The sequence below is a fragment of the Rhipicephalus microplus genome, chromosome 5 (genome assembly GCF_043290135.1).
Source record: "Rhipicephalus microplus isolate Deutch F79 chromosome 5, USDA_Rmic, whole genome shotgun sequence".
NCBI classification, from domain to species: Eukaryota; Metazoa; Arthropoda; class Arachnida; order Ixodida; family Ixodidae; genus Rhipicephalus; species Rhipicephalus microplus.
Window position 1 is genome coordinate 55,794,571 of NC_134704.1, and position 282,184 is coordinate 56,076,754.

Sequence of the window (282,184 nt, forward strand, 5' to 3'; positions counted from 1 at the left end):
GCACCATCTATTGTTATTGTTTTATTATCTTAATATAATGAAAATCTGAATATTTTGCATTTTCTGACTTGCAGCCACATTTTTGCTACTTTACTATTCTCTGTTTTCTTTATTGTGTTGTGTTATTCCAGTAAAAATGTTTGATTTCAGAGTTGGCACCGCTTTGGTTATGCCCACTTCACCCTACACTTACGTAGTTACGAAACTGCCTTGCTGTGCAATTAAATATTTCTACGCTTCAGGATGCTAAGAACACTTGCAGGGGAATCTTGTTGATATGCTTTTCACGGGAACCGAAAATAAACTGCATACTTTATGCGAAAATTGTCTTAACAAAAGAGGTTGTAAAAAGGAGAAAAACATGCATACCTCTTCAGCAACTCACCCTTTTTTAAACAAAGTTGAAGTAGCTGGTCCATTTGCACTGTACTGTCTTTTGTTTTTTGTGGCAAAAAGATCACCTAACAGCGATGTTCTACAGCAAAACTAGCACCACTGCAGCTTCAGCGTCTCTGCAATGAGCAGATCATGGCTTGCCGGAACGAAGTGTAGACTAGTATGCCGAAGAATAACTGTAGGATTTCTAGATGTCAGTCGAGATCCACTCTGGTGGTCGTGCTATGCAATTTAAGGCAAAAGTTTAGTCGCTAAATGCATGTAAATGTATTATTTCTGAGAAATGTTGGCTGTGAATAAAAGGAGCGTGAAATATATACAGAATCGCATGAATGAGACTTCTTTGTACGTGGAACCAAGGTTGTATTTTTTTCGTCGAGAGCATTGTAGCGTATGAGCACAGCTGGATGTATCGTGTAGTGCTCCATGTAGATGGAAAAATTAGGACGGCCATTGAATTTGATCTTTAGATGAAATTGGGGAAACGCCACAAATAATCGCCAAGATTCAGTTAAAGGAAATCAAATGCGCCAAACTCCAAGACATCGTACAGTAAAGCTCTTGACATAGGTTCGCTCTCTGAAATATACCAAGCAGTGGCAACTTGTGAACCATGATCTTGTTACTATTCTTTTTTTTTCCTGCTTTTTTTTCCAGATGTGAGGTATGCCATGCAGCACCAGGTGACATCCCACTTCAAATTCTCAATATCTCGGATGGCGATCTGGAAAATAAGCCCTGTAAGTGAACCCATGTAAATAAATCAGTACAATGTCATTGATTAGCTTGGATCGTAGCGACAATACTTGTATAATCCTTTCAAACAGTTCTATATTTATAACAGTCTATTTAGAGATAGTTTTATTAAGATGGGTCCCAAAATTTGTCAAATTTATGCAATATTGTTTTAAGGCACTCAGTAGCATATTGGAATAAAAATAATGTTATAATATGCTCATTTGTATGATTTATAGTAATTAGGCTGGATCACATTATAATAAATGTATCTTTATGCTGAAGTCATGCATGCTCTCCTGAAACACAGCGCCAATTTGTTTTCAGTTACGTTACTTTTGAGCAAAGAAAAATGGCACTTTTGACATGGCTTGCCAGAAGCGGCATGTTGGATGACTCAATGAACATAATGTGCCTTCAGCAAAGTCATCGCACGCAAGAGTACTCAGCAAAATTAGCTTAAATGAAGATATGTTCATTATGCAGGCATCATTACACAGGTTCAATTCGTCCAATACTCAACACTATGCTGCACTTCTCAGCCGCTACTCGACGCAACTAGCAAATGCAAGCGGTGTACATGATTGTGTATGAACTGTCTCAAAGGGTTAAAAGGGGAACTGAAATATGCTTCTTTAAATTTGATCAACACATTGGAGTATAGCTTACTTAGCAATGTTCAAGAAGTATATTTTTTGCAAGAAAAATCAAAAAAGAATGTGGTATGAAGAGAGGTATCCCTAGTGAAGTCTACTTTCACATTTACTTTAAATTGTATGCTAATGTCGGTGTTTGAATGGAGCTTACCGCAAAATACCGAGCCAGCCCCCCTCCCCTTCTTTTTTTTGGGGGGGAGATCTGAAATAAGCGCCCAAATATAAGCATCAATGACCAGTCCGGAATCGAGCAAGCGCCGCCCTCCAAAATCTGGTCATCGTAGGTGGGGGAAGGCACTTGCTGGGCATTTTACGGTAAATGAGTGCACAGGCTAGTGCACTCCTAGTTTTCTTATTTCATTATGTGGTGTAAATTAAAGTAATCCTTCTACCTGAATAGCTCAATAGCTGGAATGTTGCTTGAGCTGGAGGGTTCAACTGCAGCAATGACTGGTGCATTTTAATTAATGAAAGGAATAAGATGTCTATGGGACAAACATGAGAAGTTACATAGGCAAGCGCTTTTTCATGTCACACCAGTTGTCTGTCTCACTGGCACCTAATTTTCTCAACGTGTACTAATAAGCCCAACAAAGTCTCACGAATGCCACATTTTGATGCATGTGAAACGAGAAAATATTTGTTGAAAAGGTGGTGGCTAGGGCTATAGTTTGCTTATATGATGACATTTCTCAGCGCTCATGCTTGTTTGATTCCGCGTTCTAGTCCTCTGTTCATGCTATAGCAATCTTGTTCGTTAACTTAAGTTGTGTAGCTAGACAAATAAAAGAAAGAAGCATGTGCAATGAATTGCCCTGAATAGATTGGTGATATTTGCACAACCAAACGCCGAATGACTCTCTCCCTCCACCGTTTCTTGGTGCAGACTGGCTAGGCATCCAAGGCCACTTCCTGTCAGTCAGCTGTGCTCTCATGGCCAACCGGTGCGCACGTAGCACAGCGGGCGTGGCTCCCACGGCTCACCTCGGCAATGGTCTCATGGACGTCGTGCTGGTCTCGCAGTGCTCACGACGCAATTTTCTCAGGTTTCTCGTCGCCCTCGCCAATTCTGAAACGTGCAGCCCAGTAAGTGTGTCTTCCAGACTGCTCTGCGACATTTCCACTGTCATTGCCAATGTTTAATGCAGTTTACACCATATGCTTTAACTGTTTGCACATTTTGTTGCTTTTAATGCTGGATGTGATGAAGTGCTGAAGACATGAATAATAAGTAAGATGACCCAGATTCATGGGTTCACTTTCAGTCAGCATGGATATTTGCAGTAGAAAGCTGGCACCATGTAATAAGGGATTGTTTGTGCACAATAACTGGTCTGGTGGGTGTGTGATTTACCAAAGCCTAATGATGTTGTACAAGTGATGCTGACAGTACAACAGACCACTTTGGAAAAAAGATAATGCATTTCTTTATGCAACCATAATTTTTTTCGTTTCTCCTTATTAGACTGCTGTAAGTTATAAATTATCTACTAGAAACAGAAGAAAAAAACACTAGAGCGTCACCTTATTCAACTATTGGTTGTCACTCCATATTTTTCATGATATCCTGAAGTCATGCCCTTTGTAGCAGCACATCAAGAATGAGAGGCTTGTTTTTGGACTTCTTTAGGAAGGATTCAGTGACCAGTCTCAATTTATTGTTTCACACGTATGCACCTACACGTTTAATGACTCAAGCATTGAATCCAAGTTGGGCTGTGGTTGCACGTATGTTTGTTGAAGCCTGGGCATTTTATCAAGAAACAAAGGGACTGTCATTAAAGTATGCCATCTTCTGGTGACTGAAGGTCACATGATCGAATTATGGCCACAGTGGCTGTATGTTATGGAGCAAAATGTGGCCACGGCCATCGGTGGATGTTAACTTAATTGACATCTACAAAGTAAAGCAATGTTTAGTTTGCCTGTGGTTTAATCTCTGTGTATCACGATATTTTTGCAGATGCTGATGAGTTTAACGTTCACAAGTCCCGCAACTGTGATGTTTTGAGCTGTTCTTTTTTACTGCTTCTCGTTGCAGTTCAAGTTTCCCTTCGTTCACTGCTTTCGAACAAGTTGCTTCGAGTTTGTGCCCAAAACGCCAGACTCTAGCGACGAAGGCACAGTCAAGCACACTGGCTCCTGGCAGTGTGATGGGGAACTGCTCACAGACGCTTCATTGCTCGTTAGGTTGGTATTGCACCGTTTGTTGGGTACTTAGCTATTATACATGGCGCAGCCCTGGTTTATTGAACATAGTGACTTGGTGGCTAGTGGCTCTTACCCCATCGTCAGCAACTAATGCACATTTATGTAACACCGGCCTCCCTCATACACATGCAAACAGCACATGGTGGCTAGAGGACCCTCCAACCCCTGCTCTTGAACAAAGCGTTGTCTCCCCTTGAACAAAGCACTGGTCAAAGGTGATGAATAAGGATTTGAAAACAGACACACACTGTCTTTTGTTTTGCAGTGGACTACCAGTAAACAGAATTTCTGCCTAAAAGGAATAAGTGTCCCAAATATTATACTTCAGCTTGCGTTCCCATTCTTATCTCCATAAACGGAGCTCCTGTCAAAGGGAACAAATTTTCCTGGTCCATTCAATTTCATTTAAGGAAAGTCTACTGCATATTGATTCTCCTATGCATAATATGTGGTCCACTTCTTCTCAGCCTTCTCTTTTCTGCTCCATTCAGCAGGGGTACTTTATGAACCACTATTGCAAAAATTGAAGTTTTAAATTTTAAATTTCAATTTTGCTTGTGTGTACATACATACACACATAAAAATAAACTCATGCACGAACATACATAATCTATGGCTCCACCCCCCCAAAAAAAAGTTTTCGCTGTGCTCCTGGTTAACCTGGGACGGCACCTGTGTCATATGAGTATGTATTATTTTGTCAGGCAACTAGACAGCCAGCACTGCAACCACGACCGATGTTGCACTGGCATTACACCTGCATAGTCTTTTTCTAAAGCAGTTTCAAGAACTGATGTGGCTTGGTGGTAGAATACCTGACTGCCATGCAAAAAGCTTGGTTTCGATTCCTGCTGGGATTCTGAGATTTATTCTTTGAATTCGTCAGGTCAACACTGCCGACATTAGTTTTTCTTAACACTCTTGCATTCATATTACCCCAATGTTTGTTCGCTTTTGCCATTGGTTCGATGGTAGATATAGACTGCTTGTGGTGCATAGACGCATTGTGCGACTTATGATATATCGGTATGCCACATGCGTCTGGACGAAAGGGTTCGATGGCGTATGCAACAGGATCTTTACCTTATGCATGTCACGACCAGACTGTCATATTTGTCAAACCCTTTAACTCTCCCATACCAATTTCGGTCTCGGGATCGCGAGAGCATCCCGACGTAAGTAGCTAGAGGAATAGATAGATAGATACATAGATAGAAATGTTGAAAGTGCCTTTGGTTCACTAAGAAATGCTTGGCATTTAAAAAATGTTTCAGGTGTTTTCTCCGAGATTCATGCAACAAAATACATTTTCAACTGCAGTGCACCGGCGAGTTGCTGTGGTGTCAAGCTCAAAATGTGAGCGTAATAAACACCAAGGTGGCATTTCCCATAGCTACAGTGGTATGACCAGTTTTTTTCTCATTTTACCCCTGGGGCACGATATACAACTTGCCGGAAATTTCCAGTTTACAAAGCATGTGCCATGAAAAAAATGAAAAAAAAAAAACAAAGCTGCAGGATTTCCTCTAGTTTTCTGGGGAACGCAAATCTGGTGCTGCCACGCCTTGTCACACACCGCAGTGAAACAACTGACATTTTCAGACTGGTGTTGAGATATAAAGGGGCATTATATTCCAAAAACTGCAAAGAGTGTGCCGCAATGAAGGTAAACACAAAATTTGTAGGTACGCATGTACCGTATATTAGAATTAATAGTGATGGCAGTGTCTTACCTACTTTTGTAAACTTTGTTGGCCAATAAAAAAAAAACATCCGCAGCCCTCCACCATGGTGGTGTAGTTGTTGCGGTGCTTAGCTTCTGACCCGAAGTTCATGGTTTCAATCACGGCTGCGTTGGTCGCATCTCGATGGAGGCGAGTCGCTAGAGGCCCATGTGCTGTGCGAAGCCAATGCATGTTAAAAATCGTAAGATGGGCGAAAATTTTCAGAACCCTTCACTATAGCATTTCTTGTAATTATATTGTGGTCTTAGGATATACCAAAACCTCTAATATTATTACACTTCCTCAGCCATACTGCAATTACTCTTGCCAATCAAGGAAGCTCTTATGCGATGCTGGATGGTAAGTATTGGTGAAAGAAGTCTGAAATTATTCATGCTGTAAAAGGAAATACCAGTAAAATAATTTGTGCTGAAATATAGCCTTCAGAGAGCACTCTACGATTCTTTCCATATGTGAACTGCACAAATGCAGAAAAACGAACCGTGAACAACGCTGTATTCCCCTACCAGAGACGATGTAGGTTTTTGATGCTGCCAAAAATTTCATCCTCACTGGTATTTTTACAGCACTACTGCAGTGACAGTTATGTCTTCTCTTAGGCCTGCCTAATATTGATGCTTAATTGATCCTACCTAATAGATCACCCCTCCCACGCTGCCGCCGATCCAATGTTGACGCGCTGCTGCCGAATGTGGAAATACCGGCCCACAGGTCTAGCTTGTACTAGAAGAAATAATAAAGTTGAAGCTCAACTAGTACTGAGGCATTGCTGAAACATGAGTTTGCCTTTGTTCTCTTTTTCCCAAAGGTCTCATCGCCAGTTGCTCAAGCTGTATGCGCACGGCATTGAGGAGCGGGACGAGTACCGGTCGGACCGCTGCTTCTGTTCTTGCCAGTAACGCGAGCAGATGGAAGTAGCATGTTGCAGCTACAGCTGATCTCCGAGTCGGTGTGCTCTGTGAGCAACCACCCAACTTTCTCAACTTTCATTCTGTCTGTTCGGGAACAGACAGAATGAAACAAAGACAAGGTGCCGTCTCGTTTGCGCATCGCTCTTTTGTGTCGGCTCTCTTTGGGTGCTCTTGCATCTGCGTTGTGGTGTTGAAGCTGCCCTTGGGTATGAAATGACAAGTCAGAACTTTGCCCTATGATTTGCACACCACAGTCTTGTGAACCACCAGAGACAACATGTTTAGATGCTGCAACGCACGTGCCCGATTCGCAATGTGGGAGCTACGCCATAATGCGGAACGAGACACACTTACTTTGTTCAAAAATTTTTGTGAGAGATTGTGTTTACATAGGGTTACTGGTTACCACTTGTTAAAGATGGGCCCACCAGGTAGCGTGCAGGACGCCAGCATTTCGTTGTTTTGGCCTTCACAACTTGCTTGCAAAGAACTATTTCTTGAATGTGATGTTACTTTCCATTAAGCTGCTCACGTTGGCACTTTTATGGGAACAATATATAGTGGTTATGAGCTGGCCTCAATGCCTTAGTTGCCCAGGTTTAATCATTCAGATTAGATTTCCATAGATAGAGCCACATAGCTGTCAAACAGCAGAAAATAGTCGGTATTCTTAGTTGTGCTAGTGACCTTTGCCAAACAGGTACCAAACATAGTCTCTGCAGTTCTAAGTGCATGTTAGCAGCATACCATAGTGCTTGACGGCACCCATTACGTCTCCATTAGCATGCCCTTGTAGCAGGAGATCACCATGTGTTCAGCAAATATAAGACATTTTTTCTCCCCTTCGAGAGATCTCCAAGTGACCGGCATGACGAATGTGTGGCATCTTCTCGTCGAGACATTCCAGAGTGCAATCTTTTCAGGCCGCGATGTCAGTGGGACAAAAGAAACGCTCAGACAGAGGTACAAAATGTGGTTGCTCGGAGCGATATTGCAACGCGTTGTTTATCGCCGTTAGGCACGTTGAGGTTGTTCTTATCACCGCACAAATCATTTATAAATGCTTTTTATTATTGTTGTCTATATTTGCTTCTCCTTAAAGACCATTGCAAAAGCACAGTATATGCATTTCGTCGAGATTATATGACCAGCAGTGAAAATTCGCCCTGCGTCTCTTAACCACGCTTAAGTATTGAACATTACGATATGACAAACTTGCAATTACAAACAGGTATTAGCAGTAATTTCCATTTAGGTAACTGTTTTGGTGCATCCCTTACCAGACTAAACAATTGCCTCTGCAGAAATACGCGGTTTGGCCTGTACGCTATTCCTGTACAATGTCATTGGCAAACACGTGTAGTGCGTTTTTCGTGGATGACTCCATTTACTTCACGGTATGCTTTGCCTAGTCCTGATGTATTGTGTGCACAAATTTCTTTTGGACTATGTTACCGAGGTTAATTTTTTGAAAATGCACACAGTGGCTTGTTGCCATCAGGGACTGTGATAACATAACCATACTTTTCTTATGAGGAATGTGAACATGTGATAATCCTTTTTCCTGCTGCGCCGACGACAAGGCAACCTTTTATACAGTATGCGATGGTTTGTCATTTTCAAGCCACCGAATCTTGTCTTGTGTTGTGCCAGTTCGAGTTCTCACTGTTCTGTAAATGTTTTAATAAAGGAGTGCAAGACTCGCAATGACTGAGTAGTTGTTGAGCAGCCACATCTCGTTGGTGTTATTGAATGTAGAAAATCATGATGTTGCCATGTTTGCCTTTTTGTACAGGTGTGTATATTGTACTTTATGTTGCGAAGGGGGCCACTCGTGCGCGAGAGGCTGGGTCGTATGCAGTTGCACCTATGAGAAGGTGTGAAACTGCACAATAAAGATATACAAAACCATTTTGGTACTTTGTTTTGTATGTATAAAAGATACACACCACACTTCGATCCCACAATGCACAAGTTGAATATCTATGCTGGTTGTCCAAAATGAACTGACATAATTGTGATTCCATCTTAACTTACAGCAGCACGTCGATAAACTCTCACCAGAACGAAATTTGACACAATATTCACACAACATGCAGCTTCATGTCAACATTGTAGAGCAGATGTAAAGAACACACTGACTGTTATGAAAAAAGTAGGGCTACACAGAATAACATTGGTAGCACGCACATACAAAACGGCCAACAGTGATAAAATGGATGGTGCCTTGATGAGCCAATATAATAGTGATTACATGCGACTGAGAAAAGGACCTGACAATGGCATTCAGATGCTGTATAGGTAAGTCGTCCATGCCTCGTAAAAGCTTGGGCTGCAGTATTGACTTTGTCGCTTAACGTGCTTGCAATAGTTTCGCGCAGCAGTTTTGCTTACAAAGAGTGGATGATGTTTTGTGATGCTGCTTCATTTCATTGTCTGGAAGGGTATCGACATCTAAAAGCTGGAGTTCGCCCTCCACAAATTGGGAACTTGCAACCAGGGTTTCAAATGCGGAGCACTGAATTCGAGACGCTCGTTGGTTGCCAGTTATTGGGAGGCCCTATATCAGCGGCCTCTGGGTGCTCCTCTTCCACGGCGATTGCCTCCTCTGGAAAGTCCAGGTGGTCCGCCAGCGTTCTTTCCGCCCTTCGGGGGCGGAGACTTGGGCCTGAGGATCTCTATGCGTTCGGTGCATCCGGTGAGATAGTCGGAACCCTTACTGAAGTGGGCATTGTACGCATCGCTGTTGAAGTTGCTGTTAGTCAAATCCGGTCCGATAGTAAGCCAACCAGGCCGGATGGTGACATCTCGGCCAAATACGTGCAGACGGCGACGGCCCAAGCAGAAGTGTTCGATGATGTGGAATATCTCCTCGGGCTTCTCGATACCGCCAAACTCGGGCTCTTCCGAGATGATCAGATCGATGTCGATGTTGGCGTGTATGAAGTCGCCGTCGGTGCTTCTGCGTACAGTGCCCTTGATGCCCATCAGGCAGTGTTCTTTGGTCCGCTGAAACACTGCGCGGGGCTCGAGGTTCTTCAGGTGAACCGGGTTCTTGATGTTCGTCTTGATCCAGCATATGTCCTCGCATCGGCGGAAGCCCCACTTTCGTAGGCAAAGCCGGCCCAGGTCCAAGCCGTCCGATGAACCGCACCAGAGGAACAGGAAAGAACGCGAGGCGGCCACTTCTTCGATCTCCAGCTTCATGATCTCCTCCCAGCTCCAGAACTTTGTGTGGGAGGAGACACCACAGGTGCGCTGGTACTCTTCGAGCGGAGGCTCGACCAGAATCACGTCGAACTTGCACTTCAGGCTGCGGAAGTCGAACGACTCCAGGTCGCACTTGAGGTACATCGGTGGCGTCGCGGTGTCTCGAATGAGCTCGTCTTTAAGTCGTATGAGCTCCTTGAGCTTCGGGTACTCCTCGAAGCGGTCGGCCAGGCCAACGTCCCGGATGAAGTTCTGCGGCCGCTGTCCGGTGTCCACGAAGTGCTGGCAGTAATCGTTGTGCGGGTTCGCGCTCTGGGTTCCCTTCAGGAACGTGCTCGAATCGCGGTAGGTGTACACTTTCTCCTCACCGTACGAATCGTCGTCGGCGGAATGAGTCGGCGAAGAGTCGCAGTCGAGTCTCGGCTGCTTGGGATCCTTGGAAGGGTCGGCATTCGCACGGCTAGACCCCTGAGCCGCCTTCGAATCCCGGGCGAGCTGCTCCCTTTCGTTGGTGTTGCCGAGGATCTGACTGAGGTTGCTGGCGGTGCCGTCCCCCAGCTGCTGAACGAGAAGAACCCGCCTTTTCTGTGAACGTTCCTTGAGCGCCTGCCTGATCGATAACTCGCCGCTCATTTTGCTGCAGGTCCGAGCAACGTCGCTTATTATTCACTCACGTAAATGTCCGAACGAACGAATGAGCCGCACAAATGTACAAACGCGGCCGAAGTTTACCGATCGCCGCTTCTCTTCTTCACGGAGCTGCATAGACGCCACCGACCGACGCCGCTTCGCTTTCTCTACTCGTCCATGTGCAAGCATACGCAAGCCATTCAACGCAGCCGAAAATACACGAAAAAGCTAGGTTCGAGAGTGGTTTGTACAGTTGCCACTTCGCAATAGTAGCGCTACATTCTTATGCTCTAAAAATTACATTTATGTTTTAATTTGCTATAAACGCTTTCTGACTTCAATAAAACTAAAGAAAAAATTTTTTGAGAAGTAATCAAATTAATGTGTACTTATAATTTACAAAAGATCAGTGTTGTCATTGAAGACAGCGAATACCGCAAAAGCTGCACCCATACTGCTATAATCAACATAAACAACTTTTACTACTTCATTGCAAGATAACTTCATAAAAATGCTATGCATACGGCTATACAACTATTTTTTTTTTAATTTTTGTACTGAAGTTTTTTTTCTATCTCAAATAAACTGATTAAAGTGCGTAGCCTTTGAGAGTAAAACTTTGTTGCGAAAATCTTGAAGGCCACGCTAAACGCGTTGAGGCGAAAACTGCGAGCGCTGGAGAGCAGCACCAGTGGGATTGCTGTGCAGTGAAGGTTTATAGGTAAGGGTGAAAAACGCGGGAACGTATACCCAATTCGAATTATATAATATTTATTCGTTGAAAGAAATTCCCAAACCGCGCAACAACGCGACTGTACGTTTATATATGGCACATGTTGAGAAAACACGCCAGCGTGCGTTCTGGTTTGTCAAAGTCTCGTTCACATCATCCAGTATTTGCGTTTCGGCGCCAGCTGTGTATTGGCAGAGAACAAAGTATAAACGACTTCCATAATATGACAATATAAATCCAACATTCGAAAGAAAATATCAGTCAGCAATCGACTAAGCCTTGTAAACATGCATTCAAATAAGCCAATGCTTTCGGGGCAAAATATTTACTCGAACAAAAAATGTTGCTGGAGCTGATAGTTGTTAAACTTTTACAAACATTTGTATTCACTCTACTGCATTTAAGATTTTGAAGCGGAGATGAGAATTTCATACGCTCTTTAAACGCATCACCTACCCACCCCCGTCCCTCTTGTATTTCCTTCTTTTGTAGTTACACCGCATTACATCACTGAGTGCAGTGAAAACACCACTGCAGGGCAATAGATAACGACACAAACGCTTCTTCATTGGCTTGTTTTTTGTTTGTTTGTTTGTTCCTTCCTCTTTTCCTTTTTTTCTTTCTTTGTGGCTTTTCTTGTTCTTCTGTTCCACTCGCCCTCTTGCCAACATTCATACCCCTTGCATTTCCCATTGAAAGACTGTTCTTCGCAGTGATATCCGGGATATAAGATTTTACTTCCTTCCTTCTCACCCCCTCTAGCATTGTCGAGATAAATCGCATACCGTCAGCTGCTGTACTGGAGCAGTCATCAGTCGTATCCTAAACTTGTTTATTAACCTGTTGTTGATGCCCGCCCCTTCGTAGCGGATGATGCACGCTCGTAGCGGTTGCCAGGCATCCTAAGATTCAATTGAACGGAGTGAAGTTGATGTGAATGCTCGTATTGATTGATTTTAACAAGTTTTTAGAAACAAAAAAAAAAAAGATCGATACTCCCATAAAGAACTTTTTTTCTGTTTATATGTCTTTTCTTATTTCTCATTTTGTGAATTTTAAATCAGGCGAAGTGCGGGAAGTGATTGACTTGCGTTCGTAGCGCTTGCCTCCTCCCTTCTCGCCCCTCACTCAGCGATATTAAAAGTTCGATAGCGCTCAGATATCTCGCTCGGTTGGCGTGTCAACTACGGGGAAGATGAAAGACAGTATGTTGTGGTGGCCAGACAACGGAAGCCGCAGTGAGCTACGCCAGACAAGTCAACCATGCATTCGTCGAAGATAGCTTAATTGGGTAACACGTGTTTTGCGCGGCTCATCGGTATGCTAACCCGGGGATTTCTAGTTCCGCGGAGGTTCTTCAGCGTTTCTTAAAGGCAACGGGTGAGCACAAGAATTGGGACTCATAATTTATTAGAGCAGGTATTTAATTTGCACGAGTACATATGAATTAACCCAGTTCTCTGCAAGCCTGACTGTTCTGACACAAGTGCAGTGTCACCTGACTTATCGGTTAAGACGGCAGCCAAGCTTCTGTCGGGAAAATGCGTTTATTGAAATGCTTGAACCCGAGTTGGCTCGGCTACATATATAGTTTTAGTTTCTCTTACTTTCGGCGTGTATATAGTTCAAATGATGTGAAGTAATTATAGGTTGCTTGTTGCTCATGAAATTCTTGTAGCAGCGGTTCGAAAATTTGCGAGTATTTACTTCTAATAGTGCCACTCAAGTGCACGTGATGGACTAAATGGTTCTAAAAAATTATTACGGAGAATGTCGTGGAGCCAACGTTTTGCCAAGCGAGCTTTTCTTCGTCAAGGCAATACTTTTGCTCTGACGAAGACAAGTCATCTTGCCGAAACACTGTTTCCAGCGACGTTCTTTCTCGAAAAACGTCCGATCACTTCAAGTCTATCCGTGCCTCTAAACTTCAGGGCCGTTAGGTACTCAAGATCTGTAAGAAAAGTAGTCCCGTTGTCATAACAAACGTGCAATCAAATACAACGTGTCCTACTCGCGATTGGTAATTTTGGCATTGGTTCGGAGATTCTGGGTTCAACATTTACTCATTATGTCCGTATGTCAGTTGTAAGTTGAAGCTGCTTTTATAGATTGACACTTGTACTCTACGTGCATGTCTTTTTTCAGAGAAAATGTGCGATAAAAAAGTTCCTTTTTTGTGCCGATCGAGTTTCGTCTTAATGAGAGATCAGTCAGCTTAACTTCCGCCACTTCAGAAAACGCGAACAATAGATCAAAATGAAAAAAAAAATCAAGAAAATTTTGCGAATGGCCGCATCGACCGAGTAGCCAGCGGACCTGGTGGTGGCGGTAGGGGTTAGAAGAGGAGAAAGGCACCTGATTTCTGCAGCCCGGTCGGCAGCACGGTACAGAGAAGGCAGGAGCGCATTCCGCTTTCATGCGAAGTGGGAAAGGAGGGTTTCGGGCCGTTCCACGCGCTTCCCGCACAGCCGCAACGCACGTGCCGGGACCCTTGCTGCACGCAAGCGGGGGACAAATAAGTCGATTGGCGACGCTGGGGAAGGTGGAAGAGCACCGCCAATTGGCTTATTTGTCCCCCGCTTGCGTGCAGCAAGGGTCCCGGCACGTGCGTTGCGGCTGTGCGGGAAGCGCGTGGAACGGAACCCTCCTGCTCTCGAAGTTTTGCCTTTTCCCTCTATTTCTGGACGTCGTCATGAAAGACATTTTCTGTTCCTGATTTATTTCTAGTAGGATGCCCGGCAACCACCAGAGGTAAAATAGGTGCTGCCGAGAGCGAATACATGACAGGTATATGGAGGTTCCGCCCCCTGCTAGTAGAGATGAATGGTCTGTCCATGTTGACAAGTGGACAGCGCGCACTCTACCATCGCGAAGGCTTGTCGTTGTTCGGGTTTCATTTGACGCTGACAGTATATGTACACCGCGTGTTCAAAGTTAACGAAGCGTTCATGTTTGTAATGCAAAATTGAAAGCAGGTGCTTTTCTACATAGTTCCACTTGAGACAATTCTTTTACCATGTATGCGCTCTGAGATGTCCCGCCGCAAAAATTTGATTGTGGTTTGCATGATTACGCATGCAAGACGGTGAGGGTCGGCGCCATGTCCCCTTTGATGTGACGAGCAGTCATTGCTTGCTATCGCTAGCAGGTAGTGGAATATGTTGCGGAATACTGCGTTGCCCACCTGTACTGCTTGTGTTTCTTTCTGTGCCTTCGTTAGTTCCCCCCTCCTGCTATGCATCCATGCAGAGAAATATTGCGCAACATATAATAAGCTTGTACCACACACTAGCGACTGCTTTTTTTGAGGTAGTGAAATGAACCATCATCATCTTCGCATGCCTTCGACCCGTTGTCAGATTCAACAAGGGACGGATCCAGCCACTCATTTCAGGGACGGGGGGAGGTGGCGGTCATCTGAAGTAACATTTGAGAGGGGGGCGTGGTCATGACTCTGTTGTTTTTAATAAGAGAAAAAATCCCTTTATTGCATAAATGCTGTTAATGTGTGCTCACAGTCATTTCACTCATTTGTCCCAAATGGTGATAGGAAGTGGACTACGACACTGTAGTGAGAGGAGGGCGCTGACACAGATATCGAGGGGGGGGTGATAACTCTTGCTACACCCCCCCTCACGCTGGATCCTCCACTGGATTGAACGTTGCACGCGACAACCGCACTGCCGCGACACATCGGTGAGGTACACCTCGCCGATCCTCACCACTTTGCATGTGTTATCGCCCGAAGCATGATTAAACTTTGCAGCGAGATATCTCGAACCACAAGCCTGCTGGAAGAATCCTTCCAAGTGGAACTGTGTAGAAACGCGACTGCCCCCAGCTCTTCAATACAAACATACCTGTTTGCTGTAGTCAACGAAACGTTAATTAGTCACTCTTAGTTAGCTGAGTGGCTGACATTGTTAAGTAATGTCACCCTTTGTGCCCTCCTGGACATATAACTTGTTTGCAGAAGTGGTCTTCACGTACCTCCCAGTGTTCAATTTTAAGAAAGACGAACTTAAGCTTAATTTTGAACTTCTGGTATATTTTCACGTGATCTTGACTGTGAAACACGTGTTTCTACAGATGAGGGCTGTTTATCAGAAGAACTCCTGTCCACTAAAAAATAAGCTCCAAGTATAAGCAACGCCGTCTGCAGTGATAGCGACGAGCGCGGACTTTGAGCGTCGACTAATCTGCTTGTCTGTGAAATACATAGACTTTTGGACATAGTATAATTGACCCTTTTCAAAATTGTAAATGTAGATTTTCTGCTATGCAGTTTGAACAAGTGGCAGATTTTCATTTAGTGCAGAGAGCCTGTTCAAGCACGGTTGGATTCCGCAATTACGTGTAAAATGTCGACTCGCCTGTCTTGATATAAACACTCATAATATACAAGCCTCAGCACGTTCACAAATCAGAGCATATATACATAGAGTGAATGATAATGAGTCGGGCAAGTATTCGAAGGGTATTATCGGCAAACCATGAATCATCTGCTGGCCGCGTTCGTCCGTCCGTCCGTCCGTCCGTCCGTCCGTCCGTCCGTCCGTCCATCTGTCCGTCTGTCCGTCCGTCTGTCTGTCTGTCTGTCTGTCTGTCTGTCTGTCTGTCTGTGTCTGTCTGTCTGTCTGTCTGTCTGTCTGTCCCTCCGTCCGTCCGTCCATCTAGTGAACACTCGCAAGTACCGTTATCTCGCATCTTTTCATCATACATTCGTCACATACAAGTACACCACCCAACGGAATGTCCGCCATCCAGCAGACATTCCAGGGACTAAAACGAGAGGTGGCTACTACAGGAGACGTACGACCCACTCCTCATAGAGCTTCACACCTCATAGGACCGCGTGTCCGCTTGAAGCACGACCGGTGCCACCATTTCTTGTTCAAATATGCAGTGCAGAGAATATCGCACCTGCGAATTTCGAAACGGGTTCGTTGTTGGGCTTTAACGGCCCAAAACCACGATGTGACTCTGAGAGATGGCATAGTGTAGGGCTCCGGAAATTTCGATCGCCATGTGGCTCTTTAATGTGCACACTGAATGCCTCATCGAACCTTTCAGCGTCATCGCTGGTGCTTGCGTTATCTCTATAAAATAAGCTGGGTTGCCCGTGCGTGCCTTGAAGCACAGTCTGAAACAATCGCGGCGCGACCAACGCCGAGCGGTGCTAACATATATCGTGAGTAAAACTCAACCAGACCAAAATAAAAAATAAAAAAGGCGCGTTCGTGACAGTTAATATGTACGCATGGAACCTCGAACACCCCTCTCCTCCACCACCACCACTTGGCTACACCAATGCTGCACGACAAAGAAACAGAACAGCGGTGATACGCAATGAGAAAACGGGAACTGCCAATCGATACTTGCACTGCACCAAAAGCAGCCTTTTTTTCCTCTCATAATCAGTAATCCATTTCACAAATCATTATCCTCAACCTTGTATCTCAATATGCAGAGATGCGTTCTCCGTGACGTATCTTCAACAGCTTCGATTCTGCAGGTGTTTGTCTCAGTAAGGTTGAAGTAAGGTCGCTTCTCTCCATTAACCATCATCAGTTTCGATCGTGCATATCGGTGAAGCCGATATGCTAAGAAGGGAACGACTATTTACCGCGCCGCATCTGCTCCAGCCTGGGGACACTTAGGCGGATTAAATCGATGCCGGAGCTTTCTATCGCTTGCTTTCCTCTCTATAGTTGCATCGAAGATGGAGTATGTAGTGTTTCCTTTAAGGGTGCTCAAGGAATCGAGCGTAGGCTTCCTCCAGGCTCTCAAATCAAGGGAAAGCGGGGACTTACTTCCGCGCTCACTGCTCTATCTGATGTCATCCTCAAGGTCAACATATTATTGGTGCCTATAACTAACCCCCCCCCCCCCCCCACTCTCTCTTCCTCCCGTGTCAATGCATATGTTTAGGAGTAAGTGGAGATCGTAATTGCTAATTCGATGCAGAATAGCACCAGGTTGGGCCAGTTGGAAGCTAAAGCACTGCACACGTGCGGTACTTTACCTTTTTTCTGTGTGTCCTTGTTTAATTAGCGCAGTCAAACCTTTCGAATCCGATACTGTAGGCTTGAGCTTGTCGTAAACGCTGACAGGCGCTTCCAAAGTTTCTTTATATTATAAGAAGTGGTACTTAACACCAATAGTTACTAATGAAAAATTATAAATCGGACGAGAAATTTAAAATGTCATTAGTTAGATTTAAACGCAAGATGTTCCTCCTCTTCCTATGACAATTTTTTTTAAACGAACTGCGCCATTATATTTTTAGGCCTACTGCTACACAATGTCAATAGCTTTTGATGCCTGTGACGACTACGCAAATGGAAAACGAAAAGACCAGACGTCTAGAACTGGCAAACACTCATTCAATCAACCAACAAACGAAAAAACAAACAAATGACAGACAGACAGACAGACAGACAGACAGACAGACAGACAGACAGACAGACAGACAGACAGACAGCGAGACAGACAGACAGCGAGACAGACAGACAGCGAGACAGACAGACAGACAGCGAGACAGACAGATAGATAGACAGACAGACAGCGAGACAGACAGATAGACAGACAGATAGATAGACAGACAGACAGACAGATAGATAGATAGATAGATAGATAGATAGATAGATAGATAGATAGATAGATAGATAGATAGATAGATAGATAGATAGATAGACAAGTACACAAGCATCCAAAGCAAACAAATGAAATAAAACAAACAAGACAAAGGTGGCGGACGGCGCTCATTCGATACACCCTGCTGTTGACGTGGTGACTGCAGTTCGCGCAGCGGGCCCCCCTTGTCTGTCACATGGTTCATTGCTTCGAGCGGACGCGTGGATGGGTAACCGCGTTGCGTTACACGGTCGCCGTAGGCGCAGGTGCGATAAAGCGAGAGAGAAGATGAAAAAAAAAAAACGAACGCAAAGAGAAGCCAGAGGAATGGGGACGACGGATGGCTATGGATACGCAACGCCAGAGCTCCTCCCTGTGTGCGAGATGCCTGGTTAAGCGCGTGCTCAAGCGTACTTGCTGGACGAGAGAGAGAGAGAAAAATGAAATAATAAAGAGTGCGGCGCAAAGAAAAAACAGTGCTGACAGCCTACGTTGCCTATCTCAGTTCCATATTTCGCCAAATATAAATAAAATGAAATAAAATAAAACCCAACGCCAGCTGCAGTGCCTTGAAAAGATGAATGCATTTTTCTTACTGATTATTCATAACGCCCTAAAGGACACGACTATGAGCACATGGTCATCAGAAGGGAGATGGCAACTAAAGTTTTATTATTATTATTATTATTATTATTATTATTATTATTTTGCTGACCATCCAACATCGCAGACAACGGATGAGTCATAAAGGTTTAGTGGTATATCCCAGGCCCGTAGATAAAGGGGGCGTCCTAACGCTTCACCCCGGTTCCCTATAGGAGAATTCCTAGTATGTCCCAACAGCTGTGGTCAATATTAAAAAAAAAAAAAAGTCCCCTAAAGGCATCAGTGTGAAAGGTCCGTATTCGATGCAAAAGTAATAATTGTTGGTGTTTATCGTCTCAACACCACGATATGATAACGAGTGACACCATTGTGAAGGGCTTCGAAAATTTCGCATCATCCTGCACATAAATCTAAGCGCACGAGATTTCAGCAAGTTCGCCTCCATTGAAATCCGGTCGCCGCTGCCGAGATTCGATTCCTCGTCTTTCCGGGGCACCACATTCGAGAGATTTGTTTGCATGGCGACCGTATTGGCTGTAACCCCATCACGGAACCCCCCGAAATTTTTCGAGTTTGCGTGCATATATACACGCTGACACATACAAACGCACGCACGGGCGTACATAATGTATGGTTGAACCACCCCAAAACAGGGTTTGTCGCTACGCCCCTGAACGCCATAGTTGCGTCTGTTGCATTAACGTGTGCGAAATTCGACTAACGTAACCATGCAGTGGTCGCCTCCGCCAAAGGACTACAGTGCATATATCTGACATTCCGTAATTACCTAACACAATGCAAAAGCACAGATCGACAACCGTGCGACAAAGAACTTGCGTATCGACAGGTCGTCTTGTTCATTTTCATCGAAATCCTTTTATGGAAGTTGAGAATGCCAAAGCACCTCGGACATCTACCCATCACCCATGACTCTAAATAATAATAGTTCACCCGAACGAAGCAATGCAGCTCGCTAACTACATTACATGCTCGGTTCATTTCTTTTCAGTTCTTGTCGACTTTTTTTCCATGCAGACCACGACGTCTATGCCCCTCACAGATGGCAATGCATTTAGCCTTTATCAATTATAAGCTACGTAGAAACCAGAAGACGCCATCAAAATCCATGACGTCACAGTGTTTTGTGCGAGAATCTCAAGGTGACGTCTGCACGCGCGTTTTTTTTCTCACTTACCCAGCGTCGTGTCAAGAGAAAAGTGGTGTTTTCGCCATTGTAAAATCGTCCTTCAGTAATAGTAGAAGAATTTTTTCTCTTACTAAGAGAAAAAAGATTCTTTTACTGCTAAAGGACAATTTTACTAAAGGACAATCGAATTAAAGAGACACTGAATGTCCATTTATTTCTACTTGATAACCGCGTTATCTGAATATGGTCGAATATATACGGTAGTTCTCTGTTGAAACGCCAAGCGATTCAGAGTACATATCAACGTTTCTAGAACCAGGTACGCACAGGATCAGCCGTACGCATAGGTTGGCAAAGACTGTGGAGCTCACTCAGCCTCGTTCACGAATTACGTTGTGCACTTAGGACTCAGACTTGGCCAAGTTTTTTCCTAAGCCGGGCACGCTCGGATTCACGCTCGCTAAAATTTTCTTGAACCGGACTCACTTGAACTCAAGATTGCCGAAATCATGATTACTCACCCGGACTCGTTCAGACTCACGGCTCTGTCTTAGTGAGTCCGAGTCGGTCGACTCATGAGTCTGTTAGTCTAAGATTAGCCTTTTCGATAAGGGTGTCAATGCACTTTAACACCAATATCTCTCGTAATCGGTGCTCTTCTCGGCGCTTTTTAACACAACACCATCGAATACGGGTTATGATTGGTTGCAAGCAGCAGGGGCATTTTTATTGAAAGAAATTGGAACATAACATATATTTATCAAGAACTTTGCGGGAAGATTAGGCAGGAGGGGGGAGTATGAAGATACTTGGGCACCCGCCTACGCAATTCATGCCTCTGACCAATAACTATTGAAATGGTGCATGAGCGCTACTGCCTCGGAATAGTTGTGAGTAGACGTCTGTGGAAACATGGATCCAGGCAAGGCTCATAGTAATGCCGAAGATGAGTAGATAGGACCATGGATCGGCAAGCAACAGTGGAACTCCCCCAACGAATATATCTTACGCTTTGAACTCACTCGGACTCAGACTCACCAAAATATTGCTGTACTGGACTCACTCTCAACCAAACGTTTCTTGAACCGGACTCACTTTGACTCAAATTCACCAAAATATTTCTCTACCAACACACTCAGACAAACTCACGGCTCGGTCTGAGTCCAAGTGAGTTCGAGTGAGTCCAGTCATAAGTGGGTGGCCGTGTGTTAAAAAAAAAGTTGTTAACGATTTAGAGTAGGGGGTACTCCACTATGGGAGAGCATATAACCGTCTCGTGTGCCTCACACTTGATGAGTCTTCGGCGACAAAATTACGCCGTGAAGGAGCTCATGATGAACCACCTTTCAGATCAACGCCTGCAACGTTGGTGCATGGTGTGTGTTTAACGAAAAAGTGTGTAAAGATTCAGAGTACATGGTACTTTATTATGAGAAAGGATAAAGTCATACCAGGTCAATGGTGGATTAAGATACACGTTGCATGAATGTGTTTAGAAAAGGTTGTCAACGATTTGGAGTACGAGGTATTCTACTATGGTAGAGCATAAAGCCATCCCGTGGGCAGACTGTTTAGTTGATTTACACTATGTAAAGAAAACAAAGGTTTCATAACAATACAGTAATAAGGACACATACACTTCGGCACATCTATGTACCACGATAAACATCACCACGCTGCGTATGTTTGGCCGTCCCCAGTGTGTTTAGAAAAAGTGGTTAACGAGTTTGAGTACTTAGTACTCCACTATGGGATAGCATAGAGATGTCCCGTGGGCCTTACAGCAGCATTTGCAACTGAGGGATGGACAAAAATCCACGCACAGTCACAAAATATAGGCCGGGGGGGGGGGGGGGGTTAGTAAAAGGGGGTAACGATTTATAGCACAGGGTACTCTACTATGGGAGAGCTTAAAGCCGTCCCGAGTTTTGTGACGGTGTGGATGAGATTAAGCAGTGCTGTTGATGACACCCGAAGGAAACGTTTTTAGAGAATACAGACAATTATCCAATCACCAGAAAGCTTAGCACCATTACATCCCATACCGTGACCTCTAAGGTTTTGCTGGCTACATTCATAACTCATTTCTTCTTACGTCTCTTCGCACCGAGTATAACAATAGTTTAATATTAAAGCATGTAGTACATTACGCCCAGCCGAAAGCTTTTAACCGAAAAACCACGCAAAATTATAATAGCAGGCCCAGGACGTCATTAGCATGCTCGTGATTCGACAAATCACGCACCACGTTCTTCGACGACTGCATGAATGTTGAGAAGTGCTTCCGAGACAGCTTTGTGGACAGTTGTGTACCGTGCAGGGAGAGAGAAAGTGATTTTTAAATGAAAAGGAGATGAAAAGTGAGCCCCGTAACTGTCTCTAAGGGGAGGACACCAAAACAGTATATAGCTCACGGGGATTAAAAGGATAGGATTAAAATCTATAGCGATAGAGATAACTGAAGGAGAGAGCGAGGCGCAGAGACAGCCACATACGGAAGAAAAGAGAAGATAAGAAAGATGGACACGGTCGCAGGAGTCCGAGGACGGGGCACCACTCGGCGAGAGCTCTTGTCGGCCTCAGGAGATAGCGTAGGGCGAGCCAGTTGGCCAGAGCTGCGCTGTCGTCGGAGATCGCGGGGGCACAACTGATCGGCATGAAATCCAGCGAGCGAGTCCCCAGGAGAGATACAGATAATACATTTATTTGATTGATATGTGGGGTTTAACGTCCCCAAATCACCACATGATTATGAAAGACGCCATAGTGAAGACCTCTGAAAATACCACCTGGGGTTCTTTAACGTGCACCCAAATCTGAGCACATGGGCCTAAAATACATTAGTTTGGTCAGGAAGAAAGAGCATGACGTGCTTATGCATCCAACTCTTGGCTATAGTCTAATGTCGGGACGGGGATGCTAGGGAGCATCTGCTACATGACCACAGGCGGTCATGTAAGCTCTCTAGGGAAGGCCGAGCCTCTCCCTCCTCTCACGGGCCTTCCGGACAGCCAGGAGCTGGATGTCGTAGCTGGGGTCGTGAATAGCAGTGGTCCTCCAGGCTTCTTGACCGCAGTCCTGCAGCGCATGGCATCGCCAGAGCATGCGTTTTAATGCGCTAACTTCACCGAAGTCTGGGCATGTGGGATCCATCTCTGCATCTACCATACTCAAAAAAAGCTTTTTGAGGGGTGATAAATTCCGTTTGGCGCATTCTACGAGTCCTTCCTTGTTCGGGGAATATTCAACTGTAATATTAGAGGAGAGTGGAAAAGTGAATGACTTGTTGCGAATGGTGGAGCAGAGTGTGATTTTGATGTTGGATAGGAATTTCTGCCACACACACACACACACACACACACACACACACACACACACACACACACACACACACACACACACACACACACACACACACACACACATGTCCTATCTTTCTTGTATATGCCTTGGTGCACTTCTGAATCCTACGTCTATATGTGCACCTCCACTTCCGCAATACAGGAGGAGGTGCGTAGCACAGTGGTTCTCTTGATAATCGCAAGCAGAGTCCACCGTTTTGGCAATCGTGCACTTGCCGAGGCGGTGGCGCCATCTCTTGCCCGGCGTGGGTTTGAACAGGACGTCTAAGGAGCGTTTTAAACGCGAAGCATTTCTTAGCGAACTTCGGCAACTTTGAGCATATCTATCTATCTATCTATCTATCTATCTATCTATCTATCTATCTATCTATCTATCTATCTATCTATCTATCTATCTATCTATCTATCTATCTATCTATCTATCTATCTATCTATCTATCTATCCGCCTATCACTTTTAGCTTTCCGGGCCGTTTTGATAATGATATCGATTCCAGACTTGGTATGGCATAACATGATTGTATGAAGAACATATTTGACTAGTCATAACATAAAAATCATGACATGTGTGTCATGAATGTCATGATAGACTTGGTATGGCATAACATGATTGTATGAAGAACATATTTGACTAGTCATAACATAAAAATCATGACATGTGTGTCATGAATGTCATGATTTACATTTCATGGTCCTGCAGCTCTTGTGGTGGTTTCGTTCACATGGCATGTTGCAAAACTGGTATGGTATGACATGATTGCATGGCGAACACAAGCGATAGACCTTAACTTGAAAATAATGACATGTGTGTCATGTAACAACATGACTACATGCCACGCTCATGATGCGCTCGCGGCCGTTTCGCTAGCGTCACATAAACCAAATTTGGTATTACGGTACGTGACTGGATGACGAATGTATGTGACTGGTACAAACATGATAATCATGAGATGCGTGTCATGTAACAACATGACTACATGCCACGCTAATGATGCGCTGGCGGCCGTTTCGCAAGCTTCATCTATACCAAATTTGGTATGACAGGACGTGAATGGATGACGAAGGTATGATACTGGTGCAAACATGTTAATCACGAGATGCGTGTCATGAAACAACATGACTACATGCTACACTCATAATGCGCTCGTGACCGTTTCGCTAGCTTCACATGTACCAAGCACGGTGTTACGTGACGCGAACGGACGACATTGGTAAAGGACACATTTAAACATGATAATCACAGCATGCGTGTCATGTAAGAACATGACTACATGCCACGCTCATGATGCGCTCGCGGCCGTTTCGCCAGCTTCACATATGCCAAATTTTGTATTACGTGACGTCAATGGATGAAGAAGGTATGTGACTGGTGCAAGTATGATAATCATGAAAGGCGTGTCATGTGAGAACATGACTACATGCCACAGTCAAGGTGCCAATATTTTTGACGTGACGCGGTGCGCGTGCTCGCCGGTGTTCCTTTCGTCGCGTCACGCCGGCGTTGCCCCACCAGGTGATGGTCCTTTCGACATACTAGCATGCGCGCGCTGTGCTTTGTTGCTTTGACGCGTGCTCGTTTCAGCGCGTCCGGCATCCCTCCGTCACGAAAAGAGGGAGACGCAGTGTTCTCTGGGTAACGCATCGACGCGAAATGCAGCATGTCGCATTTCCCGCCGGTTGCCGTCGGGCTGCGCCGACGGACGCTGGTCGCGCTTGGCGTCAGACTATAGAGTGCTCGCGTTTTGCCAACGCAGCGTTGCTGTGCCCAGCGTGCGCGCATGTCAACGCTACGTGGGAGCATATTGGGCCCTTCATGATGCGCTGGCGGCCGTTTTGTTAGCTCCACATATACGAAATTTGGTGTTAATGACGTCAATGAATGGCAAAAGTACATGACTTGTGTAAACATGATAATCCTGACAAGCGTGCCATCTAAGAAAATGACAACATACCACGCTCATAGCGTGCTCGCGGTCGTTTCGCTAGCTTCGGATATACTAAATTTGGTATCATGTGACGTGGTTAGAGGACGAAGGCAAACGAGACATCCAAACATGCATGATAACCGTGATACGTATGTCATGTACAGCATCTTTGCCTCAACCTCGTAACATTGTGCTGATTTTAAAGTGATTTGCCGACCTTTCTACTTCATGCTTCGGTGTCCCGCCATGGTGGTCTAGTGGCTAAGGTACTCGGCTGCTGACCCGTAGGTCGCGGGAGCGAACCCCGGCTTCGACGGCTGCATTTCCGATGGAGGCAGCAATGTTGTAGGCCCATGTGCTCAGATTTTGGTGCAGGTTAAAGAACCCCAGGTGGTCGAAATTTCTGGAGCCCTCTTCTATGGCGTCTCTCATAATCATATGGTGGTTTGGGGATGTTAGACCTCACATATCAATCTATCAATCGTTCGTGCTTCGCATATTATTGATTCCAACAGTACGTGGGATCTACCATTTTTTCTTAATTTTAGGCTTTCTATTGCAACTATCTCTTGACGATTTCTTCAGTTACAATTATTTCGCACTTCGGTAGCTAATCTTGCACTGATTTCAAGCATTGTTAGCCATGTTTAGGCGGTATTCATCAATGAGTCAACATGTGTTACATATATACAGCTTCATCGTTGAAGACCAACCGAATTTGTATGTCCACAAACTCTGCACATTTTTTTACAGTGCCCCTATGTCCTGTATTCTCACAATGTATAAGTTGTTCCTCATAACTTGTCTACCAAAATTATTGAAGCAATTTTGAATTGATTGTAAAGTGTATTCAAATAGTATAATATACCTTGAAGCTATTCTGTCATTGAATTAGTATAAAGATTCACAGTCATAACAACTGCACCTTTGCTCCTAACATGTTATAAAATACTCTTGTAATATATAACTGGCCGCCCAGGCTAATGACTTCAATACTTTTGTAAAAATTTTGCATTAACTTGATCAAATAAACATTGATTGATTGAAGACGCCATTTTAGATCAAATGCTGTCATCATGTAGAATTGACCTCCCACAAGCATGCAAATAGGTGGGAGGGGCAAAAGGGAACGCCCCCGCCTCCTATTGGGAAAGTTTGGCGCATTTATGTTCTCTTCTTTTTGATTCACAACCTGCGAGTAGTTTGACGCCATATCGCAAGCCAAGCAATAATCCGGAGGCCGCAAATTTTGAACGCAGCAGATTCATCCCATGCTTTAGCGACACTTTCCGAAGGTTTTCTTCCCATTTTCAGGCACACTACGTTGCTCTCGATGTACTTCTCTGAGCGCGGGTGTAGGTAGGATTCCATCCTGAAACGGGGGGTTTGTTTGCGACCCCTTGGTATGCATGGGCGTGTGTTTATTCGTACGTCTGTACACGTATACAAACTGAAACACTGAAACTTATGGGTTGGCTGTTGAACAATATAGCTGTGCCGATGACACCGAGGATCGCTACATTACTTAGTTCAGGTGGCTACTGGGTCGTTTGTTTTTTCAAAGCTGTGTTCAAGCTCGTTATCTGGATGCCCTGGAAAACACTGCATAGTATATCATAGTTTTCATTTACTATCACGGGAATGGATGTATATGGAGATGCCTGCCTCCATTTTGGTATGTCCTCCAACGCTAAAAGGAGTCGTTGCGCTTCAATAAAATTCATCCGAGGGGCATCTCTGATCAAACAAGTCTTCATTGTTGCGCTCTTAAAAGAAGAAAAAAGAAAAAAGTTCGCCACGCCGAAAAAGACAGGAGTTTAGATGCAAAATTTCCAGAAAATCTGAGCAATCGAAAAAAAAATGTTTTATTACGTTTTTCATGAAAATTTCGGGAAAAAATGAAGAAAAAAATTTTCTGTAGCATATGGTAATAGTTTATTGCCAAGTGTCAAAAGCAATAAATTTCATTATGTAAATAACAGAAATGAAATGCTTTCTCTCTTTTCACCAATGGATATGACATTTAAAAGATTGAAGACAGGCCAGAAGTTTAAACTCTGATTCATAGCCCGTATCACTGGCTTCATCTGTATCTTTCTCCATCATGCTAACATATCGCATTGGCAAAAGCGTAGTTGCTGTTGCAGCGCTTAAAGACAGTGAGTCTGTTTCCGCACACCAGTCTCCTCGACCGTGAACTTGCATCCATCCTCATGTCACACGACAAACTTCCGCCATAGATTGCAGAAGTGTACCAGAGAGAGTCAAAACTGAACAATGACGCGTACCAAACCAGCGAAAACCGCCCCCAACATGGCCACACCCGAACGACGAAGCTACGCTATAGACTCAGTTAAGCTGACGCTGGAGCTGGCTTTATGTGATATCTATGGCGATTGGTCAGCCGTAGTTTAGTCTGTTGGTATCACGGGCGATGTTTTTGTTTCGCGTTAAACGCTTGGTGTTGCCTAAGCTTTCTGCACCCTTTTACCCCATGGAAATTTTGACCACCTTTTCCAAAAGCTAGGAAAAAAAAAAACGGGAATTTTTTCGTTTTTTTTTTCACTTCGAATCTCCGGACAGGAGGTGTGCTTAGTCTGTAGTGTCTCTTTTTTGTTGTTGTTATGCGCTATAGTTGTTTGTTTAGGTAAATACCGACTTGCCACCCAACAACATCTCTTCCTGAAGTATCATCGCGCGCTGTTTTTGTTTACACTCTTGGAGAGGTAGGTACAACGCTGCGTCTGACCGAAATAAAGGGAAGAAGGAAACAGAAGCAGAACACGTTCCATAAACACTGGTGGGGCGAAGATGGGCAGAAAGCTCGTGGGGGGAGAAGGGGGGATCCGGCGAGAGAAGCGCCACAGCGTTTCCAGCCTGCTTTTCGTCCTCCGCAGTGCATTTGGGGCGTCGCCGGACCGGACGGAGCCACGCCAAGGCAACGACGCGGCTAGCGCTGACGCTGCAACGTCCCCCAGTGCAAGCCACATCGACGCCCGCCCAGCATTGAAGTGTCGTAGCGGCACGTTGAGGCAGAGAGAGAGAGAGAGAGAGAGAGAGAGAGAGAGAGAGAGAGAGAGAGAGAGAGAGAGAGAGAGAGAGAGAGAAGGCCCAGCGCACTCCAGTGCCAGCGTCGACGCGTGGTGACGCCAATTTCCGTTCTCGTTGCGCGTGGTAGTGTGGAAGAGTCGCAGCAGCAAGCACGGAAAAAAGCAAAAAAACACAACGCATTTGGGTTCACGTCGCCACAGCGGGGGATATCCGCTTACGCCTGGAGATCGGGGCGACGCTTATTTGCTGCTGCTGCTAGCCTGGTCTTCCTCTCTCTGTGGCCCAACTTCGAACCTTTACTGGTTTGCAGCTGGCGCAGACATTGCGAAATCGGGCCTCAGCACCGGCTGCTGCTTGTTCTCGTTCGGCTTATGCGTAGCCTTCAGCACGCGCGCGGATATGAGAACGGACATGGCGCGCGTGATGTACGAGATTACGTGGAACCACGGAGTGTTTGCGTGTTGACCCGATGAACCAGGAAACACGTAAATCAGCAGTGTGGCGGCAATGGTCCTCTTGGTTACACCTGAGAGAGTCACTCGAGGGCACTCTCGGTTGATTGAAAGCATTCTAGTTTATAATGAAGAGGAGATAATGCTAAGCAGGTCTGGAAAGCAAACGGCAGCAAAAAAAAAAAAAAAAAGAAGAAGGAAACTGTTGACGAGAGAGGCTTGTAAGGAAGCATGTTTCAACTCCACTAACGTGATATCTGGCCAGGGGCGATGCATGAAATGTACTTTGTTTTCTTCCTCTTCCCTGCAGTGATGATGCTAGACCACGGCATGCTTGGAGGGGGTTTCAGCTCCATTAACGCTCTCGGCGATTTGTGGGGCAAACTGTTGCCCTATTCATTTTCGGTGGACCAGTGAAGAGTTTTTAGCCTACATTTGTGGCACGTACAGGTTCTTATGTTGGACCGTGACGACACGACACACCGTGACAACATTAGACGGTGACAAGCAGAGACCCTAAGGTACTTCGCCACCTCATGGCTGCGTCAAAAATTACGTCAACTCTGTGTCGTCGCGATGCCATGAGAGAATAATCTCATCACATGAAGTTACGTTCGTGATGCGCCGTGACTACATGACAGACCGTGACGACATTAGACGCTGACAAGCGGAGACCCTAAGGTACTTAGCCACGTCAAGACTGCATCACAAATTATGCCAACTTTGTGTCATTGCGATGGCATGACAGAATGATCTCATCACGTGAAGTTAAGTTCGTGATGCGCCGTGACTGCATGACAGACCGTGACGATATTAGACGCTGACAAGCGGAGACCCTAAGGTACTTAGCCACGTCAAGACTGCATCACAAATTATGCCAACTTTGTGTCATTGCGATGGCATGACAGAATGATCTCATCACGTGAAGTTAAGTTCGTGATGCGCCGTGACTGCATGACAGACCGTGACGATATTAGACGCTGACAAGCGGAGACCCTAAGGTACTTAGCCACGTCAAGACTGCATCACAAATTATGCCAACTTTGTGTCATTGCGATGGCATGACAGAATGATCTCATCACGTGAAGTTAAGTTCGTGATGCGCCGTGACTGCATGGCACACCGTGACGACATTAGACGCCGACAAGCAGAGACCCTAAGGACCTTCGTCACACATGACTGCGTCACAAATTACGTCAACCTTGTATCGTCACGATGCCATGACAGGATGATCTCATAACGTGAAGTGCGGGATGCGCCATGACTACATGACACACCGGGACGACAGGGGACGCCGACAATGGTGCTTCGCACCTAAGAACAGCGCTTGGTTATCCGTTTGATCCTGAGTGACGGCGTCTCGATCAAGCTATGCACAGACCACGCTAGTCATTCGTGATGCTGAAGAGGGGCTTTGTCGAAGGATAGGTTTACCGAGACCTGGTGTTCCGTACATTGCTATGAAAAAAAAAAAAATACTGCTCTGAGTGCCGCATGGAAGGAGGTTCTCTACAAAGAAGAAACAAAACATAACGGCGTATCTATAGAGTGGATGATTATGAGTGGGTTGAAGCTTCGAGGGTTTTATTGGCAAACCGTGAATCGTGCGCTGGCCGCCTCCGTTCGTTCATCCGTTCGTACGCACGTCCATCTAGTGAACACTCAAAGTACTGCCATCTCGCATCTATTCATCATATACAAGAACCGCCATCCAGTGGACAATCCAAGGACTAAAACGGTAGATGGCTACTACATACAGGAGACGAACGACCTACAGCTTGAGAAGCTTCGTCCCTAAAAAAAAGTGGTCTCATGATCTATGTCATCCGATGGCTAGTCGAGTACCTTTGCGTAGTCTACACGGCATGATCCAACAACGGAGCGATGGGAGGAGCTGCTGAGTCTGATTGACCGGGTCCGCAGAGCGGCTTCTGCAAGCGGAGCCCTAGCCTTGGGGCCCCCTCACCGCAAGCTAAGCATCTCCGACTACTCGGAGCTTCTCCGCAGAAAATGTCCTGTAAATGAATAAGGTTTCAACACCACCATCACCACCACCTTTAGAAAAGACATCTGTGAGCATTTCTGATGCTGGTCACACTTCAAGTTTACTCATCTGAACGCTAGTGTTGTATCAGCCTATCTCAGCACGTTGTCACAGCGAAATCTGTTAGGATATCAAAACAAGGACCACGTGTGGCGCCATAGTTGTTCGCCGACGCCACCAATGTCCGTAAATTCTATCGCACGAAATAAGGAAAAAAAACGTAGTAAATAAAAACACCAAGAAACTCAGGTCCCCTGCGTGCCAGCTCGGGATTCGACTGCCGAGCCGCGCCGGTGCTTCAAACTCTGTTAAAAAGTCGCCTTAGGCAGTCTTGACGTCGGTAAAGGAATTGCGCTACTGCGCGCCACTGCATATAAAATTTGAACAACATTCCTCGCTAATGTGTAGCGGATACCCTGCTTCTCCAAAAAATGACGTCGGATAGCATTGAGAATTCCGGCCTACAACACAAAACTTATGATTATTTATGGCGTAGTGGGTACCCAGCAGGTGTGCTTCTAACAGTTACCCAATGATTGTTTAGAAAAGGCTCTGAAACGCCGTTTCTTCAGCTTTCACTGTAACTGTGCTGCGCTTTCCGCGAAGGCCTGGTAGTTTTTTTTTTGAAATGTAGTTGTGTGAAATGTTAAAATTATATTAACCCCTAGATTTTACACACACTGCCTCTCCGATTGTATCACTTCGTACGTAACATATTATATAATTGTTGGGATTTCGTGTCTCAAAACCACCATATATATTTACGAGAGGTGCTGTAGTGGAGGGCTCCGGAAATTACTCCACCTGAGGTTCTTTAACCTGCACCTAAATAATAAATATAACCAAATGGGCCTCAAACATTTTCGCCTCCATCGAAAATGCGGCCGCCGCAGCCCGGAGTCCGATCCCCTGTACGTAACACCGCGGAAACGTACTCCGGTTCTGGTCTTATCTCCAGGCTATCATCGATATACGCGGTAGTGCGAAACTTGTCAGATATGCGCTGCATGAAATTGCACTCAGCTGCAGAATTTTGACGCGTTGTGTGTTTAGAACAAGTGGTAATGATTAAGGGTAGTACGTACTTGAAAGCGTCTAGTCATCCTGATTGCTGTCCACCACACAGATCTCATTTCTGAAGGCTTGCGTGCTTATGAAAAAAAGTGTTAAACAATTGTTAAACAATGTTAAACAATGTAGTACGTGGTAATCTACTATGGGAGAGCAGAAAGCCGTCCCAAAAAGGGGGGGGGGGGGAAGGCGGTAACGATTTAGAGTACTGTAGTCCCTTACAGCCTAAGAATAAATGGAGGCTCCACCCACAGCAGCCACCGTCCCACCCAGGAAGAATTCGCATAAATGTCCCGCCAAATCGCCATTGGTTATTCACCTGATGTCAGGCGGATCTGACGTATTTAAGGCGTACGACTTCCCTGTACAGGCACGGGTTCGTTTCGCTAGTGCACGGTCGAAAAAATTTTACTTCTTGGCAAATTCCATCAAAAGTTGCGACTTGACTGATCTGCCAAACGTTACGTTCTGACAAAAAAAAAACAATGAAATTTTAAATAATAATACGCGTAGTATTTGCATTTGTAGTGAGAAAGTGCCTATGGTTAGAACGCAAATCGCTAATCATTGCTCTGTTCCATGACAGGCGCGCTGTAGTACCGGGGACGGAGCACGCATTTGTAACTCTAATATTTGAGAGCATAAAGAAAGCCGTTCCGTGGGTCTCACACTTCACGAGGCCCTGTCGACAGTGTGTGTGTAGAAAAAATGTTTAACAATTTCGAGTACTTCGTACTCAACTATGGGAGAGCACTAAGCCGTCCCGCTAAAAGAATTGCAAAAACTTTCGGGAGAACGGAGCGTTTCTCTTGCACGCCCAACGAGTGTGTTTAGAAAAAAAAATGGCAGCATATCCACGGAGTGATTGATGGAGAGTGCATGGGGCGAAGCATTCGTCCGTCCATTCGTTCTTGCTTCCGTCCGTCCATGCGTCCGTCTGTGTGACCGTCCATGCGACCGTCCATGCGTCCATCCGCCCATCCGTGCGTGCATCTGTTCGTGCGTCCGTCCCTGCGTTCGTCCATGCATCCTCCCCTGCGTCCGTTCATGCGTGCATCTATGCATCTGTGTGTTCGTTCGTCCATCTATTCAACACTCCAAGCACCACCATCTATAGCATTTTTTCATCGTATATTCGATGGATGGATTGATGGATGGATATATATGGCTGTACCCTTTAGATCGGGCGCCACCAAGCCGTAATACTTAATGAAACAAAAACTAGATTTATTTTTTTCCCCTTAAATAGTGAGGTTCAGGTTTCGTACTTTGCAGTGAAGGGTTTAATTTTCACTCGTTTCTTGACTTTAGCCACCAATCAGATAACCTCCTTCTAGTTAATTCGACCCGCTTAAGGTCTATTTTGCCCTCACTGTCCCAATTCCCCATATAAAAGCACCGCCACCCAGCGGACATTCCAAGGACTAAACGAGAGGTGGCACACGCAAACTTTCTTACGGCTTGCGCTTCAGGTCTACTTTCCACCTTTAATCACCTTGAGTTCATGGTATATACTAGTTCACTGTATTCATGGCACTGCGGCCCAATGCTCGCTAAACCTTTCTAAAACCAAGGATGTTACGCCCAGCGAGTATAATGTAGCAACCTTTTCCTGTCAGATAGTGCTTATTGTACATGCCAATGGCTGCTAATGGGAAATGAGAGACAGGAGAATTCGGCTTTTACTTTCTTACGGCTTGCGCTTCGTATCTACTTCCCACCTTTAACCACCTCGAGTTCATGGTATATACTAGTTCATTGTATTCATGGCACTGCGGCTCAACGCTCGCTAAACCTTTCTAAAACTAAGGAGGTTACACCCACTGAGTATAACGTAGCAACCCTTTCTTGTGAGATAGTGCTCAATGTACATGCCAATGGCTACTAGTGGGGATCGCAGCATGTGCGTTAACTAAAAGCCATATTCTCCTGTCTCTCATTCTCCCTTTGCAGCCATCGGCATGTACATTGAGCACTATCTTTTATTGTTCAACAGCGCACAAAAGAAATCTCTCACCCGCACCACCTTGGAGGTCAAAATATTATACTTGTTAGACACTACAACAGCCACGAGGGACGAACAAGTGTCGCTATAAGGAGCTTCGCCCCTAAAATACTGGTGAACGATGTACTTGGTACTCTACTATGGGAGAGCACTAGGCATATGACTAGGCCGTCCAGTGCTTCACATTGATACACAAAGGTTAACACAAGAGTGTGCTTAGAAAAAGTGGGTGTTGCGATTTAGAGTACTAGGTACTCTACTATGGGAGAGCGAATGCTATGACAGCTCAAGAAATGCCTCACTATTACTACACAGCGCCGCGTTTTATCACCAGTACACTTTGCAAACGCCCCTTCAATGTGGCCTCCCGTTAGACTAAGAGGCTGGTGCAATAGCTACTTGGGATTCGCCTTCGGAATCTACTCCATGACTCGAAAAGCTAGCTTTTGCAAGAACAACGAAGCCTTTATACAGGAATCATGCAAGTGATGTGCCGCGCTGTTCTGTAGGAGGTGTTCGGACATTCTTCCTCGCTCTGTCAACTCATGAGCTCACGGTAGTGCAGAACTGCTGTGGCGACGCAGAAAGTCTCCGGAATAGCAGAAAAGTTTTAAATGAAAAGCAAATATTAGTCGCTCGATTTCGCGCTTCAGAGTCGGCGCTGCCGTCTACAGCCCCGCTGCGCATGATCACGTCTCGCGTCTCGTGCCACATGCTCGCATCTCATCCCTTTCGTGCCGGCCGAGGACTACACCCGTAAAATTGTCACTCCAGGAGGGATTAAAGGATAAGACACCACCGGCCATTGAGTGGGCCAAGCATCCGCAGTGGGGGTGCGGACTTCCCTCCCATACTTCTCTCCCTCAAACGCGGGCGGTGTGTAATAAGCGGCGGAGCACGCGTTCGGAATTCAGTCAAGGGCGTATTTACATGGTTTTCGCTTGACTTAAAGCTTCGTAGAAACTTTGCAGCTTTGCTTCACTCGAGTAGATGAGATGGAAAAATACAGTACCTTCAACCAGTATCATCATCATCAGCCTGACTACGTCCACTGCAGGACAAAGGCCTCTCCCATGTTCCGCCAGTTAACCAGGTCCTGTGCTTGCTGCTGCCAATTTATACCCGCAAACTTCTTAATCTCATCTGCCCACCTAACCTTCTGTCTCCCCCTAACCCGCTTCCCTTCTCTGGGAATCCAGTTAGTTACCCTTAATGACCAGCGGTTATCCTGTCTACGCGCTGCATGTCCGACCCATGTCCATTTCCTCTTCTTTATTTCAACTATGATATCCTTAACCCCCGTTTGTCCCCTAATCCACTCTGCTCTCTTCTGGTCTCTTAAGGTTACACCTACCATTTTTATTTCCATTGCTCGCTGCGTCGTCCTCAATTTAAGCTGAACCCTCTTTGTAAGTCTCCAGATTTCTGCTCCGTAACTAAGTACCGGCAAGATACAGCTGTTATATACCTTCCTCTTGAGGGATAGTGGCAATCTACCTGTCATAATTTGAGATTGCTTGCCGAATGTGCTCCACCCCATTCTTATTCTTCTAGTTACTTCAATCTCGTGGTTCGGCTCTGCGGTTCGGCTCAACCAGTATAGTGGGGCGCAATTCAAGATCAGCGTCCCACCACTCGTTCAAGGCAACGCTTCTCCTTCATTCAATAACTACGAATAATAAAGACGAAATAACAATTAGGCATTCCCAAACCACACATAATTACGCAATATTCACGCGATACCCCTTCTCCCCCCCCCCCTTGGTGACGCATTTACTCGAGTTCCCCCCCCCCCCCCCCCATGCGAAGATGCGAGAGGTTTCTTAGTTACTGCAGCCTAACAGCACCAGCAAGTGCTTGCTTTTCGGATCACAGGCTGTTACCCCTTGTCAACTAGACATAGTGAACAATGACAGTTCATAATCATTGTAACATCGCTGCAAACGCTTCTATAGGCCACAGAGTGCCCGTGCATCATTATTTTGGCCTTATACAATGTTCAGCAAGGGTAATCAGGATTACATGTTCGATAACTGTTATGGCATTACCTTCGTTTAAAGTGACATGCAAGCTTTCGATACAGATATCGTAGATGAATTGAGTAGTTTTTTCGGTAGTTCACTTATTCTAGGTGTTGAGGATAGTTAGCTTTTAAAAAATTACCAGAATTAATAAATACACATGGAATGAAACGTGCTTATTTATTCTATTCATGGTATAAAGTTATTGTTAAATTGCTTACTTCAAGGTTCGTAAGAAAACCAAACAATCAAAGTGAGTGTGTATGAACAGACTAACAAAATACAAAATAAACAGTTACTGGCACGTAATCGGTGAAACTGGAAACGTTGTCATCAAGTATTTATGTGTGCAGTATAATTTTTATCATAAAATATATCTTTTTTGAAACTCTGCATTCCGTTTCTTAGTTATAACAAATACCCTCCTAATTAAGAGACAGGACTCGTGCCATTTATGAACTACGTGCCTGTGTGAACGCATTTGACTATTGTACCGGGCCACTGCCAAATATACATCACGGCTATAATTGATATCCTTCTTTTCTTCCCCTCATCTCTCTCTTTCATCTTTCTTCTCCTCATCCATATTGCCCCAGCGTAAGGTAGCCATCGGGCGAGTGTTTGGCTAACTTCATTGCCTTCTCCTTTTTCTATTCATTTAGAGGCTCACACCTGCTTTTAGAGGCCCATACCGGCTGTAACCCATACCCGCTCTAGAGTGGGTATGGGCCACAGGGGATGCGAAATGGGAGATAGCAGTACTTGGAGTGTTCACTAGATTGACGCATGGACGGGCGCACGGACGGACGCGCGGACATGCGGACAGACAGACTAGAAGACGGATGGATGAATGGGTGGACGCGATACGTATGGACGGATGCACGCACGAATGGATGGACAGGCAGATGGACGAACTCACGGACGGAAGCATGGACAGATGGATGGACGCCTGGATGGACGCATGGATGGTCGCGTGGAAGGAGGGAGGAAGGAAGGAAGAACAGAGGGACATAAGCACGGACGGGCTGACGGACGCTTCGCCCCACTCATCACCATTCACTCCGGGGATATGCTGTGATTTTGTTTTCTCCCTTCCTTTCTGCTCATAGTCTTCAACGAGAAAATAATGTGCTCAGGCAACTCAGCAGAGAAGATGTGCAGTCCAACATAGGCTTCATGCGTTCTTTTCTGCTCTTAACCACATAGCAGTTCAAGTAAGCGAGGATAGCGACACACATCAGACGACGAAAATAATACCGGGGAATATGTTATTATGCACGTGTACATATAATTTCATATGGATTACATGCGACGTCATTTTAAACGCTTGTTGCCACCCTGCAGTGAATGTGCTCCATGTGACCGGGATGCTACATATCTCAAAGGAGAAACGAAGGCAATAAAAAGTACAGACGTTCTCTACTTAGGAGGTCCAATGTGCGTTTGAGCACATTGGTTCATCGGTGAGATCCGAGTCTTATTCTTTCTAGGATTTATAGGCATGCCCGAGAAAGAAGACGTTTGTTCATCATCATGATCATCATCAGAGTGTTTTATGTCCACTGCAAGACGTAGGCTTCTTTTATTGACATCCAATTCACCTTGTCGTGTGCGAGCGAATTTTATTTTATGCCTGCAAATCTATTAAGTTTCACAGTGACCCCGCACAACCCTCTGCCAGTGTCGCTGCGCTTCCTATATTCAGGAGTCGGTTCAGTCGCTTTATTATAGCGTTGGTTATCAGACAAAATGTGCCAGAACTGGTATGGTTGGTTTAGGTTACCAGCTCAGTTCCATTTCTTCCTCTTATAATAAAATACTGTGTCAACTGCCCCTGTGTGTTCTCATATCCCTCTCCGCTGTCTCTCTATCTCTTAAAAGGACCCTCCAAAAATTTTCCAAGTAATCTTCAAACAGCTTCATTAAAAGAGCGTATGGCTTACGGGTCGACTGCCTTAAAAAAGTTTAGAATTCATCATGTGACGCAAGAAGGTAGCGACGGTTGGTTGAAGCAGAGAAGGAAGAAGTGAGAACAGAATAAACATGGCGTATGAGCCAGGCCACATCTCCCATTCATCATAGCGTCACATACATAGAGCTTAGTTAAATGCACTTGTAACACACTGTAAGCCCTTTCTCTCCTCTCATCCCGACAAATGTACTGGAATGTGATCAGCGAAATATGGCACAAAGGAAGAAAGTAACATGATGCGCGCCATTACCTTGAGCAATTTCTTTTCTGTTTCTGCGAACAAGCGCCTTGCTTTCAGTGCTATCGCGAGTGAGCGCGCCATCCCATGGCAGCCGTGGCAACTATGCAGCTCACAATGCTCAAATCAGGCAATGGCTTTGTACATATAGTTTACGACCCGGTGATTTGGGTTCACGGCATCATTGATCGAGAGAAGAATGAGTAATTTCTAAGTGGCTTTCAGCATTTATTGTGAATTTGATACCGTATGCACTGCCATAATGTTTGGTTCATGTACTCTCGGAAACCTCCGATCGGCTACATTTCCTGGCCATGCTGAAAAAGCATCGCGGGGCCCCTTTAATTTAGAAGTGTGGCAGCTTGGGCTAGTTGGTATGACGTGAAGATTGTTATAGCGCGAGAACAGAACGACGACACAGAGACAAGAAGGACACAAAGGACACGAGCGCTCATGTCCTTCGTGTCTTTCTGTCTCTGTGTCGTCGTTCTGTTCTCGCGCTATAACAATCGCCCCTTTATTGTTACGCCTCTCACTTCCCGTTCACCTGTGCGATGCGTGGTTTTTAATTTATTCTCAAGTTTTTTTCTTGTTCCTCAACTTTCTGTTTCATATGACAATACTCACAATGTGCAATCACACGTTCCTCTTTAGGGAAAGTGGAAGGCTGCACGTCCCGAGTTCGGAATGTCTACCGTGCGCGCACCGTTTCATTTTTATTCTTCAGTAAATTTTGGTTGTATGAGGAGCCTCCGTCGTTGCTGATTGCCCTAAATATGCATACCCTTGAGCGCCTTCGAAGGCATGGTTGCTAATCACGAACTCTCAATGTTTCCCCGGGCCTCCAAACATCATATTTGCCTTTTTATAAGTCATTTTTGATTCCGCGTCAGTTAGAACAATATAGGTAATAACGGAGCGATGGAAATGGAATAAAAGGGGCAATACTAGAGACAAGACACGAGATGAATAAGTGAAACTGGATATTACGGCGTTTCGTCTGAATAATATGCTCAACGTGCACAACACGAGTTCAATGAGGGGTTCAACACGGTGTTCAACTCTACGAGTTCAAGAGTGTTCATTGTTGGGCTGAACCGCGCGTGGCTATGGAAGAAAGGCGAACGCAATCACACAGTCTCATTTCTAACGATATTTGCCTTCTGTAAGATAAGCAGTCATTGCATACATGTGAACGGAGTCCACACAGTCTGAACCGAGGAGACCTTGGCTGCTCTCGACGCCGGTCTTGTCGCAAGGGTTCACATGCGTGACACGTCCTGTGCATATAGTTACGCAGGCAAATGACTCCGACGAAGGAGGGCGGATTCTGGGACCGCAAACGACCCACATTGTTGGGGGCTTGGTGGTGTAGTCGGGAGGGAGTGAAGGCTTCGATCGACCGTTAAACCGCGAGCACCACACGTACACAAGCACGTGAAGGGAAAGAAAGAAATGAACCTATCACAAAGACAAAACGCCACCCAGCAAACGTGACGAGGGTGGCGCACGTAGGTAAGAGAAAGGAGGTGTGCAGTAATGGGCTGTTGGTGCTAGGGTGAGAGAGCGAGAGAGAGAGCGGGTGACCAGTGAAGCATACGGCACGCCGGAGGGTGCACCGACTCCACAAAGATCGTCGCCCTCCGGTGGCAGACACATCGACGCAGACAGCTGGCTGGCCAGCGGTAGCAGCAGAAGCAGCATGGAACGACGGTGGCACAGTGGCTCCTGGATTGCGTGGTTCGCCCTGGCCACCACGGTTGGAGGCGCCGGCAGGGCGGACGGACTCGCGCGCTTTGCGCACAGGAGAAGCGACGCCATGGACATAGCGCTGAGGCAGATCAACCTCTCGCTCCTCTACACGCTAGCTTGCGGTAAGCCATTCTGTCGAATAGCCCCATCATTCCGTGGACTTAGAAGTACGTATGCACTCTATCACGCCCTTCAAAAGCGGTATCGAAATGGTTGAGCGTCTACTTCCAATGATGGAGGTAACGGTTTCAATGATAGCCAGTGCCAGTTGAAGAGACCCACCGCTCTTTCGTAATTGGTAAAGGAGTACACCAATCTGTGGTTACAAGTGCTGACTGCCTTCAGGTCTTGTAGGTACAACCTGGCTTTGTGGTGGTTCTAAATCTGTCGGTTAAGGAGGCATTACTCCTTGTAGAAAATTAGCGCCATTCAACCACAAGGCCCCATGGCTAACTGGAAATGGCCCAGCACTATAAGGTATCTATAGAACAACGCGCTTTTTTATCCAATAAACTCTAGTTAAGAGCTGCCGTTATACCGAGAAATGTCTTTCTTGGTACCATAACTCACGGCTGACAAGCAGCAGCTCTGGACTCCACAATATTTATGACCGCCTGGTCCTTTTCGATATACTGGAAGATGGGAGCACGCGAGTATCAAAGAGCGACTCCTGTGGCCGGCTATCGAACTTCGAACCGCGTGCTTAGCAACGGTAGGCCGCACAATCAGTGCAGATGATATTGGTCAGCAAGTAAATGCTCTTACACGTGAGAAACGTTGCCGCTAGGGCCCTCGGATGTTGCGTGGAGCTTTGTGAATACACGAGAAAGTGCCGGTCAAACCCACGTGGTTCCTCACGAGGCGTGCGTCATGTTATTTTTAGACTTAGTTTGCATAACTGCTAGCGAATGTTGTTAAAGAGCAATGGGGAGACATACTACGAGTTATCCCTTATCTTCAGCGATAGTTAGCATTAATAAAAAAAGTATATGTCGTCCCTACAAGGCTTTATTCAGCCTTGTGTAGCATAGGCTGCTAATATCAAACCGGAGCAGCATAATCGTCAAAGTGTCCTACTTACGCGCTGTGACATAATTGCTGCGCTGTCTGTATATGCACATAGGTAATCTCCAAGCCTCTAATGCGTCCGCTTCCGACTTGAACGGGCTCTGCATATACTATATGCAGGTAGTTATTGATTAATGTATCAGGGTAACCTGGTTATTGCAGGCGCTCAATAATGATAGTAGATGGTCTGTAGGCAATGCTTTGTAAACTCACACTCGTGTCTCAAGCCATGCTTCAGTATCGGGTAGGCAGGAAGCTGCAGCTAGACCAGGTCGCTTGCGAAATCACTGGTGGCTGTTTCGCGCGGAAGCTGCATAGCTAATGAGTGTCGACACGATCCTATCACACAATAGCGTGTGATTGGCGTCATTTTGCTTGGCTTAGAAAGAGCCGCGTATCCCCAGATTGTTCGCACGAGAATCCTTGCGCTAACTTGCACGAATGGCGTTTCAATCCTTAAGCAAATTTTTGCTTTTGGTTAGGGCCTGCCTAAAGTGCCGGATATAACCAGGACATGAGAAATCATGGCCTAGTTTTCTGGCTACAGCTAGCACTTTAAACAGGAACTGGTGAAAAGTGCACGCAGATCTTGGCGTCCTTGCACGTATCGCGGATGCTACGAAGAGAAAATAATACTGAAGTAGACGTGGAGGTTATTTTGTGCGAAATTTGGGATAATACGAGTACGCGTTTGCGAATTCCTCTCCGAGAAAGATGGTCGTAAACAAGAATTTGCGAAAACGGGGCGGCGGTGGTACGAAGGAGGCGTGGACGGAAATGATGACGACAGGCTCATTGAATACGCCACCCAGCGCCAACATACTTTGGGTTCTAGAAGATGCGTCTTCCCGCACGTATAGGTATAATGTCCATGGTGCAAGGAGCCATATCGGAATGTAGTAAATATAAGATAAGCGCAGATTGCACTATAGTCAAACAAGGCTATACCCCAGCAGAGCTGGGGGGCACCTAGCTGGTTCTAGCTTCGCTTTAGTCTTTTACCCTTTCGCACCTCTCTTTCCCGCCCCAAGCTATTGTACACTATACATGGCTATTAAGGGCCACCCGTGTCAACTGAAAATCTTTGTATCTACGACAAACGGCAAACCTCGAGCATAACAGCTATGCTGTAACTGTGCTGTAAAACTCTTATAGCGCATACGTGCCCCATAAACTGGGCAAATACCACTATGCACTGCATGAATAGTTCCGCTAAAAATTCACAAGAGAACGCACGAGCAGTGAACACAGATTGGGAGCCACACATTTCAGCATCTTTTGTTAACCATTTGCACGGTGACTAAACCTGTACATGGTTTATTATTATAATTCTCTATCGACGACACACAGCAAACATAGACTGTCTGCTCTTTAATATCGGGGGTACATGTCACGTGCCAAAGCCATGATAGGATTATGACGCACGCTGTAGTGGATGACTCCGGACATTTCGACTATCCGGTAACACTGGAATCACACAGTTCACTCGTTTCTAGCATGTTGCTTCCATTAGAATGCGATCGCCGCAACCATGATCGAATTCGAGTCAGTAGCCAAGCGCCACGACCACTGAACTACTGTGGCGGGCATCATGAAGATTGCGATGATAGATCGAGCACGGCGCATACCCATAACGGAGGATGCGCCGACATTCGCGTGGTTGAACGAAGACTACGTCCAGAACGTGCATGACATTTCTAGGGGTAACAAACATTGGTGTTAGAACGCAACACACTTACGTAGTCTGCGCAATTAGCACCGCACGATTCTTGAATTGCACATGATACCATACATATGCACTACGCACCTGTATGCACGAAGAAAGGTTATATATTTGCCCATTATCTAGCGTACGACACGGGTAATTCATTATTCACGTGCCAATGATGACAAATATGATGACCTTTAACAAATATAGGTCCACCAACCGAAACCTCGGTCCGCCTTTATGAGGCGCTTATTCTTTTTCGTACCATCTCTATACCACACCGCGTTAGAAAACACCATACCGTTTCCTATAGGTATAGATGGCTCCGAACACAAATTTACCAAACTAATGAAGAATATTTCAAGAGTCCTGCTTCTTCGGCCCGTTGGAATAGTATAATATTAGGGTGAATCAAACTAGCAGATAATGAATTCAGAAATGTATAGTGAACGTTAATTTTAACATTCTTAAGTGAATTTTAGTGATTGTGATAGACCAGTTACTAGAATGCACTTAAAAAGTACAATTAACACCCTCTGTACCTTCTCTCGGCTTCATTATCTATTGCTTCATTAGGGTAGAAATGAGCCCTTGAAATTGCCTCCTTATATAATTCAATAGGAGTATCACGCTTTCGAATGCCGTAGCAAAGTAAGACACACACAAAAAAACACTAAACATTGTTCGGTTATCCCACTATTTCCCTGTTTTCAAATGAGTAGCTCCAGCTATACGGTATTTTGGATGGGGTATAAAACAAGATGACTGTAAACTAACGTAGTGTTACTTTTGGTTCTACTACAGCAAAATGGTAAATAAAGTTAGTAAAGTTGTTGAGTGGCGAGCGCCAACTAACTGATATCTTTGACATCCATTCCATACGCGCATTGTCTTTCTTTTTTCACACTGAAAATAAACTTTTCTTGGAAAATATTTTTATTTAGTTGGTTTCTTACTGTTCTTGGATTCATTTTTGTGGACCCTTAATGGCACTGCCTTCATAATGTTACCTGTCAGAACTGATAATGACGGCCTTGCCATGACGTAATAGGAGATACTCCGAGCAACCATCGTGCAAATAACTTAAAACAACGCAAAAAAGAGGACGAAGAAGGAAGACTAACTACTGGACGAGCGCTGGAATGCTGACGGAAGTTTGATCGGAAAGTCACTGTACTTATACTTTCTTGGAAAGAAAAGACATTACCATCATTGACTTTATTGGCTAGATATGGACTGACGCGGCTAAACCAACAAGTTTTTCCGAACACCGAGCCCGAACTTTCTTTTTCACGGTTACCTTTTTCTTGGTTGCAGTGGCATTATGAAATCATCCCCGTACGCACAGCAAAACCTAGAAATGCGGAATACTGAAAGACGTTCTGAAATACTGAAATACTGAAAGGTGTTCATTATATACACGTGTTACTGGCTTATTACAACAACTGTTCAATATGTTGGTCACGTGGGCGTGCGCAGGTAGCGCTTTGAAAATCCAGGCGGCTGGCTCGGGACGCGGAAATATTTTGGTGTTCTCACGCTCTGTAATCCGCTGGCTACCTTATACTAACCTATAACAAATATACTCGTCAATGAGTGACCGCTAACCAATTCACATAGCTGGCAGCAGCAGCGTTTTCAATTCTTTCTTTTGCTCATTTTCTTTATGGTACAGATACAAGTGTGACCAGTGAAGTCCAAGTCAAGAGGTTTCAGTGCCTGCTGAACAACATCGTACGTATCCAACACAATATGTTTGTGTAAGCCTTTGCTCATTTATTTTTAGGGGCAAAGCTGCTTAGGGCCTAGCCTTGTCTTCCGTTGTGACCATGGTGTAGAACCATTGTTATAGTGAAACATATGGGGGACACGCATACAGGCGATAAAAGTGGGCTATAAAACACACAAACACACACACACACACACATACACACAAGCACACACACGCACACGCGCAGACACCCCCCCCCCCCTCACACACACACGCATGCGCACCCACTAAACCCAAATGCTGAGCGATTTGTTTACGTTTGAATGCTTTTGCTCTAAACAAACTTCTACTTGACCGCTGCACTGGTCTCACATTTTGAGGCAATAGCCGAAGCATTCGATACTACAGGGATGGTGTTTTCAATGTATGCAACTGAATAAATACAGTCGCACAGTTTTTGAAGCGCTCACCTTACTTGAAAGTACCGTTCCCAATGTGTTTTCTTTCTTTTTTTTCCTCAGTTAGAAAGGGCGTCAGCTTGACGGGTTATTGCCAGATGGCCACATCCCCGTTCAAATTAAGATTTCTCGCTGCCAAGCACCCCGTCTAATTTCACGAGCTCCGATCCAGTACACCGCGAAATGACCAAAGCAGGTTAGATATTTGTAACTGCTGCACTGAACAATAATATTTTTAATAAATAAAAAAACGATAACGTGCACATTGGAGGAAGCACACTATAGCCATCTTGAGGCCTAAAATGTATGCTTAGTTTTAGCCTGGAAATGCTAAGACATACCAACTAACTACCGGATATTATGTACTGTCGGCATCAAATGAAACGCGAGCAGCGGAGCGTGTGGCACAAGCCTTATCAATGGCATAGTGCTTGCCGTCCACCAGTCATTGATGCAGACAGGCCCGCACATCCGGTGTTGCAGCACTGCACGATCCCTCTATAGTGCAATATTTCTGCTTGTGTTCCAGATATGGTATTTGAAAGCAACAAAATTAAAAAAAATACAGAGGTTAAACTACTGCAGCCGAAGGCGAGTATTGTAGCATGCTTTGTCATCACGGAGTTCATAATTACGGAATGCCTAGCTGATTATATTTATAGTAGACAAAGGTCAGTTCATATTGCTTGCAATTTTGCGCTGTTTCACTTCGTGCCGGTAAAGCGAAACAATTAGCGTGCTCTCTTCCCAAGAAACACTCAGCATTTCCAGTTAAAATGAAGCCTTTTCGGGTCATTCTCTGAAAGAAGGTTGTAGGTGATCAAGCAGCGCTGGCGAACGAGATACGACAATCGTTTAAAAAATCAACTGCAAACCGATAATATTTCTCCTTTTGTTTATCGTGCCAAGACATCCATTGCACTGTGACGCTGAAGTAAAAGCAATGAATTGCGAGTGATGCGATCAAAAGCGCTCGGCACGCCCACGATTTCCACCATTGTCACCATACGAAAACTAGAGCAGAAACGGAGATAACGCACTCTAGGTGGATCGCGCAGTGCTGATAGCACGTATATAGCACGTATATAGCACGTAGATAGCACGCTGATAGCACGTATAAGTGATGCGAGTGACAGCTACAAAATGTTGGTGCAACATTAACACAATCAGCTGGACAAATCTAAAGCTGATGAGAATAATAACACACATCAATAATTCATATAATGAGATTGTATTTAGGGTAGGATTGTGCACAAGGGTACACTTTGGTTTTTTATTAAACGTGGTTTTGGTAACGTGACCCAAATCTCACACGTTAGAAGATAGGCTATATTGAGGCGGGATTTCGAAACACGTAGCTAAAACGTTTCGGTAGCCCAGTGCGCCATAAACACATACGCACTCTGTGCGAACGACCAATGCTCAAAGTGCGCACAAAGTGCGAACAAAAGACACAAACAAAACCAAACAAACCAAACTGGGGGAGCGGATGAATACGCGCACGCGGTAATGTTCGTGCAAAAGTTGAATAAAACACAAATATATGAGAAACACAAAAGTGTCTTTTTCCAGAATGTTTCTCGCTTTACTTTTTTTCTTCACACACACACAATACGCTTTCCCTTCGTCTTGCCTATATTTGGAGGGGGGGGGGGGGGTCACCCTGCAGGGTTCTTTGTTCTTTGCAAAAGGGAAGGGCTCTTCGAATTTCTCGGGCTCTCTTGACCCAGATTACTGTCACCGCCGTTGTCACCCAAACATAAATTACCATCTTGGAAAAGGTAGTGTACATAGTGTCTGTAACCCTGCAAAGCTCCACACGCATTTAGACCCTCGCTGCTCGTCCCCTCTTTCAAGAAAGACAGTGCCGCTACGCGTCGGACACCATTCTTGCCGGGTCGGCGCGCTGTGGGCCGCCACATCCATCTCTTTGAGAAGTGCGCGCGGTCTTCCGAGTTCTCGACAGATCGCCGAGGAGGAGTTTGTTTCTCGCGCCTCGCTTCTGTATTACTGATTGATCGCCATTTCAGTTTCGCAAAAACGAGGTGCTTTTCTAGTTCCCGGTCGTCATAACCACAAAATAAGGCTGTTTTTCGAAACAAAATTTGCCAGGGGGAAAAAAAAAGAAAAAAAAAATGGACGAAACAAGATGAACTCATCTCTGCTTATGCTTGTTGTAATGGAAGTGGGTCAACGGAAGAGCGAACAATATCTTTCGGTTCTCATCTTGGGATGCTTTTTTACAGTGCGGAAGACGTTGCACTGTTTTGCTGCGTGGGCACAAGTTCTATGCTATTTATTGTTTGAACGTACCATGCTATTATATAAGACCCTCGTCGTCTCCTAGTAGTATCTGTGTTTCATTGTGACAAACAAAAGAAAAGAAAAGCTTGGCAGAGGCGCACTCGTGCTTTTTATTCCTATTTATTAAAATTGTTAAACGGTTTAAGGATATGTAAATGTGATTTGCGAAATGAACGGGTAGGTTTTCGTTCTTATCGATACGCGAGTGAATAAAAGGCAGCAAAACAGTTAAATAACAGCGACTAAATAGGTATTTCTTTTGTATGCTGTGCTGAAACTGTAAACGGGTAAAAGACGAATGAATAGAATGGACTAAACACAAGCAAATGAATAGATAGATGATCCAATCGGTGAAAAATGTACGTGATTAGGCGAAACGCATCAAGTGGAACACAAATAAAAGATAGGAAGCTTGATAGGCTTTATATTCTGACCAACATATTTAACCAGTAAAAACACCAAACTTGCCAGTACGCGATCAAACATGACTGATTACATAAAGGACCATCGCATAAATCAGAAACACATAAGCGCATCGAGATGAAGCTCACCTATTCGCACTTATTCGAGTAGAGTAACGAGATTTGTCGTCGCCGAGCGTGAATGAAACGAACATACGCGCTCGCCTACTCCTCCGTATATCACGAGCTCGAATAACAGTGAGATATTGATGACATATCTAAGTAGGTAGGGTGACCTGACCGCGGAAGGCAACTGAATTTCTCAGTCTGGCACGTATGTAACGGCGGGGTTGAAAAGGGCCTTTGCCCATTGTGACTTGTATTGATGGGTCTTCCACGCCGCCTGCAGTTGCTTTGAGCCATCGGAAAGAGTGTTTCATTGCAACATGGTTGCAGTGGCAGTAGATGCGTAGTGTGATATCGAACGCCTACATACAAAGCTCTCGTGGGAACAACCAGAAGCCTATACCCTTCCATTCCTACTCCCAGCGGGTTCAGCCGAACAGCTCTGCACAAATGATTTTCGGCGATACTATATATATATATATATACTGCACACTTCACACTCCAACGCTGACAGTTTTCGGAAAAAGCGATAAATGTACACTATAGAGCTGAATGTTGGGCTAATTTGAGTTTGGACATTAATATGCTGTGTCCTTCCATTCCATTCTGGTGTCCTGTTTCGTTGCGTTACTTACGATCATGTCATTGCTTTGTGCAAACTTCCCACGACCACGTCAACAATTTCGGCTGCATACCTCCTCCCTCTCCTTTACACCCCATCCCCGCCTCCCCTCTGATGCCAGAATCCTGCAGGAGCACCCGTCAGTGACCAACTGTAGATTCAACTGAGCAGCTGGAGCAGAAATGGAACATAATAATCGAGAACTTATTTTCGCATCATTGCTTATAAAAAAAAAAAGAAAGTTTTACAGCAAAAGAACGCTTTTAGTGAATTATACGGTTCGTGACAACGCTGCAAGACGGAGCCATCATGACCAATGCATCCGCGTACGCGATCTAGTATTGCGGCGCAAGTCATCTCTGTATTTTATCAAGACTGCGTAATTGTTGGTTGATGGGACCAAAGTTCTCCAGCAGTGCTGTAAGCGAACGTCACATGTGCGACCTTGTTTCCCTCTGTAGGATCCGGCCGACAAAATGGTGGTGCTCGGTTGCCAGTACAACGTGGGTGGCACCATGGACGCTGCCACGTTTCTCACCGCATTGTGCGAGAACAAGCTGCCGTGCACAAAGGTGAGCTGATGTCATTCTGCAGAGAGAGGGAAAGAGATAAATAGATAGATAGATAGATAGATAGATAGATTGAGAGAGAGTGATAGAGAGAGAGAGACGTGAAGCTGGTACTATGTGGTTCTTTTGAAAGGATATGAAACAATTTGAAAAAGAAAAAAAAAAGATTTGAAATGGCAAAGCTGGACAATTCTGAAGTCTAATATGGTTTGTTCTAGGTTGTCTGCTAGGCTTTAGCTAGGGGATGCTAGGTTCTTCCTTCTACATAAGTTCTAAACACAGAGAGGTTTGAGTGAAATTACCGACAGTCACAGGCACCACATGGATGTTGAAACTCCATGGACAGCGACTCGCGCCGAAAGCAAGCGTTCGCAACTTCCATATTTCTACGGGCACTGCGTCGTTCTCGTATAGGACTTCCAACGCTTGGAGGTCTACTGATTGATTGATTCGTGGGGTATAACGTCCCCAAACCACCATATGATTATGAGAGACGCCATAGTGGAGGACTACGGAAATTTCGACCACCGGGGGTTCTTTAACGTGCACCCAAATCTGAACACACGGGCCTACAACATTTCCGCCTCCATCGGAAATGCAGCCGCCGCAGTCGGGATTCGATCCCGCGACCTGCGGGCCAGCAGCCGAGTACCTTAGCCACTACTCGTAGACGCAACTGCCCCAGTGTTCTCTCGTTTTACGTACCGCTGAAGCACTCCGCGCGGATACTGAAACATGACGCCACGGCGTTTGTCATTGGCTTGATCTCGACGTTTTAGCAAAGCTTTTTTTTTCAATTACTGGTTACGTGTGTCTAGAGCTGTCAATTGGTGCTCTCCGCCCGTATGTTTGCGTCTGCATTTTTAGTGGACCAGTCGTTGATAGCGGGCTCCGCCGGATTTCTGTGCGTGATGACGACAGCTTTTGTACGCACCGCTAACGCCAAAGGTTTTACGACTGACTTTAGCAGTCTCGCTGTTAAAAAAAACAAGCAAAACAAGAAAGAGCGGAGAATACACCAGAGTAAGTTACCTCGATGCGGAGAGCTTCAGTGATTGGCCGAGCGACTCTGTTCATAAAAGCTGACGTTAAGTATAGATGTAATTTCAAGCAATGTCTGTTTATCTTCTTATATATTTTTTAGCCCTGTTCACTTTCACGCATTTGTATTAGCATTGAAAATTTCATTACATTTATCCTGATGCAATTACTTACGCAATCTTCTAAAATATATCCCGACTGTGGCGGCTGCATTTCCGATGGAGGCGGAAATGTTGTAGGCCCGTGTGCTCAGATTTGGGTGCACGTTAAAGAACCCCAGGTGGTCAAAATTTCCGGAGCCCTCCACTACGGCGTCTCTCATAATCATATGGTGGTTTTGGGACGTTAAACCCTACAAATCAATCAATCTTCTAAAATATATTACTGACTGTTTTTGTTAAGATTATATTAAGACCTTGGTCGGGTGTTCTTAGACAACACTCGCTTGAGTAATTCGGGTTTATGATGCAATGTGAGGGAAAAGTCAGTAAGATATGAGAGAAAAAAAGAAGAAACAAATAACGAAAAGTATTTGTCGTGACGTAAGTTCCCGCAAACTGCTAATGACGGTTGCGCTTGCAGCAGTTATGAACGATTGGCGCCTATTTAGGACAGGCAGTGACACCGGCCTTTGTAAAATCTTTACCTGTTTCCTAGAGTGTCACGCGGTGAAAATATACAGAGAATGTTAAATAGGGTGATAAAAAGTGCAAATTTGTCTGAAAAGTATTAAGCGTCCCCCATAAAAGCCGACACTAATGTTTAAATGTAACTAAAAAAGAAACAGTAAAGTTCTAATGCTGTAGGTTCTTCGAAAATTTCCAATAAAGGTACACATGGGAGCTTACGAGAAGATTGTTTTTGCGAACAGTCAGTCGTGACCGTCTGCGCTGATGTTTGCATTCCGAACCACGTTCGCGTGGCTATGCTATCGACCGACAACGGAAATAGACGCTGTGTACGTGTTAGCGTGCTGAGCTTCTATAAACTGGGTTGTGGAAGATGGGAGAAGGGGGGAGGGGGAGTACTTCCGGAAATGCGATCTTTGCAGCAAAAAAAAAAAAATTCAGAGTAAACGACGGAACCAACAGTACAAGAAAATAAAATGAAAAGACAGGTCAGGGCCCAACACGAGCATTAACGTTTCGAAATGGGCAATTGCGTTTCCGATTCTACTCGACGAATGGACGGAATAGTTGGGGGGCACGGAAATCGTCTCCCCCTCTTAACAAAGTGGCGGGAAAATTAAATTTTTGTCTTTGTACACGCAGGATTCGCGAGCGAGAACATATGCAATGAACAATACGTGGCCGTCATGATAAGGTGAAGCTCGTTTTTATCTGTACGCACGTTCGTTTTTATCGATGAATTCGCTTCTTTTGTTTCAGCTGAGAGCCTGCATGGCTTCAGAAAGGGTGAGTGCATTTCGTACACTTTTTCACGTTCATGTTTAGCGCATATTTACTGGTATAAACAAAGTATGTATTGCGTAGAAATAAAAGAAGGAGAAGCGTTCTGTGGTTTACATGAAAGGAAACTACAATAAAATTGAATCTTGCGCATACTTGAGACTCATTAATATGACATGTTCGCGTTTCGTATGCAACTCAACGTGGTAAAGCAGAATAGAGAGATATAAACACGAGAAAAAGAGAATAAAAATAAATTGCCTTCTAATTACCTTCCCAAGAGCTATCAATGGATGGAATTTGTTGAGCGATGAAGCCGTTTCAAGCTCATCCATATATATGTTTTTAAAACACCTAGCATATATTCTAGTTTGTTATTAATAATGCTTTATTTGCCTCTGCATACTCTAGTGCATTCATTGATGAAGTTCTTGGTTGTGTTTTTGGTTGCGTTTTTTTTTGATGGCTTCATTCTTGTCGTCTAATTTATTACTTCTGATTATATTTGTTGTGTTCTTAGAAGGATCGCTATGTTTTTTTGTACTTCTTTTTCCATTCCTGTATAGCGCTATGTAAGGGCTGACAGTACCGGCAAATAAATAAATAAATAAATAAATAAATAAATAAATAAATAAATAAATAAATAAATAAATAAATAAATAAATAAATAAATAAAAATAAATACCAATTAAATAATGAAATAAATAAATAAATAAATCTATGGAAATCGATATTATACCACGCTGACTATTCCCTAGCGTAAAACTGTTCTATTTCATTTATTCTCTTTCACTGTGTCGACATTGAGTAAGTACTTTAATAATTTATTTTTAAAATTATGGAGTTTTCTGTTTGAAGTTTTATTGCCGCATTCATTCAAGCTTTGCCACACTGTGCGTTATTCGTCACAATGTATGAGCAAAGAAGTCCACGCTCGAGGTAGGGGAAGTTTGCACTTGCCGGAATGAAAATTACAATGTTGGCGTGTTAGTTTAGGGTTTTTGTTACTGTGTCGTCACTTTAAATGTTGCCCATTTTTGTCGTTTGCTTGAAGGGCTGAAAAACGAACCAGGCTCACTCTTTCCTGCCTTGGGCGCAATGAGGAATCATGTGGTTGTTTTAAGGCAGGCTTTATAGTGAGCAACTGTGCACAAGGTAAAACAACCTTTACAGGCGTTGCAACAAAGGCTTGTCGATTGGCAGTCTGCCGCGGACATACAGACGAAAATTAAATGATTGGCTATTAGCTACAATATAACTTTGAATGGTAGTGCTAGAGTCATAACAAAATTGGTTTGAGCTTAAGATTTGACGTACGGGGACTGCCACAACTCCAAGCATTCCTACAGGACTACCTGCCTGAGTAGTGATGTGCAAATGAAGTCGTTCTTTCGCGTCCAAATGGCTGGCAACCCTTTCTGAGACAACCGTGAGGAGACATTGCAGCACATTTTCAGCGATTATACTCGATACCTCGTGCACAGACGATCACTGGCGGCTGTTTTAGCTCGCATAGACGACATGCCGATGACGGTAGAAACGACTTTGAAATGTCGTCCTGAGAGGTCATCGCACATGAAGGAGTGCTCAAATTAAAGACACCAGACTTGCACAAGTGGTTATAGCCGAATGACAATATCATGACTGCAACGCGTGTGACTTCCACCTCTCTTTCCCTCCAACTCTATCTTTAGAGCATTCCCATCCCTTCCTCCAGTGTAGGGTAGCATACCAAGTAGCACACGCATAGGGGCTAGCTAGCGCATTCATTCAGAAAACAAGGATTGCGCAAAAAAACAAAAAAACGCAGCACGCAGCATACAATCGTTGTCTCTGCCTATTATGTGCGGTGTGTTTTTTTTTTTTTTGCACAATCCTTGCTTTATTATAGGCAGCATACCAGTTTCCATAAACAGACTAAGTTCCTGCCTTTCCTTTATATTCCTTTCGTTGCTTCCTGATATGTAGAACACAACACACAGTCGGAGAAAAAAAGATGAAAAAAAAGAGAACACGGGATGCAATATTTGATTTATGAGGCACGTCTTTAAAAACCACTAAATTTGAAATTTAGAGTGAACAAACATGCCATGTCATGCTGTGTTAGATGAGTGTTTACATGATTACTCAAGGCGAAATAATAATAATAATAATAATAATAATAATAATAATAATAATAATAATAATAATAATAATAATAATAATAATAATAATAATAATAATAATAATAGTTTCCTTATAAAAGGATAACTAAGGTACGATGTAAACTGAGCTTCAGAAGCATGTGAATCTGCTCAGACCTGCACAGGTTCTACATTTAGAAGTTCTTTATTTAGCCCCAAAACAGCGTACGCATTGTGCCCATTCTCTACAACTCCTCCCCCTCCACCCCTTCGCACTTCCATATGCACATACACAAAATATTAATAAAAATACATAACACATACGTGAACAGTGAAAGCTTCAAATGTTGTATCAAGCCAGTAATTGTGAAGGGAGAACGCTACAGACTATTTAAAAAAAATGATAAACACTTGTGAAGAGCAAAATCTTGTCACATAATAACACAACTTTCGGCAAAAGACATCTCTAACAATGGCAAGTTCATATCAAATGAAAAAAAAACACTTTTAGGGTAAACCGATAGAAAGACAATCTATTACATTCGTACCTATAGTGATGGCTTTAGTTGACAGGTGTTACGACTTCCGCGGAATGATCCTTTCTGCCGCAGCTCGCACGTACAGCAGCAAAACTCAATTCGAATGATTTCGATATTCACTGAGATGACTTAAGGTTGGATAAGCGCAATGTAAAACAAGATAAATGATAATGACCTTTTAATGCTCTTGGTGGACACGTCCAGTTGAAGAACATGCGGCCGCAGAAGCCTCCGTCCCTTCCGGAGGCCGAGAACCCCATCCAGGCCGGTGTGTCTGGTCCCGAACAGGGTGGCGTGGTTGTGCCCGAGGGCACAACGAGCACGGCCGCACCGTCGACGAGTGGTTCCACGGCGGCACCTCCGGAGGAGGTCTCGACCGTTTCGGTCGTCGCGGTGGCTCCTTCAACGCCGCCGGCACCACCGTCAGAAGGTACGTACCAGGACCGGGGATCGATTCATTGCCGATCGGGGGCTTAAAAGCTATGACACAGTAAGAGAAAAAACTCACGAGACCTCTTATGCATTCCTCTAAGACGACTCGAATGCGAAATTCACCCTCGTTTTCTTTTCACTCGATGTATTGATCATCCCCCACCACCCTCCGAAAGCTATCCGCGCTTAAAGTGGTTTTACATTACCTCCGGGATAAGAGACACTGCAAGCATTTCGCACCGCACCTGGTTTTGCCTTGCCTCCGTGATCGCGCAACCTTTTATCAAGCGAGGATGTAATATGGCTACGTCATTGCATGACGTCACGCTACGTGAAATCATCGCGTGATGATTTTTTGTGTCACTCGTGCTGAGTTTTGCGCGGTTGATGTGGCACCTAGGTCTTTCGCCTCAGTAACGTTAACATCACTACGCTAACTAAAGCGATAGCTTTTCTCAATGTTGCATAGAGCGGCTCGTTCGTCAAACGTGCGAATTCACTCCCGGCATCAATAAGAATGATGTCAAAAGTGATGATAATGCCAGGACGTCATAGGTTGCCAAAATATGTGACGTCACAGTTACGATTGTTATAGCCCTAGCCGAGAACGACCACAAAGAAAGAACAACACGAGCGCTTTGTCGCCGTTCTCAGCTTACGCTAGAACAATCGTCATGACCTACGAACTAACCCAAACCACCACGCTTCTAAGTCATCATTACGTTAAAATGGCGTCACATAACGTGACTTCACATGATGCCGTTGTCTTATGAGATCATAGTTTGGGCGAAGTAGTGCTGATACCGGAGGCACTGCAAAACCGCACGAGGTGCAAAAAACCTTTGCTGCCTCTGATCTTGAAGGCAACGCAAATCACGCTGCGTGCAAACATTTCGAGATAAGGAAAGATGAGAAAACATTAAGATTGCTTTTGTTTTCAAGTCGTCTCAGGCAAATGTATAAAAGAATGCGTAAGCTCCTAATATATATTTAAATATGTTCAACCTCATAGAGTTTCCTAAAATTAATTTGCAGGGACTCGGGTGCTGCGATCGTTCAGCGACCATGGGAATGATGGGTAGTACATGGATGTGCCTAGTCTTCATAGCTGTGGGCGGCGAATAGAACGTGTGGCTTCGTTTTTTGCTGTGTTTCGGATTCGTTTAAAAGAACAAAACTCTCTGAACTTTGTGAGTTGATTTGAAATGGCAAGCGTAAAAAGATTAATGCAGTGAAGTGCAACCGCTGAACATTTGCTGATTTTTGTTTGATGCCAAAGCAGCTCCAAGTCACGCGAACACTAACGAAGCCAGAAGTATGAAAATTAGACAAATCCGGCTACTACCCATCATTTCGATGCTCGCTGAAGCGCTGTGCGGTACAGCTCCCATATACACTAACGCCAGGGTTCCCTCTTGTGTACTTCTAGAAAACTCTATGGCCATCCTCACATGGCACCGGCTATGTCTTTTGAAAAAAGCTTTACAATAGAGGATGACACAGATGTGGAACAAAATTTCCCCTGTAATCAATGGCGCACTTAAACTTTCCGTGGAGCCGTAAGTCAGAAGAAATTAACACGTGGGTAAGCGTTCATTTCCTCCACATTCACTGACGCAAAACAGAGAGGGTGAGGGAGAGGAAGGAATAGATAAATAAATAAATAAATAATTTAAGAGAGAGTGAAAGAAGTTTAAAGGATTGAGTCGATCTCCATATTCTTTTTTCTACCATGTGGTGATGGAGATCAGAAGATTTTGTAAATAATAAGCGGAAAATAGGAAGGAGTGCGTAATAATTAGAGAGGCCAAAACAAAAGCGCAAAATTAGATATACGTTGAAGTGCAAAGTCGTTCACTCGAGCAGTTTCAAGGTTACACACCTTTACAACTGCTGAGTTAAATTTTAAATTTACCGAGAATTAAATGACGACAGCTTGTGTAGCATTTCTCTACTCGGTAGAGGCCAGCACTGCGCTATGTGTGTCAAGTATAGCAACACTTGTACTCATGTTAAACTTGCTCAATAAAGACTCAAGTTTATGTAAACGCCCTAATCATGAATGATTAGTTCACGTGTGCTCCGTCTTGTCGTATTTTAACAATAACTACGAGGATATGTCGGATACGAGAAGTAAGATCTGCAACAAAACGATAGCGTGCAGACAGCGCTAACATTTTCTGGTGATTCGTCAACGTCGCAAGATTAGAACAATGAATTTTGATGAAGGCTGAACTAAGTCTCTTTCAGCTAGTTTTCGTACTTCGCTGCTGTGGAGAGAGAGAGAAAGATAAAAAGATGAAGCTTCAGAGAGGCCTATATATGCCAGCGTGTCATTAAGCTCGGTCTTAGCACTGGGACTTCGCAACCAGCCGTAGCGAATCTTCAAATCAAAGCTGGCCGAGCCTTTCGCAAAGATCACTGTTGTGGCAATGGTTGCGAGGGTTTCGTAGAGACTGTCTGCGGCAACCAACTATACACGTCAATGGTTCTCGGCAGAAGTGACATTGAGGGCAGAAGTATGTAGCGAGCTGTTAGGTGATTTGTCGGATGGTGTAGGTGGACGTGTTTATATGAAGAACGTGTAGCAGTCTTTCTCCTGCCATGGCGGTCATATTTTGATGGGGGCGAAATACGAGAGGCACTGCAGGGAGCGATGACCGAGGACGTTAATGAGCAACAGATAGTCCAGATTTCTAGAACGCTCCACTATACTGCTAGCTCGGTAATCATACTGCGGTTATAGTTCCGAAGGACGCACAAATGATCACTATTGGGGAGCAGAATATTCTGTTCTCAGAATACTTGGAGTCGCCACCTCACGGCGCTCATGTCGTGTGAAGGTCGAGGACGGCTCACACAATGAGTCGTCTGTTCAACGAAAGACCATCCGTGTCTTTCAGCCGCGGATCCACCTGCCGTTAAGCCTGGCGACGACGAAGGCAGCCGCGAGGACGAGCCGTCTATTCCCGTAGTCACCACAGCCGAGTCGAAGGCACCGCCGGAGCCGACGCCGGCGCCCGTCGAAGTTCAGCCTCCGCCGGACGACCCGCTGCCAGCGCCACCCGAGGAAGTGGCTGGTGGAGACGAGATGAGCTTCTATCCGTGCCTGTGCGCACGCAAGGCCAAGTACCGGGGCCTGCTCTGGAAGCCACGCATGAACAGCCGCCGCACGAGGGCCGTCACGTGGAAGGACTACAACTTCATCTTCCCACTCAGCGTCGTCAGGGTGCGTATGCGTGAAGTAGGCTGACGGGTTGGTCAGCTTGAGCTGCCTTCATAGTGTGAGCAGCTGGCGAAAGCAAGTCGTGGGCGATGTTGTTTCAGGTGGGGCGTGTTTATCGCTCACGAATCGAGAGAGAGAGAGAGAAAAAGAGAGAAATGTATCTTATATACACGGTAACTCGTTTTAGGCTAATTTGCAAACGAAGAAAAATTACATGATAAAAGTAAAGGGAAACAAAAGCCCTTGGTGTTCAGTCCCTGCCACTTCTTGGTAGAAGACAATACGCTAGATTACTAGGTTTCACCACCAGCCTTTTCTGTACACAGAACATAACCTGCCCAAGATTCGCGGTAGCCAGACGCTGGTTATCACTCGAGGGTATTCAGTCCATGGCCACATTTGATAATCGAAGGCACACAGCGAGCGCCCTCTGTGATTTTTTTACTGGACACAAATTTAATAATCTGTCTTTAGTTCATATTATAGTTTTCCACTATTTGTATGGACTTTAGCCGCAATGTGATCCGAATAGATGAACTGTACTTTGCCCATATATGCTCATTCATGCGTTATAAGCCCTACAGTGTATATATGTATTAGTGCTTCTGTACGTTTTTCTTCTTTTACTCTTAATTTTTTCGTACTTTGGTGTTAATCTTGTACATTACTGTCATAATGTTGGGATAGCTGGCTCTAACATAGCCTACCTTCCCATATTTGGCCAAATATATATAAAAAAGGATCTGCAGCAATAAGTGATCAATTGAACATACGTTGCTGGTGATTTTCAGTTTTCGGTTACATGGCGAGTATTATTGGGTTGTTCATTGCGAAATATTCAGCGTCTAGGGATGGAGTTTAAATAGGTAAAAAGACAGGTGATAGCTAACCATTTGTGCACTTATGCAACGAAGTGTATCATGGATGACTACACTAATTTATCTATCAAGCACCGATAACCACCACTCTTACGTAGCCAGGGCATGCCTCAACAACGTGAGACAGATATCAACTATTTCTGAACTGTGGAGGAAACGTTGCCTTGCAAATATTATTGTTCTTAAGTCAGATGCAAGACTAACTAACTAACTAACTAACTAACTAACTAACTAACTAACTAACTAACTAACTAACTAACTAACTAACTAACTAACTAACTAACTAACTAACTTCTCAGTACAGTGTGCTCGCAAAAGAGGGCTTTTCTGCAATAGTTATGTTATTAAGGTGCAGCACACTTGCAGTTATCAGTATTGTGGGACAGCTACTGTGTCGAAGTTTTTGGTTGTTAGGTTTGTGCATCAATCAATCAATCAATCAATCAATCAATCAATCAATGAAATTTTATTTTTATTGTCATAGAAAGCTTGTCTGTGGAAGTTATCATAATCAAGTGGAGTGCACTTGCAAGAACAGTCACCATGCGTAGTGGACGGGGTGGGGAGAATGCTAGTGTCAGCAGTTCTTTCTTTGATAGCTCAATCACCATTCAGTCAGGCTTTCAAGATTCTCCTTGATATTCTTTCTAGAACATAATGCTTGCCGAACTCAACGATTTTGCCTGAGACAGTTGTTATTGCTGTAGAAAAGACTTAAAACAATTTTTTTGTTTATAATAAATGAAATACTTCCCCCTTTGATAGCGACAGAAATTTTCTGTAAGGATATTGTAAAAGCGCTTCTCTTTACGCCTGAAGCACGCCTAAAAATAGGTTTATCAGCACCAGAATGGAAGCTATGTCGGATTACCTTGCGCGCTTACTCCACTTCCCGTTCTTATTGGTTTCGATATAACACATAACTTTGAAAAATATGCTGAGGTGAGCTGAAGAACCTTTTAGCTTGATATCACTTATCACACTTTATCGCTTTTTTAACGTTTTATCGTCTAAATGGCTTCGAGATGCAAAGTCTCGCTTAGCATCGCGAAGCCATGTTCACAGCGGGACTGCTAAGTCTAGGGTGCATTTTCTAGATTTTCTGTGTTGAGCGTACCGTCGTGTGGCGTATGATTAATTTAGTTTTCATTTACGTGGTATTTTATCATAATTAGTAATAACAAAACACATATTATTAGCTACGGCATCAGGAAAAAAAGCCAATGACTACTTAGATACAACAAAAGCTGTTACACGTTCGGGGCATTTTATTTTTTGTCTCCCGCTTAACCCACGTTCCAAAGGACCAAATAAAGTTAATCCAATCATCCATCCATCCATCCATCCATCCCGCTTAACCAAACTTTTTAACTAGTAAGCTACAAATTCACCTAAGGGATGGGACATGACAAATTTGGTGATGTAATAACGCTTCCTCTGGATGTAATTGCATTAAATTGGTCAGTTTTTTTCATGTTTATGTCACATTACCTCCAAACATTGGCGGGCAAGTGCGAACGCAAGAATGGTTAACTTCATTTGAATAAAAGAAAAATTGAATACTAAGCCGTTTAAAAATATCAATAAGTGCTCGGCTGTAACTTCGCAAACGCGGAAACTCTATGCGTGGGTACGCGCATCAAACGCATGTCATTAGGCTTCGAGCAGTTATACTACTGTTAATACTGCGCCCTAGTTCCAGCGTGCCAGTAGGTCTACTAAATCCCAGAGCGTCCAACACCACATCGACGAGCTCCCGCATGTCAGGCAGTCCTATAAACTTGATAAACCCATACAATCACTCAATGATTGATGCGGGTAATTAGTACTTTAGTTAAAGTGCAGTGGTTTTATCAATCGCGCTTAACTTGTTTTGAAGCACGCAGCTTATGAAGCAATGTTCTTTGCTTGTCACGAGTCCACTGGGGTATGTGTGCATGCAGTTAAATGCTCCTTTAGTGAGGTCACATGGGGCCATGAATGTAAACAAACGCAGTTTGTCGTTGATGTACATTTTGCGCAGTGTAGGCGTAGTCGTTGACTGAGCTTGAAACTACATGTGTACCATGTTTTATTTGTAGTTGTTACTGATGACCTCCGAATAGATGTGTACTCTAGGCAGCTTTCCGGACTGATCTTGGTGGTGTGTTTTTTGTGATGGGGATATCAATGGAGCTTCTCATTGACCTACTTGGCACAAATTTGAATGAGTCCAAGGATGCGTTTAAATAAAAAAGAAAGATATAGGACACAAGTGGCAGTGATGCGAATAACTTCTTTTGTGTGTGTTATCGTCCTTTTGCTTTCTAAAGTGGTATTAGGAAAGATAAATTTTAATGAATATAGTAGGGCAAGCAAAATAACGTCTTTTCCTTACTTTTTTGATGAGAAGCGTGATTTTGTATTGTATCATTCAGGCAAGCGTGACAGCACTTGGGGCAAAGGTTGCTGAATTTGTCTTCGTGTACAGTATTTATTTACATGCTGCCAGCTCTGATCAGCCATGACAAATGTGGATAACTTGTACGTATTGTCGGTTGGCTAGTCGTGACTTGTCTAGTCGAAACGTGGCTAAAAGATTACGAGTTTTGGCTGAACAACAGTAATGGTTGTCCCCCCACTGTTATAAAACAGATTCCTTCATTGAGTTTACATACAGTGATGACTTCTAATACATGATGCAAAAACAAACTGATAATTTGTCTAGCCCGAAATTTTTCCTCACTTTGACATTTCCCTATGCTCACATGTTACACTCCATTTCATAGATCAGGTTAGACGCTGCGGAAACTATGCAAGAAGTTTAGTCAGCGAAACATGCAAGTCCGCGCGTATAGCGCGTGGCCTCCGGGATCTGCTCAAGCTGCGCGTTGCAAGAGCAAATCGTTAAGGTCATGACACGAAAACAAAGAGGCGCTTAGTTATCCAGAACAACTTAATAACAACAACATAAGTAACGAAATTTCTTCATTTCTAAGCCACAAATCATGTTTGTTATTCAGTCTAGGAGCGAAAATTTAGCCCAGTTTGCGCTAACTCACGGGAGGATAAGTCCAAGCAGAGCTGGTGGGCACCTAGCTTGTCTTGGCTTGGCTTCTACTTTTTATCTTTCTCATTCTTTCTTTACTATATTATACTATGCGGTACATGACTGTGCTAACTCTTAAAAAGACCTTTTTTCCCTAAGAGTTTCTTTCTTTCCATACTTTTATTTCTATATCTTTCTATTCCTCCTTCTCTCGGTACTTGTTCTCTCACGGGCCATCAGAGTTATTGAATCCCACGCCGGAGAAATGGGCGCTCGTGTATTGGGAGTAATGCAGAAGACGACCATTAGGAAAAGTGCGCGTGCTGGTTCATGGTGAAAGTTTTCTCTCTCAACTACACACGGCCAAACTAGAGCACAACGGCTCTGATGTGAAAAATTCACTCTACGTTGGTAAATCTGTTGAAATATTTCTTTATTTGGAGCGCATCTACGCTAATAGGCCTCGATAACCTTCCTAGTATTGCAGCTTATGCATCAAACGGTGTATATAGAATGAATACTGTATACCACGACAAATCCAGTCACCTTTACCCCAAGTGCTGTCACGCTCCCTTTAGTGGTAGCGTTGAGTGACGTCGTTTTGGGGAATTTCCCTTGCTCGCTGAAGGGGGGGGGGCGAGGGGTTGGAAGGTGGGCGACCTGAAGGCAGGTCATCGACACCCCAGCGTCGTCCAGCGCCACCGGCAAGGCCACCGAAGCGCGCCTGGGAGACGAGCGGCTGTGTTCGCTGGTCACGTTGGCAGTCCGTGGCGAGCCTAGCCAAGCACGCAGTAGCAGCGAGCGACGATCGATTTTCGAGACACCGCAACACACTTTCGCTTCCCGTTGAATTTATGAAACAGCCGCAGATCTGGGGCGCGCGCGGCTTTTCGAGACGGAGCCTTCCGGTTTCGTCTTTTAGGGCAGCTCTCCTTTGTTATTCCCGTGACCCGCTTAGATCCCCTTTTTATTCCCCTTATTTAAAGTTTTCTACGCGAAACGATTGAAAACTCATCGCGTAGTTTTGGGATGACAGCTTTCTTCTCTGTCAGCACTGAATTGCCGCATGTGAGGAGGGGAAGCCGGGGAGGTGCTGGTGATAGCTACTTTAGAAGTAAAGAACTTTAAATATGGGCAATTTGTGAAAGCGTTGTAGAAAATTTGAACGCGAAACACTCGCAGTGGTTCTGGAAAAAGAATGTAAGCTTTATTGTCGTCGCGGTTAATGAAATTTGATCTGCACGCCTTGTCGAGGAGTGGAGGAGGAAGAGGAAGAGCATGAGATAAAAGCGGGGAGGTGAATATGACGCGCGTTTGTTATCCTACATTGAGGGGGGTGGGGGATAAAGGAATGGAAAGAAATTAACGAACGTATGGCTTGAGGGAACATTTTGTTGGTCGAGTTGGTCCCCGTTCATTATTGATTTGAAGGCGCGAAAAAACAAAATCCGTGTCCCGTGTCCTCGCTTGTGATTGCGTTTTACATGCCTTAAAATCAATTACAAAAGTCTTAACGAACGTTGGCGCTTATTGGGTGGTGTCGGAGTATATAGGCGTGATCAGTAAAACAATCAATGAGTAAAAAAAAGTTAATCAAAATAATCAACCCATAAAACAAAAGTGTTGCGGCTCCTCAAAAGGCTTCACTGTATAATTTTGTAAAATTGTGTGCAGCTAACCTGCTCAAGCAGTTATGAGGATGTTTGTGTGGGGGAGATAAGTCACACCTGTGAGCTCTCTCTCTCTCTCTCTCTCTCTCTCTCTCTCTCTCTCTCTCTCTCTCTCTCTCTCTCTCTCTCTCTCTCTCTCTCTCTCTCTAACTATCTAACCATCTCTCTCTCTCTCTCTCTCTTTCTCTCTCTATTTCTCTCTCTCTTTTTCTCTCTCGTTCTCCCTTAATCAATCAATCAATCATTGAATCAATCAATTGATTGGTCGATCAATCAATAAATCAACCAACGAACCGATCAATCAATCAATCAAGTACAATTGTTAGGTGACTTCGCTGCAGGATATGTGATTATTGCGGGCACAATTGCAGGGATAGTCAAAGTGTTCTTTGGGGGGACGCAGAAATCTTTCATTCAAGAGACAACTTATAAATCAGTGACAATGAACAAACAAACAAACAAACAAACAAACAAACAAACAAATAAATGAATAAATTATTTGGACGAATGTGTGTTTGAAAGGAGGCTTTTCTGCAATAAGAGATGTTTTGCGGTACAGTTATCTTATTGCGTGAATTCCTTTTCGTTGTTGTTGTTGAGGTTGAGCCAAGGTGCACTTCGTGCGCATCTGACGAAGAGCACAAATTTGTTTCCGTGCGTTTAATTTAAATTGTAACCCCTTCCAAAACTAATGAAGCACCTTTCGCTATCTTCTATCAGAAAAGACAAACGTGATGACGGCCGCATGTAGATATAGCCTTGAAAAATATGCAGGCAAACATCCCGCCCGCAGTTTCCACCTTTCAGCAAACTTGAGGAAAGTTTTCTTCACCTTCACTGTTACACATGCGAACTCGATCTATTTCCTGTAGATATAATCTTATTCACGACAAATGCATGAATAGCGCAAAAAGAAAAAAAAACAAGAGAGTAATGAATTGCAAAATATCGCAATCTTGAAATGAAGCGAATTAGACGGGTGCGTGCACGCAAGGCAGATCTGTGTTTTCTGCACCTGTAAGCAGCAGCACAATAGGTACGTACAATAGGTACTCCTGCATCGCAGTAGGTAAACAAGTAGAGTAGGTGCGTATTTCCTGAAACGACATGAGTGACACAGTGCACGTGACAAGTTTGTCGCAACAGCAGTGAATGTTTTATCTGCGGCAGGCATCCACAACATTCATTTCTTGTTTTTTTTCTTTTGCAGGAATGCCTGGTTGCAAGCTACTAGAGACCAAGGTTACCAAGGTCCAGCGCAATTTCTACTGACGCGGAATCGAACTGCTTACAAACAAGCTGCAGGAAAAATAACCACTGCCAACGAAGGCCATTCGTTCGAATCCTTCGCTTGTGCATACGACACAAAAAAACAAGGGCTAACATTTCAAAAAATATTTTGTTACTGACGTGATGGTACTAACAGCGTGAAGTAGCCTTTCGTTCTGTTTTTGTTTATTTGTGCTTTTGTGCTAAAGAAGCTGCGGCTTCCGTTCCGGTTAATATTACGCCAAGATGACATGATGCCACAATTCCGAGACGGCCGTGCCGGCAACTTCCACACTTATGCTATCAAGGAGAGGTGGCGTCCTTTTTTGTTAACATTTCAATATAGTTGAACAGTGCCAGTGTATTAAACGTAGACAGTGCCAGTGTAATAAACGATGATTCTGAGTAATAAATTTTGTGTTCTTCACGTAAGAAATATTTGGAGGCATTTGGATATATAAGTACACTGCACCGACTTCCCATCGGGGTGATTTGGGGGGGTGGAACTTTGGTGGTGCATATATCTTAGCTTGCGGGTTCGACATCCAGTGACACACAAATCGGATGAAATGCAAAAGCCGCTTACATAGGAAGCGTAGGAGTCAGTCAGAAGACTAGACTGTGTCCTTTCGGGATGCCATATGTAAGAATTTAGAATCGATATTAACGCGATAGCATTAAAGCGCGGCGTTTCGCCGAAATTCCGGGGTCGGTGCCGTTGGCATACATAGCGAGCGAAAAATCAACATTTTGTCCGTGATGGAAAAATGGAGAAGATGCAAAGATAAAATGAATATAAAAAGCTTTTAATCATGTGAAAATCTAACACAGGCCCCTTGCGTGGCAAGCTGATGCTCTTACAACACAGACCCGCTATTGCTTAATACTATTTCGAAATAAAAATATATAAATGCTATGTAGTGGACAGTCTCTCCTTAACGCATGTAATACGGTGGTGGGGGCGAAGCGTAGAATCGCTTCAGGAGTCATAGCAAGTGAACTGCGCTACGAGTGGGTGTCCTGAAGGCCTGCCCATTAAAAAGCTTCCGGACATATTTAATCATTATGAACTGCAAAAACATTAACGAAGTGAGTGGCTGCGTATGTTCACGTGCATGGTGCCTTACGGATACGTAGCTGGCGCTGCACTGAGTCTTAAAAGTGATAATTATGACGGAGAGAGTACTTAACAACTGTACTTGCAGTAGGAATTCTAGGATAGCTTGAAACGACCAAATTTAGACGCAGAGTCATTCGTATGCTTACGGCACAATTATGCACCGAGAACCGAAGCCAGCCTTTGAGTTTTCAAGGCCGGGTGTCTACGGGTCCCAATTACACTATCGCGTTCTACTCTTGCAGAGGAAACTCAAACGTCTTCCACAATTTTGCATTGATTGGTACGTATTTCAGTATAATATGGCAGGAGGAAAATAGGAGGAAAAGAACGGCAGGGAGGTTAACCATGCTGCCTATAGGCAGCCGGTTTGCTACCCTGCGCATGGTAGGGAGATAGGGGAGATGAAAGATCGTAAGCATAAAGTCACTGGATACCTTCGAGTGCAATGAACGCAAGAAAGAATAAAGTTTTTTTAAACTCTCAAAAGTTCGTGCGGACCATAAGCACAAATTTCGCATGCTTACGCCTTTAGCGCAGGTGATAATAGTCGGCAAATACTAGTGCCGAATTTCAATTTTATCTAAGCCGTAAGTTTCTACATTCTGCGGTGATCTAGTTGATGATTTGATTGATTGATATGTGGGGTTTAACGTCCCAAAACCACTATATGATTATGAGAGACGCCGTAGTGGAGGGCTCCGGAAATTGAGACCACCTGGGGTTCTTTAAGATCTAGTGGCTAAGGTACTCGGCTGCTGACCCGCAGGTGGCGGGACCGAATCCCGGTGGTGGTGGCAGCATTTTCGATGGAGGCGAAAATGTTGTAGGACCATGTGCTCAGATTTGGGTGCACGTTAAAGAACCCCAGGTGGTCGAAATTTACGGAGCCCTCCCCTACGGCGTCTCTCAGAATCATATGGTGGTTTTGAGACGTTAAACCCCACGCATCGATCGAATCAAGTTGGTACATTCTATCCTGGTGCAATCAATACTGATTTAAAGGCGATAACTATGAAACAGGCACTGACAAAGGGTTGTTGCAGCAATCAAATAACCAACTAGCGACAAGGAGAGTTGTGCCATTTCTTCTCTCCTATTTTTCTGCGACATAGGGCTTTATTGACGAAAATCCGCAGGGAAGGGGCAGAGCAAAAGTAGGTAGCACGACGCGAATGATTGGGATCTTTTCGCCACGTGAACCCTGAGAATTGGCGTTGTTGGGCGCCTGACATAAAACACGCTTTCAGGTTCACGCATCTAAAAGAAAAGAGAGAAAGATGAACATGGAAGGGTGACATCATAATGCAACGCTTTCGAAAACGTAAGTGGGACGTAAGCCAGTTGAAAAAAAAAAAAAACAGAAAAGATTTCTATTATCTACTGACTTTTCTTTCGCTGATGATCAGCTACGAAGAAATGCGAACTGAAATCTGTGAATGCGGAGCATTAGCGTTTACATCTGGGAGCGTGTCTTGTTAAGTCGTTACACTGACGCCCCGGTGTAGTTGAGTAACCCTCACACGCTATAGGTGATAGGCGGCGTCGTCACAGAAGCGAGAAGCGGCCTCATATCTAAAACGAGTGGGTGAGTGAGGTGAATAAGCCGAAGATCGGGCGTGTAAGAGCTCGGAGAAAGAGGAGTGAACCATCCACGTAGCGTGTGTCGCCATATAGCAGCCAGATCACGTGACAACCACCGCACGCGCGCCGCGGTGTACGAAGCGACCCTAGCCACCGTTTCATTTGTTGACGAAAGTGGCTCCATCGCGGGGCGCAGTCCGAAAACATGCCCTCCGACTAGCGAGAGAGAGGAGAGCCATCCGCTCGCGCCTTCGCTGCTCGGTGAAGCCTCGGCGGGGCGGTCCGTCTTGCAGGCCGCCGCGACAGCTCGCGGGGAGCCGTATTTCTCTTCATCCCGGCCTTCATCCCGCCCCTGGGGCGGCCATCACCGGCGGAAGTATCCTAGGTGCGTGCAGTGCGCGATACGACGACGCTTCGTGACCCAAGACAACGCAGAGCTCGGGGGGTTCCCGCCCCGGGAGAGTGGATACACGGAGACCAGAGTGCCCGCCCGGCAGCGGAGAAGCAGCGCGGCCATCGGCCGGATCGAAGCGCCGCGTGCGTGAGGGGCGCGATGCCGGCGGCGGAGGCCTCGGTCTCTTCGGCCACGACGAGCTGAGTGAGGCGCGGATGCGGACCGTGCAATTCAAAGCCGGAGGGGGCCTTCCCGAGGCCGGCAGCTAGCTGAGCGAGGCGGCGCGGAAGCTGCAGGAAAGAGAAGAGCAAGCGAGAACGCTAGGCAAGACCTCGAGACCATGTCCTCCCGCGACATGTACGGCGGCTCGCAGAGGTCCCCCCGGGCGGCCCAAAGCTCGCGCGACGTGATGCTGGGGCCGCCTAAGACGTCCTACGCGTCCATCTCGCAGCCGCCGTCTGCCAGGGGAAGTCCCATCGCGCGCAACCTCTCCTCGCCGTCGCAGGGCCGCCGCATGCGGCCCACCGGACCGTACGGCGTGAGCCGATCGAGCAACAGCAGTCCGCTCACCATGGCCACGCACGACTACTACGGAGACGAGCCGGACCTGCGCGTGTCTCACCGGAGCCGGTCGGCCACGCGAGCTGCGCCGCCGGCCATGCGATCGTCGTACCCGGGAGTCGTCGACCAGGACTTCATGCCCATCAGGGACCGGTCCCTGGAGCGCGGTGCCACGGACATCGGGGGAGGAGGACGCCGCGGAGGGTACCGCGGCGAAGACATGTACCGCGAGACGACCATCGACGGCGACCCGTACCGGGACTACGGCGGTAGCAGTGGCCGCGGTGGCGGTGGGAGCTTCGTGGCCGAGCTGCAAAGCCGGCTTAACGAGCTCCAGAGTCAATACGGGAGCGTCAAGCGGGAACTGGACGCGACCACGCAGAAGCTCGGCTCCAGCATGCACAGCATCAAGACCTTCTGGAGCCCCGAACTCAAGAAGGAGCGCGCCTTGCGCAAGGAGGAGGCCGCCAAGTACGCCCTCATCAACGACCAGTTGAAGATCCTGCGATCGGAGAACCAGGTCAGTAGGCTTCATTCTTCTCTTTGCGTGTGCACGCGATGCGAGCACGTGTACTATTTCTAGATCGGACCTCGTAGGTTACCAGAGAGGCCATCCCAGATGTTTTAACGAGAATGACACAGGCGACGGAACCTGATGGGAGAAAGATAAAAACAACTGCAATAACGTGGCTTCTCTACTCTCTATGCCGTTCTTCTTTTAAAATGTATCTACCGAACGAATAAGAAATCTTAAAAACATGACAGATCACATTTTTGTCGTTGTGTTCACATCTAAGTACTGCTGATGGGTCGGCATTAGTAGAGATGCCTTCGATTTATGACCTCAAAAACCGAGAAAGATGTTGCCCTGCCGTAATTTTAATCTATTCATCTGGAAGGAGTGAATGAAAGAAAAGCTCTGTCGTAAGAATTTGTTTCAAAGCATTGGTAAAACACCGTATTCCTGTAAGAATGAAGTCCAGATGTCAAGTACAGACCACACTATCAGCTTAGTCATTCAAGCTTGCTTCAGGAAAAAAAACAACAACAACTTTTATTTACGAATATCCTGGTCGTTACGCGAACTTTGTAAGGCAAAACTGGAATTGGAGAGGATGTTCTTGCGGCATATAGTCTTCCAAAGCAAGCGAATGGGGGCGTTGTCTGCGCGATGAGTGGTTGCGAAACTAACCCCGTTTCGACACTTTCCCCATGGCCGTTCGACGCTCTCTATGCGCCTTCTTTGCCACCCAACACACTAAGACACGCAACCCAGCTCATAGGCAAAAAAAAAAAAACCAAAAAAAAAACGTCGTCATTAGCGTTTTATCAGCATCTTTACTATCGCCCCTGGCAAAATTTGGTCTGAAAAATGATGTAATTATTAGAGACAAGTCTCTGTATCGCGGTCAGCAATCGCTACCGTGTGATATGCGCAACCGTCATACTTCTGTTAAGGCAGTATAGGTTGCTTTCGTACTACAATTGTCGCTTATGTTCTCGCCTTACTTAAAGCATGCTTTCATACACCAAAAAGTGTAGTAGTGGAACTCCTGGTCTTCATCACATGTTAGCCACTTGACCTGCGCATAACGTCACACACGACGTCATTTCACCGCCTAAATTTGATTGAAAGGAAAGGGTTATAGCCGGTGGTGCATATAGGCATCGCTATTTTGCTGAAATCAGTGGGCGACTTGTATTACGTGGAGGGGGGGGGGGGCAGTAACCAAACGTAGCGCTGTTTCACGGTTCTATTTTGCAAACTTCACTATGTTTGAAACACTTTGGTTCTAGCATAGCGATGTTTGTAAAATAGAACTGTTATTAATAGAAATGCCATGGGTGACGTGCTTCTCTATCAACGACGTCACTAATGGCGTTTCTCTTCCAGTCACGTTACTCTTTTACATGTCCTGCTGTTGCGTTCTTTACGTTATGAAAACGCGTGGATCTCCTTGTATAAAATGTTCTTGCACCTGTGTGTTTCATTGTCGTTATGTGCACGTGTTATGCAAATCGGGACACTCTGTAGGCGTCAACGATCTCCATGGCGAGAGTGTCATTTCTTCGTCCCGAGTAAAGAGAAAACGCGTGTGCCTAGGTTTCATTCAGGCACTTTTTTCACGTGTACTATTTAGCCCCCGCCGTGTCCACTCAACTGGCTACACACCGCATTTGCATAACAATAGCACTCTGTCAATCTAGCGGCGGCGTCTTTTCTTTGGAAAGGAAGCGGTGTAATATCAGGAGAGGAACAAAAACCTAAGCCCTGTGTGCTTGTTTAAGATTACCGTGGACGGATGGGTTACTTTTTTTTCCTTTGCCTACGCGCGGCGCAGAACGCCTAAACGTGTCGACGCAGTGGATAATTACGTTCGCTAATTACGGTTTCGCAATTTTATGGGTGGAGGAGAGGTATGAAGGAAGAACAAAACAGCATGAAAATTGACTTCACTCTACCATTGGCGAAAAAAAGCTACGCGCTGCATTCTTTGTTTTATTTTTCTTTCGGCAAGAAAATATTGAGTACGTGCAGTCAAAAGAAAAATTTGAAAAAAAAGGATGGCACCTTAGATGTCATCATTCCTTTTTAAACAGCGTGCTTGCAGCATCAACCTGTCGCCATGGAGGAATAACTTAGAGAGTATTACGTCACGCAAACAGCTTTGGCAAAAATGGCTTGAATTCAAGCCACTTTTTCTCACAGCATTGGCCCAACACGTGAGCCCTGATTAACAGCGTGTTCTGAAGTGGCAATCTCATTTTTCGCCAGTGCTTTTTTTTTCTCTCATTCTTTAATGGCTCTAACTATGTTGCATTGTGCTGCCTCACCTCATGTTTTCCTCCACCATGCTTAAAAGCCTCTTTCACGAAACCTCGAGAACACTTCTCGGCATTCAGTTAAGACAGTCACTGGAGCTATCAAGGCTAAGCGTGTGGACCAATAAAGGAGCAAATTAAGAAAGTGGGTCACGAAGCTATCTGATGTCTCTGTGCGCTATATATAGCCAAAGTCTACTACATATACCCAAAGCACACATCCCCCAACCGCCGTGAGATCAATACGCGAGGTGCTATGAAGCTGGACGTCAAAGGACGGCCTGCCCTTGGGCCTGTTGGGGAAAGCCCTTGAGTAATGCATCTTGACTTCAAGGACGTGCACATTGTAAACTGCGCTCTTCACTGGCATTTAGAATCGCAGTTAAGCTTCGTTCGGTTACAGCTCGAGCAAGAGCACCATAGTTTCACGCCGGTTTCGCACATTACATCGCACCAGAGAGAACGAAAGTTGGCGGACTTTTAAGTTTCATGGCTCAATTATCAGTTAGGGCATGAAACTTAAGGAAATCGTATAATTTGGTGTAGCCAAGAGCCTTCCTTCTTCAAGACGTCACCAAAAAGAAATGTGTGCAAAAGAAGGCAATTAGCAACGAAACATACACCTAGCAAGACCACTTTCAGTTCTTTTTTATGTTCAAGTGGAAGTATGGAAAGTAACAGAGAATAGCTGGGTTTATGCAGTCACTGCTGTCAATTAATTTGTCAAGTTTTGTGCACCAAATTTGCGATATGATTGCGAGCTATGCCGTCGTGCTGAACGCCGAAAATTTCTACCATCTAGTTTTCTTTAGAGCGCATTCGAATCGCACAGTAAGCGCGGTTGTAGCATTTCGCGTTCATCAAAGTGTAACCGCCACGAACGGAATCGAACCCGTGGTTTTACGATCAGCAGCGGAGCACCATAACGATACGATTCCCCCGCCACAGTTCATGACAGCGATAAGCTGTGACAGCGGTTATATATATATATATATATATTTTTTTTTGTGTGTGGTAGCAAAACGTGTTCATCGCAAAGCCACCACCATCGTTGCGGCACTGTCGAGACGGCGCAACGGGGCAAATGCTAGGGTTGTTTATACGTGCAGCGTTAGGAAGCGCTAGAATCATCGTGCGCACTGGCGCGTGAGTGGGTTTGTAACGTGGTATTTTTTTTGTATTTTACGGGCATTTGTACTTAGCAGAGAAACACTAATACGCAACAGATATAAGGTTCAAAACTGTCTAATCGACGTTTCGCGAACCGATGTACAACTTTCCCGTTGACATTTTTTTTATCAATCTGCTTTCCTCCAAAAGTTAATCAGTTAAACTGATATAATTAAGCAATATTTGAGACCACAGAAAATAGTTTGACTAACTTGAGGCAACGATCAGCTACATGCATTTGTTCGCGTCGTAATTGCGCGTGCTGGCATATTTTTAAACTAACGGCTTAAGGGTTCGTTTTTCCGTGTTTTGACACAATAATAATGAGATCGAACAGACAATATTGCCAAGGATTGTGTAGGGCAAGTTATTAGAACCTCTGTAATGTAAACAAGAAGAAAGAAAAGTGGGTGAAAAAATAACTTGCCGTGAGTGGGAATCGAACCTACGACTTTCGAGTAACTCGTTCGATGCTCTACCACTGATGAGCTATCACGGCAGCTATCCCCCCAGCCACTTTATTGAGTTTATATGTAAATGTAAACGTGGTAGTGTCAGTCAGCGCCACCTGTAGCCATGGTGGCGAGTGTGGAACACTCTCTTTATAAGACTGTATGGCGTCACGTAGTTTCATTTTGCGATAGCGATCACGGAAAACGCGGCGGCGGTCAACTACGCCACCAAAATCAGCTGTTGTGATTTCACTTCAACTCTTGATGTAAAAAAAAAAAAGCCTAGCAAAAAAATTACCGTCAGCATTCGCTCACTTATCGTGGAATGTGGCACGCATGACCCAATATTTAGTTTAGTGTGACCATCCCGCATTGGCGCAGAATCGTTTCAAGCCGGAAGGACGAAGTTTACACGTACCCCACGTACGTTGTCTTCCTTCTGGTTGAACAGCTGTGCTTCATACCCCCTGCTCCCCGTCCCGCTTTCCCTCGCAGGGAACGCGTCTGTTTCTACGCCAATCTTTGCAGGAAACGCTACTCCAAAAAGGTCACGTCGTCTGTAGTTTACCCAACGTACGTTGTCTTCCTTCTGGTTGAACAGCTGTGCTTCATACCCCCCTTACCCCCCCTGTTGCCCTCGCAGGGAACGCGTTTGGTTCTACGCTAATCTTTGCAGGAAACGCTACTCCAAAAAGGTCACGTCGTCTGTGCTCCCACGGCTGACGTTCGTCCCTCCGAGTATCGGGTTGCTCGTCGCGAGAGATACTGCCTGAAACAGCTGGCCAGCGTTACCGTTATGCCGACGGCAAAGAGCAGAGAAAATGCAATACAGGGGGGGCTCGTTCCAGAAACAAACACATGGGCTTGCTGCTTACCACAATAAGCGCGTTAGACGCACGTAACGTACACGAAACAAACAAAATAAAAGACGCAACAAGGCTGCCAAATGTTCAACTTAGAGCTGGAACAACAGATTCTTGCTCTGGTAGCACTCGTGTCCTTCTTGTCTCTTTGTCGTCGTTTTGTTCTCGCGCTATAACTATCGTCATGTCATACCAACTAGCCCAAACTGCCACACTTCTTGGGAAGACGATAGTTATAGCGCGAGAACAGAACGACGACAAAGAGACAAGAAGGGCACGAGCGCTAACTTCCAACTGAGTTTATTGCGCAGAACGCGAAACCTTATAGAGGAGACAGTAAACCATGTGACAAAAACCATGTGACACAAAGAGCAATGCATGAGCAAATGAAAAAAACAAAAGCACAGAAAAAGGGAAAGAAAAGCCTATAAGGAAACGAAACATAAAAGTAAAAGTAATACAACTACTTGCGCGCACCGAAACCTTCGAGGAACCTTAGTTCCTTCTCGGACAGAGACACGGAGGGCTTGCTAATGCATGACACCTGTTCGCGTGCCATCTGCGCGGCCTCGACATAACTCGGATGCGCTTATCTCTGTGCTTATACAGCGTCACTGTGTCCCTGAAAAGGGGCACACAGTTGCACTCAATGCAGTCAAGAAAACCATCTTTCCCGCTTCTAACATTGTTAGGGTGTTCTCTCAGTCGATCGTTCAGACAGCTTCCGGTCGTTCCAACATAACAAGCACCGCATCAAAGGGGGTCCTATAGACAACTTCGCGGGAGCATGCCACATACCTGTTTTTATGCTTAACTCTACATTCAGTTGATGACTGGGTTTTCAGGGGGTTTGTAGATTTGGTGAAACCTATTAATTTGAATGGCGCAGAGAACAGCACACGAAAACCCGCACGTTTTCCGATTTTCTTGAGCATGTGTGACGTCTGGTGTTTGTACGGAACAACGGCTATCCTTTCACGCTCTGTATCCGTGTTGCTCGGATCCTGTCCCTGCCTCTGCTCTGCCCTATTGGTCCGCAGGATAGTCTCAGCAACAGAAGCGATAAACGCCTCAGGAAAACCCGAAGCCATAAGCCGGAAAACTTGAGCTCTGAAGCTCGCAGAGGTGTTGTAGATTGCGGAGTAAGTTATCATACAATAAATCCACAATCATATTTGGCGAACGATGATGTGCCCCTTCGAGCTGTAGAATTTAAGATTGCACCAAAAATAAATAATAATAATAATAATAATAATAATATTGTCTGCGGTTTTGCGTCATGAAACCACGATATGATTACAAGATACGCAGTAGTGGAGGGCGCTGAAAATTTCGAGCAGCTGGTGTGCTTTAACATGCACCGTTATCGCACAGCACCTCTAGCATTGCGACCGCCACAGCCGGGATTGGACCCGCGAACTTCGGTGCTACAGGCGAGCAAGTTACCGCTACACCATCGCGGCAAAGGACCGCACCAACTGGAAAGACAGACAGGTGAAGGAAGTATAGCGAAAGCGCGAGTGTTATGCAGGGAACTACAGAAACGACTTACTTATGCCAAAAAAGAAATTGCCAAGGAATACGTGGCCAGACGGATTTACTAATTGTTCTAGTAATGATGCAGTTGTTAATCAGTGCTTCAATTTGCGAGTTACAATTGTGGGAGAAAGTAAACATTGCATCTCTTTGATGGGCAGTTCTTGGTATTTCGATGAAACGGAGAGACAGACTTTGGTCGATCGTCCCCCATGGCCCGTGTTCGCTTTTCGTTCCGGCCTGCATGCAGTAATAACGCACACGATTTCATTGCTATTGCCCGCTAGTACGCTGAAAACTCCACCCTTTCTAACCATTCGTATATCGTGTCAAATCCGCCCGACGTTCGGCAATCGTGGCCTTCGGTGACGTGAACGAGTGTAAGTTTACTCTCCCGCGGGGTCATTACGCGATTGCTTTGCGGAGTGCCTTCATATATAGTACCAACATTATTAAAACCTCTGCACCGACAGTGTTCTCGCTGAAAAAAAGAAACAACAACGACAGTACTTTACGTACATTCTGCGAAGCAATACGTCGTAAAACACCGAATCCGACATCCCGAGATGCCCTCGTTTTCTCGCCTAAATCTTTACTGCAGTATGCGTCGGGAAACTGTCGTCGATTTACACGACGTACAAAAAAAACAACAATAAAAACAAGCTCGTAAAGTACCGACGGGCGCGCAGTATAAGTAATGTCCTCGTAGATGTCTCGCGCCCTCACACAACTCTTCGTGGACGACTCCTCGGCAGTATAAAGAGTTTGCACATGTGCTCGAGAAATGTGTGGGTCTCTCCAAAGACGTTTCGCGAAACTTCACGACGTTCGTCTTTTGTAGACGTTCTCATCGTACGCTCGGTTTGTGGCGCTTACGGTGGATACAAGCAGGCCGTCGTGACAGTTGCGCATTGCAATATAGAGGGAAGGGCAACGCGGATCTACGCGCGAAGGGGCATTCGCAAAACGATGTCGGCCTGAAGGAGGCGCCGCGCTCGCCGCTCGTCAACGCGGAAGTATAGCGACGGCGCTGGGTTTTAAAGCTCCGGAATATTAGATTGGCGTCTGGCAGAACGACAACCGCAGAAGTAAAGAACCGACAGTGGTGGAAAGTAAACGTGCGTTAGAATGTAAAATTAAGGTGGTCGGCCTTATATGGGTAGATTTTAAGCAACTTTATAGCGTACAACTAGAAGTCCCTATTTGAGGCTCAGAGAGAAATAGCGAAAGTAGGAAAGGCAGGGAGGCTAAGCATGACGCATCTCCGGTTCGCTACCCTGCCGGGGGAAGGGATAAAACAGTGAAAAGAGAGGGATGTAGAGAATCACGAGCACGCTTGGCGGAGCACGTCAAGTATGCAGCATGGTCGCACCGACATCTTCAGCTTAAGTATACAGCAGTTCCTCCATCACTGTTTTTCGCGCTTTCGAGAAACAGAAGGACAAAGATAAACATTCAAAAGTAAAGGCTGGCGTTAGGGGCCTACGTGTTGTGGTGTGGATGCTGTGTGTTACGAACTCGCGGCACGGCCGGACGCAACTGACATGGATTTTCACATTTCGGAAACTTGGATAAAACGGCATGGTGTGAGCAAAAGCCTATTCACCTGTTAGCCGCCCCGCAACTTTAAAGAATGGCAGCCGGCTACCGAAATTGAGAACGAATGCTCTTGGTTTCAATCATGACGCGATAGTTCACCAAAAATAATCCCGTTGCCTACTCGGGTGGCCATTTTCAAGCCACGAGAAATGTTTTTACACATCGTCATAGCATTGCGTCAATAGCATTGTCAAAGGCTGACGAACTTGATGGCTCAGACGCGTGAGTGATTGCGGCAATGTGACATGGAGTTTCGTCGGGAGAATGATATCATCGATATGGTCGACCGGTTATACATATCCTAAGGTTTCACCACGGAGTAAGCCAATGGGGTAGTTGCAGTGGTTGGTAACCAGCATTACGGTTAAACCACACGCAATTGTAAGAACGGCAAATGGGAGAACGATGCCCTTGTGTTCAGTAAAAACCGGAGATGTCGTAAACATTACCGTGGCGTCAGGCTGCGCCACACATAAAAGGTAATAGGAACTGAAGCTTCCGGAGCCAAGGTGATGTCGTCGTCAGCGATGAGTTAGTAGAGCAGAGGAGAACGGTCGGGCGATGAAAATTCACATGTTGGCACAAGCGGCACTTCCACACGTGAACAATCGACGATAGCTTCATGACGTGATAAGAAATCCGAACCTAGGATGAGGTCATGAGAGCAAGAGGGTAGAACAAAAAATTGGACGAAGTACAAAACGTCTTGGATGACGATTATTGCGAGTATTGACAACCTGAATCAGGCTGCATAGCACGCTAATACTTGTAGGGTCCACACACACACCAGTGCCACGATTCGGATGAATCAAATCTGCAGAAAACTCTGCAAATCTTGTGTAAGTTCTTGTATTTCCGAGCGGCTGTAATAGTTTGGCCTTGTCAAATTTCATAAGGACTGTACTTCCGGCCAATCAGCGTGGCCGCGCAGGCCTTTGAGGTGAGTGAACTGGCAGGATACCTCCTAGGTGGTCCAGTGGTTGTGGAACTTTAGCGCTGACCCGAAGGGAGCGGGATTCAATTGCAATCGCGGCGGCCGCATTACGATGGAAGCGAAAAGGCATGCGCCCGTATGCTTAGATTTAGGTGCACGTAAAAAAAGAAAATGATAAAAAAGCCAGCTGGTCGAAATTTCCGGAGCCTGCCACTACAGCATCTCTGATAATCATATCGTTGTATTATTATTATTATTATTATTATTATTATTATTATTATTATTATTATTATTATTATTATTATTATTATTATTATTATTATTATTATTATTACTACTACTACTACTACTACTACTACTACTTTTGAACTGCCAGAATGACGAATTAGACTGAGTCCAGAATAGGACCATTGAATGTGGACGATGATTTCTTTCCATCTTCACGTCGTTAAGGAGCGTGTCAAGTTCTTCTTCGCTGACGTCACAGAAGTGCGTGTTTTCTGTCGTCCTTAACTGGGTGTTGAAAGTATACAGCCAGGCTTACGGCACCGCGCCCCGCGGACAGAAGGGCTGGGAGTGGATGGGGTGGGGGAGTGACCGAAGAAACAAACAAAATGTCTAACGAAAGGAATGCGATAAACGGGCCTGGGTGTGTTCTTGACCTTCGTTGACAAACGACGCGCCTGTGTGACAGCGAGCCGTTCCGCGGGGCGTCGGCCCCTTTCACCCACCCACTTCCTTCCCCACGTCTCTGGTGGCACACTTATCACCGGCTGGCGAGCACAACCGTACGAGAAGGGTTGCTCCGCTGCCAAGCTCGCGCTGCCTATGCAGCAGCAGCAGCAGTAGGGCTGAAGGAGGCGAGGGGAGGGTAGAGGTTGGAGCTGACGTGATGGAGAGGAGGAAAGACCTCGGAGGCGCCGAGCTCCTTCAAGCCGGCAGCGTCGGCGGCGTCGACGCACGTCTCTTCGAAGTGGACCATCGCCAACTTCCGTTTAGGAGGGCGCGCGCGTTCGAGCCGCAGTATGGACTTTGACGTTGACTAACGGCCCTGGTATTATAGCCCCTTTACTTGTTTTGCGCGGACCTTCGCGTTTGGAGCGTTCAGTAGACTTTTTTAATTTCGACAGACAGAGAGGAAGCCCGGTATTGAGAACTTCGCCGACCTTTTATGTTCGCGGCTTAAGGTTTACGTCGGTTAGTATAGGTCAAGTTCTTTCATATTGCTGGCTTATAAGAGCGGGTTTAACGTGAACTTTTAAAGCCAAATGAAAATTGCGGGTGGCAATTCAGCTGGGGTTGCTCCTTTACCCCTTACCACTCTCATTCGCATCTTGGGGATGGCTGAGCCCTTTAAAACAATGTGTACGTTCCTTGAGCATATCCGTAGGCACCTCTATGTTCACCACGACTCATCGTTGCCCTAATAATGAATTATTCGACCCTAATTCTAGCAATAAAATTAATCTGCAGAAAACTAAATTAATGCACAACAACCTCAAAAGAGAACAGTTGTTCGAGATAGGTAGCAGTACACTTGAAGTTGTAAAAGAGTACGTCGAATTAGGGCAGGTAGCAACCGTGTAGCCGAACTACGAGAGTGAGATAACTACAACAACAAGGATGGGCTGGAGCACATTCAGGAAGCATTCTCAAATCATGAATGTTAATCTGTAACTAATTCTCAAAAAGGTGTACAACAGCTGCATCTTTCCGGTGCTTACCTAAAGAGCAGAAACCTGGAGGCTTACAGAATGGGTTCAGCTTAAGTTGAGGACGACGCAGTGAGCCACTAAAAGGAAAGTGACAGGCGTAACCTTAAGAGACAAGAAGAGAGCGAAGTTGTTCAGGGAACAAAGTGGGGTAAATGATATCATAGTTGAACTCAAGAAGGAGAAATGGACATGGACTGGGCACGTAGCACGTAGGCAGGATAACGGCTTGTCATTGAGGGTAACTGAGTGGATCACAGAAAATGCAAACGGGTGAGGGAGAGACAGAGAGTTAAGTGGACAGATGATATTAGAAACTTTGCGGGTAAAAGGGGCAGGAGCAAGCACAGAACCGAGTTGACTGGTGGAACATGGCCGAGACATTTGTTCTGCACTCCTGAAGGAGATTTTTTAACGGTAAAGAGCTCGTGTTCTAAGCGGAAGGATCTATAAGCTGGCTGCAGGTAAATATTTCATTAAATCGTCATACGTACCCCACAAGTATGGACACAATGCTCGAAGGAGCATCGGAATCGTTTGTGGGTTAGGGTATTTATATATGCCATACTCGCTCTCTTTAGTCTGCTTGTCAAGCGTTGTTCGTTCATTTGAAAGCACTAACAATTTATATAATAATGAGAAACGGGACAGAACAGACTCAAAGAGCGCTGCATTCAACTAGATTCATTTCGGCAAAAAAGTGCATATATACAAGACGGTGGAACAGGGCATGAAACGGCACATGCACACCGCTGCCACATCGTCTGTCATGGTTAAAACAGTCACCTTTTCTGTCCAGTCCCATTGCCTTTTCATGTATGCGCTGTCAATACTTTCCAATGAAAGCACGCCAACTTGTACAAGCATAAACTCTTTCAAGCCGTCCATCACGATGAAACTTGTAATTACAACAAACAGCACCGAGTGAGAACATAAACAAGAAGTTATCATAACAGTACCACATTGCGGATTAAGTATTCGTATTATATGACCCCGCACGTAACTCCATTATTTCTGTGGTGTGTAGCACTCGTTACGCTACGGAACGATTGTTAAGTATTCCTGAAATTTAGATGGAATATTATAGAAAACATTAAAATGACGAAAACAAAAAAAAATTGCGTGGATACCCACCCAAGCGTGTCAAGCGTGACATCACGAGCCAAGCACACGTCGCGCAAACGATTTTTATCAATGTATGCACGTTCAGCACACTCTCTTTTTCGCTCACTAATCTTCACCACTTGCTCGAATCGCCTATCGGCCCGACCATGCGCTCGCATTTAGAGGCCGCAGCATCTGCGACACTACATGCATAAACGCGTGGACGCCGTATCGCGTTACCGGCGTCCTACGCACGGTCGTCCATTGTTCTGCCACGCTGGCCCGGGGAACGGGGCGAGCGCGCATGGTCGCCTTCGCTGCTCGAACCACCACAGTTCGCCTGCGAGTACTACATCGATCGCCGGCGGCGGCGGCGGCCGATTCGCTCCGGCGTGCCGTACACGTTGCGAACGGCGATGCGCTGCGCTCCCATCGCTGCTGGCAACCGATGCCGCGCTGCTGGGGCCGGAAATTCCTTGTCATTGCCGTTTCCATAACAGGGTGCGGAGCCGAGGGGGGCTTCAAACTCCCGTGCGATTTTGAAAATATTTCATGCGTACATATGCAAGCACACGTACAAATACAGACACGACCATACATAGCGCACGGGGGACCCCCTCCACCCCCCTTTCTAAAAACAAAAGAAAATGTTTGGCTACGCCAATATACCTTGTTGTTGCCTCTTCTTTCAGATAGTAGCGTAAAAAAAAAAAAAACTACAGGTGTCCACTAGCTTTAGGAGCGACTCGCGCCAACTTCGAACACATCATCTCAGCATGTCCAGCAGTCCCGCACACTACCAAATGCGGCACCAAGGCTACATTTAGGATAACCACACCAGAGCAGTGACATGCTGTGCTGCTCAGTGCGTGGCCAGAGCACCAAATCAGGGCTGTCCGCAAAGGTCTGGTCACCGCCTGAGGAAGCGAGGCTTCGGCGGGACTAGTGTCCCGGCCTTCGCTTCCCTTGACCCCAGCAAAAACAAGTTTTGTCACTCTCTCTTTCTCTCAACGTGAAGCTATAAAATTTATTCTTATGTTCATCGAAAACACTAACCTGTTAGATAAGCTTCAGTCCGGCTACGTCGTACGTAGCGACCGCATTCATCTCTCCTGTTCGCACACTGCCGAGGACGTTTTTCTCTTTTCCTTTCCTACCCCTTGCAGTGTAGCTGCACACACTATGCAGAGTTTATGAACACTAGCAAGCATGCAGGTTCAGAAGCCTACTTAGGACTTTGCACTACAGCAGATTTCTCTCCAAGTCAGTGAACAGCTTTCTTGGTCTCTCTCTCTCCTTCCGTTTTTTCTTAGTTCAGTGCATTAGCATTTGTGTTTCGGATCTAAACAGTATACTTTGTGAATGTGGGATCTAGGTGAGGGCGTACCGAGGTAGAGGTGCAGAAAAAAAAGTATAGAAGACTTAAAGAGAAACACGAGTAAAGGTAAATTATGTGTGTTAATGTAACTCAAACATTCTAGCTTCAATTAAACTGCAGGACATCGAATCGTCTCTTACCCTGACTGATCAACCAGAGTGTGTTAAGAGCGAAAGGGAAAACTGGAAGTCATGTTAAGATGGGCAGCGGGAAACGGCAGTGAACGGCAGGAAACGGCAGGAGAAAAATTGGAAACAGACCGGAAGGTTGAGTGAGATTTCCGGAAATAATACGATGAAGCGCAAGTGTTACAGTTTTTAGTGGGGATCCAGAAGTCACGCAACGGAAGCGAGAGAAGGAAGTCGGTAGTGGCGTAACGACAGTCGGCGAAGAATGGCCAAGTGATCTAAGAGGTGTGGTTCATTGCTGACGCATTTTTTCTTGCATTTAGGTCTAAGTTACCCATTAATTTTCAACTTTCCCCTCTTCCTTTATTTAAACTAAAGGCTAAAGAATCACGCTTTCGTGTGCTCTCTCTTTCCGTCCAAGAAACGAGTGTCTGGCTCACTTTAAAACAAGTCAATGCACACGCCGATATATCCTTAATATGTTGGTATAAACATGTGGTGCGGCTCAACCGAGACCTCGCAGGGTATCTTAGAGGTCGGACAAACAAGACACTGTGAAGCGTGGTGTGTGAACTTTTTCGTGTTAAGTCTGGTTCGCTTACGACTCGGCCGCTTCTGCACCTGTATATGGATCGAGCCCGGCACCACGCGCACAGGCAACAACAGCAATAGATTTCAGTGCCCCAATGTCTTCAAGCTAAATTAACTACAGTACGGACAGAAGGAAAATTAATGGACACACCATATTGTTCTCTTCTTGTCCACGCCGCCATCTGCGCTGTTTCCAGGATGTTCAAGAACTGTCCCCTACTACCCTATCTGCAAAGTCTTCAACAACTTCGTGCATGGCAAGCCGTTGAGCGAGCCATCACTGTAAAAGTACGCGACCCAAGAATCGGAGTCGCCAATCCGGGCTTTATCCCGCTACACGCGTTCTGTTAGTGGCCTTTCTCACGGCGAACATCGAAAATCATCGTGACGTAATCTCCAGCCCAAGAAGAGAGCGATTCCTCGGCGCGCGGTCAAGGAAGAACTGCGTTGCCGAACGTCGTGGTATGGTAGGTAAGGAGGTTGCAGATCAGCGTCACTGCAAGCTCGCTCGTAATCCCCCTCCTCTCTTTCCCTCACTCCCTTCTTCTTCTTCTTGGCTGGTGTGCATGTGCCCTGCCTCCTCGAGATGAAGGTGTGTTGTAGGTTCGCGACGTCGTATGTTACCCGACCGAGACGGCGGGAAAACATCTGCTGCAGCGAGGGGTGTGTGGACTACGGTTCCTTTTCATGCAAGGAAGAAAGGGAAGGGCGATCGGCGTTGGGTGGGGAAGCGTTCGGCGGGAAGGAGTGCGGGAGGAGAGGGACGGAAGCCTTGCGGGTCTCTGCTGAGTGATACCGCGCGCGCGGGGGTATTGCTCCGGCGCTTCGCAGCTGTCGAGCGAGGAAACGAGGAGAACGGCTTCCGTGTTTGTGCGCTTGCGTGTGTGTGCGCGTGCGTGTTCGTAAGTGCGCGCGTGTTTGTAGGCATATTCGCACGTGCATGTACGTGTTTGTCGCAGTGCGTGTATCAGATCGAGAAACTGTATGTGACTAAGTCGTGAGCATGCATATATGTGCAAATAGAGAGGGGTGAATGCGTGGGTATGCGCGTGCATGCGCAGGAGCATCGTACATGCACGAGAAAGCGTTTGTGCACCGCAGACGCTATTCCTTGCTGAAAAAAGAGGCAGAACGCGTTCGAGTTCAGCAATAGTTGAAGGCTGCATTATTCTGGTTGCTTTTTTTTTTTTGTCGGCCGAGTAATGATCGCACCTTCTGAAAAGGGGAGGTGAAGCAGATCTCCATAGAGCAGGGCAAGAAAAGAGAGCAGAAAGAAACTGAGATGAAGCAGCGGCGAGGTTGGGAGTGTGACCCAGCCGACCATAGAGAGCGGCTCCCTCCACTTCCGGCTGGAACCGCGCCGTCAAAGCTCCCATTCACTGAGAAACGGGAAGTGATGGTGCCGGTTCTACTGTATCCATGCTTCGCCCAAAAGCGCCTTCGAAGCTGGAAATAGCGAAAGCAGACTTCTAGGAACTAAAGATGAATACATAGGGAGAGAGAGAATCAGCTATAACAAAGCAAACGCATAGCGAAGCTCACACCCGCTTACAGGTTGAGACGGCCGCGCGGTTTTCCACTCTAAGCTGCACGTCTTTGCCATTGAAAAATCGCATTTTCTTCGCGTAGCAGAGTCACTTCAACAAAAGAACGTCATCTCTCTTCTCTTCTCTTCTTCTAATTATACCGTGTGTGCAACTGCCGTTATGAAAAGTGCCACGTTCGCACGTATTGAAAACAAGATCGAATGAGTTGCGTCAATCACTTTCGTTCACTCCAATAAGGAAACCAGCTCCAATTACAGTAAAAAAAATCTTATGCAGTACAACTGTTCGTAAGGTTGACTTACAGCCAGTTCTTACACCAGACGCATTCGCGCAGGCACGGTGCTTCAGTATGGAAATAATGATATATTCTTCTAGGAGTCTGCTGTTATGGTAAGGCTGTTGCTAATCAGCGAAGGGGGATTCCTTACTCGCTCGAAGTCTTTTGTGACCAGGTAACATCTTCAAGCCAATGTAACTCCGATGCCCCTCCTCACTTTTCGTAATGGTCCATGATGTTCTTTAAAGTGTTTTATCACGCACTTAAACTTCCCTGTTTGATTTTGTACTATCAGTATTGCTGGAAATGTCGGGTAACTCTTGGCTAAATCACAAATGTGGGCGAGCGGGGTTACCCGCGCGATAGCAACGCCAGATAATTTTGGTTAGTATCGGCTGAGTGACTGCGAATGTTGACTAGTACAAACTGATGCTGGCTAAATACTGTGGTTGTCCAGCTCTAGCTAATGTTCCTAACAGTTGGCTACGTTTCAAAGTGTTGCCTGCGTAATGCCACTTAATGTTCGTCATCCGTTGTGACAAGAGTGGGATGCCTTGTATTCGTCCTCAGTTCAGTGGAATTGTCTACCAGTTTTTCTACGCCTTGGTTCAATATATCTTTTTCTCACAGATTCCATGCAGTCACTGGGGAATGGTGATATGGTGTTCTTACATCAGTTTATTCGTTTTTCTTTACAGCAAAGCTTATTCTTACAAAATATAATGAGCTCGCTGCACATTTCTACCTGTCTCGAAGGATTTTCCCTCCAGCTCACAAAAATCTAACTCGGCCCCAAGCACTTACATTAAGGACTTTGCAAACGCGGATGTACCCTACTTTGAAAATGTTACACATCATGCACCTTGGCCTATACCCAAGTATTCTTTTGCCCACATTGTGGGGAAATAGCTTCATTAGAACATATGTTCTGGCAGTGTACCAAATTCGCCCATTCATCGAACATCACCTCTGCCAGATGGGAGGCGGCAATCCGCAGCTCATCCTTGGCACATCAGCTCAGGGCTGTCCACGAAACCCGCGAGGCGGCTGAGGAGCTCGGCATCTTGGTCCCCACGTGGGAGCTGCCCGCAACACGGTGATCTGTGTTTTGGAGGACCAAATAAAAGTTTATCCAATCCAATTCACCGCAAAACTTGTACGGCTAGCTGGCTGAAAAAAAAATTGCAGCATATCCACGGGGTGAATGATGGAGAGTGGGGCGAAGCATCCGTCCGTTTATCGTTCTTGCTTCCGTCCGTCCATGCGTCCGTCTGTGTGACCGTCCGTGCATCCATCCGCACGTTCGTGCGTGCGTCTGTTCGTGCGTCCTCACGTCCATTCGTTCGTCCGTCCCTGCGTTCGTCCATGCATCCGCCCCTGCGTCCGTCTATGCATCCATCCGTCCATGCAGCCATCCGTGCGTCCATCCATGCATCTGTCTGTGTGTCCGTTCGTCCATCTAGTCAACACTCTAAGTACCACCATCTCGCATCATATCCAGCATATAGAAGCACTGCCGTCCAGCGCACATTCCAAGGACTAAACGCACGCTTTCTTACGGCTTGCTTTTCGTGTCTACTTCCCACCTTTAACCACCTCGAGTTCATGGTATATACTAGTGCACTGTATCAATGGCACTGCGGCCCAACGCTCGCTAAACCTTTCTAAAACCAAAGAGGTTACGCCTAGCGAGTATAACGTAGGAACCCTTTCTTGTCAAATAGTGCTCAATGTACATGCCAATGGCTGCTAATGGGGAATGAGAGACAGGATAATTCGGCTTTTAGTTAACATGCATGCTGCAAATTTTTTATTGTTTAACAACGCACAGGAGAAATTTCCCACCGGCACCACCTACCTTGCAGGTCAAAGCGTACGACATGTTACGTACTACGACGAGGGATGAACGGGTGCCGGTTTTAGAAGCTTCGCCCCTAAAAAAGGTGGTCCGTGAGTGTGCTGAAATTATAAATAAGAAGCAATGTCAGCACAGGCTTTAATTCGAAGGATTTTCGTGCTTGCACCGGTTTCTCTACAGGATTTGTCGGCATATATGTATATTGCTAGGGATCATATACCCGTTGCAGCATGCAAAATTTCACAACAGAAGACACTTCGATGTCTTCCCAACTAGAACTTCGGCCGCTAGGGGGCCACGGTGTGCGGACGCGCGTCGCATCGGCTCCGCAGATTTTCTATGGTTTTTCGGCGATTTCTGGTTGTTTGAAGTGCATCGGATTCGTGAAAGTACAGCGAACAGTGAACGTCGAATTTCAGCGGTGAGTGGCTGTTTTTCGGTTTTCTGCAAGCTGAAAACTTCGAGGCAGCGACCGTCGCGCCCGGCCAGACGCACCGCCGCATAGCGGCTTCTGCGTCGTGGCCGCGTCTCAAGCGTCGGCGGATGGACGCTCTTCAGGAAACACCGAGGTCTCCTCAGGAGCAGCCACTGGTTCACACAGATGAGGAGTCTGCTACAGAAACCACTCAAATGGACGTTCAGACCTGGTCACCGCAGGGTTCGTCCGAAGAAGTCGACAATGTGTCTGCAGGGGAACGCCACGATGGTGCCGCATGGACGGAGGATGGCTGGCACACGGTTTTGACACGCCGGCAAAAGAAGAACCAGAAGAAAAACCAGAAAAACGCGTCAGAAGCTGTGGAGTGCAACGCCTCGTCAAGCAGCCCACCGAAGCAGGGAAGTCAGGTGAAGCGCCGACGTCGTACGAGCAGTCGCCGTCCGCTCCCGCCCCTGCCAAAGGACGACATAAAGATCATCCTTAGGCCTCACAAAGGCCTCGCCGTAAAAGACATACTCGGCTATGAACTTTCCACCGCTGTAATAGACGCTTGCCACCGACACTTCGACGGTGGTAGCTTCATGCTGCGCGTCCACCCGGGCTCGAATATTATCATCGTATCGACGCCCCACGAGCATGTAGCCAAAGAGCTGCGAGAGATCACGCATCTGAATATCAGGGGACGAGTGCACTCATTCAACTCGTATGTGGCGGATCCTGAGGACGTCCTACGAGGCATAGTCCATGGTATTCCGTCGGGGACTTCTCAAGCAGAACTCATGGCGAATCTCCGTGTGAGAACACAGGGGGTCAAGATTGAGCGGGCACGCATGCTCGGATCTACGAAGACCGCCATCATTACCTTCACGGGCAGCACACTGCCTAGGTGCGTCTATTTCATGGGAGCGGAAGCCATCTGTTATCCCCACAAGCCTACGAGGCAGGCTTGCAAGGTATGCCACTCCACAGGGCATCGAACTGACGTGTGCCCAACGCCCGACGCCAATGTATGCTCCACGTGTGGAACACGTGAACCCGCACAAGGACACGCGTGTACCCCTAAGTGCGTGATATGTGGTGAGGACCATATGACAGGTGACAAAATGTGCAAGAAGAAGCTTAAACACGTTCCGCCTAGGAGGTCCCGAGTGGATCAGCCAAAACGGAGGCACCATCCACGCTGGTTCAGCTCCGAGCGGGACTCGTCAGTGGAATCACGCTCACGTTCAAGATCCAAGTCACGGGCTTCCTCAAAGGGTCGAGCCCAGTCTGCGTCCAGAAAACGACTCAACAAACAGCCGCATCAGCAGCAGCACCAACAGCAGCAACAGCAGCAGCAACAACAACAGCAGCAGCAGCAGCAACAGCAGCAACAGCAACAGCAACAGCAGCAGCAGCAACAGCAGCAGCATCAGCAGCAGAAGAAGAAAGCGCTGGTACAAATCTTGACGCCGCCCAAAGAGGGGACGGAGGCAGCCGCCTGCCAGCCAGCAAACACGGTGAGCTGGACGAGGATTGTGTCTCCATCTGCTCCCTTAACTGAGAATCCCGAATATCAGAAAATGGTTGCCGAGAATAAGCAGCTTGCTTTAGAAAACGAGAAACTTCGATGCCAGATTAAGGAGGAACGCCGGGAGTTCCACAAAATCATATCATCTTTAGAAACCAAACTTGAAGCCAGGCTTAACGCCTTAGAGGCGAACAACAACGCCACTCATGCTATCTCCAGGGCAACCGTAGCCCACTCTTTGGAGGGAGGAACGGCGAAAGTAGACATACCTCAGAGGTTTAGCGAGGAGGCCCACGTTAGCCAGTTACAGATGGGGGAACAGTTGCAGAGCTTGCGAAACTTAATGCGAGAACTCCAATCACAACAGCAACGAGCAGCGTCTGAACTCCGAGAGCAGATGATGCAGCAAATGCATCAAATGTTTTCGGAGTACAGGAAAGAGTTTGCAGCAGAAACGGAACAACAAAGACGATACGTTAATGACTCAGTTGTAGGCATTCAGCGTGCCATCAACAAGCGGGTCAGTGTTACCTCCGCGAGCAGTCCACTACCGAAGGACCGTCGAATCACGGAGAAAGCAGACACCCCCCAATAAAGGCAGTAGTCACCATGGCGCGAACTAATTCCACGCAAAACTCCGACCACCTAGAAATCTGGCAGTGGAATTGTCGCACGTTCCACAAACGAGCGGCGGCATTGCAGAATTACATCCATTCGGCACTAATCCCACCTGATGTAATATGCCTGCAAGAAGTTGGGAACCGTCCCGTCAAATTGCAGGGATATTACACATTATACGATCCAAAATACCCCCGCGTTGCAGCGCTGGTGAGTAACTTCATGACAGTTGCGCTAGACCATTACGATCAGACTGACATTAATCACCAAATTATCGATGTCTTCCCACAAAAACGAGGAAAAGTACGAACGAAAATTTTAAACATATACAGTCCTCCCAAAAACCGGAATGACGACTTCGGCCCACTCCTAAACGAGGCAGTTCGAGCCGTTGGCACCAGAGATCAATTAGTGGTGGTGGGCGACTTTAATGCTCCGAGCACCGCTTGGGGCTACGTCCGGGATTCACCCAAGGGAGTGTTATTAGAGAACACCACGTCTAAATTAGGTTTTACCCTTATCACTCTGCCAACAGCACCCACCAGGCTTGGTAATAGCATTAGCAGGGACACGTACCCTGATTTGACCTTCACCTTCAACATTAAAAATGCCACGTGGTCAAACCTCGATGAAAACCTTGGTAGTGACCATTATATTCTTAGCACCTCTATAGCATCACCAAAAGTTCGTCGTGTCGCTGGGGACGTTGTGATGACAGACTGGGTGACCTTTCGAAAGCGCCCTCTGCCGGAGCAAACGCCCTGTGATGTCAGTGGGTGGGTTGCTTTCATTCGAGAAACGCATGATGCCACCTCTAAGAAAATAGCGCGCACAGTTGAGGCGCCTGCGATAGACCGGCACCTATTGCACATGTGGGATAGTAGGCGACGCCTGATCAAGAGATGGAAAAAACAACGCCTCAACCGCTGCCTCTACAGGCGAATCGCTGCTCTGTCGGAGGAAGCGAATGAATACGCAACGAAACTTGCCACCGATGGTTGGGTGCAGTTTTGCGGTTCTCTCCGCGGTACACTAGGGACTAGCCAGACGTGGGCGATACTGAGGTCCATGCTGGAGCCGGACAAATCTAAGTCCTCCATGAACCGCATTCTTCAAAGAATAGTACACAGCTACCCCGGCACCGACGGAGAGTTGATCCAGGCGCTTAAAGACCGTTATATCGGTACTGATGTGGTTCCGCCATGTACATTAGAGTACACCGGCAGCGAGAATGCCACATTAGACGCCGCAATCACGAAAGAAGAGGTTTTCGCGGCAGCCCAGGCAGCCAATCGGAACTCTGCGCCGGGGTCGGATGGTATAACAAACGCTATGATAAGAAACCTCAGCACTGAGGTTCTTGAGCAGATAACGCAATTTCTTAACGACCACTGCTGGTCCCAAGGTCACGTTCCTCCGGAGTGGAAGGAAGCCAAAATAATAACTATACCAAAGCCCGGTAAAGCACCATCGCTCGGAGCCCTGCGGCCCATTTCGCTTACTTCGTGCATGGGCAAGCTCTACGAGCGAGTAGTACAGACACGGCTTCAAAATTACATTGAAAAAGAAAATCTGTTTCCCGCTACCATGATTGGTTTTCGCTCCGGACTCTCAACCCAGGATGCCTTCCTCCTTTTAAAAGAAGAGGTCATGAGTTGCGTACCCAGGGGAGGCGAACATTTGGTCTTGGCCCTCGACCTCAAAGGGGCCTTTGATAATGTTTCGCACGAGGCCATTCTCTCTGAACTCAACACAATCGGCTGCGGAAAGCGTACATTTAACTACATTAAATCCTTCCTCTCTGGGCGGACGGCAACTATTGGGATAGGCGACACGAGGTCGGTGCCGTTCTCGATGCCAAATAAAGGCACACCGCAAGGGGCAGTCATCTCCCCCTTGCTCTTTAACATAGCTATGCGCAGACTTGCTCACGAGCTCGAAGCAATCCCGCACCTTGGATATACATTGTATGCGGACGACATCACACTCTGGGCTACGAAGGGTTCACTGGCGCTGAAAGAGCAGACCCTCCAGGCTGCTGCGACAGCTGTGGCAGAGTTCGCAAGAAATAGTGGGCTGAGCTGTGCGCCTGAAAAATCTGAACTCATAAGAATACACAGTAAGTATTACAAAAGTAACGGTGACATAAACTTACAGGTAGACGGCCATGCCATAGCCGAGGTTACTCAGGCCCGTATACTTGGCTTCTGGGTCCAAAGCAATGGCAAAGCCAGTCACACGATAACCACCTTAAAGACTACGGTTAAACAGATAGCTAGAATGATCCGTCGCATCACTTATCATAAAAAAGGCATGAAAGAAAAGGATACTCTCCGGCTTGTCCAGGCCTTAGTTTTGAGCAGAGTGACGTATGGCCTACCGTACCACTCACTCGACAGAAGTGAGGAGAGCCAGGTGGATGTGCTCATTAGAAGCGCTTTTAAGGCAGCACTTGGTCTACCCACCAGCACACCGACCGAGCGGCTCCTAGCTCTCGGTATACATAACACTTATGCTGAGCTCAGTGCCGCAGTCCTCATGTCTCAGAGGAATCGTCTAAGTGAAACTTCAGCAGGCAGGGCGATACTCACTAGAATAGGAATTTCGCCCCACCCACAGCACATTGATGAGGAGCTGGTCGACGTAGCCCAAGAGGTTCGCAGGCGAATCTCAATCGCACCGGTGCCCAAAAATATGCATCACGACTTTCACGCTGAGCGACGTACTGCGAGGGTAAACTGGCTTCGAAAGCAATTCGGCTCAGCTTCCAATGTCGCGTACGTCGATGCGGCCAGTTTCGATTGGCAGAGACACATAATTACTGTTGTCGATAACAACATGACGCTGCTAACGAGTGCCTCCGTACGCACGACCTCGGCTACAAAGGCGGAGACGATGGCCATAGCCTTAGCCTTAAGGTTTCAGGAGCGTAGAGGGGAGCCATCAGTTATTTTATCCGACTCCCAGGAAGCCTGCCGGCTCTTTTTAAGGGGCCGCCTTCCAGCAATGGGGCTGAGGCTGCTAGGATCCAAACTCACTCACCACCATCGCTTGATCTGGTGCCCGGGACACGCAGGTCTCGAAGGCAATGAAAGGGCGGACGCTCTAGCTCGTGCGTTTTGTAACCGAGCGGAGAATCCATCTCTTTCATTGACCATGCCAATTTTACCTAGGGAGATTCTAGCTCACCAGCGCTTCACGCGTCAAAAATGTGGAACACCTCACAGATCCCTTAATGGGGAAGAGGCCACTGACCTTAGAAAAATTCAAACGGATGTATTTCCGCACCTACTGAAGTTACACGCGATACATCCAACTCTTTACCCGGCTGTATGTCCGTGGTGCGGCGGAAGACCGACTCTCTACCACATATCGTGGGGGTGCGATCGTAAACCAAGCGACATAACCAATTTTCTCGGCGAACCTTTAACACCTAGTATGGAGCAGTGGGAGGCACACCTCGCTAGCTCGGACCCAGGAGTGCAGCTCGCACTACTGGATCAAGTCCGGCGGGCGGCTAAGGCCAGTGGAGCCCTGGACGTAGGGCCCCAACCATAAAGGCTCTAAAACGCCCCTCTCCCTTTCCCCTTCAATAAAGTTTTACTCTCTCTCTCTCTCTTCCCAACTAAAGCCTGGAACTGCGACACGCCTGCCGTATCTCTGTTCAAGAGAGTGGGGCAAAATGTTTTCCGTTTTAAACGGAAATACTTTTTTGCTACTGTTGTGAATATTACGCATATTACAAATTATAAGTTCGTTGTCCCTTAATAAACTATTATTTATGCTAGAGAAGTGACGACAGAATCTATCATTAAATCGGACAGGAAGTTCATGTTACCATGTGAAAACTAGCGACACGAACATGCGCTGACATGGTAGAATCTAAAATACGCTTGCAGTTCTTCGCCGAGGCGCATCAGGCATTAATCTGGAGACTGCTAATGTATCCCTCGCCTTTGTCACTTTCTTGCTGTGAATTTTCGGGGACGGCTTTAAGCTCTCCCATTGAAGAGTACCTGGTACTCTAAATCGTTACCCACTTTTTCTACCCCCCCCCCCTTTCAGCTCTCCCATAGTAGAGTACTAAGTACTCTAAATCGTTAACCACTCTTTCTAAACACATATAGTAGAGTACCCTGTACTCTAAATTGTTAACTCCTTTTTCTAATCCCCCCCCCCCCCCACTCTCCCGTTCCTCAGTTTGTTTACGGTTGTTTACGGTTGCTTTTAGCGGGACGGCTCAGTGCTCTCCCATAGTTGAGTACGAAGTACTCGAAATCGTTAAACATTTTTTTTTCTAAACACATACTCTCCCTAGTACTCTAAAGCGTTACCCACTTTTTCTAAACACACATACTCTCCCATAGAAGAGTATTAAGTGCTTTAAATCGTTAACCAATTTTTCTAAACACACACATCTCCTCACACAGAGGACATTTTTACGGTCGACGAGTGTGGCCCACGGGGCGGCTTTAAGCTCTCCCATAGTAGAGTATCAAGCACTCTTCATTGTTCCCCATTTTTTATACCCCCCTCCCATCTCCATTGTAGGTTTGATTGCGAATCTAGGGACGGCTTACTGCTTTCTCATAGTTGAGTACCAAGTACTCTAAATCGTTAAACCTTTTTTCTAAACACACAAAGCAAGTGGGCATCTCATGCTATGAGCACGGCCTCCTCAAGTGTGAAGCCCACGGGACGGCTACATGCTATTTCATAGTAGAGTACCATATAATCAAGATGGTAAACCACTTTTAAATGCGAAGCATTTCTTAGCAAACTTCGGTGACTTTGAGCCTATCTATCTGTCTGCCTGTGTCTGTCTGTCTGTCTGTCTGTCTGTCTGTCTGTCTGTCTGTCTGTCTGTCTGTCTGTCTGTCTGTCTGTCTGTCTGTCTGTCTGTCTGGCCAGCCGCCTACGACTTTTAGCTCTCCTGGCCGTTTCGATAACGGTATCGATACGAAACTTGGTATGGCATGACATGACTGTATGAAAAACATCTTTTAGTCATAACATGAAAATCTAGACATTTATGTCATGAATGTCATGATTTACATTGCTGGGTCCTCTAGCGCTTGCGGTGGTTTCGCTCACATGGCATAGTTGAAAAACTGGTATGGTATGACATAACTGCATGGCGAACACAAGCGAGAGACCTTAACATGAAAATCAAGACATGCGTGTCATGTAACAACATGACTACATGCCACACTCATGATACGTTCGCGACTGTTTCGCTAGCGTCACATATACCAAATTTAGTATTACGATATGTGAGTGGATGACGAAGGTATGTGACTGATGCATGATAAACATGAGATGCGTGTCATGTAGCGACATGAATACATGCCACGCTCATGAAGCGCATGTGGCCGTTTCGCTAGCTTCACTTATAACAAATTTGGTATCATGGAACTTGACTGGATGATGAAGGTATGATACTGGTACAAACATGATAAACATGAGATGCGGGTAATGTAACAACATGACTACATGCCACGCTCATGATGCGCTCGCAGCCATTTCGCCAGCTTCTCATATGACGAATTTTGTATTGTGTGACGCCAATGGATGGCAAAGATATGTGGCTAGTGGAAACATAATAATCATGAGATTCGAGTCATGAGAGAACATGACTACATGCCACAGTCAAGGCGGCGATGCATTTCGACATTACGCGGTGCACTTGCTCACCGGCGTTCATTTCGTCGCGTCCCGCTGGCGTTGCCACGCCAGGCGCCGGTCACGCGTCGCGCCGCGTTGCTTTGACGCATGCGCGTTTCAGCGCTTCCGGCGTCCCTCCTTCACGAAAAGAGGGAGACGCAGTGTTGTCCGGGTAACGCATCGGCATAGAGTAATGTTACTCTATGACATCGGCGCGAAAGGCAGCATGTCGCATTTCGCGCCGGTTGCCGTCGGGCCGCCCCGTTGAACGCATGGTTGCGCTTGGCGTCAGACTATAGAGTGCTTGCGTTTCGCTAACGTAGCGTCGCTGTGCCCAGCGTACGCGTGTGTCAACGCTACATTTGGAATATATTGAGTCCTTCATTATGCGCTCGCGCCCGTTTTACTAGCTCAACATATACCAAATTTTGTGTTACGTGACGTCAATGGATGACGAAAGATATGACTGGTGCAAACATGATCATCGTGACACGCGTGTCATGTAAGAACATGACAACATACCACGCTCCTAGCGTGCTCGCGGCCGTTTCGCTTGGTCCACATAAACTAAATTTCGTATCACGTGACATTAATGGATGACGACGATAAACGACACATCCAAACATGATAATCACGACACGGAAGTTATGTACGGCATCATTTACCCCCACCTAACGTTGTGCTGATTTTAAAATGACATATCAACATTTCTCATTCATGCTTCGCATATCAACGATTACCACTGTACGTGGGATCTGCAAATTCTTTAAAAACACACGTTTTTACCATAGCATTCAATGACTAAGGGACGGTGCACTGTTCTTCCGTAGTTGAGTACGGAGAACTCGAAATCGTTGAACACTTTTTCTAAACACACATTACTCTCCCATAGTGGAGTATACATTGTACTGTATTAGAGTACATCGATGTACAGTACTCACGGATTGAAACAAGTCATGGGGCCTTTTAGTATCATAACATCTATGCGCAATTACTCGAGATAACCATGTTATGTCCTAACAACCATCGTCTGTAAAGATTATGTCTTCTCTGGTTTTTGCGTTCGACTTGAAATTAAGCTGATATGACCTGGGCTTTAAGACGGTGGAAACGAACGTACAGTGTACTAGTACACTCTAACGAAAGTATAGGCGTTGTTACGACCGGGGTTTGCAGGCACCGGAGGTTTGGGATGAAGTTGTCGCGGCAGGAGGAAGAGAGACTTGAAGAGGGCTTATTTACATTATATACAAGGTGAGCTCTCGTACATGACGAGCTCTTTCTTTCATGGCAAGCTTTCGAATCTGGCGTTCCTCTACATGGCACTCTTCCTCCTGCCTCGACAACTTCGACCCGGACCTCCGGTGCCTGCGAACTCCGGTCGCAACAGCGTTACCTAGTCCTGACTTCTCCTGTTTCAATCCGTGAGTACTGCATATAAATAGAGTGCAGAGCTGTCCCAGTTTGGGTTTAGAAAAAAAAAAAGGTTAACGATTTGCTCTGCTATGGGAGAGAAGCGTGAAACCTTCGCGTATATAGCTACACAAACTGTGCGTTTAGAAAAATTGTTCAATAATCTAGAGTATATTCGTACTCTATTACCGGAGAGCTTTCGGACCTAGCTCCCAGAAAGCAAATGTTTCGAAGAGTACGGGTTGGAAATGTGTTTAGAAGAAATGCTGAACGATTGACAGTACGTTGTACTCTTCTATGGGAGAGTAGTAAGCTATCCCAGGATCAATGTCTTGCACGTTTCGGCCATCTTTCTCGACACAACGCACGACTGCATAGTTGCCCAAACCACTGTGAGCGTACCTCAGATTTTACCATACAAGCAGATGTTCGTGTTCCCAGTTTCCAGATAACTCGAACTTCCTGTCTGAATCCAGCCAAGATTTTGTGAAGAGATGGTACTCTAAATCGTAGAACATTCCTTTTAAACACATGGCAATGGATGGAACTCACGTTTATTCTCAGGCTGTGAGTGACAATTTCCGCGTCCCTGGTTAGCCATTTGTATTGAGTGTTTGGGTGGTGCATTTCTCCCCCCCCCCTTCATCTTTTTCTCACTTTGCATTATCATAGAAGTGTGGCAGCTCGGGCTAGTTGGTATGACATGATGATAGTTATAGCGCGAGAACAGAACGATGACACAGAGACAACGTGTCCTTCGTGTTCTTCTTGTCTCTGTGTCATCGTTCTGTTCTCGCGCTATAAGTATCGTCTTCGCTTTAACAGTTGCTGCTCCTCCCGTACAATTATTGCTAGCTCCTCCAGCTTGACACAATCAGTCTTCCAGGAGCACGGCGCCCGTGCGTCCCACGCTTGTGGCGTTAGCGCGGCACGCACGATCTTACGAAACAGCGTGTCCCACCGCGAACTGTGGATACGCACTCACACGCACACACATCCAACCCAGCTGCGAGTTGATCCCTGGAATGTGCGATCGCGCTCATTCAGCCACAAGGACGCGACGGCATAAGACAGCGTTACTAGATACTTTCACGTTGGGCAAAAGGCGCGTCTTTGGCGCCCACGGTCACTTTCTTTTTCTCTTCCCGGGCGCCCTAGTCTAGACGGAAGCTGCTGCGTCGCGCATGATATATGCGTCGCACTGGTGGTGACGTGTCACCATTTCTTGTGCAGGTGTTCCAAACCATTTGTCAACGTTGGCTGCGATAGCACGGTAGCGACTACTGTTTGATATGATGGTCTTCAATGCGGTACCGTTGTTGTAGGGGTCCCGAAAAGAGAGACAGAGAAATAAATAAAAGGAAGAGACAGGGAGGTTAACCTAGAAGAACTGGTTTGCTATCGTGTACAGGGGTGGGGAAAAGGGTCGGAAAGAGAATAGAGATAGAGAGATATAAAATAAATTAGAAAAAAAATCACATGCGCACACATTCAGGGAGTTCCGATCACAGTCATTTGGACAGGCCGGTTGAACGCAAGAAGCGCAGGAGCGCCTTCACAGCCTTTTTCTGCGACATGAAGTCCTGTCGGTAGCGCAGGATTCTTTCTTCCGAAAGAGTCTGATTGTCCAATTCATCTAGTGGATTGCAGAGCGACTGTCTCTGCGAGAAAAAATTGTGGGCATTCACACAGAGTGTGCCGTCACTGCCGGAATGGTTGCATGCAGCAGTGTCAGCAATTCCTATGCGGGACGCGTACGCATTGGTAAATGTGACGCCCAAACATAATCTGCACAGCATAGTAGCGTCTCGTCGGCGTAATTCCGGAGGAATTTGAAAACTTAGAGTTGGGTCTAAAGTACCTAACCGTACATGGATGAAAGGTGAGTCGTTTCATTGCGACGTGGTGCGCTTGCGAGCAAACTTTCTTTAAAAATCAGTGCACCGAGATTGAATAAATGTTATCTTCCCTTTATAAAAGCAGGAAATGATATCAGAAAAAAAACTTACGTTCAACCTTTCTAAAGAGAACATGCAATGCCCTTCCTTCAAAATATTTCCAAAAATAGTCTGTGGCAGCCGACATCTAACCGACATACTGGATGTACGCGAGGACTTTGTTAGCTGCCGCGCAGTTAGTTCTAAGAAATGTTTTTATTATTATGATAAGGCGGATTTAGTCAGAGATTTTTGTCGATGCTGTCATCAGCATCATTTCAAATTGTTTAAAGAGACACTAAAATGAAACAATGACTTGGTTTAGATTGAGAACTCTAACGTCATCCACATGTTTCAGTATGATAAGTTCACTATTAGCGGAGAAAATCGACGTTGAAGTTTCATTTTTAAATTTTGCTCTGGCATCTCCGCGCGTGACGTCAAAAATTCGAAAATGTATTTGTCGTATTTTCACGACATTAGCTCGATGAGAATTTCTCAAACTTCGTATGCTAGGCCAATGACGCCCACGGATGACCATTTACTTCATTTTTGTCGACTAAAAGCTACGTAGGACCCAGTCGACGCCTCCGCGATCAATGAAGTCACGGCGTTCGATGCGGGAATCGCTAGGTGGCGTCTCAACCCGCATTTGTTTTTTCGCGCATTTTCTTGCTTACGAAGCGTCGTGTTGCGCCAAAAATGCTGTTTTCGGTATTGTGTAATAGTACCTTAGTAATACTCGTAAAATCGTTTTGCTTCAAGCGAGACGGATGCTAGACCTCCAGGAAAAACACATATCTTTCAATGATGGTCTGATTGAGTATCCACAAACATTTGCTCGAGTACAGTCTCTTGTGTAGTGTACACGAGATTTACTTACTTCTGGGAATCTCTTACATTTACGTAGCAACGCTATAGCAGTGTGATTTGCGCTGTATAGAGTGTTGACTGCGTGTGCGCTTTGTAAAACAAGATACGTGCGTACATCTCTTAAAGCTCGCCGTCGTTGTCGTGCGAAGGAATAGCAACCACGAAAGGGCATTGCTGTGTTGATAAGCCTCGCTTCTCGGCAACTCGGTTTGTAGCTACGGTTCGGTTATTGCGATACTAGCGTCGTCACGCCACGATTTCTTGCACTTCTCAAGCGAAACCAGAGTTATGCTTCGAAGCGGAAGGGTGATTTCGCCTGTATACGAGTATGGAACTGGTTACCTCTCTGACTCGCCTATACCGCGGCGTCGCAATACATTCCGGTCGTAACGGTGACTGAGGCGAAGTGGTATAAGACGGCTGTGCCGGCGACAGTCAATTCAGTTGTATCGAGTTTTCAGACGGTGTGCGGTAAATTCTCTACAGCGGCGACGCGCCTGTGTTCGGACTTCTCGGCAAGTCTCAAAGGTGACATACAGCGCTGACGGCAGTTCGAAACGGAGCCGCACCGCGCGCAGCGACTTCCTGTGTTGTTTCGGTATTACGACCGTGTAGAAATTGAGCTTGTGATTGTTTTATAACAAGCTCACTCGTTTCAACTCGCAGCCTTTAGCAGCTCGAAAAACAGCGAAACGAATTTTTCTTCGACGTCGACGGAGTATGATGCATATCCGTTTAACACGGGCTGTTATTACCAACTTTTCTTCTCGCAGTTGAATTGCTAGATTCTGTGTTGATAGCTAAACTATTTGCAGTATGGCGGCCACCCCAGGTAACCACCTTTTCTACATTTTTTTCCTCTTGAAACACGGGAGCCCCGAGTGTCGGATTTTAAATAACGCACATTTTAAAGCATTCAGCGATCCGATAGAGATGACTCTACTTCAATTGGGCTTCAGTGAAATATGTTACGTTTGAATTCTTGCGGCTGCCGTCGCCCTGAATGCGCTCTCTACGGTGGACCAGAGATATTCGTATAGATATATAAGTATAGACTGTTTCTACTATGTTGATAGAGCATGTTGTATAAATAGCTAACGCTAAGGACTATCGAAGTGAAGGGCTGTACTTTCACCGAAAGTGACCGGTAGACCCTTACTTTGTGGTGGTCACCTCAGGTGAACACAACACAGTAAGGGCTACTGGTCACTTTCGGTCACCTCAGGTGACCACCTTATACCTTTCGAACAAAAATTGCCGATCTTTTGTTTCTTGTGAAAGAATCACTCTTTGCAAACAAAAATATTCATTTTTGAACAAAACACTGTTTGCCGCCAAAAATAGAGTTGCAAGCAAGACTTCAAGGTGCAGGCAGTTGCATGGAGTGGCACTGTGGGCGTTGCGACAGTTTAGGAGGGGAAGAATGGGAGGGGTTATTGGATATCGGGACGCGATAAATGCCTGACGAACTTCCAGAGTGTACTCCACCACAACCAGAAACCTTGTCAGATATTTTTATTTTCGAGAGAAGGGGGGGGGGGGGGTGAGAGTTCCCCTTATTTTCGCCCATATTTGTGCACGTGTTTTCATGCGTGCGCGAATATCATCATCATCAATTAATTTATTCCAGTCTTTTTACAGGCAAAAAAAAACTCAGAATGGCAAGAAAAAAAGCAGTCATTAACGACTGCTTGACGAGCCTCGCCACCCCTGCATGTCAGTATACGCAACAACACTGTGCAATTTTAAGAAAAAACAATTTTCACTATTTAGAGGAAACAAAAACAGCACGAATAATTGCAGGCATTTGAAACATTTGTTCAAAACCAATATGTACACATTCAGTTGTTCGTACAAGCATATCACGAAATACAAGGAAGAAAAACTGATACACTGGCTAAAGTCGCATGACATAAATACAAATGCAAAATTAAAGACTTACGGAGTTGATAAGAACCGCGCTTTCCTTCATGTTTTTTTTTCTCTTTTCCTGGCTACACCGATGCCCGCAGTAGTTGCCGGCAATACACGCAGCATAGCTGAAAAAAAAAAAAAACAGGAAATGACAAACGCTCCGCCTACCCCCCCTTTTTTTATCCTAAACCTTGCTCTTCTGTTGCAGTCTATAACTTGTATATAAGTCGTATTCTTTGTGCTATTTGTTGGTTTACAAGTCAAGGACGTTGTAAGCGTGCACAGCCACTCCAGCGTGCACGAACCTCCTCAAAACTTGGCGTCGCTCGCACGCTTACCCACCGTTCCGCGTCGCTTGTTTATCGCCCGGCCCCAGCTGTGCCTTCGGTGTAGCGGCGGCGACTCGAAAAGGGAAAGCACCCTGCCCACACAAGGCGCGCGAGTTTAACCTCCCCCGTGACGAGACGGGCATGCCAGACGACTCTTCCGACGTCGCAATCTGCGACACATGTGGCTACACGGCACGTCCCCCTAAACGTTGTCAGACGCCTGGAGTGGATTACGGCCGCATTGTTCCGTTCGGAACAGCTATCTGCGGATGTCTATTGTAAGCACGCAGTCAAACGAGCTGGAGGTGGCTGCGTTAGGCTAGTTAGTCCCGGTTTCCTAGACCAAAAAGTGCGCTAGAAAATCGGAAGGGAATGTGCCGACCACACAATCGCCTGTGCCTTGCGCTTGTCCATCCTGTATCTCTGCGGTGCTGTTTTCAGTGAGGCCCCCGCTCGCCATGCTGAATTCGTTAGGGCTTGTTTACGAGAGCAGCCGTCTGTGTGAACGGAGGAAGTGACGCAGGGACCAAATGTTTAGAGAACAGATGTGTTTGCCTTCGAATCGGACAAGCTGCAGGGAACACGCTGACGATGGCAGAGGTAAGAGCCCCACGTCCTTCGAGTCTGACAAGCATAACCTTCGAAGCCTTTCTCGGGGTGGTGCGCCCTACCGAGTTGAAAGCTAAACGTCCTATCTGTCGTGCAAGAGTGTTCGACTCCCGCGGGCTTGGGTGGTGGTGGTGGTAGTGGTTAGAAGATGAGAAAAGGCACCTAATTTCTGCAACCCGGTCGGGAGCATGGTGCAGTGCCTGAGGCTTGGGTGTGAGCGGCGCTAACACTACCAGGGATGTGAACCAACGAAGTGAACGAGGAGGTGCCTTCCCTCGAGTTGTGGAGCATCGGACGCGCAATTCGAAGATACAGGGTTCGTATGCGGAGTATTTTTTCTTTAACTTTAGCTCGCTTCAATGTATGTCCTGATTACTACACTCCAGTTAAAGACAACAATAAATATCCTCTATGCTTTCTCTTCGTGGTTTTAAAACGGCGCGACAAAGAACACGAAAAGAGCAACGAACCACACGTTACACATTAGTATTTTCGTCTGCTTTGTCGACTCGTCTTGAATTATGCATCCGTGCCAACTTGCCCAGCTGTAAGTCCTACGTAATGTCTTTTCCGTCTTGATTGTCTGTCCCATTCCTTTGACGGTGTGCAGCAATTTGCGCGGGGTTTAGTCCGCGTCTTCGTATCAGCACACTTGTATACACCCTGGGTTGCTGCTGCTTCTTCTTCTGGAAAGCCGTTTGGTCGTACGAAAAACTGTGCCCATTTTAGTCGTCGGCTCACTTAGCTGTCCTTATTGGGCAGCGTGCTTCGTCTGGCATCTCGCAGTTATCTTGGTCAAGGCCTCAAGAGTTTGTTATAAGCGCCAACTCTTTCGTAAATGCGTACGAAAGCCAAGAACTGCTCTCACTTTACGTGGGCGTTTGTCGCGTGCTTGGTGCCATACTGGGCGTTTCACAAAGCAACGATGCCGCCAAGGTCAAACGGGATTACAAAACGCTGATGGAATAGTGCAATTCCACATGAAGTGCGCAAAGGCTGTTCGCTGTTTTTGTTTTAAATGAGCGTGGCGATTGTTATAGCACGAGAACAGAACGACGACAAAGGGCTCGTCTTCTTGTCCTTTTGTCGTCATTCTATTCTCGCGCTATAACAATCGTCATGTCATACCAACCGCCCCGCCGCGGTGGTCTAGTGGCTAAGGTACTCGGCTGCTGACCCGCAGGTCGCGGGTTCAAATCCCGGCTGCAGCGGCTGCATTTCCGATGGAGGCGGAAATGTTGTAGGCCCGTGTACTCAGATTTGGGTGCACGTTAAAGAACCCCAGGTAGTCAAAATTTCCGGAGCCCTCCACTACGGCGTCTCTCATAATCATATGGTGGTTTTGGGACGTTAAACCCCACAAATCAATCAATCAATGTCATGCCAACCAGCCTAAACTGCCACGCTTCTAAATGAGCAGTTTGTGTCAGTCAATGAAAGGGTGTCTTTTGAATTAGTCGTATGCCTTACTAACGTGGCATGCTCAGCCAATATATTAGTTATGAATGAATGTAGCATAAGGCTTAGCATAAGGCTTATTTGTCATGAAAATTGAGACTGTAAAGCGGTGGTATGTAGGTTATAATTTATCTGTCAGGCCTCTTTATAGGGCATCACATCAGCCTTTTTAAAGATAACGCTTTTGTTTTCAAAATTCACGAGGCAAAGTCTGCTGGAGATCTCCGCAGTACTATGGGAGGACTTATTGTTCACAAGTTCGTTTTTTTTTTCAAAACTAAAGTAAAAATAAGTGGATCAACTGATGTAGCCATTTTCTTGCTGCGGCTCTGCGCTTTCTTCTCTTAGTTACGTAAAAAAAACTTTTTTTTTTACGTAAGGCGTAATTTTACTGAGTAATTGTATTGATGGTGGAGAACACTCTACCCTTGCAGCCCATGCTGAATATACTTACTTAGCCAGTCTGAATGGTCGTATTATTCTGCAAGTGATCTCCACATTATCGTCGCACACCATGAGGCAAATCAAATTTGCTTGCGTTTAAACATTACGTGTACATAAGCTGGAAAGAATATGATTGGAACACTGCGCTTGTTTCCACAGCCTTCATTGAAGCTGTCACTCACTCACTCCTCACTCCTCACTAACTAACTAACTAACTAACTAACTAACTAACTAACTAACTAACTAACTAACTAACTAACTAACTAACTAACTAACTAACTAACTAACTAACTAACTAACTAACTAACTAACTAACTAACTAACTCACCAAGTATGCTCGTATGTTTCATACTTTAGGTTTCTTATAATGTGCTTTGAAACGAAACCGGCCTTACTGGTTCGGGCGATGCGTTTCAGCCAAATTAAAAACTGCGCACTTAAGGCGCACGTGAAACCCCGCAGTAACACGAAGGGAGCAAGTAAAGCATCGTGCTGAGATTTCCGCATTATTATCTGTGGAGCTTGTGTAGTTACACAACTCCCACTTTTTTTTTTCTGTACACCCATTCCCCCTGCCACGGCTAACGTAAAGAACAACCGCGGTACGCCTGTTTTGCACAAAGGAGAATGGCAGTTTTCTTTTTTCTGGGATACATTTTGGAAACAACGCGAATGACAGAATTAAATGCCAGCAACAAATCGGCAATGGCTAAAATTTGGACTGTAGCTTGAGGTTGGTGCATGTTATTAAGCGCAGAAAAATATTTAACGAAGGAAAGAAATGCTTATGACAACTCTTACTTGTGCTTGCATGTTGAATGTTTTGCTAACAAAAATAAAATAAGCTAAATAAAGGAAGTCGAGGATGTACTGCAGGCGTAGGAAAAGGCGAAGGAAAGTAATAACACGACGTCAGGAAACGATACACAGCATCGGCTGCAGCTGGCGTTTAAATTATTCCTAACATTCAAAATTGACCCGGGCCAAATGGGAGTTTCTTTCGGGACGCTATGATACTGTGTGTTCTTTTCAGCGCTCGAATGCGACGGCGCATTTAAAGCTCATTATACCACGTGCGCCGACACGCACGCCCCCTAAAAAAACAAAAAAAAAAACAGCTTAGTTCCCGTTTGCATATTGTACTCGCAAAAGCGGGCGTCCTGCTGTCTCTAGAAAAAAAAAGGAATGAAAACTGAGAACGGAATTGTTTTCTCTCTTCCAAACAATGCCTCGAAATGGAGTTTTGATATTAGGGTAATGTATAGATACCGCGCATAGGAGGGAGTGGGTTTGGGACGGAAGATATATGTGCACAAACCAGTACTGCTTGGGTCAGTTCAAATCGACACTGTCGAGCAGTTTCGAACATTCGATGGCTACATCCTTAAGTGTCGAGTTTATTCGAGAATGTCGGTTGCGTGAACACTGACATAACGGTAATAGCAGCGCCAAATTGTCACGGCGGCAGGGCCCGCTTTCACTGAAAACTTTTCGGGGGTGTTATACGCCATTGTTAAATAAGAAATGAAAAGCAAGTTGCCTTGCGCCCAAACGGTTTCTTAGTAATTTTTCTGCTCTAATGAAACCGAAGTGCTAGCTGTTTCTGAACTTGAAACAGCGCGCTTGGACAGGACAAAAAATTACAAGAAGTACACATACACAGCACCCTGCTTTTTGTAACTTTATATCCTGTCTAGGCGCGCTGATTCACGTTCGTTATGCACAAAATAGACCGCCAACCGCCTGCGCTAGCTGTTTCGTTCACCGTGATTATGCATTACATAAAGAAGGTCGCAAAGAGGCGAAAAAGAGTGAACTGGTGTGTGGGCGCATGGATTGGTGTGGAGATAGGACTCAACAAATTTCGACGCGTGTTCTCACCCCCCCTCGCCCCCACCTCCCCCTGTGGCTACGCCCTCGTTTAATTGCATAGTTTAGCACGCACCGATTGTGTGCTGTTTTAGCTGCCGGTAGTTCCTATACTGCATGCGCTCGAAAATGCCTTTTTTCACAGTAAAGCTACCTAAGCCAGCCGTAATGTCGACTCGGTCGCAATACTATCATCATCACAACTGGGTATGTGCCACGGAATTTGGGCAAATTCCATTACTAATTACAGCAGCGTGGCCAATAACCCTGAGTATGAGTACAAACAAACAAACAAACAAATAAAGAAAAAAAGAAAGAAAGAAAGAATTAAAGAAGGAATTAAAGAATGAAAAAAAAAATCGCAGCATATTTACGGAGTGAATGATGATTGGTGGGGCGAAGCATTCCGTTCATTCGTCCTTGCTTCCGTCCATTCGTTCGTCTGTATGTCCGTCCGTCTGTTCGTGTGGCAGTCCCTCTGTCTGTGTGGCAGACCCTCTGTGCGCCCGTCAGTCCGTCCGTCCATCTGTAAGTCCGTCTGTCTGTATATCTAGTGAACACTACAAGTAACACCATCTCGCATCTTTTCATAACGCATTCATCATATACAAGTACCGCCATCCAGCGGACATTCTAAGGACCGCTCTCTCGGGTATGTGCTACCGGTGGTTACGCACGACAACGAGGGACGCACAAGCCACGCCATAAGGAGCTTCGCCCCTAAAAAGACAGAGGGGTATGAAAAACACAAAATATTTTGGTGAAAAAGGATTCATGAGGCGGGATTCGAACTCACGTGCCCTCGGTCCCAAGGCGTGTGCCCGAACTACTCGTCTTTTGTTCTTGTTTAATACATACAAATAATGCCATCAAATGTTGTTATGTATTCCTATAATATTCATCGTTTGAGGATTATGCTCGCGCGCACACATGCGCAAGACACAATTTCACACAGTGCAACGAATCTTCAAAAGTCCGATAAACAAACATTCTCGTCGCGAAGTCAAAACCACTCCGAAACATGGTCGAAAGTCTCAACAACACTACACACATTGGCTTTTTCTTCTTTAAAAAAACAGACCTTGTCGAGCGAGGTGGCTCAGCACGTCTGTCAATCACGCGGCTCCTCAATAATGATTAAAGGTGCAATAACATAATCGAATTGTATGGTGCATTATTGTTGCTGGCATACTTGAACAGTACAAACCTAGCACCATGATCTGTAATTGGAAATTCTTTTTTAATGGTTGTCCGTAAGAATGCCCCGCAAACGACATGCATTTCGGCAATGAATGAAACATTGCCCTGTGGTTTAAGGCTTGTTGAATTGCCTGCAGTTTACAGACCAGGGTACATGTCTGCCTTATTTTTGAAGCCACGTCTTTCTTTAATATTGGTTTCTGGACATGCCGCATGCATCAACAGCTCACAATTCCTAAAATATTAGGCACAACTTCAACAATGTGAACACCGTCAACCAACATATGAGTAATCGCATTATTAGAAATCCCTTAGGTAAGCCAGGCACGCTAGCAAAACATAGCGTAACCTTGTATTGTATAGCGTAACAAAGGACAATCGGCAGGCTAGGAAAGGGAAGTGATCGTGAGGAAGACGCGCTTCTCGAAGCTCTACGCATCGGTCAACCGCAGGTACGAGCGCTGACTGACCCGAGCCTTGGTGTGCCAAGCTTTGCGCATTACGTTTTCTTTTCTTTTTCGTCAAAAAGATCTTCAAAAGATGTTTGTTCCCCCTAACTAACGGCCCGATATGAAAGCGTACGTACACGTAGCGGTTTGTAATGAGAGCATTCTTGAAAATTGCTTATCTCCCTAAGATCACGACAATACGTCCACTTAAATACGGGCTCTTTCAGAGAATAGAGAGTTTCAGTGCTGCGTACGTGGTGGCGTTGCGTACGTAAGGACGCCACGTTCTGCGTAGTACGCATGCGCAGACCGCAACGTGCACGTATCGCATTACGTACGCAGCCGCTACGTACGCACGCATGAGATGCGTGCGTGCGTACGTATGAGGTGATCGCGCCGCTCTCGATTAAGTTCGCGACAGCGCGAGAATTCGTTTTGCAAAATGGCGGCATCGTATGCAAGCACCGACCGGCTCTGTGGCTTAAAGTATGGCCATAATCTGGCTATAACACTTGGATTGGCTCACATTGGCTGTCAACAACACGTGCTTCTATTTTGATCTACCAGATGACGCAACACGCTTCACGCTCGTTACGTACGCGGGTACTACGGCGTACTAAAAGCCGATTAGTGGCAAACGATGCAACGTAACGCAAGGCGCTTGCGTGATGCGTACGTAGCAACATTCCGCAGTACGAAAACTCTCTTATCACTCGCCTTCTAGCAGAACGTCGTTGTCTGTATATTAGGTACATACGCTGACGAAGTTTGAGATGAATGGTTGCATGGAAGGATAGATGATGTATGCTATACTTGATTGAAAAAGAAAATCATGAGCTGGGGGTGGAGGGGGGGGGGGGGGGCGAGGCATTGCTACACGACCTATTTTTTTATTTCCAGTATACTGACACAGGAAAGGCAGATATCGGCCTGAGATGGTGCTCTCTGACTCGCTGGCTGGCAGAGTTTTGCACTGCAAGTAATCGTTCGCAGATAACCGATAACGACTTCTCTGTGATATCATGTCCTGATCAGCAGGGACATCTCACGTGCCTATATACATGACATTTGTTCCGCTTTCGAACGTTCGCTTTCTAATCAAGCAATGGGCCAGAAGCCGATCTTGGACGAGTGCAGAGCGACATCTGCGCGCCTCTGATGCCTCCTGTCTAATTGCGTGAGCAGAAAGCAAACTATCAAAACGGAACAAATACCGAACTCTTGAGAGATTACCCAGATCGCGTCGTAATATTTGTAAGGCTTGATCTGCATGATCCGTGACCGAACGCTCGAAAGGCGAACAAGGATTGAGTGCCTTCGTAATATATTACCCAGAAATACCCATGAAGCGCTCACTCTCCACGTACTCTATCCGCAGGTATTACGGTCACAGTATTTATTTTTGATGTATCGACTGAATACCGCTAGAACAACGTTAGAGCATATATGTTCATTTTCCCTTACAAAACAAATATAAAAGTCGAAAATACACGGTAATGCACTATCGCACGAACCTCGAAACTTCTGACTATCTTGACCCCCCCCCCCCCCAAAAAAAAAAAAGCGAGACACAGTGCACTATTACACACAACGAAGCCCGAAGAAACCTATGACGTGTTGACCATAGGTTAACTTCACACACGGGACAGCTAGCACTAAGCTTGGTCTGTGAAGCCACCCACGAAATATTTTCGCTGCCGACGTGATTGCTCCGCCAGGGATGGGGGGGGGGGGGGTGCTGTAGTGTATGCGACTCATCTAACAAATATGAACAAGTCGGGAAACCCTACGGAAACAAGATTCCGCCGTATCCTAGCTATGTGCAGCTGGTAGACAGATGACGGTCCCGTGGGGAGGGGGGTTCTTCCGGCCGGCTCACGCGACGGAAACCGCGACACAGTTTGGGCTAATCGTTCTGTGCCGTCGTAGTGGGAGTGATAGCCGCGCTGTCTCCCTTCTTTTTACTCGTCTACCCGTCGTGCAGTCGCTTGCATATATTAACGAGACAGTCGACACGCCGGCACTGTGGGAGCGCGAGGTGGTGGTGGTGGTGGACCAACGGCGCTTTGCGAGCCATCTCTCGCATGTGCCTTTCGCGTGAAGTGCTGTGCCCAGCGAGGTCACCAACATCGCGGATTGGCGAAACATTTCCCGCGGCTGCCCCTAATGAGACCGCGGCCGAGGCGAGAAGATGGTGAGGGGGGTGGGAGTGGTCTTGATGAGGGAAAGATATCGCCGTCGGCGCGTCAGTGGTTGTGCATGGGTTTGGGCGCTGGGTCCGCGCCGCTGTCGTACGCTAAGCGCTTGCTTTTACGATCGCGTTTCGTATGCGGGAAGTGACGCTAACTGACAGAAAACAAAAGAAAGGTAACCGATTCTGCTGGATGAAAGAAGAAAGAAAAAAAAAGAAAGAACGAAAGAAAGAAACCAAAAAAAGTTTCCCTGATTGGTAAAGACCGAACTTGGGCATGGGCCTACGCCCGTGCGTTATAGTTGGTGTGCCGCTCGTTAAAGCCTGCGCACCTGCCGTTGCTCGTATTGGCAATCAGTGTACGAAGTACGGGAAGCTGCTCGGGCTTGCTGAAATAGGTGCAAAAGAAACGAGAATCGTGACCTGAAACGCAGCGCTAGACTAAGGCTGCATGCATCTGGGTAAGCGTTTGAGCCGACTGTCTGCTAACGCGTATGATTTGGAAGAGCATAAGATATGGATGCGCGTGTGTGTGTTTCTCTCTCTCTCTTCTCTCTCCCTCTCTCGGTGTTTGTGCGTGCGTGCGTGCGTGCATGTGAAACTAATAAAACCAGGCGCGAACTCGGTGGCATGCATTGCACGGTGACTTGTGGTCAAGCGGGCCGCCTGCACTCGGAATAGCAATGCGCGTTTATCGTTCGGTTTCCCGTAGCGTTGCAGGGCTGTTTTGGTGGCGTTCTGGAAAAATTAAGCTATTTAAGGAAACAGGGTAAGCAATCTGGCTGGTGCCTATCGAACGAGTCCGTCAACTTGTAATCTCGTGGTACTTTTGAAGTAATGCAGATTTGTGACTTTAAATGCCATTATCCCAAAATACACTTTTTTTTGTACTCATGATAATTTTTCTCAGCAACCACAGTATCTAGAATAATAGATTTTCGGCCAGTATTTAGATACGTATTAGGAAATATGCTGAAGCGTAATTATTGTTGTGTGATGAAGTGCTCTTCTGCAACACGAAATCTAACAGCCGTTATCGAGTGAAAATCAGGTACCTGAATTTAAAAATCTGCCAAAAAGTTAGGATTACAATTTTCAGTGCTAAGTTTACTTCAATAAGAAGAGCAATGCTTCGTGAATACAATGATAGTAAAATAATTACTATAGCTTTTATGGTTACGGAGAAAAAGGTGCATAAACTTCGCCTAAAATACATGATGGGCATCGGGCTTACTCTGTTCCCCTAAGCTTTCGCTGGCGCGCCTTTGAGAATAGTCAGGCAAGTTGTGCACGCCTGGCGCGAGTACCTATGTTATTTGTCAACGACCCTTTCGCTAGTAAAAATAATAATGAAGGAAAAAAAAAGTTGTGCATGAAATCTTTGATGTTGCACAACTCCACGTGAGCAAAACGCAAAAAAAGAAAAAAAACGGAGACTAAGTCGGATTTATGCACGTTTTCTCGCGAAATAATTGGTGAATATGAAAAACAGCCATGCCCGCCGTTTGATGTCCAGGAGGCTGAGCAATACATTTAACGGGACCAACAAAGGTTAATGTAATCATTTGTCCTACTCACTGCCTACCGCTGTCCCACCCAAGAGGGGCTGTCGTCTCGTCAAGCTACTCACTGTAGTACCTTTTTGTGGCAGCTTCTCTTTCCTTTTTTTGAAAGATGAATGATTTTTTTTTATTTTATAGTTGTCTTTTTATTGACAGAACAAGAGAGATAGTGATACGGAAATAAAAACAGCGATAAGTAGGGCTACAATTAATACTATCCTAGATTATTTGCTAATCCACTGTCTGTGGTTTTGGTCTGAGGGGGCGTGGCTGAGCAGGGGAGGGAGAGAATCGTTCTGGCGGTGAAGTCATACGACACCAGTGCGTACCCAAGCTCTGGTTTACGTTGGGTTTGCGCTAGTGCGCAGTAGATGTCGTAGAATAGGGTTCGTCTTTAGTAAGCCGATGCGCAAAAAGCCGCAATGTCGGGAAGGCTTGCTTTCTTTCTTTCTTTCTTTCTTTCTTTCTTTCTTTCTTTCTTTCTTTCTTTCTTTCTTTCTTTCTTTCTTTCTTTCTTTCTTTCTTTTACTTCAGTGTCTTTTACTTCAGTCACCCTGGAAGTGAAGTCTTTCGAACAAAGGCGCGTACAAGAAGGGTGCGGCCGATAGCCATGCAAGCCGGCAGGCCTAAGCTTGCATTAAGAGTCGATTATTTCGGGACCTATTGACGGATTTGTTATTGAAGCACGGCCTGGCGAAGTACACGATTATACGTGCGTATTTTATTAGTTCTGTGCGTCGTGCTTATGTGCGTCATGCTTAGTTCGTATGCGCGCAAAATAGAAAATGGCTACGTTGGGAAGGAGACATGTAGCTTTCCATTGATCTCGCGATCACCGGATGATTCATGAAATTCAATATGGTCTGAACTCGAGCTATATATAACATTATCAGGCTGTCTACGCCCACTGCAGGCCAAAGGCCTCTCTCATGTATCGCCAATCAATCCGGTTTGGTGCTTGCTGCGCACACGTTATCCCTACAAACTTTTTAAATCTCGTCTGGTCATCTGACTTTATGCTACATATTTATTTTTATTTATTTATTTATTAAGTACCTGCTTCGCCTTAAGGCATTACAGTGGGGAGGGTACAGTACATATAATCAAAAACATAAAAAACATTCATAAAGCAAGGAAGAAATTATCACTCTAATCAATGCAGACTATTTCCGGTGACAGAGTGTTCCATTCTCTTATAGTGCGGACAAAGAAAGAGTAGCGAAAAGCGTCACCCCCAAGAGGAATCTCGCGTATTTTTAAGTGATGGTCACGTCTTTGAGAAAAATAGAGTGGTGGTTGAAATTACAATTGCCCGATGATCCCTGTTCTCGAATGATTAATGCTATGAAAGAATTTTAGTCTGAGGTTTCAACGACGGTTTTCAAGAAGATCCCAATTTAATGTTTTTCTGTTCTCTGTCACACTAAGCATCCTGTCGTAATTTCCAAGGACAAATCCAATTGCTCTATTCTTCACTTTTTCAAGTTTATCTGTAAGTTCTTTAGTGTATGGGTCGCAGCAGACAAACTCGTACTCCAGTATACTGCGGACGTCTGTAAAATAGAGCTGCTCTCTAAGTTTTTGTGGTAAACTACTGAAGTTACCTTTCGGAAAACTTAATGTTCCCCCACCTTGTTCCTAACATATGTGACATGTTTATTCACCTCAAATTAGCAGTAAAAAATACGCCTAGATATTTACATTCCGTGAAATGTTGAAGATTAGCGTTATTGATCGTGTAATGATTTCTGCAGTGCGAGAGTTTTCTGGTAAAGGTGAGGTGGACGCTTTTTTTCACATTCAACAACATTTTCCATTTATCACACCATGTGTCAATTAAATCTAAATTGTTTTGAAGTTTTTGTTTGTCAAGGTCGCTATTGATGGCCCTATATACTATACAGTCATCTGCAAAATTCTAAATGATGATGTGATACCAAAAGTGATGTCATTTATGAATAACAAAAATAAAAGCGGACCTAAGACTGATCCCTGTGGTAGACCAGAGGTCCCAGTAACGTATGTAGAGGAAAAACCGTTCAGAGCCACAGACATCTGTCTTGAACGAAGATACTCAGCTATCCAAGCAATAACCCTATAATCCAATTTGTAATATCGAAGTTTAGCGATCAAGAGACTGTGCGTAACGACGTCAAAAGCTTTTCTGAAATCCAGAAATATACAGTCAACACTTTGCTGCTTGTCGACAGCTGAGGCAAGGTCATGAGGAAATTCTACCTATTGCGTCGTACAAGAAAAACCCTTCTGCGGACCCATGTTGACTAGGATGAAGAAGGTTATTGGCAACAAGGTGATACACGATGCTGCTATAAATCACATGTTCCATAATTTTGCATACAATATAGTTAACGACACTGGCCTATAATTCTCAACTATGTTCCTCTGTCCACTTATATGAATTGGTATCACGCGGGCCAACTTCCAGTCCCCAGGAGCAATGCCGTCATTTATGGAATTTTCAAATAAACGACAAAAACATAAACGCAGAATGCCCGAACGGTTAATAAGAAACAATGCCGGGATATCATCCTGACCACTCGCTTTCGTGTGTTTCAAGCCTTGCAATAATCTCTCAACTCCCGTCGCACTAAACGCAACCCCAGACATTTTGTCGACTTGGACAGATATATACACTTAGTAATTAGGCATACAGTTAAAAAGAGAGCTCCTTATGATAAGGGGGCCTGGAAAACAACACTGCACGAGCGCTTGCCTCTGCGTCGTCCTTCTTGTCTTGTTTCAAATAGCACTGTTTATAACTGCGAAGGAATCGTGAAGTTGTGAACGTTGATTGTCGTGAGGGAAAGGTAAAAAATGAGACATCTACATCACTCGCATATATTAGTGTTCAAACAATAAGAATATATATGAGATAGAGGATCAGATTGCTTAAAACAAAAACGGTTTGGTCGGCACTGTGGAAAGGAAAAAAAAAGTGTACATAAAAAATAGAGAGAAAGGGCAACGATGCCCCTCTCCACAATGGCGTCTATATAATCATATGGTGGCTATGGGACGTTAAACCACACATATCAATCAATCAATTATTTTCGTATGACGTAGGCATCGTTCATGGCACTGCCAGCCATTCCAGTTACTGCTGCGAAAGTTTCAGCGCTCGCACCCATGTCGCCTGGTCATGTGCCCGTTACGTTACTATTATGGCACCTTAACAGTCACGTCACCAAGATACAGTATGATAGTTGACCGACGTTCTTAACGTTGCCAGATGTGGCTTACACTTTTTAATGAAAGAACCAATGAGCAAGCGCTTTCTTTTAGCGGACAGTTACAATAGTGAAAAGGCCATTCGGATTATGGATGTTGTAAATTAGGCCTTCTTCACAATGGCGACCGCAAATATGAGCGATAAAAAGCGAGTACCTCGCGAAGGTGCATGAGGAATAGCTTCATTAAAATCCCAGCGTTGGGTCGTGCTTTGTGCGTAAAATTGGATGAACCCTATAATTTGTGTGTGTGTGTGTGTGTGTGTGTGTGTGTGTGTGTGCGTGTGTGTGTGTGTGTGTGTGTGTGTGTGTGTGTGTGTGTGTGTGTGTGTGTGTGTGTGTGTGTGTGTGTGTGTGTGTGTGTCACGGACGGCCATTTTTGGCGACACCGCGTCACGGCAATTAACGGGCGCCGTACTCCCCGACTGACCGTGAGAACGGCGGCGCATGAAAGGGAGCCGAGAAGTGCAAAATGGGGTGCTCTTCTTAGAACGTCGCCGCCGACGGTTAATCCTTTTGTAACTGTGGCGGCGTCTGCAAGGTCGTAGAAGGCCGCGGTATACCCCGAACAAGGATTAGACTACGAGACGCACCGGCTGAGAGCCAAACGTTTGACCGTTCCCACGGGAAAAAGCGTGGGAAACGCTCTGGTGGCCAAGCCGTATGACAACAACCCGACAGGTTGTCACTCTCGCTAGTTGAGGGCCCTCTCCCAATTGAAAAGGGGTGGGGTCAAAATATTTTTGGGGCGGAGTTTCCATCAATTAGACGCACATGATTGGACCCATGTAGAGGTCTCTTGTCCCCAAGGAAGAGAGCGAGGAGACACGAGGGGGATTTAAGCACAGGATTTTGCCCTGATAGGCAGACTAGTCGCTGACCAAGATGGTGTAGAAACAGATCAACAAGCATCTCTTCTAGAAGTTTTTAGTGTGGCTCTGTATCGGCTGGTCACCTAAACTTAGCCGTTCGTCTAGTTGTGACGCGATATTAACGTCTGCAACGTAGACATCAGGACTTCGCCTCGAGTTAGCTCAACCTGCTCGAAGTCACCTGCAAGCACTAGCCTCCCGGAGCCACCAGCGTTGCAACACCGCCGACATCGCAGGCGTGCCAGAACTCTCTTCGACTTCTCGCATCCGATCGTCGGGGACGCAACGCTGCCGGTCATCACACGTATGCCTTCACTTGATTATATCTTCGGACTTTCTCCTCTGTAGTTCTGTTGTGTTAGTTTGTGTAGTTTGTAATAGTTCTCTCGCGTAAGCTGATTTATTGTTTGTATATGTATTTGTATCAAATGTTGATGTAATTTGTTAGCTGTATTGAAGTGTTGTATTAGATCCCGTGTGCTGCAATATCACTAGAGTAAAGTTTGTTTTGTTTTCTCACGTCTCTGATCTCTTCACTGTCTCTGCTTGCGTACGGAACGAACCAACCTGCTGTCATTCCCGTCGCCGACTTTGCGCTGGCGACGCTAGAGTGGCAGCTTGTAACAGTGTGTGTGTGTGTGTGTGTGTGTGTGTGTGTGTGTGTGTGTGTGTGTGTGTGTGTGTGTGTGTGTGTGTGTGTGTGTGTGTGTGTGTGTGTGTGTGTGTGTGTGAGTGTGTGTGTGTGTGTGTCAGAGAGAAAAAGAACATATATAGTGCGCTAGAGGTTTTAATAGCAGCACTCCTAAGGTGTGCTACTCAAGATGGATCATAAAACAAATCAAATGACATCCTGTTCTATATATTTGAGACGGTTGCAATGTATACCAACAAATCAAATGAAGATTGTGGATATAAAAACAAAGGAGAGCACGTGTAGTGAATTAGCGAATAATGCAGAGGGCGTCGCTTATGCTTTTGTGCTATCGAAGCGAATCGCTATCTGTCCGTTGGGACTATAGAAATAATTATGGTCTTGATAGAAAGTTTCGATGCTTAACAAAGACGACCAACCACTGAGGTGCTGCTTCATCAAATGTGTGGGTTGACACGCCGTTCTCCTAACGGTATATCATGACATTAAGCGTTAGTATTACAATCATCCTATCGTTTTCCCCCTTGGAATACAAATCGCAACAATACACGAATTTCATAACTATTTGTTACTCCGTTTTCTTTCAATCAGCCGTCATTTCGGTCTTTCCAACGCTTTAAATTCTGGAGAATTTATTTATTTCAGCCTGCTGTTGACGTCGGGCCATTACAGGACTGGGTTACATAAAAACGAAAAGAAAAACTTTTGACCATCTCCCCGAGGGGAACTCTGATGGGATGCGAAGCAGCAGCGTTGCGCATGGGTGGCGTCACGGGTTGAGTGGTGCTAACGCGGATGCTGTGGTGACCGCTCGAAGATTTGTTTGAAGCGATGGCTGACGTATCGGGTCTTGTGGGTGACACGTACAGACATGTTTCAACGCGTTCGTTAGGCGTGCCTCAGGTCTATTGCGCGTGCACCGACGAGTCGGTGGTGTAGCGAGCGGTGGTCGCGGCAAGTGTTACGGGCGAACGCACGAGGCAGCAGCTGCGGGTGCTGTGGCGAGCGCACGGTAGGCAAGGGAGAAATAGACGTTAGCGTACCGCAGCGGCGTGACCTACTTGGCACCGCGCCAACACCTCCGGCCTGCTGCACGTTCGTAAAGAGGGGCAGCGTAACACAGACTGGTAAAAGATCTGTTTCGCATCTAAAAAAGAAATGATCATGTATCACTCGTGCAGCACTGCATAAAGTACACCTTTATTTATGCGAGCAGTTCAGAAACTTAATCGGTACACGAGCCGAATCAGTACGTGATATTTTACTCAACTCAACAGATATTCAAGTGCCACAGCAGTTCATAAAGCAGGGTAACTTTTGGAGAACACCACGTGAACACAGTGAAAACAGCAGCCAACCTTGTAAACCAGACGAAAAAAAACAACACATTTAAGCCTTTCTAAACACTTTCTATCATCCGATCAGTGAGTTCCCTGATGTAGCTCGTTGTGGTGAATACCGTTGTTAAATTCACCGCTACAAAGGAATAAACAACAACAAATGATTGGCACATAGTATACATCTCTGGGATCTTGACAGCCACGTTGAGAGACATATATCCTTACACAGGTTATAAAAAGTAACCCGTGTAAAGTAACCTGCAGTAACTAAACGTAGTCTATACATCTAGGCAGGTAAGGTGTCGCTCTGTCAAGCGCGAGGTCGCGGGTACAATTTCTGGCCATGGTGGTCACCTTTAGATAGGCTTGAAAAGTAAGAACACCCGCGTACGACTATCGTGCGGTGTAAAAGACCGCACGTGGTTGAAATTAATATTTCATGCCCCGCATTGTGACACACCTCGATCGCAATCATCTGGGTTCTTTCGTGTAAAATTTCAGAAATATAATAAGAGAAAACTAGCGTTCCGTTATTGTCAGGGATCACTCGATGTCGATCGATTTTTATTTACCTTATCGGGACGCTCTGGGTAATCGTGCGTCGTGTTTGCGAGAGCGGAGTGCCGTGGCAGTGAATAAGTAGAACGCGAAATGGTCATAACGTTATTTGGTGGCCATTGACTCGTTCAGTCCGCTTGGGCTCTTTTAACTTGGTTGCGGCGATGCGCGCGGTTCGTCAATATACCGGAGTACTTAGGCAGGATGCGAAAAAAAAAATTATATAATGGAGGCTCACAGGAATTGAACCGATCGAGTAAGAAAAGTGACGACGACCGACCGGCAGTCTGGTCGTTCTGTCAAATTATTCGCGTATCTGGCACGGACAAACAAAATAAATGAAGAAATCACCGGTTACTGGAGCGCGTCCCGAGACGCATACGATACTGCCGAGCAGATACGCACTCAAACAAATGAGACGAAAAGAAACAAAATGAGACATAGGAGCACGAAAACTGGGGCTCTTGCAGTGGTCGTCGATCGCCTTTCGGTTCTAGCATATTATTCCTTTGATTTATTTATTTTTTATTCTGCCCCGACCAAGTCCGGCCGCCTTCTTCGACCGAGTCTGTGGTCGAGGGGCCAGTGGCGAGAGGTTAGGCCAGCCACGCTATTTATACATCGGCGCGCGCGCGCAGTCACTTTACGCAGGGTACCGAGCCTCGTTGCATGCGCTTCAGCACGCACGTGCCCTCGCGTGGCCGGCTCATATAGAGGCGTCCGCTGTGCTGACTAGATGGGGGTATTTGTACACCAAGGGGAGCTGCAGAACCTCAAAGCCAGATGAGTCTGGTAACCTTCGCCACAAGCGTCCGCAGGGATCATCTTCAGGGGAGGGGGGTGAAGGTTGGTCCCAGCACCCCCTCCCCATTTAGTCAGTGTAAGGGGTGGACCTCTTCCTAGTCGCAGCTCCCCCTCCCGATTAGGTCAATGTGTGGAGCTGACTTAGCCCCCCTTTCCTCTTACGTGACTAGGAAAAGCGCCTACCCCTCTCCCCTGCCCACCCCTAGTGCGCACGTCTACGGCCTTCACTAGAAAGTTCTAACTCATAGCTAGGTTTCTTGACCATTTGTGGATTGCAGGTTCCCTAAGAAATACATGACCGCGCCAACTCTGGTACAGCGCCAGCTGATAACCGCTGTGCCTAACCGGAGACGCGGAAAGCTAACACTGCAATGACCGAGATATTGAAGTACCTTAACCGTCGCTTGTAATAAGATGATCGTTCCCTCTAGGGGCTCTTATTGTTTTCAGAGCGAAAGCTGCGCTGCGCCATGTCTGCCACGGTCATTCGTCGTGTCGGAACGACATGCAATCACCGGAGTGCGATTGTGGCAAGCGTGACGTCACGCCAAGCGGTCTTCCGCGCGCATCACGTGGCGACCCTGTCTCGCCCCGCCATGAAGCGGGTTATCGTAAGCGCGTTCGCCGGGGCGTCAGTCAAAACGCGGTGCCGTTCGCTCCCCTCACTGCGTAGTACATACATCTATTCCAGTGCTAACTGACTCACGCGCAGGCGAACACACGTGACGTATAGCGGCCGGGCAAAACAAGCCGGATCCCTTTTCCGCACTCTCCCAGCGGCGGCCTCCGGCTATCCTGCTGGACTTTGTCCGTTTACTAACACTCGTGCGGGTGAAACAATAAACTGTGGGAATACGAGTGAGTGAGCGCAAGACCCAACCACCAGGAAGCATGCTTGGAAAAACCGCTAGCACCGTCGTACGGGAGATGTACCGCATCACCTCGCTTCCTATGCACCTCATCAACGACGGCTTTTGAGGCACCGCCATAATCTTCTCTGGTGTATTCTCAACGTGCGTGACCCCCTCCAAAATGTACTTACGAGGCTGTCGTGTCGGTTTTTGTACTCCCGAATAACAGCCCAGAAAGGAGGGGATCCTCGATTGATGATTGATTGATATGTGGGGTTTAACGTCCCAAAACCACCATACGATTATGAGAGACGCCGTAGTGGAGCGCTCCGGAAATTTCGACCACCTGGGGCTCTTTAACGTGCACCCAAATTTGAGCACACGGGCCTACAACATTTCCGCCTCCATCGGAAATGCAGCTGCCATAGCCGGGATTTGAACCCGCGACCTGCGGGTCAGCAGCCGAGTACCTTGGCCACTAGACCACCGCGGCGGTGCAAGGAGGGGATCCTCCTGTCCGTTAAAAAGGTCTGCATGTAATACCAGGCTTGCCGCCTCGGCACGCGAAATGTGCCTTTTTCCACCCGTGAATACATTTAAATAAGTAAAATAGGGTCCTAGGAGTAAATACTAGGGGGTTACCATTTAAAAGAGAAACATTTAGGGAGCCAAAACGAAAGGCAATACCTGTGGGGACTTAAAAAAAGGACGGGCGAATGGTTGAACTAATATATAGTCGAGCTAAGCGGCTTTTCAATGTCAAGTTTCGATTTGTAAAGTATTTGTGAAACATGCTGTATTTCCTCGCATAATGTAAGTTTACCGAATTCAGCATATCGCTACTTATATAGCTTCTTTTTTCCGATCATCACAATGCATCATTTGTGTTATAACTAGTTTTTCTCATATATTGTACTTAAATTGCCATTGTGTACTTCAATAGATGTACTTCAGCTATATAGTATTGTTTTCAGCGTTTACTTTTTTGTTATTGATCACCAGCTCACTGTTCCCTCTTTTGAGACTTCTTGTTAACTGTTGTTAACCGAGGGTCCCGCAGCAGTCTTCGACTATGTACTTTTCTGCATCTCAATTTTAAAATATAGCAGAGTAATAAACGACTCTGACGGGTAAATGCTACCGCAGGGCAATGTTACCTACTGTTGGATATAGCGATCTTTGCCCTGCCACGGTGGTCTAGTGGCTAAGGTACTCGACTGCTGAACCGCAGGTCGAGGATTGAATCCCGGCTGCGGCTGCTAAATTTTCCATAGAGGCGAAAATGCTGTAGGACCATGTGCTCCAATTGGGGAGCAGGTTAAAGAACTTCAGGTGGTCGAAATTTCCCGAGCCCTCCACTACAGCGTCTCTTATACTCATATAGTAGTCTTGAGACGTCAAACCCGACATATCAATCAATCAGTCAATGAATCAATAAATCAATTAGTCAATCAAATATAGCAGTTCTTGGTTGAACGTTGTAAGCATCCTCAAAACCTTGCAACACGCTGTTCTGGCAGTCTGACGTGAGAACTAGAACAGGACTATTCGAAGTCGCAACAGCGCAGACGCCGTAGTGGAGGGCTCCGGAAATTTAGACCACCTGGGGTTCTTTAACGTGCACCCAAATCTGAGCACACGGGCCTACAACATTTCCGCCTCCATCGGAGATGCAGCCGCCGCAGCCGGGATTCGAACCCGCGCCCTGCGGGTCAGCAGCCGAGTACCTTAGCCACTAGACCACCGCGGCGGGGCGGATTTTTTTATTTATTTATTTATTTATTTATTTATTTATTTATTTATTTATTTATTTATTTATTTATTTATTTATTTATACCATACCCACAGCGCCACATGGCATTACAGCTCTCACGTTGAGTGCAACTGCTTTTTTTTATGTGTGTGTGGACACGTTTGATAGGAGACCACGGCACCCTTTTTGGTACCGGTGGCCATCACTTTCCATCGCATGCTGAAATAGAAACAGAGTAACAAACAAACAATAAGCGCAATGAGTGGCGTAAGGCTTAAAGGGGAAAAAAAAACCAAAAAAAAAAACCATAGAATACACGTGAAGTTTCATGCGCGAGCAAAAGGTGCTTGAAAGAGTGCTCGGAAAGGTTCTTCTCCAGTTGTGCTTCTTTATTAGCCACATTTCGTTAAAAAAAAAAAAGCGAACATCTCTTTCACAAGTCATTTTATCGTTTTACGGACTCGTGTTACACTCGCTAATTCGCGGTATATGGACCGCATGCAGCGGCGGTGTCCTGTCATTGGTTTGCATATTTTAACGACTGAAAGGGCAATTCAGTGTAGAGGAGGTACAAACTGGGGGAGGAGGATGAAAGATATCGAATAAGGAAGGGCGTGAGCTGCAGGGTTTGTGCCCTTTGAGACACCGCTGCTTAATATTTGAGGCGGCCAAGAAAGCCTCTTACGTGTGATGCGCGGAAAAAATAAAGAAAAATAACAAACAGAACAAAGAAAAGAAAAACGCCCTCTGGCGGCTGCGTGTGTTTTCTATTGCACCGTCTTCAACGCTGCGGAGATCGTTTGTAGGACCAATGAAAAGGGGGCAGACATCGTTGAAGGCGAGAGCGCTGTTGTTTGGGAGAAGGCCGCGCACAGAAGACGGGAAAATAAAATAAAAAAAGCACTCGAATATTGAGATGCGAGACTGTTTCGAAATGGAGGCTTCGCGACGGGCTTTTGTTTTGTTTGCATTCACAGGAATATTAGGACAGCCGGCCGGCACCGAAGGACAAACTGTGCAACACTCGTCGGCTCGTTCGCGAGATTAATCCCGCAACGTTGCAACTCGGTGACTTATTATTCTTTATCGCAGGAACTACACGGAAAGTGTGACGATTGCAGCATTTGTTAAGAGCAACAAACGTGTTCTGTTGTAGTAGAGGGTGTACAATAATGGCAGAAAAAAATTTTGAGATTTCGACAATGAGACAATAGTTCTCCCTGCAGAACGTGTCTCTTTGATCCATCAGATCGACTTTTAGGACCTCCTCACTGAGCAGCGTTAGATATGGTGCTGCACGAAAAGGACGTAAAAATTCGATAGCCCTGCTCCCGCTTGCTCTGGAGGACAATGGCGAAACTTCGAGGATCACTTGATCTGTGTGTGTCTCGAGTACCGTTACTCGAAGGGAGCCGGTGTAACAGAGCTCGCTTTTACGATATGGTCCTCCCGAAATCACAGAGTAAAGCAGGAGTTCGCTAAGTGCTGCAAGCGATGGAGTACATGGCTGCTGCGTAGCTTCGATACCGGGTCGAAATTTACCGAAGCTTTCAAATACATTTCTCATTCGTAGCGTGGCGAGTATTGACGTGATTCTTCAAACCTTTGCAAAAGGCTCTCCCTTGACCCTGTTGTTTTCCTCTTTGTTTTTTTTTTGAATTGTTCGAAAGACCGCTGGAGACATATGGAGTGGGAGGTGCAGGAAATACAGAAAAAGTGCGATATATTAATTTACTGTAATAACACAATCACAGCGGTGAATTGGGGGTTGTGCATGGTGCTAGAATGCTGACCCAAAGGCCGCGGGAGTGAATCCCAGCTGTGGTAGAAGCATTTTAGCGGAATCAAAATGCTAGAGGAGCGTGGACGCGTGCTTAGATTTAGGCGTACGTTAAAGAACCCCAGGTGTTTGAAGTTTCCGGAGCCTCCTACTGCGGCCCCCCTAATAATTAAACCGTGGTTTGGTGACTTGATATTAACAGGCTTTGATATTAACAGGATAATTACATAGGAAAAAAGTGTATGAAATACTCAAATCAAGACATCGCCCCTCCCCCCAGTATGCGGCTAAAAAGTGAGTGTTGCGTCGTAAATACAAGTAAACCGATGGAAATTACTATTTGTTTATTCAGTACAAAGCAAGAGATGCCCGATTGTTTCAATTCATTTTTGCAGTAGTTTTTAACTGTATGTTTAACTGTATGTTTAACTGTTTGCAGTATTTGTACCCTGGGGCCCTCATTTGTATACAAGTGCTATGCAATCGATGCTTTGTAACTAATAAATACTGAAACTGGAACTGAAGTATGCTCGTTCACATGAGGTTACGTTTGAATTAGCACTAGCAAAGAAATCGCAAAGATTGTCCGTCAACGCATCCTGGCCGTTCAGACTTGAAGAATTTTATACGCCGATATCCGTCGTTTACATAAATTCTTTTCTTAGGTTCTATCTGTTTAGAGAGAGAGAAAGAGTTTTTATGAGTAATTAAGAGGTTTGTCTTGCTGTACGCCTGATTACATCACATGAGTATGATTGCAGACGAAGGTACATCAATAGTTCCCGACATACCACAACGCTAAAGGAACTAAAGAGTTTCAATGGCAACAGATATTTCGCCCACCCGCAATGCGCAGTCTACTGTGCGACGGGCTCAGGCAGTGGTGTTTCGGCGCTTTATTGCAGCTGCCATCCTAAATGGGAACTTGCTTCGTGCCGCGGTCTAGTTCCGCAGTCAGTCGTGTTCCTTTATTAACCGTCGCGTAGCCCGATGGCAACAGGACCGCTGCTCTTGACAGAGAAGAACGTCAGGGCCGTTTCTAATTGGAGCCGCGGCCTAGATCTTCCGGGGCTCTTGGGCGTGGTGCGGCGGCTGGTTACCATTCGCTACACTTGAAGGCCCGGTGCTCGCTAGCTATTGTGTACTGCTATGTATGCAAAGAACAGTGGGTGACCGTTTTTTAGTAGCGCGAGCAACATGTGACGCTTCTTTCTCTTTCAAGCACTTCTGGTAGAGCACTTGCATTTTTTTGTTTTTTTTCTGAAAACGTCTTTTAAAGAAACTCACATTGTTCCCTATACGAGACGACTCGTAGGGAAAAGCCATCCTCTTTTTCTTTTTTTTTTTCTTCTTCTCAGTCGATGTATCGATCTTTCCCCGCCACCTTCCGAAAGCTTTCTTCACCAAACGTGGTTTCGCATTGCTTTGAGATCTGAGGCGCCGCATGCATTCTGCCCCCCACCTGCTCTCGCACTGCCTCCGTGATCGGTTAACATTCGACTAAGTGACGATGTCGCGTGATGATGTCATCGCGTGGCGTCACGTTATGGGACGACGTGACGTCGGACGATGACATCATCGTTGCAATTTTCACGATCACGTCACTAAGCGATGCGTGACGTCTTGTGGGGATGTCATCTCGTGATTTTATTTAACATTAGAGTTGACGGCCAATTTTTGTTTTCGATGAGGTGTTCACCTTGAAAATAAGGCAAATATAAATCGATGGTTGTACTTCTAGTAGAGTTTATACTGGACACGTTTGATGTACGGGCAGAAGTTTATTTAAGATAAGATTCAATTAATTTCAGCGTACTAGCATAGATAAATCCTGAAAGACAAAAGGGTGTGACGAGAAGCACTAAGTTTGAAGTATGATTTGTTGGGAAACTAGCGTAGATGTACAAATACCACTACAGTTACATTTACAGAGGCCCAAATATTTCGAAGAATGCTCCCCCCCCCCTTGCACACCACCAAACAAGGCTCCGGCTCTTAGCATAATGAAGTAGCAAGCAGTGGCATCCACGTTTAGCCAAAGAAGTTGCAGTTTTTTTTTTAAGTTTTGCTAAAAAAATCCACCTTTAGTGCTCACAGCAGTTCAACTTCACCTCACATCTAATATGCTAGACGGCGCAGTAACCTTGCGAGCCTGAACACTTGTAAATGCCCCCCCCCCCCCCCCCTTTTCCACTTCCTAAAAACTCGTCGTCTTCCCTCGTCCCATTACTGAGCATTGGAGCTTTTGTCTAAATGAGCACTAAATTTTTTCTACCCGTAATGAACAACCGTCAACAACAACGAAAAAAATCACAGCATATCCACGGAGTGAATGATGATTGGTGGGGCGCAGCGTTCGTCAGTCTGTCTGTCCATTCGTTCTTGCGTCCGCCTATCTGTGTGATCCTTGGTGCATCCGTCCGTTCGTTAATTCGTCTGTCTGTCCGTCCATCTCTTTTTGCGGCCATCCCTCTGTCTGTTCACCCGTCCGTGCGCCCCTCTGTCTGTTCGTCCGTGCGTGTGTCAGTCCGTTCGTCCGTCCGTATGTCTGGAGAAAACTCCAAGCACAGCCATCTCACATGTTTTCATCATGTATTCATCATATACAAGTGCCCTCATCCAGCAGACATTGTAAGGACCGCTATTTCGGGTATGTGCCATTGGTGGTTACGTACAACGAGGGATGCACAAGCCACGCCATAAGGAGCTCCGCCCCTAAAAATAAGAAATAAAATGCGCTAAGGCGCTTTTTTGAGGGCATAGAACATTCTTTCACCGTAGTTTAGGGAAATAGATTTTTGGAGGCGTGATCGTGTCATACAAAATGCGACAATGTTAAACAGCACAATACTTTCCGCCGCATTATAATTCAATTAACCCGAGCTCTTCTAATTTAAGCTGCTTATCATGGAGCAATTTGAAAACGAGAAGGTGAGTGCCCAGTATTTAAAAGTTGTGAACCTACGCGTGAACTGCCTTGCTGCCTTGAGAAAGACAGGACTGCTTGTCAAAACGTGGACTCCAGGAAAACCACTGTTCAAATATTTTGTATCGCTACTGATGAACTGAGCAGATTTATTTTTTCAACGCGCAACATTTACAGCACCATTTTGTCGGACATGGTTGGACTGCCCTTGACATTTTTTTTCTTTTGGAGTTCTAGCTTTTTTTTTTGTTAGCTTGCGCTGGTTATCGTACGAGCTTGGTGGCTGTCGTCACTCAAGGGCTATTTCTGTGGAGCATACCGGTTAAGTAGACAGAAAGGACGAGCAAATAAACATTTGCGAGAACACTGCCATGAGACTGACAACGTCTAAGTAATTTAATGAGCCTCATTAGGGCCAAGGAGGATGGTGTGGCGGTGGGGCCTTTATAGTGGAGACAAGAATACTTCATCTGACCGGGGCAAAAATTAAACGTTTTTGCGAATGAAGAGCGTTTTCGTCACACGCCATACCCATCTATTGTGGGCAATATTTTGGGAACAGATAGCGCTCTACGTGTGCATTTCTGCTACAAGCTTCATGAAGGATCCCCAAGTTATGTATGGGCACATTTTACGGGATATGAAATCGGCAATAGAAGCCTCTCGATGGGTTAATTTTGTCAGGAACAATGACATGTTTTGTGGTAATTAGCTTAATGTTTGCATCAATAGAGCAAAACTACCACATCTCTACGAGTGCGCCCCCCGAAAAGAGCATGATTCTGAGAGAAGCGAGGGGCAACCTTCAGACTGTCGTATGCTTTTCCCGTTACTTGGTGAAACGCTCGCCCGCGCCAAAGATGATGATAATAATAATAATAATAATAATAATAATAATAATAATAATAATAATAATAATAATAATAATAATAATAATAATAATAATAATTATAATAATAATAATAATAATAATAATAATAATAAATTGGCAGATCCCACGTACAGTGAGAGTCAATGATATGCGAAGCACGAAATAGAAAGCTTGGTATGTCACTTTAAAGTCAGCACAACTTTACAAGCTGGAGGTAAACGATGCCTTACCTGACTTTCGTGTTATGATTATCATGTTTGGACGTATCGTTTACCTTTGTCATCTATTCACGTCACGTGATACTAAATTTAGTACATACGAAACTAGTGAAATGGCCACGAGCTCGCTATGAGCGTGGTATGTTGTCATGTTCTTACATGACACGCGTGTCAGGATTATCAAATTTGCACCAGTCACATACATTCGTCGTCCATTGAGGTCACGTGACACCAAGCTTGGTACGTGTGGAGCTAGCAAAACGGCTGCGAGTGCATCATGAAGGGCCCAATATAGTCCGACGTAACGCTGACGCGCGCGCACTCTGGGCGCAGCGACGCTATGTTAGCAAAACTAGACCACTCTATAGTCTGACGCCAGGCGCGACCGACGCGACCAGCGTCCGTCGGCGCGGCCCGACGGCAACCGGCACGAAATGCGACATGCTGCATTTCGCACCGATGCGTTCCCCAGACAGCACTGCGGCTGCCTCTTTTCGTGACGGAGGGACGCCGCACGCGCTGAAACGCGCATGCGTCAAACGAACGCAGCGCGCAGGACGAACGCCGGCGCGCACGCGCACGGGGTCACGTCGTAATGTATTGGCGCCTTGACTGAGGGCATGTAATCATGTTCTCACGTGACACGCATCTCACCATTATCATGTTTGCACCAGTCACATACCTTCGTCACCCATTGACGTCACGTAATACCAAATTTCGCATATGTGAAGCAAGCGAAACGGCTGCGAGCGCATAACGAGCATAGCATGTAATAATGTTGTTACATCACACGCACCTCATGTTTATCATGTTTGCACCAGTCCCATACCTTCGTCATCCATCCACGTCCCGGAATACCAAATTTGGTATAAGTGAAGCTAGTGGAACGACCACCAGCGCATCATGAGCGTGGCATGTGGTCATGTTGTTCTATCACACGTAAGTCATGTTTTTCGTGTTATGGTATGTCGCTTGCCTTCGCGATGTAATCATGTCATAGCATACCAGTTTTGCAACATGTTATTTGAACGAAATCACCGCAAGAGAAGCAGGACCGTGAAATGTAAATCATGAGATTCATGACATACATGTAACGATGACTACTCAAATATGGTCGTCCTACAGTCATGTTATGCCATACCAAGTTTGGTATCGATACCTTTATCGAAACTGCCAGGAGAGCTAAAAGTCGTAGGCGGCTAGATAGATAGATAGATACGCTCAAAGTCGCCGAAGTTCGCTAAGAAATGCTTCGCATTTAATAATAATAATAATAATAATAATACGCAAAACTTTACGTCCTCAAACCACTATATGATTATGAGAGACGCCGTAGTGGAGGTCCCCGGAAATTTTTACCATCTGGTGTACTTCGTTCTTTTATTCTTGGTAGACCGTGATGATTTTAATGGAGCCAATTGTAGCATATTGAGCGCGTGCTCCCCCCAAGAACAAGTCTTCTTCTTCTGCTTCTTTGAGCGCTTTGAAGATGATATTAAGTGCGGGGCACTTCAAGTAAAACAACGCACAAATATTGAAAAAAAGAGGGAGGAAGAAGGCCAGAACTAGAGAGAGAAAGAAAGGGGAAATTAGGAAGCAAAATGGACAGATATGAAAATGAAGAGAACAAAAACATATAGAAAAAAACTAGGAAATACAAAAAAAAGAGCGGGGGAAAGAGAGAGAAACCCGAATAGAAACAAGAAAGGCTATACCCAGCTCCGCACTTCTTTCATGCTTGGCACCGCTAACGTGAAGCAGCTTCAATATACATTTAGGGACGAAGCTCCTTACGCCGTTGGTCAAATGTCCCGTGTTGCAGTCGTAATAGCCACCTCTCGTTTAGTGATTAGAATGTCTGCTGGATGGCGGCACCTATATATGATGAATATATGATGAAAAGATGCGAGATGGCGGTACTTGGAGTGTTCACTACATGAACGGACAGACGCACGGACGCACCCACGCACGGGCAGACAAACGAAGGAACGGACGGACGCACAGCCGGGCAGATGGACGGACCGACAGATGCAGGGACGGACAGACGCACGGCCGGACGGATGGATGGCCGGAAGGATGAACGGATGCACGCGTGGACGGACGGATGGATGGATGCACAGACGGATGGACGCATGGACGCTTCGTGGATATGCTGCGATTTTGTGGGTCCTCCTTGGCGATGGCATATGTTTTCCCCTCTGTTCTCACGAAAAGTACGCAGGACGCCCAAATAATGCACGAGATCTCCACCGAGAGAAAAAAGAAAAAAGACCGTAAAACACGACGTACCTTCCTTGCCCGGTGTACACTGCTGGCGCTGCCGTTCATTTGTGACCTGCAACTAACGAGCCATGATAAAAGCCACACGCCGAAAACAAATTGTTTCATAGAGGTTTTAGTAATTTTGTCTTTGTTAATAATGCGGAAAACATTTGTACAAGTTCCACAAAGGAAAACTTGAGCATTAGAGGAGGCTCTGTTATATGAGTATTAGAAACCAGACATTGCCCGCATGTCTTAGCCGAATACGCTTATACATGTTCCTGCATCAAGTGCGACTGACCATGGAATCCATCACTGTGGTATACGACAAGGTTGCCCTTTCTCTGCGCGTCTTTTGTACTCTGTATCGAACCTCTGCTAGAACAGATCAACAGATGTAGTTCAATACGCGGATTCTCCCTTCCTGGCCTTGGTGAAGTGAAAGTGGCAGCCTATGCCGACGATATTTCAATTTTTCTCAGGAATATGGATTGCTACAGGTCTTCTTTGCAACTCTTTCACGCCTACAGCAGCCTCTCGGGAGCACAACTCAATCCAGATAAGAGTAAAGCAATGCGCTTTGGTAGCTTCGCCGAACAGTTTCCCGATGGAGTCCACTGGGTAGACGGAGTAAAGGTTCTTGGGGTGACCTCCTTTGCGTCCGGTGAAGTAGCCCGTGACACCTGGAATGAAATTAAGCGCAAAGTGGATAAAGGTATTGAGATTGCGAGGACCTTTCACTTACCTTTTACTGAACGTGTGTATCTCACCGAGACAAGCATAGCAGCTTTCCTTTTTTATGTAGCAAAAATTGCACGGCCACCTCGACGAGTTTTGTTAAGAGTAGCAACCACATGTGGCTCCTTTTTTTTTTTTGGGGGGGGGATGGCCATGCGGAAAGCGTCGCCAGAGCACTAGTCCGCCTACCAACAAAAATGGGAGGTTTTAGCATTCCGGACTTCGAAGTTATGTGTCGTGTGTCGGCCTTGAGAACCACATGGGAACTCATCTCAAATACGACATACCGAGGACGAGAACTCACAAAGTACCTGTTGGGAACTTCCCGTCGTTTCTTTGGATTAGCAGACGAGACAGGACTGACAGCTGAGCGGCCACCGCCCTACTATACGTACGTGGTGAAATCTCTGCACTTTTTGCAAAATAACTTACCAGACTGTGAACTAATGGATCTGTCACCCACTGAAATATGTGAATGTATTGCTGTAAAAAATTTAAATGATGATAAGCGCAACAAATGCCGCAAAAGTCGACGCTGGTTCATGAAAACCACCATCCTACCCGCTGAAGTCCGAGACTTCACTTGGTTGAGAGAATGACGGGCGTTGCCAACGGTTGACCGCCTTGTGGCGTGGGGTGGGGTGCCCTCCGCCTCATGTCCGCAGTGCGGCCTGACGGAAACTCTAAATCATGTACTTCACAAATGTCCTGTGGCACGTACTTTCTGGCGTTTGGTGACCAGCATGTTTCAAGTAAGCTTGCAATGGCAGTCGCGGTGCAGAGACATTTTTGTTGAGTTTATAATGTGCATTGGTGCTCTTGTATTGTGGAAGCGTAGGGGACTGGCATGTCTGAGGATAAGTCCTCAGAGAGCCATGTTTCCTCTGTTACATCGCTTAAGAACCATGATGCTAACACATCTGAACGAACAGTTATTCATTCTGGGGGAGGAAGCTTTCCTCCTGCTGTGGTCAACACGATTAACTATTCACAGAAAGAGCAAAGTGTCCATGCCTTGCCTTTATTACTGAGAAGGTAGGCTAGTGTATGTGATTTCAGTGAACCTACATTTAGTATTGTATAAGTATTCATTTATTCTTATACGCATTTCGTAAATGTTGTTTTTCGTTCTATTTTATGAATTGTACGTAACCCTGAGCATGGTTTTCTTTATGCACGTTAGAATTTCTGTTTACAGGGACAAACAATTCCTGTTGTGCATTTGAATGTATATTAAGATAAATTAGCATGTCGTGAGAACGAACAATGTAACACATAAATGTCTTCTGTGTATGTATGATTTTTTCAGAAATGAAATTCTCTTAAACACAAGTGCGACTGATCCAAATCTTCCGTTGACGCTACCTGCTAATAAGAACTTGCTGGAAGTACATATGACGGTCTTTCTTTGACAGCTTTAGTTGACACTTGAGCTCTGGTGTCTATAATGAGTGCTCGTCTCTGTCGCCGCCTCAAAAAAGTACTCACGTTTGCCACAACACAAGCCGTCCGTGTCGCTGATGGTGGAACTCTGGCCGTCATTGGAATGTGTACCGCTCGTATTAGCCTTGCCAGCCGCCATGTTCCTGTTCTACTTACCGTGCTCGACACTTGCCCTCATGAACTCATTTTCGGGATGGACTTCTTATCGACGCATTCTGCTCTGATCTACTGTTCCGCCGGCACTCTCTGTTTAGAACTTCCTCTTCTACCAGATTCTCGCCCCGAGCGTCCGAAAAGCCTCTGTACCACAGACTTCAGTCGGATACCACCAAAAGCCTTCAAATTCATTGAATTGGCAACAAGTTCACCCGTTATTGGGGGTGATTATGTCGTCACGCATATTCCAGATGTTCTCCTGGCGCGCGACATCACTGTGCCACACTCCGTCGTAACCATGGCCTCTAACGGAAGATGTCTGCCCATTATCAATTTCAGTTTCACGCAGCAAGTACTACCACACGGAATTTCAGTCGTCACGCTTCGACTCTTAATAGACGCCCACGTCACCGCTTTTGTGGCAGACGCATGCTCCGATCTTCCATGTCGCCCACAGGATGCCACATCCCTCGATGCGGCCTTGCGCCCTATGATCGACCCGAAACTCAAACCTGAGCAATCCGACGCCCGATTCCGCCTTCTGGCTTCCTACCGACATATTTGACATCGACAGCAGTCCACTCAGTCAGAATTCCCTCGTGAAGCACCGCAGCAATTCTGGTGATTCTCCTCCCATTCACCGCTGACCCTACCGGGTGTCTGCCACAGAGCGTAAGGTAATTCAAGAAGTTTACAAGATGCTAGCCAAAGAAATGATTGAACCCTCCTCGAGCCCTTGGGCATCTCCAGTTGTGCTCGTTAAAAAGAAAGATGACACGTGCCGCTTTTGCGTCAATTACCGCCGTCTTAATGGAATCACGAAAAAGGACGTTTATCCTTTGCCCCGAACTGATGACGCCCTCGATTGTCTTCATGGCGCGCGATACTTTTCTTCAGTTGACCTACGTTCTGGCTATTGGCAGATTGCGCTGCACGAGAAAGACCAAGAAAAGACCTCGTTTGTAACTCCCGGCGGCCTATACCAATTCAAGGTGATGCCGTTTGGGCTATGCAACGCCCCAGCGACGTTTGAGCGTATGGTGAACTCGCTATTAAAAGGGTTCAAGTGGTCAACATGCCTGTGCTATACCTGGATGATGTCCTTGTATATTCGCCTACATTTGAGACACACCTCCAGCGTTTGTCACCGGTTCTCGACATCTTCAGCACTGCAGGCCTTCAACTAAACTCGTGGAAATGTCACTTCGGCCGCCAGCAGATTGCGGTGTTGGGCCACCTTGTCGACGCATCAGGTGTGCAGCCTGACCCGGAGAAAATTCCTGCCGTCACGAGCTTTCCTGTACCCCAGTCTGTCAAGGACGTCTGGAGCTTTGTGGGACTTTGTTCCTATTTTAGAAGGTTCGTGAAAGATTTTGCAACGCTCGCTCGACCACTCGGCGACCTTCTGAAGAAAGACGTGACTTTTACGTGGGGTTCCGCTCAAGCTGCTGCTTTTTCTCACCTCATCACCCTCCTCACGGCTCCACCTATATTGGCCCACTTTGACCCGTCCGCTCCAACAAAAGTCCGAACCGATGCGAGTGGTCACGGGATTGGATCTGTCCTAGCCAAATTCCAGCGGGGACACGACCGAGTAATCGCCTACGCTGGCAGCTTTCTCACAGCTGCCGAGCGCAACTATTCAATAACAAAGCGTGAATGTCTTGCTCTTGTTTGGGCAGTCACAAAGTTCCGCCCATATTTATATGGCACGAATTTCTCTGTAATAACGGATCACCATGCGCTATATTGGCTTTCGTCACTGAAGGATCCTACTGGACGGCTCGGGCGCTTGGCTCTGCGACTGCAAGAATGTATACCTACACGGTGACATACAAGTCCGGACGCCTACATCAGGACGCAGACTGCCGGTCCCGCTACCCGGTTGCTGAGTAAAGCACTATGTCTGACACCGACACCGAGCCTTGCGTCTTTTCCCTTTCGCAAATGACATGCATCGGTGAAGAGCAGCGCCATGATGCGCCCTTGCGTGCTATCATTGAGCGCCTCAAATCACCATCTTCCAATCAGCCCCATCGCTCATTCGTGCTCCACAATGGTGTATTATACCGCCAAAATTTTTAGCCGGATGGACCGGCCCTGTTGCTTGTCGTTCCGAAACACCTTCGCTCAGAAATTCTACACGAACTTCATGACCTTCAGACTGCCGGTCACCTTGGTGTGTCACGCACTTACGACCGAATACGCCGACGCTTCTTTTGGCCAGGGCTTGCACGCTCAGTCAGAAGATACGTTGTGCCTTGTGAGAAATGCCAGCGCCGCAAAACACCATGGACAGTTCCCGCCGGATGCCTTCAATTACTTGACATTCCGTCAGAACTGTTTTTCCGCGTTGGCTTGGACCTCCTTGGCCCTTTTCCCTTGTCTTCCTCGGCTAACAAGTGAACTGCCAGGGCCACCGACTACGCTACGCGCTATGCCATCACACGAGCTCTTCGAACAACCTGCGCCACAGATGTCGCCGACTTGCTCCTCAAGGACGGGATTTTGCAACACGGAGCCTCATGGCAACGGCTTACAGACCGTGGCCGTACCTCTTTATCGAAGGTCATAGCCGACATCTTGCAGTCCTGTCAAACGAGACACAAGCTACGACACACACTACCCGCAAACCAATGGACTCACGGAGCGTCTAAATCGAACTCTTAGACATGCTCGCTAAGTATGTTTCAACCGACCACACCGACTGGGATCTCGCGTGGCCGTACGTCACATTTGCCAACAATTCTTCTCGCCATGACACTGCCGTTTACTCCCCATTTTTTTCTGTTGTTCGGCCAAGAACCTACGTTACCCCTAGATACAGTCATTCCGTCTACCGCGACACCGACCGACCACTGAATATGCCCTTGACGTTATCACTCGGGCTGCCCACGCACGCGATATCGCCCGCACTCGCTTTCTGGCCTCTCAAGAGAACCAGTGGCATTTGTACGATCAACGGCACCGCTACGTGCACTTCTTACCCGGTTCACTGGTGCTGCTGTGGTCCCCAACCCGTCAAGTCGGCTTGTCGGAAAAACTTCTTTCCCGCTACACAGGTCCATATCGAGTCCTTCCTGAGGTTACTCCTGTGACATACGAAATTGCCCCTGCTGCCTCATCGCCTTCAAATGCCCCACAGACAACCGGTATCGTACGTGGCCCGCTTGAAGCCTTACCACTCTCCCGCTGACGTTGGCATGTAGATGCGCCGAGACGGCGCTTCTGCCGCCGGGGATTATGCTACATTCATGTTGACATTTTGTGGGACGATGCGCGTGTGTGCCTAACGAAAAGGACGAAGGGTGGTCGTCTCTGCTCGGTGTCTGGTCTACCAGTCATGCCACTGCTGCTGCTGGTTTGAAATATATTTCATCCACAGCCTCGTCGATACGGCGTCTCTTCTCTTCCGTAACAATATATTTTTTCATGCGTAGCGGCCCCATGAAGTAAGGGACGGCTCTGAGCTCTCCCGTAGCAGTCTCGAGTACTCTAAATCGTTAACCACTCTTTTACTTCTTTTTCTTAAACTCATACTACGTGCTACTCATTGCCTTTAAGAACTGAGATGGCTTTCCGCTGTCCCATAGTAGAGTACCAAATACTCTAAATCGTTAAACACCTTTAGGGGCAAAGCTCCTCTTAGTCTAACCTTGTCCGGCGTCAGGCGTAAGCGAGAGAAGAAGAGATGATAAAAAAGGGAGGCATTGTTTCCCGAACAGTGTAAGAGACGGTGCTCTCTCAGAGGTACATACAAACTGCAGTTCAGTAAGCATATTCTAGATGGCGGTGTACCGCTACTTTCCGATTGGTGGCTGTGCAGGCTGTGCCTGGGTTCGCGAAGAAGGAGTGCTTCTCTCAGTAGCTTGGATCGTTGCCATACGTGGCGGGTCGTTGGTGAGGTATGAACGAAGCAGAGCGGCAGGCCCGGTACACCTCGCCGGCTCGTGCTCATCGCCTCGTTGGTGGGTCATGGACGAAGCGGAGTGGAGGGCCTTGCCGGCTCGTGGTCGGGGTTAGACAGACAAAAAAAAAGACACACAGACGGACATACGGACTGACGCACACGCCCACAGATAGACAAACACGGGCTGACGGACAAACAGACAGACAGACAGATGGACGGATGAATGCTTCGCCCCACTCATCATCATTCACTCCGTGAATATGCTGTGAATTTTTTTTTTTGCTGTACCAACCCGTACTACGGCAGCATTCGAGAACCAACCTTAATTTATTACTTAAGTGTGCGTGACCGCTTTTATCGCCTATGAATAACAAGCCTTGTCCTTAAGTTAGATAGATAAATAAGTAGATAGATAGGTCTGCAAAGTGACACGACATAAGTTACTCTCGTAGGTATTCACTCTTGAAGTTAAATACTGACTTGCCTGTGATCCCTCCTCCCCCACCATTCTTTGTTGCTCCAGTACTGAATGCCCCGGGCCAGCAACTGATATTGGAAGAAAAGCGATGCTTATGCATCGCCACGCAAAAGAGTAATTGCATCTCAATTTCTCGCTGTACGTCACGTGACCCGATCTGTTTAGTTGCAGGTGGACCCTTTCTCACGGCCCTTCAACTTATCAAAGGGCTTTCTGTAGACGCGACTCCCCATGGCGGTCTAGGGGTTATGTGCTGGGCTGCTGACCCGCAGGGCGCGGGTTCGAATCCTAACGGACGAGGCAACCACACTTTTAATGAGGGTGAAAGTGCTCGGGGCGCGTTTAATTAGATTTAGGTGCACGTTCAAGAACCCCGGGTGGTCTGAATTTTTGAAGCCCTTCACTACGGCGTCTCTCATAATCATCTACTTCTTGTTGGACGAGTTGGTGCATAACTGTGAAAGGGAATCGTTTCGTAATTGATCGGACGAACACAGGAAAAAGGCAGAGTAAACAGAAAGAGCGCAAACGATGGCGCAACGATTCCCTCCACTCTAATAATTATATCGTGATTTTGGCACGTTAAACCCCATCAATTATTGTGTTTCTGTAGGCACGAGATGATAGAGGCGTGTCTACTCAGAAGTATGTGCACGTAAAATAATCCCTAGTTCATAGTGGCTAACAGCGCGACTAACGCGGACGAAGAAAAATGAGGAAACACACGACAAGGAGCTGACGTTTAACTGAAGTTGGTAGGAAACAAATCACGGCGTATCCACGGAGTGAATGATGATGAGTGGGGCGAAGCGTCCGTCCATCCATCAGTCCGTGTGTCCGTCCGTCCTTGCGGGTGTCCATGCCACGATTGGACGGTCCGATCGCGTTCGAGAATGCAGACGGCGCACGGGTAACACCGACGAGACACGAGCCAAAAAACCCCTGTGCAAGCGTCTTCAATGAGCCCACCGCTCTGCTTCGTCCATGCTCCACCAACGATCCGCCACATACGGCGACTACCCAGGAGACTGAGAGAGGCACTCGTTCTCCGCGTAGCCAGACACAGCCCGTGCAACAGCCAATCGGAGAGTAGTGATACGGCGCCATCTAGAATATCCTCACTCAACTGCAGTTTGTATATGCTTCTACAAGACAGTGCCGTCTATTATGCTGTTCGGGAGATACTTCCTTCTTTTCTTTCTCGTCTCTTCTTCTCTCGGTTACGCATGCACGCATGACAAGGTTAGACTAAGAGGAGCTTCGCCCCTAAATACTGTGCACCAGGTTGTCCAGTATTCCGTTTTGCTTAATCCCAGGTGGTCGAAATATTCGGAGCCCTCCGCGATGGCGTCTGTAATGATCATGTCAAGGTTTTGGGACGTAATTCCCAGTGCGATAGCCTAGGGAACGTTCTATAATTCCCTGGGGTACTATAGGACACGACGAGTTTAGATAGAATAGCGCGACAGTCTAGGCATTGCTTTGTTCGGCCGGCTACCAACAACGCGCCGGCTTCGCGGTCTAGAGGGAGAGGAGAAGCGAGAAGAAAGGTGGAGGAGGGAGGACCTCGTATAGCTCACTCTTCGCCTCTCTTCGCAAATCGATCGGCGGCTCCCGGCTGTGTGCCCGAACCTAAAGCAGACACGCTGGTTCTTCGCTCCATCGATATAATCACCATCGACGTTTCGGATCGCCTGGCACAGACTTCCCCCCTTTCTCTCTCACTCTGTTTCTCTTCCCCTCTTCAATACCGAGGAGACATGAGCTTTATTTCGGGAAACAAAGCACGGCCGCGCATCGCTCTAACGTCGTCTTTCTTTCTTTCTTTCTTTCTTTCTTTCTTTCTTTCTTTCTTTCTTTCTTTCTTTCTTTCTTTCTTTCTTTCTTTCTTTCTTTTTACCGCGATGCATACTATACCTGGTCGCGTTGGCTTGGCCCGTCGACGGTTCGTGCTAGCGTGCGCGGGCGTTAGTGCGCGACGCTTTTTAGTCGTTGCGTGCTCTCTCGTGCTCTACTTTTGTTACTACGGGGATGATTAGAGCCGTCGGCGTAGTGCTAGTCGGCACCCCGCAACGCAGGCTTTGTTCGTTATTTATCTTCTGGTAAGCAGGAGTGCAATTGTTATTGTAGAGCTCGTTCGTGTTGTCTCATACGGTCGAAAGTATGGCTTCCCTTTCGCTCAAGAAACTGTGAACCGATGTTCACGCGAGAAAAGAAAAAAGAAAGAAAGAAGTAAACAAGGAAGAACGGTTAAACGTAAAAGCTTTCGAATGACTTATTCTCGATGGGGAGTCAGAGAAAAATTATTATAAAGATGAGAGAGAGAAGAGAGAGAAGAGGAAGATAGATTCACTGCAGCATGCGGTGCGATCGCTCCACAAGTCAGAGGCATTTTCACAAGGTTACCGTCCCCAATAAGCACAAGAGTGTCCTCGCTGCCTTGGGGCCGACGAGAGGTGGTGAGGGTGTTCCTGTTTCGACATTCTGTGTTTGAGCCACCGGAGAGAACGTGGGCCACTTGCTGTGCCATTGTCATCGATAGGCTTCGGAGAGACAACTACTTTCCAGTGCGAAGAAAAAAATGCAGAAAACTACTAAATGGAGTAGGTCTCCATACCATGTGCGTATGAACGAAGAAAAAGAAGGCACTAAGTTCTCGCATTAAAAACAAAAACAAAAAATTGGCGGTCTAGTCTGAGGAAGTTGCATAATAGAGTACGTAGTAAGAACGAACTTTGGCGTTGAGAGTCTTGAAGGTTTGTCGCACAAAAAACAACACTGTTCCCCTCTGTCTACACATGAACCCGAGGGCAGTTTTGCAGGGACAGGCGCCGTGGCAGTCATAATGGTTGTGCAAACGCTATATCGTATTGCAAACGCGTCTCGAATTCGGGCCTTCGCGCCAACTTTTACCGGTCTCGTAGCCCGAAGCCCCAGCCCCGATTTCGGCTGAGGACGGCTCGGGTGACTACGGGGTACGTGGCAGCAAATGGGTTTCGCGAGTATGACCAAAATACGAGCTGTTCACCACTCTATAAAGCTGGTCGGGTTGTCACTCTGCCTGCGAACATTGACCGACCGAAAGTGCCAGAGTTTGTTAGAACAATCATGCCACGTGGTATACCGTTAAAGAGCTACGGCGGTGCCAGGAGGGGGCACAAGGAAGCAGCCCTCCCTCAATCTCCCCCCCCCGCCTCCGCCCCTTAAATTATCGCCTGTATTTTCATTGCTTGCCCAAAAGCAGACAGCGAAGCCCATGCATCTCCCCTTCCCCAGAAGGAACTCCCCTGTCACCGAGGAGGTCGCCCCCGTTTCCCCTTCGCAAAAAAAAAAAAAATCTACACTGCGCACTGCCCTTGCTAGAGAACTAAAGGAGCCCGGTGACACTATTCCAAGTAACCATGAAACGGCTTTGTTCAGTGAATTTACTGCCTCTCCACTGCCACAAAAAACTTTAATTCGTCGCGTATGAGCGAAGTTACATATTCCTCGCACACTGTAATAGCTTTCTTTCGTCTCTCGTACAGACGAACGCGATGGAAGCTAAGCAGGGAAAGATGGAACTAGGTAAAGAAGCTACGTCATGCGAACGTCATCACCCTGAGCAATTTTTGTTTTCGAGTGCGCAGCTTGCTTTTAGTGTGATTGCGAGCACGCGCACGGGCACGTGGGGGCCTCTCACGGTGGTCTGGGTAACTATGCAGCTTACAATGCTCAAGTCAACAGATGGCCGTAAATTTGGATTTATGGTTCGGCCATTTGGGTAGATAGATATGAGGGTTGAACGTCCCCAAACCACCATATATGATTAAGAGAGACGCTTTAGTGGAGGGCTCCTGACTTTTTAACCACCTGGAGTGCTTCAACGTGCACCCGAATTTGAACCCACGGGCCTACAGCATTTTCGCCTCCACCGAAAAGGCAGCAGCCGCCGCCGGAATTCGATCCTAAGACCTGCGGATCAGAAGCCGAGTACCTCAGCCACTAGACCACCGTGGTGGGGCGTCATTTGGGTATGTGGCATCATTGTACGCGTGAAGAGGTATCTATTTCTGGCGGTCTTTGATAATAAATTGTAAATTTATGGCCACGTGCTCCACTACAATGTTTGACTCGCGTGTTCTGCGGAGCCTCGACTTCCGATCGGCAGTTTTTTGACCATGTTGAAGAAGTGTTGCTGATGCGAGGACTGATAGCCAGGGTTGTAGCCAAGGACGGTTGGGGCTAATTTGGTGTCAGAGCACCCCGTACCCCCAAAAACTGATTATTGCGAAGCCTCCCTCTTCCCCACCTCTCCTCACGTATTTTGTGTGAATATTGTAATGAATGAAAGAACTAATCGTCTGGCTTTATCAGTAAAACAATGACCTAGGTAATGCTGAAGAGAAGGCTCTCTATATTTTTCAGGGGCGAAGCGCTTTGTAGTGGCACCCGTTCTTCCCTTGTAGCCGTTGTATTGTGTACAATTTGACCTCCAAGGTGGTGCTGGTGATAAATTTCCTCTGTGTGTTGTTAAACAATAAAATATAGTGCTCAATGTACATGCTAATGGTTGCTAAGGGGGTATGAGAGACAGGAGCATTCGGCTTTTAGTTAACGCGCACGCTGCCATCTCCATTAGCAACCATTGGTATGTACATTGAGTATTTTCTGACAAGAAAGGGTTGCTACGTTATACTCGCTGGGTGTAACCTCCTTAGTTTTAGAAAGGTTCAGCGAGCGTTGAGCCGCAGTGCCATGAATACAATGAACTAGTATATACCATGAACACGAGGTGGTTAAAGGTGGGAAGTAGATACAAAGCGCAAGCCGTAAGAAAGTAAAAGCCGAATTCTCCTGTCTCTCATTTCCCATTAGCAGCCATTGGCATATACATTGAGCACTATCTGACAGGAAAAGGTTGCTACGTTATACTCGTGGGGCGCAACCTTCTTGGTTTTAGAAAGGTTTAGCGAGCGTTGGGCCGCAGTGCCATGAATACAGTGAACTAGTATATACCATGAACTCGAGGTGGTTAAAGGTGGGAAGTAGACCCGAAGCGCAAGCCGTAAGAAAGTGTGCATGTGCCACCTCTCGTTTAGTCCTTGGAATGTCCGCTGGATGGCGGTGCTTCTATATGGGGAATATATGATGAAAAGATGCGAGATGGTGGTACTTGGAGTATTGAACAGATGGACGAACGGACACACAGACAGATGCATGGATGGACGCATGAACGGACGCAGGGGCGGATGCATGGACGAACGCAGGGACGGACGCACGAACAGACACACGCAGGGACGGGCGGATTGACGCATGGACGGTCACACAGACGGACGCATGGACGGACGGAAGCAAGAACGAATGGACGGGTGAATGCTTCGCCCCACTCTCCATCATTCACTCCGTGGTTATGCTGCCATTTTTTTAACCAGCAGCGTTTACCACCCTCCTCCTCTAGACAGGTATTTCAGGAAGCTACACTGCAGGCAAGATTTTTCAACACTTGGCCTGATCCAAGCTTTCCGAAAAAAGCCCCGGTACATGCAGCTGCCTTCCCACGCGCCTGAGAGAGCCGTGCCAGATGTGTGAGCTCCCACGTAGCTTAAGTGTTAATACTACGCTATCATAAATGCAGGTGTCATTAGAACATAAAACTTCGTGGCTACCCTTTAAAATACCTCTTCTGGATGAGTATTCCTATCAGAATATACCGTAGCATTTTCCAGGACATAGTTGGTTTTCAACCCGAAGCTGGTGATAGAAACATGTATTTGTACAATAATCTTCACCGTCTTATGCATGTCATGTGGATGTGTATTGTGTAAACCCTTCAAATTTAACAGCCTTTGTTGTAGCGGTAAATGGTATAACACTGGGACACCTTAATAGACACTGGACAGCATAGTAGAGTACTTCGTACTTTGCATCGTCTAACATTTTTCCTAAGCATTTTAGGCGAAGAGTGCTCGGTTAGTTTGCGCAAAAAAGCATGTAAATTACGAAAATTGAGTGCAGTACATAACATAGGTAATTGATGTATTTACATTGAAGGGAGAGGCCAAGAAAGGCACCAGGGCGGCCAATCCTGCTCTGCTGAGGGAGTGCAGTACCGGCTGTGGTCGCCAGTGTGTGGCTGCACCTCAGACCTTTTTATGCAATTCCATCATCACGGTGGACCTTTCTAGAAGCGAAGCTACTTAGGCCTAGCTTCGTGGTCGTCTGATGTACCAGTGTCCACACTCGTATCACACAACGCCTGCTACACAGCTGTGAAAAACCACCTTCGATGTGCCTATGTCCGTCTGTCCGCCCGTCTGTTCATCCGTCTGTGCGTCCATCCGCACTTAATACCAGTCGCCGACTTGAACGTGGACAATATGAGCGTTAAAACCTAGCTTGGCCCACTCGTAACCTGTTCCGTTCTGTTCTCTTTTGCTGTGGAGAGGTTGGGATCGATAATTACTTCGTCTACTCAATATCGATAAGCTCTGTAATGATAAAAAAAAAAAACTACGGCTTGCTGCGAACCCGTAGTTGAGTACAAGTACTCTGACTCGTTGAGGAAATCTTCTCAACACAGGTTGCGGTCATGTTCACCATTGCTACCTGCACCCAATGAAATTTATTGCATTGACATCTTGTATGAAACAGAACTTCTAGACGATTTGTATGCAGCTTATTATTACATACTCTCTTTAATTGTCTATGCTACAACAAGAAAAGATATCTTAATTTCCTTGTATTACAGATGTGTTTTCTAAATGACGGCTATAATGTCACCATTCGTTTGCGCTAACAGTGTGGTTATGTTAATGACATCTGTTCACACATTTTGCGGACTTGGCGACAAGCTCCTGTCGGAATAGTTCGCACTATGATGCCGACTCGAGCTGTTGTCGCATCAGAAATAAATTACGGCCTTATTGTACTTTTCTCGTGCTCCGCCGCGGTGTTTAAGCGACTACTCGGCTTGTTCACCCGCAGGTCGCGGGATCGAATCTCGGCAGCGGTGGCTGCATTTTCGAAGGAGGCTAAAATGCTGTTGGCCCGTGTACTCAGATTTAGGTGCACGTTAAAAAGCCCCAGGTGGTAGAAATTCCCAAAGCCCTCTACTACGGCGTCTTATACGGTAGTTTTGAAACGTTAAACCCCACAAATCCTCATCAATCATGATTTTTTGGCATGGCAGTGACCTATTAGATAGGTTATAGTACTTCCACTCCGTACCGTTGAGAGAGCATCTCCTAGGTGCCTGCATTCAGTGACGTCGCAATTGGCGCTGGTGTTTCCTGCGTAGCGTATAGAGCGAACGAAAGAGCGAACGCAGGGTCTTTCGACATCATGAGCCACTGGATTCTAACCTCGCTTTTCTTTCATCACGTGCTCTGCTCCCCCGTACCTCCTGCGCATGCAGGGCTGGCGCATGCACTGCGGCTGGCTCCGCTTGTCGTAACGGGTCTGTCGGCGTTTCGCTTGGTTCACGACGCCTGCAATGCACAGAGGGGCATGCGTAGCACTCAAGCGCCGACAGTTTCTGTGTCAATATGTAACGAATGTTACATTGCTACAACTGCGGATAGTTGAAACGCCAAACGCAGTTGGCGTTGTGGTAACGCGAATCTGTGCTGCAGGCCCTGCCGTGGTGGTCTAGTTGCTAAGGTACTCGGCTACTGACGAGCAGGTCGCGGGATTGAATCCCGGCTGCGGCGGCTGCATTTCCAATGGTGGCGGAAGTACTGTGGGCCCGTGTGCTCCGATTTGGGCGCACGTTACATAACTTCAGGTGGTAGAGATTTCCGGAGTCCTCCACTACGGCGTCTGTCATAATCATATGGTGGTTTTAGGGAAATTAAACCCCACATATCAGCCAACCAACAAACTGTGCTCAGAATTCGCATTGGGAAGTGTCGTAATGGTCCGTTCCTATTTGGTTCTCACGCGCCTGCTGGTCTTCCCATCTTCCTTTCCCTTTTTCTCATCCTTTTTTTTTTTGAAGGGTAGCAGACTATAAACGTTGTGATTTTAGGCTGATCTGCCTGCCTTTCCCAATTTTTTAGATGCGAAGCGCCTTAGGGTGCGGGTCTGTCCATCCTCCGATGGTGTATGTAGGCACCGGTTGCACATACCCGAAAGAGCGGTAGTTAGAATGTCCGCTGGATGGCGGCACTTGTATGGGATGAATACACGATGAAAAGATGTGAGATGGTGGTACTCTGAGTGTTCACTTGATAGACGGACGGATAGACGGATGGACGAACGTACTGACGGACACACAGGCAGACAGAGGGGTGGACGCATGGACGTACGGATGAACAGACAGGGGGACGGCCGCACGAACAGACGCACGGATCGACGCATTGATGAACAGACGGAAGAACGGACGGAGGGACGACGGAAGGACCGATGCATCGATGGTCACACGGATGGATGGACACACGTACAAAAGCACGGACGGACGCACGGACGGACGCACGGACGGACGGAAGCAATAACGAATGGGCGGACGAAAGAACGAACGGACTGACGAACGCTTCGCCCCACCAATCATCATTCACTCCGTGAATATGCCGGGATTTTTTCTCTTTCTTATCTGTGAATGGCGCATATTCTGAACCAGAGCTTTCTAAAATAGAAAACAAAACACGCTGTGCAAACAATGCGTGCCGTGCGTCGCGCCTACGTGCTCCGCGGATTGTCGCAGCGATTTCGACCCCACCTTTTCCCCTTTTTCCTTCTCCCTTCAAAACCTTGGAGTCAACGTCTCGCCGACGCCGCTCGCTGTATTCAAGCGCGCCTTCGGTGCGCCGTCCGTGCTCGCTTTTTCTTCTCCGACAGTGCAATCACTTCGCGGGGTCCTTCGTTTCATTTCTCTTTCATCTTCTCCTTCTTGCTCATCTCTCTACTTTTCTCGCTGCCTGTTTAATAACGGTCCGCGGTCGCTTGGAGAATTCATGGAGCGTTGTCCCCAAAATCGCGTCATCGCGCTCTGTGTACCCAAGCTCCTGACCGACCTCTCTCCCCCCACCCTTTTTTTTTCTTCTTCAAATTATTGTTTTCGTTTTTGGTCGTCTCGTTTATTACTTGATAAATATTTTCTTTTTCCTAGCGCGCTCCAAACTCCGCGCTACGGGGGATCGCATTTTGCGTCGCTACTTAAGCAACCGGTCGTATAAGTTCATGTATTTTTGAAGTTTTTATTTCGTTCTATCGTCTGTTTTCAACGTGAAGTACGCTTCTTTTGTGCTGCGCCGCCAGCGAGGCAATAAGTTTTTGCCGAAGCGTTTTCTGGGGAGCGTGGAGGAGGCTTCTTCGAGAACACCGGTTTGTGCCCTCTTCGCGCTGACAAACAAACGAAACAAGCTTGCAGTCACAAAAGGTAGTGGCTTGAAAGCACGGGATCACGACGCGCGAAGAATCGGCTAAAATGGTTTCAGGAAGAGACATGTTTTGAACCCGTGGAAGCATAGTTTCAGTAAGCGATGTTTTGCACGTGACATAAGGAATGCATTTGATGCGTTCTAGAAAGAGCGCAGGTAAGCTTTCTAAACAAAACAAAAAAATAGAAAATCCTAGAACTTCGCTTTTAATAGTTGAACGCTATAGTGATATTCTTTCCCTAGTGAGTACTTCAAACGCTTAGTGCATGAAATCTTTTCGAACTTATCACGCACCCTCTTGGCCTAAGCGCCGTTCCACGCGCTTCCCGCACAGCCGCCACGCACGTGCCGGGACCCCTGCCGCACGTAAGCGGGGGACAAATAAGCCAATTGGCGACGCTCTTTCACCCTCCGCTTGGGTGCGGCAGGTGTGCCGGCACGTGCGTTGCGGCTGTGCGGGAAGCGCGTGGAACGGCCCTTAAGGAAATACGCGCAGTAACGTGTGTGCCTTTTGTATATTTGCCCGATGGCAGTGTACGCTTGTACCACGCAATAATACTGCAATATTTTATGTTGCATTGTGACGCATGCATACAGGACGAGTGGGTTTGTAAGGCATGAAAGGTACTTTTACTGCATTTCCAAGCAGAGGAAGTTATTTTCACCTGCATTCATAAGCAGACGCGCGGCTGTACAAAACAGCCTCATACCACAACTGCACGTCTGCTTGTGAATGCAGTTTAATATTCGTCCAAGAGGCCTTACATATTTTGTACGCTATGTATATACGTAAACCGCATTTGTGATAAATGGCATGTAATAACATAAAAAAGGCGCGTGGCTGTGTGGAAGAACACCCGCTTGCCAGGCAAACGACCCGGGTTCGATCCCCACTCGGACCCAGAATTTTTTATGATTTATTCTACTTGCCCCGCTCTCTATTTTTCGGTCACGCACAAGATGGTGATTTTTTCGCTCACAACAAACGATGCCGATGCCGGAATTTCTGCGAAACGAGCTCTTTACCGCTGTAGTTTTAAAAGCGTTGTTCCAGTGTGTCCATGAATTCCTGCGTGTGTCCAGCACCACAACGCGATTATGAATCGAGGGTGCCGGAAGTTTATAGCATGCCGTGCTCTTTAACGTGCACTGAGGTCGCACAGTACGAGGGCCTCCGGTATTTCGCTTCCGTCAAAATGCTAATACCGGGGCTGCAATTGAACCCGCACATTCAAGTTTGCAGCACAGCACTTTACTATACATGTACGTACAAACACGGTGGGCGATAGCTTATTCAAAGACGCTCTAAAATGGTACGCCCGTTCCATTCATACCTCTATAAGTTGGACAGGCCATGTTAAAGACTGAACAACAGTGCTTCATAATGTACGCAAAGCCCGTAACGTTGAAAATCCCCGCCAACTCTCTTTTTGTGTTCCATCCATCTGTGACGTTCAAAAGGCAACAGCGGAACTGACAATTCCGAAAGACAGAGCAGCGGTGAAGATATGAAGTCATTGAGAAAGGATGATATTGGGGTTATACAGACTAGAAAAGTGAAGTGTGCTAATCACATGCAGTAATTGTTCTATAGAATGCTATGCTGCCGGACGCGTTAGCATCAGCGTGCGATTTAAATGGTGACGTTCATGCGGTGTGAAGTTGCAGCAACGTCGACTAGGCATGTCCAGCCCCGCCGCGGTGGTCTAGTGGCTAAGGTACTCGGCTGCTGGCCTGCAGGTCGCGGATTCCAATCCCGGCTGTGTCGGCTGCGTTTCCGATGTAGGCGGAAATGTTGTAGGCCCATGTGCTCAGATTCGGGTGCGCGTTAAAGAACACCAGGTGGTCGAAATTTCTGGAGCCCTCCACTACGGCGTCTCTCATAATCATATGGTGGCTTTGGGACGTTAAACCCCACATATCAATCAATAAAATCAACTACGCATGTCCGGTTTTCCACTTCTAGCCGAGCTAAAGAGTTAAGGGACGACATATGTGCATCTATGAGAATACGGAATTGACGATATATGGCGTATCACTTCATACAAAATTAAACGTCGTGACAATATACTATACTGTCTCGCTCATCGCTGGAGCCTGTTGACCTAAGAAACTGCTGCAATTAGCCTATACGTATATGTCATGTTTTTGGCGTCTAGTATTCATTGGGCTAAAGGGTACAAGCATACCCCGCCACCGAGAATCACCTTGAACACACTGAATATGCTACGAAGGAGGCGTGTCTCGGGGACGTTGCTAAATATGACCAAGTTCTTCGATACTCCCGCTGACGCCATACACATGATTTACTGGCTGCCGTGCTGACATGTTTAATACATTTAAGCTCGTCTAAACACTTTCTTGGGGCCTCCAGAATTATTTCTAATAATCTTAATGCGTAGGATATCCTCGGATACATATGCGTAGGAAATGTTTAATATATTTTCGCGCTATACAAATGCCTCACGGGTGTGCGTCATCCTCATAGTGACAAGCGATGAATGGGCCTTTGCAAGCGTCGCGCTTTTATACGCTGGCGTCACTCATAAACTGCGGCTCTGCTTAAGTGTTTGCTCCAGGAAAATTGAATGGCCTGCATTCCTACGAGAGACTGCTGTAAAGAAGCATGCCTGAAAAGATGGCCCCGAAAAAAAAAAAAAGGCAAGCTTGACTGCAACTAAGGAGGTTTTAAAGAAAGAATAGCTGGCGTAGATAATATTGCAAATGAATAGCAGCCATGCCCACCAATAGATGGCGGCTGCTTCCGCCATCTTAGTAGAGAAAACTGTAGGCGTTCGGCAAAGCAAAACGGAGTTTTTTTTCCCACGCACGCCCGACGAGTTTACTGTGGCAACTTTTGCAGACCAGATACTGCTCGAAGTGTGTAATAATGTTACTATTTTTCCGTAGTAATCGTCCAATTTCGGGCAAATATTTGTTAACAGCTAGATTTTATGTTATAATTATGTGGCAACTACACTAACCGATAAAAAACTTCTTGATCTTTAAGTGGAAACCATCTGAAAAAGAGCATAGTTCTGAGGTTTTTGGAGGACAAAATCTGATTTAATTTTCGCTGCCCTGGCATTGCAGGAACTTTCACTCCAGCAATTTCTTTTAGCCTCCTTCACTGAAACCACTCGGAAAAACTTAGCAAATGCGTTGTGACCGCGATCTCTAGGCTTGGCGGCACTCTCTAGCACGTGCTTTCGCGCTATACAAACTTAGGGCCTTCGTTCTTAGGTGCTCCTATTATAGAAGTGCGTGGGCTGCTGACGGTCGTAGCTTTCCCGGCCAGCGTCAGAACTGTGTCACCGCTCTGATAGAGTCGATCGCTGCAGAGTCTACAGTGTTACGAAATGAATGTGGTCACGCGGTGCGTCAAGCAGCCGTTAGAAAGCTTCTTCGACCTTCTAAAGGTTGTGGCTAGAACTGTGGATGTTCCCGCGTTGCATGGGGTTACGGTGGTGTCAAATGTGCATTTCGGTGCAAAAGTTGTGTTTCCCTGCGAAGGCTTGCCCAAGAACGTGCAACTGCCATCAGGCGCCAAAATGCTCGCGAAAAAAAAATGTACAGCTGCTAGTGCGAATAGTAGATTTTTAACTGCAAGGCGAATACGGCAGGAGTTGAAAGCTTCAGTGCTATCTGCAGGATTTCTATAGAAATTGTATAGAACTCTTGCCGCTGTGACGAGACGTTCGCACATTTTTTTTCGCGCCCTATCTACGATGATTAGAAGCAAGTGATGAATACAGTTTGATTTGGTAGACTGGATACTTTCATGACGTAAATGGCTATACGTCAGAACCTCGACGCAGAACGTTAGTTACGTCAATGTTGTTAGAATTCCTAAGGTATTTGGACCTTCACAAGAAACTTTACATGACCCTTCCTGCTGCCGCAGCTAGCGCATTATTGTATACGTTGTTCATATCTTTCGCGTTTCGCATTATTTTTCTTTCTACCCCGTTACTTCTTGCTACCGTGCAATGTAGCCAATACTGACTACCTCTGATCAACCATACTTTCGTTCAACACACCCTGTCTCACTTTAGCTTATTCTGGAAATTGGGTTCCACAGAAATATTTCTAAGATAATCACAAGTACACCGCGTACATATATATATGTCGGGCCAGGGTGCAGTTTATAGAGACATAGTAATATGCACAGTGGTACATCGACTGGAAAAATTGCCCGCACTAGGCAATTAATTGTCTGATGCCTCAACAGGTCATTGTCTACAATGCCCGCGTAGCCCATCATTCATTAGAACAAGAACTTTCAGACCAGCTTTCCACAAGAAACTACGCGGAAAGCTTGCTAATGCTGCTGTGTTCTACGGGCCTTCGCTCGAGACACTAACAGTCTCACCTGCTATCACTGTTCAATTTACGTGGTTATGCTTTTGCTTTCGTTTGAAGCCTTACCTGCTACCACTGTTCAATTTACGTGGTTATGCTCTTGCTTTCGTTTTAAATGCTAATCTTTTCCTTGCGTATTCCAAGCATTTTGCATCTGTCGGTCTGGTCATGACATGAATAATGTCACAATCTCGTCACGCACGTCGTCAAACACTTTCCAAGAAACAGTGGAACATACCCGGGGGCGGGTGATAGACATTTCATATCTACCCAACAATGGTGAGTACACACAATGGCAACTTTAACACTTGAGCGTTAAGAAAAAGCTGCCATAGGCAGTGCTGACCGGACGAATGCAAGAAATAAATGCCAGAGTCGCAGCAGGAATGGAACCCCAGCACTCTGCGTGGCAATGAAGTATTATAACACCGGCCCACTTCAGGCCTCGGATATAGTTTTCAAATAGACCCTAATGTTCGTGTAACGTCAATTGTGGTTGTAGTACTGGCTATCTAATTTTATAAACATTGCATATGTACTCTTTTAATACAGTCGTCATGTCAGGTTAACGCAAATTGTAGTTCATAGCAGTGTTCGTAGTTACCATTCTCGCGCGCTCCAGGGCAAACAACAGCGCTTCATACCAGCTTACCGCTTCTGGTGTTGCTAATATCCATGTTGTTGTCGTCATCGTCGCGCAACTGTAAACAACTGCTAATATAAGACTTACGCGGCTGTTTAACGTACGTGTGAGCGTGGATTTGTACATATATTTAGCGCCACTTCATAACGTCTCGCTTAATGAATAAATAAAACACATTCACCTTGCAGGCGCATGTTTAGCGTATCATCGCGTCCCAAGGTACGTGGGATCTGCCTAATTGTTCATTTCTATTTTACCTATAGTCACCGCGCAGGATAGCGTGAAGCTGGGCTGCTATTTCGCAGCGATGCACATTTCGGTGCTAGTGCTAGTAGTGTTTACCACACGTTATTGATTGCCAAAGCGACGGTCTGCCCCCATATTGTTCGTGTAATTGCGCTACCGCGACCGTTGGCAGATGAGACAAGCATAGAATCTGTCTGTGTAGAAAAAAGTTGTTAACGATTTAGAGCACGATGTACTCTACCATGGGAGAGCAGTGAGCCGTCCCGATGCGATACATTAGTAGCCCTACACATCCCTCCAAAACACGCTCATGGTAGTCTTAAGTGTCCTTTATATTCCCTCATATCTTTATATACCTCTAAATCATCCACATGACGCTCCATATCCTTCTTGGTATAGAATGAGTTACATAGATAACAACACTCCGGGGCTGTCAAGAAATACCATGTCCGTGCGAATCTCCTCGGGGCATTTGGGCAAACGAACCTCTGCGTCGCCAGCGAGACTGCTCTCACGCAAAGAACCGCTTTATAACGGCACGTGCACCTCTTCCCCGCTCCTAGGGGTCGCCGGCCTCGGGTAGAAACGGCTCGGACGATTCGAGAAGAGCATAAATACGCGCTTCCTTACGTTCCCGCTAAAGCAAAACGAAAGGGGAGAGGGGGGGGGGGTGCAGCTACAGTGAAATAGGGGAGGATAAGAACGAAAGCGTGCCCTGAAGCCGATCAATTTCCGGGGTAGCGAAGTCCGTGCAACAGAGCCGGCCAGCCTGTTTCGCGCCCTTTTCTTCGGGTATGCACATATGGCTCGAGCGGGTCCGGGGGAGCGCGCTGATTGACCACTTAAGCGTCCCCCAGAGTTGGAAGGATATCGCGATTCGTTTTGCATAAAGTAGGATCCGGCTCCGAGCATTAGGGCGGGGCGCAACTAACGGGCCTCGGAAAAAAAAAAGCTGCGATTGTATATGCAATGCTGGTGGCAGTTCTAGCGACGACCACTGTTATGCGTTGGGGCTATACATGGTGGGGACCGCTGCGCAAAAGAAAAAAGAAAGGGTGCAAAAGACACATTGTTTGGAAGCTGCTGGCCGTTGGTCTTTCGGTGAATCGGTGCAGTTATTTTGAGCTGTCGTGACGTAGCGTTTACTTGACATGACACTTAGTGAAGTAAATGTATGCGTCTGCATTTCAAGCATTTCGCAATACCTCTTCGCAACATCACAGTACTCGTGTTTACGAAGAGTTGGCTTACACACTACTGTGATGCTGCAAAGGGGTATTCCGAAATGCTTGTAATGCAGACGTGACCTTTTGGGCTCACATTAAAGCTAGCGTGATGAGTTATAGATAACCTGAAACTAGCCCAAAAGCGGGATAGAGAGGGTCGCATGGCCATGTCATGTCTTGTCAGAACATCTCGAAAGTGGCACACAATAGTGCGGTCAGTGCAAACAATGAAAAACGGTTAGTATTGTAATATCACGGTGAACGCATCCTGTATTAGTCCTCGAAGGCACGATGAAAGTAACGCACCAAAGGCACAGATCACAAGGAAGCGGAGTTCCCACAACCAATGAAGACGTTGAACACTCATGATTATGAACACATATGAAAAAGGCAGATGTAACTAATGAATGCCCACAGTGTGTGTTAGCGCACAGACATAAAAAAACGAAATAAAACGCAAGAACCGACTCAGCTGGAATCTCCTACAAGTGCTGCATAAGTGCGCTTATATATGCATTCTTAAGTAGGGAGTGGTGGCCTCCGGGGACGGGGTGAATGCGCGACTGTGGAAGAGGAAGAGAACGAAAGTATTTGAATGAATTCGTGCACAAGCTTCCTTATTTCGCATGCGAGTGACACGCAGAAGGGATACATGAATCCCGAATGGCGTATAAGCAAATAAGCTGGGAAAGATAATTCCAGCAGTTTGAGAAGGAGAGGGAACCAAAGAAGATAAAATACGCCACGTTTATATATATATATATATATATATATATATATATATATATATATATATATATATATATATATATATATATATATATATATATATATATATATATTAAATTTGCAAGACACTGTTTGTTGAGGCTGGCGTTGCTGTCCTTTATCTTAGCGTGCGAAGGTAAAGCGAGATGTGGAGGTTTGGCGTAAAGTGAAAATGATTTGTGTTTCGACGCTCTGATATCTTGGCGGAGACGTGCCATGGTTGTCCATTTTTCAAGGAGCTTATAGTATTGACCAATGTAGTTTGAAAACTTTAATACACATTGGTAGGTTGCCTTCGCTTTCGACAGTTTAAAATGCGAAAGAAAAGAATACCATACACGCCGTGACGACAAGATAGATATGCAGCTCATATCTTCACTGCCAAACTCAACGGAGAGAGAAATAGAGAGACAGCGGCATTGTTCGGAGCTTAAACAGCTTCTCGGTGATGTGCACTCCCGGAATCTTGTATGAAGGATTGTGTGCACATTTGCCCATGACGTCACGTCTGGCGCGACCGACTGGTTTCCCGCAGTGTCCAGACAGGTGGCCTGTTGGCGGAGCAAGGTATACAATAGCGAAGCAGGCGCAGCGCTGTGAAACCGGTTGCTAGGCAACGCGAGGGGCCGTCATCGAGGCACGGATTTTTTTCCACGCATTCAACAGACTACGACTGTCTTAAATAACTCCACAATTAAAGTTAACTAGCGCTACTTAAGGTAGCGTTAACGTTCTCAGTGCTTTATTAATAATAATATTATCACTAATTACTATTAATACTATGCATTCGAAAAAAAGGGGGCATAATAGGGAGCAGAAAGAATGATCTTTCGCGCTGTTTTGATATAAAATTAAAACGCTGCTGAAAATTTTAAAAAGACGCCGACCAAGGTTCAAATGTATTTACTTTGACCTTTGAGATTCATCGTGAACTGTGCTCCCGTGTCGGCGTCGAAACTTCAAAGCAATTATGTTTTTATTGTGGTGGGCGTCTTTCAACCTTTTCGCCAATCTTTCGTCCCGACCAGACAAGATTTTATGATGTTGTCAACTTCGTAAAATTAAATATTGCATTTCACAAGACGCCCACCTGCCCAATCTCTGTTTCCATGACGAGATATTCATTTTGCTCAATGACACTCTACCTCCTTCGACCCCAGCGATGGCAAAACTATGGTTTTGCCTCTCTTTCTCTCTCGCTGTCTCTCGTGTCTTTTTTTTTTTCCGATTCTATGGTGTTTGTAAAGCGGGCTTCTTCCTACGCAACCTGTTACTGCGGAGAAGTTACTTTAAAGGTAGCCTTTTACGGCAACGTAGTCAAAGGACAACTCAAAAGTGGTTCATGCTTGACAAATACAATCGAATCTGCAATTTGTGCATGAAAATCACATGCACAAGAGCCGCACAGCGGCTACTGCTTGCTAAATTAACTTATTTCTCCCGAAATACCGTGCTTATTACTTAACTAATTATTAGTACTGTCATATTTAGAAGGAACGCTGGTCTGCGAGGGTGTAGGTACTTGACTTTTGTTAATGCAAGCATAACATTTGTTAATGCAAACAAAAGTAATGGTATGTAAAATCTCCTATCTTTTTTGAAGAATTCTCATTACTTACAAAGTCGTGTATTGGAGGTTTAGGCACCTGCGTGTATGATCTATATTAATAGTAATCTGGTGTTACCTAAATGTGTTGCATCCACTTGCAATGCTATATTTCACTATCGCATGAATAAAAAATGACAAACAGTCATTATTACTTTATTGCTTTACAAACTCTACAGTCAATCTAGACATCATAGTCACTGTGTATTTATTTGAAAGCTTCTTAACGCGGTTTCATATACATCTTAACAAATAAGTGCAAAGCAGTAGCCATCGGCAAGAAATAGCGACAACTTCTTCATTTACATTTATTTCAATGAAAAACACGATTGAAACGCACACTGTAAGGTGGACATTGCAAACACAAGGTTGGTAGTGAGGGCGTTGTTTGCTAGCTTTAGTAATGCGTTTTATGATACGATAAAAATGTGACATGCCTGTTTAAAAATTATTGCTCGGAAATTCTTTTTTGATTTTCAATGTAAAAAAAAAGAAAACTGAAGTACAGATAAGAAATACGCGAAAAAAATAAGAGATCGGTTTTTTGCTTTTTGAATGATTCGCTTAAGCTAGAGATGTAATAGTGTATTATACTCATAGGACGCTAAAAAAACAAGAAATGGTTGAATTACAACGGTGGAAAGAAGTACGTAAAACGTGAAAAAGAAGAATAAAGAGAACAAAACACGAAGATTGTTGTCCTTACCTGGCCTAGGCATTTTTATCAGATAAAATGTAGTGCCTACTGTTCAGTTTATGTTGCCTTTCGGCGCCGTCGTTCTGAAGTGATAAACTGACAGGGTTCATTAAGCATTCGCCCAAGGCGACTTTTGCGAAGTAGCGAAGTGGCTCCTCGTGTGTGTAAGGCAATATGTGCGCCTACGTAGATGGAGAAAGAAACGCCTTTCCGAAAATCGTGACCGCGACGATCTCGTTACTGCTTGCGTTTCCAAGGTGTAGCCACACACTGCGTTTACGCTGTGACTGGTGATGACGACGATGACAAGAATGACTAATATTGGCTGAAATTTTTTAATTGGTGGGTAGGCTTTTAATCACTCACACGTTGCGCACTCGACATGGCGTGACACCTGCAGCGGTTCTGTGATTCTTGCATGCAACAGCGCATCTGTTGACGTGGCTCCTCAATCGCCATGACACTAAACAGACAAAGATACGGAGAGAGAGACGGACAGCTGGACAGACAGACAGACGGACGGACGGACGGACGGACGGACGGACGGACGAACGAACGAACGAACGAACGAACGAACGAACGAACGAACGAACGAACGAACGAACGAACGAACGAACGAACGAACGAACGAACGAACGAACGAACGAACGAACGAACGAACGAACGAACGAACGAACGATGTCAGCGCCACAATATTGAAGCCATAGTCTTAACTAGAAGGTATTACAGAGGTGGCAAAAAGCACAATAAACCCAGCGCGAAAAGCTCCAGAGGGGCTTTGCTCCCTTTGGCTGGCAGTCAACGGGAGGCCTCATTTCGCGGCCTCGTTCTATTAGGTGAGTGACTCGAACCTCCCCATTCAATCGGGCGCAGTGCCCCGCGGCACCGAAGGGTCGTTTGTTTTACGGCAATTTCCGGAGGCGGCGGAGGCCATGCCCGGCGTCTTCGCTTCTATGCGTGGCAGCAACTCAATCTCGCTGCTATTCCACCCCCCCACCCCCTCGCTCGCATTGTTAAGGGGTCAGACAGTGTTGGGACTGATTGATTCATTCGAATGGGACTTGGAAACGTTCACGGCTACTGTTACCCGACTTTCCCGCCGGCGATTTATTGTTTAATTATTAATGACACCATGGAGTCCACGATACGTTCTGCGTGATTTGTTGCGGTCATTAGCTTTCCTTGTCTGAATCGTGGCGGGTCACTTTTGGCTCAAGTGGTATTGTTTTTAATATGAAGTAGTTTGGGTAAATGTTTCATTTCAGTCGTGTAATGTTATCGTGCTTTCCTTGGAATATGCATGCACCGAGATTGTTGCGTGAGCCTATAAGATTTCTGTATATGGTTTTCAGTGCTACCCAGCAGATCACATAAAAAGGAGTACCTCATGCATTCTGAAGATTATGAACTTGTGACTTTTTGCATAGTCCGTGTGATGTTATTGGGACAGGACCGCTCCAGAAAGAATCAGACAGCACGTCAGTGCACAAACACACGTCCAACTTCTATTGTACCCTTCACACATGGACAATCCACACATTACGAAGATCCTAACAAAAACACGCGGCTAAACTAAATGAATAAGTAGAACGTTCGGCCTACAGTTCAGGTCGTCGGGGTAGTAGCCTGGGCCGTCGTTGATGCCCCGTCGGCACCATTCAGTGGCGAAGTCGACGTTGTGCGGCGTCGTCACCTGCAGTGACGAGGTCGGGAGACGCAGGGTCGCCGCGTCGAACTCCAGTGGCTCAGCGCCACTGTCGACGAACTGGAGCCGACGACATACGTGTTCCGGCGGCAGGGAGTTGTGCCCTTGAGCACCTGCAGTCTGCCTCGGAAAACCACGCCAGCCCTCCTGGAACAGCGGCGCAAGGGCAGGTCCAGGCACCCGGCGCCAGCTCTCCACGACCAGCGGGACAAGGACAGGTCCAGGCACCTGGCGCCAGCTCTCCTAGACCGGTCGTCTAGCGGAGGCTGAGCTGTCCACTCGGCTGGTACGAATGTCGCGACGTGGCCTGGGTCGTACCTATGGGCCAGACGCCCAACGAGGTAGTCCTGCCTCGAACGACGTACCTCGCGCACTGCCGAAGGCACGGGTCACGCACCCTCGAGGCCGCGCCTCACGAGCTGTCGTCTTCCTCGTAGGCACCGCACGGCACATACACGCACACATCACATCCTCTTCGCCACCGCACGGCACACTATTGTCGGTTTTTTAGTTTCTGTTTCGCGTCCGCGCAGCACATATTATGACATCACCCCCTTTTCCGAGAAAGTTGTTTGCAACTATTCTACTACAAGGGCGCGGGGCGAACGAATGGTCACTGCACTGCACGGTCACTGCACGGTCCCTGCACTGCACTGCATTGCCTTAGGGGTCGCATGTACATAGTAGCAGAATGTTCACAGAAGGCTGCTTACAGTTCAGTTGGAAAACTACCGTACAAGTAGGGTTGCTATGTCGCAACTAGGAGTCAACTATTCACGACTGAGGGCTAGTAGTCTTAAGAACCACGTTGCTACCTGAACGGCAGTTATGCGCGACTCAAGTAGTCGGCTCCAACATTGTCACAACCTTTGATGTAATGAACTGTGAATGAGTACTCCTGCATAAGGAGACTCCACCTCAACACTCTGTTGTTCACGTGTTTAGCGGAATTTAAATACTGTAATGGTTGGTGGTCTGACTGAATGACAAAAGGTTTGCCATAGAGGTAAATATGAAATTTTTGCACTGCCCAAACAAGTGCAAGGCATTCCCGTTCTATTGTTGAATAGTGGGTTTCTCGGGGCAATAAATTACGACTTGCGTAAGCAACTGGATGCAGCACCTGGCCCTTTCCCATCTGGAGCAATACTGCGCCCAGGCTTGTATTGGAGGCATCCGTACGAAGAACGAACTCCTTCGAGAGGTCGGGAGCAAGGAGGATGGGAGCATCACCGAGCTTCTTCTTGAGGGCCGTAAACGCTTCCTCTTGATGTGCGCCCCATGAAACAGTGTGGCTTTGTCCCTTTCTTGTAAGGTCCGTCAGCGGCTTGGTCAGTTCGGCGTAGTTAGGTATAAACTTCCTGTAATAGCCGGTCAAGCCAAGAAACGACTGTACTGCTTTCTTAGTTGTAGGTCGTTTTGCGGCAAGAATCTTGTCCAGCGTTTTGAGAAGCGGTTCAACTGTAGTCTCCCCGATTCGATGTTCCAAGAAGGATATGCTTCGCTCTCCTATCTCACATTTACTTGGTTTTATGGTGAGGTGAGCTTGGTTAATTCGTTCAAAAACTTGTCTGAGGGTGTCGATGTGCTCTTGCCAAGTATCGGTCGCAATGATGACATCGTCGAAATAATGGTGAACGTTGTCGTCACCACCCAGTACTGCTCTCATAAGGCGCGCGAATACTGCTGGCGCCGTTTTAATGCCAAAAGGCATGTAGAGGAAGTGATAGAGCCCAGACATGCTGGAGAAAGCAGTTTTTTCACGACTGTTTGGATCCATCGGTATTTGCCAGTATCCTTTTGTGAAATCAAATTTGGAGAAAAACTGCTTTTGTCCAACAAGTGCAAGAACTACATCGATGCGTGGTATTGGCTCGCAGTCGGGGACCAGAATCTTGTTCAATTCTCTGAAGTCTATGCACAACCTAATCGTGTTGTCCGGTTTCTTCACCACGACAATGGGAGCGTGGTACGGCGACTGAGACCGCTCAATAATACCGAGTTTCAGCATCTCTTGCACTTCCTTTTCTACTCTTTCTTGCAAGGCAAGGGGGATGGGGTACTGCGGAACATGCACAGGCTTATTGGAGGTCAGACGTAGCGAACACTCCACGAGTGCTGTTTTCCCTGGTAAGTCAGAAAAAATGTCCGCATACTCTTGAAAAAGTGCTTGCACATTCTGAACTTGTTCAGCAGTGAGGTGTGGTGATAGCTTGACATCCGTGCTGAACTGCGTGCGATACAAGCTCAATATGGGCATTTGTTTGACTTCGTCTTCTTCTTCGGGGAGATTTTCGTGGAGCTCTGCAACAACTGACACCTGTTGTGGTTTCGTCACTTCGCGCTCTTCGTATTTTTTGAGCATGTTGATATGAAAAATCTTGTTTTTCCCAAACACATCGATGACGTAGTCGACATCATTTTTCCGTTCGATGACTTGGAACGGCCCTTTCCACTGCATTAACAGCTTGTTGGAGTCAGTCGGGAGCAGAATTAAAACCTGGTTGCCTGGGCATAATTTTCTAGGGCGACTTTTCCTGTCATAATAGGTTTTCTGCTTCACACGAGCCTTCTCCAGCTGTTCATGGGCTATCTTGCAAGTCTCCTCTAGGCGATTGCGCAAATCAAAGACGTAGGTGTAAGTCGTCCGCGTTTCTGCGTCTAGCCCCTCATTTGTCCACAGTTCTCTCAGCACGGTTAGCGGTCCTCGGACGTGGCGGCCGTAAATGAGCTGAAACGGAGAGAACCCGAGGCTTGTCTGTGGAACTTCCCTATATGCAAAGAGTAGCGGAGCTAGGTACCTGTCCCAAGATCGAGGTCTCTCTTGGCACATTCTCTTTAGCATTGTCTTCAGGGTGCCATTAAATTTCTCCACGAGACCGTTCGCCATCGCATGATATGGGGTTGTCTTTAGCATCTTCACGGAGAGAAGCCTGCTAACCTCGTTCATTAATTCTGAGGTAAAACTTGCCCCTTGGTCGGTGACGATTTCCTTTGGCAAGCCGATGCGGGAAAAAATCTCGATGAGTGCTTCCGCAATGTGAACTGCATCGATTGCGGGCAATGCTACAGCGTCAGGGTAGCGAGTCGCAAAATCGATAAGTGTCAGAACATATCGGTTCCCACGGTCCGATCTTGGTGAAAATGGGCCGATTAAATCAACCGCGACCCTTTCAAAAGGTGTCCGGATAAGAGGCATGTTGCCTAGTGGTGCGACTCCAACTTTTCCTTTAGGGGTAGTTCTCTGGCACTTGTCGCAAGACTTGACAAAGCGCTTTACGTCTCCGTTCAGGTCAGGCCAATAAAATTCTTCTAGGACACGATCAGTAGTTCTTTTGATGCCTTGGTGTCCCGCCATGATACTGCCATGAGCAATGTCCAGTATGCCTACCCGGAACGCTTTCGGAGTGACCAGCTGTTTAAACGTCCTGCCAGTGGCAAGGCGGTAGCGCCGATAAAGCAATCCTTTATCTTCGATGAAATCGTAACAGTGGCCCTTTCCTGATTTGAACTCTTTATTCACTTTAGCAAAGACAGCTTTGAGTGCCGGGTCATTTCGCTGTTCCTCGACGAGTTGGGCTCTGGTAACGTCAGGTAAGAGCGTTGTTGACACGTACAAAGGCCTGATATTTTCTTGACCTTGTTGATTGGCTTTGGTTTTTGCCACGCTTGAAGAAGCAGATCTTGAGGTGACAGGTGACTTGGTCGGGTGTGCTTGCGCAGGTAACTCATCCACCTGGGTATGAGTCGCCTGCTTCCAGTCAGAATCTGGATCGTATGGTCCTCTGACGCCTGGAAGATTTCCCAGCACAAGGTCATAGAGGGGTTGATCCATACAAGCCACTTTCAGCATCCCTGTGAAGTACGGCGTGTTGACTTGTACAATAGCTTCCGGGAGATGGCTAGTTGACCTGTCTAGGAGAACGACACTGATTTTCTTGCCTGTCAGGCACACATCAGGAACGAGCTCCCGTCGGACGATTGCCGTGTTGCATCCCGTATCGCGTAAGACTCGAACCTCTCTTCCTAGCAGCAGACCTTCGACCACCGGCATCCCGTCGGCCAGGAAACGTATTGTACCCTGCACGTTCTTGTCGTCGTGGTGACTTGAGCAAGGAATCTTCCCTCCTGGACGCTTGGCTGTTTTTCTAGCACCGGCCCGGGCAGAGTCAGGTTCGCTAAATGCGCACGAAGAACTCGGTTTGTTGTCCCCATGCTGGTTTCGGCAAGTTTCTGTGACATGTCCCGTTTTACCGCACAACTTGCATTTCAGCATCTGCTTAGGTGGATTGCGGCAGTCAGGAGCCAAATGTCCGAAACGATGACACAGGATACACTTGAGTTGCGGTTTCCGCGACGCTTCGGTAGGCTTTCCACTGGACTCTTTCGCGGGGTCAGGACCTTTTCCTATATTAGTCAAATTCTGCGCCTCAAGGAAGCGATCCGTCAAATTAGCGAGTTCATCTAGTGACTTGCACTCTCGCTCTTTTAAGAAAACAACCAGCTTTGGATGGCAACAACGCAAGAATTGCTCAGAGATTACGTGATCCCTTAGACCTTCATAGGTTTGGGATACGTTTGCCATGTCTATCCAATGGTCGAAATAACTGGTAATTCTTGCTGCTAACTGTCGTCCAGTTTCACCATCTGCTGCTCGTGCTTTCCGAAACTTATCTTGGTAGCCTTGAGCCGTAAACTGAAATCTCTGCAGTAGAGCTTTCTTTACTTTTTGGTAGTCCAGCGAATCAGCGGCAGTCATTCGGCCTATCACGGTTAACGCGTCACCCGTTAGGCACATGCTAACAGCGAGACCCCATTTTTCTTGCGGCCAATCCTGTCCTGTGGCTACGCGCTCGAATCGCTGCAGATACGCGTGCAGATCATCGCGTTTCTCGTCAAATACAGGCAGTAACTTCTGCGGATTGAGGGGTGAGGAGGTGCTGGGCGCAGTCAAAGCGTCATTAGCTGCTACAGGCATATTCTGAGCTTCTTCCTGAAGCTTTAGCTTAAGCTGCAGAATTTCACGCTGCCTCTCGTCAGCTTCTTTGGCTGCCTCTCGCTCTGCAGCTCTCTCATCCCTTAGCTTAGCCTGTTGGGCCTCAATCCACTTGTTTAGCTCTGCACCCGAGAACCCTAGTTGGAGCCCTATAGCGGCGAGTTTTTCCAAGTCCATGGTGCAGTCTGAACGTGTGTCTGCCTCGAGCGAAACTGTCTTCTTTCACTGGTTTAACGAGCGGATCCTGGCAGGCTCGCCAGTTTGTGATGTTATTGGGACAGGACCGCTCCAGAAAGAATCAGACAGCACGCCAGTGCACAAACACACGTCCAACTTCTATTGTACCCTTCACACATGGACAATCCACACATTACGAAGATCCTAACAAAAACACGCGGCTAAACTAAATGAATAAGTAGAACGTTCGGCCTACAGTTCAGGTCGTCGGGGTAGTAGCCTGGGCCGTCGTTGATGCCCCGTCGGCACCATTCAGTGGCGAAGTCGACGTTGTGCGGCGTCGTCACCTGCAGTGACGAGGTCGGGAGACGCAGGGTCGCCGCGTCGAACTCCAGTGGCTCAGCGCCACTGTCGACGAACTGGAGCCGACGACATACGTGTTCCGGCGGCAGGGAGTTGTGCCCTTGAGCACCTGCAGTCTGCCTCGGAAAACCACGCCAGCCCTCCTGGAACAGCGGCGCAAGGGCAGGTCCAGGCACCCGGCGCCAGCTCTCCACGACCAGCGGGACAAGGACAGGTCCAGGCACCTGGCGCCAGCTCTCCTAGACCGGTCGTCTAGCGGAGGCTGAGCTGTCCACTCGGCTGGTACGAATGTCGCGACGTGGCCTGGGTCGTACCTATGGGCCAGACGCCCAACGAGGTAGTCCTGCCTCGAACGACGTACCTCGCGCACTGCCGAAGGCACGGGTCACGCACCCTCGAGGCCGCGCCTCACGAGCTGTCGTCTTCCTCGTAGGCACCGCACGGCACATACACGCACACATCACATCCTCTTCGCCACCGCACGGCACACTATTGTCGGTTTTTTAGTTTCTGTTTCGCGTCCGCGCAGCACATATTATGACAGTCCGAACGACAGGTACCCTGCAATCTTGAGAAAACTCTAGGTTTGATTATATTGTAGGTCCAATTTATACGCATCTTACAGCTCGAATTTGAAAAAAAAAGGACATGACTTTAAGAGTGTAAGATTTTTATTGTCTAATGGAAATTCATGTCCAATGAAAAGAGAGAGAGAGAGAAAGGAAAGGCCGGGAGGTTAACCAGACAATGGCATCTGGTTTGCTACCCAGTGCTGGGGGCGGGGAAATAGGGGCAAGAAATAGGGGGTAGATAAAGAGAAAAAAAAAACACGCACGTGCACTCATGTGAAAACGAAAACACACACAGGAAGGGCGTCCTAGCTACAACCGTTCAGTAAGGCCGGTCGATCGCAAAAAGTGTAGTAGCGCTTTCAGGGCCTTCTTCTGTGAAGTTGCATCTTGTCGATATTGTAGAATTCCTTGCTCCGACAGAGGTTGGTTATCTAATTTGCTGAGTTCCTTGCGAAGGCATAGTCGTTGTTTACTATACTCTAGGCAGTCACAAAGAATACGTTGGATCGTTTCTTCTTTGCCACAATGGTCACAGGCTGCGGTGTCGGCCATCCCAATGCGGAAAGCGTAGGCGTTGGTAAACGCAACGCCCAACCACAGCCTACATAACAGAGTCTGGTCTGCTCGGCAAAGCCTCGACGGGACTTGAAGACTTAGCGTAGGGTCAAGCGAGTACAGTCAGGCATGCTTGAAGTGTGGCTGATACCATTGTGACGCGGTTTGCTGGCGAGCAAGCCTGCGGAGCTTTCGTGCAGCATCTGTCGTAGAAAGTGGTGGTCGTAGTTTATGATCTTCTGTGTGGGCTGAGCGGGCAGCTTGATCGGCCCGTTCATTGCCGATGATTCTGCAGTGACTGGGTAACCACTGAAATGTAATTTGGTGCCCTTCCTCAGTCAGGTGGTGTATAACCTCTGCTATCCCTAGTACCAGCTGCTCGTGTGGTCCACGGCGTAAGGCTGATAGTAGAGACTACAGTGCCGCCTTCGAGTCACAGAAAATAGTCCAATAGTCATTGTCCAATGAAAATAACAGAAAAACTGGAGGGCTCAATAATTTATTTTGTTTGATACAACAGAGAGAAAGAGAAAGCATGGAAAGGCCGGGACGCATGTCCGGTTTGCTACCCTGCACTGGAGAAGGAATAAAGGGGCGAAAAGAAGACACGTGAAAAAAACAAAAACAAAAAAGGACGAAGAGAATCACGAGCAAACTTGGGAGAGCACATGCAGTCTGCTGGCGATCTCGCAGATCTGCTGATTTTCAGATACTTATGTAGCACTTTAGTTTTCTTCTGCACCTTCGAAGAACATGTTCAAGGTTCTAAAAAATTGTTTACGCAAAATGGTTTCGAGTCCCTTGTGTTCAAAAATATACGGACCAGGAATGGCTGGGGGTCACGGGAGCTGCACAGGGCCGGTTCGATTGTCCAGTTCGGTAAACCTTTAATGAAAACTAACAGACACTAAAGCCGAGGAAGTTCAAGGAGATGTTAATTGTACCGTTGTAAGCGAATAAAACGAGAAATAAAAACAAATTCATGCCTGCGGGGACCAAACCTGCAACCTTCGGGCAACGCAGCCGCTGCTCTACCAGTTGAGCTGCGTTTGCTGTCGACCTCATATCTAATATATCGGTTGTATAAATCCAAGTCTGAATTGTTAGTCAGCGCCGCTCGTTACCATGATGACCAGTGGGGAACTTTGCAAGGTCGTCCTTTTTTCTACAGCACGGTTTACCTCGTTCGAGAGCGTAGAACACTTTCTATTAGCCAGTTGGCGTATCTCAGTACTGAACACTACTGTGGTCCTTTACCTGCAATGTTCTCAGCGCGTTTTGTTTCCTTTTGGACATGCGCAGAAGCAGGCATCGCTGATCCGTCAGCTGGAGGAAGAGCTGCGGATGGCGCACATGCGCAATCCCGACGCCGAGCTACGTCAGCACCTGGACGCCCTCTACGCCGAGAAGGAGCACATGGCCAAGGAGATATTCCTGCTCAGAGAGACCATCAAGGTGGGTGAGCGAGTGAGTGAGTGAGTGTGAGCGAGGGAGTGACAGAGTGGGGGAGTGAATGTGAGCGAGGGAATGAATGTGAGTGTGTGTGTGTGTTTGTGCGAGTGAGAGAGAGAGAGAGAGAAAAACTAGTACCGCAACAGAGCGAGAGAGACTTGCAATGTAAGAGCTGGGCGACTACGGAGATTTAAGCTGCTCACTGCAGGATGACTGATTCTGTCAGTTTTTTTATTAATGTCTATCTCGTAGATCTCCAATTAGCGTGCGCACGCTCGATACAGCGTTCGTAGGGTTTCTTTTTCTGCTTGGTCACTTTCACCGAACCAAGCAAAGCGGGACAGTCTCGAAGCCTTGGTATTCCTGGTATTTATGATAGTTCAACCGACAGACGCTTTATCCTCAACGTCTTTTCAGGTTAATTTCTGTCACTGCTTTGGCTGAGAAACTAGAAATAAGTTGCAGGCTTACATGGTGATCAAAAGAAAACATCCATATAAAAAGTTGAGGTTAAACGTGGTGATGGTGGTGTTGCTGCAACTGGGCTCAAGAGCGACACCAAGAAAAATTTTCAGTTTTGCATCTGGTATTTACACGTGCATATGTAAACGCGCGCAGGAACCACATGAACATACATAAAGACTGACCGAACACTCACGATGCCCCTCTCCTCACCCTCCTCCTCCGATCTGAAAAACATTCTGGCTACGCCCTGAATCTGAACGAATGATATGCGTTGAAGTGCATTGTTGGTGGGCTCCGCCGCGCACACGTCTGCTCGGATAGAAGACTGACGTGCCCTTGTTCTCGCTAGGCTGTGTCATGACTTATCAGCCCTGTTTACGACGTCTGCAGCCGCGAGCTCGTAGTTAGCGCGCCTAATTATGCTTAAGTAACGCCATTTAGCGCTTTCATTGCATACCACATAGCGGACAGCATTACTCTCGCAACAAATCCTTGCGGTAATTATTTCCCACGCTGTCGAGGTAGCATTTTGCTGCACAATGATACCGTGACGGCTCAATCACCACCTGATATTATTGCAGTTTTCAGGTATAAAATCACATTGTGCACGTCATACGGGCGTTTTTTCATGCACTATAACCACGAACACATGAATGAATGAATGAATGAATGAATGAATGAATGAATGAATGAATGAATGAATGAATGAATCGGGTCAGTACATTTTTTTAAAATCAAACAGTGCTTCACACGGGTTGAAGCGAAGTACCATGTCTGTGGTTCTCGCTTTGTGCTAGCTCGACGGCCGTAATTATTGATAATTTAATCAATGAATAATTAGTTTGTTAACGGCAAATAATTAACAAACACACGTATTTATTCCTGTTTATTGATTTATATGTGCTGAAAATTCAGAAATGAATAAAGCAATGAATTACTACCATTTGTTAATAAAATTCCAAGAGACTTCGACGATCTTTTTCGTTAGCGAGTAATTCCTTTATGCCGGATTTCACATATGGAGAGTGGGGCAATTAAAGAGCAATGTAGAAAGCTGGAGTTTATCTCTGTTTTCTTTGAGTGACACGTCATGTTTCTCATTCCTAAATTGTTTCGATCTTCCTGTCTTAAACTTTCTCTCCTTCATGAACAAAAGACAACCACTGAAGCACTGCAGACAGTGCCTCTGCAGCAGTTGCTGAAGCACATGTTTCTTTCTTTTATATTCGTTCTATCTTTTTGTGTATACATTGCTTCTTTGAAGTCGAAGGGCTCAATGGAATCGCGCATGGCCGGGAGGGTACATTCTAAACAGACAAGGGACAGTGACTAGGCCAAACAAAAGTTTCCTTTCTTTCTGTGCTGGTCGCTGACTATTTCTCTTCTGCTAAGAATATTGGTTCTTCAGTCGAACCAACGATTCTGTTTGAGGCGTTGGCTAAACAATGCATAATGTATCTTTTGAAGCGGAGTTCAAAGGAGTCTCTCGCCGCGCGCTCCTCTACGAAACGAGCCGTGAATAACGGCACCCACTGTGACTCTAAAGCCGTTTCTTCTCCTTCTTCGCAGGAACTGGAGCTGAGGATAGAGACGCAAAAGCAGACGCTCGCATCGCGAGACGAGAGCATCAAGAAGCTGATGGAGATGCTGCAGAGCAAGGGCGTCGGTGGGTTCAACTCCGTCTTCGGTGCCGATAAGCTCGTGACCGGAATCGTGGAAGCGCCGTTCGGCGCTATCGCGAGCAGCAACATTAACGCCGGCGCCGCCGCTGACAGCTGCCGCTCGATTGATCGGCTTCTCGCGACGCTGCCATACCAGACATCGCTGACCTCGGCCCTCGGCCAGTCTGGTTGCCCCGCGCAAAATGCTAACCACGGCATTTTCTCGTCGAGCGCCCTTAACGATCTCTCCGCGCTGCTGGCCTAATTAGTGATAATTTATGCGTTCTGGACACGGCCGGGACTTGTATAATGAAGGTGCAAAAAATAGTAAAAAGTGTCATATCACGCCTGGGCCTTGTCGGAAGTGACAAAAGGAAGTTGTGATGGCCAAAAGAGAAAAAGAAATAGAAAACCTTGCGAGGAAGAGGCAGGATTACTCGTTAGCTCCGGTGCGTAAGGGTCGAGGATTGGGAAGAGAGGATTGAGGGGATTGGGGTGTTCGGACGAAGATGGTGTCATGAGTCACTGAGATTATCAACGACAGTCTGTATTGCGCTAGTTAGTCGGGTTACCGTAGCTCAACCTATTAGACAAGTAAGTTTTACTTTGCTTCGAGGTGAATACATGACCCCTTCCCCCCTTCCCTCTTGTTACTATTTGCATAAGTAGAGGGAACAAGTAATCACTTTGAGTACTTAAGACATAAGTTATTGGGTGAAGGAAAGAAAAAAAAAATCACTTTCAGTACTAAAGACCAAAGTTATTGGGTGAAGAAAAAAAAACAGATTAGCGTGCTTAAAATGACATGGTTACTGCAGATTGATGAGTGCACAGTAACTTTACGGAAAGTCAGCCTGAAAACAGGGTAATATGTACTTGCTTATGAGTTTGGAAGAAGCCTACACTTCGTGTAGGATGTCCAAACGCGTGTAGTCGTGTAGGATGTCCAAACGCGTGTAGTAGTTTATTGGTCACTCGTCACTATGTCATTTGGACATCCTACACTTCGTGTAGGATGTCCAAATGACATAGTGACGAGTGACCAATAAATATGAGCGAGTCATGCAGGTTCGACACGTTCAGTAACCTCTACGAGACTCGTGGCAAGGTTACTGACCGAATGGTATTACATATCACTCGCATACATACAAACCACTCGTCCAATGTCACGTATTGGAGAACATATATGTACCGGATATGTTCGAGCAATTGCACTTGCGTGCGATCCTAAGGCATGAAAAGTTTATTTCGCGCTCCTCTCTGGTCTGAATCTGCCTAGTACATGTTAAAGCTGCCTAAAACACGGCAGAAGAAGAGGCGTACGAGGCCCCTCACAGCAAGTTTTCTTACGGCTCATTCGACATTTACGCGAAAACAATACCCACAGAACGCAGGTTATCCTGAGCACTACGAAACAAACTTAGTCAGGCACTCGTAGTGGAAGTCTATCATATCATATACACACTCACGTGTTGTGCGTAGATGAAAACCGTAGCGTGATAGTGCGTGTGAAACCAAAATACCATTATCATATCAATACAACAGATCAGTATTAGAGTACTAAATATAAACGTGTAGCTGTAGTGATTGTAGTGATGCTGTGACAGGCGTAGTTCGTTCATTGTAATTGTGATATGTACTCAGCCAACCTATATATAAGACAATACTGCCTCTATTATGTGGGACATAATAGTTCCAGACATATTACATTTACTGCCTGTATATAAAAAACTTTTTACCCAGTGCCCTGCAAAACAATTTCAAAATTTTAAATGCTTAGATAAGCACAGAACCATAAATACGCACTTTCTATTCCTCTGTAATCTGTAGGTGCACTGTTATAGTTAGTTATGTCCAAATTTTTGTTGTTGATGTGATGTACTTCTATACTACGAAATACTTGAGAGGTGGTCATTCCCCATATTGACCAGCAGGATGTGACTGTCGTGTACTTTAGTTCCTATATGATGTGTGATCTCCATGTTGTGTTTTATAGGCTTTCGTGATTACTTTCGTGGAATTCGCATAACATTTCTGTCATTTGAGCTTGTGTATTGATGTCAAAATTTTGTGTGTTTCTTGATTACCCTCTACTATTGCGGGTCATGTGTCAACAAGTCGACTTTTATCAATGACTACGTTTTTATTATACTGTATTCGCGATTTCGTTGTACGTGTTAGAAATTCGATTCCTGGTTATATATGTGCCTCTGCAAAGCGAGTCTTTTATTTGGCCACATATGTGCTGCTGTCACTGGATGTATCGATGGCGTGACAATAAAGTGATTAAAGCAGAATCTCCACCGAACTCGCTCTTAGGCAGTACTTTCCATGCCTCCGTCTTTCTTGTTAAGCTCAAGTTAAAAGTAAGTTCTCCGTGGCCTTGCTGCGTCAGGACAGCATAGTCAGTTGTATTATTCGGATATGTAGCGTAAGCTCTTAAAAAATAAAAATTTAAAATATGGCGCTGCCTCGCAGGGGGCCAGATGCTGGATGAACAGCGTATGGAGATGGAGCGACTCAAGAGCCGCCTCATCGAATCCGAAGCCCGTGCGCGCCACCTGGAGACCATGTTGGACACCAGAGACCGAGACATTGGCAAGGTACATTGGCCTTCTGAACACGAACGCGCTTAATCGTACAGCTCGCATGACTCTCCCGATTGCGAACGCGGGCATTTGGATTCGTCGAGGTCAGGTCTTAGAATAGGGGTCTCAAACAAGCTGCCCAGCTCCCACTTTACTGTCTTCGTACACTTTTGTTTTATTAATTAGCTAGAGAGATGTGACTGGTTTCAAGCACTTCTTTTTTCATGAGGCGTCCCATGTGTTGAAACGTTATGTGTGTTGAAACATAACCGTGGAACATATACGGAATATCTGAAACCGGTATCCCGATTTCAATCATCGTGGAGGCAAGTATCAACGTGTTCTTTCATTAATGACGTCCAACCCCCTTCATAAGTGACCTATGAGGTGAGGTACAGGGAAGGCCTTCTTTCTTGGGGCAATGACTGCTGACATTTTGTTCAAGTGTAAATGAATTATGGGGGCCATTCCATTCCCATGTGACCCACTGTCATTTTTTGTGGAACTCCCTCCCCCTACCCCTCAACCCGTGCTTTAACTTTCTCCAGGCTCCCGACTTTTGCGGCACGCTGGTGAGGTTAGTTTGAGACCCCTGACTTAGAAAAACTGTGTGTTGGTCGAGTTGGTAATCCATACTGACGACAAAACTGCTCCCATCTCGTGTTCTCTAGTCATCTCTCGCTAAGGAAAATGTTGCTGGAGCCGATTTTTTGGCATGTTAGATCGAATGTTAAATTTTTATACAGGCGTCTCTGAGAAGCGTCTTTAAGGTTCAGCGAATTGCCGCATGAAATAAACTGACTATTCGAAGCTTCGCGTCAGTCGAAGCTTCCTTGCCACGTGTTACCGTGCCACCGGAGAAATTACTGTGAAAGTCAAGTTTATGTCTTTCATGGGCTTCACAAGTGCTTGCCCGTGTATGCTCTCAAAATACGCGTCTGGCATTTGCGGCCTGCTTTTTGCTGGTATTGCGGAAGGCATCAGCCACCCATGCCTCATTCACATATGTATATATTGGCAAAATCTTGAGCACCTCATGGACGCAAGTACTGAGTGGACACTGAAATGAAACAATGACTTGGTTTAGATTATTAAATTGTACTTTGAGAATTCCAATGTCACAAATTTCACTATCATAAACTCATTATAAGGAGAGAAAAATCAAGGCTTAAATTTCATTTTTGACTTTCGCGCTGAAACCTCGGCGTGTGACGTCACCTATTTAAAAATGCATTTTATCGTATTTGCGTGACATGGACTTTACAAAATTTTTTAAAAAATTGGTATTAACGCCCATAGATTACACCTACAGATGACCATGGTGTATGACACCCACATATGATAATGTACTTCATCTTTACCTATTCTAAGCCACGTAGGACGTAGTAGGCGCCTTCACAATCTATGACCTCGTGGTGTTCGGTGCGTGAATCACAAGGTGGCGTCTCCACGCACATGTTCTTTTTGCGCATTTCCTCTCCTATCAAGCGTCTTCGCGCAATAAGAGTAGTTTTTTGGGACGCGAAAAATCGTTTCTATATCACGTGTCCATCGGGGAACAATAAAGAGAAAAAATTTTGTCACTTTAACTAAGGAAACGACATTTTCTGCAATACTGTGGGAGTGCCAACCTTCCTACGACGAGACTTCTTGGCATGCGAGTAGATGCACAAAAACACGATAAATTTGGCAATGCTGCCTTGAAGTTTCCGCACCAACTCGCTGTCTTTCCTCTATTCATCTTAGTCGCACTTTCTCTCAATGACGTCTACTGTGGTTTGTAAAATGCTTAGTTGGTAAACAGTAATTAGTTATTACCGGTAATACAGTGCACTGATCTGGTAATACCGCTCGTTCATATCAAAGGAAACCATGAGAATTGCGTGACAAGGAATTTTTATTGAGACGATCTTGTGCAAATGCATAAAGAGACCTCGAAATTTATAACCGTCATACTGACGTGTACGGGTGTTGGAGCTTGGGCACGAAATTTTAAAAATGTAACCATCAGTTCCACTTTTTTATCTTTTGATAATGAGCCTAATGTTTCAAGACAGTGAGATAAAAGTTCTCAAAGAATACGCTATCAGCATAAACTGATTTAGTGTAGCGCTTTAATATCTCTTTAAAGCAAGCACTGAATTACAAGTCAGGACTGGTGAACGCATCTAGACCCAAGATGGAACTGCGAGTTCCATTTTTTTTTGTTCCGGAAATGAGGATAAGGTTGCAAAATACGTCGCAATAGAGTTATCAAAGGATGCCTTATTAGTCTAAACTAATTTATAACAGGCCTTCAATGTCTCTTGAAAAGGAACACTGAATTACAAGTCCTTATTGGCAAATGTAGACATTACGTAGACACAAGTCCTTATTGGGTACACGCTATTTAGGCATAACCTGTTATCAAAGACTGCTCATTTGTAGTGAGCTGCAGGGGTGCAACGGCACATTTAGTTTGCCAGAAAGTTTCAGTTTCCGACACAAGGTATTTGCTCGACGATCTGTCAAAAGCAGTGTATTCTGGAGCACGGAGGAGTTGAGAACAACATCGTTGACGCTGCGCGCACGGCCGGAGACGGCTGCGCTACCCCAGAACAATGGCGCTCTTTATCGGAGGAGCTAAGAACTACTTATGGAAACCACATTACCATGATGGAAGCCATCTTGGACACCAAGGTACGTTGCTCGAAAATCTCTCGGCAGAATGAAGATTACGGCCTTCATCATCTAGAACTTTGCTTAGATAATCAACGATCCATTTTTTTTAGTTTTGTATCAGCCGCAAAAGCTTGTACAATTCAGCTAGTATGCTTAAGTTATGGTCAAGATTATATATAATTCGTTAAATGTAATTTCGCAAGCTTTCGCCTGCTGTAGTGATGCATGCATATTCTGAGATCTATTATCACTATAGCTGCATGAATGTTCTTGTGTTATTGCTGTATTATTATTATTATTATTATTATTATTATTATTATTATTATTATTATTATTATTATTATTACAAACGAGACACCTTTACCAGGAAATGTGAGCAAATGCTTCTATCGACTAAGCAAGGCCAGTAAGGCTCAGCATGAAACGCAAGAAACGCCCTCCCCAGAAGCTCTCTGTACGAGTCAATTAGTCCTAAAACCTCAATCGCACCCAAAAGAAACATACAAACTGAGGAAGTCATTATGATTTCATATCGAAAAGTAGAGCATCAATTAGCGTGCAAAGAAGAAAACGTGAACTCTTCGCTAACAGGCACTTCGCTAAGTAAACAACATTGTGCTGCATAACACGTGGTCGCTAAGTTGGTATTCCAGCCCCATGTTGAAAGGAGCAATTTTTATGAAGCTCGTGCACCTAGATTTTTTGTGTGCGTTTAATAACCCCAGCTTTCAAACTTAATCCGAAGCCTTTCACGCTCACGGTTACGCAGTCGCAGTGTTGCTTTTGGGGCACTCAACAAACTTCCTGATTGAGTCTTAGATCTCAGGACAATCTGCGTTGCAGTTCAGTCCTTAAAATATTTATATCTTCAGTATGAAGACTGTAAATGATTCGATAATCTTAGGGCAATATTGTAATGATAGAAATATAAACGGTTTCTGAACTTGTAGCCTCGTACTGTGATATTTTTTTATTTACTTAACGAATCCTGATGCAAATTACATTATGATGGCGTATAAAAGCACACGTGTAATGAATTGTGAAGGAAATGATAGCGTGCTCATGTTTCAAGAGGGGAACTCCCAAGGGTTTCGTTGCACCGCTGTATTGGAAACAATAATCAACGTTATGACGAACAGGGACGCCCTCGCTTTGTTTTCTACTTAATCTACTGCTTCGCTCCCATAAAACGTGTACCCATTGGTCCGGTGTAGACTACAATAGCTATGATGGGCGAGTCTGTTACATAATTAAAAATCACATAAGATTAAGCAACAACTAGTCATGCGACTGGAAAACACATAACATCAAGTAATGAGCAGTTGGGTCACTAAAGCCACGTAACGTCACTTAATAACTAGCCACGAGACTACAAATCACGTAATATTGCACAACATCTAATGACATGACCAAAATCACCTAACCTTTTCTCACGTGACTGAAGTCGAATCTCCAAACGGGTAACCCTGTGACATGTTCCGCCACAAACAACGTAACACCCAGTCCCGTGATAAAAATGTCAACATCACGTAACGGGTAGCCACGTGACATGTATCAAGCATAGCCGTACTTAGTACTAACAAAAAATAGAATTTCTAGTTAAAGCTTGACACTACTTGCAAACTTAGCTACGTCAAACTCTACCTCCGCTGATGGTTCTATCCTTGCGCTACTTGTGCAAGCTACTAACTTGGCTTGTACAGTGGCTTACATTGCGTACAATAACGTTTTGAGTGGCAGGTCGTCTATAGTGCCTTGCTGCAAGCGAATACTACAAGTTGTAGCGCTCACTGCCCCAGGAGCCATCGCTTTGACTTATGTGTTAGGAAGCTTTAGCTGAGCAGCCCAAATCCATGCGAACGATGAACTCGCTTTTCTCGTCAGAACACTGCGCTGCATAGGATTGGATTTGTTGCATATAAGCCGAAGATAAAGTGTAGTGCACCGTGAAAGGTTTCTTATTTAGGGTTTTGGATTAATCACGAAATATTGAAAAATTCAATATGAAAAGAGGCCACACGCCACACAATACATTATTAGATGCAGTTACCAAAGCTGAGTTGGGGAAATCTATCAAATACTGAGTTGCGGTAGTGCATCAAATCCGCACTTCCGTGACCAGGAAATAAAAATAGAGCTTTGGTAGCTGCATCTATTAATGCATTGTGAGCTGAAAAATGAATGACGTATGATAATGATAAATCTCCTTGCTAGAAATTACTTGAAATTAAGTTTTTAATCTCTAACACTTCTAAAAAGTATTTTTTTTAATTGTGACAATTTGATATAAGATCTGAAAATTCAGAAAAATCTTTGTCACTTCAATTCTGCAACAAATGCGGCTTACTGAAAATTTGTATCCGTTTTGGATGATGAAGGGAGGATTTACCGAATTCCTGCTTTGCTATTTTTTAATTTTTATAAATTCTCTCGAAATGACTGTACGATTCGATTTCCTCCCTCAAATGCAGCAAAAATTTATTGAAATCGGTTGAATGGTTGTCTTGCAAGAGAGTTTCTCTGTCTTACATGTAAATCAATAGTTTTACAGAAAAATCGTAGTTTCTCCTCAAACTTATGCTCCCTTGCAAGATTTTTTAGAGATGTATTTTCCTTTGTTTGTGTTTGCTTCGTGCCCCCTTGTTTTTGTTTGCCGTTTTGTTTCCGTTTTGCGCTTGCTGTAGATACCCCACCCGTTCCCCGCATGCGCTGTGCACTGCGCACGCCAGGAAGCACGCATCAGCATTCTGGAAAGCGAGGTTGATCTGCTCGAAAAAGAGCTCGAACAGAGGAACCGCCTGACTCGAGCCGAGCTCAACGCGCACACCCCGCAGCTGATCACCAGTACGGACGATGGATCGGTAAGTACAACAGTGTTGTCACGTGGTACAAATCACGTGACAACATGCCGAGTATGCTTGAAGGGCTGGCACAATACATACATAAAATCACGTTACGACATGCCGTGTATGCTCGATGGGCTGCCACAGTACATACAAAAATCACGTGAAAACATGCCGAGTACGCTCGAAGGGCTGGCACAGTACATACAACTATCACGTGACAACATGCTGCGTACACTCGAAGGGCCGGCACAGTAGATACAAAAATGACGTGACAACATGCCGCGTACGTTGGAAGGGCTGGCACAGTACATACAAAAATCACGTGACAACATGCCGCATATGCCCGAAGGGCTGGCACAGTACATAGAAAAATCACGTGACAAAATGCCGCGTATGCCCGAAGGGCTGGCACAGTACATACAAAAATCACGCGACAAAATGCCGCATACGCTCGAAGGGCTGGCACAGTACATAGAAAAATCACGTGACAAAATGTCACGTATGCTCGAAGAGCTGGCACAGTACATACAAAAATCACGTGACAACATGCCGAGTACGCTCAAAGGGCTGGCACAGTAGATACAAAAACGACGTGTCAACATGCCACGTACGCTCGAAGGGCTGGCACAGTACATACAAAAACCACGTGACAACATGTCGAGTACGCTTGAAGGGCTGGCACAGCACATACAAAAATGTGACAATACACCGGCACAGTAGATACAAAAATGACGTGACAACATGCCGCGTGCACTCGAAGGGCCACCACAGTACATACAAAAATCACGTGACAACACGTCGCGTACGCTCGAAGGGCTGGCATAGTACATACAAAAATCACGTGACAACACGCCACATACTCTCGAACGGCTGGCACAGTACATAAAAAAATCACGTCACAACATGCCGAGTACGCTTAAAGGGCTGGCACAGTAGATACAAAAATGGCGTCACAACATGCCAAGATACGCTTGAAGGGCTGGTGCAGTACTTACAAAAATCACGTGACAACGAGCCGAGTATGCTTAGAGGGCTGGCATAGTACATACAGAAATCACGTCATAACATGTCGCGTACGCTCGAAGGGCTGGTACAGTACATACAAAAATCACGTCACAACATGCCGAGTACGCTTGAAGGGCTGGTACGCTAGATACAAAAATAACGTGGCAACATGCTGAGAACGCATGAAGGGCTGGTGCAGTACTTACGAAAATCACGTGACATCAAGACGAGTATGCTTGATGGGTTGGCACAGTACATACAGAAATTACGTGGCAACATGCTGAGTACGCATGGAAGACTGGCACAATAGATAGAAAAACGACGACGTGGTAACATGCTGAGTGGGCATGGAGGGCTGTTGCAGTACATACAAAAATCACGTGACGACATGCTGAGTACGCTTGAATGCTAGCACAGTAGATACAAAAATGATGTGACAACATGCCAAGAACGTATGAAGGGCTTGCACAGTACGTACAAAAATCCCGTGGCAACATGTCGCGTACGCTCGAAGGGCTGACGCAGTACATACAGAAATCTTGTGACAACATGCCTTATACGCTCAAAGGGCTGGCACAGTAGATACAAAAATGACGTGACAACATGCCGCGTACGCTGGAAGGGCTGGTACAGAGATACAAAAATGACGTGTCAACCTGACGCCTACGCTCGAAGGGCTGGCACAGTACATAAAAAAATGAAGTGACAACATGCCGCGTACGCTCTATGGGCTGTTCCAGTCCATACAAAAATCACGTGACAACAAGCCGAGTATGCTTGGAGGGTTGGCACAGTACATACAGAATTTACGTGGCAACATGCCGAGCACGGTTGAAGGGCTGGCACAGTGGATACAAAAATGACGTCACAACATGCCGAGTTTGCTTGAAGGACTGGTGCAGTACTTGCGAAAATCACGTGACAACAAGCCGAGCATGATTGGAAGGCTGGAACAGTGCATAAGGAAATTACGTGGCAACATGCTGAGTACGCATGAAGGGCTTGTGCAGTACATGCAAAAATCACCTGACAACATGCCGAGCACGCTTGAAAGGCTGGCACTGTAGGTACAGAAAATAGCACACAGCAAATACTGAAGTTCCGGAGACGAGGATATTGTCTACATCTTAGACGTCAGCATGACCAGGATTGGGGAACATTGGGGGACATCTGCACGTAGCGCCATTTCTCGTCGCCCAAAGCGGCAGGGTGCCGTAACTGAATGCCAAATAGGCGAAAAAATTTTTATTTGACGCCAACAGCTGCTTATCAAAAGCAATTCGTGGTTCTATACAGCAGAGACTTATTCGAACAGTCTGACAAAGTAACAGTTTCGCAGTACGAACCGCGTGGCTTCCAACACTGTTTACCAATGGGATCCTGTGCGTTTCTATGAGGCGGCGCTCAATTGTTTTCAGAAAGCTACACGCTTTGTAGTTCAATACTGCAATATTACCAAAATGCTCCAGTGGGTCTCGGCTACATTTAACTTGGAGTCGTTTTTGACAACTAGTATTTTTCATAAGATATGATGTTTTCTCACCTAATTTCCCTTTAGTTATGGCAAGCTGCCGTACCTGCCACAGAGAGATGGCGCCACGTTCAGTTGTCCCCAATTCCTGGGAATGAATACACTTTAGCTACGACCAGAGAGAAGCTGCCGTTGTGTGCCGTTGTGTGGAAAGTACGATGGTAATTATAATGGACAGAAAACGATGAGAATATGAGCACAGGGAGATAATATGTGCGTTGCCTTGCCACCTAAATTTTGCGCTGTAAACCTTAGATATTTCCGCAGTGCACCGCAAACGAAAAATCATGAAAATTATTTTTAAGCGGGCTTGATAAAAACGAGGACGCAGAGAGGCGTACCGAAAACCACAGAAGGAACGACTTATGAAAATACAGTACCTTTATTCACATTGGCCCGAGAAGTCGCATTACGGATAACCAACAAGACGCAATCAATAACAACAATCAACATGTTTTGTGCACCAGTGTAAGGAAAAAAAAGGCTAACTCTCTTCGAAAATGTGCCGTTCTACGAGGCCGAGCCCATTGGACAGCACATTTTTTACATTTACTAACCACAAGTTGATTACCAATTGAACACTAAACTCTAATAAAAGTTGATCACCAGTCGATCATCAGTCCAATACGAACATTAATCGATTACCAACTGGCCCATGTTGAAATCCACCATTAGTATCTTTGTCACCACTGCTCATTCCCCGGCTCGAGAACTCGAATCTTTTCGTTTTGTCACTGTTCAGTGTATAATTCTCGCTAAAGAACAAAACAAAAATAAAAAATGACTGATAACCTTCTTTGCCGTGTACACGACAGGACTTTAAAGCGACTTCAGACGGCCATTGTGAAGCGAAGATGACGAAGGAATATCCTTGCCGCTGATTGGAACAGGGGGGAGATGAACGACAAGAGAGAAGGCAGGGAGGTTAACCAGGCACATGCCCGGTTTGCTACCCTACGCTGGGGGAACGGGAAGGGGGGATAAGATGATCGGGAGAGAGGAAAGAGAAGAAAAAGAGAAAAAAAAGAGCATTGTTAGTCAATGGGCTGACGCGTATGCAGCGGTGGCACTACACAAAAGGTAAAGGTGGTCACGTAGGGCCTGTAGTCCTCAAAAAGCAAATCGTTTAGAGTGTATGTGTATTCTTAGCATTTGTGTTCTTCGGATGTCTCACGCGTCGGTCTTTCACGTGTTAATCTCTTCAAAAGACTCGGACTGAAAGCGAACAAGTTGGTACGCGAATTCGCGCTATACAACTGTGGGAATATCCCCTGTTCACCTTTCTAACCTCGCCATGATTCGCAGCGGGCCTTCCGGGTGTCTGCGAGCTTTTTTTAATTCTTCACAGAAGCCAGACTGAGCCAACTTAACTCAGATTGATTAACTTCCCTCTTTTACTCGTATCGCAGCTTTATCTGTCAGACTGACTCACCTTTTGCCCTCCGTATTCATCGCTTTTCTTTCTTTATCTTCAGAACTCCTCCAAAAAAGTATGGTTCCGCTTTAGTATCAAACTTTTCCGTGTGTCGTACCTGCGGAGTTCTAAAAAAAATGTCTGCTGAGGACAACACTTGCGTATTATGCCACGCGGGACACAAACCTATTGACATGAAAGGAGAGCAATAAAGAAAAAAATTATTTTGAAAGAACACTTGGTCCAAGTCGTCACTTTTCTACTCAAACCTACACGGTGGTGAGAAGTGCCTTTGTGTAGATATGCTGACATATTTTATGGGTACTTACACTGGTTGCCGTAATGAAGACCACAGTTCTCTTGATGGACCAGTACGACACAGCCAGTTATACGTATGCGAACGCGCTAGGTCTGACGGATGTTTTAAGACTGACATCAGCTGGCGCAGTGTAGAATGATTCGAGATTTCCGGCAGGAGTCCGTGAGTCTCGTAATTAGAATGATGACTTTTCAAAGGAAAGAATGTACTTGATTGCACAGTGGAAAAACTGACTTCACTGGACAGTTTTAAATATCGACGAAACTATGTGGTGCGACAACTTCCCCTTACTTTAATAACACGCAGAAGTGTCTAGAAAAAAATAGCACATGAAAGCACTGAATAAAATGTAAGAACGTGAACGCAAGCCTAATAAAATTAAAAAAAGTTCAGGTTACTCTTTTTTTTTTACCAGCTCTTACTTCCCACTTACCCTTGAAATATACGCGCTAACTCTCTTTTGAAGATCTGTATACCATCTTCGGAGAGTCGTACAAGGTGCTATGCTCTTGAAAAGAGTTAATGGTTGTCTTTAAAGATCGTTATATATGCGGTAAATCATAACTCACCTATAAAAGACCAACATATGCTGTTTTTTTCTTTTTCTTAGAGTACATGTACTAGTCACGGGCAATAATGTGAAGAATCAGCGAGGAATTGTTCACCAAATGTGGAACACATGTAGGTATTGGTGGCTTTGGCGAACACGCCGAAACCCCCCAAAAATAGTGTGTGTGTTCGTGTATGTAAGAGAGGGAGAAATAGAGAAAGAAAGAGAACGACCCAACTGCTTTCCAAAAGCTTGCTTGCGAATCTTTGTACTTATCTTATCTTTGTATTGTATATTTATTTTATCTTTGTATTTTTCGATCAATAAACAGCCATACAATGAGAACACTCTGTCCCCTTGATCTTTCCCTTTGTTGGGCATCCTTCATGCGGTTTTGACTTCATGCGTCTTTGACACTCTTTATGTCTCGCTGTTGATTGCTATGTATAAAGGACCACCAACTATAAACGAGAAACAAGTAGCCGCTTGCAAAATGATGTCTTCTGCGTGCGTGCGTATGTGGGATTCAATTCACCACTGGCATTGTTCGCAGCTGGACGAGCTCCGGATCGAGCTGAACAAGCGAGACCAGGAGCTCCTGGCCATGGGAGCCAAAATGAAGACGCTGGAGGAGCAACACCACGACTACCAGCGACACATCGCCGTGCTCAAGGAGTCCCTGTGCGCCAAGGAGGAGCACTACAACATGCTACAGGCTGACGTCAGTATTGCTTCGTTCTCTACGTCATAAGCTAAACATTGCCTATGGATCAACAATAATCATTGATGGACGTTCATAATCTTAAATACTGGATAGCCCTGATTCAACACAGGGCAGAGAAATTACATTAGTGTCCATGGCAAGTGCTTGTCCTCGCATTAGTGTGTTTCGTCTGTCTTCTGTTTAATCCGTGGTATACCCGCTTGCACATGTGAGTGACAACACATACGTACAGTATATACAGTGTTTTATTGGTCATAACTCGTATGTTCTGTTGAGTTGTGCAATCAGTTCTGCCTTTTTCATTACTGCTTTGTGACGCGTGAAACGTAGAGCCGAAATCTAGTCTATCTTTGACCTCTTCTTGGCTAAAACATGCGTGACATTATTATAACTTGCAGTGCGTGATGTCTGGGCTTTGTACCCTGCAGTTGACTTGTCACCACACTGCAGACGTCACGTCTGAGCTGCGGGTACCGACATCCTTGAAGAAATCGCTGTTATTAAAGACGATAGTCTTTTTTGGGGACCTTCGACGCAAAAATTTTGATCTGCGAGTCCGTCTGCACATTTGTCTGTTTGTCTGCCTTTAACAATACCCTAAATGGCACCAAACGATACCCCAAACGACCGACCACTTTTGCAGCGCCCACCAATATTGCTCAAGGTTTAGCGTTCCTACTTGTGCGGTTGTCAATTAAAAAGCAATTATTGCGCATATCTGAGGCACCACAACAACACGTCAAAATTCTGTATGTTTGTCTTTTTACTAGAAAAGGTATACAAAAGTAATTATAAGGACCTTAACGCTTATTACGCTCCACTGACGTTGCAACGCTTGCACAAAAAGGCAAGTGCTTCCAACGCTATGATAAGACGACACGGTGGTGGCAGCTACCCGTCGCCTTGCGTTCTACAGCTTATCACCTCTGAGACGGGCGCGCACGCCGCGCGCTTCGTTTTCCAAGATAACTGCCAGATAGTGCTCATGTCTCATGCGTGACATGACTTTATGCACTCGTTTGCCTCCGCTGCACGCTCGAGGCACTCTGACGCAGTGCCTCCAGAATACCAATCACCGATTTTCTTGCCCAGAACATCAAGTAAACGTTTTGTGCACTCTCTTTGGATGCAAGACTATCGTCTTTCAATGACATTTACAGTGTAACATGCAGATACGGGGCCAGTTTTTTTCCATGAATCAAACAGAAATGAACAAGCAGCATTTTATTGCGTTTCTTGATGTTCAAATGGTTCTTTATTTAGTGCAGTTAGATCGATTACTAGTGATTAGGCGGCGCATGTATTCTTGAATGTTTATCTTAATTTCTAGGTAAGTGGGACACTGCTGTTGATAATATTGTCGTTTTAGATGTCATACATTCACGTAAATTGTTATTTGACTTCAGTGTCCCTTTAGGTTTGCACGAATGCGGCTTTGGAGTTATAGTTTCGCCCCAGAAAAAAGGAAAGAATGCCTTTGTGAATGCTGCATAGAGTATTTAGAGCAAATAGTAGATGATTTGAGCAGCTCTCTCACACAGCAGAGAATGAAAGAAGCTAGGTGAGGTGTGTTTAGAAGAGATTGTGAACCCTTTAGAGTGCCACAGGCACTCTGCTATGGGAGAGTCGTGTTTAGAGAAATCTATTCTCACGAACAGTGAAAATCAATTACAATCCAACAGAACATCGCGACGGAACACAATATCCACGGACACACCAAAAATTGTTACAAAATGATATGTTTACTTATGTACACGGAACACAAAATACACAGGTACACAAGAATTGTTACAAAAAGATATGTTTAGGTATGTACAATACATGGCAAACGAAGAACACACAAATGAAATGTAAAGATCTGTATGTTAAGTATTTACATAGTATTTAAAAGGCATTTGTGCGAACGCTAAACAAACATTAACCTACCAAAACCAGGCAGGCCTGAAAACAAGCTTTACACGTCTCTCGCAGATGAACACAAAAGGGCAGGACCAGTGTCGAAGGGATTCCTCCTCACCACGAAAGAACAATTCCTCCGACAAAACACATAGTATTTCTTTGTACAGTCACTCCAAAATCGGGAAGAGAGCGCGACGTGGACAACCTGCTGTAACAGCCTCCCAGCGATTCCACCAAAGACACTAGGCACCAACAACAATGAGAAGGCAGGTGAAGCGGCCTCGAGAACAACGTCCAGAAGAAACAAAGCGGTTTACTTCAAGGCCCCAAAATCCAGCATGCACGGCCCTCCAGAGAACACGAGCAACGACGCATTGTCTCAAAACATGCTGATTCGTTTCCCGTAGGGAGCAGTTCGGACATGTTGATGACTGGGCCATTCTCCAACTTTTGAGGTGGTCAAGGGTAGAAAGAACGCCCCACCCCAGTCCTCACATGAAGTCCCGAAGGTGGCCAGGTAAAAATGATGCCGTCAGTGTGCTCTAAGACACACGACTAAAGCGGGTGCGGTGTGCTGGAGGAACTAACGGGAGCAACAAAGCGGCTGTTGTGTTAACGATAGGATTGTCTCTACCTCAGGGCAAGTCGACTGGATATGGCGAAAAAATGCGACAGCTGTTGCATAAAACGAAGGAAGTGTTACTGATTTCGGGCCCCAATTAAGATGCACATTATGCATGAAATACTGAATGTGAGTGCCTAGAAAATAATATGCCAGAGTTCGCGCGGGCGATTCCTCTCCATGCACGAGGCGCAGCAGGAAGCGCAGGGTCAGTAGCTGGAAGCGTATTGACATCGAAGGGAAAGCAAAGCCTCCCTGGGAACGTTGCTATCCTCACGCCACACGAGAAACCAACTCAGTGCCACCGAACCAAAAGAAGGAACACGAGGCAGACTGATATGACCTCACGATGCGTAAAGGTGACTGCTCCATGTGAGAAAGGTACCAAATGTAACTGCAGAACACAGTCTGCGCAAGGTACTTCTGCTCAAGAAGCGGGAAGTCGAAATGCCCCTGCGTTCTCAATTTTTTTTGTTTTACTTCGTGGAGGGTGTTTGACCGAACAGAGTTGCAAACGCCGGAGTGGTTGTATAGAATTCCTAAAATACGAAGAGATGCAGCCGGCTGAAGAAGAGATGCGGAGCTAAGTCTGGAGTTTGGAATGCCGATGAACAAATACTGGGATTTAGAGAAGTTTAGTGCGGCACCTGAAATGTCATCATATCGAAAGAATAAACGCAGGCTATGTGAAAGACTATCTTCATCTGAAAGGTACAAAGTAATGTCAGCAAAAGCTGTGAGCGCTACACACACACACACACACACACACACACACACATATATATTTATATATATTGTAAGCACGATATTGACAACGTTTGACCTTCATCCTCTTCATCTGTATATAATCATCATCACAAAAAACGTCGTCTTCGTTCGAAGGGCTGATCAGGCGATTCGGCCTAATAAACGCCGTCGAGACTCTAACGCTGCTACTGTCTTACAGAGTGGTGGAAGTGCTTTGATCCCCAAGTCCTCTCCAACGTCATATTCCCCTGGAGCTTCGTTCGGGTCGCCGCTTGCTTCTCCGTCCGCTGTCATGGCTCAAGAACCGCTGCCCGGAACATCCAGCATCCCTGTCCAACAAACCATTCCTGCGTGGATCGTCAACGCCCGGCAGCGCGACCCACCCATCTTCTGTGGTCTTCCACGCGACGACGTCGAGGTATGGCTAAAAGAATACGACATGACCAGTGTTTATAACCAATGGGATGAGCCTCAAAAACTTGGTCCCGTCGCCTTCTATCTGTCCGATGTCGCGAAAACGTGGTTTTTTAACCACGAGAGCAGCTTCCCGGATTGGCCTACTTTTGCTCAACAAGTCCGTAGGATTTTTGTAAAACCGAACATCCATTCCGAAGTGTCGAAACGAAAGCTCGATGGGCGTGCCCAACTTCCAGGGGAGACGTACACTGCGTACATTGAAGACGTCCTTGCCCTTTGCCACCGCGTGAACTCGGCGATGACAGAAGCTCATCGTGTTCGCCACATCATCAAAGGGATAGGCCATGTCGCGTTTATTGCTCTGGCTGTTGAAAACTCCACCACCGTTGAGGACGTCATCACGACATGTCAGCATCTTGATGAACTCCAAGCCATTCGATTGCACCCAGACTACCCAGACGCCAGTGACAGCCGGCCTTCCTCGGATGCGGAATCGCGTGCGCTGATTCGCACTCTGATTCGCGAGGAACTTCAAGTGCAAGGGTTGTCATGTGCACCCGCCCCTCGGCCTCACTCTCAATCTGCTGGTCTGCGCGACATCATCAAAGAAGAGCTCTCATCCATGGCTGGCGCTCTCCCATCGAACATTACGGCGCCACCAACACCACCCATGACGTATGCGCAAGTCGCTGCCATGCCACCTGCCTTGGTTCAGCACGCGCATCCTGTTCCTGCGCAGTCCAACGTAGCAGCACTTGCACCACACTCGCCAGTACCAGCGCCTGTGACAGCTCCAGCACACTACGCCCCCTGGCGCTCGCCTCGCCCAATATGTTACTATTGTGGCACTCGGGGCCATATTTTACGATTTTGCCGCCAGCGCCAACAGGATGAACGCCGTGGCTACGATGTTTACGAAAGGGATTCGGAGCCATCCCCGAACGAACCAGTACCAGCGATGCCCTACGACACGTTCCTTCTCTCCGACTTCTCCACTCGCCGCACCTCGGCCCTGCTATCCCGGATGCCGCCGGTCCCCTTCACCTCTACAACGCTCAACATCTCCTCTGAGACCGGTTGTACCTACTTCTGACTATCACTCGGAAAACTAGCTGGTGCAGTTTTTGGAGGGAAAGCTGCATCGCTCAAACAAACACCAAGACCTCCAGAGGGCCCAGCCAACTTGTTATTAGTGTATGCGGAAGGGGTACCAGTTCAGGCATTGGCGGACACGGGGGCTGCTATTTCTGTTATTCATGCGGATTTGTGTACTCGTCTACGTAAGGTTACCACACCTTATACTGGCACTCTCTTACGTAGCGCAAATGACTCGCACATACGGCCATCAGCACAGTGCACCGTTAGAGTTTTCATTGATGGGATCCGGCATCATATTCAGTTTGCCGTGCTGGATTCTTGTGCTTTTATGCTTATTTTAGAATGGGACTTTCTTTCTGATGCTGCTGCTTTCATCTCTTGTCGACAACAACTCATACATATGCGAGAGACGGATAATATTTCCCCGAAATTATCACGTGACTGGCTACGAACAGCCAATGACTTCCTTGTGCCACCTAACCACAAGCACGTTATCACGGTTATGTCTGACTCTATTGACCACGGTGACGTCCTAGTCAGTCCATCAGCCCGTTGTCTATCCAGAGTGATTGCACTTTCGAGTCTTGTTCGCTTCTCTAACGGCACCGCATTTCTCGCAGTACTGAATATCACCAATAAGCCGATTCTGCTGACCAAGGGCACTGTTGTAGTTTCCAGCGTGGACACACAACCTATCTCTGTAGTGGCTTCAGATACCAGTCTGGTGGAATCACGTTCAATACCAACAGATGCTCCACCCACTACGGCTCTCGTCAATACCATCAGCACGGATCTCACTCTTCCGCAAGCAGACGAACTACTGGCGTTGTTGTCTAAGCATAAATTTTCTTTCGACGTACATTCCACTGCTCTAAGCCAGACTTCTGCGGTGGCTCATCGCATACACACCGACGGAACTTCTATTGTCCGTCGTCGATCATACCGTGTTTCTTCCAGCGAACGCGAGATCATCGACAAGCACGTTGCTGATATGCTCAAGCAAAACATCATCCGCCCCTCCTGAAGCCCTTGGTCGTCACCTGTCGTTCTCGTAAGAAAAAAAGACGGCTCGGTGCGATTCTGCGTTGACTACCGCGCATTAAAGAAAGTAACCAGAAAAGACGTATATCCCTTGCCTCGCATTGATGATGCCTTAGATTCCTTACAAGGAGTGGAATATTTTTCGAGCCTTGACCTGCGCTCCGGTTATTGGCAAATTCCAATTCACGAGGATGCAAGGAAAAAACTGTCTTTGCCATACCCGATGGGCTTTACGAATTTAACGTCATGCCTTTCGGCCTCTGCAATGCGCCAGCAACGTTTGAATGACTGATAGACACTGTATTGCGGGGCCTTAAGTGGAAAACATGCTTATGTTACCTTGACGACATCGTCATATTTTCTTCAACATTCAAACAGTACTTGCAGCGCCTGGATGAAGTTCTGACGTGTCTCGCAGCTGCTGACCTTCAGCTCAACACCAAGAAGTGCTACTTTGCTAGCAAAAGTATTAAAGTACTCGGACATCTCGTCAGCAAATATGGAATCCGGCCTGATCCCAACAAGATTACCGCCGTTCTTCACTTCCCGGTGCCTCAGCGCGTCAAAGAGCTCCGAAGCTTTCTTGGCCTTGCGTCGTACTTCCGGCGCTTTATATGAGACTTCGCCATCATTGCTGCGCCACTTCACCAACTCCTTTCTTCGGGAGCGTCATACGTATGGTCGGACGAATGCCAAATGGCTTTTGACACCTTGAAACGTGCCCTCACGTCTGAGCCAGTGCTTTGTCATTTCGATAACGCCGCACCCACTCTCCTCCATACTGATGCCAGCGGACACGGACTCGGCGCTGTACTTCTGCAACGAACAGAGCGTTATGACGAACGTGTGTGTGATCGTATATGCAAGTCGCACCCTCACAGCAGCAGAGAAAAACTACACCATCACCGAGCAGGAGTGTCTCGCTGTTGTCTGGGCCATCCAGAAGTTTCGACCATATCTTCACGGCCGCCACTTTACCGTCGTCACTGACCACCACGTTTTGTGCTGGCTGTCGACGTTGAAGAATTTGTCTGGACGTCTCGTTCGCTGGATACTTCGTCTTCAAGAATACGAGTTTGACGTTATCTACAAATCCGGCAAGAAACACAACGATGCCTATGCCCTTAGCCGCTGTCCTTTACAATCTTCATCAGGCACTCCTGGCCTGTCGCCAACTGTGAGTGAACCCATCAAAGTGTCTCCGTCAGTTCATTCACTCGCCGCTGTCGATTTTCTTTGTACCTTCAACAACGACACGTTTGCATCACACCAACGCAGCGACACTTACTGCTGCTCTATAATGCAGCGCCTTCAAGGCTCCTCTCGTCCTCCCAACACTCGCGCCCATCGACAGCTGCGGAACTTCAAGACTGAAAACTCAATCCTTTACCGCTTTGTCTTCCACCCCGAAGGACAGCGCTGGGTTCCTGTTGCTCCTCGTTCGCTAAGGGCGCAGATTTTGGAGGCCTTTCACGATGACCCCAAGGCTGGTCATCTCGGTTTTCAAAAAACCGATGAACGCATCCGCAGTCGTTTTGCCTGGCCTTGTCTTTCCAACTGCATGGCGCGATATGTTGCGTCATGCTCGCTATGCCAACGCCGCAAGCGACCCACTTCCTCCCCGGCCGGTCTTCTACAACTTCTTCCGTGTCCTGACGCTCCCTTCGATGTCATTGGCATTGATCTCTACGGACCGCTACCAATATCAACTAGCGGCAAGCGCTGGATTGTCACAGCAGTTGACAACTTAACAAGGTACGCCGAAACAGCTGCACTTCCTTCAGGATCAGCAGAGGACATTGCCACATTTTTTCTGGAGGCAATCTTTCTAAGACATGGTGCACCACGCATCTTATTGAGCGATCGCGGCAAGGCGTTTCTCTCGAAACTACTCGAACAAGTCCTCCACGCATGTAATACAATTCGTAAGACGACATCCAGCTACCATCCCCAGACTAACGGCCTCACAGAGCGCTTCCATCGAACTTTGACAGACATGATATCTATGTATATCAACGCCGACCACACCAACTAAGATATCATCCTGCCATTCGTGACTTTTGCGTACAATACCGCTACGCAGCGCACCACGGGCTATTCCCCATTCTTTTTCGTCTATGGCCGTCAACCAACATCTCCGCTCGACATCTCCTTTTTTGACGTCCCTGTGAGCTCGTCATCGTCATCGAGGGAGCACTTAATCTCTCGCCTGGCCGATTGTCGCCGACGCGCCCACCTCAATACACAGGCAAGCCAACAAGAGCGGAAGACTCGCTACGATGGCGTCCACCGCGTAGTTCACTTCAGTACTGGAGACAAAGTACTGTTGTGGACCCCAACGCGGGTTCCCGGCCTGTGTGATAAGTTTCACTCACGTTTCATCGGCCCCTATGCTATAGTCGAGCAGACGTCTCCTGTTAACTATCGAGTAACCCCTATTGTCATGCCTCCCGATGGCCGTTTTCGTGGTAGGGAGGTTGTTCACGTGTCGCGCTTAAAAGCATTTGTGCGCCGTACACCATCATCATAAACAGCGGCCTAATTGGCCGCTTCTGCGCGAGGGGGAAATTAGTGGAAGCACAATATTGACAACGTTTGACCTTCATCTTCTTCATCTGTATATAATCATCATCACAAAAAACGTCATCTTCGTTCGAAGGGTTGATCAAGCGATTCGGCCTAATAAACGCCTTCGAGACTCCAACGCTGCTACTGTCTTACAATATATGTGTGTTCAGAAAAAGTTTATTCTATCATGGGATGCAACAAACCTATGGAACGAGCGTCTGTGTTTAGAAATATTTTATTTACACTATGTACAAAAAACAAAAGTTTCATAACATTCCAGCAATGGGCACATATACTTCGACAGATCTATGTACCACGAACAACGTCAGCTACGTTGAAAGAAAGACATCGTTGCTCTAATATACATGACAATGTTGGCATACGTGTACACAAGAACTCATGCGATATCATGATACAATGAACAGTATAACGATGCAATAGATGCAATGAAACACAACTGCTTACAAACGAAATCATGAATAACTACTCAACTGGTGCTGCTTAGCACCAAGTCGGTAGAAAAATGAGTTTTACCTTATCGTGTTCAACATTCACGAAAGGACACGACCAATGCCGCAGAAACTCGTGCTCCCCGAGGAAGAAAAGCTCCTCAGAGAGGAACGCGAGCATCTCTCGTGTCATTCTCGCCAGTATTGGCCACAAAGCACGCTGGCGGCGATCGGCAGCTACGGCCTCACATCGGTTTCTCCAAAGGCTGAACAGCCCCGCAACTATTAAAAGAGCGGAGAAGTGGCCGCGTGGAAATCGGCCGTTGGACATGAAAGTTCGCACACCCTGTCCCCGAAAACCAGCGTTCACCACATGCCGAAAAAGGCGGGAGACCACATATTCAATCGTCGCATGTCGATTGGTCTCGACCATGACGCAGTTGGGGCAAGTGGAAGTGTGAACCACCTGCCACCGCTGCAACCAATCTCGCGTAGGGAGCAAGCCCCAGCCCAATCACCAGACAATGTCTCTGAGATGCCCTGGCAACACTGCTGCAGTTATTGGTTTCCAAGCGCGGCTCATTATAGATTGACGATGCTGGGGCACCAAGGGCCGTATAAGGGCGGCCATTGTGTCCACCACTTTAGAATCATCTACCTCTATCTCTGGGCACGTAGCTTCCAAACGTCGGTGAAATGACAGAAGGGCTCGATATAAAGGTGGTAATTCAGTTGATTGGGGACCTTGGTTAATTTGGCTATTCGGCAAGAAGACGCGTAGTGATGGCCCCAGATGGTAGCGAGCCAGTGTCTGAGCGGGCGTGCCATCATTGGTTAGTATTCGCAAAAAAGTGTAGGGGCACAAGGTAGAAGTTGTGACGGAAAAGTCAGGGAATGCAAATCCGGGGAATGAAAAATTACGCACCTAATGCTTTACTTCATGGCTGTTGATTAACCAAAAAGGAAAGCAGATCTACCCTAAGTAGTCGTAGAAAGCCTCCATACAAAGCCTAACTATATCTAAACTTTCGCCTGCCTATCAAAAAAATGTTTCATTTGCAATTTGCCCAATTTGCGGACAACAAAAGTAAATTGAGTTTCCGTTTTATTCTTTAAGAAAACCACTACAAGATAAAGAAAACGTTCGAATGGTGATGATAAAATAACCGCTACAAATTTGTCTTCAAACGAGGGGCCGGATCTGGCTAAAGATGTACTAATAGTCCTATGAATAAATAAATAATAAATAATTAATGTAAAATTGACTCTGAATCAAATGTTGGTGTTTGAAGCGGTTTTTTCAAACCTTCTCGGAGATGTACCTAACGATGCGTAAGCGTAGAACTTTATTGTAGCTTGCAGCTTTCGTTGTAGCGTTGTTTCCGTTATTTATTTCGCCTGCTTTCATCTGTTTGTAGCGTCTGTAAGGGTTCTATAGTGGCCACATCCCGAGACCACCGAAACTCAAATGTGGCACTAAATTTCCACATATTATGCATTTTATTCGTACTTGATAACACCGTCTTTACACCTTGACCTTGAGAGGGCTTTTCAATGCGCAATCATATCTACACCAACTCAACGTGAAACAGTCCGCCCTTTGTGGTGCGAGATGGCCATCTCTATAAAGAAAAAAAGGTATAACAGAAAATAATTTTTTTTAGCGGTGCTTGGATGGAATCCTGGATTCAAACCTCATTTCATGCTCTGCGGAAAAAAGAGAGATGTTCTTGAAAATGGAAGAAATAAAGAAGGATGCTATTTCGTGCCCGTTTCAAGACAGCTTTTTTGTTTTCGCTACACCCCAGCAGCACTCATGGTTCGACAACATTCCATACCTTGACGCCTTTCATACCACATCGCCTGACTTTATGTATCGCTTATCCTTACACAATACATTGATTATCGCTGCAATTATAGCTTGCAATTATAGTTAATACTTAACAAAGTAAATATCGTAAATCAAACTAAAACGCAGTTGTGCTTTTTATCGTCATTCCATTTTCTATTCAAGTAGGTAAAGTCCGGACTCTATTTGTTTGGAAGGTGTAACTGTATATATGACATAGAAATCAAATTGGTTAATAATTTTTTAAATATCATCAGCCGGGGTGGTCTGCTTACGTACAGTGGTTGCGGTGCTCGGATTTCCAGCTGGAGGTCGTGCGTTCAATTCCTGCCACGGTGGTCCATAGACCTAAACTTAGCCCATAGGCTTAAACTTAAGAACCCCGGTAAATAAACCCAACTGGTCGAATCATTTGGAGCCCTCTTTTCCGGCGTGCCTGACAATCAGATCGGGGTTATGTGACATGATATCAGAGAGATTAAGAATGAACGGGAAAAAAATCGGCGAATAATCGATACAAAAAAGTTACACCATCTCCCTCTGAAGGGAACCATGTGTAGATGTGAAGCAGCGCACGCTAACGCTTACACTGGCGGCGGCGTTGACACTGGCACTCATCGCTGCGTTGCGCAGGAGAGAACCTGGGGAGCCGCAAAGCATGCAGTGACAGACCGGTGTTTTCTGCTGGAACATGCCAACCGCTGCTGATGGACAATGACAGATAGAAGACTCCGATTGGACATTGAGACCTGCAGTCCTCTTTTAGTTAACATGCATGCTGTGGATTTTCATTGTTTAACAACGCACAGGAGAAATATTCCACCGGCACTACTTTGGAGATCAAGATTCAGTGTCCATGTGTACGAAGTGACCAGTTAATGGTTGTTCAGCGTGGGCAGTTGGTTACATTTGGTTAGTGAGCTATCTCAGTGCAGTTTCAGTTTCCACTATGAAAGGCCCATGAGAGGGCATCATGCTCTCTCATAGTAGAGTAAAAAGTGCTCTAAAATTGTAAACCATTTTTTCTACACTAAATATTACAGGGTAGGGTCCGAGTCATCGTGAACTCGTTCACGGCGTAATTATTGTCAATACGACCTCATAAAGTGTGAAGTTCTCGGGACAGCTTAGTGCTCCCACGTAGTATAGTACCTGGTACCCTAAATCGTTACCCACTCTTTCTAAAAAGAGCAAATGTTTATTTTTTGTACATACATAGCCTAAATAAACTTTTTCTAAACAGCATTTATTTCCGTACTGCGAGCATTTCTTACATCTATCTGCGTATCTACCTTTGCCGCTTACGTTTGGGGGCTCTCGTGATTAGCTACTTAAGTTGGCATGAACCAAAATTATCCAAAATTAGTAAGGAAGGGTATGATAGTTTGACGAATATGGTGCCCTGGAAAAAACATGAATAATGTCACAATCCCATCGCGTACGTCATCGAAGAGTTCTTGCCAGACAGTGGTGCATACCCGCGGGTGCATATGTGCCACTGGTATGCTGGTATGGCCACAGGTGATTGACACTCCGCATCTACCCAGGAACGACGAAAAAACACATGGCCCCGCCACGGTGGTATAGTGGCTAAGGTACTGAGCTGCTGACCCACAGGTCGCGGGTTCGAATCCCGGCTGCTGCGGCTGCATTTCCGATGGAGGCGGAAATGTTGTAGGCCCGTGGGCTCAGATTTGGGTGCACGTTAAAGAACCCCAGGTGGTCGAAATTTATGGAGCCCTCCACTACGACGCCTCTCGTAATCATATAGTGGTTTTGGGACGTTAAACCCGACATATCAATCAATCAACGAAAACACACATGGCCAATTCCGACGCGTGAGCGTTAAGGGAAACCTGGAATCGGCAGCGCTGTCCCGATGAATGAAAATAATACATGTTAGGGACTTGCCAGGAATCGAACCCAAGCATTCTGCGGGGTAATCAAGAATTCTACCACAAAGCCAGGCCAGGTCTCGGAACTACTTTTTCCAATGTAGGTGAAGGCTGCCGTGCTGGTTATCCAATTTTATAAACAATAAATATGTGTTCCTATGGTACAGCAGTAGCGTCAGGTTAGCTTCAATTGTAGTTAGATGCCATGCGCTGAAGTTGATTTATGCAGCAGCGTCCAGGGCTACCATACTCGCGAGCACCAGCTATTCATATCAGCTTATCGCTTCTGTTGTTGCTAATACTCATGTTACTGTTGGCATCATTGTGCAAGTGCAAACAACTAGTTATATAACAATCTGCAACTCTTCAACATATTTCTATGCGTGAAACATGTCATACATGTATGTGGCATCGTTTTATAACGCGTCACTAAATAAAAATTGCAACAAGGTCACCTTTCCTCCGCATGCTTCGCATAACGTGGATTCGCAAAGTACTTGAGATCTACCGAGTTTTTCAATTAAGGAACTCATTAGCAGACACCGCCTGCATCGGCATTGCGAAGCGAAAGAGGGGGGAGCGTAGGAAAGAAGAGAGAGGGAGGGTATGAGCATGAGCAAAGGGTGTGTAAGCACCGCTGGGTGGAATGCCTAGAGGGGAGAGAGGAGGAAGCGACCATCGGCATCACGAGTTGAGACAGGGGGAGGGGCGCGCATGCGCTGTAAGGGTGGTCACGCCGCACACCGGACTGACCATAATAGCTTCGCATCTAAAATAACGCTCATCGATTTGGATTCAATGATAAACAGTGGCTAAAGAGGTGAACCGTCAATTGATGAAAAAAGTTAATCAACCATACCAAGAAACACATTAGCCAAGGCATAATAATTTTCATTGGAGGGGAACCACATCTACTATTAGTGCTGTACTAGTTTTGTAATGAGAGAACTAAGTCTTGTTTTCAAGGCATTGAGTAGTGCGTTCCTTAATGATGAGCGTGCAGTGAATGTATTATCAACACACTTACAGGTGGAAGAACTGCGGCAGCGGCTGGAGGAGAAGAACAAGCTGATAGAGAAGAAGACTCAGCAGGCGCTAACAGCTACGCAGGAGCGCAACCACCTAAGCCAAGAACTGCAGGAGCTTAGAGACCACATGGATATCAAGGACCGAAAGATAAACGTGCTTCAAAGAAAGGTGGGTTTGCAAACGTTGTTATATCAATGCAGAAACAGCAAGATTTGACGATGACGCTTTTAGGTTGGTTGGCGCGTACCCACTCAGGGGAATCGGCCAAGAGTATCCGAGATAGCAGCAACGAGTTAGAAGCACTCTGATGCCTCTCCTTTATTAGAGTATTTCCGCAAACCTTCATGGCTGTTTCGATTTATGTAATTATTTATGTAATGTATGTATTATGTAATGTATTTATGTAAGCTATCACCATTCTGCCATCCCCATTATATCCGTCAGCCTGCGTATCTGCGTTATAGCAGTCATTACTTTCTTCACTATATACCTGGAACTACAGGTCACCACGTCATACTTGTTTTGATTTTGTTATGGTGGAACGCTTCGTTGTTGTCCGATATCAGCCTACGTGTGCAACAGTGAAGGAGTTGTGCGTATTTTAACGATGACTCTCAGACCATCATAGCTGTAATTGCTCTCTTTATTATTGCCCACTGCATTTGCAAGAGCCTCATTGTTAGCCGCAAGTGTATATTTGGAAGACGCAGTCATGATTTTAATGAATGAGGATCTTATCCGCGCTGACTAGATGCATACTATGCGTGCTGAATAATAACTGATTAAACTTTCGCTGGGAGCTGGCCTTTTAGGCGCTTGTATAACCAGTCGTTAGCCAGTTAGGCGTTATTGCCATTAGCCGGTACAACAAAGTACTATCGGCGTCAAAGAAAGTCCGAACAGCCGCAAGCTTTAGCAATGGCATAGTGCACACCATGCACTCATCATCATTGACAAGTGGGCAGTACTCCGTTTTGGTAGCACTGCGCACGTCCATGGTCATTAGTGTAGGGCGCGCACTGTGCAATTGCTAATGTTTGACATCACTAATACATGCCCACTGCCCAAAGCTAAAAACTGCCCTCTGTATTCATATTTTGTGCAGAAGTACATGGCTGTAACAATGCTGAGATGTTGAAACGAACCAATGCTGAAAACGAACCAATGCTTAAACGAACCATGCAGATCGAGAACCTGGAGGACCTGCTGAAGGAGAAGGACAACCAGGTGGATATGGCGCGTGCGCGGCTGTCGGCGATCCAGGCGCACCACTCGACCTCGGAGGGCGCCCTGTCCAGCCTGGAGGAGGCCATCGGCGACAAGGACAAGCAGATCGTGCAGCTGCGTGAGCAGCGTGACCGCGCCGAGCAAGAACGCAACGAGGAGCGGGACCTGCACGAACGCCAGCTGGCCGAGTACCGCATGAAGATGCACGCGCTGGAGAGCGAGATGGACAAGCTGCAGAGCCGTCTGGAGAAGGCCAATGCCGAAAAGGAGCGTCTGGAGGCACGTCTCGAGAACTCCCAGTCCGAGTTAGGACAGGCGCGCGCTGAGCTGGACAAGATCCAGGCCGAGGTGAGCCGCTCGTCCGCCGACTGGGAGCGACTTCGCGGTGAGCACGCGCGACTGTCGATCGAGAATGACCGCTTTCGCGAGCACGTGGGCCGCCTCGAGCAGCCCACGGTGACATCATTGTCGTACCGGAGCGCCACCAGCGTACTGCCGCTGCAACAGCAGCAGCACGCGTCCGACGAGCGCACCCAAGAAAAACTCGACCGCGTACAGGCCGAGCTGCGCCGGGCGCAAGCTGAACTGAGGATGACGCAGGCTGAGCAGGAGCGGGCGCGCGGCGAGCAGGAGCAGTTGCAGGAGAAGCTGGAGCGCTCTCAAGGGGAAGTGTACCGGCTCAAGGCGAAGCTAGAGAACGCGCAGGCCGAGAGGGAGGCTCTGCAGGAGGAGTACGACCGCGTGCAGGGCATCGTTGCCCGAGGCCAGTCTGACAAGGACGCCGCTCTGGCTGAAGCGGAGACACTTCGCGCCGAGCTAGAGCGGGTCCAGAGCGCTCTCACGAAGGCGCAGGTGTCGCAGGAGAAGACGCAGGCGACACTGGATCGGGCGCAGCTGGAGGCCGACAGGCTTCAGGAAAAGCTGGACAAGGCACTGGCCGAAACGAGGAGACTGGCAGCCGACCGTGAGCGCTGCCAGGACGAGGTTCAGGGCTTGCAAGGGCAGCTGGCACAGGCTCAACTGCAGGCTCAGCGGGCGCACAAGGAGAAAGATGCTCTGCAGTCAGAGCTGGAGCAGACCAGAGAGAAGGCCGATAGGGCGCTGGCATTGCAGCAGAGGCTGCATAAGGAACGTGACGCCGCCCAGGCTGAAGCGGATGCACTGAGAGACCGTCTTGACTTACTACAGAGTCAACTAGCCAAAGCACACAAGGAGCGGGAGAACGTCCAAGCAGAGTTTGAAGTGATGCGTGACAGGCATGACAAGGCGGCTCTCCAAGCGGAGCGGGGACGAGCCGAGGCCGACGCAGCACAGGCCGAGTTGCGGGCAGCGCGCGACCGCGCCGACAAACTCCAGCTGCAGCTGCAGAAGGCCCAGGAAGAGAGAGAATTGTGCAGACTGGAACAAGACAAGCTCCGTGAAAAGCTTGACAGAGCACAAGCGGAAAGCTTCAAAGCTCAGACCCGCTTGGACCAAGGCCAGGCAGAGGCTGACCGCTTGGCCTTGGAATTGGACAAGTGTACTGTCCTGCTGGCAAAGACCAAGGAAGATCACAAACGTTCTCAAGAAGAGTTTGAAGGCTTGCAGGATCTGTATGTGAGAACAAACGCTCAGCTGGCCAAAACCAAGGAGGCCGAGGAGAAGACGCGACAGGACCTCGATCGCTGTCAAGTTGAGCTGGAAGTTGCCCGCGATCGTTTGGATAAGGCACAGCTGGAGGCGCGCCGTCTTCAAGCTGAGCGCGATCGGCTGCAAGCCGAGGTAGACCGCATGTCTCTAGATATGGACCGCATCCAAACGCAAGTGGGGAAGACGCAGACACACCACGAGAAGTCGCAGGAAGAACTGGCGAGAATGCAAGTGGAGTTGGAAAAGTTGTACGAAAAACTGGATAGGGCACAGACCGAGCTTCGCAAGACACAGAACGAGAAAGATCGCCTTCAATCAGAGAAAGAGAGCCAGCAGGCTGAACTGGAACGCTACCAGGCACAAATGGCGAAGTACCACAATGTTCAGGACAAGTCTCAAGCCGACTTCGAACGGCTGCGTATCGATGTTGAAAAGATGCGTGACAAGTACGAAAAGACGCTCGGTGAACTCAACAAGACAAGCGAGGAATGTGCCAAGCTCAAGACCGAGCTGGACCGAACGCGGTCAGAAAAAGGCGTTACCCAAGAAGAACGACAGGCGCACGCCAATGAAATCGAACGGCTTTACATCGAGGTTGAAAAGGCGAAGGACAAGTGCGAAGGCGCCAAGCTCGAGGTCAAGAAACTTCAGGATGTACGCACACAGCAACAAGCCGAAAACGAGCGGTTGCGCAGAGCACTGGAAGCCACACAGGCAGAACTCAAAAAGTCCACCGCGACAGCGGATGATCGGCAACGCCAGGAGATTGAGAAGTTAACAGCCGAATGTCAAAGGCTTCGCGAGAGGGCTGACCGTGCAATCCAAGAGAGGGACTCCCTGCTTACTGAGCTGAACAAGGCTCAGGCGACCCTGAATACGCTGCACGAGGCTAGCGAAGGAGACCGGCAGAAGAGCACATCTGAAGTTGAGCGTCTCAGACACCTTTTGGGTCGCTCCGAGGAAGACCTCCAGAAGACAGTTGCCGAGAACAGCAGATTACAGATGGAAGTGGAACGGTTAAAACAGGACGTTGAGGACGCCGAGCGCTACATCTCAAGCGTGCAAGAGAGCACTCAAAAGGACCGAAACCAACAGGAAAGTCTTAAAGCGGAGACGATACGACTTCAGGGCACCCTGGAGAAGGTACAGGAGGAACTTCGGAAGACTTCGCAGGAACGAAACAGACTCCAGATTGAGGTGCAGGAGTTGGTTGGTGAACTGGAGCGACGAAGTGGTGCGGACAACGCTGCGCGGGCTCAGGAGGATGCGAGGATACGGGGCGAGATCGAGAAACAGCAGCAAGAAGTGCAGCACCTGCACAAGGAACTCAAGAGGAGCACTCAGCAGATGCAGAAGCTCGAGGCCGAGAACAAGGAGCTCAGAGCCAAACTGGAGAGGGCACTGGACTCGGCCGCTCACGCGCAAAAGCAGTCAGAAGAGGCGCAGGCCGAGACTGTGAAACTGAGAGAGGCGAACCGAATGCTGAAGCAGCAGCAACAGCAGCTGCAGCAACAGGCAGCCGGAGCCATGAAGGAAGGCGAGCGGGAAAAGATGCAAAGAGAGCTGGACAGGATGCAAGTGGAAATGGAGAGCCAGAGGGAGGAGGCATCCAAGCTGAGAAAGCAGCTCGAGCAGGCACGAGCGGAAATCAAAAACTTTTCTGTAGAACGGGACCGCTTCCAGGAGCAGTTGGAGAAGCTGGTTCAGGAGATCGAACGGAGGGAGGTCAGTGGCGCCCCGTGGGTTCGGTCAGCAAATGACCACCACCCGGCATGCCCGTTATGTTACTTCGACCCTGGCCATAGCGGCACGCTACTTCTGTTCTGTTGGCGAATGGTTCAGTGAATCTTTTCCCTGAGTTCTCCTGCACTATTTTTGTTACGTGTAGGACATTGATTTGAACGTTGTGATTTATTTTATAGTGCTTAGTTCTATACTTTGTCGAGTTTGAAGATTTTAAAGGCTTTTCGTTATTTTCTGCTTCTACACTACAGTGATTATTCTTTCTTCGTGTGTTATTTTCGTGATATTGCGCATGAATGCACGTCACTTTCAGCATAGCTTGGAAATTATAATTTTTGCATGTCCATTGTTATTATTGAAGTTCAGCATGTTTCTTATTGACTTCGCTGTTCGGTTCATTGCAAGTGTTTTTCTTTAATAACGTTCTCCTATTAGTGTATTAGTTGTAATATCACGTGGTGGATAGTGTGCTGGAAACGTGAAAAAGAGGCACAAGTAAACCACCATATTTACTCGAAAAGCAATAACAGCAAACCCTGTGAAGGTTACGGAAGTTTGTAGAGCCGTATACTGTTGGGTCTGGTTGCTAACAAATCAGAGCGTTCTGCAGTATTACTCGTAGAAATTCTCAGTAGAGATCAGCTAACAGGAGACGCATAGGTGTTTCAACCTTGTGAAGCTAACCAGGAAGAATATTACATAGTCGTCAACTGCATTTCATGCTGCAGACTTCTTTTGAATAACCGTGCACCGGCTTTTTGCAATGCGCGCTGGAAAATTGTTTCACGCGGGCTTTGCTGCCACAAACTGTAAAATCAGGCAACCTCAGCGACCACATGTAGACATTATCGTGCACAAACACCATCGCACAACTAATGTTCGCCTGCATTTTGTTTTCATTCCTTAAATATTACCCTCCACCTGGCATAGGGTGGCAAGCTAGAGTCTTGCGTACGCTAAACATTCCTGCCGTTACATTTTCCCTGCATGCTTTCTTGTACCAAAAGAGCATGCTCAATGAACAAGACAGCAAATAGTCGTGCATGTCACAAAACAATCCCCCGCTACGAGTTTCGCTAACCCCGCTAATTGTTGCGTGCTGCATTGTAGACGGAGATCCAGAATCTCCGAGCCAAGGGGGCTCAGGCTCAGCCCAAGATGGACGCCGAGGTAGAGGCCCTCAAGAAAAGGCTCGACGACCGCCAGAAGCAGCTGGATGAGTTCGAAAAGAGGCTCAAGAAGAAGAAGGAAAAGCTCGAGCAGGCAGAGGCCGCCATGCAGAAGGTACGCACAACTTTCTTTTCTGTAGCGCGTTCTCACAGCTTTCAGTGTTTCACCTCCTGTGCACACTCCGCTCGTGTCTCTTGGAGCGCCATTGTTAATGCAAGAACGTCTCTTGGTTTATTGTGCGACCCTATCTGATCTTACCGCATTTGGACATTATACTGAACCGGGCGGTGACAAACGGTGAATTTTCGCCCGTAGTGTGCGTTTAATTGCTTAGTAATGAGATGAAATGAACGGTAGTTTAGTATTTGTTTGGATAGTGTTGTTACATTGCCAATGAATGGGAAAAAAATATTTGACAATTGATCGTCGCTAAATCGCGCTCTAAGCGTTTGCCTTCATTCCAGGACTATGGTCACATAGAACCGGGTGTTGTGTTGTGGCGCCACCTGTGAGTGGCACGCACACTGAGTGCGCCCTAGTGTGTACTCTGTTCAACAGATGTCGTCTGTAATGGAACACACGTGATTGCATGCAGCCAATCGCATGTGTCCGCGTGTCCGTTGTGTGTTGTTCAATAAATGGCCGCTGGCCCGCTCAGTCTTTGTTGGGTTCCCGCGGGCTTCGGTCAACTCATCTTCTACTGCGCGTGTCGGGGGCGCGTGCCGGCGCACTTTGCGTCTCGCATTCAGTCGTCGGGCCCTCGCCGTCGGACGCAGCTTGCCGACACAACAAAATGGCGACGAGGATGGGATACGGCAAGGAGTTGTCCTTGGAGAAAGCGGAAGAAGTCGGTCGGACGCTCGAAGCATTGTCCTTGGCGAACCAAGTGTTTGCTCCCAGTCAACCTGAACATGTCGAAGCCGTTGGGCACGGCGCCCAATATGGCGGCGCGAAGAGAAAGAATGGCCGCGCCAGTCGGGGAGGCCGTGACGTCACGTCACCAGGTCCGGGAGGCCAAGATGGCGACTTTCAGCCGCAGTCGTCGTCGAGGTACCGTGCTCCAGTCGCAAATGATAAGTCTCAAGGTGACTTCCAACCTCAATTGTGCGACCGCTGCGGAAGCAGAGGGCATCACTCAAGTTTTCGAAATTGTCCAGCCCGAAGTCAACGTTGCATTACGTGCAACGCTTGGGGACATTTCGCGTCGATGTGCCGCAAGACTGCCCCTGTACAGCGCGTCTCTTCGAGGGGAGCTGTCGACGTCGTACCGGAGCAGCAGGCCTCCACTCAGTTGAACTCAACTTCAAGCTCATCAGTGTTATCTTCGGATCGTCCTTTGTTGTCCGTGCTCACAGTTAGCACCTCATCCAGAAAAAACTTAGTCGTCCACGCTGTGGTCGATGGTGTTACCCTGCGACTACTGGTGGATACAGGAGCGTCTGTATCCTTGATGACTGCAGAAGACTTCCAGCGTCATTTCAGCAAACAGCACAGCCTGTCCAAAGCTGTAGTCGACTTGCGAAACTTCTCCAAGAAGCGCATCAGGATCCTTGGCTCCTTCCAAGCTCCAGTCAAAGTGTTGCAGCGGTCTTGCTCCGTGGTCGTCCAGGTCACCGATAAGGGCACATCGCTTTTCGGCCTTGGCGCCATTCAGCGACTGGGCATCCAGATTGACGGCGTGTCGTTGACGTGTCGACTCGCATCATGTGAAGTGCAGTGTCCCTCCAACGTGCCTTCGGGCTTCGAGCAGCTCCTCAGCGACGAGTTGGGTCTCGTCAAGGGTTTCATTCATCGCATTCAACGGCGGCCAGGTGTGACTCCGGTTGCATCCAAGCTGAGACGTCTCCCTCTGGCTCTTCGCGATCAGGTGGCGACCGAGTTGCGACGACTCGAAGACTCGGATGTCATTGAACGCCTCGACGCTTCCGAGTAGGTCTCGCCGCTCGTCGTCATCCGCAAGAGAAATGGAAGCATTCGGCTGTGTGTAGATCTCAGGGAACCGAATGAGGCAATTATCATCGATGGGTATCCTTTGCCGCATGTTGAAGAGTTGTTGCAGATATTTCATGGAGCCACTTGTTTTTCTAAGCTAGACTTAGCGTCAGCTTATCACCAGCTGTTGTTAGAGGAGAGCAGTAGGGACTTAACGACGTTCATCACGCATGATGGCTTGTTCAGGTTTAAGCGTGTCTGTTTCGGTCTCGCGTCTGCGCCTGCAGTTTTTAAAAAAATAATGTCGCAGATTTTAAAAGATTGCAAGAATGTAATTTGCTATCTGGATGATGTCCTTGTGTGGGGTAAGACTCAGTCTGAGCATGACGCGAGCCTAATTGAAGTCTTGACTTGCGTAGCCAACAGTGGCATGAAGTTGAATGATAAATGTCTTTTTTCCGTGAAAGAACTTAGCTTCTTGGGACACCGGATTTCAGCTGATGGTATATCGCCGTTAGAAAGTAAAGTAAAGGCTATAGTAAATGCCCCAGCTCCTACAGACATTAAGTCTTTACAGTCATTTTTAGGTCTGGCAGGATACTATGCCAAGTTCATAGATCACTATGCAGACCTAGTTGAACCGCTTCGTCTCATACTCAGGCAGGGCCAAAAGTTTTGCTGGTCGGAGGATGCCCAACGCAGTTTTAACCAGTTGAAAATGCACCTGACTTGTTCGCCTGTCATTAAGGTGTTTAATCCTGAGCTACCTGTGGTGGTTACAACCGATGCATCTGACGTGGGCATCGGGGCTGTGTTACAGCAGCGCTATGGTCCTAAGCTTGAAACAGTAGCCTTTGTGTCGAGAACCTTGTCAGATACTGAAAGAAAGTACTGCGTGGGTGAATGCAAAGCGCTTGCTTGTCTATTCGCGAGTGAAAGGTGGCATATTTACCTCTGGGGTAGACGTTTCACCCTTAGAACCGACCGTCAGGCTGTAGTTGCTTTGTTAGCCGCAGGTGATGCAGGCCGACGGCCTTTAAGGATTTCGCGGTGGTCAGCTAGACTTTTGTATTACAACTTTGACATAGAATATTGCAAGGGCTTAGAAAATGTGGTCCCTGATGCTCTGTCTAGGCTGCCAATTCAGGCCTGTCCAGAACTTAACAAGGATGAAGAAATAGTGTCTTTAGTGACATCTGTAGTTGACAAAGAAACCGTCCAACTTGCAACGAATGCAGATGTGGCGTTGCAAAAAGTCTGTGAATGTGTATCCAAGGGCTGGCCTTTTAAGAAGCATATAAACAATGAGTTAATAGCTTACTTTCATGTTAGGGATGAACTCTCTTGTGTTGACGGATTACTCATGCGTGGTGACCGTGTAATCATTCCTAGTGTTCTGGTACCTACTTTCCTCCAATTAGCACATGAAAATCATCAAGGGATAGTACGTACTAAGCAACTTCTGCGTGAAAGGTATTGGTGGCCCCAAATGGATCGTTCTGTAGAAGAACATGTCAAGCATTGTCACATCTATCAGCTGACAGACAAGCCGGCCAAGCCGTGTGTAGCACCGTTGCAGCCCGTTGAATGGCCTGAAGTGCCGTGGCAAAAGTTGGGTATGGACATTGTCGGCCCGTTAAATGTATCTTTTCCCAGGTATCTTGTTACCTTGGTCGACTACTATTAAAAATGGCCTGAGGTTCTTGGCACCAATTCTATCTCCACAGAGGATGTCATTAAGCTGTTGGAATCGTTGTTTAGCCGGGAAGGGCTACCAGAGTTCTTAGTAACTGACAATGGTCCACAATTTGTCTCTGTACAATTTCAGGAATTTCTAAAGGAACTGGGCATCCGTCATATATTTTCGTCCAATTATTACCCCCAGGCCAACGGTCAAATAGAACGCCTTAACAGGGTTCTTAAGGAACATTTGCAGGTAGCGAGACTTGAAGGTAAAGATGCCTCGAGGAGCATCACACAATTTTTGAGTTCGTATAGGGTCACACCACATGCGGTGACTGGCCTGTCTCCAGCTTTTTTGCTGCACGGTCGACAACCTCGTTCCAAAGTAGACATTAGCAACTTTAGGATTCGTCCTAAAGTATCGGAGTCGCCCAATGGGTTGTCTCATGTCCGAAATCAGGTTGCAGCGAAACAGAATAAGAGCAAAGGGTATTTTGACAAAAGGAAAGGTGCGCAGCAAACCTGCATAAAGGTCTGCGATTTGGTTAAGGTAAGACTCCATAGAAAAGGCTTTTTCAAGTATAGTAGGCCTCTTACAGTGAAGGCTCAGGTTGCGCCGTCCACTTTTCTCCTCAGTGACGCAAAAGTGTGGAATGCATCCAAGTTAACAGTAATTGCTAGGGATTCTTTCCAGAATGCCGCCCTTTCTACTACACCCAAAGAACTTATTTACTCTTATTCCAGTTTAGATCTTTGTGGCAGTCAGTCCCCTGGTGCACTTACGTTGCAGGGCTCCACCCCCAGTTTTCAGCCAGACTCTGATTCGTCAGAGATCTCTTATAGTGAAGGGTCTGAATCAGTTGTTCCCCAAGGAACGTTGGGAAGTCAGCAGGACCCGGTGCGGGTACCTTTTTCAAGTAATCCACTAAATCTCAACCCTGGGGAGGGGGAAAGTGAAGGGACTACAAGGTTTTCAAAGACGACCGAACCTGGTCGCACTTCAACAAGTTCTACTGAGACTTCTATGCGTCCGAGCCGTCAGACAAAACGACCTAACTGGCTCAAAGATTTTGTCACTTAAGGTCAAAAGAGAGCTAGTGGGCCCAGCCACGACATCGCAGGGGACTTTCAGTACTGTGTTTTTTTTTGCAGTGTATTTCGTTTCACAAGATGTGTGACGTATCTGTTGTATTAGGCCACTTGTGCCTGTGCGCGAACTGTTCTTCTCCCTGCCGCTCGTGTGGCGTGAACATTCCTTAGTGGAGATCCTGGGACTTTCTCTAGTGTTACCCTGTGATAATGCTCAGTTTGTTGACGGGGGGGGGGGGATGATGTTGTGTCGTGGCGCCACCTGTGAGTGGCACGCGCACTGAGTGCGCCCTAGTGTGTACCCTGTTCAACAGATGTCGTCTGTAACGGCACACACGTGATTGCATGCAGCCAATCCCGTGTGTCCGCGTGTCCGTTGTGTGTCGTTCAATAAACGGCCGCTGGCCGGCTCAGTCTTTGTTGGGTTCCCGCGGGCTCCGGTCAACTCATCTTCTACTGCGTGTGTCGGGGGCGCGTGCCGGCGCACGTTGCGTCTCGCCTTCAGTCGTCGGGCCCTCGCCGTCGAACGCCGCTCGCCGACACAACACCGGACGTGACGCAGAAGTTTTGCGATTGAGTAAGGAGAGTAGCGCTATAGTGCACTAACAAGACTTAGCAAGATGAGCAACTCTTTAACTCTTTACAAGAGAATTCAATGTGTGCTGTCTTGACAGAATACAATTGGCACAAGTGACGGGTTGCCGGAGCGGCACACACACACACACACACACACACACACACACACACACACACACACACATATATGTGTGTGTGTGTGTGTGTGTGTGTGAAAATGCAAGAAAGAAAAAAGATTTAGAAAAAACCCTCTGGCGTACGGAATCGAACTTTGACCCTCTGCATCGCGAGTGCGAGGCATTAACCACTGAGCCACCGAGGAGAACATCCTTCAACGTGCAAATAACAAGGTATTTATAGCTACCACTTACCACTGGTGATAGGCATCCCGGGGGGAGGGGGGGACTTTCATGCTTTTAGCATTACCAGCAAGGTGGCGCACGCCCTCATCTCCGACGCGTACTTCGCCTCGCGGAGACGAGTGGGTCGTCGTAAAGCCCCTGAAGGCACACTCGTGCGCACTTATCTCGCGGTTGAGAGCATCTTATGTCTTGGCTGTCCTTAAGGCACCTGAATGATTCAGTTGTAGTTACCAGGCGCAGAAATGTCGCTGCTATTGTTGCAAAGTCATCGTTTGCGAAAAGGATGCGCTTTTCAGACACAGCGAAGTAAAAACTGAGACGCTTATTTGCGTTCACCGGTACCTGGGAGTACGTTTCGTCTGTTATTTGTGCGTAAGAAATGCGGGGCACGTTTCGGTGTGCTTGCCCTTCTGCGCGTAACTCTTCCAATTTGTTACTATTATGTTTATTGCTTCGCCTTTGCGGCAAAGCTGTGAATTCTTATTTTCCGAGCATGCCGATATCAAGAGTGCCTAGCACATTCCATCTTACAGAGCAGGGGGGAGGGGTGGCGGAAAGCAGTGCAACAAGCAGTGTTTTCAGGGCAATGGTGATAAGAATACAGTTCCTCCCACCTTCAGTGAACAAGAAAGAAAAACAGAAACAAAAGGGATAGCGTGTGCATAGCGAAATCTTGCGAGAAGCAATGAGCAAGCATTTCTTTAGAATATGGGCTTTCGTATGAGCCAACAGCAACATCGGCATGCTTTCCTCCAGACCGCCGGCCACCCCTGCTTTGAAAGGTGCTTGAAAACCTAGCTATTTGCGCGCTCATGAACAACAGTGCCGTGGGTCGCAATTGTTAGGCTCCGGCCACTGTTCACTTGTGATAATCTTTTTCCGTTGAGACTGTGCTCGTTATCGCTAGGCACCCTGCTGCAAACGTTACCCTGGGCCTACATCCACACACTGACTTTGTTGGTGGAAGGTCCGATATTGGTAGGGCACGTCAAAGGTGTCCAGTTCCAGAATTCAGGCTTCGTTTAACTGGACACGGGTGCTTGTATGACTTACTCGAACGCTGATATGCGTGAACGTGCATAATGAACTGGAATGAAAGAGAGTGAGAAAGCATACAATGCTTTCCTTGTGCTGCACATGTGTCGTCCTCTTTCTTATATACGTGTATGTTATTCGGATTAAAACGATAGCAGTCTCATCTAACCGTGCGACATTTCACTATACGCGTTTTTTTTTCACATCGGCAGGCGGGAACCACAGAGACAGAGCAAGAACTGGTCCGGCAGTTGGCCGAGTTGAAGATGCGTTGCGCCGAGCTGGAGACGAGGCAGCCACCGCCTCCACCGACCGGAGGAGCGAACGAGGCCGAACTGGAGCGACTGCTCCAGATCATGTCTTCCCTCGAGGAAGAGAAGGTCAATCTCAACGCACAGATCAAGCAGCTGCAAGAGTGAGTGCACCCTGCTTCAGCGTGTACCGCAATGCGGAGGGCATTTCATTGTTTAGGCGCAAGGTTATCGATAACTTCCATCGTGTCCGTGCTCGTGCGAGCGCCCGCTTTGACAGATTCAGCTGCGCGAAGACTTGATGCGAAAACATAGCAGCACGTACACGCGCGAAGCGAAGATTTCCAACTATGTTCATTTATTTACTGATGCTGGAACTTTTTTAAGAAATGACGAGGAAGGTACAAATGTTCTGCTTTTAGGAAATAAACTCAGTTAAAGTCTGAGATTCGTGCCATTGCACGTTTCTGCATTCTGCCGTGCTTCCTTCTTCGTGCAGTTAACACTTATTTGCTTATTCTGTGAACCACGTAGCCCAAACATGACATGTTTCCGGTTTTTTTCTGTACTACCAGCGGCCCATTTTTGGGATGGGATCTAAATTTTTGAGCGTATCATTCGGGAGATGGGATTCTCAAGCACTCCGTATTTTAAAGATGAAAGCCAACGGAAATCTGGTACCGACAACGATACCACGTGATGTCCAGAGCTAGCCCTCTAAGACTATTTCGCCATGAACATTCATCGAAACATCGGCCAGCCTGTCTGAGACACCGTAGCTTTTGTTAAGACAACTTCGATTGCTCACTGAGGGTACATTGGTGCTTATGCTGCTCATGGCTTCCAAGACGATGGACTCGGCTAGTCGGTATATGTCGATACACAAGAAAAGCCAGAGGGAAACACTGAAAAGGAGGAGCAAAACGGGATAGGCTGGAACTTACAACTGATGAAAGCATGCCTAAAAATAATCCGTATATCTGTCAGCAACCACCTTGCACATGCGTGAAGCAGCCATGCGTCGTATAAAACACAATATCAACAAGATATCACGGTGTCTAGAAATGGCATCTCCTTAATGGACAGGACAAGTTCAATGACGTGTCCCTGACATTAACAAAGGGGGTGGGCGATTGCGTCAGCGACATGTCAGCGCACCTGTCCGCTACAGAGATGACCTTTCTTGACGCCGTGATATATCATGAAGATATTGTTTTGTGGTACGCACGGTTGCTTCATGCATGTGCAAGATGGTTGCCGGCGGGTACGTCTTCGTTTCAAGGATGCTTTGGTCAGTTGCAAGTGCCAGCCCGTCGTTTTCTCTTCAGTTTTCGTGTTTCCCGCTGGCTTTTCATGTGGGTCATTGTGGCTTGTCTATTGTTGCCCTAGTTATAACTTATGCCCCGGGCATTGCGTGTGCCGCGCACAGGGCTCTGAAGGACCGTGAGAGCAAGCTGAACGCGATCAAGCGCAGCCAGCAGACGGACAAGACGCGGAGCGCCCAGATGATGGACGAAGCTCGCCGACGAGAGGGAGACCTCGGTCGAGAAGCTTCCAAAGCTCAAGTGAGCGTGACTGCTTCTGTATTTCTTCGCTATAGCTGTCTACGACAGTCTCAATTTTAGAGTTAAATTTCATAAATGTTTGTTATTGCTTTTGAGCAAGGATATCAGAAACAAGAAACTTAAGAAGGCACCACTGGTGTAGCCAGAAGGCCTCCTTCTATCGATGTAGCCAGATTGCCTGCGAGGTTCCTAACTATGCGTGAATTTCTTCATAAATAAACAACATCTGACACCTTAGAATATCCAGTTCAAAAACTATCGATACTTTGTCGTTTAAAGGTTTCTCTCTGCATGACTAACAAGCATAAGAAGAAGCCAACTTGATGTACTTAAGGCTTGTGGAGCTTCTTCGTGGTTCGAAAATGCAAGTTACGTTCTGTGTTAATTCACATCAATATATTGTACTGTCATCATCAGCGAAAACAAAAACTACAATGAGCGGTATGGTTGTGTTGTGTTTGCGTCAATATTCAAGTAAGACGTGTGCAAGAAATGATGCGTCGAGGGATAAACAAAGCATGACCAAGTATATGAACAGGAAATAATTGTCATGACATCAATTAAGAAAGCTAGTAACTCTTCGAGAACGCCCCGCCGTGGTGTTGTAGTGGCTAAGGCACTCGGCTGCTGACCAGCAGGTCGCGGGATCAAATCCCGGCTGCGGTGGCTGCATTTCCGATGGAGGAAGAAATGTTGTAGGCCCGTGTGCTAAGATTTGGGTGCACGGTAAAGAACACCAAATGGTGGAAATTTCTGGAGCCCTCCACTACGGTGTCTCTAATAATATCGTGGTTTTGGGACGTTAAACCTCACAAATCAACTTTTAAAGAACATAAAGCGGTGACATCTGCCAGATCTGCAAATCTTTTTCACGTCAAATCTTAATCACTTGTTCATTCCCGGACATGTCATAGTCGTGCGATCCTCTATGCACAGACGAAAAAGTATTAAATGAATCAAGTCATGTATAAAGCAGAAAGTTTACTTCAGCAGAAAATCACTTTTCGTGAATCCATGGCAATCCCCAAAAATGTAAATTTTGTTTATTGAATGCTTCGATGAACGGTCTCACTTTATAAATCACTGCTTAAGGGTCTTTTATATGACCATGTTTCTTGTGCTTGTGCACTACTAACGAGATGATCAGTTGTCATCTGTGCCGTCTTTATTATTTTTCTTTGCAGGCGCCTGGTCCAGCCAGCTTTTTCTCGAGTTTTTTCTAATATTTCTTTCGTTACGCTTACATTCTGTGTTGACGTTTGAGGCTCCCGCCAGGGGTGTTAGTTTTGGGGCTCGGCAAAAAAAAAAAATACGTTGCACACTCAGAGATGTCAGTCATCGCGAGCCTTTTGGATTTGCGTCTCATCTAACGGTAAACACCGAGCACTAACACCTATGCGCGAGTTCTGTTTTATCACTACCTATTCTGTCGCAGTTGCCTACAAAGCGTTAACTACTGCATGACGAATCGGTCACCGCAAAGACGTAGTGTAAAAGCTAACTATAACTGCCTTAAGAAAATGAAATGAGAGAGGAGATGCGTCACGCTGGCGCTGAAGGACATTTACATGATGCATATACATATATACACACTTACATCTCTCGTCGTCAACGCGTCGCAGCGTTATTTCACTTTCGCTTGTTCTATAAGCATGTGTGTTTACTACGGTGTGCAGCTGACATACTATACGATCCCCAAAGAATAACTGAGCTAATCAATCGATAGTTTTTTTTTTAATTTTGGAAAGCTCCCTTAACATTTAGACATCAACATTAGGGTAATGGTGGCTTGTTAAAGCCTCTCTTTTAACCTGAAGAATGCATTTCGTTTCTTAAGTGTTTGTTGACACAGGCTAAAGATCTTGACAAGTCAAAGTCAAATTCGGCAGGTCAAGGACGAAAAGAAGTTGCTTACCACTTGGTTGTTTCAAACATTTTTGTTTGCCCTGCGTATGACCAACGTTCTATTTTTGTGTTGTTTTGTTGGGCTTTGCGTTGTTGGTTGCCTTGGTTCTATTTTTGTGTCACACTTGAGTTTCGAGTACTGTTTTCGGAGGCTGCGGAAGGCCGTTGAAACAGCCCGTTCATGATCCGAGCCCAGTGAGCCATGGAGGAAGGCATGCTGACCGTCGAGAGATGTTGTGCAGGAGGAAGTTACCAGGCAGCGAGAACGCATCGAGGCCCTAGAAGAGGCCCTTCGGGAGAGCGTTGAGATAACAGCCGAGAGCGAGGCCGAAGTGGTGCGCCAAGAGTCTCTGCTGAGGGAAGCCCACGAGAAGGTTGGTTGATTGATATTTCCTGAGTAACCTGGCTGAATAACTTTTAATCTGTTTTGATCACAACATAGAAACCGTGATACATGATTAGTGTTCTGGAGCAGCGTTTAGCAGTGTCGACATCGGCGAAACAGATAGAACGATCGAGGACGAAAGAGAGAAAAAGCGGAGTCGGTTATCACGTGTCACTGGCCTCTAACTTCGCCTCATGTTTCTGTCTCGCACGCTGGCCCATCTGACGGGGCTCGTGCTCATGTTGGGCTCGAACGGTTGGTGTCGGTTGCACAATGTGCCTGTCCACGTTTTGCTTGGTTTGCGACACCTGCGATGAACAGAGTGGTGTGCGTAGACCCCCCCCCCCCCCCCCAACGGTGGCTGTTTCTGTGGCAATGTGTAATTAATGGTGCATTGCTACAAGTGCAGATAGCCAAAAAACAGTTAGCGTTGCTCCACATTAAACGTGCGTAGTTCTTTTCAGAGCTTAGCTTTTTGGCGCCCGTTCCTGCGTTGAACATCGTCGGCGTAACTGGCATAGCGAATGAGGACGAAAGAGAGCGGACGCGTAATGCAGCCGAGGATGAAAGGCGGAATTAGCGAGGAGAGCACGAGGAGGAGGGAACGACAGAGGCGAGACGTCAGGTTCCGCGGCGCCACAATAGTGCGCGCCGTCGTGTGGTCGCCGATGGCGCCATCACTAAGGTATGCGATGGAGTCATCCATATTGTTTCCTAAAACTAACTAGAGGGGAATCTGGCACTGCGATCGCTTAGCGACCATGGGAACGATGGGTAGTACACAGATTTGCCTAGTCTTCGTACTTGCGGGCCTCGAATCGCACTTTTGGCTTCGTTTCTTGCTGTGTCTCGGTTTTTTTTTTTTGAACGAAAGAACTAACCCTCTTAACTTTCGTGACCAGCTTTGAAATGGTAAGCCTAAATAGTTAAGGTAATGAAGTGTAATAGCTGCACATTTGCCGATTTTTTTGTTTCGTAACAAAGCAGCTCCAAGCCACGTGAAGCCAACTGGAGCCAAAAGTACGAAAATTAGACAAATACGTGGACTGTTCATCATTCCCATGTGTGTTGAAGGGCCGTGCGTTGCAGCTTCCATAGACAATAACGCCAGAGTTTTCTCGTGTGTGTTTGTAGGAAACTCTCCCGGGTCATCCACCTATATTATATATGGAAATAAAGCCCGGCATAAACGGAGGCCTGTCTTAGGCAGCTGTTGTGTAACGCCCCCCCACGCGCTACCTTCCACGGTCTCCCGCTTAGCATGGCAGTCGCACTCTACTCCATCTGCGATATTTGATGTCAAGCGGGCTGCACAAAATGGTCGGAGCCAGTCACACTGCTCATGGCGTGGTATAAAAATGCATTCACATACATGTGTCTCAATATTTTTGCATCATAACACCTAAACATAACACCTAAACAACGGCGCTCAGAATTTTGATTAGGAAGTTTCATTCATTCATACCTTCTTTGCTACCGCTTGATATATACTATCAGTTTTGGTCATTTTAGGGGGCGACACTCGCGATACGTGATTGACCAGATAAAGCAACAGCGACACGTGTCTATCCGATCGCGTCTATCAAGTACCTATAGGTCACTAGACGCAACTTGAAGATTGAAAGAAACGTTGCTATAAGAACCGGTCTTTCGCGCGCAAGACAGATGAACTTTCTTTGCGTCCTGGGTAGGAGGTTCCTAAGAACCCCCCGAGGGCTGCACCCGCGACGGGTTCGAGGACCAAAGGTTCCGGATCGCTTCACAGGCTCCCTGGACCGCCCGGAGTCGTTTCGCAAGGTGTGGACTTGCGATACATTCTAGAAAGTCTGTCTCGTTTACATGATGCCTCCTTGTTGAAACGCGCAAGCGGGGCCACCGCCACATCAAACGAGGGAACGTGGCGAGCTGATCGCATGCCGAGCACTTACGGGAAATGTCATGCAGCGCCATAGTGGCCGGTGACAGAAAGGAGCTAGTTTGGAGGAGTCGGAGGGCTATCTGCTGTCTCCTTGTTAGCTCTCTGTGCGCATCCGGAAAGGATTTCCTGCCTAATCGGTAGTGCAAACATAACTCATGAAAGATGGTCAACGGGTTCCCAATGGCGCCATCACCAGTCCCCTCCCCCTCAGTATATTGGAGGCTCGTTAGCCGGGGGCAGGTAATGAGTCGTGGATCCTTCCCGGGAATTGCTAGTTTAATCACACATTCATGGCGTTGTTTCTGCCAAACAGTGAAACTTGTGTACTAAATTTTCTCCATGATGATGGTTTGAGACACTCGACAAGTGTGGTTTCCATGCATACCGGTATTTTAAGGTGGTCCTTGCACGTCCTGTAACCTAATAATTCTTATAACAGATACGTACATGATTCCAAAATTTATATCTTCCAAAATTTTGTATGTAATGGCTCTCTATTCTATTTATATGCACTGGTTTTCGTACATTCGTTGATAGTAGGTGATGCACTTGGATCGGCAACCAGGATCTGGAGCTCGCGCTAACAGCGGAGAGGGAGGTACATGCGTCTTTTTTTTTATCAGCATAGCAGAATTTTAACAAGACCGCACGATTTCTCATAAAATATTTTTATAGACCAATTTGTTGGCGTCCGTCACACAGCTACCTTTTGATGTTTCACTGAATTCTATATCCACGACTCCAATGATAAAAAGGGACATATCCACAAAGTGAATGATGATGAGAGGGGCGAAGCGTCTGTCCGCTGTCCATCCATCCGTCCGTCATTCTGTCTGTCTGTTCATTCGTTCGCTCCTATCACACAAGAGCACGCATTGCACGGACGGATGGATGGATGAATGCTTCGTCCCACTTATTATCGTTCAGTCCATGAACTTGTTGTAAATGTTTTAATGTAACAGCGCTATCTATCCTCTTTCAACGTACGTCATATACGAAAACCACAAACGCCATCTAGTGAACTAATAATAAACTAGATGTGGCTACATACTTACTACATACAAATGGAGGAGGGAAAGACCCACACCCGAAGGAGCTTCGCTTCTAATATGGGGAAAGCTCACGACTGTGTGATTAACAGTTGGGAGGACATGTTTACGGGGGGGGGACACTGCGTATATAATCTCGCTGATCTCACCCTCCCTTCTTATCATGCACGGGAAACGCTTTACAGTAATTTTTGCGCATTCAACTTCACTTGGGCCTTGCTCAAAAAAAAAGAAAAAAATTGAATGCACAACTTAATACAGTGAAATTCTCACTGCGCCTGTAACTGAAAAAAACACTATTTACGCTATTGGACAACTAGTCTCACAACACTTTAAGTATTGCCATCTAAAGTTCTGTTTTTTCTGTCTTCCTTTCTTTTTATCTTTTCTCCTCCATCATCTTTTACTCCCCTTACTCTCTTCCCCAGCATAGGGTAGCCCACCAGTCTGAGAATTGGCTAACCTCCCTATCCTTCCGTTTTCGTCTTCCTCCACTAGTTATAGCAACGTGTCATTGCATTGCATAAACATAGAACAAATGTTCATGCCGTGAAACTTCATCTTTACATCCATGACTTTGATTTGAGCCATGCGTTGAGGTATTCGGGATCAGAACGAATATTGAATAAAATTGCTTTTTTCTTAGCACGTACGGTAGGTAACCTGATCGGACACCATTAGTGAAGCATGTTCTTCCAACATTCACTTGTTTTGTAGACGTCTTCTTTAGTCAGATTTTCTGTATCGCTGCTTACCACATCACAAGTTCTTCCTGCAAACGGGAATGGTAAAGCGCCAGTGCAAGGAACGCGCCTAAGGCACACTAGCAACTAAAACTGCTATGTGGCCATTTTATTGCGAGTGACAAACGCGACGCTCGTAGAAGGCCAGCTTTGGCACCGATCTCGCCGGCTGTAATATGAAAAGCTTTTTTAAGTGCGAATGCAGTTTATAGGCGACCCTGAATCCGCCGTACGCGGTGCGCCTTCTCTCTTCCCTAGCAACGGCGCGAGGAGCGGAGAGGAGCGTCTGTAGCAATCGCGCAGCGACGTCACACACCACGTGATTGCGCGCGCAGCCATGACTTGCTCGAGATCGGCAAGGCGTGATAGATACGGATCCATCGCAGGCATCAACCTCGACTGTGATACCTCCAACAAGTACAACGCAATCGAATGCGAGCATTGCACGCGTCGGTTGAAGACAAGGCAGCGCGGCGAGGGGCCCGTGATGCCGAGCGCAAGCGGGCGAAGCGAACCACGGACATAAACATTGATATAGTGCGAATTTACTTTCACATATACGTGTAAACTCGCCAAGATTTCCCGAGAGGGTCTAATGGTTCTTGGGAATCGCAATGTGATCACACGGGGGAGTTTACGTTAACTCACTGGCAAATGCCAACGGATTTTAACTTTACTCCCCCTCATAGCATCACCCCGTGCATTCGAACTTAACCATGTTCACCCTCGGGGAAATGCTTGGGAGTTTTTTTTTTCTAGTTGTGCTTGCTTGCGGATAGGTATGCACTGCCGGAAGCTGTCCCACTGACGCGCGCCGTTTGTTGGTGTTCTGGAATAGCGTACTGCAAGCTCTTGCGGTGCGGTCGCTGCCACTGAGCATGCGCCGTAACGCGAGCTGCCGTTCGCGCTTGTGATCTGCCCGCAGAAAATCTGAAATAGCGTGTGGCCCGCAAAGTGGTGAGCGAGCGTGCTGCGAGCGTGCGGCAGAGTTCGCGGGGGCAAACGCTATTTGAAATCTCATATAGCGCCCTTACACAAACGCTATGCTTGCACCGCCCGCAATGCCTGCTAACGGTATTAGAGAGCTCTAGCAGACGTTCGGGGCGTTGCGGGCGTAGTGGGTGCCATCGGAGTTTTAGTATAGCGTTTACACTCCCCGCAAACCCAAATACACGATCGCAGCTGCACCATAGCCTCCACACTAGCGCTTTGCAGGCCTTGCTGGCCGGACGGGCCGCACGCTATTTCGGATTTCCTGCGGGCGGCCCGCAAGCGCGAACAGCGGCTCGCGTTGCGACGCATGCGAAGTTGCAGCGACTGCACCGCTGTTCCAAACCTTATTCTAAAACTCCCCACTTATCTGGTCGATCGCGTATCCGAAGCAAGCCGTAAAGTGTCCCCACCTAAATTGTTTGTATCTCACACCGTGGTTTTGGTTGAAGCAGCCGATTGCTTGGTCAGTGATTCGTAACGAACATATAAACGGCACCGTACCTTTTCGTGATCTTGCTGTTCTTTGCTTAAAGTATGAAATGAAAACATAATTTTTACTTTGCAATATTTATTATTGTTTACGTTATGAATTAAATCATCTGGATACACGGCAGAAACTCTTCGGCATAACTGTATGCAGCGCGGAGGCTTTCAGTATTACTAGGCTAGATAAGCCAGTGCATGGTTTTATTAGCTTTAAGAGTGGTTGTATGGTGTTCGCGATATTATCGTTTCTCGTATGATATTATCGTATGGTCGCGATATTATCGTTTCTGTTCGGGCCAGTGTCGTTAAAGAGGTCCACGGGACGGCTTTCAGCTCTCCCATAGTAGAGTACTCAGTACTCTAAATCGTTAACCACTTTTTCTAAACACACCTGGTCGCGTGCCATCACGTGGTCTTAGGTGGTTTAAATGCACTGCGGAGAAGCCAAGACTACGCAGAGGACGCCAATGCTTCCCAGTGTTATGAGCGCGCTGGCGCTCTTCGCACAGACACCGAGTGCGTCTGTCAAGGACACTCGGAGCGTCTTTCACAGATACTGGGCGCGTCCCATGGTGGCGCTGGTCGCGTCTCAATGGCGGTGCTGCCCCCTTCTCCTTCAGCGTCTGTGAAAGGCCGGCTCGTACATTCATAGAAAATAAAAAGAAAGTGAAAAAATAAAGAAACGCTACTACTCCGAAGCGCGAGCGCTGCTCCTACGCGGGGGTGAGTGGCTTTCCCGCAAGACTTTTGAACCCAAATGGTGTACATTGGCGCAACTAGGCTACCTAAATGCAGCATATACAGTAACTCTACTTCTTCTCTACTTGTAACACCCTTTAGTGTCGTACCATGTGCATTTTTCAGCGTATAGTACAAGTACTGCCCTCTATGGCCGGTTCAAGAATTAAGGAGGGGTGGTTACCCACAATGGGGACTCATGAGCCATGCCATGAGGAGCTTCGCTCTTAAAGGAGCCCTCAAACATGTTGCTATAGCATTCATTGCTTCACCCTTTTGGCGAAACTGTGACTTTTTTCTGAACACATCGTTGAACATTTTTACAAGCATACAAAAAGTATTCATGACAGGAGCCGGTCAGGTGTGACAGTCATTGTGCATCTCTTTACGAAGTATTGTCAGTGTATAAGGAAAAACGAATTGAACAAGAGAGGGTAAGGGGAGCTCCCTCCCTCACCGAGAACCACTCCTAGTTTAAAGATGAGTATTTTTTCCTCACCTCCACTACCCTTCCTGCATATGCTATATCCTCTATGCTGCTTATTTTTTCATAAGTGATGTAGACAATGTCGGCACGAAGCCTTGAGTTTATAAGGTTTTCGCACTTTTGGGCTGCACTCTTGTACCTCCACTAGCTGTCAATGCGAGACAAGACAGAGCGGGCATGCGAGGTCATGACAAAGCATTGTATAAGACAATCCACAATATACATCTGTCGTATATGGAGCAATCTGGAGCTCATTTCTTTATGACGTCACATGAACAGACCGCTGGCGTTAGATATTAAGAGGAAAAGACGGAAAACATCAGAAGAGAATGACGCGGTCATTTGTATGTGTGTGTGTGTGTGTGTGTGTGTGTGTGTGTGTGTGTGTGTTTTCAGACGTTGTTTAGGGGCCTTTCAAGGAGTGATATTCACACGGTCTCGCTTCACTTTTGTGCTTTCTGTTGTGTTTTGGGTTTTCAGTTTCGGATTGACATGTGAGGATGCCTGGGGGCGCCGCTCTGGCATCATTCCAAGGCGACTGTAAAATAAAGACAGTGTGCGTTGGGTAACCGTGGAGTGCGGTTGTTGTGCTTTCTTTCGGCGCTTGGCGCCAACCTGCGTGTGCGGGCTGGTCGGGTCCCCTCCGGCCGCGTACGTCTCCGTCGGCCGTCTTCTTCTTCTTCTGCTTCGTCGGGACCAGCCAGCCCCCAACACAGCAATGGCGACGAGGATGGGATCCGAACCCACGCGGGCAAAGCCCAATGGATTAGCAATCCATTGGGCTTTGCCCGCGTGGGTTCGGATCCCATCCTCGTCGCCATTGGCCGCGTACGTCTCCGTCGGCCGTCTTCTTCTTCTTCTGCTTCGTCGGGACCAGCCAGCCCCCAATACAGCAATGGCGACGAGGACTTGTAAGAACCCATTTCGTTCTCCGTGTTCGTCTTTTTCTTGCTTCTAATGGACCTACCCGGCTAACCCTAGACGCTCTTTGTTCCCAGCAAGGTGGCTACTGCGTGCTGCGTCGCTTCATTCCTTCTTCATTCAACTACGCCGCCTCTGCCTTCGTCTTCAAACAGTATACAGGCGTAATTTTCTTCTCGTCTGCACCTCTCCATTCTTGCTTGAAATGGCGTCTCCTATTCCACTTCCCCTATTTCTTCATTTGCCCGGAGACCCGCCACTTTGTGGGCGGACTGGAAATTGGTGTTTCAGGCCTACGCAGACGCGGTCGGGGAGGACGCCAGCAAGCCCGAGCGTCGCAAGGCCCTGCTGCTCAATGCGTTGGGGCCTGCCGGGTTAAAGCTCTTCTATACTTTGGAAGCCACCAACGCGTCGCCGACGCCAGCGTCGGGCGATGCCTTCAAGAATGCTGTTGCTCTTTTCGATGAGCATTTTAAAGATGTTTCGTGCGATTATCTCGCACGCGTGAAATTCCAAGAAAGGCGACAATTGCCTGGTGAGCCAGTCGCCGAGTTCATTACTTCTCTTCGAACGCTCGCCGCGTCGTGCGGATTCGGCGCGCTCGAGGACGATATGATCCGCCATCAGCTTTTCACCGGGGTAACCTCGCAAAACGTCCGCTGCCGCATGCTTCAAAAGGGCTCCTCGATTTCATTATCCGAAGCCCTCTCGATTGCGCGAGAGGACGAGCTTATTCGCTCCCAGTTGGAGCAATTCGCTCCGCAGTCAGTGCAGCAACTTTCTGCTGCCGGGGGCCAAGGCGGCGGCTCTTCGTTTCACGGGACGCATCAACATGGCGGCCCTTCATCTTCGTCTCGGCGTGGCGGCCAACATGGCGGCCCCTCTGCGTCACGGCGGCGAGGAAGCCGACAATATGGCGACCCCATTCCGCCAAATTCTAGTTTTCAGGAACAGCACCGAGCTCTTAATTCGCGTTCGCAATTTTCTTCTCCAAGCGCAATCGCGCATTGCTTTCGTTGTGGATCGGCTCGGCATTTAGCCAATTTTGCGCAGTGTCCCGCGAGAAACCGCACTTGTCTTGCGTGCGGAAAAATCGGACATTTTCAGTCCGTATGCAATTCCCGTCCAGCAAATCTTCCGGAACCAGTTTCTTCGTCCGCTCCTTTGAGCACTGCACAAACCAATACGGTCACTGTTTTAAATGTGGATGGCCTCCACACTACGTCCGAGCTCAATATCGTAGTTTCAGTGGGCCATGTGCCCTTGTCATTTCTCGTGGACACTGGTGCATCAGTCTCTTTAATCAGTGCCGCTGACTTTCACAGTCATTTTTCCAACATTCGGCTTTTGCCTTCACACGTCGTTCTACAAACATATTCCAAGGGAACGATTGATAATTTAGGTCAATTTACAGCTCAGGTCTCCTATTGCAGTCGCACTGCTTCCATTACTTTTTATGTAACAGCCAATGGCAGCTCACTTTTGGGACGTGATGCCATCAGGGCTTTGTCCATCAACATCGACGGTGCGTCTATGACGTGTGCTCAAGTCGACGTCCAAGATGATCTTTCGGCCAACGCGCCTTCTGAATTCCACCACCTGTTCACCCGTTAACTGGGTTGTGTGCGCGGTTTTGTGCATAAGGTGATGCGTCCACCAGGTGTGTGCCCTGTGCGTGCCAAGCTGCGCCACATTCCTCTTCTTCTCCGTGAGCAAGTCTCTGCGGAACTGTCTCGCCTTCAAGCCAGCGGAATCATTGAGCCTGTCTCTGCTTCCGACTGGGTTTCTCCACTGGTCGTCGTCAAGAAAAAAGATGGATCCCTTCGACTATGCGTCGACTTACGAGAACCGAACAAGGCAATCGTCGTAGACGGTTTTCCACTTCCTCACATTGAAGAACTGCTTCATCAGCTCTCCGGAGCGGTATGTTTCTCCAAGCTGGACCTCGCGTCCGCTTATCACCAAGTTGAACTTTCTGAGTGCAGTAGAGACTTGACCACATTTGTATCGCACGAAGGCTTGTTTCGGTTTCGCCGCGTGTGTTTCGGGCTTGCATCTGCCCCTGCAGTGTTTCAGAAAATGATGTCAATTATTCTTAAGGGTTGTAATGGCGCCCTTTGTTACTTGGATGATATTTTGGTGTGGGGACGTACTCGCGAAGAGCACGATACTAACTTGCATACTGTTCTCAACCGCATCAGTGAATGTGGTATGAAACTTAATAACAAGTGCATTTTTTCTGTGAGTGAGTTACAATTTCTAGGACATAATGTCAGTTCCCGCGGCGTGAAACCGGTTGAATCTAAAGTTCAGGCCATTGTCAATGCCCCACGGCCTACTGATGTTAAAACCTTGCAATCTTTTTTAGGTCTTGTTGGTTATTATGCCAAGTTTGTTCCTCACTATGCTGATGTTGTTGAACCACTGCGTACTCTACTTCGTCAAGCACAGCCTTTTAACTGGTCAGCTGAAGCTGAGCAGAGCTTCATTCAAGTTAAGTCAATACTGGCCTCAAAGCCAGCTGTTAGTATTTTCAATGAGAAGCTTCCCATCGTCATCACGACGGATGCGTCCGATGTTGGACTGGGAGCAGTGTTTCAACAACTCAGAGATGATCAGCTGATCACTATTGCTTTTGCATCTCGTACATTGACCCCTGCTGAACGCAGATATTCAGTAGGAGAGCGTGAAGCTCTCGCTTGTCTTTTTGCCTGTGAGAAATGGCATGTTTACTTGTGGGGCCGGCACTTCACATTACGTACAGATCACCAAGCACTAGTTGCTCTTCTTTCTGCAGGATCCGAAGGCCGCCGCCCCATTCGCATTTCCCGTTGGTGTGCCAAACTCATGTATTTTAATTTCAGTGTTCAATATTGTAAGGGTTCTAATAACGTGGTTGCTGATGCACTGTCGCGCCTTCCTCTTCAGATACCGGTTACTGAAGAGCGGGATGAGGAAGTTGTTTCATTAGTTACTTCCTGCATTACTAAAGCTGAGCTTCAGGCAGCTACAGCTGCAGATTCCACTTTGTCTCAAGTTCTCAAATATTTACGTGAAGGATGGCCTTCCAAAGGTGCTCTTGCTTCTGAATTCTTGCCTTACTTCGCAGTCCGACAGGAACTGTCTTGTGTCGAGGACTTGCTTTTCCGCGATGAACGCTTCATTCCCCCTGCTTCTTTCCGTAACAAGCTAATACAGCTTGCCCATGAGACCCATCCAGGCATTGTCCGCACCAAACAGAATCTCCGAGACAGGTACTGATGGCCAGCCTTAGACAAGCAGGTCGAGCATGCAGTTTACAACTGCCATATATGTCAGGCAGCTGACAAGTCTGCCAAACCTGCATTTTCTCCGTTGCACCCAGTCCAGTGGCCTGATCGGCCTTGGCAGAAACTCGGCATGGACATCATCGGTCCTTTGCATAATGTTCCGCAAAATGCCCGGTTCATTGTTTCTCTCATCGACTACCATTCCAAATGGCCAGAAATTTGTTTCACACATACGGTTACTTCTGAGGTCATGATTGAATTTCTGCCTTCAATCTTCAGCCGGGAAGGGTTTCTTGATGCCATAGTTATGGACAATGGTCCACAGTTTCAATCCCAACAGTTCGAGGCTTTTCTTTCACAACGAGGAATTCAGCACTTGAGGTCATCAGTTTTCTATCCCCAATCAAATGGTCAAATCAAGCGCTTTAATCGCGTTCTGAAGGAACATATCCAGATCGCCCAATTAGAGCACCGTCCCCTCAAGCAAGTCTTGACTGAATGTTTAGCTTCGTACAGGTTCACACCACAAGGCACCACTGGAGTGTCTCCTGCTCAACTTCTCCACGGTAGGCAACCGCGAGTTGCTCTCGACATAGTCTCTTTGCCTCGTAACATAGCAGTGTCTTCTCCTGATCAAATCCGTACCAGGGTTTTTTCTCGTCAACAAGCAATGAAAAAGTATGTCGACACCCGTCGAGGTGCAAAGCAGTCCAAAGTTCGCACTGGCGATCTAGTCAAGGTTCGTGTGCCAGGCAAGCGCCCCAAGTATCGGGGTCCTTACAGAGTCTTGGGCCAGGTTAGCCCCACTTCTTTTCGCTTAAGTGATGGTAACATCTGGAATGCTTCGCGCTTTGTAATTTTTCATACGGATTTGCCTTCAACACCTAAAAGTCTTCCTCATCACGTTCCATCCACGCCTTTCAACTACGCATCAGACTGTTACATGTGGCCTCCATGTACAGGCATTTCTTCTTCAAGGGGGGAGGAGTTACCAGTCGGTGTCGCTGGTTCAAGTACACCAAGTCATACGGTTCACTTCGAACCTTCAAATACGGCTGATACCGTTGAACCGGACTCCGGTCCGCAAAATTCTTCCGAAGCTCATGCTACGAGCTCTGATGAGACCGCAAATTTTAACGCTCATTCAGAGCCTTCACAATCTTCCACTGCTCTTGATGTGTCACATCAGAGCAGAAGTGACCAAGGTGCAGAGACACCCGATTCTACACCCAAAAGGGCTCGCCCTAAGCGGAAGCGGCAGAAGCCGCGTCGGTTCGAAGACTACGTGACGTAGAACTCTTGTTCCGAACAGTTGTGTACATTTTTTTGTTTGTCAGTGCATTTTCAGGACTTGTAGTGTGTGAGTTCGGTGTGCCGTGTCCTGAATTTTCATATGTTCTAATGTACATACCTTGTAAAATATGTTGGTATCGAGCATGTATAAATATAAACAGTGTATAGGTGTGCTTTTTTCGAGGAGGGGATGATTGTTGTGTTTTGGGTTTTCAGTTTCGGATTGACATGTGAGGATGCCAGGGGGCGCCGCTCTGGCATCATTCCAAGGCGACTGTAAAATAAAGGCAGTGTGCGTTGGGTAACCGTGGAGTGCGGTTGTTGTGCTTTCTTTCGGCGCTTGGCGCCAACCTGCGTGTTCGGGCTGGTCGGGTCCCCGCCAGCCGGTATGTCTCCGTCGGCCGTCTTCTTCTTCTTCTGCTTCGTCGGGACCAGCCAGCCCCCAATGCAGCACTTTCCCTTGAAGCTTTTCACTCTAAATGTAGTGGAATTATTGAAGAGCTTTACACAAATGTCTAGTTTCGCCCCAAATCTTTCTTTGTGTGTTGGTTATTGTGCAATTCGTTTCATGGTCATTATTATAGGTAGCCGACTTGGAGGCCCAGCTCTGTCGTGCAAGGAGCAGCGAGTGCGTCCGCTGCGGCAGTTGCCCCGACCTCAGGTTTCAGATGAAGGACGTCGGCTGGAAGGCTATGTGGGCGGAGAGGAAGCGACATCTGGACGAGCTATATGACATGAAGTGAGCATTGTCATAAACAAGGCGGTTATGCGGCTACAACCACGAGAGGGGGTAGAGTTCGTGAAATGCGAAACACTTTAATCCGTCTATTTGTATCGTGGATTAAGCTATGAAGGAAAGCTATACAGATTTTAAAACCGTAGTTGTTCAAGCTCAGAGCTGTTCAAGCTGGTGTCGTGCATAAAAAACTTGGCGTGCCTGCGCCACAGAAAGTGGGCATGAGCTCCGAGAATGGCGTTGCCATGCATAGTATTGAATGGCAAGGGTGCGGGAAAAGAACGTACTTGCCATACTGTGTTATTATGCTATAGGGTGTATTACCAACTCGCCCAAAGAACTACTCTTTATTTGAGCCAGCAGAGGGCAGTGCTAATACGAATCAATCAGCAACCTGCAACTTACAGGCAGTGAACACAGTTAATCATTTCTGAGGATCTGCTGTGTACATGAAAGGTGGAGTGTTTTTATGAAAGGGAAATACTGTAATATAGAAATGTCTAGCACGAAGTTGCAATGATTTGCTCGGAACGGATCTGTCATAATCGCGTATTCCTTTGCTTGGAGCTGTCGATTAATTCTACCTCGCGCTGCTCTTTGACAGTCTGCTGTTTAGCTCAAATGGTACAGCGTACAATGTAACATTCACTTCGCATGCGGACACCTGAATCGTCCTTATTTAGTAGAAAGTTGTTGGTATAATCACTATCGTAGTACAATGTCCATTCCAAGTGTATCGAAAAAGCGTAATACTACTACCAATGCTATAACCATGTAATGAAAACACACGTTATAACCGTGAAAATGCATTACTTCAACTGTTGTTACGTTAATCTTACCTTTTGTGTTTCCTCATAATTTTACTTTAGAGTGCTCTTAGACGAATCCGTAAGGAATCTTGCTAGTTTTGAAAACGGCATGGTTCATGGCAGTGGAGATAACTTCTAACCGTGCATGTGGTTGGTACTAATCCGGCATAATGTGATTTGTAGGTTGGAGGCGCTGTCGGCAGCCATCAGCGAAAAGGATGCGCATCTGGCAATACTGGAAGAGCAGCCTGCCCAGGACGAGAACACCAGGCGTCAGGCGGAGAGCTTGAGGGCCGAAAAGGAGCGGCTCGTCCAAAGGATCAAAATAGAGGTGCAGTACACCGACGTCACAATACGTCCACCGTAGCACTAATGCATAACACGTGTGGCACGCGTGTTCCACATCGCTCCACAAGCCAGACACGTGCCTTACATGTCGCACATTGCTTATGTCGTACATCGTACATGTGTTGCACACATCACGTGCATGAAACACGAATCTTTCGTTTTGCTGTAATAATTAGAATGTATCCCATTAAAGCCTGGTGTGCTCAGCTGTGCATGACAAGGCTCTACATCAAACTGGGTGATGATGATTAAAACAATATTGCTTAAAGGGGGCTGTACATTAAAACACCTGCACCTGGAACTTTGCTTTAAGAGGGAGCATGATGTGCAATTTCTTGTTTGTTTTTGCTCGTGTGTGCGAAATGAGGCATACTGGCAGACAACTTCGCTTGGCAATAAAGGGAAAGCTACGTGGGTGGGGCTTCTTCGCATGTAGTACTCCTGCGCGAAGTAGTTAGCTTCCGCGCATGTCTCAGCACTGTGGAAAAGGATGGTTACATAACCAGCATTTCATACTGACGCAAACACCACTTAGCGTTTGAGGTGCTTGAAAAAAAAAAAATCCCGAATTTCACGTTCGCGCGAGAACACAGTGAAAACATATAAAGCGAGAGAGTGAAACTTTGTTTAGTGTGGATAGGGCGATTTTAGAGCTTCTATGGTTGGGGCCCTATGCCCAGGGCTCCACTGACCCTCGCTGCCTGCAGGACTTGATCCAGAAGTGCATAAAGCAGCATTAATACAAATATATGTCCGGTGTGTGCTGAGTTCTGCCCTAGAAAGGTTATGTACAAAATAATGGAGTGGTTTTTTTTTATTTCACATATATAATAATGACGTTGCTATGAAACTACACCAATTGACAGTAAGATGGGTGCAATTTGGCGCTGTAGCCTTCACTTCATTGCCAAAGAAAGTTCGCAGGTGTAGAATTCGGCCTACTCGCTCTCAGTGACTTCTTCCGCAATACTCACGGTTTTATTTTGGATGTATTTTTGTGAGTGCAAGAGCGCACGCGTCAAAATATGCTAGTCACAAGGCGGTGCCTGGATCAAATAGTTGGTGTTCCTGCAGAGTTGCTTTACGTAGGTAACATTCTGCAAACATAGCAAGGAAGCTATAATGAAGGTGACCGATTGTCTCGGGTAGAATTCATTGACACATGTAGTGGTAACATGGAAACTTCTAATGCAATCACGGGACACCTTCATGCTGAATACTATAAGTTATTTACGCTACGTGGGAAAAAATATGTTCACTCTTAGTTTACTAAGTAACGAAATAAGAGAAAGGAAGCCATGAACTGTTAGGGCAATAACATTATTCTTGAGAAGGCAATTAAAAAAAAGCTTGCACTAGTTTCATTTGATATTGTGCACACCAAAGGGTAGACTAAGTTGTCGTATGTAGTATAGCACTAAATTCGTTATTAAGCAGGCATCTTTATTTAAAAATGAACTTGTGGATGATTGCCGGATACTGCTGATTGCTGCTAACTATTATGAAGCGTACTCAAACTATACTGCTGCACTTTATTATTGTAGCACGTAGGAGATGTACAAAATTTTCACATTGAGTACATCCAAGCAGTTTAAACAATAATTGCCATCTAACTACTTGTGTGGAAAAGTCAATTACAAGTCGCTTATTTGCTTGATTCCTTTATTTCACAATTGTCTGATAATTTGACGTTGTATCCAAGATGAACGGTTCATTTTCTGATACTTTGTCAAGTCCGCGGGTCAAGCTGTCGGTTTTCGCTTTCTGCAGAACGACAGCCGCGTAAGGATGATCGCTGAAGCAGACGACGCCCTCCAACGGGTCAACGGCACCGGAGACAGCGAAACGGTGAATGAGCAGGTACGCTTATTGCTCCGTCAACTTTGGCACGCAAAACGACGATGCACTTCTCCACATTCAGCAAATCGACCCTCGCATGAAATTTGTTGTAAAGAATATTGTTGGGCTAATTATTTAATGAATTTTGAATACATGTTTAAACTGCACTATGAAGACAACATGTTAGAAACATACAGAACGCTGCACTTCACGTGTGTGTGAGTCCCGCGTTTCTAACGTGTTGTCTTCTCGGCGCAGCTTAAAAACATGTCTTCAAAAAGATAACACCCTCAGCTACGGTTCACTAAAAAGAGAACCTGATTGATGTCAATCGAAGGGAATGGTAAACTGTATTTCTAAGCCTTGTCTTTTGCAAGGCTACAGACTTCCTACTGTAAGCAGGAATGCCATAATTTTAACAGTGTAGCTGTCAAACCGACCTTTAGTCCGTACATAGTGAACAGAAACTATCATCATCATCATCTTTTCCTTCATCTCGTGCTTCGCTCCCAAAACATGAGCGCCGCTTTCATTTCATCTCATTTATTCATACTCTCAGACCTTTTTCGAGGGCTATTGCAGGAGTGGAGAGAAATTATATTTACACATAAATGTGCATGAGAGAAACACACACACACAAAAAATGACAGCATATCTACAGGCTCAATGATGGAGAGTGGGGCGAAGCTGGGTCCGCACGTCGCTGCCACTTCTGTCTCCCGTCATCGTACTGCAGGGTCCTCGCGGTGGCGCCGCGCAGCTTCGGGGCGTGCTTCTGCCTCGCGCGCCCTAATGTCGCGGTCTTTTCTTCGAGTGCGAGCCACCGCCACCCTGCGCACTATAGAGCACTTCCTACCGTACTATAGAGCGCCCCTTTGTACTATAGAGCGCCCCCTAGCGTACAGCGCCACAGTAGAACACGCGACCGTGGTCGCGCGATCGTCTTTCTATTTTTCCGTACGTGTGACGTAAATCCTTGGAAGGATGGATGGATAGATAAATGTGGCTGTATCCTTTAGATCGGGCGGCGGCTAACGCCACCTAGCCATAATACTTAGTGAACTAACCATTAGATTTATCTTTTTTTCCCTTTAAATAGTGAGGTTGAGGATTCGTACTTTGCAGTGAAGGGTTTAATTTTCACTCGTGCCTTGACTTTAGCCACCAATCAGATAACCTCCTTCTAGTTAATTCTACCCGCTTAAAGTCTATTTTGCCCTCCCTGTCCCTAAACCCCAGTGCTTTTAAAAACTCTGCGCCATCATCCTGAACTATAGCGTGAAACCCTTTACAGAACATTATCAAGTGTTCGGCAGTTTCTTCTTCCTCTCCACACGCACTGCATACTGTGTCTACCCCTTCGTATTTGGCCCGATATGTCTTGGTTCGCAGTACTCCCGTCCTGGCCTCAAACAGTAGAGAACTACACCGAGTATTATCATAGATCCTTTCCTTGGCAATTTCCTGCTTAAAAGTTAGATAGATCTCTAGTGCGCACTCCTTAATCATGCCAATTCTCCACATGTCAGTCTCCGTTTCCTTCACTTTCTTCTTAACCGATAGTTCTTTTTGGTTTGGCCACCTGCTGTTTTCTAAGTATTTACCAGTCAATTCTGGTTCGCTTCCTTCATTTTGTATCGACATTCTTCATGTACAAGTAGCTGAAAACCTTCCTAGCCCAACGCTCCTCCCCCATTTCTCTCAATCGCTTCTCAAATTTCATCTTGCTGCTAGCTTCCCTGCCCTCAAATGATGTCCATCCCATATCACCTTGCACTCCCCGATTTGGTGTATTCCCGTGAGCTCCTAAAGCAAGCCTACCTATTCCACTTTGCTTAATTTCTAATCTTGCTTGAACTTCTGATCTCCTGCACAAGACCGCATTGCCGAACGTCAGCCCAGGAACCATGACCCCTTTCCATATTCCTCTCACAGCATCATACCTATTGTAATTCCACAGTGCCCTATTTTTCATCACTGCTGCATTCCTGTTACCTTTAGTCATCACGTATATTTCGTGTTCCCTTAAGTACTCGGTCCCATTGCTTATTAATACGCCCAGATATTTGTATTTATCTGTTATCTCTAGCGTGACTTCCTGTATTCTAAGCTCACTACCTTCATTATCATTAAAAATCATGACTGCTGATTTATCCTTACTGAATCTAAAATCTAACCTATCTCCCTCATTACCGCAGATGTCCATCAATCTACAAATCTTCCTTGTTGTCGGCCATTAGCCCTATATCATCTGCGTACATTAATGCTGGTAGTGCCTGATCAATGAGTTTTCCTTGTTTGACTAAAGAGAGGTTGAATCCAAGTCCACTTCCCTCTAATTTGGCCTCTAATCCTTGTAGGTACATCATGAATAACAAGGGTGACAGTGGACAGCCCTGCCTAAGTCCCGTTTCACCTCTGTGGGCTTAAATATCTGTTTTTCCCACTTTATAACTACCTTGTTACTCTTATAGATTTCCTTTAAAAGATTAGTGACTCCATCTTCCACAACCACTGTGTCTAGTATTCCCCACAAGTCCTCTTGAACTACGCTATCGTACGCTCCCTTGATATTCAAAAATGCTAGCCACAGGGGCTTGAGTTCCTTTTCTGCTATTTCGATGCATTGCGTCAGTGAGAACAGATTGTCTTCCAACCTCCTGTGTTTCCGAAACCCATTCTGCAGTTCCCCCAGCACCCCCTCATCCTCTATCCATGCCTGCAGTCTTTCCTTTATAATCTGCATCACCAGCCTGTAGACCACTGATGTCACTGTTATAGGACGGTAGTTGTTTATGTCATCTTTGTCCCCCTTTCCTTTATAAAGCATGCTCATCCTGCTAATTTTCCATCCATCAGGGACTTCACCATCGATTATAGTTCTGCTCACTGCCTCTCTCAAAGTCTGTTTCGACTTCGGACCCAATGTCTTTATCAGCATAATTGGAATGCCATCCGGGCCTGTTGATGTACTACTTGGAACCCTCTTCTCAGCCCTTTCCCACTCTCGTTGTGAAAATGGAGCCAATGTGCCACTTGATCCATCCCTGTCTATTGTGGTGCATAATGCACTTCTTTGTTTAAATTTTTCTGTCACCCTTGTTCTTATATATTCAATAGCTTCGTAACCTTCTAGCCTAGCACCTAGAGCTGTAGTTATAAACCTCTGCTCTAGATTTGTTTCATTTCTTAGGGAGTTTAGATGGTTCCAAAATTTCGCAGCTGCCTTTCTGTCCTTTTTATGTACTTCTGCCAGCCACTGAGCACCCTTTCTTTTAATCTTTTCATTGATCAGGAGGGATGCTTCCCTTCTAGAGCTTAGAAAGATTTCCCATTTTCTTTCAACATCATCTCTCGGTTTACCCCATTGCTTCACCCCTTCTTTTCTACAAGTGATGCCCCCTAGTGTCTTATAATTTGCCTTTTCCTTCTTTTCTACAAGTAATTCCTTTTAGTGTCGTACCATTTGCAATTTTCAGCGTATGGCCCTGCGGCGGTGGTGTAGTGCCTAAGGTACTCGGCTGCTGACCCGCAAGTCAAGGGATCGAATCCCGGCTGCGGCGGCTTCATTCCCAATGGAGGCGGAAATGTTGTAGGCTGGTGTGCTCAGATTTCGGTGCACCTTAAAGAACCACAGGTGGCCGAAATTTCCGGAGTCCACCACTACGGCGTCTGTCATAATCATATGGCCGTTTTGGGACGTTAAACCCCACATATCAATCAAAATCAATTTTAAGTGTATGGTACAAGCACCGCCCTCTCAAGATTCTTTTCATCATGTATTCATCATATACAAGTACCGCCATCCAGCGGAAATTCTAAGGACCGTTCTCTCTCTCGGGTATGTGCAAACAATGACGGGAGACAGGTGGTTACAAACGATGATGCGATACGAACGGGTGACGCCGAAAGAAGCTTCGCCCCTAAAAACGTTTGATGCCTGCGTCATAGGAATTAGTAAAACATGAAAGTAATGAGACGTGTCCGTACTGAAGTTGTTTGTTTACTGTACATTGATATAAGAGAGTTCACGTTATGAGCCATTGCACGGCGACAAGGCACAAAAGGAACGAAAGAAACACCGCTGCAGGCGCAAGTTGGGTGTCCTTGTCTGATCCGAGCACTTTGATACAAGGTATTTGTCTGAAACTTGATACAAGGTATTTGTCTGACACAAGAGGAACTGCACCAATGAAACAAGCATACTCGTAAAAGTGGAGCCACAGCGTCTCTTTTAGCTAAGGCTGTATCCTCCACTTTTGCAGAATGACATGGCAAACAACCCGACGTGATTCTTGCAGACATCGCGCCAAAGTGGCTGCCTTTTATTCCTGACGGCGAATAAGGCTGGAGTCAACGAGAACCAAACAACTATACTGCTAGCTGCCACAATCCTCTATATAATGCTTTCGCCTATTCCACGTGACAACAGCCTCTATTTTGTTTTATCACTCATGTTTGATTTTTTTCGGTGCCATATTTACCTATTGTTTGTTTTGTGCTGTAGCACTGTGATGAACGTACTATTGATTTTATTTTGCTAAAACGCTCGTTCATTTTTGTCACAGTGCCAAAAAGAGGACGGAAAATCGTGACGATTGTGAACTCGCTCACGCCGTGATAACCCAGCATTTTTAGTTATTATCCTTTTTACTTTTAAAACTTGTTTTTATGAAGAGACACTTTCCGAATGTTCATTGTTTTACCAGTGAAAGAAATGCCCATTCGCGATTTCATTCTGCCTCATAAATCCACTGCGCTGTTTTTTTACTGGGAATCAAAATGTCTACGATTCTTATTTTCACTTCTCAGGTTACTGTAAGTCCGCTTCCATTTTTCTTCATGTCCAATGGAGAGTTGTATGTAAAATACGCTTCAGTACTTCATTTTCTGCTTGATGTCTTGCTCATACGCCTTTCTCTAGTTTAACGCAAGCTGACGAACTGTCCGTTTCTTGTATACGAGGAAAAAAGTTGGCGCTTTTATTGTCTGTACATATTGTGTGTTTTTACGATGACGTGTGCTTTCCTCTGCGCCTGTTTATTGAGACGCATTCTTCATATACACATTGCTGTATGTTGTGCGTATTTTCGAAACAAGCCTTCGGTGTGTCATTTCCCCCCACTTTTTTTGCTTGTGCTGTGTGTTTATACGCGAGAAAGCAATCTTTCTTTCAGTTTTGTCTCGTCGAAAAAGTTGAGGGCACCATGTGTCCTTCTTAACCAGAAAAATTCCCAAGGGTTAGGGCAGGCGGACAGCCGTGTTAAAGCGGTCAGCTAATAACTGACCGCATTAACCGGAAAGCAACTTCATTTCGCGAAGCATTTGAGTTCGCTACGATCGGGATTCACCCGCGAACGGCTACTTGCGACTTGCAACGACTCGGTTATGATTTGGTTTTCGCCTTTTACATCGTGCGGTGGCCGATCGTACATAAAGTGTAAGTTGTTGAGAAATATTCGATTTTGAACCTAGGGTAGGATGATGAGGTCACCGGTCAGTGATGAATGGACATTGGAAATGGAAACCCTTTGGGGCAGCGGATCGGAATGGCATTGATACATTCGGGTGCTTTAGACTAGATTGAGATGTAAACATGTCCTGCGGAACTAAAGAGAAGAAAAATAGAGAGTCGAAAGTGTTCAGAAAGGCAACTTGGATTTACTGTGGGCGTTCATTAATGCATGCGACGAAGCAACGGTGCAAATGCTGCACGAAAGGTTTGGGCAGGAGTCGCTCTATCCCGTGCGTCTCACAGATTCGGCACGTCGCTCCTCTATGTTCTTAAATGTTTCCCGCCTCCGCACGATTGCTTCGCCACGACAAAAAACACCTACAGTAGCTAACACTTGCACCTTTCTGCATTTTATTCACGTTTTGCCAGAAACAAGGGAAGAAAACGCGTCACGTCCTACCGATCAGCAAGGACACCCATTTAATTCATTATTTCCGGCTGAGTCACAATCATAGGAGCTGGCGTTCCACTAGTGACTCAGAAGGTTTTCAGTGCAGAAGGAAGATTAAACTAGGGCACATATCACTAGAATCGAGACAAGGTTGTACTGTTATCACACGTAGCTGTAAACACATAGTATTCTTGGCATAAGAACACGAATGAGCTTAAGCGTGTAGAGCACTTAACTGACAGGTTGTGTGTGGCTTAATAAGCACAGTGCATGCTACGGCTATTCTTTAGTCTAATAAAAATGCATCTCTGTGTGCTCGGTTGATCGAACAGAACCAGAAGGGGTGTCTTGAGTTACACTTTTATCTGTTAGCACCATAATCGCTGTCATTCATGAGGAGCACGCGTTAGGGGAAAAGGATGGCAATGCTGATTTCTTTAATCTTCCGATATTCAAATCATTTTTCCCGGAGCATTCAGCTCGGTTAGGCCCTGGAGAACCACGAAAGACTGACTTCAGGGAATATTTCCCACTAATTACCTGGCTAATACTCTAAGTGGCATCACTGAGGTGGCAGCCTATCAGGTGCAGTCCTTAGTTTACCTAGCGAAAATAGGAGGAACGCGGGCAATACTTCGTCGTCATCAACACGGTTGTTGAATAACAATAGTAGACGTGTTCATCGGCAGAATCAATTAATTAGTTTTACGCACCAGGAAATTTGCTTCGCCGCATTCAGGCAGTGACACTACTTATTATCATAACCCCTTTCGTCATTAAGGGTTCATCCCAACAAAGGTGTCAGGCGGAATCCGGATCAGAAAGTGGGGCAAAAGATAATACTGGAGAGCTAAGCAATTTAAGTTTGGTCTCCCTGAAGTACTCGGTGCTTATTAACTTGATGGACCTTGCCGCGCCCTTTATATACAGTGCTGACAGTGACTTGTTTAACGCCCAGAGTGCAGATATTACAGAGTGCAGATTTTTAACAGAACGCAATCAGATCTCGAAGTTCCCCGTATCAGCCGGACAAGATAGACAGCTCCAGGGAAAGGGAACGGCTTTCATAGTTCTTGGCAGAAGACCTCCTTTGGCAGGTCCGACGACCCGTAGCCTCTTCAGGCAGCATGGTGCAGCTAGCTATGCAAAATCCTCGACGGCGCCTACGTCCCTGCCCACGCACCGCGTGGTCTTCAGACATTCTATAGACACTCTATAGACGCGCAAGTTGAACCCGACGCCCGGAAAGCTGTGACCACGTGTATAGCTGACGCGACCATGATCACTGTCACCATAGACACTTGGTTTAAGACTGAGTTGGCAACAACATCGGTTCGGCAACTGGAGGAGCTCCTGTGGTGATGTCGTAATTAAACTGACGTTGTTGTTGCGGCGAGCTTGTCGGCAGGTTTCGCAATAACGCGTCTCTGCGTGCATGCACAAGGATGACCGAGATTCAGCACGACAGAAGTTGGAGTCAGTTGGTAAGGCTACATTGTAAGGCGTGCAAGATCAGCTTCATTGTCTTCTTATAATCTCTTGCGTCCGGGCTCACACGCGTTACCAGCTTTTATGACGACAAGTGAGAATTTACACATGTTCTAATCACAGTCTATGAACTTTTGCAGCCATTACGAAAGACTGGCTGCAGGACTACCGGAACAAAAAATGAAACCTGCCTGTCTGTCGCAGGAATCGTGTCGAGCAGGAAGTATATGCCCAGTTACGCATACACCTTGCAGCTTTCCATGCGTCCAAGATATAGGCGGCCGGAATGAGTTCCTCAAGCGTAGTTCTGGTATGATACAGAGACGGGGTTCTCCCTCTTGGAGGGGGACTAAACCATACGAAGCGGCCCTTTTTTGTTCCGCTAATCTGCAGTGCCTCTAACTTTCTTTCTTATCTCTCAGACCATTCAAATCATTCCCTCGCTTCTTGCGCTTCTTTCACTTCCTTATCAGGCGTGTGCAGGGCAGTCACATGTGGAACACATTGGTCAGTGATCACTACTCCCCCACTATTTAACTTATGTTTTTATTTCTTTAAAAAATTTCTTAGTGTCGTGCACATGCTCCAGACAGTCGGTTTCACAGTTCTTGGTGTTTACAGTTTTTTTTTTTAGTACCACGTTGGCTTGCAGCCCTCTCTTGCCAAGATGTGTGGTGTGATCCGGTAATATAGATAAGCACGTCTTGAGATGATGGAGAAAAAAAGACAACACTGTTGTTACATTGTTCATTCTCTATTGTTTGTTGTCTTTTACACACTGTTACGCGCGTACTGCCATCATTATTTACACCTCTGTCCCCCCAGTGTCTGTAAAATCCTCAACTATAAGACTGTGTAACCTCAAAACGGGAAATGAAATGAAACTCAGCCTCTCTCCTCGTTGCTGTGGTGTGTACTCTATAATTACTTAGGTATATAAATATATATATAATTATGTATATGTATACATAATGGATATATGTACATGTTGATGTGTGCGCATGTGTGTGCGTGTTTATGTTTATGCGTTTGCCTTCGCGAGATATATACTATAAATATGTGTGTAAATACACCTTATAATAATATCCCCGTGGATTGCTGAACCATACGGACGGGCCAGTGAACGAGAAGGAATCAGCGCGGACGCTTGGGTTCCAAGCGTGCTCCATGACTCGTCTCTCTAAACGTTATAGTGTGTTAAGGGTTACGCCGGAAGCGATCTTGAGCACTTTTAAAACTATTCGATTCACGAGAATGCAGTGAGGACAAAAGAGTAAGGAAGCTTGTGGAAGCCCTGCGTGTCCCTGTTGATGATTCTGGGTCCCCATTGGTGACTGCAGCCCTTTTGGTGGCTGCATGTCACCATTGGTGAGTGAGCCTCTTCATTGGTGACTGTGCCTACTCTCTGGTGAATGGGCTTGGAGTCGGCCTTAATAGCTGTATCGTGTTTGTCATCATTCAGCCCGTAAATGTATATATACCGAGACATGACGTGTGCTGCTTTTCAAACGTTATTCATTTGAAGTAAATATTCCTGGCGTTTCTTACGATGCTTTCTTGAATGTCTTCTTGCGTACCTGATGGCCTTATATTTAATTTGCACGAGAAAAAAAAAACGTCCTGTTCGCTTAGCTGTCCGACAGAGAATACGTCTGGATACGTTTCTGTGAGTCGGATATGAGCACAGGTACTGCTTAATAAACAAGGAAAGTAAAAGCGACTCGGGAATTTGAAATGTTGATTGACATGGTTTCTGGGGCAGGGTGACTGAAAGGCTATACAGCTCGCTGCAGAGGTTGTCAACGTACATACCTTTGTTACAAGATGCTTTCTCGTGGTTTCTTGTGTGCTCAAGACGCGCAGAGGTGTCGCAACACTGCCAACGCATTTAGGCAAGGAAACAAACTAACAGACGTGCTTTATCGCAGTCTTCTTTGTAAACGCGTCTGTAAACTTGGACGAGGATGACCCCACCGTGGGTTTGGGTGAGAGCGACGAAAGGCTGCCACTATATAAAGATATGCTGAGATGACGCCATTCGTTTGCGTGTGTATGCTGCGAGTGATCGTATAGGCTGGCTGAGTGGTACTCAGTGTGTATACATTAAACGAGAAGTGTCTTCTACAGGGCTCTGCTTCGATGTACGTGTATACACTGGTCAAAGCAAAGCACCGGTGTGTTAAGCGAAAGGAGAGCTTTGGTCACTGCTAGCACGAAGCTGATTTGCGTGTCGTCAGGCATAGTTTAATGACGTCACCATCTTTAAGAGGCAAGTGTGCGGGTCTTGGTGACGTAACTTCGTGGACCGCATTTCAAGGTCAGTGCTGCACAGCAGCCGAAACCGTAGCACCCCGGAACTCACTGCGACGGTTAATAGAGGGTTTCAACCTGGCGGACTCACACCAACCTAAACTACCCGTGGTGGGAGCCATGCGGGTGACACCTCACGGCACTGCGGTTAACCTTCGCCGTTCTTGTCTATGTTGATGAGTTTCACGCTGGCGAAAAAAAAAAAACTTAATGGAGTCAATCTCTTCAGCGAAAGTGGAACGTCACTTAAGTCAAGCAGAATGTTATTTTACATGATGTCATCGTTATATCCATTGATGTCACTGCAACGTGCATTCCGGAAGGTGTAGGTTAATAGACACTTTTCAGCAGCACGAAATCTTATCATATCGAAGAAGCGATGGCACGCATTGTAATAGTGAAGCACGCACAACTAGGCATTTTTAATGCATCATAAAAGCGCATGTTGCCGTGGCAGAGCAAAAGAAATGAACTCGGAGAAATCAAATGCAACGGTAGGAAACACGCACAAACTTCACTTGGATCCATTAAAAGTCTACCCCTTTCTTAACATACCTTCGCGACCAGTTGAGCATTTTTATTGGAACGTTTTGTATTCCTATCGCCGCTTCCTAGTGTTTTGTATCACTTGTTATTACAGATGTATGCTCGTGATTATTGTTAGTCTAAATCTTATAGTTATCACGCATTGGTGCTTCACTAAGCCTGTCCACATGAAGGGTGGTCGCCTCAGAAACGTCGTCTAAACGGCATGGACACATTCATCTCGAATTCGCTTGCTCTTTTATTTTTTCACTCTTAGTGATGCACATATTGCAATGTACCACGTGGTAGAACTGTAAAAGAAGTCTGGTCACAGTGTAACGTCGTAGAACTGCAAGGCAACTATCAACTTCTGTTAATATGTTGTCTGCAGACTCTTCACAGCGGTGCCATCTCAAAACATTCTGTAGAAGTGCTCCTTACTCAGCAGGGATGTGTCTCCTTACATTTTTTTTTATTTTATCGAAACGAACATATTGTTCTTAAGTGACCTTCTGAAGATAATGCAATATGTAGATTGGTTTTGCGGTGTCTCCTTCTCTCACGCACACACACAAAACGGCAGGTTAGTGATAGTGCTTAGGGCTCCAAAGTTTTGGTGTTGGCACCTCAGGGTTTAATTGGGTACTTCGAGTTGTAATAATGAAATCATTGAGGAAAGGTGTAAATCACGTACTTGTAACTTGTACACGTTTCCAAAAGGCATTAGGTTGTAACTTGCCCCAACTTTTTTTTTTCAGTGTAAGTGATCCTAAACAATCTTCTCAGAAGACTGGACAGAATGGCTTTCAGAAACTGTCAAAGATTTATTTGCTCCTGTGGTCTAACACGGTTTTGCACGCAAGAATCGAACCTGTGGTGATGCATATTACAAAGAAGAGCCAACTGAAGGAATGGAAAGTTTAGTTTTGACCTACAATTACGAGGTAGTAAACAGAGCGTGGGTTATCATTGAGTGCGGACGCCTTATTGGATGTAATCAATGTGCTCGCGCAAGGCCAGTGCATTTACATGGAGTACAATGACCGTGAGTTAACGGGTTGACCGTAGTACAACCATTTAACTCATGGCGATGTGAGGTATAGTACAATGCTTCAGCTTCGAAGATGACTTTCAAGGGAAATGAAACCTACCAATCACATTGGTGATTGGAAGAAGTGACCAGGCACTTAATATAGCGACCACTACCTTTCCTTGAAAGCAACACGACTTCGAACACATTTTGCAAAGCCACACCTAGGTGCCCATCTCTTGCAGAGACTTGTGTTCTTTTTATTTCACCCAATGTGTGCTGCTGTATGCTTGTGTTCGTTGGGATGACAGCAGGCTAAGTTTAAGGATGCTTCGGTAGGAAGGTCACAATCTATCTAGACTACCTCTTCGTTGAACTCATTGCTAACTCATTCAAACGATTTGTTGTGGCATGTTTCGCGCTGTGGTTGTAAAATTACACGTAAGAAGCATGAGCATAAGCAGCACGGATATGATGTCCGCAATTTGTATTATTTTGTTTTCTTTCTTGTACTTTCCATTATTTTTACGTGAAACGCATTCACACGAGACTCTTTCTATGAACTGTTTTACACATTCATAGTTGCATAGGTTGCCGCACCTTCAAGTGAACAAAGCTTAGTGTTAAATTTGGAATACATGCTAGCGTACCGATGTGTCCCGATCGCTCTGGTCTAATATTTCTTGTACATATGGCCACAGGTCTGTCTTGAAGTGAAGTGTAGGAACGCTTCACTTGCTTCCGAATGGACAGCATTTAGAGCGTTCTTTCTTGTTGTCATGACTTTCTATTTTGTGGGAGGGTGTCATGGTCTAGAGTACCGGAAATTGTGAGCCTCGGGTCGCCGATGAACGTGTTGTGATGCGTGAAAACAATGAAAAGAGTTTGAAGGGAGAAAAAGGAAAGAGCAAATAGATAGCGAACTAACGATCTCTACGCAGTGTGAGTCTTCGAGCACATACAGGTGTCGTTACACAGAATGGGTGTGCCGACAGCAATACACTTTTTTTCCCAACTCCTTCGTGTTATAGCACACCATGGGATAGCACTCCCGTGCTGCGGTTATTGGACATCGCTTCCACGACCGCACATTTCATGTTCGCTTGATGTGTACGCGTGTATATGCTTCTCCGCAGCAGATGCGGCGAGATTCGCGTGTTTTTTTTTGTTTGTTTTTTTTATGTGTGTGATTGACGCCTGACGCTGAATGTCTGTCTAACCTCTCGATCTCCTCTTCACTCGCTATCGCTTTCTATTTCACTCTCCAAACGCTCTGTCGCGTGCTGACTGTTCCGAGGAGAGTGGGTATGCTATGTCTGAGAGTGAAAAAAAAAAAAAACAGGGCATTAAAAGCAAATCGTTTCATTGCCATCACAGTTTTGCGTTTTATTTTGTACTAAACAGTGCGGCTGCTTAAGCCAGCCATGATTTATGCTGCCTACGGGTGTGCTCTTGTGGTCTACACGAAATCTATCGTCACCACAGACGCGTATGGGCCACTGAAGTTGGTTAAAATCCACTGTTCACCACTGGTACGCTAGAAATGAAGCAGACAACTGCGATCATAAAGAGGTATGCGGGACAAAATTTGACATGTCCCACTATTCGCCACAGGTCCATTAAAAATGGGGAAGGCAACAGCCCAACAAAAGGCTGTGAAGCAACGGTGGCGAGGTGAAGATCACCAGTACGTACAACAATAGAATACTACGAAAGCCCCGCCGTGGTAGTCTATATATAGTGGCTAAGGTACTCGGCTGCTGACGCGCAGGTCGCGGGATCAAATCCCGGCTGTGGCGGCTGCATTTACGATGGAGGCGGAATTGTTGTAGGCCCGTGTGCTCAGATTTGGGTGCACCTTACAGAACGCCAGGGGGTCGAAGTTTCCGGAGCCCTCCACTGCGGCGTCTCTCATAATCATATGGTAGTTTTGGGACGTTAAACGCCACATATCAATCATAAATCAGAACACTACGAATGGGAAAGACAACAGCTCCTGCGAGAGGACCCCGAAGCGATGGAAGACCTGCGCCGGGGACGACGTGCCCGTAGATGTATGGGAGGTGCGAACGCTTGGTTTTAGCGCCAGATTCTTTCTGTAGGCTTTGGAGATATTTGTCGTGTGTGTGACTGTCTGTGGTTTAACTCGAACCTCCGTGTGCTGAGAGTCGGCGGAGAGAAAAACCTAGCATCACCCAGCGAAAGTTTAGCTATGACCTTGAAGCCACCTTGAATCAACCTGCATCACTTAGCTAGCTATACACTACCTAGAAGCAACCATAATAGTCTTGGGAATTGTCCAATTTTGTCGTTTCAAACCTTGCTTGGCGAAGTGCAAAATTGGCCCTATTTTCTTTTCAGCAAAGCCGTTTTAATCAATATACATGTGCTGCCGCCGTCTTCGTAATGGTGGTGGTGGTGGTGGTGGTGGTGGTGGTGGTAGTAGTAGTGGTAGTAGTAGTAGTAGTAGTAGTAGTAGTAGTAGTAGTGGTAGTAGTAGTGGTAGTAGTCATAGTAGTAGTAGTAGTAGTAGTAGTAGTAGTAGTAGTAGTAGTAGTAGTAGTAGTAGTAGTAGTAGTAGTAGTAGTAGTAGGCGTCACATAGATCTCGTGACCAGAGGGGAGAAGTGAATAAAGAAACACTAAAGAAGTATTCTACTGGTCTCTTTATTCGATTTGGCTTGTACTGCCTGCACTAGTTCTGAAAAGTGTCACAACGGGGCCAGCGGTGCTGTGGGCGCGCAGCACCGGTTCAACAAGTGCAGGTGCAGCCGCGACACCACAGCGCGGCGGCTACTGCAAAAACGAAGATGCAAGTGCAAGTAGAGTTCCTCGAATAGACAACGCGGCGTGTATAGTTGGCGTTGTTTACCAAAACACTACCGCGATGGCTGTATTCATCCCGTATAAAGAAAACTGCTTGACAGCGTCCATGATGATTCCGACAACGGCGATCTGTACAGTAACAGAGGGGGTGTTAACGGGGTTTGTGTTGGTCTTTTGCTCGTTGTACGTGAAAATGTCAGTCATGTTCTCAGGTGCAAGAACGCTGTCGGACGCTTCCATCAGTATGATTTTAAGTGACTGTTCATACTCTCTAGAACGACGATTTAGCGGTTTAGTATTCGATTCCGTACTGTCGGCCTTCTATTCAAAGGCGTGTGAAGCCATATAGCAAAAAAAAAAAAAATTCCTGGGGTTCTTTGACCAACAGAGCCATTTTCTTCGCACTATATCAATATAAGACACGTGAGCAAGCTTCCTTAAATGCATGTTTTAAAACAGTCTTTTTGAAGGCTTCCTGCCGCATCGGTTTCACGCTTTCATAACGACGAAGTGAACTTGCGTCTCGAGCAGCATCTTTATTACATTAACGTTTTTGTTTCCTGCGATTCTTAATTACTGCACAACAATGATGGATTTTTCTTTCTCATGCGACACACATGTAAAAGAATCCGTCTTAATAGCTGCCGATAAGACGTGGCGAAGATTACCCGTCGGTGGAATGAGCTTGACTAAACCGTTTGCACGGACGCCATGAGCAACCGTTGCAGCGTCATCTGCTCCAAGCTTGGGAGGAGGAAAGATCGCACGTCATGCTGCACCTCCTCTTGAGCAAGTGCAGGCCGGCAGAGAACTCGCGCAGCACTACGCTTGTATACCGACAAAACGAGGAAGCCAGTGTAGAGGGCGTGCGCAGCCTCAGTAAATCGAGGACAGGGGTGCTGCACCCGTTGAACTGGTGCCGCCGGTGCAGCTAAATCGAATACGTTTCCTTGGTGACGTGTGGAATGAACCCGGACCCTTGCAGTCCGAGGGCTTAGCGCCACGACCACTGGTCTATACATACACTCATGGGTGGAAATTCATATATGTCGAACCTTGTGGCGGATTTACGGCAGCGCAATCACGTACATTCGCCTGGCTTATGGCTTCGCTGTCTGACGGTTATCACGGGTGAATTTTCGCTTGTTGATGCAGCTGTTGAGGCATTAGTGCGCTTGTCACAGAATTGAAGCACGGAACCATTGTGTCCGCCCCGCCGCGGTGGTCTAGTGGCTAAGGTACTCGGCTGCTGACCCGCAGGTCGCGGGTTCGATTCCCGGCTGCGGCGGCTGCATTTCCGATGGAGGCGGAAATGTTGTAGGCCCGTGTACTCAGATTTGGGTGCACGTTAAAGAACCCCAGGTGGTCAAAATTTCCAGAGCCCTCCACTACGGCGTCTGTCATAATCAAATGGTGGTTTTGGGACGTTAAAACCCCACAAATCAAATCAATCAACCATTGTGTCCTTGCATAAGCTGTAGGAAACACGGTGAACTGGTAAGCCTGTGCTTAATTCAGTAATCAGAGTGGTGCACGATGTATTATTTATCATCTGCCTTTGGACGTTGTGATTGCGGCCGCCAGCACAAGTGGCAAAGCTGTGTTTATCGCGAAGCTGAATTCATGGTGTTTTTTTTTTTCGGCTTTGTATATATGTTTGGTAGAACATTCCGCAATTTCGATGCGATAAGGATAGCACTCGAAAAAAATTGCGGCCGCTTTCTGTTAGAAAGAATTAGGAGAGAAAGGCCGTGTGTTCTAAGAACTGTGCTCGTGCCACGCACTGGCAACGCTAGTTTACGGCAGCGAACATATATGAAAACAATTAACATTGGTCAATGATAAGTCAACACTGGACAAAATTAGCCAACAGTCAGCCAGTGCTAGTCCTGTATGTCCAGAGGCCTCTCACTTCTCAATTAAAGTGCATAATAGCTTCCTAGTGAAGTATCCTGTCAAAATTGATTAACACGTTGTCCATACTTTTTCTGGTTGTATAGTATTGATTCATTCTGCCTTCGTACCAAGTACGCTGGCCGAGTCCTACGCTCTCCTGATTGTTCTTGATATACTTGCGAAATAAAGTGTGTGGCAGGTAGCGCGTGCCTGCATGAACCATGCGATAGAGGCTGTGTGTGACCCGTCCGAGACGCAACACAAAAGGGACGAGAAGGTGTGGAACTTGTGAGAAGGAGACTGCTTCGGGAGTTGCCCCAGAGACGTTCGCTTCGTTCGCTTCTTGGGCCAGAATTCGCCCGAACTACTTGCTTTCATCAAAGTTTACTGTATGTTACATTATTATATGACAGCTCTTGGCCCCATTTCGCAAGTGTCTATTTCTCTCCGATTTGAGCCCTGGAAACCTGCAAATATTTCTTAGCCAAGCCCAGAATAATGATTCCGAATCCTCACTACCAATACGGTGCTTCGCATTGAATTAAACATCCCCCGCAACAAAAAAAAATAATGAGAAATGCTACTGGCGTATAAATAGAACTCATGTTGAAAAACACTTACCGTATAACACATCAGAAGTCCAGGGGAAGGTGTAACCTTGTAGAGATGAAAAATTTTGAACAGGGTGTGTGCAAACGTACGGCCACTTGTTCTTTCTTTGTTATTCTTTAGCCAATTACTAAGTGTTTAACTAAGTGCATTTCAACTCGAACGTGCACCAACTAGCGCCTTTCATTGCTTTACTATAACTTGAATTTTTACAAGTGCAATAAGCTTAATTAAAATCGGTTTAAGTTAGCGGTAGGCAACAGCTAGCGTCTCCGCAATGCACGTATATTTGAATGCCCATCTCTGGTTTCGTTTTAGGTATTTTCTTCAATATCAATAAGTAATGATTCGACGTCTTCATTCACGTTCCCAGCGTCTCGTAAGCAACGAAAGCACGCGCAAGCAGAGTATTGTTGAAAGCAACCGCAAAAGCTCGCCTCAATCACTCTTCGCGTATACACATCTCTCTCCTTCTCGTCAACCTTTTCCCAGCCTTCTCTCCTCGCCAATACTGTTATTCTCTTCTTTCAATCTGGTCCGCTATCATAGCGAGAGCGCGTATACCGCGGATAACCCCGCCTACCGGCGAGCGCCACCCGCCCGTCCTCTCGAGGAACTCACAAATCGAGGGGAGCGCATCCGAGAACGAAGCAGCAGCAGTGCTCTTCTCGTTGAGGCATCGTCGTCTCCCCGTCGACCGAGGAGCTAAACAATCCTTCGAGCTCGGCAAAGTAGACAATTTATCTGTCGTTGCCCAATCTAAATCACTGCCTGCTTCTAGGAGACATTGGTTTGGCCTTATCAGCTACCCGAATCGCTTGTGAACCTTCAGCGTAATAACAGTTCACCCGTGACGAGACCAAGAGAACTACAACTCTACGTCTTTGTTCGCGAAAGTGGTTGACCTTGTGGTGTAATTAAGCCGCGAACTTCGTCGATACATTCGCAATTCTGAGCACTGAGATTCACCGAGTGGATTAGTCCGCTGCCTTCTACAAAGCTATGCTGATGCTCGTGCAAGTGGTCAGTGTGTGAGAAGAGTCGTGACGTTCGGTGCTCCGGAGAGTGCGGGGAACATCGCGCGTGCCGAAACGTCGTCTGTCGACACGGTGCCGTCGCTCGCGTTCCCCTCATGTGAACCATCCTGCGAACTCTGACATCGATAACTTTTCGTGAAAAAAAAAACAACAGAAGCTTTCAAGTATCTACGGAAGATTTCGGGCTCTCGGGTCATAAACGCAGTACGCTTCCGGGAATTCCGTGACAGTGGAAGTACTGTGAAGTGAAAGTTGCAGGGTCTGTGCTTTCGTGTATCGACACTCAAACAGCCTAGTCAAGAGCTCTATATCTTCACCCCAGAAAGGCAACGTTTTTAAAATCTGAGGTGTTTCTTCTTACTCGGCGGACTTCTTGAATGAGCCGAATGGCAAGGCGTGAATGACAGCTGTCAGATGTGCCCTTGATGAGCAAGCCTCCAAAGACCAAACAGTGGGTTGAGGACTCGCAGTGTTCTGTCTTCAACGGGTCCAAACCTTCAGGTGGGCTCGATTCAGGTAAGGCTTATGCTATTGAATACTTACATGTGTCTTAGTGCAATATTACCTGTCTGGGGATTCTTCAGAAGGTAAGTGAATTGCTCATGACCTTATGTAAGGACGCTGACAGATGCAGTACTCTGCGAAGTGCGTGACAGACCTCGCTGGCGTGTTCGTATACGGAAGGTATAAAATACACTTTCATCATTTTTTTTTGCCTAGTGTCGATGCGTTACGACCGGATTAAGTAACCAATATATCGACAATTAACTGACAGTTTAATGGTTCCTGCACTCGCCCTTTTGTCAGTATTAAAAAAAAGAAAACTCCACGGAGACAACGAACTTGGTGGTTTATACTGCAATAATATGCCGGGTCTATACTAACTTATAGTGTATGAGTTCTTGTACTTTTTTTGCTTATTTTTTCATTAACTGCCAATGAATGAAATATAGTTGTTCAGTTCCTCCATTGCGTCACCACGAAATATTAGACAGTAAGTCTTAACTTGGTAACGTTTAAAACTATGTCACATAGTTAAACACGAAAATTTTACCACCTGCAGCTGTACACGCACACGAGAAGACACATGACACTTGTGCCCTGTTGTCTCGTGTCTGTGTTCACCTAGCGCTCATAATGCACTAAAAAACTAAGATTTCCACTGTGCAATACCAACCGGATATATAAGATAGTTTCGGAGACAAACAGCTCATCTTTTTTCGTTTCTTTTAGGTTAGTATAGTGCTAATGAACCTCTAGGAAAGACAGCAAACATGCTTCAGTTCAGCCACAAATTCAGAAGGACCTGGAACAATGCATCGTAAACGTTCTATTAGTGTGGTCTGTTTGCATTTAATGACACTCTTTTGAACTTCAAGAAAACAAGAGAACACTTAAACCAGGGCATTTTAAGTAGTTTTCTGGGATCACTTTACGGTGCAAGGTTTAGGTGGCCTACACAAACCACGTGAACAAGAAATGTGATTGTTAAGATAACTTATCTACATATTTTCAGCGAAGAACATGGTGGGTGAGCAATAATCACAATGAAACTAAAAACGAAACCATCATGACCCTCTAGACGCGTCTCTCTGCACAAGTTACGTCGACAGCAGGGCGCCTGTACTTCGTTAGAAGCAATTACCGTCTATCTTGCAATGTAGTGCAGCAGTGAACTCTTTGTTGCCACTGCATGCTCCACAAAGGCTGTGAGCAGGACTCTCAGCTTAAGATCAAGACTCTCAGTACTCGCCGACCGTTTGACGAACCCTCTGGGAGACCTTTCAATTGCTTTCTTTAGCTTTCTCGGTGGCAGGCGACGACCGTTGCAATAACATTGCGCCTAATAAAGGCACAGCCTTTTGAGGGCGTGCCTTACCACGTGACGTACTCGTGATCTTTTTAACAAACATCGCTCATACACGGATATCAATAGAGAGAGCCGATGCCGAAGTGGCGGCCGCCTGCGTCTTGTCTTTTGTGAAGGGTGAAGACATCGGCTTCACTGACGCTGGGCTTCGCATCTAAGACAGCCTGTAAGTTCCTTACGAAATTCTAGAAGCTTGGAGTAAGAGACATAGTGCGTCGGCAAATCGAGAGTTGACTGCGTGCGTCGCTGTCATAAAGCAGCCCTCTTCATGAAGAAAGCTGTTGCAAAACCTAATGCGCAAAAAGAAACAGCGTTACAGCAACGAAAAAATGTCAGTGATGGTTGAAAAAATTGAAAGATGGTGTCTCGGTATTTCGGAATGTAGAGCCCGAATAGATGACGTAGAGGGAGAGGGCTGTCACAAACCTGCGAACGTTAACCGCTTCAATTGGTATCAATTTCAGGCAGTGCCAGAACATAACAGCGTGCAAAAATGTAACCCAAACTTGGCATTCCATCCATTCTTTTACAAAAAATCACCTGTGGAGACAGGTGTCTACTGTTCCGACGTCTGTGATAGTAGGCGAACTAATAACCAACTTGCTTACCATTAGTGGCCCATTTTTACCAGTGGAAGCCTTCACTAATTTTAACTTTTCTTGCTTATGTAAAGGTAGAATTCTACTCCAAGTATATTCATTCCGGATCAGTATCTCACACCTCGTAGTTACAATTATAGTCGGCTGCTCTTATTTACTTACCAACACATTAAATCTTAATTTCACAGCGCGAGAGTGCGCAGCTCGTAAATTTTAGGCGCAGAACGTGCGTAAAATATAGTTTGATCTGTCTGTACATACATTACCGTTTGTGAAGTACTGGAACAACCGAGCCGTCGACGGATGCCGCAGAGCTGATAGCCGCACCTTGTGACGCTTTATCTATCTACACGGCGAGCTCGGCCCGTTCCGCTGCGGTGTTATTTATTTTACATTGAATATGCTTACGACTTTGTAACTGCGCGAACAACTACCTAGTCAACAGAACATTGTCATCGTGACAAACGGTCTTCATCTTCGAAAGAATAAAAACCTGGAGGACGGTTGACCTTTGCCTTCAAAAGTAAGATGTGATAGAGAGATCGGCAAGAACGGAAGACATGAAGAAATGGCTGTTCGGGCAGGCAACGTACAGTCGAAGTTGGTGTTATGCCACGTTTCCAGATTTCGTGGTGGACACCGCAGTGATTTGAGTCCTGGATTAATGTTGTAAATGAAAATAGACAGCTGTTTCACAGCTGACGACCGTTCTTGTCGCTGTCACTGCACTATAAGAGCGTAACTTATTGCTCCGTGGATTACAGAATCACCCATTTGTGAGTCAGATTTTTTATTTGACGCCTTGGCTGCTGGACTCGTCATCGTCGAAACAGCATACCAATATTTGCAGCGCTCAAAGGTAGATTTTCGTATAAATAACAGCGAAAAACACCCGAGAAACTACTGTGAAGTTGTTGTTAGGATAGAAACTTGTTCTGCATAGAATAACTTACGAAAATGCAGTTTTTCTTTGGTCAACCGTGAATCTCCTCGAGTACTTGTAATACGTGCGCGTGTATAAGAACTGGTTTTGCTCTTTTCTATAAAGGCACTGGAAGTCGGTCAGCACCAGCTAATGTCATAAAATGTGTTCTGTTTGCTTCGTTTTTCTTGCGAGGTACATATTTAGTATATCAATCAATATATCGATCGATAAATTGATTGAAAAGTTGATTCTTCGGAAAATTTGAATAGTTTGAGAGATAAAATCTGCTCTAGGCAGACTGGGTGCCTGTTGACACTTACACTACTGAAGACCCTTACAGCACTAATACGCGCATCACATTACAAATACTACATACATGAGAGATGCTGTTGCAGTTTCAGTAAGAATCACATCATGTATATGGCGTAAAAACCATGCGCATGCGCTGTAAATAGCGATAGGCCGCAGCTTATATCTGCTGGTTGCCTCTGCCCAGCCCTTCACAACAGTTCACAGTTATTATAAGGACAGTGGCTCGTCTAAGCTTCGTAGCAGACAAGGCCCAACGGCGACGGCGGGATCGGGCCTTGCTCCGCGAAATGGGCCCGCCTTGTTTAGCTAAGCTGGTTCGGCTCAGTGCTCGGGGCCCATCGCGCGTTTTGGGAGAGTGTCATGTGCGACGAGCAGCTGCTCTTTTCCGGGTAGAACGAGAGCAAAGCAGTCCCGTTTCTCGATGTAGCATGACTCTCCCGCAGTTCACGGCCGAACGACTCGTGCACCTCTGTGAGAAAGAACGATGCGGTCTAAAGAAACAGAAAATGCTAGCCTACACGAAACGTGCGGAGCTCGCTCGGGACCTTGGCACGATCTCTGGAAGGTCCATCTGGCCGAACGTCACTGGCCTTTCAAACCAGCAATGACCGAGCCAGATTGTCTATATAGGCGTCGTAGGAGGGATGCTGTTAATTCACTCTGACACGGCTGACTATCTCGTATGTTCAATGTACGAGGCTTCACATCTCGAACTGTTTGTTTCTTGGCCAAGGACTCGGGAAAACGGGCAAGCAAATGTGAAGCAAATGTTGCATGTGCCGAAAAGCTCACGGATATAGTTCTGGATTCTTTGGAGCGTGTCCATGCTGGCCTGTGCTTTTATGCAACCGCTGAGGAACTGTTCTCGCAGTTCTCCCTGTTGTGGCTACCTAAGGGTGCGCGGTGAACGCAGACAGGTTTATGCACGTATCACTTGTTCACTTTTCTCCTTGCTTTCTCTATTCTCTAAAGCCATGAAATAAAGTATTTCTGGCTTTTCTGGTTAACGAAAGAAGGTTTACTAAACAATTTTATTGAAATAGCATGAAACACAGCGTCGCAATAGTGGTGCCAAGTCTAAAGGGTGCGTGGAGCATGAACAGGCCTTTTTTTTTTCCCTCTTCAGTTCTCTTTTCGTTTTCTCCTCTTCCTTTTTTATTTATATATTTTCCAGTTTTTTGTGCCTCTAAGTTTATGAACTTATTTCAATTATTTTGAGTTTTCTTACTATTTTCATCTTTCCATTTGTTCTATGCATCCTCTTTTTCTTCGGCTGTAACTAGTCCCATGGTTCGTATGCATTCGGACCGGGAAGGTCTTGGTACCGAGGTCAATAGTTCAGGCGCTGGCCTTCGGAGCCTGAGCGACTGGGTTCGAAAACCAGAGCTGTGATGAAAATTTCGCTCTGTCTCTAATATCTGTGCGTCTTTCGTAGCGCTAAAATAAGCATGCTATAAAATCACCAACTCGCCTAACAAGCCCTTACGAAATACATTTATTCTTTATTTTCTTCGGTTAGACACATTCACGTGGTTCACATGCATTCGGGCAAAGCAGGCATTCGTGCTTAGCCCAATGGTTAAGGCACTCGTTTTTTTGAGCGCGAGGAATTAAGTTCGAATCCCAGCGCTACGTTGAAAGTTTCATTTTCTTCAGTAGGACGCATTCACATGGTTCATAGGCATTCGGGCCTTGAAGGCGTTGGTACCATGAATATCACAAAAGAAAGAAAAAAAATGGTGCTAAGCTCAATCAAGGTGCTCGCCATTGGTGTGTGAGGGGCTAGGTTCGAAACCTGCAGCTTCTGTGTAAGTTTTCTCATCTTTTTTTTTTTTTTTGCTGTTGTTGTTGTGCTCTATCATGGTTGATAAGCGCCTCAAGAAGAACCCCAAGAAAAAGAAAAGTAAGTGCTACACATTTTTTTTACTGCTTTTTTTCAGTCATTGTGGCGAAGCCAACACATCAGGGAGTCTTTAGCTTGGAAGGAAGGCAAAGTGTACCCATCGTTACAAGTTGCGACGCCAGACAAAAGTTAGGCCTTATCACGGGAGATATGGGTCTCAACTTTTTCGACTAATTTCGACCAACCATGCGGTGAAGCAAATGCATGAGGAGGTCCATTTGTTCGAAAGGTACGCAAAGTGTGCCTATCGTTACAAGGTATGACGTAAGACAAAAGCCTCAACGTTTTCGAGTGGTTTTCGACGTTCATTTTGCGGCAACCAACACATGAGGGGAATCGTTAGCTTCGAAGACCGCACTGATGGACCACCACTGCAGGGTGGACGTGAGACAAAAGTTGAGCCTTATCATGAGTGATAAGGGCCTCAACTTTTTCGAGTAGTTTTTACTGTTCGTTGCGGTGAAGCCGACAGGTCAGGGGAATCTTTAGCTCGGAAGACCACACTGCTTGAGGCCTGTTTTGTTAGCGTTCTAGATTTTAAAGGGGAGAAATGGAACATAGGGATGATAGAGAGCTACATGAGATCGGTCTAGACTATTCTGATGGTCAAAACGGGAGAATTGATACGGCATTCCTTTAGGACGGGAGAGGAGGCGTTGGAACTGACTGAGGCCTCGTTCTATCGATAGAATGAATGGAAGACGGCCTCAACACGACGTGAATTCGATCGAAACGTAAACACCCGGCCCTGGAGAATTGAATTAACCTATTTTTCACCTGGCTTACCATAATCCCGAGACGATATTCACCATCGAACGGCTCATCAAACTGCCATACCACCTAGGGTTCGCTCAAGGCATCAATACAAATAAATTGTTAAAGTCCCCCAGCTCTGCATTCTCCGCCTTTGAAAAACATTACTTGCGAACATTGATGTTTAGGGGTATTGATTCTAGAAGTCTTCGTCTGTTGAAATCATTTTTGAATTCCTTTAGCTCACCTATTGGCTGTTTGCTCCATGTAGTCCTTTTGTTCTATCTCTTCCCGGTTATAAGCTATAACGCTTACAAAATTGTCCCCATGGTCTGTTACTGCAGGGTGTGCCTCATCATGAGCCATAACGGCTTCAACTTTTTTAAATGGTTCTCGACATTCATTAAAGTGAAGCCAGCAGACATGTCCAGCCGCGGTGGTCTAGTGACTAAGGTACTCGGCTGCTGACCCACAGGTCGCGGGATGGAATCCCGGCTGCGGCGGCTGCATTCCCGATAGAGGCGGAAACGCTGTAGGCCGGTGTGCTCAGATTTGAGTGCACGTTAAAAAACCCCAGGTGGTCGAAATTTCCGGAGCCTTCCACTATGGTGTCTGTCATAATAATATCGTGGTTTTGGGACGTTACACCCCACTTGTTAATCAATCAAGCCAGCACACAGGAGACAAGGTCAATTTAAATGGGTCGCGAAAGTCGGAACCAAAAGTGGCCCGAACCCTAGTGCGACCGACATCAACAACCAGGTGAAGATTAAAGCGCGGCTAGGTCAGGATGGAACAAATAACGAAAACGAAAATTTATAAATGTTTATTTTCAATGGTTTTAAATTTATTGGTTACAAAAAAACTGTAGATTATTTTAATAAAGCTTTATTCTCTGGTATGTGGTTGAACACCCAATTTTTTTTTCGTTTGGTTCCAGAAACAGCGGGCACATGCAGGTAGCCTGGTAACATGGGCGAACGGTTGTGGGGGCGTGTCCAGGCAGAGCTTTTGTTTAGCTCGGCGTGTTCTTTGGTTCGGCGCATTGCCAGATGAACGAGGCATCGCTCACTTTTTCGTGGTGGTTTCGAGCGTATACCTTCAGTAGTTTACTTATTTTTTAGGTGCTGTTTACTGGTGTGACGTTGCAGAGGCCAACTTGCTCACAGTATGTGCAGCTAGCCAATCCTGTGACTGCCGATTGCTTTTCGCTGGCGCACGGCGGGCGTGCCCTCTCCTTTGGTGACTGTGAACGTGACAGGCTAAGCAACGAGACGCTGTACTCTACGGCTTTCAAATGTTGGAAATGCACGTGCATTTTCGTAGATAGTGAAGGAAGACGACGACGTGGACAGAGAGACTGTCGCTGTAATGCTCACACAAAAAGGGCATACCCCTGGGTGGGTATGAGCCATGAGTTCAAGGAAACAAACAATTACTCTCGTGTGCAGTTTCACTTGTGTGGCGTTTTGTAGCCTGTGTGGCGTTGGAGTATAGCCTGTGTGGAATGTGGTTTATTATGTGTGAGTTAATTATTATTTTTATTACAAGGCTCGTGTGCTTCAAGAGCGCCACGAAGACAACATTTGAGAAGTGGGCGGATGCCCGTCCAGTCGCCAAAGGAAGAGTAAACGTGAGTTCATCGGTGCGTGGCACTGGTAATCCCAACCCTGAGATGGAACGCACCGACGATAGAGTCAAGCTGACTGGCGGTGGAGACGTGGACTCCAACCGCGGACTCGAACCACGTGGACTCTACATGGGTGGGCAGCTGCATACACGCCAGAAACTGCCAAGGCCTGGCTAGTTGGAGCTGCCAAGGACCATTCGAGGAGCTCCCAAATGTCATCGTGGAAGAATTTCAAAGTACGTTTCCGCCGTACCTTTGTCAACCATGGCTCCAGAGTTCATGCGAGAAGTCATCGTCTTCTCACAGCCGGAAGCGCCATGGCGGAAGCAGGCGACGCGCCGAGTCTTCGGGAACTAGGAGTCGTGCCAGTTGCGGCCCCAAAGGCACGAAGACCAGCTTTTCATACGAGCCTCGCCGCACGCCGAGAGCTATGGAGATTGTGAAGCACTGACAACGAAGGAGGGTGAAGATGCGAAGCCCAAGATGTCTGCCGGAGCAATGGCAAAGCAAAAAGACAAAGGTGAAGCCGAAGCTGAAGGCGAAGGAAAGGCAAAAGACAAGGTCGAAGATGAAGCCCAGGCCAAGGAAAAACAGACGAACTCCCAACTCTGTGCTGCGAGAGCTGACAGCGAGGCGGAGAGATTAAAGAAAAAAGCCCGAACGGCGGAAGAAACTACACGAAAATGCGGCGAAGAAGGAAGGAAAAATGAGAAAGCAAAAAAAAAAAAACAACCCAGGGACAAAAAGCGACTCATAAGGAGACGGAGGAGGAACGCGAGGTTGCAAAAGACAAAAAGCCAGAAGACCAACCAACTTAAGACGACATAACCTAAGACAAGCTACTGGGACGATCGGTAAAAAGTGCCCGAGAACAAACAAAAGAGGAAGAAGGAAGAGCCCCGGATTAAGCCAAAGGAAGATAACGAGCCGAAGTTAAGAGAATCCGAAGACACCGAGAAAATAGGAAATGCCTGAGCAAATTAGCAGGAAGATTTGCCGCAGACGGGCCAACAAAAGCCGAAGCCCGAGCCTGACCGAGCGTCCGAGCTGCAGTTTAGATAAGAGGACACTGGCATCGTGCGCGTTGTGGCTTTCCTTAAAGTCAAGCCCCTCAAGATAGCCGGAAACTACATTTCCGTAAAAGCTTCACGCTACGAACGGGCGCACTTCTGGTGCCATGAAGAACTTAACGTGCCAGTGTATAGATATAGGACTTTTTTGTGTTGTTTCTGTTTCTTGTTTATCTTGTTCCTTTCGTGTGACATTTATTAAGTACTTAGTAGGAGAATGGCCGAGCGATTGCTTGAAAAAGCAATCAGGTAACTTTGCGAGAATACTTTAACGAGGACTTTCAGCGTTGCAGGATGGCCGGACATTGGAAATGCACGTGCATTTTTCGTAGATAGTGAAGGAGGACGCGACGACGTGGACAGAGGGGCTCTCATGTGTAGTTTCGACTGAGTGGCGTTTTGTAGCCTGCGTGGCATTTCAATACGGCCTGTGTGGCATGTGTTTTATTATGTGTGACTAAATTACTCTTTTTATTACAAGGCTCGTGTGCTTCAAAAACACGCGAAGGCAACACAAAGCTATATTTTCAAATCTGCGGTCTAACTGCAGTGGTCTTAAACGATTGGGCAACGTGATCTTTCGAACTAGTGTGGCACAGTGCTCGTGAACAGTTGTCTCACAATTAATTGCCTCTGCGATGCTTCTTGTGCTAATTAAATGTACGTCATTTGACTAATAAAACACCTTTGCTTCCTGAATATTTAGATTATTTTGTTCCGTTTCTCTCTCGCATGTATTTAGCGAGGCACAAAGCACAATAAAATTGCATAAAATTAAAGACACGAAACAGCTCAAAATTTTAAAAAAATCAATTTCGCGCCCTCTGATGTACGTGCTACGTCATTGCTGCTTCCGGTTGTGACATCATTTTTTGTCGTTAGTTGTTCTCTCAACACGTAGATGGCGACGGTGGTAGCAAGCCACCGACTACTGTATCCATGGGCTTCTAAGGAAGCTACGCTACCAGTTTACATATACCTTACAGGAGAATGGTTTGCTCGGAAGATCACACATATGGCCCGTCATGGCAGGGTGTCACGTCATGCAAAAGTTGAGCCTTATCACGGGTGATAAGGGCCTCAACTTTTTTTTAGTGTTTTTCGACGTTCCTTGCAGTGAAGCCAGCACACAGGAGAATCATTAGCTTGGAAGACCACACAGATGGCCCGTCACTGCAGGGTGTAACGTCAGAAAAAGTTGAGCCTTATCAAGGGTGATAAGGGCCTCAGCTTTTTTCAGCGGTTTTTGACGTTCATTGTGGTGAAGCCAGCCCACAGAAGAATCGTTAGCTCGAAAGACCGCACAGGTGGCCCGTCGCTGCAGGATGTGACGTCAGACAAAAGTTGAGCCTTATCATGGGTGATAAAGGCCTCAACTTTTTCGAGTGGTTTTCGACATTCCTCGCAGTGAAGCCAGAACACAGGAGAATCATTAACTTGGAAGACCACACAGGTGGCCTGTCACTGCAGGGTGTAACGTCAGAAAAAAGTTGAGGCTTATCAAGGGTGATAAGGGCCTCAGCTTTTTTCAGAGGTTTTTTGACCTTCATTATGGTGAAGCCAGCACACAGGAGAATCGTTAGCTCGAAAGACCGCACAGATGGCCCATCGCTGCAGGGCGTGACGTCAGACAAAATTTGAGCCTTATCATGGGTGATAAGGGTCTCAACTTTTTCGAATGGTTTTCCTCATTCATTGCGGCGAATCCAACACAGAGAAGAACTGTTAAGAAGTATTGGTATAGCGCACCGCAACCCCTTGCCGTGCGGTCACTGCTACAGCGCATGCGTCGTAACGCGATCCGCCAATCGCGCTTGCGGTCTGCCCGCAGAAAATGCGAAGTAACATGCGGTACGTGCGGCCCGCACAACCTGCGAAGCGCCGGTGTCGAGGCTATGCTGTAGCTTCCGTGCATTTCGGTGTGAGGGGGAATGGGGGCTAATGTCCCTGGATTTTTCTTTAGGGGGAGTGGGTAAATGCTATTCTAAATCTGATGTGGCGCCCGCAACGCCCACAACGCCTGCTAACGCTATTCTAAATCTCCCTGTTAGCTCAGAAGATCGCACAGATGGCCTGTTACTGCTGGGTGTGACGTAAAAAAAAGTTTAGCCTTATCAAGGCTAATAAGGGCCTAAACTTTTTCGAGCGGTTTTTGACGTTCGTTGTAGTGAAGCCAGCACACAGGAGAATCGTTAGCTTGAAAGACCGCACAGATGTCCCTCCAGTGCAGGCTGTGACGTCAGTTAAAAGTTTAGCCTTATCAAGGGTGATAAGGGCTTCAATTTTTTCGAGCGGTTCTGGACACTCCTTATGGGGAAGCCAGCACACAGGAGACTAGTTAGCTCTGAATACGGCACAGATGGCCCGTCACTGCAGGGTGTGACTTCAGAAAAAAGTTTAACCTTATCATGGGTGATAAGGGCCTCAACTTTTTCGAGTTGTTTTCGACACTCATTGCGGTGAAGCCAGCACACAGTAGAACCGTTAAGGAGTCTTTGTATAGCACACAGCAACCCCTTGCCGCGCGGTAACTGCTAGACCGCATGCGTCGTAACGCGAGCCGCCCTTCGCGCTTACGGTCTGCCCGCACAAAATGCGAAATAGCGTGCGGCGCGTGCGACCCGCACAGCCTGCGAAGCGCCGGTGTCGAGGCTATGCTGTAGCTTCCGTACATTTTCGTGTGCGGGGGGGGGGGGGGGGGCTAATGTCTATAGATTTTTCTTTGGGTGGAAGGGGGGAGGTAAATGCTATTCTAAATCTCATATGGCGCCCACAACGCCCGTAACGCTTCTAACGCTATTCTAAGTCTCCCTGTTCGCTCGGAAAATCACACAGATGGCTCAGCACGGCAGGAAGTAACGTGATGCAACTTTGATCCTTCTGACCGGTTATACGGGTCTCAAATTTTTGAGTGGTTTTTCGACGGTTATCGCGGTAAAGCCAGCACATAGGAAAATCGTTAGCTTCAAAGACCACACAGACGTTCTGTCACTGCCGGGTGTGACGTCAGAGAAAAGTTGAGCCTTATCAAGGGTGATAAAGACCTCGACTTTTTCGAGTGGTTTTTGACGTTCGTTGCAGTGAAGCCAGCACATAGGAGAGTCGTTAACTCGAAAGACAGCACAAATATCCCGTCGCTGCAGGATGTGACGCCAGACAAAAGTGGAGCCTTATCATAGGTGATAAGGGTCTCAACTTTATCGAGCGGTTTTGGACATTTGTCGCGATGAATCCAACACACAGGAGAACCGTTACGGAGTCTTTGTATAGCACACCGCAACCCCTTACTGTGCGGTAACTGCTAGACCACATGCGTCGTAACGCGAGCCGCCGTTCGCATTTGCTGTCTGCCCGCAGAAAATGCGAAAAGCGTGCGGTGCGTGTGGCCCGCACATCCTGCTAACGCAGGTTTCGGGACTATGGTGCAGCTTCCCTGCATTTGGGTCTGCGGAGGGAAGGGGGGCTAATGTCTCTACATTTTTCTTATGTAGGGAGGGGGGTCGTAAACGATATTCTAAATCTTGTATGGCCCCCGCAACCCCCACAACGCCTGCTAACGCTATTCTAAATCTCCATGTTAGCTTGGAAGATCGCTTTCTAGGTGATGGTGTAGCTTCCGTGCATTTTCAATGTGCGGGGGGTGGGGCGTATTATATATGGCGCCCGCAACGACTGCTAACTCTATTCTAACGCTCCCTGTTCGCTCGGAAGATCGCACAGAATGCCCGTCAGTGCAGGGTATGACGTCATGCAAAAGTTGAGCTTTATCACGGCCGATAAGGGCCTCAACTTTTTTTCTGTGGTTTTCAGCGTTCATTGAGGTAAAGCCAGCACACAGGAGAATCGCTAGCTCGGAAAACCACACAGATGGCCCGTCACTGCATGGTGTGATGTCAGAAAAAAGTTGAGCCTTATCAAGGGTGGTAAGGGCCTCAACTTTTTCAAGCAGCTTTCGACGTTCGTTGTGGGGAAGCCAGCAGATAGGAGAATTGTTAGCTTAGAAGACTGCAGAGATGGCCCATCACTGCAGGGTGTAAGAACAAAAAAAGTTGACCCTTATCATAGGTGATAAGAGCCTCAACTTTTTCCAGTGGTTTTCGACATTCGCTGCAGTGAAGCCAGCACACAGGAGAACCGTTAATTCGAAAGACCGCACAGATGGCCCGTCACTGCAGGGTGTGACGTCAGAAAAAAAGTCTAGCCTTATGAAGGGTGATAAGGGCCTCAACTTTTTTGAGTGGTTTTCGCCGTTCGTTGCGGTGAAGCCAACACAGAGGAGAACCGTTAGGGAGTCTTAGTATAGCGCACCGCAACCCCTTGCCGTGCGGTCGCTGCAACTGCGCATGCGTCGTAACGCGAGCCGCCTTTCGCCCTTGCGGTCTTTCTGCAGAAAATGAGCATGCGGCGCGTGCGGCCCGCACGCGGCACATGCTGATTCGGCTGTAGTTTGTGCCCTTTATTTTTGTGAAATCTATAGACTTTCTTCGAAAAAAAAAAAGGACGAGCGCCATAATCCGGTTAACCTCCCTGCCTTCCTCCCAGGTTTCGTTACTTCGGTCCAATTTTACAACTTACGTGACAGCACATACATTTGAGTTCTGGTAGTAAGATGTTAAGGATTACTTCCTGGTGTTCCCACAATTCCAGCGTGTTCCAACAACTGAACACTTCAAGCACTCGGCTACCAGCACGGCAGAGGGTGCAATGTGTTGAACTTTTTCTGCTCACGTTTGTGCAGGTGGTGGTTAAAAATAAGGCCATAAATAAATAGCACGCTTCATCACTTTAGCTTCCCTAGCCACACCACCTGGTGGCGTTCTCTTAATTGAGTGCTACCAGCACCGTGATTCGAACCAGCACCCTTTCGGTTCATACCTGAACACCTTACTGACACGGCTACTCCCACGGGCTTCATAAAATGGTTTAAAAGTTGTTGTGTACACCATTAAGCCTTTTTTCAATATAAATGCTGGGCTTCTGCGTCCGAGCCTCGGTGTTCGGAAAGTTTTCTGGCCTCCCTGAATAAACACGTTTAGCTGTAATCGTCACAAACCTTCAGTGTCGTAATTCTTTAGGAATTGCTGAGACTTTTGACAAACTTCATTTATTTGCGATTTGACATCTTTTTTTAAAAATTGGCCATTTGAAATTACCCCCTCCTCCCCACACTGAAAAACCTTCTGGCTACGGGCTTGCTCAAGTCTATATCTTAGGATTGAATAAACTACAGTTTTGTTCGAACATCCATTTTGGTATGCGGTTTTGCCTGCGTTACGCCAAGCCTCTATGACAGCAAGCGATAGACAGCCCGGGCCCCTCAATCACTCTGCACTTGATGAGCTCAACAATGGTATATCTAAATATATAAAACTACAAAAGTTTAAAGGCTTGCCTTTGTGCTTGCGTTTGTTTGTTTGGTTAGAAATGCATCCAAAAAGAATTTTTATTGAAATGAAATGAAACACTCAAGAATATAACGTTACAGATTTTCTTAGTCTTACCATTTTTGGTCAGAAATGCACCTATGGGATGTCACGTCCTAACTGAGTACTAAAATCGACGATAAATGTAACACTCGTATATTTGGTCAACAGCACCAGCGGGTAAGTATGTCGACGCCAAGCTCGTCTGGGAAGTGAAGCAATGATCCTCTTCTTTAAACTTGACAGCTCGTTTTTTGACCACCGCCGGTTGACGTATACTTCGGATGACGCTGCGAGGTATACTGTGGCTTATCGGATGCAGTGCAGTGTGTAGTCACGCCACGCGGGGCTTAATGATAGTGAGGTGGAGGCTGCACGGCGTTCTGCGCAGTGTGTCGCCCCACACACAAAAACAATTTCATTGAAACGGTATGAGATACTCAAGAATTGGAAACTATGAAATTCCCATAGGTTGACTTTTTTTGGTCAAAAATGCACCTTGAAAACAACTTTATTGAAATGGGAGGCAACACTCAAGAATAAAAATCTACGGAATTTTTGAAGGTTATACCATTTGGCCGAAGGCTTACCATTGTGGTGAGAAACGCAACCCAAGAAAAGTTTATTGAAGTTGGACGAACCACTCGTGAATCGAAAACAATGATGCTTTGAAAGTTCAAGATACAGGCTTACCTTTTTGGTCGGAAGAGCCCCCCCACAAAGTTTACTGGAATGGGATGACGCAGTCAGGAATTGAAAACTACCTAATTTCTATCCTCTGCGAGGCGGCGTGCAATATGTAAACGTTGATTTTAGATGACGGCTGGAGTGGGCTGATTGTAGAGATGACAAAAAAATTGGCATCTCTATAATAATACTTCTGATTAGAAACACTTGCATATGTAAACCACCTCGGTCATTTACCCGACAACTACTCTGCGTGTTGCTGGTAAAACTGACCAATCTGGTTATCACCTTTTTGTGGACGTTTGTACCGTGAATTAGGCCAGGCAGATGGACAGCTGTTGTGCACACAGAAGGTTACGACGCCACACGAACAAACAGAAGCTGCAAAAGTGCCACACACACACAAACAACTGGCATATGGGGCATGCACTAGCTTAATCAATTTCTTTTTTTTTACTGTGAAGAAGTCCAATATAATGCAGAACATCAATGTCTGATATGAAAGATTTTCCAAACATAATTGTTGATAGAGCACAGATGGAGGATTGCTGAAGATCCCGTAGGAGACATCGGATCGCAAGCCGAATGAGCGTCTTGATGACCGGGGTCACAGCATGGCCGAGTCGGTGTCGTCCTCGGAAAGGGAAACACCTCGTTGCGTCCTCCCCGAACCACTTCCAAAGCCATCCTTCCAAGCTTTCCAGCCGTTTTCCGCCAGCGCAACGCAATAATCAGCGAAGACATTCGATACCGACGGATGGCCCAGTGAGCATGTGCGTGGTCATCACTGGTACCAGCAGCAGGGCGCCTCTCTTCACCAAGCAGCTTCAAAAAACTCCCAAGCATTTCCCCGAGGGCGAACATGGTTAAGTGCGAATACACGGGGTGATGCTATGAGGGGTATTTATTAATTCGCACTATTATATTTATTAATCACACTATGGTGCATTTATGGTGTAATGGTTCCTGGGAATCGCAATTTGATCACGCGGGGGAGTTTACGTTAACTCACTGGCGAATGCCAACGGATTTTAACTTTACTCCCCCTCACGACCCGCTCTCGACGGGAGACTGAGAGAGAAGGCGGGCGCGCGAGAGAGAGGGGTGCGCGCGCAGCTGTAGCGAGCGAAGGGGGAGGGGGTATAAGGCGCGTTACAGACACCGATATCAGCGTCGCGTTCGTGGCTTATTCGGTAGAGCGTCGCATTGCGGCCCGCCAAGTCCTCTTTCTTTAAAAGATAGAGAGAAGACTGCGGACGCCGCCGACGGCGGTGGATGGTTTGGGGTCGCTTATAAAGTGTATTCACACTTAAAACGAAATGCCGGCATTCAGGGAGCTGTGGTCTTCCCGCCGCGTTTCGGGCTCGGGCTGCCGTTTGTTTCCCTCCTGCCACACGTGCTAGGGACTCGTACCTTGCCTATCTTGCCGGGCATTGCGGACTCCGTGGCTCGCTGGCGGTGGCGTCTACAACTGAAACGTGAGACTGCTGCGCCAAACCAGAAACACCAAGAAGGCAGTTAGTTATGTAAATCTCTGCTGCTCTAAAGATGTTGCGCTCATGATCACATATACTCAGTGACAAGTTTTCTTGGAATTAGGGCGAAGGGTACAGAGCCAAATCGCGGGCATCCTACCGCCAGTGGATGTGGTTCCACAACAGCGCCCGTAGTTTCATCGTAAAATATAGAAATTCTCCATTTATTTTCTACGTGGAGTTATTAAAGACGGGACGCAGCTCCCACCATTAAGATAGTCGTATTTACTTTAATTTATTAAGTGTGAATACACTTTATAAGCGACCCCAAACCATTCACCGCCGTCGGCGGCGTCCGCAGTCTTCTCTCTATCTTTAAAAGAAAGAGGACTTGGCAGGCCGCAGCGCGACGCTCTACCGAATAAGCCACGGACGCGACGCTGATATCGGTGTCAGTAACGCGCCTTATACCCCCTCCCCCTCCGCTCGCTCCTCCACTCTCCTCACTCGCTGCAGCTGCGCGCGCACCCCTCTCTCGCGCGCGCCCGCCTTCTCTCTCAGTCTCCCGGCGAGAGCGGGTCGTGAAGGGGAGTAAAGTTAAAATCCGTTGGCATTCGCCAGTGAGTTAACGTAAACTCCCCCGTGTGATCAAATTGTGATTCCCAGGAACCATTACACCATAAAGGCACCATAGTGTGATTAATAAATATAATAGTGCGAATTAATAAATACCCCTCATAGCATCACCCCGTGTATTCGCACTTAACCATGTTCACCCTCGGGGAAATGCTTGGGAGTTTGTTTTCGTTGTGAGTTCGCGCTTTTGAACGCGTGAGAAAGTCCCGCCTTTTTACGTGCACCTCAAACGCCAAGCGGCGTCTGCGTCTACATGAAACGCTAATGGTGCGCCCCAATCACTTTCCACAGCGTTACGAGACGCGCGCCAAAACAAACTATTTGGCGTATAGTGCTACATGTGCAGAAGCTCCATCTCCGTAGCTTTCCCTTCAGTGCCAAGAAAAGTTGTCACCGAGTATATAGATACCTCGTGCTTGAAACATTGGGGTAAAGTGTACTCAAGCTTTTAATTGCATGCGCCTCCACAATACCTTGAAGGCAGTACGGATGCGCCTTACGTATAGCCAGTTCTATTCATACTCAACGATGGAAATGTGCCTTTCCACCCACACATTTGTCCTACAAAACATAAAAGGTCACTTTTCATAGCGGCGTTTAGATTCGAATTTAGGATCTTAGGTACCGAAGGCGAACATTTTAACCGTGGGTCTAAACACCAACGCTTGCGTAGGGCGGCAGTGTCTGATTCATGTCATTGCAGTGGTAAAAAAAAAGAAAAAGAAAGAAGACCATTTACCAAGAGAACACTTTTTGTGGGCGCTTTGTTGAAATATGTCGCAATGATGGAATAACAGCATTCCCTATTATGATCAATCGAGCTGATACAGAACATTCCGCCGATGACGAAAACTCCCCCATTGCGAAAATATAATGGGCACTTCTCGCTGAGCGTTTACGATACGCTCCGCTCAGACCAGCATGTGCCAGTGATTTACACACAAACGCGTGGAAGAAATTTTAGCGGGCGCGCAGAATGCGAGCAGCGTAACGTATATAAAACTCATCTCTCTCTCCACTGATGAAGTCAACTGAGCGTATCGCGTAAGTGGGTATACACTTGGTTTCGCCGTAGTTTTGCAGCTAAGCTGACCGTGTCTCGGCAAGAAACGCTCGTCAAAAAAAAAAAAATTGCCCGCAGCTTCCCTCGGGGGAACACTGAGGAGGATGCGGAGCATATAATTGGTTAACGGGGTGTTAAAGTGCGACTTACTTGGGTCGATGGCTAAATTGGTTAACGTGGTTGTGAAATGGGGTGTTAAATTGCGACTTACTTAAGTCGCTGGCTAAATTGGTTAACGTGGTTGTAGGAGGGGTGTTAAATGAGTGAACACGTACGACACGTATCCCGTTTTCGAAAGTCCGGGTCCTCTTGTCGACGCTTACGTTTCAAAGCGGCCGAATCCGGTGCTGCTGCTCGACGCTGACGTCTCTCAGCGGCTTCACGTTCTCTAAGTTGAGCATCTTCCGCTCGACGCCGACGTTTATGTTCGGCGTCGCGAGCTCTTCTCCGCGCTGCCTTGTCTTCGGACGACGACTTGGTTGCGGTTCCGCCAACACTTTGGCCGGCGCTGGTCGAAGGGACGTCGATCATTGCGACCTCGGACGTCGACGCGCCGTACAAACCAACCGACGAGCGGCAACTGAGCGAGCGAGCACCGACCTTGAGTATATATACAGCGCGACGGCGCATGCACTGTCAGCTGTCGAATGTTCGAGAGGGGGAGAAGCGCAACGGCGCATGCGCGCGCGTCAGCTGCCGATGTTCTCGAAGCGCGACGGCGCATGCGCGCGCGTCAGCTGCCGATGTTCTCGAAGCGTGACGGCGCATGCGCGCTACATTATACAGCTAGCGAATGTTCGTGAAGAGGAGAAGGGCACGCGGTGTGTAGAGGAGGAAGGGTGCACAGATGGTGGAGGAGTGAAGCGCGCGCGGTGTGTAGAGGAGGAAGGGATGCACAGATGGTGGAAGAAGGAGGAGGAAGCTTGCGGACGGCGCCGCCCTACAAGCCTCGAGTATTAGATGCTCCGCATCTAAAACGCGAAAACTAAGCAGTTGATCGGCTGTTGCTCACTCTTTCGGGACGCCACATCTGCACGGAGCTTTAAGCGACACTCAGCTAAAAGCTTCTAATGTAAAGCACGCGTCTCCATAATCGTAACATGCACATTCTATTGAGACGTTCCGGATGCTAGAGAACGCTAAACAGTTGACCGGTGCCCTACGGAGGCAGCCGAAAACGAGGTTCCAGTGACTGTCACAACTATAGTGATGTACATGTGTTATAGCCGCAACCGAATAGTTTCCTATACACTATCTTCACGCGCGTATACTATAGACTGCGTGAACGAGACCTGGCGCGAAGTTCTAAATGCGTTATTCAATATCCCACCCAACGAGAAGATTATGTGTCTGTTCATCTTTCGGTTGCGTAAACCGAACTGCTGTAAAAAAAAACATTTAAAAACAAAATGAATCCTACTGGCAGCGTTAGGATTCGAATGCAGTATTCAGCCATGCTTTCAGAACGGGAATGGCATGGACCTGATAAATACCTCCCGATGGTGATACGAAAACTGAAACGTGGAAGCGACATTGGCGTCTACTAATGGCCGCCGCACGCTGGCAGTCATGTTATAGTTGCGTACCATTGTGTATTGCATGGTATTGTATGTCATGTTGTATTATAGTTCTGTGCCATGGCGTATTTTCGCGCGCTGCCGAACCTGATCACAGAGGCCACGCACAAGGAAGCACGTGGTTGCGATCGGCTCCGTCAGGTTCCGCTACCATCTCAGCTGCTCTGAGGTCCATAGATATGAACCCTAACGCTGCTCGCAATGTTCCCATAAACTCCCCCAGTCTCAATTCCAGTTTTCTTTCAATATGCTCATTTCCCCTTTTGATGTTAATTCAATCAATTGGCATGGCGGTCAAGTGTTTATGGCGCTTGACCATTTACCGGCAGGGATGGAATAACGGAGGCTGGAATCCCGGCGTCGGCAGCCGCATGGAGGCGATGATGCTTCAGGCCCGTGAATTTACGTTTAGGTGCGCCACAAAGAACCTGAGGGTGTCAAAATTTTCGGGGCCCTCGACTGCGCCATTTTGATATCGTGATTTTGAGACGTCCAATCCCAGCAATTGCCTTATAAATATTTGTCATCAGTTATCCTCACATACTACTATTAGCCTTTATGTCAGTAAAGGTTCGCCCTGATATCCAATGTAATAAAACCATCAACTATTATTCGGAAGACTATTTATGATTATCAGGAAAACCGAAACCAACACTCGGCCAAATATGTTTGGAAGAGCGACGACAGAAACAAGTGTAAATTTACTAAAGGTAAGACTAAATGAACTGTCACGAAAATAAATTAAGGTAATTAAATACTTTAATTGAGAAATGATACGGTATTTTTCTGAGCAGCTGGAATTGTGGCTGCAGCTCGTTGAACAGATCTCGAATACGTGCTTAGTACTGTGTTGGCCACCGAGATTGGCTTTGGCGGCATGACAAAGCAGAAATCCTAATTGAATGCCGACGAACGAATGCCGCTACCAGGCACTTAAGTCAAATAGTCAAATGTTAGAGTCGCCTCCATTTTTTGTGTCATCTCTGCTGTACCGCAACATACGAATTTGTAAGCATTAGAAAAATTTAATACCAAACACGCGCTGCGATCGTTGCGCACTTCCTGTCCTGCAGTCACTGTCTCGTCCTCGTCCCGTTATTCGAAGCGCAATAAGAAACCATAAACATCTGTCACTGTAGAAGTAACAGGAGAGAAGCCGCGCTGATGCTGCTCGTAAACATTGCTCCAAGGCAGACGCCAAATATTGACCTTGAAACGGTTAAACCGCACGCTTGCGCGTCACACCTCGGCCAGGCTTATAGGGAGACACATGCATTCCTTTATGCACTCTTTGCGTCTCTCCTCTAGCACGGCCATGGTCACATAGACGACTCTCAAGGGAGATTCTGCTTAGAATTTTGAAACCCGTAAGAACTTTTTTTCTGTGGGTGCCCTGCACCGAGCAGGGGACGCTGCGTAGCGCGCGAACTCAAAGGGACGCTAAACACAAATAACAATCTGCGTCAGTGAAAGACCAATGTTTGGGATTGTCTAAAACTACAATATTATCAAAAGCAGTGATCTATTATTCGAGATATTAAGGTAAATACGCTGCGATGGGGACATTTCGGAAAGGAATATAATGACGTCGAATCGTTTCACCACCGCCCCGCCGCGGTGGTCTAGTGGCTAAGGTACTCGGCTGCTGACCCGCAGGGCGCGGGTTCGAATCCCAGCTGCGGCGGCTGCATTTCCGATGGAGGCGGAAATGTTGTAGGCCCGTGTGCTCAGATTTAGGTGCACGTTAAAGAACCCCAGGTGGTTTAAATTTCCGGAGCCCTCCACTACGGCGTCTCTCATAATCATGTGGTGGTTTTGGGACGTTAAACCCCCCATATCAATCAATCGTTTGACCACAATGAGTCACTGGATATAAAACCAACTGCAGCAAAAAAAAAAGAACTTTCCATGCATTACAACACGTAATAAGTTGCTGCTTGTTCATTTTTGTTGGATTCATCTTCAAAAAAAAAAAAACGCGCCTGGAGGTACTATGGGGAATTCGACGAGTTGTTCAAAAACTCCATTTTCGCCTGGTTAGACTGGATAGGTGGTGCCATCTAGCGGGGCCCATTTGACCCAGGCAAGTAGACAATCGTTCAATGGCCGTTGTAGGGATGCCTTCGTGTGCGCGCACCTCCGTAACGGAGTTGGCACGCAGATGAAGGCTCCCAAGGCCGTTATTATTGATGTGGCTCCCGCTACTTTAAGTTCACTGTGGTGCTGGTTGTGTCGGCGGCCGCGCAGTAAAGGCAGGAGACGTTGGGCAAGACGACGACTATCAAGAGGTTCGTTTTCAGGTGGGTGATTTGAAGTGCACTATCGCCATACGGACCATTTAAAAATAGTTTTATTTCATAATAAGCATTTCCTCGGCACGAAAATGGCACTACGATATTTCTGGACCTCTATAACAGCAATCAACGTCGACTTAATATTCGCATTTAGGTCATCTTAAGAAACATAGAAGGTAAATTAAAGATATTTATGTGATCACGTTTATAAATCGTAATAGTAACAATGGCGATGCATTTAATGAACCAGCCTTGTCAGTTGATATAGTTTTTATAAAAAAAACTATGCTAAGTAAACAGGAAAAGAGCCACCTCAAGGTAAAAAAAAATAAAAAAAATTTTTACGTCCACGGCAGGACTCGAACGTGCAATCTTCTGATCCGGAATCAGACGCCTTATCCATTAGGCCACGCGGACTACACGGTCTAAGCGATATGAAGTCATAATAATAATAGCTGACATTAATTACAATCCTCAGTTGTAGTGCTTTAGTATTTGCGTTTTCAACTTAAACATCTGATTTTTATTGCCGTTCAATTCCTATTAAAATATTATTAATAGTATTGATATTTTCTTATTGTTATTCCTGTTAGGACTTGTATAATAATTGTCAATTAGTTCATGTATATGTATATTGTTTGTATGGAAATTGTGCCAATTCGTGTATGTATTCCTTTTATGCTCCCCTTATACAATGCCCTGTTGGGTCAGTAAGGTACTTTGAATAAATAATTAAATAAGTAAATAAATAAATAAATAAATAAATGAATAAATGAAAAGTCGGCAGCGATTCGAGAGGTTAAAACGTCTTAACTCGATCATCCAAAAATGAATAGCTAGTGAATTCCTAAATGACAGGTACCTCAAAGACAGTTTGCATGAAACTCTAAACTCATTGATCACAGAGCGATGAATCATTTTTTTGAGGTGTTTTTTTTTTTGCGAGTTATTTTTCTTTTTTGTTTCCTTCATTCTTCGATGTGCTATTGTAAGCTGTTACGCGGTGTGCAATACAGCGCCATTGCATGTTTGTCCGTGCGTACGTAGCCTGTAGATGACCCGTCAATGCACATATAAACCACTTCGGTCGTGTATCTGACGAGCACATGCACGAGTGCCGCTGAAAACCCGTCAGTGATAATCAAAATGACTTAGCTGATATTATAGTAAACAAGTCGTGAACTCAAATGGGTTTTCGTTATGGTGAATGGTTTGGGGCCCAGTTAGCGAAACTATATGTGGCGAACGCCCTCCATATGTCGTTGCTGTCAACACATTTGTGGTGTCGAGGTAAATTAGTTCTAAGGTTCCCTTTTGCATTTGCCTAGGGTTATTCAAAGGCCAAAGTGCTTCTATTTAGAAGCGAAGCTCAGGGCTGCACTCCACCGTCACCGTCGCCACAGAAGCTTTAAGCGCCAGGCAAGCGCGCCGAGTTAAACAGGTGCGTGCTCCCGGCAAGCGCAGCAGCGTCGGCGATGGCTCGCGCTGCGCCGCGAGCGCCACGCACCCACTTGTTTAGTCGTCCCCGCCACCGAGCGCAGCAAACGCTCTTCCCACCCGCTCCCGACTCGCTTTGTTGGATTCCGTGCTGAACGGTTTTGTCATCTGCGATCTCCGACGCCAGCGCAGCTTTCGCCGATCGGTCCGCCGTCCGCCCTCTCCTATTGCTCTGTAGCTCTCACCGATGGGCGTCCCGTCCTCGGACTCCCTGGGCCGTGTCCCCCATCTTTCCTACTTGATCTCTCTTTCTACGCGTGTGTGGCGAGTGCTTCGTCTTTATACACTCGTGTGGGGCGTGCGTCACACCCCCTAGAAGCACGCCGCGCGGTCATGCCTATAGTTGACGCTGGCCCTACTTGAATAACTCACAGCATATCTACGGAGTGAAAGATAATGAGTGGAGTGAAGCGTCTGTCCGTCCCTCCGTGTGTCCATCTGTCCGTGCATCTGGACGGACGGACGGAGGGATGGATGGACGGAGGCAAGGGCGCGCAGATGGACTGATGGACGCATGGACTGACGGACAGATGGACCCACGGATTAACTCACTGATGGACGGCACGGACGGCGGACAGACAGATGGACGCACAAAAGCATGGATGGACAGACAGACTCACGGACGCATGGACGGGCGGAAGCACGGATGGACAGTATCATCGACAGACAGAAGCACGGACGCACGATTGGGCAGACGGATGGACGGAAGCATGGACGGACAGGCAGACGAACTCACGGTCGGACGCATGGACGGATAGACGGTTGGACACATGGATGGATAGATGGACGCTTCGCCCCAATCATCATCATTCACCCCATGAATATGTTGTGCATAGAGTTAATGTCGAGACTAGAGGTAAAGCTCCCCACAGGGTCCCTGCATTAAAACATATAACCACTGTTAGGACCGTCATCATTATTGAAGTTTTTTCGGCCTTCGTGAACGGGACGAAAATATTTCGACGCATTCCAAGCAAGGGTGTGCCGTCAATACGGGTTGTTTTCCTCTCGGCAAAACCTGAACGAGGTTAGGGACTGGTTCGCGCAAAGAAAACGCAGGAGCCAAGAGAGGCCATTGTGAGCTCGACTCTTGCTACGAGCAAGGCTTTCGAGGCAGACAAGGAGGCAGCTGTGCCATTTTCGAGGTCACCGAGGATCTGGAAGTCTCGGAACCAGCATGGTATTTGCAGTTCAGGCTGAAAGCTAAAGCCAAACTGGTTGTGGCTGCATCTTGTGAGGAGAAGCGGAGCCCGGGATATGCGCAGCTAAGCCACAGCTTCTAGCAAACAGCGAGGAATGGAATGTGGGGTTGAAGGGAAGGAAAAGGCAATATGTGCTGCAGCCCTTGCAGGAGCCCGCCTCGAAGACGAGGGATTAGTCGACTACTCCTCCTTCCCCCTTTCTCCATAGGATCGGCTGAATGGGGTGGCATATTTTGAAGATATGCTGCCACACCACTACATTGTCCTACCCAAACAGTCAGGCAAGTTTGACACGTGTACTGGCAGCCGGTTTTTTGAACCTCACCCAACTGTCAAAAGAATCTTGGAAACCAATATCATCGGACGTGCGCGAAACTTGGTGACGTGTGCAAAATGTCGGTGCAATGCATTTGTGACCATATTTGGGCATCGTGTAGACTGTGCCTTATCCGCATGCATTTTGTGGTGTCTTTCCTCTCCTTCGTGGGTGGAGCACCTAGACCATGGAGCACCCTATTGGCGGAAGCCGTGGACAATGCGCCCAGGGTTGGCAACGGGGCGCTATATAAGCCAAAGACTTTCGTGTATTTGAAGCTATACAGTTCAACAGTTCTCATGTACAGTTTTTGACTTCTCATTCTCTTTTCTAATTCTCAGTTACTAACCATGTAAATAAATTGTCGTTATTACGAGTGCCCACGGAGGAAGGAAAGGTAGGAGAGGGCATGCCCAGCCGGGGCGGGGCGTGAAAAGTGTGGCGGAAATGACATCATGGCGGCCATATTCACTAGGCACAATGGCGGCGTTGCTATGGTTACGTGTTGCGCAGTGGAGCTAGTCTAGCAGTGAGCGGCCGCGGCTGGCGGCGGAATGTGTGCCTCCCCAGGTCTCGTGCTGAGCCGTGGCGGACAATATCTGTGCTCTGCGCCGCGTATTGGTTACGCAGTGTTCTCCTGGCAGTTACGTTACTCTTAGCAACGTTTACAAATCCCTTTTATCCATCACGGGGTTGCAACAGTGCGTAGAACAAGTGCATATCCATGTGTCGTGCGGTGGATGACGCGGATGAAGCAGTTAGTGTTCAGCGAAATTGCGTTGGGCACCATGACGAAGCTGAATGACGACGAACGCATTGCAGGTCAGTGACGGTTGAGCAGTGCTCCTGCTTGTGACAACGGACGACGCTGTTGAGTCCAGCAAGACACCATGAGGACCATGTGCACATACGTAGTTTCGTGTTGTGTGTGTACAGTAGCAACTTGCATGTGCGTATTAAAACACCTTTTCTGTTCCTCTTGGTACACTCTCCACCAGCATTGCATGTAGTCTCAACGTAACAGCAACCGCGTTCAACTGTCACTAGCACCATGCTCAGTCACCACGGTCGCAGAATGCTGACGCCGGTGAGTTTCACGCGGAACACGGACACAGTGGCAGGACGCTGCGTCGGCCGCGTGGCGGAATGCAACCGTAGAAGGCGCACGACCGATCGTGTTGTCTGTACAGTTGCTGAATTAATTACGTGAAAGCACTCGCCATTGTCAGTGCATCTAGCGCGCGTTCTCTCGTAGTTGCTTCGTTGTCGGCGAGCTGTTACTCCGTTATTACTCGGACGAAGCGATTTCGCTGAAGGTGTCCCGCAGGCTCAGAGTGATGAGCCCCGTTCCATTAGTTTCGGATCGTCACGACACACGCGCTGCGCAGCCCACGTGCTTTCCGAGCCTGAGAGAGAGTCGTGCCTTCTGCTTTATATTCGGATGTAAACAAGCGAGGAGAATTTGCCTAGTTAATATGGCCGACTTCCGGCTTCATCCCGGCTTCACAACGAGTGACGTCAGGGCCTCTCCTACCTTTCCTTCCTCCGTGCGAGTGCCTCATCTGACTTGTTCGACGATGGGTCCTAGGACGGGGGCCCGCTACTAAACTGAGACCCGCGGGACCCGGAGTCGCAATACCACTCGGGCTCCGCCATAAAAGAACGATACTCAGATTTCGTGTGGCGTCCACTCGCACTCGCCTATAAATGCTGCAAAAACACCTGGCATTTTTGTGGCTTCATGGCTCTCTTTGGCGTCGGGGTAAGATATTGTCACATAAAGTCAAGTTGTTGGCTCATAGCAACAAAAAACCCGGACGACGAAGAACAGTATACGACCTGCCCGGCGGCAAGCAAGCCGGCGCAATCGGCCGCACGCCGAGCGGTCACGCTCTCAAATGTTGATACGGTACAGGGATGGTGGCGTCATCTGGTAAACAAACCTGCAAACGCTCCTTTTCGCACACGGTAAATTGCAAAAATGGGCATCGTATGTTTCCTAAATGTAGTTGATGTAAACATATCACGCAATTTACGTTTGTTTGTGAAACGGGAACAAGCTTGTTTATGATATATGGTGCGAGAATTCGAGTGTTTTCAACTGCTATATATTGTGTTCTTTAAATTACTTTAATGGGAACAATGACAACGTTCCAAGATGTCAGAGCTTTGGTGGTTATAGCTTTCCCGGCCCAGCTTTTCCTCTGGAGTCTGTAAATTAACTCTATGATGGTGTGAAAACCACTAACGCCAGCTAGTTATATTATTCTCAAGGATGGATGGATGGATGGATGGATGGATGGATGGATGGATGGATGGAGGGATGGATGGATGGAGGGATGGATGGATGAATGTATCCGGCTGTGCCCTTTAGATCACATGGACGGACAGAAGTTAAGTACTATCACTGTGTGTTTGAGGATTGAATTTCACTCGCGCCTCGATTGTAGCCACCAATCAGATAGCCTCCGCCTTGTTATTTCTACCCGTTTAGAGCCTATTTTGTCTTCACGGTCCCTAAGCCCCAATGCTTTGAAAAATTCGGCGCCATTATCTTCGACTATAGGGCAGGGCCCTTTACAGAACATTATCAAATGTTCAGCCGTTTCCTGCTCCTCTCCACATGCACTACATACCATGCCTGTGCCTTAGTGTTTTGCTCGGTACGTCTTGGTCCGCAATACTCTCGTTCTAGCCTCGAAGAACAGAGAATTATCGCAGATCTTTTTCTTTGCAATTTCCTGCTTAAAAGTTCAGTAGGTCTCCAGTAATGATATCGTAAGTATTCCCATCTTCCACGTGTCCCTCTCTGCTTCCTTCACCTTCTTCTTAACCGATGTTTCTTTTTGGGTTGGTATTCTGCTGTTGTCTAAATACTTGCTAGGCAGTTTTCGAGTAAGCTTCCTCCATTTAGTATCAACATTCTTCATGTACAAGTAGCTGAAAACTTTCGTAGCCCAACGCTCCTCTCCATTTTTCTCAATCGCCCCTCAAAGTCTATTATGCTGCTAGCTAGCTTCCCTGCACTCAAACGATGTTCATCCCATGTCACCCTGTACCCCCTGATTTGGGGTATTCCCGTGTGCTCCCAAAGCAAGTCTACCTATGCCACGTTGTTTATTTGCCAAACTTGCTTGAACTTCTGATTTCATGCACAAGACCACATTGCCGAACGTCAAACCCGGGACCATGACACCTTTCCAAATCCCTCTCACAACGTCATACCTATTGTAGTGCCACAGTTCCCTATTTTTCATTACAGCTGCATCCCTGGTGTCCTTAGTCATCACGTATCTTTCGTGCTCCCTTAGATACTCAGCCCCATTATTTATCCATACGCCCAAATATTTGTGTTTATCCACTATTTCTAGCGTGACTTCCTGTATCTTAAGCTCACTGCCTTCGTTATAATTGAAAATTTTTTGCCTGCTGAACTTGACCTATCTGAATTTAACCTATCTCCCTCATTGCCACAAATGTCTATCAATCCCTGCTGAGCTTCCTTGTTGTCAGCTACTAATACTATATCATCTGCATACATGAATGCTGGTAATGACTGTTGATGTGTTTCCCTTGCTTGACCAGAGAGAGGCTGAAGCCGAGTCGACTCCCCTTTAATTTGGCTTCCAGTCCGTTGAGATACAGCATAAATAAAAAAGGTGACAAGGTACATCCCTGTCGAAGCCCGCACTGTATCTATATAGGTTCAGATACCTGTTCTTCCCATTCGATAACTACCTTGCTACTTTTATAGATATCCTCTAGAAGATTAATTATTCAACCTTCCAGATCTAATGTGTCCAGTATTCCCCACAAGTCTTCTTGAATAACACTATCGTAAGCTCCCTTGATATCTAGAAATGCCAGCCACATGTGCCTGTGTTCTTTTTCCGCTATTTCAATAGGCTGCATCAATGAAAACAGATTGTCCTCCAACCTCCTTCGTTTACAAAACCCATTTTGTAGTTTTCCCAGCACCCCCTCATTCTCAATCCATGTCTGTAGTCTTTCCTTTACTATCTGCATCACCAGCCTGTAAACTACTGATGTCACTGTTATAGAATGGTAGTTCTTTATGTCGACTTTGTCCCCTTTTCCTTTATAGATCATGCTCATCCTGCTTAGTTTCCACCCATTGGGAGCATCACTATCCATTATTGCTTTGCTCGCTGCCTCTCTTAATGTTTGTTTAGAGTTTGGTGCCAGTTTCTTTATTAGCATGATTGGGATGCCGTCAGGGCCTGTGATTTGCTATTAGAAACTCTTTCTCCGCCCGTTCCCACTCTCGTTGTCTCAGTGGAGCCACTGAGCTAATTGGTCCATCCTCATCTGGTACGGTGCATGCAGCGTTCTCTTGGTGTTTAAATTTTTCTGTCATTATTGTTTTTAATTATTTCATTGCCCCATCCCCTTCTAGTCTGACTCCTTGAACTGTATTTATAAACTTCTGTTCCATGCTTGTATTATTACTCAGAGAATCGAGAGGGTTTCAAAACTTTGCAGCTGCCTTTCTATCCTTTTTGTTTACTACCGCCATTCATTGGGCCCCCTTTCTTCTAATCTGTTCACTGATCAGATCGGACGCTTCCCTTCTGCAGCTCAAAAACTTATCCCAAGCAACATAAGAGAAACGGAAACTTGGTGCCCCCCCCCCCCCGCGATGCTTTCGCGTCCCGCCATGGTTGCCCGTAGGGGGAGGTCATGTGCAATATTTTTATTTATGTTCGCAGTCGATGTATTCATCTCCTCCCCCACCGAAACCCACCAAATCTTTCTGCACCTAAAGTGATTTTGCACTGCTTTCCAGAGTGGAGGCATTGCAAGCTCTGTGCACGTGACCTGTTTCGCCCTTTAGCCTTCGGAAATGGCTCTTTTTCAACCATGCGATGATCACGTGAGGTAATGTCATGATGTGACGTCACGCAATGGCACGCCACAGTGACGTTATCCGGACGCCACAGCGCAGCATCAGAAATTTTGGCTGTCACCCGTGTCCTTAGCACAGCAATGCCACTACTGCCGTTAAGGCGCGTTTCGCCGTGTGCTAAAACGACAATTTCACTGCAAAACTTGCAGAGAATTCAATTCGCCCATTTGAGAAGCGGAATATGCAAACCCTGTTCCATGATAATGAAACATTTCCATTCAACAAGGCGTATATAGAAGCTTGCACATTCATTCTAGCATGTGTTCCCGATTCGTCTCGCTTATAACACGCTTTTTACGTCCATATATATGAGAGCATTTTATTACAGGAGTGACGGGAATTGCCTGAACACTGCAGCTGGCGTGTTTTCTTGAGGCGAAGTCAGGCCAACAGACAAACAATGGCGCTTTGTATAGAAGTCACGAGAAAGAAAGAGAGAGTTTCGTGATCAATGCGTGTTTGCGAGCCGCCGTGGATGCGTGAGAGCCCCTGCCAATGGAAGGTGCAGAGGCGCGAATCCGAAGAGCCTCCTCTTAGCGGCGCTAATACGAACAGGCCTTCTCCTTCACCCATAACTCTTGCGAGTCAGGGACGGCATCTCAGCTGTTCCCGTGGGGCATTCGTCATCCGTTAATCCAGGACTGATTGGAAACGGAACGGAGAGAAAACCCGCGGTGAGTTTGCAGCTTTAGGAGCGTCGGGAGAAACGGCAGCCCCATGATGTATTTGCGGAGGGAAAGCACGGTGCTCCCAGGCTTTGAAGTGTGCGAGACGCATACGGCGCGTCTCGCAAAGCCTGATGAAGGCCGAAATCAAAGTCAGGTGGGGCCAGCTGCTCTCCTGGACCGGAGACGAAGAGTCCGAGGAAGACGCGTTCCCTCGACTGAACTCTGTCTCAAGGAAAGGCAAACAATCTCTCGAAGATAGTCGCCGAGCGACAACACACTTTCAGCTGCCATTAACGGAAATTTATGGCAGTAACGCCATGTTTGTTCTCCTGTTAACGTACTATGGGTGCGGGCCTTGGTCCTTGTGAGTACATGAAAAAATGAAAATGCTATAATTGAACTGTTTCAATGCAGTTGACAAACCACAAACAATGTCGTGCTTTCATCGGCTTAATTGTCTGCCAGTTTAATTTATAATACCGAAGAATGAATGCCTCAAAGAATACCTTTACTTTCGTAGTCAAATCGCTTTGGAGTGATCTCTCGATTCTGCTAGCTTTGGGGAAGGAAGACATGGTTGGAGAAGAAATCTGGAGGCGTACAAAGAGGGTTAAATCTAAATTGAGGACGACGCAGCGCGTGATAGAAAGGAAAGTGATAGATGCAACCTTGAGAGACGGGAATAAAGCTGACTGTGTCCGAGCACACACGGGACTTAAGGATATTATAGTTGAAATCAAGAAGAAGAAGAAGAAATGAACATGGGCAGGGCACGTAGCGCGTAGGCAGGATAACCACTGGTGATTAAGAGTAACTGACTGGATTCCCAGAAAGGGCAAACGCGCGAGATTGACCGAAAATTAGGTGGGTAGATGAGATATAGAACTCTGCATGTATAACATGTCAGCGGAGAGCACAGGACCTGGTATTGGCGTAACATGTGAGAGGCATTTGTCAGAGTGGGAATAGCGTTCGAATGATGATGATGATTATGGTGATGATTACGATGATGATGATGATGAATATGATGACGATTGTTGGTTCGCAGAGATTTCACAAAGTTACATGTCTTGGTTTGGGCAAGAGAGAGAGAGAGAGAGATAAAGATTCAAGGAAAGGCAGGGAGGTTAACCAGGCGCACATCCGGTTTGCTACCCTGCACTGGGGAAGGGATGAAGGGGAGAAAAGAGGTTCCAGAGAGATGAGAAGGTACACACAATCACGAGCACACTCAGGGAGCACACACAGTCTACAGGCGGTCGCTCAGGTTTGTTGACTTTAGGTAAAGTAGCAGTGCTTTAGTCGCTTTCTGCGCAACTGAGGCAGATGCCCAAGGTCCTAGTATCTTCTGCACAATAAATGGTCCGGGGTCAAGTTGATTCAAAACCATCCGGAGCTGGCATCGCTGTGTGTCGGAGCAAGCGTAGCTGCACAGGGCGTGTTCGATTGTCTCTTCAGCTCCGCAGTAGTCGCGTGTAGGAGTGTCTGCCATACCAATGCGAAAGGATTACACCTTTGTGAATGCAACACCCAACCAAAGGCGGCATAACAGTGTCGCATCGGAGCGGGAAAGTTGTGATGGTAGCTTTATCTTGAGCGAAGGATCCAGTTCATAAAATTGACACCTTTGGAAGCTGGTAGATGACCAGAACGTGCGTGTAAAATCTCGAGCCAGCAGGTAAAGTTGTCTTGCTGCATCATTCCTTGATAGAGGAATCGGGACTACACGGGTTCCTTCATGGGCTGAGCAGGCTGCATCATCGGCTAATTGATTTCCGGTAATACCGATATGTCCAGGCAGCCATTGATAAATAATATCATGCCCTCGTGCTAGAGCTTCATGATGGCAATGTCTTATTTCTTGTACCCATTGTTCATGACTCCTCCTACGCATGGCAGACAGCAAACTCTGAAGCGCTGCCTTCGAATCACAGAATATGACCCATATTCCTGGACGTTCCTGAACGAGATATTGTAAAGCAGCCCTTATAACAGCAAGCTCTGATGCCGTAGATGTAGTCATATGCGACAACTTAAATTTGATTGTCATTGCTGCAGCCGGAATTACAGCGGCACCTGATGAGCTGCTGGACGAGACGGACCAGTGTATATCTGCGTTCGGTCCAAGTACAACTCATGTAATAATGGCAGTGTTGCTTGATTCAATGCTACTCTGGAGTGATTGCTTTTCTTTTTGATACTCGGAATTTCTAGACGTACTTGCGGCTGGTCGAGGCACCACAAAGGACATGCCATTCTCGTCGCTGGCGTATATCCTGATGGAATGCTGTCTAGGTGCTTGGTTTGGGCAAGGACAATGAGTAGTCTACGCTCTGACAACACGCCATGACAAGAGACTACCAAGGTGTTATCCTATTAGCCCCAAGAACGAACACTGGCATCGCCTCTGTCAGCGCCTGCTTCGCCATCGCTTCTCACTCTTTTATGTGCCCGTTGTGTGCTTACTCTTCAGCGATACGCTTGGGATTACCCTTGAATTTCGCAATGCAAATCTTTCAAGTTACTAGGTGGGTGGCTCCATAACTAGTGAAAGCTATTTAGAATGTATATCTTTTTTATTATACCTCTTAAGATAGGCGAACTCCCATCTGAACAGGAGATTCACTGTGACCGTGTTGATGCAAGACAGCAAAACGTTTCTTGTTTTTACTGCTTATTCCAAAAATAGGTCCTCTGAAGATATGCTAAATAGTTTTAACCTCAATACAACTGAGCATAGACCACGGAGTTGAAACATGTATGCGGAAGTATTACAAATGAAATTCAGACGTCTTCGGGACTCACTTGTTGGATTCCGTGCCGACCGGTTGTGCCCCCGCGATCACCGACGACAGCGCAGCTCTGGACGACTAGCTCGCCCTACGCCATCTCCTGACGCCGTGAAGCTCTCGCTGAGTGGTGCTCCGTCCTCGGACTCCTTCGACCATGTCCCCACCTTTCTCTATCTTCTCTTTACTTCTGTAGGTGGGTGTCCTCATCTCTATTCATATCCCTTTTCTATCCTTATTCATTTTGATCTCTCCTTATCCCCTTCCCTCGTGAGCCTCTGTTGAGGTGTCGCACTATGGTGCATACAGTTACGGGGCTCGCTTTTATCTTCTTTTTTCTCTTTTGAGAATCACTTACACAGACGCCTTCTATTCATTAACTGCGTTGTGGTTTACCATTAACGTTATTACTGCCTCTGCGAGAAAAAAAAACCTACGTGGTTTGACCGAATGGCGCGTTTTCCAACAGGAGACTTCACATAAATCTGTCTGTCAGAAACAATCATTTACCATATTCGGGAAGTTATCCAAAATAATGCTTCCACACACAAAAAGACTTCTGAAATGCTAAGATATTCATTTACTGGGATACTATGCACAGATTTCTTCTTGGTCAGTGGGGATTACGTGGTAGTAACGTTTAATTTGCGTGAAATACTGGTCCGATCTACTGCCGTGGCACAAAGGGTAATGTCAACTTGAGGTTCGAGCACCTAAAATTTCATCGTTTGTAAAACAAACGTCATAGTCGAAAACATTTTTTTGATGGCGCACACAGGTAGCGATGAGGTCCGCGTAATAATCAAACATTTTTCGCCTCATTGAGGCAACTACTGATCTCTAACGTCACAGGTCGACACTCAATGGTGATAAACTAAAAAGAAAACAAATTTAGGAGATGGCTATCTAAACTGATACTTACGAGCGAATTGCAGCGACTATGTCGCATGATGACATAATCTGCGAGCAGTAAGAGTTCCCGCGCTTAACCTCAGTAATTTTTGTGAAACGAAGCGCCTAAACTATGGTGAGGGAGGCATAACACTAAAGAATAAGGTGAGTGAGCAGGTACACGCGAAAAACACTGACATAACAGCTGCGGCGGTATTCTGCAGGGTCAGCTCATTCCAGACCATATGCACGCGTGCACGGCGCTTGGAACACCGGCAAAAACACTGTCCGCAGATGCACCAATGCGTCGGATACAAATGACCTCAGTGCAGGCGAAAGAAAATCATCTGTGAACAACTTCACCTACTATGGTGTCTTGCAGGCCAAAATCACATGACTATGCAACAATAATTTGGCTGTGTCCAAGAAGAAACGTGTTCTTTCGACACCTATTGGCTAGCAAGGATGGGAATAAAACCGATTTTTAGCAGCGTGAAACAAACCTGATTTCAGTATTTCTACGACCGGGTGCAGGCAATGGCAGAAGCGAAATGATTTTTTTTTTTACCAGTAACAATATCGACGCTGTTTTTTTCATTCATCTGTGGCTTGAGACAAGCTAACAGCATATGCAAACAATGAAACCACGTACTACACGAGCGCCTGTTATGCAGGCGCGCAACGGCGGGCGTCGGGAGTCCTTGCCTTGACGTCACACAGGCCGCACACCAGGTGGCGCCACTCCAACTTCTAGGGGTTACACATACGGTTCTAGGCACCGTCAGCGCTCTCGGAGTCAGTACGCAGTCAGCAGTGGCTGCATTCTCACCAACACCCCGCCTAAAATGTGTGGTTCGCGGTATAGTGTAGTATTTATTTATTTATTTATTTATTTATTTATTTATTTATTTATGCCATACCCACAGCACCACATGATATTACAGTGGGGGGGGGAAACAAAGAAACATTCAAAGCATACAGTTGGTAACAATCGCTAGCAGCATCAGGAAAACAAATAAATGCATATAAGAAGATCATGAGTGTACACTAATGTCCACCATAATGAATCAATGTGCAAATAAACTAAAAAAAACAAGATTGGCAAGCAAACAAGGATACATAAATGAAATTAAGAATGAAAAGTGTTATAGTGATAAAAGCATAATTACATGAACAAGAATGCACAATAAAGGAAAATACAAGTACAAGCATATAGCAGTCATCACTAGCAGAAACATGAGTGAACAGCAACTCTAATAGAAGAAGAATAATTTTAGCAGTGCAAAAAGTATGTCATCGAACGATATAGTTGCGACAGACTTGTCTAATTGATTCCAGTCCCATATTGTTCAAGGAAAAAAAGACTTGGTAAAGGAATGTGTTTTGCAGGGAAATTTCATAACCTTATTCTCAGGGTCAAACCTATGGGAATAGTAATTAGGTGCCTTTATGTAAAGATGCCTATCAATGCCAACTTTTGAATGAAAGATGTTGTGGAAAAACTTCAAGCGAAGTCTGCGTCTTCGACAATCTAGTGTATCCCATTTCAATAATTCTTTCGCGAGCGTAGGACTGAACTATCTGTCGTAACGTCCACAAAGAAATCGAGTGGCCAAGTTCTGTACCTTTTCAAGTTTTTCTGTGTCACATACTGTTGAGAGGTCCCAAACGACACACGCATAGTCAACAACGGAACGCACATATGTTTTCAAAAGCAATTCCTTAGTCGACATGATAAAGTTCTTCGCGTTACGGCGAAGGAACCCAAGCGCTCTTCCCGCCTTGCCTGTTACACAGTCAACATGTCGCTGTCAATTTAAGTTAGACGATAGGTACACTCCTAAGTATTTGTATTCATTAACCTTACTTATAACGACATTGTTAATTGAGTACGATGTCTGAGACTGTAATTTCTTACGAGTAAAGTCCATATAAACTGTCTTAATCAAGTTCAACTGCATGTGCCACCGTGTACACCAATCACTGATTTTGGCCAAGTCTCTGTGAATGAACGCTTTGTCCCGCGAATCCGTAATTTCCCTATACAAAAACAGTCGTCTGCGAACAACCGTATGTGGGATTCTACGCCCTCAGTTATGTCGTTGACGTAAATCAGAAATAAAAGTGGTCCCAGTACCGACCCTTGGGGGACGCTCGATGTTACCTGCGCTGCGCACGAAGTGGCACCATTAACGATTACAGTCAGCTGGCGTAATGTCAAATAATCAGCGACCCATGCGATGACCTGTGAATTAATGCCATACATAGTCTTTAGATCAAGAAGTAAACGGTGTGGGACAGCATCAAAGGCCTTCTTGAAGCCTAAAAAATGCATTTAATTGTTTTTCTTTTGTCTAACGCGTATGCTATGTCGTGCGTAAATTCTGTCAATTGGGTAGTACAAGAAAAACCTCTTAATTCAAAACTCGTGTTGCTGTGGCGTAAATAGTGAATACTTATTCATGTGTTCAACAATGGAGGTATATATTAAGTGTTCAAGAATTTTACATGCCCCACTAGTCAGTGATATTGGTCGGTAATTAGAGACGTCACTCCGAGAACCAGACTTATGTATTGGGACAATCATTGTTTTTTTCCAATCTGAAGGAAGGCTGGCTTCTAGAAGTGATTTATCAAATAGTACCTTTAAAAAACTCTGCTAGTGTTTTGCACACAGAGCTTAAGAAACGCGCTTGTGAGGCCATCTGGACCGCATTCTTTTGAGCTGTCTAATCTTTGCAAGAACAACCTTACCTTAATGCAGTGCGTGCTGATGTAAATATGCCCCATATTATCAGTTCGTATTTGATTCAAGTGGTGATCGCCATTTCCGGGTGCTATCAGCGGCGTAAAAACCGAACTGAAATAATTATTGAGGCAATCAGCTTTATCAACGTCGTCATAGAAGACGTCATCACCAGAAATAAGCGTTGGTATCGACACATTGTCTTTACCATTTCTGTACCATCGTATCGATGCACACCTTTTTAGACTGTGCTGACGGTGTGTTGCCCGCCAGAGAAGGACCTCCCTACCTCACCGTGCGCTCTGTCAAGTCTAACATGTGTTGTGTCGGTGATTTCTGCCTCAGCCACGTTGTGCGCCGCCCTGTCGTAATCATGTCCGCCCACGTGCCTGGTACAACGGAGTAACGGTCTGCGCCTCGTTTAGCGAAAGGGTGTGATGAACGCATACACGTGCGTCGAGAGACTTGTGGACTTGTAGTCGAACCCTGCAGGCGAACGGCTCTGGCGCCCTCACATGGTTGATTAGACTACGGGGTGCCAGGAGGCGGAAGTGAATGGAGGCGACAGCGATGTTTGGAAGAACCGGGGCTTCTGCGGTCTCGCGAACCCGACTCCCGCTTGGCTAGCGTGGAAACGACAAAAAAAATAAATCAACGCTTACCTCGAACATGACATGCTTCGATGATGGCCGGTGCCCCCCAACGTGCCAGAAACAAAAGGAGTCCACCGTACGCGATGCCAAACAAGAATGGGATGAGTGGAACGCGGTTGTAGCTTTCCGAGATGAGTTGCGGCTGTTTACGCTGCCAGCGGCCTTGCTAGCGATACAGAGAGGAACCCGTGTGTCACGCCTGGTGTATGTAAACGTTCAGAAAACAGTACGTTCGTTTTTTTGCTGAGGCGCCAAGAGGTGAAGTGAACGCTGCCGGGGCCTATTTTTTCATCGCGGAGGCGCCCCAATGCTCTGGGGCAGCATGATTAGCTTCGCATGTGGAAAAAGGCGAGCACGGAACGCGAGAAGTTTGTGTATAGTTGCAGCGAAAGTCGAGCAGCGCGTGCGGATGTAGTCAACAACGCTAAGTGAAGGCGCACCTCCTCCCTTTTTCGCCTGCCTAATTTCACGGCTGATGAATGTGTGCCATCGCGAGAGCCAACGTAAGACATACATGTGCCGGCACGTCAGGCCTGCTCTCTTCATTTCAAGGCTGTAGAAGGGAACAAAGAACTGTTCTCTCCTGCACAACCGCTGTGCTGCATATAAACGGTTCACGTTCACTGTCGCAGTCGTAGAATACTATGCGGCTGCGACAGGGGACGTGAGACGTTTATATGTGCATCGCCGATCCAACCGATTGTCCGTTACAAACAAATGGTATGTTGGAGAAAAGTTCAAAACAGCGGGAATATTCAGTGGAACAGGGAGGTTTTTAGGTCACCAGTAAATAGGGCTTCAGCAGGAACAAAGAGCCCCACGCAACCGTGACACTCGTGCATGGACCATATGGATTATTTGCTTACCCTTAAATGAGACTTTTTTTTCCTGTCCTTGTATACACGAACGGGAGAAGGCGAGTTTGACGGAGTCTGGGCTATTTTCAGCGACGTATAGGGCTAACACATCAACGTTTCTTCGCCCACCCCTTCCTAATTGTGCCTCCATCCTCCCAGGATAAAGTGGAGAGTGCTGGCGCCACCATGAATCAGGTCCCGACGTCTCCGAAAACAAGCAGAGGAACAAGGCCAACCCCCTCCTGCTTTTTTTTTTTCTGCAAACCGTGCTAGAAACACGCCTTTTTTTTTAAACACCACGCGCGTGTGTTCGTGCATAAGACCAAGTGACTGAGGGGTCATATATCACGCTATGGTTTCATTCCGTTTGTTTACTCTATTTCGTTTTTATTTTGTTTTTCCTTGAAGCAATGCGGACAAGTCGTCCGCCTTGTGCGATTCTATTTCATAGA

The 282,184-nt window shown here is 46.5% G+C and overlaps 4 protein-coding genes and 1 non-coding gene across 5 annotated transcripts in view; 3 read left to right on the plus strand and 2 right to left on the minus strand.

Moving 5' to 3' along the window:
* The window catches only part of Cerk (Ceramide kinase), an 81,467-nt gene extending 74,391 nt beyond the window's left edge, over positions 1–7,076 (plus strand). Inside the window, exons 8-11 of the mRNA XM_037425458.2 lie at positions 1,054–1,136; positions 2,674–2,873; positions 3,829–3,977; positions 6,552–7,076. Coding sequence (XP_037281355.2) covers positions 1,054–1,136; positions 2,674–2,873; positions 3,829–3,977; positions 6,552–6,642 — 523 coding nt within the window. The 3' untranslated portion in view covers positions 6,643–7,076. The remainder of the gene's footprint in view (positions 1–1,053; positions 1,137–2,673; positions 2,874–3,828; positions 3,978–6,551) is intronic.
* A 1,489-nt stretch (positions 7,077–8,565) lies between these two features.
* Positions 8,566–10,640, minus strand: Mettl14 (methyltransferase like 14). Its single transcript, XM_037425459.2, has one exon. The coding sequence runs from the start codon at positions 10,495–10,497 to the stop codon at positions 9,220–9,222; it is 1,278 nt and encodes a 425-aa protein (XP_037281356.1). The 5' UTR covers positions 10,498–10,640; the 3' UTR covers positions 8,566–9,219.
* A 28,721-nt stretch (positions 10,641–39,361) lies between these two features.
* LOC142817260 (uncharacterized) lies at positions 39,362–64,189 on the plus strand. Its single transcript, XM_075894323.1, has 7 exons — positions 39,362–39,630; positions 43,960–44,018; positions 48,368–48,478; positions 50,905–50,931; positions 53,792–54,017; positions 56,923–57,248; positions 64,032–64,189. The coding sequence occupies exons 1-7, from the start codon at positions 39,459–39,461 to the stop codon at positions 64,053–64,055; spliced, it is 945 nt and encodes a 314-aa protein (XP_075750438.1). The 5' UTR covers positions 39,362–39,458; the 3' UTR covers positions 64,056–64,189.
* Positions 64,190–66,799: 2,610 nt separating this feature from the next.
* On the plus strand, positions 66,800–237,978 carry LOC119174518 (uncharacterized). The gene is made up of 15 exons (XM_075895504.1): positions 66,800–68,266; positions 163,635–163,787; positions 165,819–165,915; positions 168,389–168,513; positions 179,378–179,545; positions 193,163–193,330; positions 194,348–197,743; positions 198,872–199,045; positions 205,821–206,023; positions 207,289–207,424; positions 209,572–209,703; positions 222,196–222,350; positions 223,340–223,487; positions 225,275–225,364; positions 229,609–237,978. The coding sequence occupies exons 1-15, from the start codon at positions 67,526–67,528 to the stop codon at positions 229,633–229,635; spliced, it is 5,913 nt and encodes a 1,970-aa protein (XP_075751619.1). The 5' UTR covers positions 66,800–67,525; the 3' UTR covers positions 229,636–237,978.
* Positions 237,979–265,530: 27,552 nt separating this feature from the next.
* Positions 265,531–265,603, minus strand: TRNAR-CCG (transfer RNA arginine (anticodon CCG)). The gene has a single exon. It is a non-coding gene; the product is annotated as a tRNA-Arg (tRNA).
* Positions 265,604–282,184: the final 16,581 nt, after the last annotated feature.

Bases quoted from the DNA above. Each gene is read 5' to 3' on its own strand.
- Mettl14 (XM_037425459.2), bottom strand. From the start codon at position 10,497: ATGAGCGGCGAGTTATCGATCAGGCAGGCGCTCAAGGAACGTTCACAG.
- LOC142817260 (XM_075894323.1), top strand. From the start codon at position 39,459: ATGGAACGACGGTGGCACAGTGGCTCCTGGATTGCGTGGTTCGCCCTG. The intron at 39,631-43,959 runs GTAAGCCATTCT...TTTATGGTACAG, and splicing joins CCTCTACACGCTAGCTTGCG to ATACAAGTGTGACCAGTGAA. The intron at 54,018-56,922 runs GTACGTACCAGG...CGTGTCTTTCAG, and splicing joins GCCGGCACCACCGTCAGAAG to CCGCGGATCCACCTGCCGTT.
- LOC119174518 (XM_075895504.1), top strand. From the start codon at position 67,526: ATGTCCTCCCGCGACATGTACGGCGGCTCGCAGAGGTCCCCCCGGGCG. The intron at 179,546-193,162 runs GTCAGTATTGCT...ACACACTTACAG, and splicing joins ACAACATGCTACAGGCTGAC to GTGGAAGAACTGCGGCAGCG. The intron at 225,365-229,608 runs GTACGCTTATTG...CCACTTTTGCAG, and splicing joins GCGAAACGGTGAATGAGCAG to AATGACATGGCAAACAACCC.